General features: G+C 39.3%; 3 protein-coding genes, 1 long non-coding RNA gene and 1 other non-coding gene across 9 annotated transcripts; 2 read left to right on the top strand and 3 right to left on the bottom strand.

The window, feature by feature from the left end:
- Nucleotides 1-60,179: 60,179 nt before the first annotated feature.
- On the bottom strand, nucleotides 60,180-177,380 carry EMSY (EMSY transcriptional repressor, BRCA2 interacting). Of its 4 annotated transcripts, XM_053560531.1 has the most exons (22): nucleotides 177,269-177,380; nucleotides 175,502-175,610; nucleotides 169,868-169,967; nucleotides 168,296-168,370; nucleotides 166,907-166,948; nucleotides 163,388-163,563; nucleotides 161,658-161,810; nucleotides 159,048-159,307; nucleotides 149,367-149,643; nucleotides 132,501-132,755; nucleotides 115,499-115,648; nucleotides 112,309-112,479; nucleotides 105,281-105,417; nucleotides 102,577-102,750; nucleotides 99,637-99,835; nucleotides 78,209-78,373; nucleotides 75,713-75,868; nucleotides 74,096-74,137; nucleotides 71,333-71,484; nucleotides 68,252-68,815; nucleotides 66,786-67,286; nucleotides 60,180-62,281 (listed from the first exon to the last, which is right to left on the bottom strand). In XM_053560531.1, the coding sequence occupies exons 2-22, from the start codon at nucleotides 175,569-175,571 to the stop codon at nucleotides 62,087-62,089; spliced, it is 4,014 nt and encodes a 1,337-aa protein (XP_053416506.1). In that variant the 5' UTR covers nucleotides 175,572-175,610; nucleotides 177,269-177,380; the 3' UTR covers nucleotides 60,180-62,086. The 4 variants fall into 4 exon arrangements, with proteins under 4 accessions (XP_053416506.1, XP_053416507.1, XP_053416508.1 ...); XM_053560532.1 differs by lacking the exon at nucleotides 161,658-161,810; XM_053560533.1 differs by lacking the exons at nucleotides 74,096-74,137; nucleotides 161,658-161,810.
- LOC128566106 (U6 spliceosomal RNA) lies at nucleotides 100,202-100,308 on the bottom strand. The gene has a single exon (XR_008374402.1). It is a non-coding gene; the product is annotated as a U6 spliceosomal RNA (small nuclear RNA).
- A 369-nt stretch (nucleotides 177,381-177,749) lies between the features above and the next one.
- Nucleotides 177,750-227,184, top strand: LOC128564770 (uncharacterized). The gene is made up of 3 exons (XR_008374157.1): nucleotides 177,750-178,081; nucleotides 224,361-224,457; nucleotides 227,027-227,184. It is a non-coding gene; the product is annotated as an uncharacterized LOC128564770 (long non-coding RNA).
- GVQW3 (GVQW motif containing 3) lies at nucleotides 211,807-245,559 on the bottom strand. The gene is given in 4 exon segments (XM_053560536.1): nucleotides 211,807-213,306; nucleotides 218,743-219,743; nucleotides 244,924-245,053; nucleotides 245,056-245,559. Coding segments are annotated over 3 exon segments (729 nt in total). The 5' UTR covers nucleotides 245,387-245,559; the 3' UTR covers nucleotides 211,807-213,306; nucleotides 218,743-219,475.
- Nucleotides 245,560-246,087: 528 nt separating this feature from the next.
- THAP12 (THAP domain containing 12) lies at nucleotides 246,088-273,846 on the top strand. 2 transcript variants are annotated; one of them, XM_053562043.1, is made up of 5 exons: nucleotides 246,088-246,472; nucleotides 257,287-257,407; nucleotides 261,071-261,178; nucleotides 268,583-268,619; nucleotides 270,991-273,846. In XM_053562043.1, the coding sequence occupies exons 1-5, from the start codon at nucleotides 246,384-246,386 to the stop codon at nucleotides 272,922-272,924; spliced, it is 2,289 nt and encodes a 762-aa protein (XP_053418018.1). In that variant the 5' UTR covers nucleotides 246,088-246,383; the 3' UTR covers nucleotides 272,925-273,846. The 2 variants fall into 2 exon arrangements, with proteins under 2 accessions (XP_053418018.1, XP_053418019.1); XM_053562044.1 differs by lacking the exon at nucleotides 246,088-246,472 and adding an exon at nucleotides 246,604-246,746.
- The last annotated feature ends 14,512 nt before the right edge of the window (nucleotides 273,847-288,358 follow it).

The following is a 288,358-nucleotide window of genomic DNA, read 5'->3' as shown; positions in this document are numbered from 1 at the left end:
CCCCACATGGGGGGACTGTATCTGTCACAGTTTGTTTTCCTGCGAGGCTCCTGTGCTTAGAGCATTGCTTGCCTCTGAGATACATGAAAGGGTGAATGCCTGAGGAGCTGAGGGCTCAGGAGAGAGGGGGTACCAGCGTTGAAGAGGTGGCAGAGGAATAAGCACCACCCCAAACTGTGCCCTCTTGAAATCACGTGTAGTGAGAATAAGGTGGAGTCAGGCAGGCTAGGGGAGACATGACACAGCTGGTCTGGCCAGGTTAGGTCCTAAGTGACCTTCACCTCCTGTCCCCCATTCTTATTGTTTTATAAACCTAGCTCCACCCTAAAGATGCCCATCTTGAGTAGTTTAGGTGGATTGATTAACTTTTGAGGGTGGCGCCTGTGGCTCAGTGAGTAGGGCGCCGGCCCCATATACCAAGGGTGGCGGGTTCAAACCTCGGCCCCAGCCAAACTGCAACAAAAAAATAGCCGGGCGTTGTGGCGGGCGCCTGTAGTCCCAGCTGCTCAGGAAGCTGAGACAAGAGAATCGCTTAGGCCCAGGAGTTGGAGGTTGCTGTGAACTGTGTGACGCCACAGCGCTCTATGGAGGGCGATAAAGTGAGACTGTCTCTACAAAAAAGAAAACAAAAAAACTTTTGAACCTGAATATTGTAATAGGTCACTGAGTTATGCTGATTATTATTTGGAATAAAAGTTGGTGTGAAAATTTTGCTTTGAACTTTTATGTATAAAACTGTAATTTTGGAAATGGAAGAATAGAACAGTCTTGGAGAGGCTACTCTCACTATTCTCCAGAATCCTGCTCTTCTGACAAAGTTTGATGGGCTATCCCTGTCTCTGTATATTGGCTGACAGTGACAAAAGACCAGACTCTTTGTCCGGTAACAATCTCACACCATGTTACCCCATCTGTCTCCAATTCACTTTTTAAAAGGACACCAGTTTTATCAGATTAAGGCCAACTCTACTAATTTTAACTTGATTACTTCTGGAAAATAAGGTGACATTGTGAGGTAGTGGGGATTAGGATTTCAACATACGCATTTAGGGGGATACGATTCAACCCATAAGATAACATCTATTTTGATGTGGGGAGTGTTGAGGACCACAGCAGATGACTATCCAGTCTAGGCCTTCCCGCCCAAACCATTAGGACTGATCATGGTCCATAGAGATGGGCCTGTGTGAACACAGAATCCCACCAGGAACTCATAAAATACCCTGCCGGGGCTCTGCCCCCAGAGGTTCAGGTGAATTGATCTGGGGGCCCTGGCATCTGGATTGTTACAACCTCCAGGGTGAACTCAGTGTTCTGGCGGGGTTGTGAGCTGAGTGTAAGTCTGTGGATGCGTGGACTCCGCTGCCTCATCAGTGCCCCCACACGTGGCTGGCACAGTTGCCACAAGTCCTCCCTGAATCCAGGCTTCTCGGGGTCAGACAGGTGGGGGCAGACAAGACAAAGAGGCTTTGTCCCCAGTATCACACCCAGGGTTGGGTGGTGGGGCCCTTGCACTTGGGCTGTACCTAGGTGGGAAGGGCTGTCCCCAGGCAGTAGCTGTGGGAGATGTGGGGATTACCAAACCATTGTTTTTCCAGGGATTGCACCCAGGAGTCCCTGCCCAACAGCTTGTCACAGGAAAGAGGATAGAGATTTCCAACCCTGTGGTTATAAGGTAAAACCTGGAAGAGGTCAGAGCTGTGGAACCTCAGCTTCCACATTTGTAAATGAGAACCTGTAGATGTAACATCCAAGTCTTTTTTTTGTAGTTTTTGGCCAGGGCTGGGTTTGAACCCGCCACCTCCGGCATACGGGGCTGGCGCCCTACTCCTTTGAGCCACAGGTGCCGCCCTCTTTTTTTTTTTTTTAAGAGACAAGATCTTTCTATTGCCCAGGCTGCTGTGGAGCAGTCACAGTTTACTGCAGCCTCAAGCTCCTGGGCTCAAGTGATCCTCCTGCCCCAGCTTCCCAAGTAGCTGGGACTAAAAGTGTGTGCCACCATGACCAGCCCAAAATGATTCTTTATGTCACGTTCTGTCCTTCCTTCCATCCTTGATTTGAATCAATTCCTCTGTCCAACACCCCCACATTGGAGGCATGTCCTAGGGCTGCACTGGCCCCCCATACACAGGGCAGGCCACCCGCAGCTTCACACCTGTCTGCTGGCCCCTGGAAGGAGGATCTGGAGGGAGGGGCTTGGGCCTTACACCTCTGCATCCTGGACTCAAGGTTTATGCTCACCCAACAGCAGGTCCCTCCTGAGAACCACAGCTGAGGTGCAGATAAGCATCTCTAAGGCTTCTCAAGAAGTCCCTCGCGGAGCTGTGCAGCTCACTTCTGTGTGATGTATGCAATGCTGGGCCTGAAAAGTGCTTTGTTCCAACAGGTGCTAGGAAGTGTGTGGCTGAGGGATGGACAAATGCACAAATGCAACATTTCTCACTGGGGCCCACACGTCCAGCCCCAGCACTCACAATCCGAGTGCAGTTTGCTGAGTGAGAGAGGGGGCTCAGCTTTTCGCCCCAGCTCTTCATTTACTCTTCACAGCCACCTCAGGTGCAGCTGCCCTTTATTCATCCCTGTTTTGCAAACAGAGCTTGAGAGCTGAGTGCTTGCCACAGCCTACCCCCGACACAGGCCGCGCCCACTCCACAACTCCGAGGAGCAGAAGGTGCTGGGCATCATCTCATTTCTGCAGGCCCAGTGCGAGCCACCATGTCTGTGCTTGGCTCTGATCTCCCACTAGACTGGGAGAGGCAGGCATTGGGTCCCCATACCTGACCCAACACAGAGCCTGACAAGGCTTCATTAAGGATCTGAGTGAATAAATACAAGAGTAAATGAATGGGTGAGAAAATTCCAGGACCCCTGTCCTCAAGGTCCTGTGACATGGTGGACAAGTACACAATCATGTTCAGGGAGCAGAGGACCTTGGAAGTATCTGCCTTCCCCATCCACATTCCCAGAAGCTGACCTTTGCCCAGCCTCCTGGTCCAACTGAGGCAAGGAGTTAGGGTGATAAAGGAGGAGAAGGAGCTTTGGGCAAAAGAAAGTCCTCCTGTGTACCCTGGCTTTGTTTAAGAAGGAAGCTGAGCCCCAGGAAGGGCAGGGACTTGGCCAAGACCACGCAGCTACTCAGTGGTGGAGCAGCTTTAGGCCCCGGTCTCCTGGCTCCTGGGCCAGCTGGAGTCTTCTGCTCAGTGCCTCAACATCACAACTGCATCACAATTATCATTATCAATCTCATGCTGTAGGAAGTGTCCACGAGGTAGGGTGCATTCTCCCTGGTTTGGAAAAGAGACACTGAAGCTCAGAGGAAAAAAGTTCACTCACCTGAGGCCATGCAGCTAAAGAAACAGACAAAGGTTTGGGATGATGAAAGAGTTTGGAAATGGATCATGATGATGGTTGCACAACCATGTGAATGTACTCAATGCCCCTGAGCTGTGCACTCAGAAGGGTTAAAGTGATACATGTTATGTTATGTGTGTGCAAACACACACACAAAACCATGGCCAAGGTGGGATATTCTACAAGGTGGGCTCCATATTCTGTGTCCTCTTCTGCACAGTGGAGAAATTTTCACTCGCTCAGGGTTTTCTGGTGACCCAGATCACCCTTGTCCCCACCCTTCTTCAGGAAGGCTTTTCCTGGCTCCAGAGCCACCCTGTCTGGGTGCGGGAGACACAGAAAAGAGGTAGGCCTGGACCCTGCCCTCCAGGAACTCAGTACGGAAGCCACTCTGGCTGGCTCTGGCTATAGCTCCAGGAATCAACAGGCTGATTGGCCAGCCAGAAGCAGAATAGGGTCCACCATGCTGTATAGCCAGTGCCATGGCTCACGTTCCAGCAGGACTCCAGGCCGAACTGGAAACTAAAGACAAATTGATCAAGAATGAATAAGATTTTTGAAGATGGAGCAGTTATGTCCAAGACAGAGAAGATCACTCAGTTGACCCCAGGAGCCAAAGGTCTGTGAGAAATGAGGTGGAGGGCTCCACAGAAGCCCCCAGTCAGTGCAAGATGAGGGCCCTGGGCTCAGGAGTCTTGCACACTGAGACCTGAACACAGCCCTTCCACTCACCTATGCCACATGACCTGCCTCTCAGAGCCTTGGTTTCCTCAGGGTAAGGCAGTGGTGTGACAAGCTTGGTCGCAGGGGTCTGAGGATTTGTGACCTCATGCACATAAAATGTCCACTTCAAAACTCTTCCTCCCTGCTCTCCTCCTAACCCTAAGCCTTTTGAACTCCCTGCCCCTTCTCCTTGGCCGTTTTAGCTGTGAGAGACCTTGGAGTTGAGGGAGGGCAGACGGCAGCTGTGGCCCCAGCCATACTGGGGACTGTGGGCTCCCGATGTGGCTGAGCCCCTCCTACATGCCAGGGCTTTGCCACATGCCTCCTCGTTTGTGTGTATTTCATCCTCTGGGGGATTATTAATGTATGTTCTACAGAAAAGGAAACGGGTTCAGAGAGCCACTTAACTCAAGGTCATGTAGTCCTCAGCATTGGGGCTGCCTGCGCCTGGGACCTTCCTACTCTAGCAACTAGTTCGGTCATCTGCAGTGGACTCCTGGCCCCAATAGCCAGGGACCCCATCCTTCAACTATGTTCCATTCTTGGGGCTGGACTCTTAGCCCTGCAGCTCAGCCTGCTGTCGGCAGGGCCTATACCCTGCACAAGCTGCCCATGGCCCTCACGTCCTGTTGCCACATGGCCGCACCCACCAAACACACTCACCTGCAGGTGCCCCAGCCTGCCGACACTGGCAGAACTGGGTGCTGCTGGCTCCTTAGCACCTCACCCTGCGGAGTAAGCCTCAGGGACCCTGCTCTCCTTTGTCACACTGTGCACCCAGCACCATGGTACGTGTTCCAGGCTCCATAAATCTTTGAGTGAATTGAGAATAAATGACCCACTGAAGCCAACCCTGTCAGGACAGAAACATGCCACACAGGGCTGAGCCAGGCCCCTGCGCTCAGAGGAGCGACAGGAACAGTGTCTACAGTGGGGTTCTATACCTGGGGAAGAATGTGGAAAGCAGAGCAGGTTCCCAAGAAGGGGCAGGAGGCAGAGGGCCCTTGAAACCACTGCCAGGGAGGATAATTGGGGGTGCTGGGGTGGAAGTGTTATCCTAGGGAAGACTCTCAAGGTCCTGGAGATTCATTCCTTCACTCATTCATTCATTTCCCGAGCAGTAGTCCCAGGCCACACACTGAGCTGGGTGCCAGGGACATGGTGAAGAATCTGACTTATCCCTGCTGCCCTGGACAGGCTGCCAGTGAGTGGGAAACAGAGCTGTGGCTGGGTGAGAGCCCTCCCAGGACTGCTGTGAGTGGATTCAGGGGCCCAGATGACAGCGTCTGGTGGAAGCTGCCAGGACTAAGCAGGGGGTATGTTGACACCCTTGGCTCTGACGGAGCAGCTGGCCGGGTAGTGGCAGCAATACAGAGGTGGGGAACACCAAGAAGAACACAGGGCAGGGCAGGGGAAGACTTGTTTGGGGCTTGAGGCCCTGAGGGCCTGCAGGTTCTCTGAGCTGGGAACCGAGCCCTGGCACTGTTGGGGTAGAGAGGGCCCTGATGCCCCAGAGCAGCTGTGAGTGCTGGGAAGCACGTGGAGGGGGAAGAGTTGACAATCCGGGCGGAAGCTCCTCTGCAGTGGCTCCAGGCCGCTTCCTCCCTCTGCTTGGAGCTGGGTGCTGGATAAGGGCTAGGCTCAAGCCTTGAGGCACCAGGGCCTTCCTGCTCAGCCCTGCAGCATACGAAGGAAATAACTTTATTAGCTCATGGATGAAAAACAGGAAATGTATGCTGTGACTCGGGCACCGGCCGAGTTTCACTCACATCTAGTTTCTAGGAAACAGTTATGTGGCCTCAGACTAGTCTGGGGTTTTCTTTGCCAAGTCTTTCTGGAAACGCCATGCTTTTCTCAGACCATCATCTGTAGGCCTCCAGACTAAGGGGTAACAGTGACATACACCCTCACCCCAAGAAGAGACCTCATTTCTATTCCCAGCCCCCACCCCAGTGGGCCTCCAAGAGGCCACAGTGGCTCATTTCCTGAGCACCTACTATGTGCTGTGTGGTAGAAATAATTTGAATACATCAATAATCACAATAACGAGATGAAGATTGCCAAATTAAGCAAAAAAAAAAAAAAATCAGCTTGAAGAATACAGAAAAGTTAAAAGTAAAGGGATAAAACAAACATATCAGACAAATACTAACTAAAAGAAATCTGGTGTAACCACGTTAATATCAGTAGACAAAACAGACTTGGAAACAGAAACATTACTACAAATGTTTATATAAAGTGAGCCATTACAAAATGATAAAAGATTCAATTAACCAGGAAGAAATAAAACTTTAATTGGTATACACATAATAGCATAGCTTCAAAAAATATATAAGTATATATAACAAACAGAGATCTATCAGGATTTTATAGTTCAAGTAAAAAAATTCTCAATAAGACTTTAGCAACCCCATTAAGAAGTGACCTAGTGCGTGTAAATAGAACCCCACACCCAATGACTGGAGAATAATATACCCAATTGTGAGGCACTTCTGGACCACATATTCATATTGATAATCAACTAAGCCTTAATGAAAATCCCAACAAATTCCGAAGGCCCAGTTTCATACAAACCATGTTCTCTGACCATAGAGTTTAACATCGTACAAATCTATAAATGAATTGCTTTTTATTAGCAGATTAAAGAAAACTCATAAAAATTTTTCAAAAAATATATAGAAAAGCTTCGATAAAAGTCATATCCATTTATGATTAAAAATAAAACTCTGACCAAATAAATAATATAAAGAAATGTTCTAAACCACAGTAAATATCAAAAAACTATAGTAAATTTTGAAACATAAAGGTATTTCTTTTTTTTTTTTTTTTTTTGTAGAGACAGAGTCTCACTGTACCGCCCTCGGATAGAAGGTATTTCTTTTAAAATAAAATAAGACAAATATGCCTACTATTCCCATTTCTATTTAACTTGGTAGTAGAAGTTCCAGAAAAAAAAAATTAGGAGATAATATAAAGATTGAAAAGAAAGAAATAAAACTTTTATTTTCCACAGATGATATGATTTAAGAAATTGCCTAAATCCAGTGAGAATGGCCCATGTCACAAGGTCCCAAAGTAACAGATGCTGGTATGGGTGCAGAGAGAAGGGAACACCCCTGCGTTGTTGATGGGATTGCAAACTAGTACAGCCTTTATGGAAAGAAGTATGAAGAGTCCTCAAAGAACTACAAGTAGACCTTTTATTCTGTCCTGCAATTCCTTAGTAGGTATCTACCCAAAAGGTAAAAGTCTTTTTACCATAAGGACACAGGTATTTGAATGTACATAGCACCTCAATTTACAATTGCAAAAATATGCAAACGACCCAAGTGCCCATTAACATGTGAATGGATTAATAAACTATCGTGTATGTATACCATGGAATAGTATTCAGCCATAAAAAGACAGAGATTTCGTATCCTTTGTTACGACTTGGATGGATTTGCAGAACATTCTCCCAAGTAAAGTTCCACGGGAATGGAAAAATAAGTATCACATGTACTTTATACTAATTCAAAACATGTAGATTAACAACAGGCTCACATGAGAGAAAAACTCAGTTAAATTCAAGAAGTGGGGAGGGAGATTGGTGGGTGCCTAATGAGCAGGAACAATGCATGGGTGTGTGGCACACTTCCTAGATGAAGGACATAACTACAACTTAGACTACCATAGACATGCAAACAATGGGCCAGGCACAGTGGCTCATGCCCGTAATCCTAGCACTCTGGGAGGCCAAGGCAGCTGGATTGCCTGAGCTCAGGAGTTTGAGATCAACCTGACCCAGAGCAAGACCCTGTCTCTAAAAAAATAGCCAGGCATTGTGCTGGGCACCTGTAGTTCCAGCTACTTGGGAACTCCAAGAAGAAACTCCAAGAAGTCATTTCTCCCTAAATTGACCTGCAACTTCAATGCAATCCTAAGAGAATGCTTAAGCCTAAGAGTTTGAGGTTGCTGTGAGCTATGATGCCATAGCACTCTACAGAGGGCAACAAAATGAGACTCTGTCTCAAAAAAACAAAACAAAACTCAAACTAAAACAATGAAATACAAAATTCAAGAAAATAAAAAAAAAGAAATGCAAACAATGTAACTTAATTGTATGTACCCTCACATTAATGTGAAATTTTTAAAAAAAGCAAAATAACCTGCAGTCAAATTATTAGACTTAAGAGAGTTTAGCAATTTGTGTGATATAAGATCAATACACAAAAGTCAGTTGCATTTCTATAAACTATTGCTTCTTTAGTTAGAAATGCTCTTTTAAAATGATAGATTTGGGCTTGGCGCCTACAGCTCAGTGGCTATGGCGCCAGTCACATACACCGGAGCTGGCAGGTTTGAATTGAGCCTGGGCCTGCCAAACAACAATGACAACTACAACCAAAAAATAGCCGAGCATTGTGGAGGGCGCCTGAAGTCCCAGTTACTTGGGAGGCTGAGGCAAGAGAATCATTTAAGCCCAAGAGTTTGAGGTTGTTGTGAGCTGTGACAACACAGCACTCTACCCGGGTGACATAGTGAGACCCTGTCTCAAAAAAAATAAAAAGGTAGATTTGTACTAGCAATAAAAATACACATTATCCTGGAATAAATCTAACAAAAGATGCACATGATCTTGAATAAAACTTCATTTAAAAACATTAAAGGAGACCTAAATAAACAGAAATGTATACCACATTCATAAACAGGAAGGCTCACTGTCTCTAAGAAGTCATTTCTCCCTAAATTGACCTGCAACTTCAATGCAATCCCAAACAAAATTCCCAATTACCTTTTCACTGGGAAAAAACAGAGTGTGGGTTTGTTTTCTCATGATTATGTTCATATGGAAGAACAAAGTTTCAAAAAAGGTTCCCATTGGCCAAATATGGGACAATTTGAACATTAATAAGAATAAAGACAAATAGATTAACATAAAAATGAATAACTTTATAATGATACAAAAAAAATACTTACTGATTGCCTTTGGGGAATGCTAAAAACTAACTCATTATTATGAAAACTGGTAAGTAAAAGGAAAGACTCAAATGTTTATCCTGACTTGCTGTTTAAACTATACCTCAAGGAAATGAACTAGTACAGTTGATGAAAGAAAGTTATTTTTTAAATAAAGTAGTTCTGGATAATACATTTAAAATTATAGAATTAGGCGCAGTGCCTGTGGCTCAAGTGGCTAAGGTGCCAGCCACATACACCTGAGCTGGCGGGTTCGAATCCAGCCCGGGCTCGCCAAACAACGATGGCTACAACCAAAAAATAGCCGGGCGTTGTGGCAGGCACCTGTAGTTTCAGCTACTTGGGAGGCGGAGGCAGGAGAATCGCTTGAGCCCAGGAGTTGGAGGTTGCTGTGAGCTGTGATGCCACGGCACTTTACCCAGGGTGACAGCTTGAGGCTCTGTCTCAAAAAAAAGAAAAAATTATAGAATTAGAATATAACCATTTTTCTTTCCTTAGAGAATGCCTGATTATAGGATTGGGACACAAAAGGTACAAAATCACCTGGAACATTTTGTAATGCCAGAAAGTAAGGATGCATTCAAAAGAGTGATGGGGATTTCTCTCAAGGATGCAGGAGCCGACTTGAAGGATCTCCCACTGGCCATGACGGGGTTAATTTGAGCATTAAAATAAATAATGCCAGTGAGAAATTATAACCCATTGAATAAAGTAGAAAATCATAACTTCGTACTGATACAAACAAATGAATACCCTGGAAATCTGATGAATAATGAGACATTTGCATAGTTTCAAAGTATCTCTGTATGCAATCACAAAGGAGAAAAGAGTACCTTCACAATGAGGAGAATAGCACACCTCCGCTCCCATCATCATCAATAATGGAACCAGTCAGAATCACACACCACCTGATAAGATGCAAGAGACCACAGCGTTACTTCTGTGATATTCAAGATGCATAATCATGAGAAAATATCAGCAGATTCAAACTGAAAGATAGTCTACAAAATAAGTTCAAAAATCTCAAGGTCTTGAAAGTTAAGAAAAGTTGAGGAATTTTTCCAGACTAAAGCAGACTAAAAGACAAAACAACTAAACACAGTTCAGTGCGCACATCTGCGTCAGATCCTTTGGCTGTAGAAGACATTACTGGGACAGTTGGTAGGGCCTGAATGGGAACTGAGGAGTAGATAATTGTAATGAGTACACTTTAATCTCCTGGTGTTGATGGTTTTGTTGTAGTTACAGAGGAGACAGTTTTTTTCATAGGAAGTATTAAGGATGGTGTTGGGAGGGGACCACAGGGACGAGGAACCAGGTCGACAACTTACTCTCCTAAAGTTCAGGGGAAGAAAAGCTCTTTGTAATGAACTTGCCTGCAGCCATACCATCCTGAACACGCCCAATCTTGGCTCATACTTGCAACTTTTCTGTAAGTTTGTGATTGTTTCAAAATTAAAAAAAAAAAAATTTAAGAGACATAATCAATGGCAATATCTGGATCTTATTTTAAATACTTATTCAAGCAAACAAAAATTCTAATTAAGAAAAATCATAGGCTCGGCACCTGTGTCTCAAGCGGCCAAGGTGCCAGCCACATACACCTGAGCTGGTGGGTTCGATTCCAGCCCGGGCCCGCCAAACAACAATGACGGCTGCAACCAAAAAATGGCTGGGCGTTGTGCCGGGCACCTGTAGTCCCACCTACTTGGGAGGCGGAGACAGGAGACTCGCTTGAGCCCAGGAGTTGGAGGTTGCTGTGAGCTGTGATGTTACGGCACTCTACCCAGGGCGACAGCTGGAGGCTCTGTCTCAAAAAAAAAAAAAAAAAGAAAAGAAAAATCATATATATTTATGGTTGCACAACATGACATTTTGACCTGTGTATACATTGTGGAATGACTAAACCAAACTACATAGCATATACATTGCCTTATATACTTATCTTTATTTGCGTGGTGAAAACACTTAAAACATACTCGCTTAGCAATTTTCAGATATTCAATATATTGTTACTATCCCGTAACAATATCCGTACAATCACCGTAATGTACAGCAGATCTCAGAACTCATTCCTCTTGTCTAAATAAAATTTTGTATTCTTTGATCAACAGCTCCCCAATCCTGCAAACAAATTATTTTGAAAAAGACAACCAGGGAAATTTATATATTAGTATATGATTATATTAGAAAATCTTAATTGGTGAATATGTGAAAGAGTATTTCTCCTTTGGAGAGACTTGCTAAACGTGTTACAGATGAATTTATATGATGTCCAGCATATGCTTTCAAATAATTCAGTACTAGAGATCCAGATGAAACAGCCACGAGTGATCATTGTTGAGGTTGGGTGATGAGTTCATGGTGGTTCATTATACCATTTACTTTATGTATGTTTGAAATTTCCATATTTTTTATTTACCTTTTTTTAATTTCCAAAGAAAATGTAATAAAAAGCTAATGTTAAATGTGTGGCAAATATGCATGGTGGATACAAGATACCTGTTATGTTCTTTGCTTTATTTTTACTGCCTCTGTTTAGTTATTTTCTTAAAAATACCCTGTGTTAGTACCTGTGTGTTCTAAAAGGAAATTTGATACGGTGCTAATAGGTTGGAAACAACATACAATAATAAGAACCCGGTTGACTATATTTGAGTACTTCCCTAACCCAGGATACTCAGCAGGTATTTTTTTTTTTAACGAGGCATTCAATTTTTCCACTATGATAATATATTTAAGCTTATTTATAAGTGAAAAAGTTAATGTCAGAACAGTAAATGAAGAAAGATTTCATAGTAATGTATACATAAGTACATTGTGTGTGTGTGTGTGTGTTGGTATGTGCAATGAAAAATTTTATAAGAATATATACCAAACTATCAAGTCCTCATTTTCTCTCTCTCTCTTTTGAGACAGAGTCTTTCCGTTGCTCAGGCTAGAGGGCTAGGGTATGAGCCTAGCTCACAGCAACCTTAAACTCCTGGGCTTAAGCAATCCTCCTGCCTCAGTCTCCCAAGTAACTGGGACTACAAGTGCACACCACAATGCCTGGCTAATTTTTCTATTTTTAGTAGAGATGGGGTCTTGTTCTTGCTCAGGGGTAGTCTTTTTTTTTTTTTTTATTAAATCATAGCTGTGTACATTAATGCGATCGTGGGGCACCATACACTGGTTTTATAGACTGACACATTTTCATCACACTGGTTAACATAGCCTTCCTGGCATTTTCTTAGTTATTGTGTTAAGACATTTACATTCTACATTTACTAAGTTCCACATGTACCCTTGTAAGATGCACCGCAGGTGTAATCCCACCAATCACCCTCCCTCCGCCCACCTGGGGGTAGTCTTGAACTCCTGAGCTTAAGGGATCCTCCTGCCCCAGCCTCCCAGAGTGCTAGGATTATAGGCATGAGCCACCATTCCTGGCTCACTTTCTCTTTCGTACAAATTTTAAAATAAGTCATTCAAATTAATGGTAATAGTAGTATTATTTTAATAGAACTTTTATATAAATAGAACTTTTATATGAATTTTAAAAAGAATTTTTAAAATGACAATTGAAAGATGCAAACAATATAGCAAAGATGTTCCAGAAGAAGAACAAGATGAGGATGGGGGAGTTTTTCTCTACCCAATATCAAGACTTACAAAAACTCAGCAAAGTAAAATAACTAAAACTCTAGCAATCAAGACTCTGAGGTATCAATGCAGGGACAACATGAGACAGAGAAGGCGCTGCTGACCGTGGTTGTTTATCTATATTTTAAAACAAAAAATGAAAACCCTACCTCACACCCTACAATTAATTCCTAAGTAATTCCAAATGAATGAAAGATGTTTGTGAAAGGTAATATTTTGAATCTTTAGAAAAATATAGGAGCTTCTATTATGGCCTTGGGATAAACGAGGATTTTAAAGGTAGACAACATGAAGCACAGATGATAAAGGAAAATGATACAGAAATCTGATAATATTAAAACGAAGAACCTCCATTTATCAAAAGATACCGTAACAAATATGAAAAGACAAGCCCCAAACTAGGAAACACACTTGCAACATACCTGACAAATTCATTACCCAGCAGGCTAATCTATCATTCTTCCCATCGGTGTATCTATATATACTAATTCCCCCAAATCTCTAAAAGGCAATTAACCCAACACCCTCAAGGAATGGCCTTTGCTCCTTCATATACATGCCCCAGGACGTGGCCTCAGAAGCAGGCCCTCCTCTGAGCACTGCTCTGCCTGGGAGAAAACGCTTCCCCTCATAGAACTGAGACCAGAGCTCCCCTCCCTGTGCCTCTTCCACAGGCCCCAGGTGGGCTTGTCTCCTGAGGACACTGAGCAACAATTGGGCAGATCCCAGCTGTACAGGTTTCCTAGGGCTTTGATAACTAAGTGTCACAAACTGGTTGGCTTAAAACAAAAAAAATGTATTTTTCCCTTTTCTTATAAGGACACTCGTCATATTAGATTAGGGCCCACCCTAATGACTTCATTTTAACTTGATTTTCTCTGCAAAGAACATATTTCTAAATAACTTCATATTCACAGGTACTAGGGGTCAAGACGTCAACCTATCTTTTAAGAGGTGATACAATTCAACTCATAACAGCAGCTTCATTACTGCCTTCCTGATCAGGACCTGGTGTCCCAAGAGAAGAATGGGAGTTATGTGCACAAGTGACTCCTGGACTCATTTAGCCCACCCATCAGCCTCCAAGTGGGCCCAGCCAAAGCCAGCATGATGCCAAGTATAGCCTCAAATATGCATGTGCAAAATCAAGTCCTACATTTACCATTCCCTAGTTGTCCAGGTCATCCCCATTCTGCACCTCAGTTTCTTCATTTGTAAAATGGCAACAGGTAGCAGATGGGTCAAAAGCTTGTTATGAGGGGCTAATGGGATAGTGTCATGGAAGAGCTTGGTATGTCCCAGGCATGCTGTTGGCTCTCAGGAAATATTAGTTTTCTCTCCCTCAGCTTCCAAGAGTTCAGAGAGAGAGGAAGCCCAACCAAGCCTCACTTGTAAGCCCCCCAAGGGCAGAACTGTATCACACACTTCTTAACACCCCCACCCCCACCCACCCATGGTGAAGCTGTGCCATTAGCGTCACAATGTCTGAGGCATGTGACCCTTGGAAAAGGGCAGCCTGACACCAAGAGAAAGCCAGTCTCTACTGGGAAAGCAGTAGGAGTCTCCACACTCATGTCAGGAAGCAAAGTCTTGACCCCTAGAAAGGAACAAAAACCGGACTTCTCAGTGGGCAGTCAGTCATGTTCCCGTTCCCTTTTCCCTCTCTTTGGAGTCTGGCCCCATTGCAATTTTGGTATGTTTATTTTTTTGTGTGGGAAAACATAGAGGGATAAAATATTTCCTTGCGTCTGGAAAGTTATTTTGAGCTGGGCCAGCCGAGTGATGCTCCTGGTGATGGACGCTGGCTGACCCGGGCTGGGCCCCTGCCTTCCGGCCTCTCTCCCTCCCAGGACCCAGAGTCCTGGCAGCAACACAGCATATGGGAGTCTGGGTTCCAGTCCCAGCCTGGTGACTCATCCCGGGTGGTCTTGGGGTAGTCAGTGGTGTTCCCTGGACTTTATCTCCTAAAGGGAAGACTGAGGCCTTTGCTGCCCTCTCCTGGGGATTTTAACAGGAAAACCAGATTATGGGGACAAAGGTGCTGTGGAGATATTTAGGGTGCAGACAAACAAGACTACCACACAGCCTGTCCAGCTTAAGGTCCCAGAGGTAGAAGACACCTCAATGGGGGTTTCCCCGGCCCCCACCAGCCCTCTCCCATCCATCTCCACTCAACAACCACACTGTACATCTGTAGAGCCAATCTGATTTGGTCCCAAACTCCCACTGCTCCCAGAAAGAAGTCAAACCCGACACAGGGTCTGCAGGCCCCGCCTCCTCTTTCTCTGTGCTCTAAAGCTTCTGTCCACTTCTCAAACTGCTGATGAGTCATCCAGAAGTTTCAGGTGTGTCATCTTTTTCAACGTCAAGCCAATTGTACCTTTCAGGGCCAAGGATTGGCTGGACATAATGCTTGCAAATGTGCCTGCCATGAAACAGGACTTTAATAAATGTCATTTTCTTCCTTCCTCATAAACAAACACCCTGTTTTGTTTTGTTTTTTTACAAAACCCCAATGGCACACACATGAAGCAGCAGCTGCTGGTGCTGGGCCAGCATAGAGAGAGGGCAAGAAAGCCAGTCTCTCTCACCAGAGGAGTCAGACTTCAGACTTAGCAGGAGCCCTCCGCTCTGATCTTCCAGAGCCCCTGCGAGTGGAGGGGGGAAGCTGTGGACTGAGCTCCCCACATCCTCCTGTCTCATATTAAAAGCCCTCCTGAAATCCTATCCCAGAGGAGAAAGGAGCAGCTGGAGACTTCTTGATCCTGAAGGGAAGGCAGGGGAAGATGGAGGGGAGAATCCCAGAAAAGGAGGAAGCTTTCCAAGGAGGAATCTTAGGAGCTCAGGACAGCCCAGGTGGGTGTGACTGAGGGAGGGATGCAGGCACTGGCCCAGCAGCTCAGGAATGCCTGGCCTGGAAGCCCTCAGGGATTCTTCAGGCCCTTCCTCTTAAAGGTGGTCCCAGGGCCAGCAGCACCGGACAGATTCTGGAGGCTTGTTAGAAATACAGATTCCCGGGCCCTGAGCCAGATCTGCTTAATCTGAATCTACATATTAACAAGGTCCCAGTGATTCACAACTACATTAAAGTTCGAGAAGCATTGTTCTTCGCAATTCCTCCAGTTTACAATAAAGGAACCAAAGTGCTCGGAGGAGAAATCCTCTACACAGTTCTGCACAATGTGTCAGTGACCTGGCTGAGCCTGAGGCAGGATTCCTTCCACTGAGGGTCCTTGAACTACTTCTTCTCTACCCGGGCCAGGCAGCGTTCCTCAAGGTTGCCAGCTCCAGCTGCTCGCACTGCTGTGCACAGCCCAGGTGATTCTGAAGTTTATCCCCTCAACCCAGCCTTCCTGTCTGATGGTTCTTTCAGCTCCTGACAGTTATCAGGGGCCCAGCTTGGCTGACAGCCAGCAAGCGTATCAGCTGCTAATGCTTAGATGCTCACATTCCTGGGCTGTGACGGAGCACATGCCCAGAGCCCAGGCTGGGGACACCTGGAGAGGTTCTGCGTGGCTGCAAGCCCTGGGGCCTGGCTGTCTGGGGATTGTCAGGAAGCAAAGCTCTTTCTCTCCTTCCCACTGATGGGGGAAAGGGGATGTTTCTGGAGGCTGATGTGGTGGATCTGAAAAGTGTGTAGGCCAGGGGTAGGAAACCTGTGGCCTTCTGACTGAATCCAAATTTTACAGAACAAATCCTTTTTTTAGTAATACATTTTTATTTATCATATATATATATATTTTTTTTTTTTTTGGTGCAATTTTTGGCCAGGGGCCAGGCTTGAACCCACCACCTCCGGTATATGGGGCCAGCGCCCTACTCACTGAGCCACAGGCGCCGCCCTATCTTTTATATTTTTATTTTATTTTTTTTATTATTTTTTTTTTTTGTAGAGACAGAGTCTCACTGTACCGCCCTCGGGTAGAGTGCCGTGGCGTCACACGGCTCACAGCAACCTCTAACTCTTGGGCTTACGCGATTCTCTTGCCTCAGCCTCCCGAGCAGCTGGGACTACAGGCGCCCGCCACAACACCCGGCTATTTTTTTGTTGCAGTTTGGCCGGGGCTGGGTTTGAACCCGCCACCCTCGGCATATGGGGCCGGCGCCCTACTCACTGAGTCACAGGTGCCGCCCTTTTTATTTTATTTTTAACATGAATGGATTTAAAATACCAAAGAATAAAATAAGTTTCAATGAAATAATCCTCCCAGGCTGGGCAAAGTGGCTCATGCCTGTAATCCCTGCACTCTGGAAGGCTGAGGTAGGCGGATCACCTGAGCTCATGAGTTCAAGATCAGCCTGAGCTAGAGCTAGACCCCCATCTCTAAAAATAATTGGGCATTGTGTCAGGTGTCTCTAGTCTCAGCTACTTGGGAGGCTGAGGCAAGAGAATCACTTAAGCTCAAGAGTTTGAGGTTGCTGAGAGCTATGACGCCACAGCACTCTATTGAGGGCGACAAAGTGATACTCTGTTTCAAAAAAAATAAATAAATAATCCTCTCAGAGAGACAGTTAGAACATTAGTAAGCAATAAGGGCTAAATTGATGGCTGCTACACTTCCCCTGCCTGACTAGACCACTTCTGCAGGAGGCTGATTGGCAAGAGGTTATTGGGGTCCGAGTTTGCCAGTCTGTTACCAGCTTTTGACAATGGTGCACTGTGCTTCTGTTTGAAGTGGAATTTGTGAATAGTTGCACAGCTCAACAGTATGGCTTTTTTTTGTTGTTTCTTTTTTTTTTTAATTGTTGGGGATTCATGAGGGTACCAGAAACCAGGTTACACTGATTGCATTTGTTAGGTAAAGTCCCTCTTACAATCGTGTCTTGCCCCTAAAAGGTGTGGCACACACCAAGGCCCCAACCCCCCTCCCTCCTCCCCTCTCTCTGCTCTTCCTTTCCCCACCCCTCCCTCCCTCCTTCTTTCTCTCTCTGCTCTCCCTTTCACCCACCCCCACCATGTCCTTAATTGTCCTCACATCAAAATTGAATACATAGGATTCATGCTTTTCCATTCTTGTGATGCTTTACTAAGAATAATGTGTTCCACTTCCATCCAGGTTAATACAAAAGATGTAAAGTCTCCATTTTTTTTAATGGCTGAATAGTATTCCATGGTATACATATACCACAACTTATTAATCCATTCCTGGGTTGGTGGGCATTTAGGCTGTTTCCACATTTTGGCGATTGTAAATTGAGCTGCAATAAACAGTCTAGTGCAAGTGTCCTTATGATAAAAGGATTTTTGTCTTCTGGGTAGATGCCCTGTAATAGGATTGCAGGATCAAACGGGAGGTCTAGCTTGAGTGCTTTAAGGTTTCTCCATACTTCCTTCCAAAAGGGTTGTATTAGTTTGCAGTCCCACCAGCAGGGTAAAAGTGTTCCTTTCTCTCCACATCCACACCAGCATCTGCAGTTTTGAGATCTTGTGCTGTGGGCCATTCTCATTGGGGTTAGATGGTATCTCAGGGTGGTTTTGGTTTGCATTTCTCTAATAAATAGGGATGATGAGCATTTTTTCATATGTTTGTAAGCCATTCGTCCGTCTTCTTTAGAGAAGATTCTATTCATGTCTCTTGCCCATTGATATATGGGATTGTTGGCTTTTTCTTCATGTAGATTAATTTGAGTTCTCTATAGATCCTAGTTATCAAGCTTTTGTCTGATTCAAAATATGCAAATATCCTTTCCCATTGTGTAGGTTGTCTCTTTGCTTTGGTTGTTGTCTCCTTAGCTGTACAGAAGCTTTTCAATTTAATTAAGTCCCATTTGTTTATTTTTGTTGTTGTTGCAATTGCCATGGCAGTCTTCTTCATGAAGTCTTTCCCCAGGCCAATATCTTCCAGTGATTTTCCTATACTTTCTTTGAGGATTTTTATTGTTTCATGCCTTAAATTTAAGTCCTTTATCCATCTTGAATCAATTTTTGTGAATGGAGAAAGGTGTGGGTCCAGTTTCAGTCTTTTACATGTAGACATCCAGTTCTCCCAACACCATTTATTGAATACGGAGTCTTTCCCCCAAGGTATGATCTTGGTAGGTTTATTAAAGATTAGGTGATTGTGAGATGTTAGTTTCATTTCCTGGTTTTCTGTTCGATTCCAAATGTCTATGTCTCTATTTTTGTGCCAGTACCATGCGTCTTGACCACTATGGCTTTGTAGTACAGCCTAAAATCTGGTATGGTGATGCCCCCAACTTTATTTTTATTACCAAGAACTGCCTTAGCTATACAGGGGTTTTTCTGGTTCCATACAAAACACAGAATCATTTTTTCCAAATCTTGAAAGTATGATGTTGGTATTTTAATAGGAATGGCATTGAATAGGTAGATTGCTTTGGGAAGTATAGACATTTTAACAATTTTGGTTCTTCCCAGCCATGAGCATGGTATGTTCTTCCATTTGTTAATATCCTCTGCTATTTCCTTTCTTAGGACTTCATAATTTTCTTTGTAGAGGTCCTTCACCACCTTTGTCAGGTATATTCCTAGGTATTTCATTTTCATTGAAACTATGGTGAAAGGAGTTGTGTCCTTAATTAGCATCTCATCTTGACTGTTATTGGCATATACAAAGGCAACTGATTTGTGGACGTTGATTTTATATCCTGAGACATTACTGTATTTTTTGATGACTTCCAAAAGTCTTGTGGTTGAGTCTTTGGGGTTCTCTAAGTATAAGACCATCATCAGCAAAGAGGGAGAGTTTGACCTCCTCTGCTCCTAGTTGGATTCCATTTATTTCCTTGTCTTGCCTAATTGTATTGGCTAGAACTTCCAGCACTACAATGATTAGTAATGGTGACAGAGGACAACCTTGTCTGGTTCCAGTTCTAGAGGAAAAGCTTTCAGTTTTACTCCATTCAATAAAATATTAGCTGTGGGTTTGTCAAAGATAGCTTCAATCAGTTATAGAAATGTGCCACCTATGCCTATATTCTTCAGTGTTGTAGTTAGAAAAGGATGCTGGATTTTTTCAAATGTTTTTTCTGCATCTATTGAGAGGATCATATGGTCTTTATTTTTGCTTCTGTTAATATGGTGGATAAATTTTATTGACTTGCACATGTTAAACCAGCCTTGCATCTCTGGGATGAAACCTACTTGATCGTGATGTATGACTTTTTTGATGATAAGCTATAATCTATTGGCTAGGATTTTGTTGAGAATTTTTGCATCTATATTCATTAATGAAATTGGTCTGAAATTCTCCTTTTGAGTTGGGTCTTTTCCTGGTTTTGGTATCAGAGTGATGTTTGCTTCATAGAACGTGTTGGGGAAGATTCCTTCCTCTTCAATTTTTTGGAATAATTTCTGCAGTACGGGAATAAGCTCTTCCTTGAAGGTTTGATAGAATTCTGGTGTGAAGCCATCTGGACCAGGGCATTTTTTTGTTGGAAGTTTTTTATTGTTTCTTTAATCTCAGTGCATGAAATTGGTCTGTTCAGAAGCTCTATTTCTTCCTGGCTAAGTCTAGGGAGAGGGTGTGATTCCAAATATTGATCCATTTCCTTCACATTGTCAAATTTCTGGGCATAGAATGTCTGGTAGTATTCAGAGATGATCTTTTGTATATCTGTGGCATCAGTTGTTATTTCCCCTTTATCATTTCTGATTGAGGTTACCAGAGATTTTACTTTTCTATTTCTAGTTAGTCTGGCCAAATATTTATCTATTTTATTAATTTTTTTAAAAAACCAACTCCTTGTTTCATTAATTTTCTGAATGATTCTTTTGTTTTCAATTTCATTGATCTCTGATTTAATTTTGGAGATTTCTTCTACTGGGTTTAGGCGTAGATTGTTCTCTTTTTCCAATTCCATAAGATGGCTTGTGAGTTTGTTGATGTGCTCTCTTTCTGTTTTTCGAATGTAGGCATCTAAAGCGATGAATTTTCCTCTCAAAACTGCTTTTGCAGTATCCCACAGGTTTTGGTAGCTTGTGTTGTCATTTTGTTATGCTCAAGGAAGTTAGTGATTTCCTGTTTTATTTCTTCCTGCATCCATCTGTCATTCAACAGAAGGTTGTTTACTTTCCATGCCTTTGTGTAGGGTTGAATGTTTTTGTTAGAGTTGAGTTCCACCTTTAGTGCCTTGTGGTCTGAGAAGATAAAAGGTAAAATTTCAATTCTTTTGATTCTGTTGAGGATTGTTTTGTGTCCTAGGATATGATCAATTTTGGAGAATGTTCCATGAGGTGATGAGAAGAATGTATATTCTTTATCTTTGGGATGGAGTGTTCTATATGCGTCTGTCAAGCATAGTTGTTCTAGGGTCTCATTTAAATCTCTTATATCTTTGTTTAATTTCTGTTTAGAGGATCTGTTCAGCTCTGTAAGAGGAGTGTTAAAGTCCCCTGTTATTATGGTATTATAGGATATCATATTGCTCAGACTGAGTAAGGTCTGTTTCAAGAATCTGGGAGCATTTAAATTGGGTGCATAGATATTTAGAATTGAAATGTCTTCTGGTTGTATTTTTCCCCTGACCAATATAAAGTGACCAACTTTGTCTTTTTTGACTTCAGTTGCTTTAAATCCACATGTATCTGAAAATAAGATTGCAACTCCTCTTTTCTTCTGAATTCCATTTGCCTGAAAAATTGTCTTCCAACCCTTAACTCGGAGTTTTAATTTGTCTTTTGAAGCTAGGTGTGTTTCCTGCAGACAGCAAATGGATGCTTTGTGTTTTTTAATCCAGTCAGCCAGTCTATGTCTCTTCAGTGGGGAATTCAAGCCATTAACATTTTTTGAGATAATTGATAAGTATGGTAGTGTTCTATTCATCTTATTTTGTGAGAGTCCATTGCTTAGTTTTATCTTTTGCATCAGGGTGGAAGCTAGGTTCTGTCCTTTAATTGCTGAGTTCTTATTTTGCTATTGATCCATTGTGATGGTCAGTGTGTAGAACAGGTTGAAGTACTTCCTGTAGAACTGGTCTTGTTGTGGAGAATTTCCTCAATGTTTGTGTATCAGTAAATGATTTGATTTCTCCATCAATTTTAAAACTTAACTTAGCAGGATATAGAATTCTGGGCTGGAAATTGTTCTGTAGATTGTTATTGTAGATTGTAGATCTATTGTTAAGTAGATTAAAGGTAGATGACCATTATTTTCTTGCTTGGAAAGTTTCATTAGAGAAGTCTGTGGTCACCCTGATAGATTTGCCCCTCTAGGTCAACTGATGCTTATTCCTGGCAGCTTGAAGAATCTTTTCATTTGTCTTGACTTTGGACAGGTTCATCACAATGTGTCTTGGAGAAGCTCGGTTAGATTTGAGGTGACCTGGGATCCGATATCCCTCTGAAAGGAGTGTGTCAGAATCTTTGGTGACATTTGGGAAATTTTCATTTATAATATTCTCTAGTATGGCTTCCATTCCTCTGGGGCATTCTTCTTCCCCTTCTGGAATACCTGTCACTCGTATGTTTGAATGCTTCATAAAGTCCCATAATTCTGTCACTGAATGTTCTGCTTTCTCTCTCTTCTTTTCTTCCTCTTTAACTATCTGAGTTATCTCAAGAGCTTTGTCCTCTAACTCTGAGATTCTTTCTTCTGCATGGTCTAATCTGTTGTTGATACTTTCTATTGCATCTTTAAGTTCCCTAATTGACTGCTTCAGTTCCTTCAGCTCTGCTATATTCTTTCTATATTCTTCATATCTTTCATCTCTTATTTGATTCTGTTTTTGGATTTCCTTTTGGTTATTTTCCACTTTATCAGCAGTTTCCTTCATTGTTTTCATCATCTGTATTCTAAATTCTCTTTCTGTCACTTCTAACATTTCTTTATAGGTAGAATCTTCTGCAGTAGCTACCTCACAGTCCCTGGGTGGGGGGGCGGGGGGTTGCTCTGGACTGGTTTTTCATGTTGCCAGGATTTTTCTGCTGATTCTTTTTCATGAGTGATTTCTTTTATCTGTTTCCTTGCCCTAATTTTTCTTTCACTTCCTCTTGCTCTTGAAGTTGCCATGCCTCTGGACCAGAGTTTTGATGAGTCAGCTGCTGGCGGGATTAGACCAAATAAACACATGCAACCACTTGCCAGTTTTCCACTGCTTTTGTCCTCCTCCTGAGGTCCAGAAGTCTCTCACTGACTCTCTGTGTCCTCAAAGGGATGTTTATGGGCAGATCCCACAACCCAGAGATGCCTGGAGTCTTATCTCCCCAGTCTCACCGTGCCCGGTTGCAAGGAAGCTATTACTCGGTCACTATCTTGCTCCTCCTCCAACAGTATGTTTTAATTCTGTCTGCTTAATAGTCCATCATGTCAAAGAAGACCAAGAGAATGTTGAAAGTAGGAAACAAATTTTCTTTTTCTTTCTTTTTTTTTTTTTATTAAATCAAAGCTGTATACATTAATGCAATCATGGGGTACAATGTACAATTTGAAATGTTTCCATCAAACTGGTTAACATAGCCTTCATGGGAGGCGGAGCAAGATGGCAGCCGAGTAACAGCTTCCTTGCATCTGGGCACCGTGAGTCTGGTGATATAGGACTCCAGGCATCTCTGGCTGGTGGGATCTGCCTATCATCACCCCTGAGAGGATACAGGGAGTCAGCGAGAGACTTCTGGACCCCAAGAGGAGGACTAAAACAATGGAAAACCGGCAAGTGGTTGTGTGTGTTCAATCCGTCTAAACCTGCCCGCAACTGTAAGTTCAGTAGCAGCGAGACTGCAAACCAGAAAGGACTTACCTGTGAACTGTTTTGGTGTCTTTGGACTTGGCACTCAGCTGAACTGCCTTGGGGAGAGCCTGAGCGAAAGTGCGGAGAACTTTGGCCTTTGTCTAGGGCCCCAGTCTGAGCCGCTGAGCCAGACGGAGCTAATAGTGTTTGGCTCTGGGTCACAGGCAGACATTGTGAGCGATCTGCCCTGGCAAGCTCCGCCCTCAGGGTCGCAGAGCTGGAATTGGGTGGGAGCTGGTAACCAAGCGACCAGGTAGCCTAAGGGAGGGGTCTGAGCTGCCTTGCAGCCCTAACCCTCAGGGGCAGAGGGAGACCAGTTTTGACACACAGGGTAAGTGGATAGCCACTTCAGCAGCGATTCCAGCGACAAGCACTTCCCTGAGAAAGCTTCTGCTCAGTAAGTGAACAAGTTCAAAGTGCCTTTTAAGTGGGCTGAAGAGAGATTTAGGGTGTCTACCTGCTGGGGTTTGAGAAACTAGCAGCCTCCTGTCGTATCAGAACTGTGATTAACATCTCATACCCCAGAAGACCATGTGTTGCCCAGACAATATTCAATAACATATACATACTGCTTTGTTTTTGGTTGTGTTTTTTTGTTTGTTTGTTTATTTATTTTGATGTTGTGGATTGTTGTTTTGTTTTATAAGTTCAACCTTTTCCATACAGATCCTTTTTCTTTCTCAATTTTTCTAGTTTAATTATAATTTCCCATTGCTGCCTATTTCAATAATTAGAACTTCATTTTTGTTAGTGTTTCTACCGCTATTATTTGGTTTTTCCAGCCAATTTTATCCCATAAAGTTTTCTGTTTGCTTGTTTTGGTTTGATTTATAGCATTTTTGTCTTTCCTCTCTACTTGGTGGAGGTGGGGTACTGTGTCTGATCAGGTTAGCAAAGAGCTGCTGACCTCAAGGGAACCACCCAACTGGGAACCCCCAGGAGGTGGGTTTTTTTTTAAGGTTGTATCAAAGTACCCTACTGTACACCTATATTGCTCTGTCTCCCTCTTTCTGTGCCTTTCTTCTTTTTGTCAATATTCCTTTTACCCACCCCCTCTCCTTTCTCTATTTTTCTTTGTTTTTTTCTTATCACTTGGTCCTCCTTTCTTTCATCCCTTTTTTGCTCTTAAACCTTCTCACCCTTCTGGTCCTGTAACCCTTAGTCCACAGGCACGAAAACTTAAAGAGCAAGAGGAAGTGAAAGGAAAATTAGGGCAAGGAAACAGATAAAAGAAATCACCCATGAGGAAGAATCAGCAGAAAACTCCAGGCAACATGAAGAACGAGTCCAGAACAACCCCACCAAGGGACCATGAGGTAGCTACTGCAGAGGATTCCACCTATACAGAAATGTTAGGAATGACAGAAAGGGAATTTAGAATACACATGTTGAAAACAATGAAAGAAATGATGGAAACAATGAAGGAAACTGCTGATAAAGTGGAAAATAACCAAAAGGAAATCCAAAAACAGAATCAAATAAGAGATGAACAATATGAAGAATATAAAAAGGATATAGCAGAGCTGAAGGAAATGAAACAGTCAATCAGGGAACTTAAAGATGCAATGGAAAGTATCAGCAACAGATTAGACCATGCAGAAGAAAGAATTTCAGATGTAGAAGACAAAGTTTTTGAGATAACTCAGATAGTAAAAGAGGCAGAAAAGAAGAGAGAGAAAGCAGAACGTTCACTGTCAGAATTATGGGACTTTATGAAGCGTTCCAACATACGAGTTATAGGAATTCCAGAAGGGGATGAAGAATGCCCCAGAGGAATGGAAGCCATACTAGAGAATATTATAAAAGAAAATTTCCCAGATATCACCAAAGATTCTGACACACTGCTTTCAGAGGGCTATCGGACCCCAGGTCGCCTCAACTCTAACCGAGCTTCTCCAAGACACATTGTGATGAACCTGTCCAAAGTCAAGACAAAAGAAAAGATTCTGCAAGCTGCCAGGAGTAAGCACCAGTTGACCTACAGGGGCAAATCCATCAGATTGACTGCAGACTTCTCTAATGAAACTTTCCAGGCAAGAAGACGATGGTCATCTACCTTTATTCTACTTAAACAGAACAATTTCCAGCCCAGAATTCTGTACCCTGCTAAGCTAAGCTTCAAAATTGACGGAGAAATCAAATCATTTACGGATATACAAACATTGAGGAAATTCGCCACAACAAGACCAGCTCTACAGGGAATACTTCAACCTGTTCTGCACACTGACCACCACAATGGATCAGCAGCAAAGTAAGAACTCAGAAATTAAAGGACAGAACCAAACCTCCACACTGATGCAAAAGATAAAACTAAGCAATGGACTCTCACCAAATAAGACGAATAGAATACTACCACACTTATCAATTATCTCAATAAATGTTAATGGCTTGAATTCCCCACTGAAGAGACATAGATTGGTTGACTGGATGAAAAAACACAAGCCATCCATTTGCTGTCTGCAAGAAACACACCTGGCTTCAAAAGACAAATTAAAGCTCCGAGTCAAGGGTTGGAAGACAATTTTTCAGGCAAATGGAATTCAGAAGAAAAGAGGAGTTGCAATCTTGTTTTCAGATACATGTCGATTTAAAGCAACTAAAGTCAAAAAAGAAAAGATGGTCACTTTATATTGGTCAAGGGAAAAATACAACAAGAAGACATCTCAATTCTAAATATCTATGCACCCAATTTAAATGCTCCCAGATTCTTGAAACAGACCTTACTCAGTCTGAGCAATATGATATCTGATAATACCATAATAACAGGGGACCTTAACACTCCTCTTACAGAGCTGGACAGATCCTCTAAACAGAAATTAAACAAGGATATAAGAGACTTAAATGAGACCCTAGAACAACTGTGCTTGATAGACGCATATAGAACACTCCATCCCAAAGATAAAGAATATACATTCTTCTCATCACCCCATGGAACATTCTCCAAAATTGATCATATCCTGGGACACAAAACAAATATCAACAGAATCAAAAGAATTGAAATTTTACCTTGTATCTTCTCAGACCATAAGGCACTAAAGGTGGAACTCTACTCAACAAAAATGCTCGACCCCACCCAAAGGCATGGAAACTAAACAATCTTCTGTTGAATAACAGATGGGTGCAGGAAGAAATAAAACTGGAAATCATTAACTTCCTTGAGCATAACAACAATGAAGACACAAACTACCAAAACCTGTGGGATACTGCAAAAGCAGTTCTGAGAGGAAAATTCATCGCTTTAGATGCCTACATTCGAAACACAGAAAGAGAGCACATCAACAATCTTCCAAGAGATCTTATGGAATTGGAAAAAGAAGAACAATCTAAGCCTAAACTCAGTAGAAGAAACGAAATATCCAAAATCAAATCAGAGATCAATGAAATTGAAAACAAAAGAATCATTCAGAAAATTAATGAAACAAGGAGTTGGTTTTTTGAAAAACTAAATAAAATAGATAAACCATTGGCCAGACTAACGAGGAATAGAAAAGTAAAATCTCTAGTAACCTCAATCAGAAATGATAAAGGGGAAATAACAACTGATCCCACAGAGATACAAGAGATCATCTCTGAATACTACCAGAAACTCTATGCCCAGAAATTTGACAATGTGAAAGAAATGGATCAATATTTGGAATCACACCCTCTGCCTAGACTAAGCCAGGAAGAAATAGAGCTCCTGAACAGACCAATTTCAAGCACTGAGATCAAAGAAACAATAAAAAAGCTTCCAACCAAAAAATGCCCTGGTCCAGATGGCTTCACTCCAGAATTCTATCAAACCTTCAAGGAAGAGCTTATTCCTGTACTGCAGAAATTATTCCAAAAAATTGAGGAAGAAGGAATCTTCCCCAACACATTCTATGAAGCAAACATCACCCTGATACCAAAACCAGGAAAAGACCCAAACAAAAAGGAGAATTTCAGACCAATCTCACTCATGAACATAGACGCAAAAATTCTCAATAAAATCCTAGCCAATAGATTACAGCTTATCATCAAAAAAGTCATTCATCATGATCAAGTAGGCTTCATCCCAGGGATGCAAGGCTGGTTTAACATACGCAAGTCTATAAACGTTATCCACCATATTAACAGAGGCAAAAATAAAGATCACATGATCCTCTCAATAGATGCAGAAAAAGCCTTTGATAAAATCCAGCATCCTTTTCTAATTAGAACACTGAAGAGTATAGGCATAGGTGGCACATTTCTAAAACTGATTGAAGCTATCTATGACAAACCCACAGCCAATATTCTACTGAATGGAGTAAAACTGAAAGCTTTTCCTCTTAGAACTGGAACCAGACAAGGTTGTCCTCTGTCACCTTTACTATTCAACACAGTGCTGGAAGTTCTAGCCAATACAATTAGGCAAGACAAGGAAATAAAGGGAATCCAAATGGGAGCAGAGGAGGTCAAACTCTCCCTCTTTGCTGACGACATGATCTTATACTTAGAGAACCCCAAAGACTCAACCACAAGACTCCTAGAAGTCATCAAAAAATACAGTAATGTTTCAGGATATAAAATCAATGTCCATAAGTCAGTAGCCTTTGTGTACACCAGTAACAGTCAAGATGAGAAGCTAATTAAGGACACAACTCCCTTCACCATAGTTTCAAAGAAAATGAAATACCTAGGAATATACCTAACGAAGGAGGTGAAGGACCTCTATAAAGAAAATTATGAAATCCTCAGAAAGGAAATAGCAGAGGATATTAACAAATGGAAGAACATACCATGCTCATGGATGGGAAGAATCAACATTGTTAAGATGTCTATACTTCCCAAAGCAATCTACCTATTCAATGCCATTCCTATCAAAATACCAACATCGTACTTTCGAGATTTGGAAAAAATGATTCTGCGTTTTGTATGGAACCGGAAAGAACCCCGTATACCTAAGGCAGTTCTCTGTAACAAAAATAAAGCTGGGGGCATCAGCATACCAGATTTTAGTCTGTACTACAAAGCCATAGTGCTCAAGACAGCATGGTACTGGCACAAAAACAGAGACATAGACACTTGGAATCGAATTGAAAACTAAGAAATGAAACTAACATTTTACAACCACCTAATCTTTGATAAACCAAACAAGAACATACCTTGGGGGAAAGACTCCCTATTCAATAAATGGTGTTGGGAGAACTGGATGTCTACATGTAAAAGACTGAAACTGGACCCACACCTTTCCCCACTCACAAAAATTGATTCAAGATGGATAAAGGACTTAAACTTAAGGCATGAAACAATAAAAATTCTCCAAGAAAGCATAGGAAAAACACTGGAAGATATTGGCCTGGGGAAAGACTTCATGAAGAAGACTGCCATGGCAATTGCAACAACAACAAAAATAAACAAATGGGACTTCATTAAACTGAAAAGCTTCTGTACAGCTAAGGAGACAATAACCAAAGCAAAGAGACAACCTACACAATGGGAAAGGAGATTTGCATATTTTCAATCAGACAAAAGCTTGATAACTAGGATCTATAGAGAACTCAAATTAATCCACATGAAAAAAGCCAACAATCCCTTACATCAATGGGCAAGAGACATGAATAGAACTTTCTCTAAAGACGACAGACGAATGGCTAACAAACACATGAAAAAATGTTCATCATCTGTATACATTAGATAAATGCAAATCAAAACCACCCTGAGATATCATCTAACCCCAGTGAGAATGGCCCACATCACAAAATCTCAAAACTGCAGATGCTGGCGTGGATGTGGAGAGAAGGGAACACTTTTACACTGCTGGTGGGACTGCAAACTAGTACAGCCTTTGTGGTAGGAAGTATGGAGAAACCTCAAAGCACTCAAGCTAGACCTCCCATTTGATCCTGCAATCCCGTTACTGGGCATCTACCCAGAAGGAAAGAAATCCTTTTATCATAAGGACACTTGTACTAGACTGTTTATTGCACCTCAATTTACAATCGCCAAAATGTGGAAACAGCCTAAATGCCCACTAACCCAGGAATGGATTAACAAGCTGTGGTATATGTATACCATGGAATACTATTCAGCCATTAAAAAAAATGGAGACTTTACATCCTTCGCATTAACCTGGATGGACGTGGAAGACATTATTCTTAGTAAAGCATCACAAGAATGGAGAAGCATGAATCCTATATACTGAATTTTGATATGAGGACAATTAATGACAGTTATGGTTATGGGGGAGGAACAGAAAGAGGGAAGGAGGGAGGTGGGTTGGGCCTTGGTGTGTGTCACACTTTATGGGGGCAAGACATTATTGCAAGAGGGACTTTACCTAACAATTGCAATCAGTGTAACCTGGCTTATTGTACCCTCAATGAATCCCCAACAATTAAAAAAAAAAAAAAAAACACATAGCCTTCATGGCATTTTCTTAGTTATTGTGTTAAGACATTTATATTCTATGGAAACAAATTTTCTAATGAGGACTGGGAAGTGCAATATTATCTTGTTTCTGCTCAACATGAGATGATTTGCTTGCTTTGTGATACTGCAGTATCAACGTTAAAGAATGCTCATTACATTATATAATGCTTATTAACATTATAATACGCAAAAGGACCAGAAATATTTTAAATTAAAGGGAGAGATACAAAAGGTTGCTTTGCAGAAATTAAAAGATGAAAAGCAAGAGTAAAGACAATTCTTTCAAGCAGCAGTAAGACCTGGAAATACTGCCCAGGGAAGCAACTTATAAAGTAGCTTATATACCCACAGAAAAAAAGGGAAGCCATTCAGTGATGTAGAAATTGTGAAAGAATGCACTGTCAAAGTTTCAGGATGCTTAGACCCCAACAACATTTCAAAGTACAGAGTGCCTCTTTCAAGGAGAACCATAACTGATCGGCCCCATGAATTAGCCTTCAACTTAACAGAACAACTTCATGTAATAATTCAAAAGGAAAATACATATTATGCGATCACTTTGGATGAATCACCTGATATACTGGCGCAGCACAGGTCTTACCTTTTGTTCAGGTCATAACAGAAAATTTTCTTTTGTGGTGTCCGTAGCTCAGTGGGTAGGGCATCAGCCACATACACCCAGGCTGGCAGATTCAAGCCCGGTCTGGGCCAGCTAAACAGCAATGACAACTGCAATAAAAAAAATAGCTGGTCATTGTGGCAGGTGCCTGTAGTCTCAGCTACTTGGGAGGCTGAGACAAGAGAATCGCTTAAGTCCAACAGTTGGAGGTTGTCGTGAGCTGTGACGCCATGGCACTCTATGGAGGGCAACATAGTGAGACTCTGTCTCAAAAAAAGAAAAGAAAAGAAAAAAATTGTCTTTGCTATGAAGAGTTACTTGCTTTGGGCTCTCTTGAGAACAGAACACGGGCAACAGATATCTTTAATAACTTTCAAGATAAATATCATGAAGTTGTACTGAATTTGGTAAATTGGGGAGTGTATATACAGATGGCGCACCTTCCATGACAGGAAAACATGGAGGATTTATTGCACAGATTTAAAAAAGTATTAACAGATCCAGATGTTCTCATTCTTTTTCATTGTATCTTGAATCAGCAAAATCTCTGTGTTAAAGCTACTATTTTAAGTGACACTAGGCAAACAAATTAGAAGTATTGTTAACTACATTCCTGCAAATGCAACACAGCATTGTCCATTTGTAACATGCTAAAGTTGAACAATGAGGTATTCAGTATGGATTTGCTGTATTATTCTAAAGTGCATTGGATATCCCAAGGACATCTATTAGCCAAAACTTTATCTTTGCAAGAACAGGTAGTTAAATTTTATGAAAAAGTGAATCAACAATGTGAATTATTGAAAGAAATTTTCTGTAGGAATGCAGCATCTCTTTGTGATATCTTGTCAAAGCAAAAGGATTTGATATTTCTTTGCAAGGTAAAACCAAATCTATATATGATATGTGGCAAAAAAAAAAGCATTTTTTCAAAAGCTACCTTTTCCTTTTTTTTTTTTTTTATTGTTGGGGATTCATTGAGGGTACAATAAACCAGTTTACACTGGTTGCAATTGTTAGGCAAAGTCCCTCTTGCAATCATGTCTTGCCCCCATAAAGTGTGACACACACCAAGGCCCCCCCCTCCCTCCATCCCTTCTTCTGCTTTTCCTCCCCCCCATAACCTTAATTGTCATTAATTGTCCTCATATCAAAATTGAGTACATAGGATTCATGCTTCTCCATTCTTGCGATGCTTTACTAAGAATAATGTCTTCCACTTCCATCCAGGTTAATACGAAGGATGTAAAGTCTCCATTTTTTTTAATAGCTGAATAGTATTCCATGGTGTACATATACCACAGCTTGTTAAAAAAAAGCTATCTTTTTTCAAAACACTTCTTTAAAAAAGCAGACATAGTAAAGTCATTAAGAGATTAGTTAACTTTAGGCTCAGCACCTGTAGCTCAGCGGCTAGGGCACTAGCCACATACACCAGAGCTGTCAGGTTCAAATCCAGCCCGGGCCTGCCAAACAACAATGACAACTACAACCAAAAAATAGCCAGGCATTTTGGTGGGTGCCTGTAGTCCTAGCTACTTGGGAGGGTGAGGCAAGAGAATCGCTTAAGCCCAAGAGTTTGAGATTGCTGTGAGCTGTGACACCACAGCACTCTACCCAGGGCAACAGCTTGAGACTCTGTCTCAAAAAAATAAAAAAGATAAAAGTAAAACATAAATAAAGATTAGTTAACTTTAAAATTAACAAATAGTTTTCATATTTTGAAATTATTAAGTACACAGTAGGTAGATTTTTACAAAATGTGTAATTTTATATAGATCCATTTGAAATTTCTCTCTCTCTCTTTTTTTTAATCTGAGACAGAGTCTTATTATGTCACCCTCAGTAGGGTGCTGTGGTGTTACAGCTCACAGCAACCTCAAACTCTTGGGCTTAAGTGATTCTCTTGCCTCAGCCTCCCAAGTAGCTGGGACTACAGGTGCCTGCCACAACACCTGGCTATTTTTTTTGTTGTAGTAATTGTCATTGTTGTTTAGCAGGCCTGGGCTGGGCTCGAACCTGCCAGCTTCGGTGTATATGGCCAGTGCCATAACCACTGTGCTATAGGCACTGAACCTGACGTTTCTTGAATGCATCCTTACATGATTATAGCTAAATTAATCTGCCCTTCCAACATGAAGGGCTCCCACCCTTGGTGTAGACTCATCCAGGCCCTCAGGCAAAGCCCATTCCTGCACACAGAGGAAAGGGGTAGAGGCCAGCAATCAGCCAGCGGTCAACAGCTGACCAGGGAAGAGCTATCTGAGCAGCCTGACAGATCTCAGGCTAAAAAGTCAGACTTAGCTGGATTTTTGTCCATGCTCTGTCATGTATTGGCTGTGTGACTGAGGGTAAGTCACCCATTATCTCTGGTCCTTGGTTTTTTCACCTGCGGAGTGTGTAGCAAGGTTTTGGTACAAACACAGGAAGCCTGCCTTTTTATTCAGTCTCAGAGTGGCATTGTATTTAAGGAACACTCCTACACAGATAAAGCCATTAAAACAATCCACTCTTTACTAGTTCTATTGAAGAGAAAAGTAACCGCAGTCCCTGCAATGCTATTGGAGCCCACTTCTCCTGCCCATCCACATCCCATGCCTTGTTTGGCTCCTGTCTCCTCAAACTCCCTGAAGAACTCCAAGCCCAAACTATTCAGTTCTCCCTCATCTTCTCTCCTCCAATACTTTTATTATGTGGACCAGCTTGGCCTCTCACCCAGCAACAGGGAAAGTAAAGGGAGAAACTGCAGGGCTCCTCAGGACTGGCTCGGGGAGTACAAGGCTGTGATAGTGACCTGTGGCTCACCCCAGTTACCACTATTACATACATGTATGATGGAATAAAAATTGTTAACATAGTACTATAGGCTTCTCTTAACCATTGCCCACTAATAAGACCCTGCTTCCATCCTTTTCTTTCTTCCCCATCCTTGTCCTTTAGGGAGGTCTTGCAATGACAGATAGAATCTTTTACTTTGGGAATGGAGAATTGCATTGGAGGGTGGGCAGAGAGGAGCCAGATCAAAGGGCAATAGGGTCGGGGAGAGACTTGGCAAAAGAAGTTAAGCCTGTTTACTTAACTAAGAATACAGGAGAGAGGTTTCATTACCACTCAAGATGAAGAAAGCTGGAAAGAGCATCGCTCCCATCCTAACAAGGAAATGCCAGATAAACTACAAATCATAACTTTTCTTGAACCCATCAGAGATCGGAGGTCAGAGGATGAGCAAGTACTCTGAATTTTAAGGAAGGACATGTACTTCCAAGAAGAGATGAGGGATTGGATCTCCTGTGACACAGCAAAGGAGAAAGAGGCACTGACTATCACACAAGTAGATAAGAAAGCAGCTAAAAGTTTAATGAATTGCTGAAAGCCAAACATTGGCCAACATGGTAGTATAAAGCCTCAGATTAAGGAAAGTTTTAATATACAGAGTGTTCATAAAGTTCATGTGCAATTTAAAATCCCAGAAACAAAAATCACTGTACCAGAGATGAAAGATCCCTTCGGTGGCTTGTAAGAAGACTCAAAACAGCTGAGGAATGAATCACTGGACCTGAAGATAGGTCACTAGAAATCTACCAAATGAAAACACAAGAAAACAAGAGTGGAAATGAAATAAAACAAACAAAGAACAAAACAGAGAATTCAAAAGTGTGGGACAATATCAAGTAGTCCGAATAAATGTAGTAATAGTCCCAGAAGGAGAAAAGAGAGAGAATGGGCCACAAGAAACGTTATAGAGATAATGGCTGAGACTCTTCCAAAAATAAAGAAAAACGCACACATCAAGAGATCCAAGAAGCTAAGAGGACCCTAAGAGGAATAAGTCACAAAATGAAAGCAAAACAAATCATAAGAGCTCAGATATTTCATTTTCAGAAACGAAATATAAAGGGAAAATCTTAAAGGCCCCCAGAGGAAATAAAGAAGGTACACTATTTAGAGAGGAATAAAGATAGAAACTACAGAAGACTTCTCATAAGTAACTATACAAACCAAAAGACAATTAAGTGGTATCTTCAAAGTACTGAAAGAGTAAAAAGCAAGGATTGTTATTTGAAAGTCTACACCCTGTAAAAGCTATCTCTCAAAGTAAAGGCAAACTAAAGACTTTTTCAGATAATCAAAAGTTGAGAGACATCACTTGCAGAAGACCTGAGCTATATGAAATGTTTAAAGTTCCGGCATAAGGAATGTGGTGCCAGATAAAAATTTAGATACACACAAAAAAATTAGTATCTCTGTAAATATTTTGTAAACATAAAGATATTTCTACTTTTAATTGTTCTAAAAGATAATCGACTATCTAAAACCAAAACAGTAACAATGTGTTGTGGGGTTTATTTAATACAGATGGTACCAAAAAAATGTATACACATTTTAAGAAAGGAAAAACTGGCCCAGCACTGCTGGTGGCTCACACCTGTAATCCTAACACTCTGGGAGGCCGAGGGAGGTGGATCACCTGTGCTCATGAGTTTGAGACCAGCCTAAGCAAGAGTGAGATCCCGTCTCCAAAAAAAAAAAAAAAAAAGAAAAGAAAAGAAATAGCTGGGCATTGTGGCGGGCACTTGTAGTCCCAGCTACTCAGGAGGCTGAGGCAAGAGGATTACTTGAGCCCAAGAGTTTGAGATTGCTGTGAGCTCTGATGCCAGAGCACTCTACCAAGGGTGACAAAGTGAGACTCTGTCTCAAAAAATAAAATAAAATAAAAAAGAAAGGAAAAACTGCATTAAAATTGTAATACTTGATGTATGCCAATAACAAAAGATGAATATAAGTCATGTTGAGTACCTCTTGCAAAAGTCAAACATGACTCAAATATTACAAATTTAGTACAGGTTTTTTATTTCCTAAAGTATATATACATTTTGGGGGGTATCTTCTGTGCTTGTAAAGGTGAAATGTATGTCAAGAATAACAAAAAAGATGGTTAGAAGGAATTGAAAGTAAATTGTTGCAAAATTTTTCACCTTATGTGAAGGAATATAACATTGAGGTAGACTGTGACAGATTAAAAATGTATATTTTTAAAACCTGGGAAACCCCTAAAAATTAAAAAATAGTTATAACTGATCAGTCAATAGAGGAGTTAAAATAGAATTTTTAAGAAATGAAACAAATGAAGGCCAAAAAAGAGAAAGTGGGACAAAGAAAAGATGGGACAAACACCAAAATACTATTAAGATGGTAGGTTTAAATCCATGTATATCAACAATTAAATGTAGATAGTCCGAACATACCAATTAAAAGATTATCAGATTGGATAAAAAAGCAGGACTCAATCACGTGTCATCTACAAGAAATTCACTTTAAATGTAAAAATATAGGTAGCTTAAAAGCAAAAGAATGACAAAGAATATACCATTAAACATTAATCAAAAGAAAGCTGAAGTGGCCATATTGGTAACAGACAAAATAGGTTTCAATCAGGGCAATAAGCAAAATCACAGCAGCAAAACCTTCTGCATAAATCTCACAAACATAATGTTGAGTAAAAGAAACCAGGTACAAACAAATACATACTATGTAATTCCTTTTTTACAAGAAATGGCTGTTCTAGGGTTAGGGCAGAAAAATTAGAAGATAAGCCAGGAGAATATTGCAGAGCTATGAAATAAGGAAGTGCCAAAAGCTGTAGGAGCCAATTTGAAAGAGTCTCTAGGTCCCAACTGGAACAATCTAAGCAAGAAAATAAATAATGCAGTACTATAGTATAACAAAAAATATAACATAAATTTTCTGTCATATTAATTTAAAGGATTGAATAAATAAAGGGCACAAGAGCCAAGTCACTCCTACAAAAGAATTCCAAATATTTTGCATAGCTATTCCACCCCACACTCCAGAACGTGGAGCTCATCTTCTTCCTCCTAGAGTGTGGGGTGTGCTTCGTAATCTTCTTCTAAAGAGTAAAGTATGGAAGGGGTGGAGGAAAAGTAACTTTACAGTGGAGAAATTTGGCGAACACTAGTTTGGTTTGTTGATCAAAATTAACACCATCCTTAACAAGATATATTGTTAGTATGTGCCCTTAGTGTGGTGTGATGGGAAACGACCTTCACTCCTGTGGTATTCATCTCCAAAACCCATATCCAAAGTCTAACCATAAGAAAAATATCAGCAACAGAATTGGAGAAACAATCTTCAAAATATCTGAGGAGTATTCCCCCAAACTGTCAAGGTCATGAAAGCCCAGGAAAGACAGAGAAAGTGTCACAGACAAGAGATGACTAAGTAGTCATGATGACTAAATGGAATGTGACGTACTGGTTGGGATCTTGGAACAAAAGAAAGAACATTAGTGGAGAAATTGGTAAAACTCAAATAAAGTGTGTGGTTTTGTTAATAGTAACATATCAAAGCTGGTTTCTCAGTTGTAATGAACATACCCTGGTAATGTAAGATGTTAATAATAGGGGAAACCGGCTCAGGAGTATACAGGACTTCCTGTACCATCATGGGAACTTATCTCTAAATATAGAACTATTCTAAAATTAAGGTTATTTTTTGAACATACGATTTCCTGTATTTTGCACAAAACAAGTAGTGTAAAATTGTCAGTTGTTGACCAAGATGGGAGCATACAATGCTGCTGGGATTCCAAATTAATCAGCCCCTTACATGTTATTACCTAGTAAAGCTGAATGACACACCAATTCATATAGGTACATATATATATATGTGAAAGTTTACATATGCACACACACACGTATCCTGAGCATGGAGAAACTTGTAAACGAATGTACAAAATTACTTCCAGCATCATTTTCACAACAGCAAAAAGACTAGAAACTATCCACCTATAGCAGTTGGCTAGAAAAGAAATTGTGGTATATTCATTAGACAGAACATGACAACAGTAATAATGAACAGCCACATCCAACCACACGGAGGTGAACCTAATGCTGACCGGAAAAAGCAAATCATGGATCAGTACATTCAGTGTAGCTGCATTTATATAGTGTTTAAAACTGAATAACACATTGGTTAGGCATGCACAAGTAGACAGTAAACTTAAAAAAAATAATAAAAAAAATCAAAGGCACAATTATAACCAAAGTCAGGAGAAGACAGGAGTGAACAGGAGGGACGTGTGGGCTGTGCAGTGACGGTCGATGTTCTATTGCTTAGTTTGGGTGGTGGTTACACGCATGTTTGACTTGTAATTATTATGTAAACGGTACATATGTTTTATACCTGTGTCTGTATATTTTATCAATTTACAAATGAAAAATATATTAAATAAGAGTGTAGAAGCATCTACTTCTACCACACCAGCCTCCTTCTAGGCACTTGAGACTGCTGGCCTTTGGAGAGCAGCCAGCTCTGCCCTGCTCCAGTCCCGTCACTGCTGGAGGCACTGTTGCTGTCACGCAGTCACGTAGGGGTGACCTTCACCCGTTCCTGCTGGCCTTCATGCCTAGCTACCAGAGCCACTCTTTCTACCACCAATGTGTGTCTGGTAATTCTCCCCAGCCTGGATGGCTTTTTTTCAATTAACAACAGTGTGGCAGGCACTATCGCATGAACTGAGGCTACAGCAAAGAAAAAGAAAAGAAACTTACCCTCAGCAGGTCTACATGATGCTGGTGGTGGTGGTGTGGTGATGATAATGATGATTGCCACCCTCCTGGGTGTGAAGTTGTGTATCATTGTGGTTGTGAGTTGCATTTCTCTGATGGCTAATGATGTTGAATACATTTCCCATGCTTATTGACCATCCATGTATCATCTTTGGAGACATGTCTATTCAGATCTGTTACCCATTTTTTTTTTTTTTGAGAAAGAGTCTCACTTTGTCACCTTCGGTAGGGTGCTGAGGCTTCACAGCTCACAGCAACCTCCAACTCTTAGACTCAAGTGATTCTCTTGCCTCAGCCTCCCAAGTAGCAGGGACTACAGGCGCCTGCCACAGAGCCCAGCTATTTTTAGAGACAGGTCTCACTCTGGCTCAAGCTGCTCTGAACCTGTGAGCTCAGGCAATCCACCCACCTTGGCCTCCCAGAGTGCAAGGATTACAGGCCAGAGCCACTGCGCCTGGCCTTTGTATGCACCCTTTATCAGATACAGAATGTTCTCTTCTGTTTGTAATCTGTTCAGCATTTTTTTTTTTTTTTGAGACAGAGTCTCACTAGTATGCCCTTGGTAGAGTGCCATGGCGTCACAGCTCACAGCAACCTCAAACTCATGGGCTTAAGCGATTCTCTTGCCTCAGCCTCCCAAGTAGCTGGGACTACAAGTACCCGCCACAATGCCTGGCTATTTTTTATTGCAGTTGTCACTGCTTAGCTGGTCGGGTTCCAGCCTGCCACCCTCGGTGGATGTGGCTGACACCATAACCACTGTGCTACGGGTGCCAGGCTCATTCAGCATTTTTATTGGGAATACATGTTGGATTTTATTAAATGGGTCTTTTTGCATCTAAGAAATTATATTAATTTAAAAATTGTGTAGGCCAGGCGTGGTGGCTCACACCTGTAATCCTAGGACTCTAGGAGGCCAAGGTGGGTGGATAGCTTTAGCTCACCAGTTCAAGACCAGCCTGAGGAAAAAAAAAAAGTGAGACCCTATCTCTACTAAAAATAGAAAAACTGAGGCAAGAAGATGGCTTGAACCCAAGAGTTGCAGGATGTTGTGAGCTATGATGCCACAGCACTCTACCCAGGGTGACAGCTTGAGACTGTCTCAAAAAAACAAAACAAACAAACCATGAGCTGCTATTAGTTTTCAAATGTTAAGCTAACCTTGCATTCTTTGGATGAACTCCACTTGGTCATGATGTATTATTCTTTTTAAGTTATATTCAGTTTGCTAAAATTTCATTCAGTTTTTCCATCTTTGTTCATAAGAGATTACTGTAATAGATTGTATGTAATTTTCTGTTTGTTGCTTTTGGTATCAAGGAAGCGCTGTCTTTATAGAGTAATTTGGGAAATATTTCTTTCACTTTCTGCAAGAGTTTGCATAAAATTCGCATTATTTCCTTCTCAAATGTTTTGTAGAATTCACCAGTGAATCTGTCTGGTCTGGAGTAATCTATATGGGAAGGTTTTAAAATACAAATTCAATTGGTCTATATCTCCATGCAGTTCTATCAACTTTTCCCTGATATAGTTTGAAATTCTGTTATTAAATGCATATGCTTTTACGGTTATGTGTCCTCCTAATAAATTGACCCCTTCTCATTATGAAACTATGCTCTTTATCCCTAATAATATTCTTTGCCCAAAATATATTTTATCTGACACTTATACAGTCTCTCCAATTTTCTTTGTATTATTAATAGCATGGAATATATATACATATATTTTATTATTATTATTAAATCCTAGCTGTGTACATTAATGCGATCATGGGGCACCATGCACTGGTTTTATATGCAATTTGAAATATTTTCATCAAACTGGTTAATAGCATGGAATATATTTTAATACATTTACTGCTTTTTTTTTTGAGACAGAGCCTCAAGCTGTCACCCAGGGTAGAGTGCTGTGGCATCACAGCTCACAGCAACCTCCAACTCCTGGGCTCAAGCGATTCTCCTGCCTCCGCCTCCCAAGTAGCTGGGAGTATAGGCGCCTGCCATAATGCCCGGCTATTTTTTGGTTGCAGCCGTCATTGTTGTTTGGTGGGCCCGGGCTGGATTCGAACCCTCCAGCTCAGGTATATGTGGCTGGTGCCTTAGCCACTTGAGCCACAGGCGCCAAGCCTCAATAAATTTACTTCTAACCTATTTTTGTCTGTTCTTAAAGAGTGTTTTTTTGTAGGTGGCATATAGGGGGTCTTGTTTTTATTAATAAATCTAATCTAACAACACATGTCTTTTAGTTGGGGGTGGACTGTTTACATTTAATGTGATTATTTGTGATTAGGTTTAAATCTATCATTATGCTTTTCCATCTATCTCTTCTTTATTCCCATGTTTGCTCATCCAGCTTCCCTAATCACAATTCCTACATAATCTTAGGGTATTATCAAATTATTATCTTCGTTGTTGGAATTTTCAATGGACATAGAATTTTAGCACAGGCATGGATTATTTTATTGCACTTCACTTTATTGTACTTTGTATATTGTGCTTTCTACAAATTGCTACAAAGTTTGTAGCAACCCTATATCAAGAAGGTCTATCAGGGCCATTTTTCCAAAGCATGTGCTCACTTTGTGTCTCTGTGTCACTTCAAACTTTTTCATTATTATTATATCTTTTATGGTGATCTGTAATCTTTGCTGTTACTGTTGTAATTGTCTTAGGCTTCCGCAAACCACACCCATACAAATGTGAGTGATAAAATGTGTATGTTTCGACTGCTCCACCAACAGGGCTTCTCCCATCTCTCTTCCTCTCTTTGGGCCTCCTTGTTCCCCAAGACAAAATAATATTGAAATTATGCTAATAAATAACCCTTTAATGGCCTCGAAGTGTTCAAGTGAAAGGAATCAAAAACTGGAGATGATTAAGCTTAGTGAGAAAGGCATACTGAAAACAAACATAGGCCAAGAGCTAGGGTTCTTACACCAAAGAGTTAGACAAATTGTGAATGCAAAGGAAAGGTTCTTCAAGGAATTTTTTTTTCTTTTCTTTTTTTTTTGTTTTTTATTAAATCATAGCTGTGTACATTGATATGATCATGGGGCATCATTCACTAGCTTCACACACGTTTGACACACTTTCATCACACTGGTTAACGTAGCCTTCCTGGCATTCTCTAAGTTACTGTGCCAACTTCAAGGAATTTAAAGTGCTGCTTCAGCCAGGTATAGTGGCTCATGCCTGTAATCCCAGCACTGTGGGAGGCTGAGGAGGGAGAATTGCTTGAGCTCAGGAGGAGTTTGAGACTTGCCTGAGTGAGAGTGACACCCTGACTCATAAAAAAATGAAAAACCCAGCTGGGCACCCAGTGAGCACCTGTAACCCCAGCAGCTTTGGAGGCTGAAGCAGCGGGATGCCCACAGCCCGAGTCTGAGGTTGCAGTGAGCTGTGACATCATTGTACTCTGCTCAGGGCATAGGGTGGGACTCTTGTCTCGAAAAAAAAAAGTGCTACTTCAGTGAACACACAAAGTATAAGAAAGTAAAACATCCTTATTGCTAATATGGGAAACATTTTGAGTGGTCTGGATGGAAGATCAAACCAGCCACAACATTCCCTTAAACCAATGCCTAATCCAGAGCTAGACCCTAACTCTCTTCAATGCTATGAAGGCTGAGAGAAGTAAGAAAACTACAGATGAAAAAATGGACATTAGCAGAGGTTGGTTAATGAGGTTAAAGGAAAGAAGCCATCTCCAGAATCTAAAAGTGCACGGTAGAACAGCAAATTCCGATGTAGAAGCTGCAGCAAGTTATCCAGAAGATCTAGCTAAGATTGCTGATGAAGGTGGTTACATTAGACAACAGATTTTCAGTGTAAAAGAATCAGTCTGCTATTGGAAGAAGATGCCATCTAAGACTTTCATAGCTGGAGAGGAGAAGTCAATGCCTGGCTTCAAAGCTCCAAGAGGACAGACTGATTCTCTTTGATACAGGCTAATACATCTGGTGACCCTAAGTTGAAGCCAGTGCTCATTGATCATTCTGAGAATCCTAGGGCCCTTAAGGATTATGTCATGTCTACTCTGTGCTCTATCATTGGAACAACAAAGCCTGAATGACAGCATATCTCTTTTAAAGTAAATCTGCTTTAGCATGATTCCCTGAATATTTTAAGCCTACGTTGAGAGCTACTTTACAGAAAGAGTCCCTTCAAAATATTACTGCTCATTGACGATGAACCTAGTCACATAAGAGCTCTGATGGAAATGAATGTTGCTGTCCCGCCTGCTAAAACAACGACCATTCTGCAACTCACAGAACAAGGGGTAATTTCAACTTTCAAGTTTTATTATTTAAGAAATATATTCTATAAGGCTGTAGCTGCCATAGACAGTCTTCTTCGGAAGGATCTGGGCAAAATCAATTGAAAGTTTTCTGGAAAGGTTTTTTTCACCATTCTAGAAGCCATTCAGGACATTTGTGATTCACGGGAAGTCATGAAAATATCCACATTAACAGAAGTTGGGAAGAGGGATGATTCCAACCTTAATGGATGGCTTTGAGAGGTTCAAGACTTCAGTGGAGAAACTAACTGCAGATGGGGTGGAAAAGCAAGAGAGCTAGAATTAGAAGTGGAGCTTGAAAATGTGATTGAGTTGCTGCAATCTCATGATAAAATTTGAATAATGAGAAGTTGCTTCTTAGGGATGAGCAAAGAAAGTGGTTTCTTAAAATGGAATCTACTCCAGGTGAATGCTGTGGATATTGTTGCAATGACAGCAAAAGATTTTGAATATTACACAAACTTAGTTACAAAGCAGTGGCAGAGTTTGAGAGGATTGAATCTAATTTTGAAAGAAGTTCTACTATGGGTAAAAAGTTATTGAATAACATTGTATACTACAGAGAAATCTTTCATGAAAGCAAGAGCTGATTGATGTGGCCAACATCATGGTTGTTTTATGTTAAGAAATTGCCACAGACACTCCACCTTCAGCAACCACCACTCTGATCACTCAGCAGCCACTGACATCAAGGCAACATCTATGAAATGGGAATAAAAGTAAATAAAAACAAAAAAGTAAGACTCTCCACCAGTAAAAAGACAGTTGCTGAAGACTCAGATGATCCATAGCAGTTTTTATTAACAATAAATTATTATTATTATTTTTGAGACAGAGTCTCACTATGTTGCCCTCACTAGAGTGCTATGGAGTCACAGCTCACAGCAAACTCAAACTCTTGGGCTTAAGTCCCTTGCCTCAGCCTCCCAGTAGCTGGGACTACAGGTGCCTACCATAGTAGGTGCTTGGTTATTTATTTATTTATTTTTTTTGCAGTTGTCATTGTCGTTTAGCAAGCTCTGGCCATGTTCAAACCAATGAGCCCTGGTGCATGTGCTTGGCACCCTAATCACTGAGCTACAGATGCCGAGCCCAATAAATTATTTTTAATTAAGGTGTCCACATTTTTTTTTGAGACTGAGTCTCACTTGTCACCCTCCATAGAGTGCTCTGGCATCACAGCTCACAGCAACCTCAAACTCTTGGGCTCAAGTGATTCTCTCGCCTCAGCCTCCCAAGTAGCTGAGACTACAAGTGCCTTCCACAGTGCCTGGCTATTTTAGAGGCAGGGTCTCACTCTTGCTCAGGCTGGTCTTGAACCTGTGAGCTCAAGTAATTCACCTGCGTGAGCCTTCCAGAGTGCTAGTATTTACAGGCGTGAGCCACCGTGCCCAGCCCTGTGTTCACATTTTTTAGACATAATGCTATTGCAAACTTAATAGACTACAGTATAGTGTAAATATAACTTTTATACATACTTGGAAACCCCAAAATTTGTGTGACTTGTTTTATTGTGATATTTGCTTTAGTCTAGAACCAAACCTGCAATATCTCTGAGGTATGCCTGTACTGATTTCTTTCAATACATTATAAATGAGGTTCCACTATATTCTTGCTTAAATTGTTTCTGATAAGAAATCTCTTATTTTTACCTTTGTTCCTATAGTGTAATGTGTCTCCCTGACTCACCCACCCCTGTGCCTTTAGAATTTTCTCTTTATCACTGGTTTGGAGCAATTTGACTATGAAGTGTCTTGGTGTCTCTTCTTTCATGTTTCTTGTGTTTGGAAGTCACTAAGCTTCTCAGATATATGGGTATATAGTTTTTATCAAATTCAGGGAAATTTTGGCCATTATTTTCATGTATTTCTTGAAAGCCCAAGAAATGTGAAAGAAACTACAAGGAGTTGCTTCATAGTCAAACTGCTCAAAACCAGTGATCAAAAGAAAAAGATTTTTATGTGCATTTTTCTGCATCTATTTATTATTATTATTATTATTATTATTGGGGATTCGTTGAGAGAACAAAGAAAGAGAAAATTTTAAAGGCACCAGGATGGGTGAGTCTGGGAAATACATTACACATAAAGGAACGTGCATATTAAATTGCTTGAAGTTGTCTCAAAGTTAACTGATGCTCTATTTTTCAAAAAATTCTTTTTTGGGGGCAGCGCCTGTGGCTCAGTTGGTAGGGCGCCAGCCCCATATACCGAGGGTGGTGGGTTCAAACCCGGCCCCGGCTGAACTGTAAACCAAAAAATAACTGGGCATTGTGGCGGGCGCCTGTAGTCCCAGCTACTCGGGAGGCTGAGGCAAGAGAATCGCTTAAGCCCAGGAGTTGGAGGTTGCTGTGAGCTGTGTGATGCCATGGCATTCTACCGAGGGCCATAAAGTGAGACTCTGTCTCTACAAAAAAAAAAAAAAAAATCTTCTGTTTTTTTGAGACAAAGTCTGACTTTGTCACCCTAGGTAGAGTGCTATGGCATCACAGCTCACAGCAACCTCAAACTCTTGGGCTTAAGGGATTCTCTTACCTCACCCTCCCAACTAGCTGATCTAGGTCAGTTTTGATTGATTATTTTTCCTCATCATGGATTGTATTTCCCTGTTTCTTCAAAAGCCTGTTAATTTTTATTCCATGACAGCAGTTCCAAATATTACCTTGGTAAGTGTTGGAAATTTTTGTATTTTTATAAATATTCTTGAGTTGTGTTCTAAGATGTAGTTTGGTCCTTTTGATATTTCTTTTAAGATTCGTTAAGCAAAACGAGAGCAGCATTTAGACTAGGACTTACTGTTTCCTGCTCCTCTGGCAAACTCCTTCTGAGTGCTCCGCCCAATGTCTTATGAGCATGCAGAGTTACAGTCTGACTGGTGGGAACAGACACTATTCCAGGCCTTGTGTGTCAACTGTTTCCTCTTATCCTTTCTGGTCTCGAACTTAGCCTTAGCCTTGGATAGTTTCTGCATAAGCATGCATGAATCTCAGCTGAACTCTAGAGGAGTCCCTCTCAAAATCTCAGGAGTTCTCTCTCTCTCTGTGAACCTCTCTCCTTTATGGTACTTTGCCCGGGACATTCTCACAATCCTAGTCTCTCTGGACTCTTCTCAATTCAGGGAGTTCATCAGGCTCAGCTTGGGTCTCCTCTCTGTGGAAACTCTCTTGTGCTGGGGCAAACACACATGTCACCTTGCTTGCTTCTTCCCATCTTCAAGAATCACTGGCCTTGGGTGCTTGACGTCTAGTGTCTTAAAAACCATTGTCTGATATTATTGTTGTTATTTTAGGCAGAGAGGAAATCCAGTCATGGTTACTTCATATTGGCCTGAATCAGAAGACCATGGTCTGAAAAGTCATATTCAGGCATGTTGGCAGGTGAGAATGATCTAGGGGAGATAGGGAAAGGGAGAAAGAGAAAAAAAAAAACAAAAAACAAAAAAGAAAAAAGAGAGGGAGAGGGAAAGAGGTGATGCTACCAAGAAAGGGTGTAATTTCAGGAGGGAAATTTTGAGAAGGCTGGAAGGATATCATCCAGGTACTTGGTGGAGAGTGTGACCTTACCAGGAACTAGAATACTTTTTCATCATGATTAGGGGAAGGTGAGATATGTAGGGTCAGATGGAAATAGGTTAGTAGGAATCGTGGTTGGGAGAAGAGGCTTTGGGTTCTCCTGGCAGATCCTGAGACAAAGAACTAAGTGTAAGTCGCTCTTTCAGAAAGGGATTCCAGGAAATTCCATTGTAGAAGTGGAGAAGTGAAGCAGGGAAGAGAAGGGAACAAATAAAAGAAACATTATTAAACAAGTTACCACTGTGAGTAACTGAGGCTTAACATGGGGGTTGGAGGTAGGTGGCGAGGGGGAATGAGTCAGAGTCAGCCCCACTGAAGAGAACTAGATTATTTTACATGAGCTTCTTTTAGCCCTTGATTGATTGTAGGAACATTAATTCCCCAGCACTTCAATGCCCAGAGCACAGGTCAAGTCCTCTGCAGTGGGAAGGCGTGAAAGGGGGAGGGTGGGGCACCAACAGCATCTTAGCACACGCTGCAGGTGATCATTTCTGCTTGTGATACAGCATTTCATCTACACAGTATGAGGCAAGAGTAATATCTGAGGGTGAACACTGAGCAGGGAGGAAATGTGGCTTTAGTTTGGGTGTCCCAAGAGACAATGAATGCACAGCCCCCCTGTGCTACACCTGGTGGTGAAGCATCTTCATTTTAATGGAGGCACACACGTTTTCCCCGCAGCATTCCCACGGCACTGAGAGCCCACGAGGCTGTATGTGGCACACAGAACAGATATGAGCGGAAGCAGCGAAGAATGTTGAAAAGAGCACTGAACCTGGAGCCGTGAGCCCTGGTTCTGCCCCTTGTGAGCTATGTGATGTCAGGAATTGGTTTCCCAGTAGGTAAAATGGTGCTAACTTAACCTCTCAGGACTATTGTGAGAAAGAAGAGAAACAGGAAACATGAGACCACTTTATAAACATTAGAGCACTGTGTTTGTGGAGGATTTTTTTTTTTTGAGACTGAGTCTCAAGGTCTCACCCTGGGTTGAGTGCTATGGCATCATTATAGCTCACAGCAACCTCCAACTCTTGGGCTCAAGCAATCCTCCTGCCTCAGTTTTTTGTATTTTTAGTAGAGACAGGGTCTCACTTTTGCTCAGGGTGGTCTCAAACCCATGAGCTCAGGCAATCCACCCGCCTCAGCCTCCCAGAGTGCTAGAATTATAGGCATGAGCCACTGCGCCTAACCTACATGGAGGAATTATTACTACCAGAGGTACAGGTAAGGTACCCCAGGGAAAGAATTGTCGAAGGTAAGCTTCCCAATACAGTCCATTGGGCCTTGGGGCCACATGTGGCCTTCTGAATCCTTGAGTATGGCCTTTTGACTGAATCCAAATTCTTTAGTAAAAGGATTTGTTCTATGAAGTTTGGATTTGGTCAAAGGGCTACACTTGTGGATCGGGAAAGCCACAGATTCCCCAGCTCCCTGGGAAGTCAATTAAAGTCTTGATACGGAAAGTGTGGTCAGTGGCCTGTAGCATTAGCATCACCTCAGATCTTGTTACAAATACAGAACTCAGAGGGCGATGCCTGTGGCTCAGTGAGTAGGGCGCCAGCCCCATATGCCGAGGGTGTGGGTTCAAACCCAGCCCTGGCCAAACTGCAACAAAAAAATAGCCGGGCATTGTGGCGGGCGCCTGTAGTCCCAGCTACTCGGGAGGCTGAGGCAAGAGAATTGTGTAAGCCCAAGAGTTAGAGGTTGCTGTGAGCCATGTGACGCCACAGCACTCTACCGAGGGCAGTACAGTGAGACTCTGTCTCTACAAAAAAAAAAAAAAAATACAGAACTCAGATCCTAGTCCATAGTTGAATCTGAATCTACCAGACCGAATTGGTACTTCAGCAAGATCCCCAGGTGACTTGAATGCACTTGAAGCCTGGGATTCACTGGCCCTGTGCTTGGAATCAGGGTCTTTCTCTTTCTCTCACTTACCCCTCTAATTTCTAGGACAGCTCGGCAGCCTCCACCTTAGATTTTGGGCTCTAGTCTGGGGAGAGACTAGCAATGCTGTATATTCTCATTGCTGAGCTAGAAAATTATTGTAACTATGATCATCTTAATAATGATTCTGAAGAAATAAGAGATGGTAGGACCATGTTCGGAAAAGTATATATGTTTCTAAAATTAGCCATCTAAAATGGTTAAAATTAACAACAACAACAACAACAATGTCCTGTTGTATAATTTATTTAAACTGTAGCAATCCGGAAAAGTCGGTAGTGCAAAATGACTCATTCCTGAGGGTTCTGAATAAGATTCTAGTATCACCACCCATGGTTTTCCTGCACTTTGAAGTGACAGAACAAATGACAGCAGAGATGGGCACTGTCCTGAGTCCAGAATGGATGACACAAAAATCTCGCACAAAAATAACATCCTCATCTAAAAACTTGCTGAAAGAAGGATGTTATTTCTGAGATTTGCTTGTACATTTTAGTTAGCAAGCATTTGTGCACCTGTGGGGAGAGCTAAGACCAGACAGGTTTGGGGGGTTACAGTCAATCAACAAACCTATTGATGCTTCTTCCATGCCAGGCCCTGTTCTAAGGACATGAAGATGAATCCAGTTCTCAGAGCAAAACCCTCATGGGACAGAAATTGGGATAACAGATGAGAAGAGCTATAAAGGAATACAGACGAAGAGGATAAGGGGGAAGAGTCTGGAAAAGTGAGTATCTGAGGAGGTGACCTTAGAGATAAAGGGTGAGAAGGGGGTTTGGTCAATGATCAGAGGTTAAGTGCATTGCATGAAGAGGGAACAGCCTGTGCAAGGTCCAGAGGGGGAAAGGGGCTTGTTAGAGTTCTTCCAGAAGGACAACAATCTAATGCTATGGAAGAAAAATTCAAGGCAAGCAGCCCTTTAGATCATGTAACAAACTATGGGTGAAATCCATGGATCCTGACAATGCTTGACTTCTGGGAATATAAGCACCTCTAGGTGACTGCTCTGGGCTCACTGCTCCCTAGTCACCCTATACATGAACTCAGTTTCTCACCCCACCTTGGGTTTCTCGGTCTGTTTCATCCTTCCAAACCTTTCCCCACACAATAAATGTCTACTCATCTTCCAGTCTCAGCTCTGGGGCTGCCTTTTTCTTGAGGCTTCCATTCTATTAAAAAAACTAACCCACAGCTCCGTGCCTGTGGCTCAAGCGCCAGCCACATACACCTGAGCTGGCAGATTCGAATCCAGCCTGGGCCTGCCAAACAACAATGATGGCTGCAACCAAAAAATAGCTGGGCGTTGTGGTGGGCACCTGTAGTCCCAGCTGCTTGGGAGGCAGATGCAAGAGAATCGTTTGAGCCCAGGAGTTGGGAGGTTGCTGTGAGCACTCTACCCAGGGTGACAGCTTGAGGCTCTGTCTCAAACAAACAAACAAAAAAACTAACTCTTCCTCTACTGAGCATGGATGGGATGTCACAGGTAGGTAGTAACAAGCAGAGTTAGAAGAAAAGGAGTTGATCTTGGTTTGGACAATCTGAGGCTGAAGTATTTTAGAAGATCCAGTGGGGGACATCCCAAGGTAGTAGGGTTTTGGCTCAAGGAAGAGGTAGCAGTTGTAAAAATGTATTTGGGAGTCATCAGAAGATTGGAACAAATCCATCTACCCACATCCCTGCTTCTGTCCCTTCACAGCCTCTTCCTCTTCTGTTATAATGGATGAAACCAGCACCTTTGCTAGATCCCATCCCTTCCCATTATTTAAAGACAGTGCACCAGCAATTCTCCTCTCTTCTGCATCATAAACTTTTCCTCTCTATTGGGTTGATCCCATCAGGAATCCGAATTTCTCACAGTAAAAAATAATTCTTGACCCCACTTATCCTGCCAGCAACTGCCTGTTTATCTGCTTCTCTGTATAGAGACCCATTGCATCATATGTATTCTCAGTCTCCAATTCTCTCCTCCCATTCCCCTAGTTTTAACCCCCAACTCCACCAAAATGGTTCTTTGCAAGGTCATCAATGATTTTCAGGTGGCCAATTCCACAAGTTCCCATCTTATTTGACTTAGCAGCACAAACACTTTCTTTACCTATTTCCGAGACACCACAATCTCCTGCTTTACCTCTTATCCTTCTATCCACTCCTTTTTGGTCTCTTTTGTGACTCTACTTCATCTTCCTGACCTCTATGTGCTGTACTACTCCAGGGATCAGTCCTTGGACATATTTTCTACCTGACTACTTGACTTCTCCACTTGATATTTTGTAAGCAACTTGAATTTAACATATCCAAAACTGATCCCTTGATATTTTCCCCCGTTCCCCCCAATTAGCTCTTCCCACAGTATTTTCCATTTAATTAGTGGCCATTCTCCTTTTCCAGGGTGCTTAGGACAAAAACCTTGCATGTTGAGAGTAATGTCAGCAAAATGGCAGAGTAGATGGCTCCACAGAAAACACTGAAAAACAAACAGGAACTGTCAAGAACAACTTTCTAAGAATGCCAGAAAACAGCCAAAGCTTGGCGGGAGCAATGGCTCATGCCTGTAATCCCAGCACTTTGGAAGGCCAAGGTGGGAGGATCAACGGAGGATCACTGAAGCAAGGAGTTCATAGGGAGAACTTGTCTCTGCAAACAACAATAAATTAAAAAAATAAATGCTGAGCATGGTGGCTTGTGCCTATACTCATAGCTACTCAGGAGGCTGAGCAAGATATATCATTTGGCTCAGGAGTTTGAGGACAGTGAGCTGTATTGATGCCACTGCACTCTAGCCCAGGCAACAGAGTAAGACCCTATCTCAATTAAAAAAAAAAAAAATAAGGCAGCAACTTAAAAACTGTACAGTGGTTAGCAAGGATGGGGGGAGATAGGAGTAGGGAGCTATTATTTAATGGGTACACAGTTTCAGATTGAGTTGATGAAAAAGTTCTGGAGAGAGTGGTGATGGTTACAATAGGAATGTTCTTGTCATTGAACTGTATACTTAAAATAATTATAATGGTAAATTTTATATTATGTATATATACCACAATAAAAAATATGTGAAAGGGGGAAAAAAAAACTGTAGGAAAGCTTTGTGGCATTTTTACTAGCCCTTGCTCTGCTCCCTGCCTTGGCAGCAATCTTGAAGATATCAGCCCACATTCTACTATGGGACCCTGGTCTCTGGTTCTGGAAGAAGCAGAGCAGACTTTATTGGCAAATTATTGTGTGGGTCTATTCTAACCTGCACCTGAAGAACTAAGGCATCTCTGCTTTGCCTTAACTTGGAACTTACCCAGGCCAGAAAAATGGCAGAAAGTACTCTAAACATTGTTAGGCTGACAAAAAACCAGCAGATACCTGAGGCAAAAAAGATTTTGGTCAAGGCATACAATGGATTGCTTAAGGCCTAAGAGGAAAAGCAAAGAAAAGCGTGTTTTTTTTTTTTTTATTTGTTAGTTTTAATTTTTTTAATGGGACGGGGGTGGGGGGGTGGGGATTAGGGCACTCAAAAACACCTTTGTAGAAGGGAGAATTTAGAACGTGCATTTGGGAAGACCTCAAACTTTTGCTTCAGGTTGGTCCCTCAGCTCAGTGAAAGTCTAGGTACACGTTAAAGGAGAGCCAGAGAACAGAGACAATCTGCAAAGATTGGGAGAGATGTTTTTGGTTGTCTGTTTGTTTAGCGTCTGGCATTCAAGAAAATCTAGTTGAATACAAGCTAAGGAACAGAGACTTCAGTGACCACACATGGAATACAATCTATGAAAAAATAATTAGGAAAAGTCTCTAGATGGATTACTATAGCTTTCAACAACCAACCAATCAACTAAACAAACAAACAAACCCAGGAAAATCTGAAAGAGGGTTTAAAAGAAAGATTTATATGATTAAAAAGACAAATGCATAAAAAATAATTATAAATGAACATTATTAGGCATCTTTATATGTATAAAGATGTAATTTGTGACAACAACAACATAAAGGGTCAAGGGGACAAAGATATAAGAAAAGATTTTTTGTATGCTATTGAAGTTTTAAGTTGGTATCAATTAGTTTCTACACATTTAGGATCTTCAATATAATCTCCATGGTAACTACAAAGGAAATGTCTACACATCTTTAAAATATACACAAAGGAAATGAGAAAATAATCAAATTTCACTAAAAAAGTCAGCTAAACACAAAGACAATAACAAGGGAAATGACAGGTTAAATAAAGTAAAAGACATTTGAAAACAAACACTAAATTGTAAAAGTCTTTCCTTATTAATAATACATTAAATGTAAATGTGTTAAACTCTCTAATCCAAAACCAGAGATTGGCAGAATGGGCTTAAAAAACCATGATCCAGGAGAGGTGCAGGGGCTCATGCCTATAATCCCAGTACTCTGGGAGGCCAAGGTGGGTGGATTGCCATGAGCTCACAGTTTCGAGACCAGCCTGAGCAAGAGCAAGACCCTGTCTCTAAAAAAACAGCAAGGTGAGGTGGCGCCCTGTGGCTCAAGGAGTAAGGCGCTGGCCCCATATGCTGGAGGTGGCAGGTTCAAACCCAGCCCCGGCCAAAAACTGCAAAAAAAACAGCAAGGTGTTTTGGTGGGAGCCTGTAGTCCCAGCTACTTGGGAGGCTGAGGCAAGAGATCACTTGAGCCCAAGACTTGGAGGTTGCTGTGAGCTACGATGCCATGGCATACTGCTGAGGGTGACAAAGTGAGACTCTGTCTCAGAAAAAAAAAACACCAAAACCAATGATCCAATATGCTGTCCACAAAAGATTCATTTTAGATCCAAAAATACAAATAGATTTTAAGTGAGATGATATTCCATACAAATGTAACCAAAAGATAGGTGGGTTGCTATACAGATATTCCTTGATTTACAATTGGGTTGCATTCCAATGAACCCATTATAAGTAAAAAATACTGTAGGTCAAAAATCCATTTAATATACCAATAAACACATCATAAAGACAAAAAATTGCAAGTTGAACCATCATTAAGTCCAGATGCTTGACTTACAATGGGGTTAGATCTCAACAAACCATTTGTGAAGTCAAAAAATCACAACTTAAACCATTGTTAAGCAGAGATGCTCTTTGACTTACAATGGCATTATGTCCCAATAAACCCATTGTAAAGTCAAGAAATCATAATATGAATCATTGTCAGTTGTACTAATATCAGAAAAAATAGACTTTAAGTTAAAAATAGTTTTAGCAGACACAGGACAAGATACACTGATCAATTCATCAAGAAGACATACAATTATAAACATATATATACCAAATAACAGAGCTCCCCAAAATATAAGGCAAATAAAATTTACGGTAAAATCAGACATTCCTGCAATAATGGAGACTTGTAGAGACTTCAATACACCACTTTCAATAATGGATAGACTGTAGACTGTCTAATAGAAGATCATTAAGAAAACAGAGGACATGAATAACACTATAAAACAACTAGACCTAACAAACATACACAGAACACTCCACCCTACAATATCAAATAATATTCTTCTCAAGTGCACATGAAACATTCCCCAGATAGACCATATGTTAGGCCACAAAACAAGTCTCAATAAAATTGAAAAAACTGAAAACATACAAAGTATCTTCTTTGACTACAAGGGAATGAAGAGAGAAATCAATAACATAGCTGGGCACAGTAGCTTATGTCTGTAATCCTAGTGACTCGGGAGGCTGAAGAACAATTGCCTGAGCCCAGCAGTTTGAGACCAGCCTGGACAACACAATGAGGCTTCATCTCTAAAAAAATAAAAAAAAAAAATTAGCCAGGTATGGTGATGCATGCTGGTAGTCCTGGCTACTTGGCTGGCTGTGGCAAGAGAATTGCTTGATCTCAGCTTAGGAGTTTGAGGGTACAGTGAGTAAACTATGATTGCACCACTGTACTCCAGCTTGGGTGACAGAGAAAGACCCCAACTAAAAGAAACAAACAGCAAACAAACAAACCAGAAAAGACAAAAAGAAAGCAATAACAGAAGGAAAACTGGAAAATCTGCAAACATGTGGAAATTAAATAATATCTTCATAAACAACTAAAGGGTGAAGAAGACATCACAAGGGAAACTCGAAAATGCCTTGGGATGAATGAAAAAAATACAACATACTAAAATTTATGAGATACAATAAAAGTAGTGCTCAGGGGGAAATTTATAGCTATAAATATCTACATTAAAAAAGATTTATAGGCTCGGCACCTGTAGCTCAAGTGGCTAAGGTGCCAGCCACATATACCAGAGTTGGCAGGTTCAAATCCAGCCTGGACCTGCCAAACAACAATGACAACTACAACTACAACCAAAAAATAGCCGGGCATTGTGGCAGGAACCTGTAGTCCCAGCTAGTTGGGAGGCTAAAGCAAGAGAATCGCTTAAGACCAAGAGTTTGAGGTTGCTGTGATGCCATGGCACTCTACTCAGGGCCTCAGCTTGATGCTCTGTCTCAAAAAAAAAAAAAAAAAAAAAATCTATAATCAATGACAAAACTTTGCATCCCAAGGAACTAGAAAAGGAAGGACCTGTCAAAGGAAAGGCAGGATATAGCAAAAGGAAGGATATAATTAAGAATAGGCTGAAGATAAATGAAATAGAGACTAGAAAAACAATAAAGAGAATCAATAAAACTGAAAGTTGATTCCTTGAAAAGATCAACAAAATTGATAAGGGGTTGTACTGACAAAGAAAAGAGATGAGACACAAATAACTAAAATCAGAAAGGAAGGATATTACTATCAACTTTAAAGAAATAAAAAGGATTATAAGAATACACATACTATGAACAATTGTACACCAACAGATTAGATTACCTAGATGAAAAGGACGAATTCTTAGAAATACACAGATTACTTGACTCAAGAAGAAACAGACCTATAAGAAGTAAAGAGATTCAATTGTGATCAAAAAACTTCCCAACAAAGTTCAAGACTAGATGGCTTCACTCATCTTCACAGCCAAATATTTAAAGAATTAACACAAGTCTTTCTTAAGAGGGAATAAAATAAAAGAGGGAATACATTCTTAATGATTCTATGACTCAAGTACAGTAGAACCTCTGTAAGCTGACCACCCAAAGGACTGTAACAAACTGGTCAACATAGGAAACTAGGCCTTCCATACTGACACAGTCATGTGGTACATGTCTGACCTATGAAAATCAGGTCAACTCAAGAAGGTGGTCAACTATGGAGGTTCTACTCTGTGATCCTGATAATAAAACCAGATAAAGATATCACAAGAAAGTTACACACTAATATCCCTGTGAATACAGAGGCAAAACACTGCCAACACTAGCAAATTGAATCTGAAGGCATATTAAGAAGATTATACTACCATAAGAAAGTGGAGTTTATCCCAGGAATGCAAGGATGGTTCAACATCAGAAAATCAATATAATAAACATTAATACAACAAAGGAAAAAATTCACATGATCATCTTAATTGATGCAAAAAATGGCATTTGACAAAATTCCGTATCTTTTATGATGAAGACAGGCAGAAAACTAGGAATAGCTTCCAGCATTTCTCCTTTCCCTCACATGCTACTTTCTGCCTCCCTGTTCACTCTAATCCTGTTTCATTCTTCTTAAGACTGTTGTTTGAACATGCCAGGCATATCACTGAGGCCTTTGTACTTGGCTATTCTCTAGCCTAAAACACTTCCCAGAGCAATCAGCCTGGCTGGTTCTCTCACTTTTTTGAGTTAACTTCTTGGTGAAGCCTTCCCTATCTATCCTATCTCATCTTTCATACTCATACACTTTAGAATTTCATATTACCCTTCTCTATTTTTCTTAGTATCATTAAGATACTATGCATTTTTTGTATTTATTGCCTAGAATGTAAGCTATCCCCAGGGCAAATATATTTTACTATTTTGTTCTCTGCTATAGCCTGTTCTAGAACAGTGCCCGAGACACAAGTGCTCAATAAACATAAATTCAATTACTAATTAATGAATGTACATATTAGGCAGTTGAAGCCACAGCACAGATGACAGCTTCAGAAAGATGACAAAGAATGAGAAGTGATGTGGGCTGAGTACAAACCCTGGTGAACACCATCATGGAAAGGAGATAGCAGTTAATCCTGTGGACTAAATAGAAGTGGTATTGTGGATTGTGAGTAAATCTTATTATTGTAGATCTTACTAAACTCTTTTCTAACAAACTTGAATATTAAGCCTGAGATTTAATTCAATAGCATAAGAGAAAGAACTGAGAAAGCTTGGTACTTACCACTTTAGGACGAAAGAATTTTTTGGAATGACTCCCTAAAAAACTGCATTTCAAGAATTCTCTGGGAAGCCCGTTGTGGGGAAGTACAAAGGAACCCTCATGGTGTGTTACAGTGCACACCTGGAATTCCTATAAGGTATTATTAATATACTAAGGAACTTGGTAACTTCCAAAAATAAAATGTGAGTTCCTACCTCAAAAGAAGATCCTTATGCACTGCAAATAATTCTCAGTAGGTAACAAACTTAAGTGCTAAGAAAGCATGTGTTTCTCCCAAAATGCTAGAGGAACCCAGCAGTGGGGAGTGATGAGTTTTCATTGAAAAGATCTGGGCAGTTTTGATGATGGAAGTAGAATCCAAGCTGGACATGGAGCAATGAGTGAGACTTCCAAATGCAAAGCACAAAGCATGTGGTGTGGTGTGGTGTGGTGTGGTGGGGAAGGTGGGTAGTAGCTTGGGGTAGTGGAATTGGATTATGAATCCAGAAATGTAGGTTGAGGCTTGATCCGAGATTCTTAAATGCCAAATTCATACCACTGTAGGGAACCATTGAAGATGTTTAAGAAAAAGGCATGTGACTGGCAGCAAAACAGAAATGTCAAGTATATTTTTCTGTAATTAACCAGCAAGACTCCAGACATTTTATAAATTAAATCATTTTTGTCAGTTTCAGTGGCTTAAAACTTTTCATTGACTTCCTCTTGTTCTTAGAATGAAGGCACACACCTTTATCACAACCTGTAAGACTTTTTTTTTTTTTTTTAAAGACAGTGTCTCACTCTGTTGCTTTGGATAGAGTGCCTGGTATCATAGCTCACAGTAACCTTAATCAATCTCTTGGGCTTGGACGATCCTCTTGCCTCAATCCACATGCTGCAACTAGGTTGTCCTACTTGAAGTTCTCCTCCTACCATGCCTCTCCCACTACAGAGCTTATGCATCTGCTGTCCCATTTGCTGGACAGCTTATCCCCCTCCGCTTTGCTTACTTTAATCTTAATTCCTTTCTTTCCTTGATCATGCTCAAGCATTCCTTCCTTAGGGAAACTCTCCCTAATCTCCCCATTAATATGCTATCGTGGCACTATGTCTTTCTCCATCTAGCTATTACCATTTTATACATTTAGCTGTAATTCTTTGATTAACATGTCTCCTTCACTAGGCTGGAAGCTCCAGGTGAGTAGAGGCTTTCTTCCCCCAGCTGACAACTGTATCCCTGATATCGCCACATAGAAAGTGCCCAGTAACAACTCATTGCAAGGAAGAGAAAGAAAAGTCAGGACAGCAGACAGAACTATTTGGAGGGAAGAATGCTTATTTATCTATCAGTCTTTTCTTAAGGAATCAGATAATGTAGTACTATTACTCAGTCTATCCTCTACCGTTTTATGCTTTTAGAGCTTGTCAAAGTTCACAATGCTTGTTGGGATTCAAACCACGCTTGTCTGGTTTAAAAAAAGAAAAAAAAAGGCAGTGTATGTTTTCAGTTACAGTGTGTAATGTATGTGCATGGAAGAAGGAAGAAGGCAGAGTGAACCTGCTCACAAGTACAAATCTGATCCTACTGTGTTTCAGTTCTTCTTTTTCACTATATAGGTCATCAAGTCTTAACTTACTTAAAAGCTTATAAGCCTGCAAGCACAGGCAGTAGGCTGTTGTTAATATCCTTTCTGGGAAAGATCTTACTTCTATGGTGCTTTTTTTCACTCCACTTCCTCTTATATAGGATTTGTGACACATAAATGAACTTAAAAAAAAAAAATAGCCTAAATTTGGCACCTCTGTGAAGGCACCTAAGGCTGATTAGTAGATATGTTTTAGTCCAATGTTAAGTTTCTCTGTCCTTCCGATGGTCAGTCTTGTTTGATGGCACAAACACAACCCTCTAGAGAAAACAGTAACTCATGGCTCAGCATGATCCATTAGCATTTTAATCTGTGAGTTCTGGTACATCATTTAACTTCTCTGAGCTTTCAGTTTTCTATTTATAAACTCTTGGACTCAAAAATACTGAGCATCTCTGTCCCTGGTATTTTTACATGCAGATTTCGTCCAGTCTTCACAATAATCCCACAATAACCCATGGGGTTATAAATACTCACTTTATATAATAAGGAAACTAACTGGGAGAGGGAATGTGACTTGCCTAAGTTCATATGATCAATAAACAAAGGAGCCTGGGACTCAAATCCAGCCCACCTAACTACTATCTCCTATGTAATGTGTCCCCTACCCCAGCCAAGCTATTCTAAGAACCTTACAAAGAAATGTAATTAAAAGCAGGTTTTCAACTACAGAACTATACAGTTTTAGTAATCTTTGGCAATTTGTTACATTAGAGAGGAAGAACTAGAATCTAATCTCTTAAGGGTGATGAATTAATTAGCAAAGAACAGATTACTTTTCTCCTAAGAGTAGTAACATTTCCTCTACTTCAAAAGTTCTCAATTTAAAATAAGAAAAAAATAAAATAATTGAAAAATGGGCAGAGTCTAGACATTTTTCCAAACATACACAGATGGCCAAGATGCTAATCATTAGCCATCAGGAAAACGTAAATTAGAAACACGATGAGGTACTACTTTACACTTCACACACTAGGGTAACTATGACCAAAAAGACAAATAATAGCAAGTGTTGGCAACCCTCACATGTTAATGGGAATGCAATACAGGCATTTGCTGTGGAAAACAGTCTAGCAGTTCCTCAAAAGGTTTAGCAGTTATTGTAGGACCCAGCAATTTCAATCCTAGGTATATACCCATGAGAACTGGAAACATATGTCCATAGCAGCACTATTCATAATAGCCAAAAAAGGGAACCAACACAAATGTCTATCCATTGATGAATGGATTAAGAAAATGTGATACATCCACGCAATAGAATGGCCATGAAAAAGAATATAGTCCTGACACACGCTTTGAAAATACTATGCTAAGTGAAAGTAGTCACATAAGACCATATATTCTACTATCACTTATATGAAATGTCTAAAATAGGCAAATCCATAGAGACAGAAAGATTAGTGGTTACCTAGGGCCTGGGTGGTGTTGGTGGCAGTTTCAGGATTACAGGGTTTCTTTTGGGATCAATAAAAATGTTGTAAAATTGATTGTGGTGATGGGTTTCCCAACTCTATGAATATACGAAAAACCACTGACTAGTATATTTTAAATGGGTGAATTGTATGGCATGTGAGTATATTAATAACACTTTTTAAGATGCCAAAGTTCATGATACATTGCACCTGCAATACTAGGCACTCATTAAAGTTTACATTAAACCAAATGAATGTTTTTTTACCAGTGTCTAACAATTGTTAGGATTCTAATAATTCTGTAGCATTTGCCCTGTAATCCCTGAATATCCTTTGCAGAGATGACTTAAAATTACTTTTTTTTTTTGTATTTATTTATTTGAGACAGAGTCTCATTACATCACCCTCGGTAGAGTGCTGTGGCATCACAGCTCATAGCAACCTCCAACTCTTGGGCTTAAGCAATTCTCCTGCCTCAGCCTCCCAAGTAGCCGGGACTACAGGCGCCTGCCACAACGCCTGGCGATTTTTTGGTTACAGTTGTCATTGTTGTTTAGCAGGCCTAGGCTGGGCTAAAACCCACCAGGTTTGGTGTATGTGGCCGGCACCCTACTCACTGAGCTACAGGCACCGAGCCTAAAATTACTTTCAATTTATGGACTTAAACATAAAATCCTAATAGATATAATGCTGAGACTTTTAATAAAGAAATGTCTGAAAATCCATTTATGGCATCTCCACCTACCACTGGAGAAACCTAAGAATCATTCTTATTTTCTCATTTCTTCATCCCTCATATCCATTTCATCAGTGGAAAGCCCTGTTCACAGACTCCAGAAAGGTAGGATTTTTTTTTTTTGTTCATTATGGTATCCCTGGTGCTTGGAATGAATGGTATTGGTCACACAAAAGATGCTTAATTAATATTTGCTGAATAAACAAATTTATGTTATATTTGGAATTAGCGCATTTAAAAGAAAAAATTTGATCTCTCATTTGATAATGTGTTAATATACATATGTATTTTTTCAAAACTTGGACTATGCCAGTTTTGCCATTTTCCATTCCAGTTGTGGAAAATATTAAAGCCAAATCTCAAAAGGACACAGGTAAGCTATGCTGCCAAAATATATAGAACATGACTTTATTCAAGCTTGCTCTTGTTACCTAAACCATGAATATTTAAAAGATACTTTATTTTATAAAAACTTCCAACTGTAAGTAATGGATTGACCATAACAGAGGGATTAACCTGAATACATGGATAGGCTTTGGGGGCCTATGAACCCCTAAAATTGTATGCAAAGCCTAATGTGCAGTTAACACGTGGCATGTGTATCTTTTTGGTGACAGTTGATACTTTAATCAGATTTCCAAAGAAATCTATGACCCAAGAGAAGTTAAAAAATTACTTAACTAGAACCAGAGTCACAAAGTTTTTTAAACATGAATTTGTACAATAAAATAATATCCCAACAGCTCCATCTATGGGTAAGTCATTATTACCTAGTAGAAATATTGACAGCCACCAGAGATCAGTGCTTCTGAATGCTCGTGTTCAAATCTTCAGTGTCACTCCAGTGGGAATTATTAACTATAATATCACAGCTTTTTTACCCAGATACAGATGCAAAAGTTACGGAACTGTTGATGAATTCTACTTACAGTACTTCAGCACCAAAAAACTGGGCAGTTATGCTGATATATGTATGTACAATTCAACATTTGTCAGTCTTAAAATGCTTATTTATAGTCAAATCTCTATAAAACCGTTAAAAACTTTTCTATTTACATTTTTTAAAAACAAAAGGTATAGTTTCATTTACCACAACTTGTCAAAACTGACTCCCGTCCTCCCACTCCCTTACCCCTCAACTCTACTTGTGACAGACAGTAATCACAAGACCAAAACATACTGCTCAAACAAACTGCCTCCTAAAAAGGTAGAATACTTAAAAATGTTACATTGAGGACTGCAAATGAACTGTTTATACATTTCAAAGGGGCTTAAACAAAAGTTATGCCATAAAAGTCATTTTCAGTCTTAGTCCAACATAAATGTGCAATTTCAAGGTTAAGAAAGCATTTTGTATTTATGAATACAAATGAATGATTTGTCCTTAACATAACGGAACATTTCCTTTGGGCCAGAAAATGTTTCTTTTTCTTTTCCTCTGCTTCACAATGAAACATTTTCTAATAAGTTTTCTTAATGGAGGAGGGGAAGGGAGGGAAGAGTGGGTGACAGAGGTGGAAAGGGCTGGAAATTCTGGTTTACAAGAAATTTGTCAGAAGAAATATGATCTGCTCTGAAATGTTTACACTTAAATAAATAGAAGGCAAGTGTGCTGCCTAAAGCACAAAGGAACAACACCACAATAAATTAGCATACAACTGACGAGAATGTACAAGCCACCTAAAAAGCACTTTCCACTGGTTAGGGATCCAATTTCCCCCATCCAACAAGGATTCTTTAATGCCAGTATGTTTCAAGATATTTATAAACTAATTATGAACTGAGCAAATGTAAAATGTTAACCAATTCAACACTTCCAGGGATTTGCAAAAACATAAAAAATTAAAAAAAAACTTTTCCCGATACATCATTTCAAAATACAAACTATTCACAGTCTCCTTCAAGATAGTATTTTGCTCAGTAGAAACCAGTTGAGAAACATTCACAGGAAAAGTCTCTTTCTACTATAAGACAAAACTTTTCCATTGGCCACGGTCCAACAGAGAAAGAACTCAGGTCTTAAGTCATTGTAAATATGCATCTTTTTTGTTTGTTGTTTTTTGTTTTTTTTTTTGCCTTTTTCTTTTTTTATTAAAAAAAAAAAAAAGTACATTCCCCTTTGAGTTTTATCTTGTTTTAAAACGCTGCTCCTGCAGCAATATCTTGTTGAAACACAGCTGTTTTTGGGTCCACAGCCTAAGTATGGGCAAAGTGCTCTTTTTAGACATCAAAATACAAGAGTTTCCCTGGACACCTGGTAACCAAACAGGTTTTAAAGTGCACTACTGTGTCCAAAACACTAGGACCGTTCAGCAGAACTCTGAGAGGGGCTGGGCTCGGTTCCATCCTCTGTGCTACTGTCTATGTCCTGCTCCATTGCTGTCTCATCGTCATCCAGCTGCTGACTGGTGAAGTTGTTTAGCTCAAGAAGCCCACTGGGCTCTACTACCACATTGGAACTGGAGTGACAAGGAATAGCATACTGGGGAATGGCCTGAAAGAGAAAACACAAAATTTTTATGGTAAGAAAAGGCAAAAGAAGGATTTCCCCAACAACACTAAGAAAACTGACATTTATTGGACAACTACTATATGCCAGGCACTGTGCTAGGTGCTTTCTCATACACAATAATATTTTACTAAATCCTCGCAAGAAAATTATCATTCCCATTTTTGGACGAGGAAGGTGAGAAGGTAGGTGACTTAATTAAAGTCACAAGTTGGTCAAGGTTAATGCCAGGATTCAAATCCAAGTCTAGTACAACTCAAAGAGATCTTTCTACTTCTTTATGGAGCATCTTTCAGCAAAGGAAGCTGAAGTCTACTGCATAATTTGATCATTAGGTAAATTTAAAAGTAAATATAGTCAAACTCTGTTCTTTATTTGCGAGATGAATGATTAATTTGCTAATACCACAATGTATTTTAACCCTGTTTTGTGGTTCAAAGGGGAAGTTATTCAATGGAAAACTATGTTTTTCAGAGTATACCCTTCCAAGGTTTTTGGATTCGGATTTTATAGGGCTCTGCTCCTTTTATGGAGCTGTTCTACAACTCTGTTAAGTTGTAGATAACTGGTAGCATTGCAAAATAATTCTTGTCTAAAGACATGCAAATAAATTCTGTCTAGTGGAGGTTCAACTGACTTCTCTCCCACACTGTGGAAGCCAGTTTTGCCTGTGTTTGCACATTCATTTCAGTATTTCTGATCTTAAAATGTGTTTTTCTTTGGATCGCCCTGTGAACTGGTTATAATATCTTACTGGTTTCCTCATTAATAATGACAAATTAAAAAAATTAGTTAAATTAAAAAAAACAAAGGGGAAGTTATTTGTTGAGGTCACACAGTAATAACCTTTACTGAAAATGAGATAATGAAATCATTCAGGTACAAAAGAGGTCAAACCTTGCCTTTAAAACAATAAAAATACCAGTAGAAACATTTGCTGTGGGGTTCTAAGTAAATATCATAGGCATATAGCCTTGTCAGATGCCTTTTCCTCATTTTTATTAGTCTTTTTTTATTTTTTATTATTTATTTATATTTTGAGATAGGGTCTCATTCTGTCACCCCAGCTAACTAGAGTGCAGTAGTGCCATCATAGCTCACTATAATCTCAAACTCCTTGACTTAAGTGATACTCCTGCCAGCCTCCCAAGCAACTGGGACAACAGGTGCCCACCATCACACCCAGCTATTTTCTATTTTTTGTAGACACACAGGGGTCTCACTTTTGCTCAGACTGGTTCAAACTAACTTAAAGTGATCTTCTATTGGGCCCAGCCTCTAGACATTTTTTTTTTAAAGGTTTATCAGTTCATGTCACATCTCTGCTTGAAAGTCTACAATCATCTCCCATATATGATCAAATCCTTACCACAACTCCATAGTAAACTCACTTTTACTGCAGGGCTTTTGCACCAGTCCTTCCCCTCTTCCTGAATACTCTTCCTCTAAATCTTTGCATGGCCGGCTCTATCCTGTCATCTGCAATTTAATTCAAATGCTCACAGAAGCCTTCCTTCTATGACCACTAAACCACAAGTAGTGGGCTGGTCCTACCTTCTACATCTATTACATTCTGTTACATTTTCTTTATTATATTTATCATGTATTTGTTCGATTACTACTTACTCTTTGGATATAAGCTCTATGAGAGCAGAGCACAGACCTTGACTATTTTATTCATTGCCTAGAGCTTTGAACAGGGCCTGGCACACAGTAGATGCTCAATAAACCTCTGAAAGATGAATAATACACTTTTTGCAATACATTTTTAACATTAAAAACCTCAGAGCAAAAGTTGAATACTAGTACTGTACAAATATACCTGGCCAAAATAGCCTTTAACTGGGGAAAGAAAAATTTAACACCATCAAGAAAATAATGCAAGATGCCTAGGCATTAATTCTAGGGTGGTGAAGTTTTGTTTGTTTCTTCCTCTCTCTTCCACATTGCTAATCATTGTGAAAAACTACTAGACAGGGTCAGGAGAACTGGATTTTAGTTCAGCTCTGTCCCTGACTTGCTGTGGGGCTCTGAGTAAGTTGCTCCATTTCTTTAAGTCTTAGATTAACCTTGTGTAAAATAAAACAGTTGGAAGATAACATTCTAAGATCCTTGTAGTTCTAAAAGTTTATGACTTCCATGTAGAGTCCTTCAGGAAAGAAAATGTATCCATCTTGTTTACTTCTCTATCCTTACCACTTAACACAGTGCCTGGAACACAGTGGTTAATTAATATTATCTTGAATGAGGGAATCAATAAATGGACCAACGAAAGAAAATACAGATTGTCTGTTTACAAATGACAAAACGCTTTCTATTCTAAGAATTTAACATCAAATACTGAATTTTCATACATCATTCTTCAAAGAATCAAAGCACTTCACAGACTCAGAAAATCAATACTTCAGATCAAAGCTAAATGTAGCTAATAAGATCTGAAAATATTCTAACAATTTATTACTACTGAGTATAATAACAGCATATATCTTTATTGAGTATTGCTCTACATCAAACACTTGACCAGATGTTTTACATACATTTTCTCACTTAATCCTCAAAACAACCCTGTGAGGTAGAAGTTACTGTTTCCACTTCACAGGTGTAGAGGTTGTTGACTCAGTTGCCCAAAGCCACAGTCTCCTTACATAATGAGTACAAGTGGAAATCAAATCTAGGGAAGCTCAGGCTCCAAAAGCTTGGTTCTTAATTATTCTGCTGCCCTTACCTCTGACACAGCAATCTAGCACATGAGACATGTTAAAATTTGGATGAGAATTCTGTAGGGAACCTATGCATTAGCTATCATTGTTAATACATGTAGCAAATTACACGTTCAGCCCTGTTAATAAAGTGTAGAAAAATAATTTCCAAATAAGCACTCTAAAACTATTTTCAAATTAGTGAGCACAGAAATCTAAATCCCTAGTAGCTACAGTAAATTTACTAATAGCAGTATTAGTTACCATCAGTTGGACAATCACTATGAACCAGGTACTGTACTAGGTGCGTAATTTTGTCTAAATCCTTACAGCAATCCTGTAAAATAAGCATTACTTATTCCCATTTTATCAATGAGAAATCTAAGCTAGAATGAGGTTAAGTGTCCTTGCCCAAAGTAATTAATTTTGTGTAATCCTTTCATAAATCTTATAAAGTAGGCATTACTTATTCCCATCTTACTGAAGAGAAATCTAAGGCAGGGTGAGGTTAAGAAGCCTTGCCCAAAGTCATAGAAAAAACGGCAAAGACAGAGAACCATTCCTTTTCTACCATACCCTACCTCTTCAGGAGAAAATTTTAAAAATCACAACTCCTTTTTTCAAGGATTATTTAATTCATTAACATTTGTTTTTATAAAAAGAAAAAAATTATTGAATATTTAATGGCCATTTCTACTTGCCTTTTAGCATTTTCCCCATATGTAATTTTTATCTTAACTGGCTTAATATTGGTCAATTTGCATTCTCTCATAGTTTGACATCATGGCAAAGAGAAAGTTTACCACAGAAATTACCAAGTCATACAATAGTGGATCTATGATAAGTCCACTATTCTTCCACATTTCAATAAATCCAAATGTTCAATTAACTAAAATGTGCTGCTCTGACATCTGCTAAGCTATTTAACACCTTAGCAAAAATAACAAATGTCAAGAAAACAATCTGATACTTCGCAAGGGAAAGAGAAAAATAAAACACAACCTCTCAGATAGAATCTGGACTCAGTAATTCTTCAGTCTTGGTCTATTACGCATGACGAGAGACGACTTTTAGAAGGAAGGGAATGTGAGGCATAGGAAGATCTACTGGCAATCAATATTCCACTATGTTAACTAGCCTATACTTACCAAGGCAGGCAGTAACCATAACAAGATTTTTTAAATAACAATGATTGAAATAAAAAGCAAAGTTTATGATTAATACCAAGTTAGATACAAAATTAAAATATTTAGAAACATCCTCTTAGAATGTGTTTCTCTAGGCATCCCAGTTCATTGAGGTTTGACTGTCCTAAGAACCATAAATTTGGATCAAGAACAAGAACTGTTTTCCTAAGGAAAGGATCCCTGAAATTAACTTGAAATAAAAGTATAATCCAGTTACATTCCAGGATTTTTTGAGCAAAGATTGAGGAATCTAAAATTTGAACCCAGGAAATCGCTGGGTTATTCTGGGTTAACTCACTGAGTTAACACATTGACAAGTATGGCTTGTATCTTACAAAATCAAGCTGACACATGGGCTCAGGGCCCTCTATTGCCTTTATGGTGTGCTGTGTGATAATATCCACCAATTTTCTATGATTTTCTCCCAGAAAACAAATATAAATTTGTATATTTATAATAGATATTAAACCAAATTCTTCAAAGACTATCTCAAAGATAATCTTTATGTCTTCTTAGCTTGACTCTGCCAGTGACTTCCCAAAATACCCCAAGACCACAACTCCCAAGATGCCCAAGATTTCTCATTTTCCTTATGATTCTTACCTGGATGATAATTTCTGCAGTGCTCTCTTCAGCTTTCTTTTGGCCTACATTCTGTATACGCATGAATTGGCCTGTCGTAGGCATTCCTGGTGCATCGATTTTCCTTGTTGTTAGGGGAGGGCCAACAGCGGATGGACTTGAACAGGACTCTCTACATTTCTGTTGCTGGGGAGTGGAATTCGCCATCCCTGCCACCACCATGTGGGTGGAGGGTAATGATCCTGTTTCACCAGTGAGCATACTAGTGGCAAGAGCTTTCTTTGGGGGTTCCACTACCATATGCTCTACATTTGTATCAATCTGTGCTTCCATCAAAGACATTTTCAAAATGTCTGACACTGCTGTCTTCTCAGAGGCCTGAATGGGAGATATGCTTGTAACTGGTGATGTCAGCTTAGGCACAGAACTGCCACCAGTTATCTTTGTAACTGTGGGAGGCTGGCGCCCCTCAAAAGTTATCTTTGTAACAGAGGATCCTTGGGTTATAATTGGCTGCTCCACCTGAAAATAAATTGGGGTTGTGTGTGTTACAGCTACATCTCTTTGAGAAAACCTAATCAAACACCCCAAACAATATGGCAAAAGAAACATTTGTGTGGTATACTAGGAAGACATTTTTGAAGCTTGGTGCTTTAAAAAGAAAGCTGAATAGGAAGGATCTGGTTACTTTTATGGTACCTAGAGAAAGAAGAGGGGTTTATAAAACTTTTTTCAGCCAGCCAAGGTTTATAGCAGTAAAGGAATAAAAAGTCACAGCAGCCTAGTTTCCTTTGGGATTTATATCCCTAAACAGTACTCCTTTAACCCGGCTCAAATTATTTCATAGAATCTTCAGCTTTTTAAAATAAAAAAAAGTAAAAATTTTTCCAATCTTTTGTTTAAAAATACATTTATACAAACATATTGTATATATACATATATGTATTTATAATATACACATACACACATGTATATCACTCCAGAACCACTGACTCACTAATATAATTTTTCTTATTAATCACAGATAATTCCTCTACAATCTAAAACATAAATTTATTAACTAGACAGTGAGGCGTAAACTACAAAGGAAGATGTTCAATGATGTTCCTTAAAAGAATGCAGTTTACTTAGCATTATTGCTACAGAAATAGTTTATAGGCATGAAAATAAATATTTTATAACTAAAAAATAAATCAACTTAGAAATATTGCTTCTATGCACTGTTAGTCAATGCTGAAGTGATTTCATTAAAAACTGCCTGGAAAATTAAGTTCTGAGCGCTATGCTTTTTTTCTTCCTACACATTAATGAGTGCATTTCTTATCTAACGTCAACCTTCTGCTGGGGCAAAGTAATACCAGCATAATGAGGCTTTTGGGTTTCCTCTTGCCAGGAGAAAGCACTGCTACCATGACAGGGTTGTGATGTTCTCATTGTTTTCCGTGAATAGAGAAGTTTAACTTTGCATGCTATCAGTATTCCGTTACCTGGCTTGCCGGCTGTTTCTCTGATGAGGCTGCGAGCGGCATTTGGCCCTGGGGGGTTTGGGGCTGCACGTAGATTTTGGGCTGGTTCGGAGCCTGCTGTAGTTTAGGAAGCTGCTGCGTGGTTTTCACCGCAAGCACCTGGACCACAGTCTGAGGGGGCTGCGCCATTAAGGTAGGAAGCTGCCTGTCTTTGGCCAACATGGGATGCTGTGTGTGCTGTACATCTGGCTTGGGCTGTGCTTGTTCTTGCTGGAGAGGGGTGAGTTTCTGATGCCTGATGGAAAGCTGGGGCATCTGTGGGAGTTTGTGTTGGAGCTGGTCTGCCTGCAGGTGGATGGTCTGCTTTTGCTTAGTCTGGAAGCACTGCAGGGTTTTCACTTGCAGCTGAGTCTGTTCCAGCGGGGGCTGGCTAAGTTTCTGCGGTTTAGCTGACTGTGACTGAGTCAGGGCAGATCGGTAAAACAGACCCGTCTGAGGGTCTAAAGTCTCCATCTCTTCAACCTCGCCCTCTTCAGTTCCAACTTCCTCGCTGTGTTTGGTAAAAGCAGTGTGACTGCTTAATGCCTAGGAAAAAAAGGCACAAAGTCAGAATGAAATAAGAAAAATATCTACATTTTCCTCAAACTGGAAAAAGAGTTATTTATGAGATTCATCTAAAATTTTTCAGAAGAGCCTTAAAAGACCAAAAAACCTCAAGGGGGCTTTAGATCAAAACTCTTATTATTTCAACTCTGCGATATTAAGTGCTTCAAAAACTGGTATACTCACCACGATAAGAAAAGTCCTAGAGGGCCCACAACTTACAAAAAGGAGAAATAAGGTAGGCACAGTCCAACACAGAAAAAGAAGAGAAAAGCTTCCTGGCTCAGAAGACAGCTCTTTAGCCTATTCATGAGACATCAACTTATCTAAGGAAAGAATGCAGCAACCAAAGAATGAGGCATCTAGAGAAAAGTCAAGGTTCAGAGAAGCCCAGTGTGGCCATGTGCATGGCCAGTGCTGTCTGAAACGTCAGGATGCTGGGAGAAGTGCCCATCCCAGTCCCCACAGAGAACCCTCCCTGTAGGGGGTGGAGATGGTTCTTCAGGCTTCACCACGATCCATGTGAATCACTTCTCCACTAGCCCTTCTCACTCCTTTGTTTAGATTCCAGACTGACCAGGCAACAGCTTCCCAGAGACCTGGCTCCCGAGGGGAAAGAGACTGGGGAGGGGACAAAAGCTCCCCTGTCAGTGGAAAAGAAGACTGACTGGTGTCAGATGGATTGGGAGAAGAAATCATCTTGAGTGACACAGTTAGGGCTGGCCAGTCTGATCTTTCTAGGTATCTGGACAAATGTCAATGTCAGGATCTGCCAGGTGAGGGACAGCCTCCAGCTGAGACTTGCTACCCATAAAACCTCTCACCAGTTGGCTTCCCTGAGGGCTGCAACAAGATTTGCGTATACCCATTCTTCCCATGGCCCTGTCATATGGTATGTTTTCACTCTAAACGTTAAAACTTTGGAATTCCATTTTAACTCTTTTCTATATTACAATGACCTTACACATACAGTTTTTCATCTTTTTTATTTTTCCCGCAGTTTTTGCTGGGTTTGAACCCACTATCACTGGCATACGGGGCCGGCGCCCCACTCCTTTGAGCCACAGGCGCTGCCCACTATTTTTTTTTTTTTTTTTGAGACAGAGTCTCACTATGTTACCCTCAGTAGAGTGCCATGGCATCGCAGCTCACAGCAACCTCAAACTCTTGGACTTAAGCAATTCTCTTGCCTCAGCCTCCAAGTAGCTGGGACTACAGGCGCCCACCACAACGCCCAGCTATTTTTTTTGTTGCACTTGTCATTATTGTTTTAGTATGCCCAGGCCGGGTTCCAACATGCCTGCCTCGGTGTATGTGGCCGGTGCCCTAACCTCTGAGCTACAGGTGCCGATCCCACATATAGGTTTTCAATTCAGTATTTCTTCATTGCCTTTTAGGTAGTTCACTTACAATTAGGTATTGCTCCTTTCTGAGTGATGTTTATTTATGCGACTACTAAAGCTACTATGTTAAATATCACATCTATGATATAACTGTGTAACAGAGCAGGTTCACTTGGGTTTAACTTCTGGCTCTGCCACCTGGAACGAGTTACTAAACTTCTGAGAGCATGAGTTTCCTCACTTGTAAATGAGGAATAATATACCCAACTTGCAAGATCATACTGAGAATCAAATAAGTTAATATACTTAAAGCTCAAAGCACAGTATTTGACACAAAATAAACCTATCAAAGTTTTTTCTTTTCTCTATTATCTTTAATACCAGACATTCCTATTTTACGTTATATTTATATTCTCAACTTCCTATCATATCTCTTTCTCTGAATTGACTACATATAATTAATCAAATATTTACCTATTAATTTATGTTCCCATGAGGAAAAGCATAAACCAAAACAAAACAAACCCAGCAGCAAACAGCTAAACAAGCCAAATGCTATTTCATTTGAAAATCTTATACACAATAAAACACATAGAAATAGTGACCAATTCTGATGTCATTAGATTCATCTAGATAGCCCTACCCATTTTGAAGTGGTAAGCATTCACAGAAGATTCAAAAATACTATTTTCTGGTATTAAAATCCTTAATTCAAGCTGGGCACAGTGACTCACACCTGTAATCCTAGAATTTGGAGGCTGAGGCAGTTGGATGGCCTGAGCTCAGGAGTTGAAAACCAGCCTGAGCAAGATCGAGACCTTGTCTCTAAAAATAGCCAGTGTTGTAGTGGGTGCCTGTAGTCCTAGCTACTTGGGAGGCTAAGGTATGAGGATCACTTGAGTCCAAGAGTTCGATGTTTCTGTGAGCTGTAAGGCCACGGCACTCTACCAAGGGTGACAAAATGAGACTGTCTTAAAAAAAAAAAACAAAACAACCAAAACACCCTTAATTCATTTCCTCTACTCATTTCTCATAGTAAATTATACAAACACTCTATCATTTGTTTATTACTCCTCTTAAAATAGAAGATGAAACTAAACCTTATTTCAGGAAGGAGATAATTACAGAAGACAGAAAGACAAAAAAGAAATACAACCTGCTGCATAATGTGGGTGATTGCTCCAGGGGAAGATGCTGGGATGGACTTCACCACCACTGACGTCTGTGTTGCGGTCTGTGATTGAGCCACATGCTGGAGCAGGGTCCGCTGGGGCTGGGAGGGCTGTTGGGGCTGGGAGCGATTGCTGACTGAAAATAGAGGAGGTGATGATATTTCTCCAGAAATCACCACAGCATCTGTAACCAGTAGTCATTTTAAACAAATGTCTGTGAGCTTGCATCACAGAGAGAAAGTGTAGTATTGTGAACTAGGAGGCAGGAGATCAGAATCTGCCCATCTATGAGCTGTGTGACTCTAAGAAAAGTCTCTTATCTTCTCTGAGACTCTGTTTCCTCATCTGTAAAATGGGAATAACAGAGTTTTTATAAGGATGAGATGAGAAATATATGAGGAAGCACTGTGAAAACACTTTTCACAAAGGAGGAACAAACTTCTTAAAGTTACATCCTCCTGTCAGGCATATTCATTGTCTCCACTGGTTTTTATCACATTAAGGTAACAAAGCAATAATCCCAGACTAATATTTGAAGAGAGTAAGACAATTAAAGTTCATTAATCTCCTACTCTATTTGAAATGCAATACAAACAACAGGGGTATTCTTTCCTTTATATGAAATGACTGTCTCATAACCTTATAGTTCCTAAAAATGTAAGAAGTCAGGGTGATACTGCATGAAATAAATCAGACCAAAGAGTCACACTTGAATTCTGTCCTGCTTTGTCACTAACTAGCTAAGTGAATAAGAGGTCACTTATCCACTATTAGCCTCTAAAACTTAAGAGGTTTTGTTTTGATTGATTTTTTTAATGAAATAATGCTGTTTCTACCTAGGAGAAGACCAAATGAAGTAACAGACTGAAAAATGATCCTTAAATTATAAAGTACTAAACAAATGTATGGTTACAAAAAGAACAGAAAAATCTGTACTAGTCATCTGAAATTTAGCTCATCTGACACAATGGGTTAAGAATATGGTATAGTGACTCAGCACCAATAGCTCAGTGAGTAGGGCGCCAGCCACATACACCAAAGCTGGTGGGTTAGAGCCCAGCCTGGGCCTGCTAAACAACAATGACAACTGCAACCAAAAAATAGCCAGGTGTTGTTGTGGGGGCCTGCAGTCCCAGCTACTCGGGAGGCTGAGGCAAGAGACTCGCTTAAGCTCAAGAGTTGGAGGTTGCTGTGAGCTGTGACACCATGGCACTCTATCAAGGGTGATACAGTGAGACTCTGTCTAAAAAAAAAAGAATGTGGTGTAGTAAATAACCCCCTTTTTATTCTTTTGCTACAAAGGTCCCATGAAGTAACTAAAACTATATGTATCTGCATAAATGCCAATTTATCATCTTTTACCAGCCTCAATTTCAACTTTTTAAAGAGTATAAGCATTCATGACTACCAAATCTACAGAGCTTTAAAAACACTTAAGGTAGTGGCACCCATAGCTCAACGGGTAGAGGGACAGCCACATACACCAACGCTGGTGGGTTTGAATCCGGCCCAGACCAGCTAAGGCAACAATGACAACTGCACCAGAAAAATAGCCAGGCGCTGTCTCAAAAAAAACAACAACCAAGACCCCACACTCACCCCAAAACCCAAACACTTATGGTTACTGGGAAATTGATCCTTTGAAGCAGGAATAGATAAAATACAACAAACCTGGAAATTAGATAAGAACTTTGCAGTTACTAAAACTCTCTTAATAATCCATAATTCTAGTGTTCATACACTTAGATCTATAATTTTGGATCATGCTTAGAAAAGAAATTTCATGCTCAATGTAAAAATGTCATCTGTGTACTATAAAGATGAACTTTAAAACTATCCAGTGAAATATCACCAGGATCACCAGTATTCTTCTATAAATATATTACAGTACCTAACTCTTTCACAATATGTTTATATGTACATTTTAAATTATATTGAGTTAATAAAATCTTCCATATGTGCTTAACTGAACTGAAAGGAGTCAAGGTTTACATTAAAACAACTATTGAAATAATTTACAATATGACTCAATAAGAGAAAAAACAAATTATAGAAATACTAAAATTAAGCAAGGAAATTAATACTGTTGTTTAATGAAAGAATCATTAGAAATGAATTACATTTGAAAATAAATTTCACATAAAAATAATTAATAAATTTCATGGATTATATAATCTGTTTCTGTTGCCCATACTAATCTTCATAATTATCATATTAAGTTTTTTATTAAGAAATGAAATGGATGTAAATAGATCAACTAAACCAATTTAAAAATAAACCTCCTTTGGGAACCATTAATTTCTTCATAGTACTTTCCCAGAGTTTAGGAAAAGAAAAGAAAGATAATGCCCACCACAGAAGGATACCAGGGGCACAGCCAAGCATCTGGTTTTGAAGTCAAAGAAAACGCTCAATATGGCTGCAGGTATGGTGAGTAGAGATTGTGAAAGGAGGTCACAGAATGAACATTCAGAAAACAGCTGAAGTGACCTTAACTGGGCCATATAAACACTATAAAACAGTTTATTTCTTGAAACAACTTTTATTTTTTCTAATGATAAACTGCTCATTTCTGAGAAAACATTCCACTATTCTGCAAAAGGAAAATCTCTCTTCCTTTCATTAAGTGGAGCTTACCTTTCCTCTACCAGATCAGAGTAGAGCGCATCCATTTAAGTGGTGCCCCCCCCCACCAAATAATCATCTTTTACCTTCCATGATACTTCAAATGGATGCACACCACTTACCTAGAAGGGGAAAAGCAACCTCTGTCCCCTCATCAGTGCGTTCTGAAAAGGATAAGTAAAGGGAAGAAATCACAGGTCTTTTCATCTATTTGCCATTTAATAATCTAGTCTACCCAGAGGTTTAATACTGAGTTCCCCAGAATAATGGCCTCTGTTTTAATTAACTTTCTGCTAAGTATCTCTAAAGAAAGACTCTAGGCTCGGCGCCTGTAGCTCAAGTGGGTAGGGTGCCAGCCACATACATCACAGCCAGCAGGTTCGAATCCAGCCTAGGCCTGCCAAATAACAATGACAACTACAACCAAAAAATAGCCAGGCGTCGTGACAGACACCTGTAGTCCCAGCGACTTGGGAGGCTGAGGCAAGAGAATCACTTAAGCCCAAGAGTTTGAGGTTGCTGTGCCGTGGCGTCATAGCACTCTACTCAGGGCAACAGCTTGAGACTCTGTCTCAAAAAAAAAAAAGGAAGAAAGACTCTAGATGGTTTTCTGTATCCTAAGTAGAATTCCCTTTTGGCAAAATTTTTTTTTTTTTTTTTTGAGACAAGAGTCTCACTATGTCACTCTGTGTAGAGCACTATGACGTCACAGCTCACAGCAACCTCAAACTCCTGGGCTCAACTGATTCTCCTGCCTCAGCCTCCCAAGTAGCTGGGACTACAGGTGCCACCACAACGTCCAGCTATTTTTTGTTGCAGTTGTCGTTGTTTAGCTGGCCCAGGCTGGGTTTGAACCCGCCAGTCTCGGTTTATGTGGCTGGTGCCGTAACTACTGTGCCACAGGCACTGAGTCATGCTTTTGGTAATTTTAACTCATGAGTCTTAATAATATCTCATAAAATTAAGCCAAAAATTCCTTTTCCTTTGTGGCATTTACAGACTTCAAATATTTGTAAGTTTACATTCTCCTTTAATCACTGTTTAAGAAAATTTAAGATAGATGTTCTCCTCATATTGCCTCATAAGTCAGCTTTCCTTATACACATTACTACTCCCTGAACTATTTCAAATCACGAGGTAATGAAGTGTTCAAAACAGAAAAGCAGTATTCTAGGTGTGGTCTCGCCAGAATATGAAAGAATCTATTATCCTTCCTGCTCTACTTCTTCATATATGCCATCCAAAAATCTCACTAGTACTTTGCTGCCAGACCACATTTTAAACAAATACTTAATCTGCTTTCCACCAGAGCTCCTGAGTATTTACAGGGATTTGAGGTTTTCCACACTTTTTTATATTAAAATAAAATAGTTGGATTTCATACCTTCTTGTCCCCTGGACCCATCTCCCCCCAAATTAAAAATCCAGATGCATAAAAATACTTGTTCTTAGATAAAAGACATTTTATCCTCTCTTTACAACTGCTACACTATATTCACAGATGTTATTTATGGTCAGCTTTGCAGTTTTATGTTACTTGCAAACTTTGTAACATCTTATTTTTTTTTCCTAGTCATTAGAAATAGGGTAAATCCCAAAGATGCTGTAAATTTACCAGAAAATAAATAGGAAAGAGCTAACAATATAAAGAATATCTTTTTTTCTCCCAAACAACCATCCCATGAAATCCAGAAAGGTAGCTCTCCTACCTTACTAGTACATTTTAATAGGACACCTACCAGTAGTGATGTATTCAGCAACTAGTTCTGACTCTACCACAGCAATTGATGGACTCTCAGGAGAATGTCTCTTTTCCTGGGTCATCTGAATAGGCACTGCCATTTGACTCAAGTCAATAGTGGGTTGTCTTGGTTTAGATTCCAACTTTTCCTTTACTGCATAAAAAAGTCAGGAGAAAAGTTAACTTTTATTACAAACAAGAACCAAAATCAGAGTCATCCACAGGAATAATAAACCAGACCTCTGGGGCACCACAGTGGAAGTGTCTAAGCAGACAGTGAATAAAAAGAACAAGGCAGGCTTGGCGCTTATAGCTCAGTGAGAAGGGTACCAGCCACATACACCAAGGCTGGCGGGTTCAAGTCCGGCCTAGGCCTGCTAAACAACAGTGACAGCTGCAACCAAAAAATAGCCAGGCGTTGTGGTGGGCACCTGTAGTCCCAGCTACTTGGGAGACTGAGGCAAGAGAATCGCTTTAGGTTGCTGTGAGCTGTGACACCACAGCACTCTACCGAGGATGACAGTGAGACTCTGTCTCAAACAAACAACAAACAAACAAACAAAAAAGAACAAGGCAGACTGCTATGCATGGCTGTATAGTGAGTGTATAATTTGTATAACCATACTCATCAGCCTGCCAAGGACTCATGTAATCATACAAAAATCCTTCCCCTATTATCTTTAGGACAACCTAGTGGGTGTTTCTCTTGCATACACTCCCCCTTAGGGTATTTCCTTTACTCTTCTTCCAGTAGTACCAGATAGTCTTGAGTTCTTCAACCTAAAAAGGAAGGGTGACTAAGCAGTACAGTGCATGATTTGCTCTAAGGCACGTCTCCCCAGGTGTACAACATAATCTCCCCAGGTGTACAACATAATAACCAGTTTAACTGAAGCTGCTACCAATATCTCCAAAGAAGTGTTACAATGTCTTCAATGATTCTTAAGAATACATTTTTTCATAAATTAAAAAAAAAGAGAATACAAATTTTCATTGTTAGGAAGAAAATGGGTTTTCTATTTCTGCAAAAATGCCTGATATAAAAGCCTGGAATTGAGAATGGTTCCCACGAACACATTCACTGAATTCACTTACAAATTTTTCTACAAAATCTATTCATTCAAAATTCTTATCTCTATAAGGAATTAATGGAAATAGCTCAGCACTACAAGGACAAGGAACTAAGGAAATACCTAAGGCCAAAAATGACACCAATAGGATTAACTCAAGACTGATATTAAATACTAGAAGTGATAATTAACAATAACCAGTGACTAACTCCACTGAATGATCATTCCCACCAAATACGTAATGTGACAAAAGCAAAACAATCATTTAACTAAAGAAAGCAAAACAAAATAAAATGAATACAAAAGTCACCCCACAAGTAGAAAGGATATTAAACCAGGAGCTAAAAGGTGTGGTCTTGGTCTGCCACTAACCAAATGGATAACCTCTCTAAATCTCAGTTTACTTATTCGTAAAATGAAAGGGTTGAATGAGGTCACTGCTAAGGTCACTTAAATACTCTAACAATCTTTGACCTATTATAGAAAAGTCAGTATAACTTCCACAAGTTTGTTCTAGAATTTTTCAAAGATATTTAGTAACCAGAAATACTGATAAGACCTTCTTATATAAGGATAGCTTTGTATGGAAGCTCAAGTGTCTAACCTATGCTGTAAGAAGAAATAAATCTGAAGATAAAATTACAACAAATCAAAAAGTTTGCAAGAGCCAATAATAGCCACAAAACTATTCCACTAGTGCCTTCAATCTGCCTCTTGCTATTCCTGAACACAAATGGCAACTACACTGCACCTATCCTTGCTTAGAAGTGATATCCTTTTTTGTTTGTTTGTTTTGAGATAGGATCTCACTCTGTCGCCCAGTTTGGAGTACAATGGCACAATCATAGCACACTTCAGCCTTGAACTCATGGGTTCAAATGATCCTCTTGCCTCAGACTCCTGAGTAACTAAGACAACAGGTACACACAACCACAATTAGCTCATTTCTCTAATTTGTTTAGAGATCTCTTATTTTATAGATTTCTTTTCTTTTATTTCTTTCAAGATTTCTTAATTTTTAGAGGTCTTACTATTTGCCCAGGCTGGTCTTGAACTCCTGCCTCAGACTCCTGAAGTGCTGGGATTATAGGTGTGAGCCACCGTGCCTGTCCAGATCTACTTCTTTCTGGTAGCTAGAAACAATAGGACTTTTTAAGCAGGAGACAAAAAGAGGACAAAGTACTGTCATTTTTTTTTTCTTCTTTCTAAGATAGTCCATCTGTGGTTCAGCACTCCTGTGCACATCTTAATGAACTAACAAGTAAACAAACTGTACCAATGATTATAGATAAGTCCAGAGGGGGAAAATGTGTTCAAATAATAGCAAGCCCCCCCAAAAAAACAAAGAAACCAGAAGTAGTATTTTAGCACAACCCATATCTAGAGAAAACATGCTTCATTCAACCAAGCATGTGAATTCATACCTGTTGTCTGTTGAAGTTCTAATAGAGCTTTGATTGTTGAAGTAGCTGACTGTGATTCACTGGATACATCCTGATAAATTATGGTGGGGCTAGTCTCCATTGCAATCTCATGTTCTGACCAATCCTGACGCCGGGAAGCAATTACATGAACTACAGGCTGGGAATCTGTTTTATATTAGTAAACAAACAAACAAAAAATTTTATAAACAAAGTTTCTCTTCATTCATTCATTTATTCATGAATTCCACAAATTAGGCACTTATGTGTCAGAATCTATACTTAGTATTAAGGCTATAAAGGAGCTCACAGAATAATCAGAGGACGTTCAAGCACAAAGTTGCCTGGTTTGGGAGACTGATATGTAAAAAGACAAATTACCATTCATTGTGATAACTGCTATACAAATAGGTGTGCATTTGTGTAAGTGGGTGCATATTTATGTGTAGAACCCTGCTTCCCCAAAAATAAGACATCCTCCGAAAATAAGACCTACTTAAGGAAAGATAAGACGTCCCCTGAAAATAAGACCTAGCGCATCTTTGGGAGCACACCTTAAAATAAGACACTGTCTTATTTTCGGGGAAACAGGGTAAGAACAAAATGCTATACGAGTCTTATTTTCCCTGAGGCACCTGAAAATATATTCTGTACTACAGCCTGAGCATTCAGTCAACTCGTACTGGATGGCTGAATTACTAAAAAGCAATTCTGTCCGCTGCCAACAAGATAGACAACCTAGAAGCATGATATTAACAGCACAGGCATAACATGGAGTTCAAAGTCTTGGGTTGTATCCCCCACTATCAATTATTAGTTAGTTGATTCTTTGGATCTTAGTTTTACTATAAAAGCCTGAAATCGAGAATGGATTGCCCACCTACCTCATAGGATTTCTGAGGATACAATGAAATGTAAATGAGCTTTATAAACTATGAAGAACAATAAATATGCTATTGTGGTGGTGCTGGTGGTCTAGAAGTTCTCAATTCTAAGACTCTGCTAGTTTTATAATAAATTACAGTCCTATTTCAAGGCTGATTATTATATATCCATGCTATACAAGTATACGTAATATGCATCAAATGAAGCAACAAATTATTGAATTTTTCACCTATAAAATAAGCAAGCTGAATTATTATTATTATTACTTTTTTTTTTTTGAAACAGAGTCTCCTTTTGTTGACCTCAGTAGAGTGCCAGGGCATGGTAGCTCACAGCAACCTCAAACTCTTGAGCTTAAGCAATTTGCTTGCCTTAGCCTCCTGAGTAGCTGGGACTATAGGCGCCTGCCACAATTCCTGGCTATTTTTGGAGACAGGGTCTTGCTCTTGCTCAGGCTGGTTTTGAACCTGTGAGCTCAGGCAATCCATCCACCTCGGCCTCCCAAGTGCTAGGATTATAGGCGTGAACCACCACGCCCAGCCCTGGATTAAATTATTACTGACTTCCTAGACTCCTTTGTCCAAGGCACTGCAGAAAAAAATGTTGAGAATATAATGGCATGATTCTTACTCCCCAACTTAGATTATAATGGGTGAAACAGAAAGTAAAGATATATGGCTTTGTATCTTGGGATAAATATCAAATGATTAGGGAAAACCCAGACAAATATATAGAAAGTAAGAGACTGCTTTGAATTGGATGCTCAGGGAAAGAATCAGAGAAGAATGAAAAGAATTTAAGTAAGTCCCCAAATCAAGAATAATTATAATGAAAATTCAACCCTCTATGAATCTTATTTTTGGACACCACAAAACTGTCCAAAAATGTTAAAGCAAGGGTAACGACTTTTCAAACCAAACAGCCTACCTGAAAAAACCCAAAATCTATATACAATAGATTTAGAATTTTTCCTTTTGAGACAGTCTCACTTTTTCGCCCTATATGCCACAGCACTCTCAAACTCTTGGGCTCTAGTGATTCTCCTGTCTCAGTCTCCCGAGTAGCTGGGATTACAGGCATCCTCCATGCCTGGCTATTTTTAGAGACAGGGCCTTGCTCTCTTGCTCAGGCTCCTGAGCTCCAGCAATCTACCTACCTTGGCTTCCTAAAGTGTTAGAATTATAGGCATGAACCACTGCCCAGCCTAGATCTAGAATTTTTAATTACTACTAACAAACTATATTCCTCCCTACCACTGCCAACCACTGGTAGAATATATGCCACACCGGGGTTGTATAATTTCCATTAAACTTCCCCCAATACGGAAGACTGAAAGACACTAACCTGTAATTCCAAATGCCATATGAAGCATATAATAGTTTTTCTTTACTTATTATAAGTAGCTATGTAGAATTTAAACTTAAGAGAATCGATATTACAGAACCATTTATATAATGTTCTGAAACTTACAAGTTCACATGATGATACAGGTAAAGAATGACTTTGCAACTCAACTCTATGAAACACACTGAATATCCAGAGGAAAGCAGGAATTGTGTTTGTAGAGATAAGGTAGAAAGAGGCAGGACACGGGAAACAAATTTTCACACTAGAGCACCATCATTCCAAATAATATCACCCTGTAAGTACTAGGGAGACTGCTCTCTTTCTGCGTATACTGAGAAAGAGAAACTGATCATGATAAATTATTTCTTCAACAACTCCAACAGCTGTAACACAAAATGAGCGTGTGAATCTAGGTGATATCCATATCTTGAATGATTTTCCCTTCTACTTCTAACTATGCTTTAACAAATCTACCTTTTATAGGGTCAAAGAATGCAAAAACTGGGACACCAGGAGCCTGATCTCACCAGCCTGACCATTCCGCTTATCCAGAGTACCTCCATTTAGACTTCTCTACCTTTCTTGAGGATAGCAGCTTGCTGTCTTTCCTCATAGGTCATTTAACAAATATTTACTGGATATCTACTACATGTTAGATACTAGAGAAAGATACTTTTGTATTATATCCAAAGACGGACTTAGGCATCCCCTATGTCTTTATTATAAATGACCTATGTTACACCTTAATAGAATCTTAAGACCTCACAAGTTAGAAGGAATCTTAAAATTTATTCAATGCTATCATCAATCCTATGCTAAAGTCTTTACAACATCTCTCCAGGCTGGGAACTCTAGCACTAGAGAACTCACTAGTTTCTAAGGTAGTTTCTTTACACCTGCGCAATTATGACAATTACAAAGTTTTCCCTTTTTTTTTTTCACAATGGGTCACCATTTTGTATATTTTCTGGCTGCTGCTTCAAAAGATGGTATCATATTGATAATGACCATCGTACATAAAGTGCACTGTCGTTTACACCAGTTCCTAAAGTAAAAATATATCTTATAGTATTTTTATTATTACTTTTTTTTTTTACTAAATCATAGCTGTGTACATTAATGCGATCATGGGGCACCACACACTGGTTTTATAGACCATTTGACATATTTTCATCACACTGGTTAACATAGCCTTCCTGGCATTTTCTTAGTTATTGTGTTAAGACAATTTATATTCTACATTTACTAAGTTTCACATGTACCCGTGTAAGATGCACCACAGGTGTAAACCCACCAATCACCCTCCCTCCACCCATCCTCCCCCCTACTTCTCCTCCATCTCCCCCTCCCCCATATTCTTAGATTATAACTGGGTTATAGCTTTCATAGGAAAGCCATAAATTAGTTTCATAGTAGGGTTGAGTACATTGGATACTTTTTCTTCCATTCTTGAGATACTTTACTAGAAGAATATGCTCCAGCTCCATTCATGTAAACATGAAAGAGGTAAAGTCTCCATCTTTCTTTAAGGCTACATAATATTCCATGGTGTACATATACCACAATTAATCCATTCGTGGATCGATGGGCACTTGGGCTTTTTCCATGACTTAGCAATTATGAATAGGGCTGCAATAAACATTCTGGTACAAATATCTTTGGTATAATGTGATTTTTGGTCTTCTGCGTATATACCTAGTAGAGGAATTATAGGATTGAATGGCAGATCTATTTTTAGATCTCTAAGTGTTCTCCAAACATCTTTCCAAAAGGAATGTGTTAATTTGCATTCCCACCAGCAGTGTAGAAGTGTCCCCCTTTCTCCACATCTACGCCAACATCTCTGGTCTTTGGATTTTGTGATATGGGCTAATCTTACTGGAGTTAGATGATATCTCAAAATAGTTTTGATTTGCATTTCTCTGATGCTTAAGGATGATGAGCATTTTTTCATATGTCTGTAGGCTGAGTGCCAGTCTTCTTCAGAGAAGTTTCTCTTCAAGTCCCTTGCCCGCCTGTGATGGGATCACTTGTTCTTTTCTTGCTTATACGTTTGAGTTCTCTGTGGATGCTGGTTATTAAACCTTTGTTGGAGACATAATCTGCAAATATCTTCTCCCATTCTGAGGGCTGTCTGCTTGCTTTACTTACTGTGTTCCTGGCTGTGCAAAAGCTTTTTAGTTTGATCAAGTCCCAGTAGTGAAATATTGAAGCTGCTTCAATTGCCCTGGGTGTCCTCCTCATAAAATATTCACCCAGACTGATTTCTTCAAGAGTTTTCCCTGCACTCTCTTCTAGTATTTTTATAGTTTCATGTCTTAAAATTTAAATCTTTACTCCAATGAGAGTCTATTTTGGTTAATGGTGAAAGGTGTGGGTCCAGTTTCAGTCTTCTACAGGTTGCCAGCCAGTTCACCCAGCACCATTTGTTACATAGGGAATCTTTTCCCCACTGAATGTTTTTAATTGGCTTGTCAAAGATTAAATAACAGTTAAGTAGCTGGATTTATCTCTTGGTTCTCTATTCTGTTCCAGACATCTACTTCTCTGTTTCTGTGACAGTACCATGCTGTTTTGATCACTATCGATTTATAGTATAGTCAGAGGTCTGGTAGCGTAATTCCTCCTGCTTTGTTTTTATTTATGAGTAATGTCTTGGCTATTCGAGGTTTTTTCTGATTCCATATAAAACGAAGTATTGTTTTTTCAAGATCTTTAAAGTATGACAGTGGAGCTTTAATAGGGATTGCATTAAAATTGTATATTGCTTTGGGTAGTATGGACATTTTAACAATGTTGATTCTTCCCAGCCATGAGCATGGTATGTTTTTGCATTTGTTAACATTTTCAGCTATTTCTTTTCTTAGAGTTTCATAGTTCTCTTTACAGAGATCTTTTACGTCCTTTGTTAGATAAACTCCCAAATATTTCATCTCCTTTGGCAATACTGTGAATGGAATAGAGTCCTTAACTGTTTTTTTTTTTTCAGCTTGACTACTGTTGGTATATATAAAGACTACTGATTTACGAATGTTGATTTTGTAACCTGAGACGCTGCTGTATTCCTTGATCACTTCTAAGAGTTTTGTAGTAGAATCCCTGCTGTTTTCCAGATATACAATCTATCATCTGCGAAGAGCGAAAGTTTGATCTCTTCTGACCCTATATGGATACACTTGATCACCTTTTCTTCCATAATTACAGTGGTTAAAACTTCCATTACAATGTTAAAGAGCAGTGGAGACAATGGGCAACCTTGTCTGGTTCCTGATCTGAGTGAAAATGATTTCAATTAACTCCATTCAATACGATATTGGCTGTGGGTTTGCTGTAGATGGCCTCTATCAGTTTAAGAAATGTCCCTTCTATACCGATTTTAAGTGTTCTGATCATGAAGGGATGCTGGATATCATCAAAAGCTTTTTCTGCATCAATTGAAAAAACCATATGGTCTTTGTTTTTTAATTTGTTTATGTGCTGAATTATATTTATAGATTTACATATATAGAACCAGCATTGAGACCCTGTTTGATGTGTTGCTGGATTCTGTTCGTTAGATCTTGTTGAATATTTTCGCATCTATATTCATTAGGGATATTGGTAAATAATTTTCTTTTCTTGTTGGGTCTTTTCCTGGTTTGGGGATCAGGGTGATGGTTGCTTCATAGAACAAGTTGGGTAGTCTTCCTTCTTTTTCTATATCTTGGAACAGGCTGAGTAATATAGGTACTAGTTTCTCTTTAAAGGTTTGGTAGAATTCTGACGTGAAGCCAACTGGTCCTGGGCTTTTCTTTTTAGGGAGATTTTGTATGGTTGATGCTATTTTAGAACTTGATATTGGCCTGTTCAACATTTCCACTTGATTCTGGCTAAGTCTTGGAAGGTGACGTGCTTCCAAGTATCGGTCAATTTCCTTTGGATTTTCATATTTCTGAGAATAAAGTTTCTTGTAATATTCATTAAGGATTTTTTGAATTTCTGAGGAGTCTGTTGTTATTTTGTCTCTGTCATTTCTGATTGATGGAATTAGAGATTTTACTCTTTTTTTCCTGGTTACATTAGCCAAAGGTTTATCTATTTTATTGACCTTTTCAAAAAACCAACTTTTTGATTTATTGATCTGTTGTATAATTCTTTTGCTTTCAATTTCATTTAATTATGGTCTAATTTTGGTTATTTCTTTTCTTCTACTGGGTTTGGGGTTGGAATGTTCTTCCTTTTCTAGTTGCTTGGGATGTCCCATTCCTCTCTTTCCGTTTTCTTGAGGAAGGCTTGCAGTGCTTTAAATTTCCCTCTTAGGACTACCTTTGCGGTATCCCAAAGGTTCTGATAATTCATGTCTTCATTGTCGTTTTGTTCCAAAAATTTGGCAATTTCCTTCTTAATCTCATCTCTGACCCAGCTATCATTCAGCATAAGGTTATTTAACTTCCATGTTTTTGTATGACTATGCAGATTCCTGTTGTTACTGAGCTCAACTTTTATTCCATGGTGGTCCGAGAAGATGCAAGGAATAATTTCTATTCCTTTACATTTACTGAGGTTACACTTGTGACCTAAGATGCGATCGATTTTGGAGAATGTTCCATGGGCTGATGAGAAGTATGTGTATTCAATTTTGTTGGAATGAAATGTTCTGTAGATGTCTGCTAAATCCAAATGTTGGATGGTTAAGTTTAAATCTAAAATTTCTTTGCTCAGCTTCTTCTTGGAGGATCTATCCAACACTGCCAAAGGAGTGTTGAAATCTCCAACTATTATGGAGTTAGAGGAAATCAAGTTGCTCATGTCTGTTAGACTTTCTCTTATAAATTGAGGCGCATTCTGGTTGGGTGCATAAATATTAATAATTGAAATCTCATCATATTGAGTATTATCCTTAACAAATATGAAGTGACCATTCTTATCCTTCCTAACTTGTGTTGGTTTAAAGCCAATTGCATCTGCAAATAGAATTGCAACACCTGCTGTTTTCTGATTACCATTTGCCTGAAATATGGATGACCATCCTTTCACCCTGAGTCTATATTTATCTTTTAAGGTAAGATGTGATTCTTGTATGCAGCAAATATCTGGCCTAAGTTTTTGTATCCGGTCAGCCAACCTGTGCCTCTTTAGAGGGGAGTTTAAGCCATTCACATTAACGGAGAATACTGATAAGTCTGGTAAAATTTTGGGTATCGAGTTTTTCGAAAGTCTAGTGGACATTTTTAATCCTTTCACCACTGTGGAAGTTGAAGTTTGATCAAAAGTTTCTGAGTGAGTTGACTTTTGTGGTAGAGGACTGGGCTGCTCATTATGGAGGATAGGTCTGAGAATATCCTGAAGAGCTAGTTTGGTTATGGCAAATTTCTTCAACATATGAATGTCATTAAAGTATTTAATTTCTCCATCATAAATGAAACTCTGTTTAGCTGAATACAGGATCCAGGGTTGAAAGTTATTTTGTTTTAGGAGATTAAAAGTCGATGACCACCCTCTTCTGGCTTGAAAAGTTTCAGCAGAGAGATCTGCAGTCATTCTAATATTCTTCCCTTTGTAGGTAATGGATTTCTTACGCCTGGCTGCTTTCAGAATTTTCTCCTTCATATTAACTTTAGTGAAGTTAATTATGATGTGCCTGGGGGATGTCTTATTCAGGTTGAGTTGTGCTGGGGTTCTGAAACTGTCTGCTATCTGAATTTCAGAATCTCTTGGCATGTCTGGAAAATTCTCTTTCATAATTTCATGGAGAAGGACCTGTGTCCCTTGCGAAGCCACTGCATCACTTTCAGGGATTCCAATGAGGCAGATATTGACCTTCTTTGAATTATCCCAGAGCTCTCTGAGAAAATGATCCATTTTTGCTCTCCATTTCTTTTCCTCTTTGAGAGTTTGGGAGTGTTCAAAAGCTTTGTCTTCAATGTCAGAAATCCTTTCTTCTGTTTGCTCCACCCTGTTACAGAGGGATTCTACTGTATTTTTCAGATCTTTGAGGACTGCAAATTCTTGCTTCAGTGTGTCAAAATCTTTGGTAGTTTTGTCTTTAAATTTGTTGAATTCTTGAGACTTTTGAATTTCTCCTCGAATTTCTAATTCCAACTTTTGAATTGCTCCTCGAATTTCTAATTCCAAATTTTCCTCCATTCTACTAATCTTGTTTGCGATCCAAATTCTGAATTCGATTTCTGACATCTTGGCCAGCTGTTATGAATGGGATCTTCAGTTACATCTGCCGTATCTTTCCTTGGCGGGTGTTGATCTACTCTCGTTATTCATGTTATCTGAGGTTTTCTGCTGATTCCACCCTGTGATTATTTTACACCGTTTGACTTTTCCCCTGGAGCTTTGCCGAGGACCTGTACAGTGCTACAGCCTGAGAAACTGGGGACCTGTTTGGTGTGGTGGGGCTAAGTGGCTCTGTCTTGTTTTTAGCTGGTCTCTGTCTGACCCTAGTGAAACAGTTACTCTGAGTTGAAGTCTTAGCTATGGAGAAATACCAGCAATTAAGTCACCCCGCCCCCTGTAGGCAACAATTGGAAAAGGAAAATCAAACCTTCCTATAACCACACACCCAGGGCAGCACTTGGATAGTCCTCGGGCAATTGGCTCAGTTCAAAAGGTCCAAATCAATTGTCTCAGTCAGCACCTGTCTTAGGTAGAAGAGTTTAAAAGGTCTCTGGGAACTAGATCACAGGGGTCTGCTGACAACTCAATTATGACTTGCTCCGGTGCTCCGTGGGATCAGGAGTATCCACTCAGCAAATAGATTAGTCTAGGAAGGTTGATGCACCTCTGTCACATCCAGTCACTTATAACCCCGCAGGGCTGTGACCCAGTTGCCTCCAATGAGCAGATACTCCAGGGGTTTGCACCTGCCTGAATCACAAGGAAATCTGTCTCCTCAGCCAGGCCGCTGCTCTCTGTCTCCATCTGACAGAGGGAGGTGAGGCCTGACAACCACGGGAGGCTGGGGCTGTTCACTCAGTTCCAGCCCCATCCCTGATTGATGTTACTAACAGAACTGAACAACTTTGAGGGAATTTGTTTCTGTCCCTGCTAAATTCCCCTACAGAAGAGAAGCTGTTTTGAGTTCCCAGAAACTGTGCCTCAGGCCCTGTCTGTGCCGCTGTAGTTTGTATTCGCAGCACAGTTACCTGTCAGTTCCAGCCTCTGCCTGCCCTCCTTTGTCTCGGCTGATGATCCCCTGGGGGCCAGGTGCGTATTAGGCTCAGTAAAGCGGTCCTCTGGGTGAGCCCCACCCTGGCAATCTCCCGGCTCTGTGCATGCGTTTTCTAGTCCCCGCGCTCCACCCAGGCCAGTACTGGCTTAGGCAAACCCTTTACCCATGGGGCCTGCTTTTCTGTCCCAGATCTGTTCCACGGTGATTGCCACCTGAGAAGATGCCAGGCCTCCTCTGGTTGCCCAGAGAGACAGGGGGTGTGACTCCAGAATATCCGGGGGTGAGCCCTATTGTTGCCAAAAATGGCTGCTGCTCTGCGCCTTGGGGCACCGCCGCTTCAGTATGGTTCCCTCAGCCGACTGTCCTTTCCTCACTCCCGTGCCGCAGAATCAACGCTGACCAGTTGCAGTCCAGGCCCTGTCCACACCCCTCGAGAAATCATCCAACAATCTGGATTCCTGGGGGACAGGCCTCCAGACCTCAGGTGAGAGTGAAGGGGAGTGCTGGGAGCTCAGAATTGCAGGTAGAGGATATTTACAGTTTTACACAGTTTTATGCCTGGCAGGAGAGCGACATGGTACTCTAGTAGGGGAAGTAGGTCCAGTTTTTAGAGGGTCTCTCCCAGGGAGTATAATGGGAGGACTTTTTAACTCTGCTCATTTGTTTATTGGGTACTCCGAGCTGTTCTCATGCGGGAGGGGACTCCCGTCGGCTTGGTGATGGATTTTGTACCTTTTGTTTGTATCCTTGGGGTTGCAGCTCGCCTCAGCAGGGTTAATGTGCGTTCTTCAACCTTCTCTCTTGGCGCAGCTCTGATCCACCAGGTTACTTGCTAAATTTCTCTCCTTTAACTCTCCTTCTGGACAGGAGCCTCTGTGGAAAGCTGGCTTCACAAAGTTTTCTTATATTGAGTAGAAACAGGTCTTGCTGTGACTTCTATTCAATGGTTTTGGTGTCTGTTCATGTATCCACAAAGAAACTCTTTTCCGGGGCGGCGCCTGTGGCTCAGTGAGTAGGGCGCCGGTCCCATATGCCGGAGGTGGCGGGTTCAAACCCAGCCCCGGACAAAAAAAAACCACAAAAAAAAAAAAAAAAAAAGAAACTCTTTTCCTTCTTCCACATCACAGTTCTCAAGATAACTGACAACCTGTAGCTCCCATGGCCCCTTCCACCCAATTCACTCTCATCTTCTTTTCTTCATGAAGAGTGTCTTAACAAACTACTTCTCATATAAAATGATTCCCAGATGCCTTATCCACCTAATCTATCTCTTCTAAACTAAACCTAAGACATCTATATCCCTTTTATGATGTAGTATGTACCTTTCCTCTGAAGTACTGCCATAAAGCAAAAGGCCTTTTCAGTGTTTAATTGCCTAGACAGCAGCACCCAAGATGTTCTAGAAAAGATTAGTTCCTCAAGATATTCTTTAGGCTCAGTGCCTGTGGCTCAAGTGGCTAAGGCGCCAGCTACATACATCTGAGCTGGCGGGTTCAAATCCAGCCTGGGCCCGCCAAACAGCACTTATGGCTGCAACCAAAAAATAGCTGGGCCTTGTGGCGGGCGCCGTAGTCCCAGCTACTTGGGAGGTGGAGTCAGAAGAATTGCTTGAGCCCAGGAGTTGGAGGTTGCTGTAAGCTGTGATGCCATGGCACTCTACCCAGAGTGACAGTTTGAGGTTCTGTCTCAAAAAAAAAAAAAAAAAAAGATGTTCTTTTAAAAAAGGGGGGGTGAGTTCCATGGTCAAAAAATAGGGGAACATTTACATTTTATTTTCCACTTTTTATCTTTCACAACATAGATTAGTACATAATGGCCCAGAGAAGTTCTGGAGTAATTTGAATTTATTCCCTACTCTCACCATGACCTCCTGAGATCATAAAGCTTCAGGAAAAAAATCATCCTAGAAACTGAGTTGTGCCCTATTCAAATCAAGGTCTTTTTGAGATGCATTTTTGCATTTACCTTATGCCTTACTACAATATAAAGCCTTATCTTGGTTTTGTTTCCTTGTTCTCTTCCACTTTAATATAATTTTACACTTAATCTACCATTTAGAAATAAAGCAGAATATGAACAAAGAAATCTTTAATACTTGTTTTAAAAAAAAAATGAGGAACCCAATAAGGCTAACTCACTCCCATGTGAGAAAGGGAAAAAAGGAAGACCCATTTAGGAAGGAAAGCATAGGAGCAATAGAAGACATATGGCCCAATCATCAGTAAGTGACCTAGGCAAGCATGGGCTTGATCTATTAGGTGTGGTCACCTAGCTACCTATCAATATCTAAGCAGTAGTCTAGGTATATACCAGTTAAAAGATCCACCTACAAGGTTAGGGGGAACCCCAGAAAGAAAACAACAGTTCGGACTCAGGCAGCAAAAATGAGTCCGTAAGGCTGAAGCTTAACCCTATGCCACAGTTATTATAGTTCCTGTTCTGCTGTTTGTTTATTCAGTGGAACTTATACCTAAACTCATTGTTAACTAACCTCTTTGCTAAATGCTGGATATATAAAGATGAATAAGATCCTTGCCCTTGAGAAGCTAGTAGTCTAGTGGAGATAAAAACAATTATAATAAGCAAAGTACAAAATAAAATGGCTGATATTAAAATAGCTGATAGTACAAAGCAATATGGGAAATAAAATGCAAAAGGAGTGATGAATCCTCTAACAGTGATCAAGACAAGTCTTAGAATAGGGGGAAGATAAAGCCATCTATTGTAGCCTATGAGGAAACAGATGAAGAATAAAACATGGGGCCTAAACTTCTCTTTAGGGGTGAAGGAATAGCAGGGGAAGTTTAGACACCCAAGTGGAATCAAGGCATTCCCTTGGCATAAGATATACTTATTCCAGGGCTTGGGTAGAGCAGGTCACCAGAAAAAGGATCTTAAGTCAAGAGAAGTTGATTCTTCCTTAAAGGAAAATACTAAATATTAAATGTACAAAGATAATAGACTTTAGAAAATCATCTATGGATACTAAAACTGGTGAGTAAATATTTGATGAGGAAGGTGATATTTATACAGTCTCAAAGTACCTTTCCATAAATTACTCTTGATCTCAAAGGGAACTAAGTTAACTTCATAGGGGAGCAAACTGGAAGACATGACCAAACAACATTATCATCATCTATTTTGAGACAAACCGATATCATGCATTTCCTGATAAGGTAAAACAGAGGATACAACATCACATCTGTGGAATTCTTGCTGAATCTAGTCACGAGGAAACATCAGACAAAACCCAATTAAAGAATATTCTACAAAACAACTGACATATATTAAAAAATATTAAGGTCAAGAAATATGAAGAAAGGTGAGGGCCTATTCAAGGCTAAAGACAATCATGACAGTTAAATATGGCTAAATGCAACGCACGTTCCTGAATGGGACTGAGGAAGGGAAAAAAACTATAAAGAATATTATTAGACGGTGACACCTGTGGCTCAAGGAGTAGGGCGCCAGCCCCATATACCAGGGGTGGCAGGTTCAAGCCCAGCCCTGGCCAAAACTGCAAAAAAATAAGAGTATTATTAGACAATTGATAATATTTGAATATGGATTATAAATTAGATAATAGTACTATAATATAATATTTCTTGATTCCGAGAACTGTATCTTAGTTATAAAGAGAATAAATAACCCTTAAAGCCTATAAATGCAAATGATATTAAAAAAAGATTATCTACAACTTACTCTCTAAGAATTTAAAAATTATACATGCATATTTAATACATGCATATAGTGGAAGGAAGGGAGCAGAGAATCAACAACAAAGCAAATACAGCAAAAAATGTAAAAAGGTAGTAAATCTAGGTAAAGAACACAGGAGTTCTTTTTATTATTCTTATAATAGGTCTGTAAGTTTTAAATTATATCTAAAAAAATATTTTAAAAAAGGAAAAAAATAGCTAAAAACTAAAAAAAAAATGTGAAAGAAAAATGAACTACTATGTAGTACTTACATTCTTGGTATGTATGGGTCTCATATACTTTAAAAATCATCATGATCTTAGATTGAGGAAAATCTTAATCCCTTTCTCTTTAAATCACAGCATATATGTACAGTCTCAGACCTAGTTTTTGTGAGAAGGTAGTAAATAACTATACAAGAAAATTTGGGGGGAGGGTGTTGGCAAACAGATTACAAAAACTGGCTTTACAGTTAACTATACCTACCCTGAATTGTGAAAATTTTCTATTACTACAGAATACAATGGGAACTTCCATAGATGACTACCTCTCTACATTGACACGTCAAGTTGACCTAATTTTCATAAACTGGATAAGCTCCATATACTCAATGGAAGAGTGACATCTCTATATTGACCACCTCTTTATGTTGAATCTTGATCATTTTGACTGTTACACACAATAATAATTTACCTCCTGTAATGTGACTAGCTAAGTCCATTTTATAACAAAGGGTAGAAGTCATGGGCTTTGCTCCCTAATTGTATTATTTTTTCTTTAGTGTATGTTCTTTTTTCATGTTTTATTAATACCATGTGTTGGATTAGGCCTAACATCATATTGTTTATCACATCCTTCAACATGAAGGACTGGTCTGAATTGTAGGTACATCCTACAACTACTGAAAAATTTTATAGTTAATTGAAACATGATGGCCCAAAGCAAAGAACTCAAAAAACATTGAAGGAAAAGGTTGATCTTCAATATTTTCTGGAAAGCAGCAGCCAAAGAAAGATAATGGAACATTTTTGTAAGGAAAGTGGAGACCTACAGAAGAAAAGAAGAAAACTTTCCTTGATGAAGTCAATGAAGCCACATTTAGCTGGCTTAAACAAATGAGGACAGTTAGTGCCTGAATATCCAGACCAACGATCCAAGAATTGCTAAAAAAATTTGCACAGAAATTTGGGGTGACAGATTTCTAATCATCAAGAAATTTAAACTGTAACACAGGATCTCTTCACTTTGTGCGGTGAATCCAATGAATTTCCAGCAGAAGTTGTGGAAGAGTTCATCAAAAGTTCCCAGACTTCTGGCCGGGTGTGGTGGCTCACGCCTGTAATCCTAGCACTCTGGGAGGCCGAGGCAGGTGGATTGCTTGAGCTCATGAGCTGGAGGCCAGCCTGAGCAAAAGCGAGACCCAGTCTCTACTACAAATAGAAAAACTGAGGCAAGAGGATCGCTTGAGCCCAAGAGTTAGAGGTTGTTGTGAGCTATGATGCCACGACACTCTACCCATGGTGACAGCTTGAGACTGTCTCAAGATCTTTAAAGTATGACAGTGGAGCTTTAATAGGGATTGCGTTGAAATTATATATTGCTTTGGGTAGTATGGACATTTTAACAATGTTGATTCTTTCCAGCCATGAGCACGGTATGTTTTTCCATTTGTTAACATTTTCAGCTATTTCTCTTCTTAGAGTTTCATAGTTCTCTTTACAGAGATCTTTCACGTCCTTTGTTAGATAAATTCCCAAATATTTCATCTTCTTTGGCACTACTGTGAATGGGATAGAGTCCTTAACTGTTTTTTCAACTTGACTATTGTTGGTATACATAAAGGCTACTTTTTGTAAGGAAAGTGGAGACCTACAGCAGAAAAGAAGAAAACTTTCCTTGATGAAGTCAATGGAGCCACATTTAGCTGAAGCCACATTTATGAATGTTGATTTTGTAACCTGAGACGCTGCTGTATTCCTTGATCACTTCTAGGAGTTTTGTAGTAAAGTTCCTAGTGTTTTCCAGATATAAAATCATATCATCTGTGAAGAGCGAAAGTTTGATCTCTTCTGACCCTATATGGATACCCTTGATCGCCTTTTCTTCCATAATTGCAGTGGCTAAAACTTCCATTACAATGTTAAAAGGCAATGGAGACAATGGGCAGCCTTCTCTGGTTCCTGATCTGAGTAGAAATGATTCCAATTTAACTCCATTCAATATGATATTGGCTATGGGTTTGCTGTAGATGGTCTCTATCAGTTTAAGAAATGTCCCTTCTATACCGATTTTCTTGAGTGTTCTGATCATGAAGGGATGCTGGATATTATCAAAAGTTTTTCCTGCATCGATTGAGAGAATCATATTGTCTTTGTTTTTTAATTTGTTTATGTGCTGAATTACATTTATAGATTTACGTATATTGAACCATCCTTGAGACCCTGGGATAAAACCGACTTGGTCATGATGTATAATTTGTTTGATGTGTTGCTGGATTCTGTTTGTTAGGATCTTGTTGACTATTTTTGCATCCATATTCATTAGTGATATCAGTCTATAATTTTCTTTTCTTGTTGGGTCTTTTCCTGGTTTGAGGATCAGGGTGATGTTTGCTTCATACCCAAACATGTTGGGTAGTCTTCCTTCTTTTTCTACCTTTTGGAACAGGTTGAGTAATATAGGTACTAATTCCTCTTTAAAGGTTTGGTAGAATTCTGACGTGAAACCATCTGGTCCCGGGCTTTTCTTTTTAGGGAGGTGTTGTATGGTTGATGCTATTTCTGAACTTGATATGGGCCTGTTCAAATTTCCACTTGATTCTGGCTAAGTCTTGGAAGGTGACGTGCTTCCAAGTATCAGTCAATTTACTTCAGATTTTCATATTTCTGAGAATAAAGTTTCTTGTAATATTCATTAAGGATTTTTTGGATTTCTGAGGAGTCTGTTGTTATTTCGTCTTTGTCGTTTCTGATTGATGAGATTAGTTTTATATGGAATCAGAAAAAACCTCGAATAGCCAAGACATTACTCAGAAATAGTAAACAAAGCAGGAGGAATTACACTACCAGACCTCAGACTATACTAGCCAAGACATTACTCAGAAATAAAAACAAAGCAGGAGGAATTACACTACCAGACCTCAGACTATACTACAAATCGATAGTGATCAAAACAGCATGGTATTGGCACAAAAACAGAGAAGTAGATGTCTGGAACAGAATAGAGAACCAAGAGATAAATCCAGCTACTTAACCGTTATTTAATCTTTGACAAGCCAATTAAAAACATTCAGTGGGGAAAAGATTCCCTATGTAACAAATGGTGCTGGGTGAACTGGCTGGCAACCTGTAGAAGACTGAAACTGGACCCACACCTTTCACCATTAACCAAAATAGACTCTCACTGGATTAAAGATTTAAACTTAAGACATGAAACTATAAAATACTAGAGGAGAGTGCAGGGAAAACTCTTGAAGAAATCAGTCTGGGCGAGTATTTTATGAGGAGGACCCCCTGGGCAATTGAAGCAGCTTCAAAAATACACTACTGGGACTTGATCAAACTAAAAAGCTTCTGCACAGCCAAGAACACAGTAGGTAAAGCAAGCAAACAGCCCTCAGAATGGGAGAAGATATTTGCAGGTTATGTCTCCGACAAAGGTTTAATAACCAGAATCCACAGAGAACTCAAACGCATTAAGCAAGAAAAGAACAAGGGATCCCCTCGCAGGCTGGGCAAGGGATTTGAAGAGAAACTTCTCTGAAGAAGACAGGCACATGGCCTTCAGACATATGAAAAAATGCTCATCATCTTTAATCATCAGAGAAATGCAAATCAAAACTACTTTGAGATATCATCTAACTCCAGGGAGACTAGCCTATATCACAAAATCCCAAGACCAGAGATGTTGGCGCAGATGTGGAGAAAAGGGAACACTTTTGCATGGCTGGTGGGAATGCAAATTAATACATTCCTTTTGGAAAGATATATGGAGAACAAGTAGAGATCTAAAAATAGATCTGCCATTCAATCCTGTAATCCCTCTACTGGGCATATACCCAGAAGACCAAAAAGCACATCATAACAAAGATATTTGTACCAGAATGTTTATTGCAGCCCTATTCATAATTGCTAAGTCATAGAAAAAGCCCAATGTCCATCGATATGTACACCATGGAATATTATGCAGCCTTAAAGAAAGATGGAGACTTTACCTCTTTCATGTTTACATGGATGGAGCTGGAACATATTCTTCTTAGTGAAGTATCTCAAGAATGGAAGAAAAAGTACCCAATGTACTCAGCCCTAGTATGAAACTAATTTAGGGTTTTCACATGAAAGCTATAACCCAGTTACAACCTAAGAATAAAGGAAAGGGGGAAAGGGAGGGGAGAGAGGGGGGAGGTGGGTAGAGGGAAGGGGATTGGTGGGATTACACCTGCGGTGCATCTTACAAGGGTATATGTGAAACTTGGTAAATGTGGAATGTAAGTGTCTTGGCACAGTAACTGAGAGAATGCCAGGAAGACTATGTTAACCAGTGTGATGAAATTGTGTCAAAAGGTCTGTGAAGCTAGTGAATGATGCCCCATGATCGTATCAATGTACACAGCTATGATTTAATTAAAAAAAAAAAAAAAAAAGACTGTCTCAAAAAAAAAAAAAAATGTTCCCAGACTTTTCCAGAGGCTTCAAAGATGATAATAACCACCACCACCCCCCTTGAGAGACAGAGTCTTACTTTGTTGCCCTCGGTAAAGTGGAGTGGCATCATAGTTCACAGCAACCTCAAATTCTTGGGCACAAGCACTTCTCTTGCCACAGCCTCCCAAGTAGCTATACGTGCCCGCCACAATGCCCAGCTATTTTTAGAGACAGGGTCTTGCTCTTGCTCAGGCTGGTCTCAAACTCCTGAGCTCAAGCAATCCACCTGCCTCAATCTCCCAGAATGCTAGGATTTCAGGTGTGAGCCACTACAGCTGGCCCCAGATGATGACATCTTTAATGCTGAGGGTGGGCTCTTTTTCCAGGTAATGCCTGACAGAAGCCTCATCATGAAAGGTGACAAATGCTAAGAGCAGAAAACTTTCCAAAGAACTTTTACAGTTCTGCTTTGTGCTACCTCAACCACAGAGACACTAAAAACTTTGGTGATCAGTAAATCAGCAAAGCCAAGAGCACTCAAGAACCTGAAGCCTAAACACCTCCCCATCACTTGGAGGTCAAACAAATGCACATGAAAGACTGGTGCCCTATTTGAGGAGTGGGTAGCAGGTAATGGCTAAGACATGAAGAAGAAACGGTTTGTCTACTCTATTTGAAAGTAGACAACGGTCCTGGCCACTGGCAAGTGAATCATCTCACAAATGTGACACTAAAATTGTCTGCTTGCAAACATGACCTCAAAAGTCCAACCTCTTGACCAAGGCATCATCAAAACATTTAAAATGTAATACTGAGCCCACCTCCTGCAGTGGGTCATTATTAAAACCTGTGGTCCACCTGTGGAAGCAACTCCATCTATTGCATCAGCTAATGCTCTGGATGCTGTTTTCTGATCAGTTCTGCTTGGAAAAAAAATTCAGCCAGAAATGATATGGAAGTGTTTCAAGAAAGCTGGATTTGTCAAAACCCAAGAGCATGATATTTTGGCCCCATCAAATAGTCAATGTCCTATGGCAGAATTCAAAGAATCGATTTTGAAGATTTTGTTGCAACGGATGATGAGGTGGCAACCTGTAATAGACCTGACCCAGGAGCAATTTTCCAAGTGATATTGATCAAAGTACAGACCAGTGTGAAAATGCATGAAGCTGCTGATGAAGTGGAAAAAGCAAGTGAGGATGACACAGAAATTGCAGGGACTCCAAAGGAAGAGGATGTCAGGCATCTGATAATACAATTGAAGTCATTTGCTGGGGAAAAATGCCTGGGTATGCTGAGTGATATAGGAGGGCTTTCACCACTGACGTTTGTAATAAGAATAAGAAACAGACTCTTTTTTCCAAAAAGAATTACTAAACCATGAGAAAACAGTAAATGTATTAATTTTGTATGATACTGTATGTATGATACTGTATTTACTATGTTTTGATCATGTATGATTTTGTATGATATTTTCTAATAAATGCTATTATGTATCAGTACAGTAGGCCTAGTTGTTTCTTATGACCACCCTTGTATATTGACCAGTTTGTTACAGTCCCTTGAGTGGTCAACTTACAGAGGTTCTACTGTATTTAAAAAAAAGTTATACATGATGAAAGATATAGAATAAAAAAATAGATGAAGCAAACTTTTATACCATTCTTAGCATGAAAATTGAAGAATTAACCAATGAAATGCCATGTTTGGGAAGTACTAATTGGGTTATAGCTCCCTTAGGAAAGAATTACCAATTTCAAAGGACAACCTGAGATTATGTACATAGACTTTTACCATTCATACCCCCTTTTCAGTATCAACTTATAAAGCTAAACATTCTACCTGCCTTCTATAAAAATATTTCTTGAGAGTTAAAAAAAAAAGCCAGTATTATTCAAGGAATTGTAAATTTAATAAAAGCAGGAAAGGCAGTTAGTCAAATTGACCTATGCATGGACTCTGTAAATGCTAATCAGCAAATCCAAAAGAAATGACTGGGGAATAAGCATCATTCAAGTGCAATTGCCACATACCTTGATTTATAATTAATACAGAATAATAAAGCGAATCTTAGCAAATATTACTATCACTGATAATACCCATTTTCTAAAATGAATGCCATATTGTTTGTTAAAAATCAACATTTCCATTTATTTTTAATTGATGTGTTTTCAAGAACATTTCAAATGCTACCTCCCCTTCATGAAGCTTTCTCATCCTCTCTCACTGGAATGTGAACTTTCAGCCTTTGGCATTTTTTTTTTTTTTTTGGTTTGTTACTAATAAAATTCTTATATTGGAGTGTAGGTGTATTTTTTTTTTACTCTCCTATTCTAGATTTTAAGTCTTTGGAGGGTTGGAACTATAGTTTAGTCTACCTCTAAAGGGTCTAGCACAATGCTCAGTACAAAGTACAAATTGATAAATAATTGTCAAATTAAATTGATGAATTAATCAGCAATATGAACAATACGAATCAAGAAAAATTAATCCAGAAAGACTCGACGAAAAAGGTTTAAAATAACAGTGTTTGTACAAATGAAAACTGTATACTAGAAAAGTGAAGATGCTATGAAAGCACTCCAGCAAGAATAATGGAAAGGCAGGGAAGGGGAATGAAGACAGTGAGGAAAGAATAAGGGAAAAGAAACAGTTGTGCTTAATGCATCAGAGCACTTAGGCATAGACATAAACATACCACCTGACAATAAGGGCAGTTAAGATAACTGAGAGACAGAAGTATTAAATTTATATGTTTCAAGAGTTATGATCATGAGCTTACTTCAAGAGACTCCCTAAAAGAAAAATAGCATAATTAAAAAACCACTGAAGGAGGATAGGTGGAGGGAGGGTGATTGGTGGGATTACACCTATGGTGCATCTTACAAGGGTACATGTGAAACTTAGTAAATGTAGAATATAAATGTCTTAACACAATAACTAAGAAAATGCCAGGAAGGCTATGTTAACCAGTGTGATGAAAATATGTCAAATGGTCTATAAAACCAGTGTATGGTACCCCATGATCGCATTAAAGTACACAGCTATGATTTAATAATAAAAAAAAAAAAAAAGCACTGAAAACAAAGACCATCCCTGCCATGGAGTCCAGTTTCATAGTTCCTTCTTTTTAATTAGAACAACCATACATGTATCATCTAGAATACTTCTGACAAGTAAAAGGAACTCTATTCATAATTATGCCAGAACAACAGACATAAACTAAGACTTGTTTCCATACAAACTGGAACGTACAGTCACCCTACTTACAGCTCACTTATAGTCTACTTCTGGCTACCTTGATTCTTTCTCAAAGTTCAACAACCATTTCAAAAGGTTTATTCACTTTCTTGGATACTTCTTTCCGTACATACCCAAAGCAAATAGAAAACTGAAAATTACCCTCTGGGAATAATAGCTCTATCCAGTTTAACATTACTTACCTGACAAAATCATCACTGAATGTTTACAAATTATTTGATGAACATATGTCATGCGGGAAAAAATGGTAAGCTTTACCAAAAGTAAAATTTCAGTTCACTGATTAAACATCAAACAAAACAAAATAAAACCAAAAACAATGACAAACCAAAGCATACAAGTTTGATGTAAAATCCCTAGAAGCAAGTTCTGTTATGAAACTAGAGCACTACGTCAGTAGCACTTACATAAATCAGAAATAAAATAGATCTTACCTTGGGAACTCTGGGAGGACTCGGTAGAAGAGGAACTACTATCTGTATAACTCTGTGGTTCTTCTTTTCCTTCCTGAAGAGATGAATTACCAGCCTCTGCTACCCTAGATGCTTGCTGTAATGTTTCTGTTACCAGCTGTCTTGTTTGTTCACTGACAACTGTGGCTTGAAATGTCACTGGTTTGGGTTTAATAAGTACCTAGAAGAAAATAAAAAATATATCCAGGTGAAATTTTAGAGTACCATTTAAAATGCTAAACTTCTAAGTAAGAGAATATTTTTCTGGGATGAAAAATAGTGTTCTGTTATTTATTATGCTTTGTTATTCAACAAAGATTGATTCAACCTACTGACAAGTTACAGTTAAGCCACAGACAACATTATTAAGTGGTACATGCCAGAATGCAACGGCCCTGACTGTGACAATAACCTTTATGTCAATTTTTTCTTGCCTACAATTACGTTAGGAGTCATTTTACAACCTTTTAGCTGTCTCATACCATGTTTCCAAGTTGCCATACATAGGAAAACAGGAAATTATAGCTAAACGTATCTTTTTTTTTTTTAAAAGATGGAACACTTCACGAATTTGTGTGTCATCCTTGCGCAGGGGCCATGCTAATCTTCTCTGTATTGTTCCAATTTTAGTATATGTGCTGCCAAAGCGAGCAGAGCTAAATGTATCTTTATTTACAAAGTATTCATTACACAATTTTACAAAATATTCTCTATAAGTTGGCCACCTCTTTGTAAAATTGTGTAATTTTACATTTAACTACAATTTCTCATCTTCTCTATATATGACAACTTGTAGGATGCCCTGTGGAATGACAGCCAAAGGCTGAGGATGGCAGAACAAAAAGACACAAGGAATTTAGATTCCCAATGGAAATTCTTTCTCCCTCCCTCCCTTCCTTTTTTTTTGAGGCAGAGTCTCACTTTGTCACCCTGTTAGAGTGCCATGGCATCACAGCTCACAGCAACCTCAAACTCTTGGGCTTAAGCAATTCTCTTGCCTCAGCCTCGCAAGTAGCTGGGACTACAGGCGACCACAACGCCTGGCTATTTGTTTTTGGAGATGGTCTTGCCCTGGCTCAGGCTGGATTCAGTGACCAGTGAGCTCGGGCAATCCACCCTCCTCCCAAGTGCTAGGATTATAGGTGTGAGCCACCGCATCTGGCCCCAGTGGAATTTCTAAGCTGAGTATCAGTCCGGGAATTCTTCCCTCTGAACTTTTATTAATATAGTAAAAATAAAAATCTAATCTGTTTAAGCCCTCAAGTTCCTTCTCATTAGGTATCAAATGAAATTCTTTTTTTTTTTTTGGAGATAAGAGTCTCACTTTGTTGCCCTTTGTAGAGTGCTGTGGAATCATAGCTCACAGCAACCTCAAACTCTTGGACTCAAGTGATTCTCTTACCTCAGCTTCCCAAGTAGCTGGGACTACAGGCGCCCGCCACAGTGCCCGACTATTTTTAGAGACGTGGTCTCACTCTTGCTCAGGCTGGTCTCAAACCCGTGAGCTCAGGTAATCCACCCGCATCAGGCTCCCAGAGTGAGTGATTATAGGCGTGAGCCACCATGCCTGGCCTCCAAACGAAATTCTTAACTGACACACCTGCATAAAGTAAACTTGGTTGGAACCTAAGTAATCTTTGAAGAAACTTCCAGAGGATCGCTGATTTAGATAACTGTCAGAAGCAACTTGGAATATGTGGTGAATCAACTCCTTGTGGAAGTAAAAATCACAGACACTGAAACAAGTGAAATAGGAGAAAATTTTCACATGGGACCTTTCCACTTCAAACTCTAGGCATTAACTCTGATTGAGTTAACTTCAACCGAATAAAAAAAAATTACCCATCACATTATTTTTATTTCTATACATAAGATTCTAAACCTTTCTAGACTCTAAAATTACTCATTTCCAAGAGTTTGAGAATAAAAATATGGTTATACCTTAGATAATGACACAAATCAATTTGTTACAGTTGAACTCAGTAGGCAATTTGAACTTGTCACAAAAATAATCTTTTAGATATGTAAACTCTATGACTACAATTCTGAGGGAGAAGATTCTGAAGGCAAATTATTAGGCAAATTACTCGAGCTCCTGAGTTCAAGACCAGCCTCAGCAAAAAGCAAGACCCCATGTCTCCTAAAAATAGAAAAACTGAGGCAAGGAGGTGGCTTGACCCCTGGAGTTGGAGGTTGTGAGCTATGATGCTATGGCACTCTACCCAAGGTGACAGCTTGAGACTCTGTCTCAAAAAATAAAAAAATAAAAAAAACAAAGTTAATACTGCTTCCTTTGATACTCTCAGAAAAGTAGTTAAAGTACATACAAAATAATTAGTAGCCCAGCAATATATGATTAAGTCTTCAGCCTCAAATTCCTAAGCAAATTTTCAAAAAAGTTCCTTTATCATCTTGGTTGAAAAATTAAACAGATCTCAAAAATAAAAAATAAAAAATAAAATAAAATAAAGAAAAGGAAGAAAAATTAAACAGAGCTCTAGCTTCTCCATTATGTGGGGTTCAAATAAAGTAAATTTCAGAAGTACACAAAATGCTTTTGAAGGATATATTAGCTTATGAAAAATATTTTTTTAGAGATTCTGAATAACTACCATCCTCCCTCAACCATCCACCACCCCTCAAATAACAATATACAGCTTCAAAATATTTCATTCCAAGGGAATTCTCTCCCACAATCTTTGCTCACAGAATAACACAAATATTTAGACATTTTAAAAAAGTACTAAAGAAGAGAAACAGAGACTTTGACAATAGAAGAGTAATTTTATATATTCATTCGTAACTTTCAAAAATCTGGTTTTTTAAAAAAATGCTTACCTTTCCCTTCAAATTTTTACCTGGAAATTTTAGGTATTTAAAATACATAAAAGCCAAGAAAAATTACTGTATCTTATAGTATACCTGTGTTTTCCCTTGCTGTCCATAAACAATTTTTGTTGGGATGATTTTAGCTGCTGGCTGAACTGTGGAACCTATTGCTTTTGGCTGAGTTACAATCATTTTGGTGATGGGTCTTGTAGCAGTGATGATAGCTGGCTTTGCTCCTGTTGGCACCGTCTGAATAGTCTTTTCTCCCTAAATAGAAGCCAATGATAACGTAAGAGATTTGTATGCATTTAAATGATAAAAACTGTCCACACTGAAAAATCAGAGAATGGTTTTACCAGAATGACAGGAAAAGATCTGTAGATTATGTAACAAAGTATGTTTCTTGGTGATCAAAAAATCTTAATAAAAGTGATCTGACTTTCTATCCAAAGAAGGAATTATTTCCTGATGAGTGAATTTTTAAAAATTACTTCATGTAATAATACTTATTACACTGTCACATTCATGTAGTACATATATTAAAATAGGGTCAGAAAACTATGGAAGAATATATAGTAAACTGTAAAAAATTCCTATCACTAAGAGTTGGGATTATAGGTCTTGCACTCCACATTTACTTCTTTTCTTTTCTTTTTTTGTTTTTTTTGTCGAGGCTGGGTTTGAACCTGCCACCTCTGGCATATGGGGCCGATGCCCTACTCCTTTGAGCCACAGGCACAGCCTCAGTTTTATTTTCTAGTTTACTTTAAATGAATATTTACGTAATAAAAAGATTACTATGTAATATACCAGTACTTAAATGTACACACACAAAATAAACTTTCTTAGTTCTACATTTTATAAAGGATATATAGCAGAATGTCTATGTGAAAAAGTATAGGCAGGAGATGAAATCAGCACAGATGTTAACATTTTTTCTAAGGTTATATAGAAAAAAAAAAAAGGAAAAACTTGGGATGTTTCCCATTTTTACTATTAGTATATTACCAATACCACTTTAGTCTATCAACTATATAGCTTAAGCACATTAACTTTTCACCATTTTCCGTGCTTTCACCTGCTTTACTCATCAGTACCATTTTCTGGTCATTCATGGACTCAACATCTTTTTACTCTGGCTAAACAAAATTAAATTCAAATACAGTGATTTTACTAAATTATTATAATTTTAAAAACTAAAATCCATAAAATTAAAAAGGAAATGAAAGGATCTGAGATTTTTACCTTATCAGTTTTTCTTAATTTTTAGTTATCATGATGTAAATGTGTGGCCATTTAAACTACATCATCTAAATGTGTAGCCAGTAAAAACAAAGTACCCAGGTGAGCTGTCTAAAAGGCAATCATTGTCAATTTACAGCTAAATATGATTATAAAAATCATAAATTTAACTATTACTGTAGTTATCTAAAGGAAATTTGAAGTGTCTGCCAATTATGTCATTACTTACTTTGACATACACATACCCTTCATAGCAACATCTCTGAAAAAAGTTCAAGTTCATATGCCACTAGTCTGCAAATAAGCAAACCTATCTATTAAATACCTCAATGGGCCCTGCCCAAGTATGATGACTCATTCAAAGCCAAACAAAACCAACTAGCAAGTTGTTTTTTGGAAAGTTCTTTTGATGTGGGCCACGGGCATGCACAGATGAGCAAGTTGTAAATACAAGTGTACATGCCTGTGTAGTGGAGAAGATGATCTTTTATGTTGATCTGCTTGTTTTATTAGCATTGCCTATGTCATCAGATATATCTACGAACTATGATTCACATATAACTGTTAGATCTTTGTGTCCATAAGGGCCTACAGTACTAGGCATCCCCTCTTATTATGTATATCAAGTTATATGAAATTGCAAAATCTTAATTCTAATCTTGGCTTTACTTCAGCTTACCATGTAAATTTAGGGTAGGAATCTATTTTCCCAAATGTTGAAAAAATCGAATGCTAGACTCCTACCCACATTACGACTGTGATGCCTAAGAAACTATTGTGAGATCTACTTAAATGGAGTATAGTATTCCATTTTCAAGTGATGTGAGGCAAGCCTAAACAGTTAAGTACCAAGAATAACCATTATAAGAAGAAAACCAATGAAGACTTCCTACATACCAGGTACAGTCCGTAGTCACTGAACAACCTCACTAATAAAGATCATAATCCTACAATGTATAATGTACAAATGAGAAAATTAAGAATGAGAGATGTTGAGTAAGTCATTCAAGGTCAAACAACTACAATATTGAGAGATGAAGCCTAGGATTGTCACTGCCTTCGAAACTATTGATCAATCTGTTATTTATTTGATTAGGTTTTTACTAGCTCAAAGAGGTAAAAAATGAAAAAAAAAAAAACATGAAAGTAACAAATTTCCATCAATTATTTAATCTTTGACCCAAATATTTTCTTTTGCCCAGCCTAGGCCAAATCCTAGGCCAGTTATCTAATAGGCACTAGCAAGAAGAAAACTGCTCCAACAGAAGTCCTCTTGCAAGTTTAGCAAGTGGAATTCTCTATCTGGACCAAGCGAAGCATCTAAATCATAGTCATAAGCAACTTAGCTATAAGCAAGTATGAGCAACATGTTTTAGAAATTACTATGAAAAATAGCATCAGTTGGTGGTGTTTTAACAGTTATTATATCACAGTAGGGATAAATCAAGCCATTCAGGCCATTGTGGGATTCTGAAGTCCTTATGGAATTATTTGTATAGCGGGTCTTTAAAATCCTCGGTGTATTGTTGAGTCTGCAGTTCAAGCTCTTACTTACTCCAGCATTTAGCAATGTCGTGACAACGTTTTTGCCCGGGAGGCCTTGAATGGTCGTTCCTTTTCCTGTAGTCTTTTGCACAACAATCACATTGGGCTTGGAAGTCATTGGGATTGTAGTAATTTTGGTAGTCGTTCCTTAGAGAAGGGGGAAGAAAAGGAGGCCTGAGTTAAAGACTAGTGATATTTGGTTATTTCTATTAATGCTGTGCACAATTAATACATATAGTCGATGTCATACCTAGATACGTGAAAGCTGTCATAAGGAAGAAAATGAAGGCTTGAATAAGTAAGTTATAAGTCATCCCAGCATGAAAGAATATTAAGAATTGACCCTTGAAGCAGTCATCTTTTTAGAATCTGAGGACTTACATCTAAAACTCAGAATCTAAACATCATTATCAGTTTCTCCATCAATGTTCCTTTTCCGACTAACTTTTCTAGCTAAATGAAAAGATTAAAATCTCTATTCCACAATATGTATTTGCCCCAAACTCAGTATTATATCTATATGACTAGTGTGGTAAGAAAATCCTTCAAAAAAGAATATAAAAAGCATTTATCAGCTCAGTGCCCGCCACCTACACCAAGGCTGGCAGGTTTGAACCCAGCCGGGGCCAGCTAAGCAACAATGACAACTGCAACAACAACAATAACAAAAAATAGTGAGACTCTACCTCAAAAAAAAAGAAAGAAAAAAGAAGCATTTATCAAAATTCATACCACAATAGACTCTACAGAAAACTTATGAGATAAACCATGTATTTCTGTTTGACTAAAACAGAGTATACAGACCAAGTCACGGATTCACTGTGTGCTTTTGGAATCTGCAGCATATACTCTCCAGGGTATAAGTGTAAAACTCATCTGTATACATAAAGTTATATGTTCAAACGTTAGATCTAACAGTTCTGTATCTACTGGTCCAGACATAATATTACATTGCTCTCTTCCCTACATCCTGCCATAATCTGTTTCTCTTCTACCTATCAAATCTACCACCTGTCAGATATATGCTTCCTATTCTAATTGTCCAGGTTGGAAATTCTGGTGCAAATCCTTGTTTCATTCCTGTATTAATCCCTGTGGTCCTAAACAAAATGAAAGCCCCTTAAACGCCATATTGTACCTCTGTTATATCAATGATTCCTCAGTGCTTAGCACAGTGAATGGCAATTACTCAATAACAGTTGTTCAAGTTCTTCAAAGATTTATATGAATGAACTCAATTTGTCACCAGCACACACCCTCTTGCAAAATGTTGTAAGTGTCCAAGCTCAAAAGCCTTACCTCGTTTCCTACACTGTATTCCTATTTTAAATTTCTTTATCATGCAAACAGTTCTGGTGCTCCCTGTCATACCAAAAATAACCTTAAAAAAATAACTTTGTCATGCCAAGAACCTGTAATATGTCAAACTGGCTTAAAACCTTCCTAATTCCTGTATCCCTAGTTTCGACATCCCCTCTTATGTTTCAAAATCCTACATAATCTGGCTCTTATTTCTTTATTTTTATATTTTGAGACAAGGTCTCATTATGTCGCCCTCCGTAGAGTGCTGTTGCATCAGAGCTCACAGCAACCACTAACTCTTTTGGGCTTAAGCAATTCTCCCGCGTCAGCCTCCCAACTAGCTGGGACTACAGGCGACTGCCCCATAAAGCCTGGCTATTTTTTGGCTGTTGTTGTCATTGCTGTTTGGCAGGCCCAGGCTAGGCTTGAACCCGCCACTTCTGGTGTATGTGGCTGGCGCCCTAGCCACTTGGAGCTACAGGTGCTGAGCCATAATTTGGCTCTTAATCTACCAATTAGTCTAATTGGTTTCTATACACCATAAACTCTAGTCTAACAAATAACTTTTTCATTATGGCTTCCCATTATCTACCACATAAAGCCCAAACTCCTCTGCCAGACTTTATTTTTATTTTTTTTTTTTGCAGTTTTTGGCGGGGGCTGGGTTTGAACCCACCACCTCCGGCATATGAGGCTGGCACCCTACTCCGTTGAGCCTGTAGGCGCTGCCCCAGACTTTAATTTTTAGGATTATCCAATATACACCTCTCCTTCAGTATGTTGGTTTCCACATTGGTCCTTGAGTATACAGTCTCAATACTATGTATGCTCAGATAATTTCCTGTGCCTACAAAAATAATGACATTTTCTTCTTTTATAGGCTTATATATAATTTATCAAATGACGAAGCACACAATAGGTATTCAGTAAAAACATAACTAATACATTCTCAAAAAGAAAAATTAAGCAAAATTTTATTATTTTCCATTGGATAATCTTAACAATCCTTTCTATAGTTTTAGAAATAAAACTGCATTAATAAAAATATTCTGTTATATGTTAATTTTGGCAACATTGTTATAAAAATATATGTTATAAAAATATCTTTATAATATACTACTGGCCATTATCCAATGTCTCGTTAGTCCGAGGTAACATATTCAGAAGTTACATTAAAAAGCACTTTTAGCTATGAACTAGTTTAACAACTGTTTTTTCTTTTATCTATACTCTCTGAATAGAGAGCTGTTACAACCACAAAAGCCAAACAGCCCATTATTCACTTATCAAATATAACAATTAACTCCAATCCCTAATATGTGATTGTATAGACATCTTTTGACACTGCAGCCTCAGCAAATATTTGCTTAATGAAAAGTGTTTTTAAAAAGTAAGCATTAAAAACTATCTCCAGGGGAATGTAAACCATGCCTTTAACTCTACACCAAAGTACAAAGACCACTATTTAACAAAACTGGCTTAACAAGTGAATTGTATTTATATAAACTAAAATGTCTAATCCTTTCCACTATAGAGGTTTAGAAATTCATGTGATAGTTGCAAACCAAGTCCACAAGTTTAAGAAAATGTTAGAAAATAAAAGAAAAGGGAATATCACAAAGAAAAGCAAGTCTAATATTTTATTAAAATAGAATATACTTCCGGCTCAGCAGCCATAGCATAGCGCTTACAGCGCCAGGCACATACACCAAGGCTGGCAGGTTTGAACTCAGATGGGGCCAGCTAAACAACAATGACAACTGCAACCAAAAAAAAAAAAAAAAAATATATATATATATATATATATAGTGTAGTGAAGCATTGTGGAAGGCACCTATAGTCCTAGCTACTTGGAAGGCTGAGGCAAGAGAATCACTTAAGCCCAAAATTTTGAGGTTGCTGTAAGCTGTGATGCCATGGCACTCTACTGAGGGTGACATACTGAGACTCTGTCTCAAAAAAAAAAAAAGAATATAATTTCTAATTAGAATTATCAATGATAAATGACTGAAATTCCAGTAAGCATGTAGCTATATCTCAGGGGATATGATATGTACATCATACTGAAAAAAGAAATAATACTTAAAAAAAGTCATCTTCTATGCTTTCATAGTAGTCTATAATTCTCATGTTACAACAGAACTCTACAAGTTCATTTTGTTTAACATTCTTTAGGACAGAGACTAAAACTCATATACAACCCTATGTATCATAGCACCTAGCACAGCATGTAGCTCATAGCAAATCAGAGAACCCACCTACATAGTCTTTACTTATAAAAGTTAAAGCACAATGGGTGCAAATAATTATAATCCCATTTGGGTCATAATAAGGAATAATACTGATACATTCCAGAGATTCTTATTTTTTGAGACAGTCTCACTCTGGTGCCCTGGGTAGAGTGCCCTGGCATCATCATAGCTCATAGCAACCTCATACTCTTGGACTCAAGCGATCCTCTTGCTTCAGCCTCCTGAGTAGCTCGAACTACAGGCATCTGCCACAATGCCCCACTAGGTTTTGTCTCTCTCTCTCTTTTTTTTTCAGTAGAGATGGGTCTTGCTCTGGTTCAGGCTGGTCTGAACTCCTGAGCTCAGGTGATCCACCTGCCTCAGTTTCCCAGAGTGCTAGGATTACAGGTGTGAGCCACCACACCTGACCAGATTCTTATTTTTTAAAAAAGATGATAGGTAAAAATTGGGGCATTATGGTAGGTTGGCTTTCAGAAGAACAAAAATTTATTGGCTTGGATTTTACTATTCACAGATTCTTAAATCCACCTGATTTCAATCTCTTGTGTAATGTTGCATGTTGCTTTGCTCAAAGAATGAATGAATGAAAAAGTATATAAACAATAGCTCCTTGCCTGGACACATGGGAATTTTTTTTTTTTTGCAGTTTTTGGCCGGGGCTTGATTTGAACCCACAACCTCTGGCATATGGGGCCGGCGCCCCACTCCTTTGAGCCACAGGTGCCACCCAAGAATTTTAAATAAAGTCCTGCTTTTGCCATGGTTGTCATAATGCCCTCAAAGTCAAGATAATAACAGACTTCCAAAGAATCCAATCTTCTACTATAATAAAATGTGTATGGTTCTTTAACTCTCAACAAAGCTCACAACAAAATCTACAAATCTGATAATCTCATACATACACATATAAATACCTGTATTTGACTCTGTTAAGGTGTCAGTTAACTATAAAGACAATAATGCCTTCCGTTTAGTTGCTTCTTCTAGTAAAAAGAAAGATCTGACCTTTCTAGAAAGTCCTTTGGAAGCATTATCCTTCTTTCCTTCTAGGATATTATATAGAGGAATAAAGAACTTCATAAAATAATTTACATGTAATAATGTAAATCATAGGATTATTTATAATGACAACCCCCGCACAAAATACCTGTAAGTAACCTAAGACATTCAACAATAAGCAAATGGTTACAAAAAAATGGTACATCATATGAGAGAGTATTATGTAGCCATTGAAGGAGATGCCAAAACATTAACTAGCATGAGAAAAAAATCAGTATTACTATATAAAAGGATAAAAATTATATTAGACTCCAATTTAATTTTTAAACATACAAATATACACGAAATACATTTATAGTTAAAAATAGGAAAAAATGGAAAATATACCTAAATTTTAGTAGATTCCTATAGGTGGTAAAAATCATAAATTTAAAATTTTCTTTATCTTTTTGTCTTTTCCAAATTCCTCCACAATGCAGAGGAATTTTTTGTTTATTTGTTTCTTATTCTCACAGCTAGATGTTTGAGTATATTTTAAGAAAAGTACTTCTTTTTTGTTTGGGGGAGAAGGTACTCTAGACCAACATCCGTTCACAGATGGAAGGCAGAAAACCATCTAAACTCATTAAACCAGGCTTATCAGTTTATCATAAAGAGACATGAAGAGATTTAAAAACTACTAATAAACTAACCTATAATTTTAATATTATGAAACTACAAAAATATTATAAAATAAGAAAACTGTCCTTATAAAGAGAATAGTGATGTGACATAAATATCTGTTGATAGCAAACAAGACGTAAAGTTCTCTGGAATAAAACTGTCAACAGTGAAGCAGAGATAAGAGACAAAATGAGCTCCATGCAATGAAGTGTTTCAACTGCACATCAAGTATATCTTTTAGTGCTAGAGAAGTTTAAGAACTCTTCCTGTGTATACCTAAGCACTTGAAATAGTAACTTAGCATGAATGGTTTCATATTTAAATACAAAGGTGGATAATATGCATATATGTATAGGATATATATCCAGATCACATCTCTTTTAGAAAAATGTGCTTACTTATATTGCTCTGACCAGGTACAAAGTAACTATATTATGAATAAGGTCTGAAAACAGGTTTCATAGGATATAAACATTCCTTTAAGCTATATAGTACTATAAACTCATATACACAAGTAAAGAAAAATTCTTAAAGTCATAAAAAGCTACCTACCAATAAAAATCATGATCACATTGTGACAAATGTTTAATGGAATAAGGTATAATATAAAGTAAGTTTTATACTAAAGATATCGTCAAGTAATAAGTTATAATTTAAGATTTAACTGTGTTATTCAAAATATTCTCCTAAAAGCTGGAGTATGGTGATTCTTTCCCTATTGGTTTCATCCTCCTCAGTCTGACAAATACTGGATTTTTCTCACACTTAAAAGCAAAGCCAAACTTAACAGATTTTAATGTAGTGCTTTATGTCAATACTATGCCCAGCTTTTCTTTTAAGTCCCTCAGTTATCAGCAACATCAAATTACTGCCAGGAATTTCAAACACTTGACTTCCAAATATTAGAACAACTCACCTGGGACATATGACTGGTCTACAAAAATAGCAAATATTTAAAGTCCATAAGGCTTGCTTAATCAGAGTTTATTTGTATCATTATAATTAAAAAACAATAATCAATGAAAACAGATGCCATGTTCAGGTCCACAAGTCAAATACTGCAGGGATTGATGAGCTAATAAAACCCAGGTATGATTCTAAACAGGAAGACGATTAGCCTTCACTATCCAAATAAATTTTTATTTTTTGGTGGTGGTTTTTGGCCGGGCTGGGTTTGAACCCACCACCCCCAGCATATGGGACTGGCACCCTATACCTTTGAGCCACAAGCGCTGCCTCCCAAATAGAATATTTTTAAAAAGCAAACAGTTAACATAAATGGTGAAAAGCAAATAATGATACTCAAATTAAAAAAAAAATAAGCTAAAGTGGTATCAGTAATTGAAATTATGAAATATGTTCACTCAGACTTATTTAGATGAGCAAATACTACTTCTTCCACTGTCTAGCTTATATGCCTTCAGACAGGTCAATGTGATCTCTCAAAACTCAAATCTGTCTTAATTTCTAAATTTAGCACAATACCAACTACCTCAGAGTTTTATGGAATCTGAATGGATTGATAAATGAGAGAATACTTTATGAATAAAAAATCTCCATGCAAATATAAAACATATCTTTCCATTTTGATTAAAAGCAACTAAATGGTCTTAGAACATCAAAAGATTGATATATGAATATTTAATACTAAAACTAAATACTATATTTAATCATCAAATACATCCTTAAATATAAGTACTGAAAACAAAGTTTTAGATTTCTAAGCAGAAAATTGAGTTCAAACAGAATCCTTTAATAGTGAAATATTTTTTCCTCTCACTAAAGGCCATCTATACCTTTAATATATTTCAGATATACCTACCAGACACTATATTACTGCTAATTATCTTGCCTCCCAAGGTAGCTAATGTTTTGGGTACGACTGTAATGATGCTACCACTGGTAGTTTTCATATAGGTTGCAGCTCCAGGGGTTGCAGCCATCCGACCTATGGATGGGCTCACTGTTGGTCGGGTATAGGTTGCTTGTGTGCCTATAAAAAGGGAAAAGCCAAAAGAAAAATTTGTCATTACTTATGGAAGAATAATAATTTATACAGTTTAAGTATAATTCAATATAATCTATATTGCTTTAATTTGAAAATGGAATTTCAAGGTGTTAAGACCCTAATTTATACTTTTACAGGCAGTTTTCAACACGCATAGCAAGTACTATAGCCAACTCAATTTAGATTAATTTTACACACAAAATTTTGTGATGTGTTGCATCAAACTACAACCCAAGAGAAAGCAGAGCTAACTCTATGCCTTTCTTCCACTACCCTTCTTCCACTAGTTCTATGCCAAATAAAACTTAAATTTAATCATCTTTCCTGCCAGAGCATTTTAGATATTTCTGTTATAGATTTAAAGGTCTCTGCATCGTTTTATGCTGTCTCAGTGCCAAACCCAATGTCAGCACTCAATAAATAAGGCAGTATTGTTTGCTTAAAATTTTACAAACTTTCACTGTTTTGTACGTTGCTACCCTCTAAATATATTTCCATCTTTTAAAGTGTTATTCCATCATTTTAGTCGAGATTAAAGTTGAAGTTGACAAAAGTTGACAGGAATATTTCTCTTCAGCTCAAAATGTTCTCTATTTACATATTTCCTCAACTTTAATTGACCTGTTAGAATATTTTCTTTGTTTCTCTCAAAAGATTTTATGTCTTTTCCCACTACTTCTAAGACTTCTCTCTTTTTCCAAACAGGAATTAAAAACTAACTAGATGAGTCTAAGTAACTCAGAAAGACTATTCCTCTTTTCTTTTCTTTCTTTTTCTTTTTTTGAGACAGAGTCTCACTCTGTTATTCAGGCTAGAGTGCCATATCAGCCTTGCTCACAGCAACCTCAAACTCCTGGGTTCAAGGAATCCTCTTACCTCAGCCTTCCAAGTAGCTGGGACTACAGGCATCTGCCACAATGCCCAGCTAATTTTTCTGTTTTTAAGAGTAACGGGTTCTCACCCTTACTCAGGCAGGTGTCAAATTCCCAAGCTTAAGCAATCCTCCCACCACAGCCTCCCAGAATGGTAGTATTACAAGTGTGAGCCACCACACAGGCCAGAAAGGCTATTCCTAAAATAAGAATTAATAGCCGTGGGGAAAGTGAAAAAAATGATTAAGATAACACCTTCAATTGAAAAAAATCTTTTTATGATCACTAGATTTGGAGGGCACTGTGACAGCTATTTTCAACAATTCTCTCAAAAGCTTTTATCAAGTTATTGCCCATTCAAAAATACAACCATTATTTTTAGAAGAGAGGAAGAAAAGACCATTAAGTAGAATTAGTTTAAATTGGCTACAAGAATATATCTGAATCAGAAATCTAGCATGGGTGTCCAACCCGCAGGCTGCATGCTGATTTTGAGAGGACTTTTTTGCTTATCCGTGGTGTCAAATATCATGAAAAGTATGCATAGGCCTTTTTTTGCTAATCATTAGTTAGTGTTGGTGAATTTATTGTATTTAGTGGCCCAAGACAACTCTTATTTTTCTGATGTGTAAAGGCTGAACACCTCTGAGTGCAAAGTAAGTAACTACATGAATCATATAATTTGAATCTGCTGAATTATAACTGAAAAAACTTTAAATTAAGCTTTTGTCTTAAAAACATGTATTCTAATACAGACTCATAAACACTGACACATTACTTTCCATTACCTTTACATATACATGAAGAATCATATATCTGTAACACTATTGTCTGTGCCAAATGGAGAAATGTTTGGGGGAAATACAATAACAGTGTTTAAAAGCACATGCTTCACAAAGAGACAAAAAGTAGAACAGTGGTTGCTAGGGCCAGGGAAGTGGGGGAAAGAAGAGCTATTATTTAATGGGCACAGAGTTTCAGTTTGGGAAGATGAAGAAGTTCTGGAGATAGATGGTGCTGTGGCTGCACAACAATGTGAATATACCTAATGTCAATAAATTATATGCTTGAAAATGATAAAATTTCATGTTATGTATATTTTACTCCCACATCCCCAGAAAGAAAGAAAGCACAGGATTTAGAGTCAAACAGATCTGATGTGTTTAAACCCCAGTTAGACCTCTTTTTGACTATGTTATTTTGAGCAAGTTACAAGTTACAATGACTTAGTGCCAAGTCACTGAAAATGGAGATAACAAAGCCTAAGGAAATTAAGTACAATGTTTGTATAGACCTTTACATACCGGGCAATAAAATGATAGCTCATAAATTTGAGGCTGGTTATCATTTTACATTATTTAAATTCTGTCCTCTAAATACTGGGCCTCCTCAAAAAGTTTGCTTAAGAGTTATACACATTTAAAATAACAGTAAAGGCTAATTTTAACAGCACTATGAGCACTGTGCTGGGGATATTTTATATAACTGATTCCATTTTACTTATGGCATAGATATTATTATCCCAATTAAATATACGAGGGAAAAGATTTAGAGAGATTAAGTAATCTGTTCAAGGTCACAAAGAGGAGTGCCATTTAAAATGTTCTATACCATCGCTTCTTCCAGCATAGGCTAACTGCTCTCTTATCTAGGCACAATGGTATCCTGTGCTTCCCTTAGTCTCATGGTATTATTTACTATACTATAATGTAATAAATACTCTTAATCTCAAGAGAGAGAGATCCTTGGGGTTTGGGACTGTTTTCATTCATTCAACAAATCCTAAATCAATACCTACTTATAGACCAGCAATACATATATATGGTAAATAAATGAAGGGCCCTTACCTTCATAGAACTTATGGTCTAATAAGGAGAACATTAAATAAACCAACAAACAACTGGCTACATAATTAGAAATTGTGTTGGGTGCTATAAAGGAAAAGAACAGAGAACCACCAGAAAAAATAAGAGAAAACTAATTTGAGGTTAGCCGGGGCACGAGAGTCAAGAGAGCCCTCTACAAAGAACTGTCTCATTAACCTCTATATCCTCAGTGTCAAGCATATTGCTGGCACAGATAAATTGTTTGATGAATGTATGATGAATGAACTGATGCTCCAGAGAACTTACCAGTAGGAGTGGTTACCAGCTTAGTTGTCATAATTGCACCATTACTGCTAACCACCATAATAGGTGAATTGCTACTGGTGGGCAGCGTTGCTGTCACTGGTTTGGGTAGGATTTTACTTGGCTGAACCTGTTGTGTGATGATTTTAACACCTTTGAAAGAACAAAGATAGATCTCAATACAAATTATTTAAAAAAACATGCTCCTTGTATTAACCCAAAGAGGGCAGTAGTCATACACATGTACTCAGTCTTGCATCTTTTTCATATTAATGAAACTCTTTAAACTTTTATTCTTCAAATTCCTATCTTTCCTAATTTCTCTCATTTCAGGAATGCAACTAAAACATTACATTAACATTCTTACAGAAAAATAAATTTTTTGTCTATGACTGTGCCATATAAGAGTATTCAATCCAAAGTTATCCACTGGACTTGAACTTTCACAGGCAAATAAATACAAGTATTCAGGATAAAAGGACTAGCTGAAAAAGTCAAAAATGAAAATTAATGTAGTTTTTACATATTCCCAATTCCACCAAAGATTTTTTCACAACTCCTTAAACTTACATAAAATCTGCTAAAAACTATTAAAGACCAAAAATATCTTTGTTTGAATTCTTAAATTGCCTTCTTTTGAAAGTATTTTTAATAGCTCACTTTGACAAATACAGAACATGAAAAAAGATGCATTATTTGTCCCCATACAAAATATGCATGTGGACAAAAACTTGAGGGCAACATGCAAAAATAAAGTTATGATGTTATGATTTTTTTTAATTTCTAAAATTTTTATTTAAAATGTCATAATTGTTACGTTGACCATCCAAATATAAATATTCCACTGAAAGAACATTTCTTATGCTAACTACAAATTTAAGTACTAATAACTGGTTACTAAGGAAGGAAAGTTTTGGTAACACTTTTTCTCCACTACTATCTTCAGTGACATAATTCATGAGACAAACTATACTGTTACAGACAACTAAGAATTAAACTACTTTTTTAGATGGTGATGTAGATTAAAGACATTAGGAACCAAATAATCTATTTATGTAATAGCTTTAAATGATTTGAGACTTCTTGTAGTCTCAATTTCTTTGTAGAACAAAGAAATTAAAATTATGACATCTGGTATAATTAGATAAGTTACACACTGTGACTCAATTTTCTCTACTATAAGATAAAGATACTATTAGTATATACATCATAGGGATGTTTCGAAGATTAAATAAAACAAAATTGTAAGGTGCCTAATGCATACTAAGAATCCAATAAATAATTATTTTGGAAATTTAGAAATTTTGATTATAATAAATCATAAACAGTAAAGTTGTAGGAGGAGTTACAACAGTTTAGTTGTAATACTAAAATGATTTAGTATTATTTCATTACATTAACAAATTGCAATAATGTTTAAAGCACATATAAAAAGAAGCCCCTGAAGAAATAACCACACATATAGGAAAAAATTAAGATAATCATAAGACTGCTTAGCTTGGTGGTGCGCATAGTTTAGTGGGTAGGGCGCTGGCCATATACACCATGACTGGCAGGTTAGAACCCAGCCAGGGCCAGCTAAAACAATGACAACTGCAACAACAACAACAAAATAGCCAGGCGTTGTGGTGGGCACCTGTAGAGACTCGCTTAAGCCCAGAGTTTGAGGTTGCTGTGAGCTGTCACACCATGCACTCTACCTAGGGTGACAGCTTGAGACTCTGTCTCAAAAAAAAAAAAAGAACAAAAGACTACTTAACTCAATTATATGCAAATAAGTTTAAAATCTGAAGCAAACAGATAATTTTCTAGGAAAATGTTACTTACCAATATTGACCCCAGAAAAGGGACAAAATACACAAATTTCCACAGAAAAAAATTCTAAGAGCTCCACCCCTTTGCAAAAAAGTTGTAGGCCCAGACATTTGCACCTAAGAATTCTACAGTCCTTTAAAAAAAAAAAAAAAATTCCAATGTAACTTAAAACTATTCCAGAGATTCATTTTTAGCATGACAGCATGAGAAGCTCTGCTAACGCTAACCCAGTAAAACTGGTGAAAATTATAAAAACAACCACCATTGAAAGGGTCTAGAAAATGGTTCTGGGGCAAACAGCAAATAAAACATTTACTTAAGAAAATATACAAAAATTCAGTAAGCAAGAACTGTGTGGTATTTAAACCAAGCCTGTTTCCTCTTCCCTACTACCAGTTCAGCAAGAGGGAGACGCCATTGCAGATGGCTTCCATCAAGAACACAGAGTTCTTCTTCTTCTCCTCTCTAGCTCCCAATTGAAGGTTTTTCTTCCCAGGAGAAACAGGAGTTCGGATTTTCTTATTCTGTCCCCAGATACCTACGGCTAAGGCTAAATTCTTAGCAAGTACAGTAGAGGTAGGCACTCACTTATTCAGCCCAGCCCCCAATTCGTGGGCAAAGACTCTACCTTGGGCACAGCACCTCTAAGAATACCACAGTACTCTTTCCCTAGCTTGTGAGGTGATGTTTCCACCACCAGGAAAGGCAAGAAATAATTCCTTAGGTTACTGCCCAAACCCTCACCCCTACCTTCACTGAGTGCTCAGTGTCTTAGCAACCAAGTCACACAGAGATAAGTTTGCCACTTCCCACCTCCAGTTCCAGAGCCCCTGGCTTAGAGTCTGCCTGAGAAAAGAAACAGGTCATAAAACAGCTTTTAATCTCTTTCCAAAGGAACTGACTTCATTTGTACCAGAGCATGGAGAACAGGATGGAAGATGTTGTGAAAGGTAACTGAAAGGAGATCCATAAGGAAGATACGGTCTGAACCACAGGCAAATAGTCTGTAGGGAGAAGCAGGAAGCAGCCTTCTGGGGATCAAAATAAATATCAAAAATAAACCCCAAAAACTATTCCTTCAAGGGACCTAAAATTTGGACAGTTTATAGAACAATATATGCTCTGCGGGACTGCTAAAAACAATAGTGTAGAACTTAACAGAGGGATGTGGTCAAGGAAAGAGAAGAGGAAAACCATATCAATAAAACAAAGGTGGGCATATCCAGAGCTGTGCCTCCCTGAGGAGTAAAATCAAAGATTTAACAATGTGGGGGGATGAAGGGTGAAGCACAGGATAGAGAATGAATCAAAAAAGACATTGCTAAAATAATGGATTCAACTACTAAACAAATAACCAAAGAAATATAATAGAGCCTCTATAAGTTGATTACCTAAGGGGCTGAAACAAACTGATCAACATAAAACTAGGCCTACTGTACTGATACGTATATAAGGTACACACCCAGTCTATAAAAATTAGGTGAACTAAAGAAGTGGTCAATGTAGGGAGGTGGTCCCTGTACTAACAAATCCCTAGGGAAAATACAACTACCATATCCCTCAGTATTGGAGGAGAGAGAGATTGGTGCCAGGACCCCTGTAGATACCCAAATCTGCAGATGCTCAAAACAGCGGATTATATAAAACAGCAGATTTGCATACAACACAAATGTTACATCAAATAAGAATATTAATAAAGTGATATAAATTATTTTAAAAGAACCAAATAGAAAATCTGGTGGTTAATAGTATAATAAATAACTGAAATTTAGGGCCACATCTACCGTGCATCTTAGAATGGGTACAGGCGAAACGTACTAAATGCAGAATACAAATGCCTACATACAGTAACTAAGAAAATGCCATGAAGGCTACGTTGAACAGTTTGATGAGAATATTTCAGATTGTATATGAAACCCGCACATTGTACCCCTTGATTGCACTAATGTACATAGTTATGATTTAACAATAAAAATAAATAAATTTTTTAAAAAAGTGAAAAAAAAAAAAAAAAAAATAACCGAAATTTAAAAATTCATTTGAGGGAAGTCAGGCGTGGTGGCTCACTCCAATAACCCTAGCACTCTGGGAGGCTGAGGAGGGCGGACTGCCTGAGTTCCAGACCAGCCTGAGCCAGAGCGAGAATTCATTTCTAAAAAAATAGCCAGGCATTGTGGAGGGTGCCTGTAGTCCCAGTTACTTGGGTGCCTGTAGTCCCAGTTACTTGAGGCAAGGGAATTGCTTAAGCCCAAGAGTTTAAGGTTGTTGTGAGCTGTGCTGCCATGGCACTCCCCCTAGAGGGGGTGGCAAAATGAGACTCTGTTTTAAAAATTCATTAGAGGGACTCAAGCGTAGATTTGAACCAGCAGAAGAAGGAATTGGTCAATCTGATAAAGATTAACAAAGATTATGAACGCTGAAGGACAAAGAGAAAAAAGAACAACGAAAAGTGAAGAGTCTCAGAGAAATGTGAGACACTAAACATGCCAGTATGTATATATACTGGAAGCATATAAGGAATATATGTAATGGAAGCATCAAAAGAAGGAACAAAAAGGAAAAAAAAAAAAAGAAATACTCGAAAACTAATGGCTGGAAACTTTACAAATTTACTGAAAACCAAGAAGCTCAACAATCTCCAAATAGGATAAAAACAAGGAGATAAAAATACATCTCAATAAGAATGCTAAAATTCTTCCAGCTAATACAAAGGCTGAAGCAGGAGGATCACTTGAGTCCAAAAGTTTGATATTAGCCTAGGCAACATAGGAGAACATATCCCTTTAAAAAAAAAAGAAAAAAAAAGTCTTGAACTGAAGAAGGGGTAGAAGAGAACAGTTAATACCTAACTTCTCAGTGGAAACAATAAAGCCAGCAGGCAGTAAGATAACATACTCAAAGTGCTCAAAGAAAAAAAAAATAAGACTGTCTTTCAAAAAATGAAGGCAAACTAACAACGTCATCAGTTAAGCACAAACTAAGAGACTAAGTTGATAGTAAACCCATCTTACAAGAGACACTAAAAGAAGTCCTATGAATAGAAGGAACAAGAAATAAGTCTGCTCTTGCCACTTCTATTCAATACTGTACAAGAGGTTCTAGTTAGGGAAATTAGGCAAGAAAGAAAAAATAAAAAGAAACCAAACTGAAACAGAAGAAATTATGTCTATTTGCAGATGACATAATTTTTGATGCAGAAAAACCTAAGGAATTCACTAAAAAAACTAGGCAAGAATTAGAATTAATAAATGAGTTTGGCAACATTGCAGAATACAGAATCACCACACAAGAATCTATATATTAGCAATGAACAATCCAAATAATTAAATTACTATTCCATTTATAGTTGTACCAAAGGAATATAATATTAGGAATACACTTAATAAAAAAAGTGCAAAATGTATACTCTGAAAACTCCAAAACACTGAAAGAAATTAAGAAGCTCTAAAGAAATGGAAAAACATACTGTGTTCATAGATCAGAAGATTAGATACAGTTAAAATGATAATACTCCTCAACTAATCCCAATCAAAATCTTAGCTTCTTTCTACAGACTCATTCCAGAATCATATAGAATTTCAAGAGACTCAGAATAGACAAAACAATCTTTGAAAAAATAAAGTAGGATAACTCACAATTCTTAATTTCAAAATTTACTATAAACAAAGGGTAATAAAAATTATATGGCACTGGTATACAGAGATACACAGAGACCAATTTAGAGTCAAGAAATAAACTCATACATTTATAGTGAACTGATTTTCAGAGATGCCAACAATACTGGTTGGAGTATAAATTGAAACTCTTTTTTTTAATTATCAAAAATATTTAAAAATTAAATAAAATTTAATAAAAATTATTAAATAAATTAGCATTATAGAACAACTCCTTAAAAGCTAGCAAGCCACTTACATAAAAAGATACAACTAATGTTAACAAAGCAAGAAAGATGACCTTTTCATAAAGTAGGCAACTATAATTTAAAAAAAGCTATCTAAAGTTGAATTATTTTCATAATTAAAAATTTCCAGGACCCATCTTTTCAAAATAATTATTATTCCAATTTGAGATATCCATGAGCAAATACATTACTACACATGAGCTACTATGTTTCCTAAAAAAGATCTTTTAACAACAAAGGAAGAAAGTCAATTCAAAGATACAAGGTGAAAGTTCATCATCACTTCCATTGCTGCCATCAGCTTACTCTTCCTCCTAGTAAGACCAACAGGACAGGACAACCAAATAAAACCATTCTCCATTTCTCAAGCAATTCTTGGTTATGTTACTAATGACCAAAATAGACCTGAAACAATCCATGTAAACAAATGAGTCCAGGTTTTCACCTATAAAAAAATGTAATAAATCCTAATTTCATATGGCTCAACATAATAAAAATATAGATAGTCTGGACACTGCATTTAACATTGTTCATTCAAGTCCTAATGTTTCCCCAAAGGAATCACCATAATTTCTGAATATTTAACAGGAAATGAGTTCACAAAATTGAGATGTCACCTACAGACTGAACATGTTGACTGGAATTGCTTTACATTGAAAATAGGAATAGCCATGCTTAAAAACCTTATACACAATAAAACTCTTATTAAAACCAAACACACATATTTCATATAAAAAAGGTAGGATTATAGTGGAGATCATCTACTAACAGAGGAACTAAAAAAAAAAATCCTTATGTCATTAGCACTCAGTTTAAAATATGCAAATGTTTATAAAGCAGGATCACATGCCTGCTTTTTAAAATCATGCATAGAAGATAAAACTGGAAGAAAAGGTTTTTACATGTCATATCACGGAAAGAATAAAAGTTCCTAGAAACGAAAAAGACCAATAACTTAAGAGAAGAACGAATAAAAGGTAATGACCATAGAATATAAAAAGAGTACAAATTGCTCTGAAATATATGAAATAATTTTCAATTTAGTATAAGTAATACAAACTGAAATTACACTGAAATTCCAATTTAACTACCAAACTGAAAAGATAAAAATATCTGATCACTAAACTAAGACTTTTTTAAATGGTAAGGAAGAACTATAAGAGGACAAGGATAGAGAACAAATTATCCACTGTTCAACTTTTTATATTTTTTAGTTTCTGATGAACATATTATCTATTCATAAATAAAAATGTAATAATTGACTCACAAATAAAATTGCAACCAATACAGACCTTAGAAACTGGAAACTTGAAGAAACAGTATTATATGTTAACTAATATTAGGTATACATAAATCTGCATTTTAATAAAGATAAAATTATTTCAAGTAATGTGTGGTACAACTGATATGCTAGTATATGGTAATACCATAAGCAAACACTAAAAATAAAAACAATATCCTTAATAATAATATAAATAAACTAGTATGGAATCCTAAACATTTTTCAAGTAAACTGTAAGTAAGCAAAAAAAAAAAAAAACAGAGGAAGAAGAAATGGAAGAGACAAACAGAAAGGAAGTCATAAAATACTACCCTTAAAACCTACCATAGCAATAATTACCTTAAATATAAGTGATCTAAATATATTATTTTAAAAAGGATAAAGACTGGCAATGCAAATATAAAAAGGCAATGACATTATATGCTGTGTATAATAAAATACACTTTAAATAAATTAACGTAAGTAGTAAAAGTTTGGGAAAAGATATTCTGTGTGAACATGAATCAAAAGAAAACAGGAATGAATGCCCATCCTAATCACAGATAAAGTAGACTTTAGAAAGCAACAAAAAACTTACTCCATCCAATCAAATTGATATTTAGCATGACAGAGATCACTTTAGATCTCTAACATGGACAAAAATATACTAATAGCAAGCTAGTTATCATCATCTAGTTTATATAGCAAACTTTCCCGAATTGAAATTGGAATTAAATTTTAAGCATGGAAAAAATGTCAGCCTTTACATATTAAAAACAAAAAAAGTTGACTAGAACAAAGAAAATTATTGGAGAAAAACATGAAGTACATAATGAGAAAGACTAATATACCAGTTGGACATAATGTTTCTAAATATGTGTACCTCAAATAACAGATCCATCAAAATACATGAAGCAAAAACTGAGAGCTATTTTGAGGGTGTCAAAGCCCAAAAATTATAGTCGTGAACTTGAATTTTCTACTTTCACTTACTGTTAGAACTGCTGTACAGAAAATTCAGCATAGATACAGGAAAACCAACAACACTACCAACAGAATCTAACTGACATATCTATAAATACACAGGCACACACAGTATTTAATACAATATTATCAGGATAGACATTTTTTTTCAAGCACCATGAAACATTCACCAAAGTAGAACATATTCTGGGCCAAAAACCAAATCTTGATAAATTTAAAAGAACTGAAATGACAAGAATATGTTCTTAGACCATAATGGAATGAAATTAGAAATTTAAAAGAATAGAAATGACAAGAATATGTTTTCAGACCATAATGGAATCAAACTAGAAATCAATAGCAAAAGAAGATCACAAAAAAACCCTCTGAATTTGGACATTTAACAACATAATTCTAAGTAATACATAGGTCAAAGAAAAACTCTCAAAAGAAATTTAAAGACACACTAATTGAATAAAAATGAAAATATAACATGTAAAATATATGGGATGCAACTAAAGCAGTCCTGAGAGAAATACATCACCAATGTATTCATATAAATGTAGATGTAAATGCTAATATGTGCTTTAAAAAGATGTCTTAAATCAATAATAATCTAAGTTCGAACCTCAAGAAATTAGAAGAACAAAATAAACCTAAAGAAAGGAGAAGGAAGAAAATAATAAAGATAATGAAATTGAAAACATAAAAATGACGAGAAATATCAATGAAACAAAAACTTAGTTCCTAGAAAAGAAAAATGAAATTGATGAACCTTTAATAACTCTGACAAAGAAAAAGAAAAAAAATAAAACAAGGGACGTTAATATAAATTCTGTAGCTATTAAAAGGATAATAAACAACTTCTACAAATTAACACTCATAAACTTGATAACTTAGAACAGCGGTTCTCAACCTGTGGGTCACGACCCACAGGAACTGTATTAAAAGGCTCGTGGCATTACGAAGGTGGAGAACCACTGACTTAGAAGAAATGGAGGTGGAGGCGGAGCAAGACAGCAGCCGAGTAACAGCTTCCTTGTATCTGGGCACCGTGAGTCTGGGGAGATAGGACTCCAGGCATCTCTGGCTGGTGGGATCTGCCTATCATCACCCCTGAAAGGATACAGGGAGTCAGCGAGAGACTTCTGGACCCCAAGAGGAGGACTAAACAGTGGAAAACTGGCAAGTGGTCGCGTGTGTTCAATCCGTCTAAACCCGCCCACAACTGTAAGTTCAGTAGCAGCGAGATTGCAAACCAGAACGGCCTTACCTGTGAACTGTTTTGGTGTCTTTGGACTTGGCACACAGCTGAACTGCCTTGGGGAGAGCCTGAGCGGGAGTGCGGAGAACTTTGGCCGTTGTCTAGGGCCCCAGTCTGAGCCGCTGAGCCAGACGGAGCTAATAGTGTTGGGCTGTGGGCCACAGGGAGCCATTGTGAGCTATCTGCCCTGGCAACCTCCGCCCTCAGGGTCGCAGAGCTAGAATTGGGTGGGAGCTGGTAACCCAGCGACCAAGTAGCCTAAGAGCAGGATCTGAGCCACCTTGCAGCCCTAACCCTCCGGGGCAGAGGGAGACCAGTTTTGGAACACAGGGTAAGTGGATAGCCACTTCAGCAGTGATTCCAGCGACAAGTACTTCCCTGGGAAAGCTTCTGCTCAGCAAATGAACAAGTTCAAAGTGCCTTTTAAGTGGGCTGAAGAGAGATTTAGGGTGTCTACCTGCTGGGGTTTGAGAAACTAGCAGCCTCCAGTCATATCAGAACTGTAATTAACATCTCATACCCCAGAAGAAGACGTGTTGCCCAGACAATAGTCAATAACATATACATACTGCTTTGTTTTTGGTTGTGTTTTTGTTTTTTTGGTTTGGTTGTTTTTTTTGTTTATTTTGATGTTGTTGATCGTTGTTTTGTTTTTTATGTTCAACCTTTTCCATACAGATCCTTTTTCTTTATCAATTTTTCTAGTTTCATTATAATTTCCCATTGCTGCCTATTTCAATAATTAGAACTTCATTTTTGTTAGCGTTTCCACCACTACTATTTGGTTTTTCCAGCCAATTTTATCCCGTAAAGTTTTCTGTTTGCTTGTTTTGGTTTCATTTATAGCATTTTTGTCTTTCCTCTCTACTTCGTGGAGGTGGGGTACTGTGTCTGATCAGGTTAGCAAAGAGCTGCTGACTTCAAGGGAACCACCCAACTGGGCACCCCCAGCAGGTGGTTTTTTTTGAAGGTTGCATCAAAGTACCCTACTGTACACCGATATTGCTCTGTCTCCCTCTTTCTGTGCCTCTCTTCTTTTTGTCATTATTCCTTTTACCCACCCCCTCTCCTTTCTCTATTTTTCTTCTTTTTTTCCTATCACTCAGTCCTCCTTTCTTTCATCCCTTTTTTGCTCTTCAACCTTCTCACCCTTCTGGTCCTGTAACCCTTAGTCCACAGGCACGAGAACTTAAAGAGCAAGAGGAAGTGAAAGGAAAATTTGGGCAAGGAAACAGATAAAAGAAATCACTCATGAGGAAGAATCAGCAGAAAACTCCAGGCAACATGAAGAACCAGTCCAGAACAACCCCGCCAAGGGACCATGAGGTAGCTACTGCAGAGGATTCCACCTATACAGAAATGTTAGGAATGTCAGAAAGGGAATTTAGAATACACATGTTGAAAACAATGAAAGAAATGATGGAAACAATGAAGGAAACTGCTAATAAAGTGGAAATTAACCAAAAGGAAATTCAAAAACAGAATCAAATAAGAGATGAACGATATGAAGAATATAAAAAGGATATAGCAGAGCTGAAGGAACTGAAACAGTCAATTAGGGAACTTAAAGATGCAATGGAAAGTATCAGCAACAGGTTAGACCATGCAGAAGAAAGAATTTCAGAGGTAGAAAACAAAGTTTTTGAGATAACTCAGATAGTAAAAGAGGCAGAAAAGAAGAGAGAGAAAGCAGAACGTTCACTGTCAGAATTATGGGACTTTATGAAGCGTTCCAACATACGAGTTATAGGAATTCCAGAAGGGGAAGAAGAATCCCCCAGAGGAATGGAAGCCATACTAGAGAATATTATAAAAGAAAATTTCCCAAATTTCACCAAAGATTCTGACACACTGCTTTCAGAGGGCTATCGGACCCCAGGTCGCCTCAACTCTAACCGAGCTTCTCCAAGACACATTGTGATGAACCTGTCCAAAGTCAAGACAAAAGAAAAGATTCTGCAAGCTGCCAGGAGTAAGCGCCAGTTGACCTACAGGGGCAAATCCATCAGAGTGACCGCAGACTTCTCTAATGAAACTTTCCAAGCAAGAAGACAATGGTGATCTACCTTTAATCTACTTAAACAGAACAATTTCCAGCCCAGAATTCTGTACCCTGCTAAGCTAAGCTTCAAAATTGATGGAGAAATCAAATCATTTATGGATATACTAACATTGAGGAAATTCGTCACAACAAGACCAGCTCTACAGGAAATACTTCAACCTGTTCTGCACACTGACCACCACAATGGATCAGCAGCAAAGTAAGAACTCAGAAATTAAAGGACAGAACCTAACCTCCACACTGATGCAAAAGATAAAACTAAGCAATGGACTCTCACAAAATAAGACGAATAGAATACTACCACACTTATCAATTATCTCAATAAATGTTAATGGCTTGAATTCCCCACTGAAGAGACATAGATTGGTTGACTGGATTAAAAAACAGAAGCCATCCAAAGAAACACACCTGGCTTCAAAAGACAAATTAAAGCTCCGAGTCAAGGGTTGGAAGACAATTTTTCAGGCAAATGGAATCCAGAAGAAAAGAGGAGTTGCAATCTTATTTTCAGATACATGTGGATTTAAAGCAACTAAAGTCAAAAAAGACAAAGATGGTCACTTTATATTGGTCAAGGGAAAAATACAACAAGAAGACATCACAATTCTAAATATCTATGCACCCAATTTAAATGCTCCAAGATTCTTGAAACAGACCTTACTCAGTCTGAGCAATATGATATCTGATAATACCATAATAACAGGGGACCTTAACACTCCTCTTACAGAGCTGGACAGATCCTCTAAACAGAAATTAAACAAGGATATAAGAGATTTAAATGAGACCCTAGAACAACTGTACTTGATAGACGCATATAGAACACTCCGCCCCAAAGATAAAGAATATACATTCTTCTCATCACCCCATGGAACATTCTCCAAAATTGATCATATCCTGGGACACAAAACAAATATCAACAGAATCAAAAGAATTGAAATTTTACCTTGTATCTTCTCAGACCATAAGGCACTAAAGGTGGAACTCAACTCTAACAAAAATGCTCGACCCCACCCAAAGGCATGGAAACTAAACAATCTTCTATTGAATAACAGATGGGTGCAGGAAGAAATAAAACAGGAAATCATTAACTTCCTTGAGCATAACAACAATGAAGACACAAGCTACCAAAACCTGTGAGATACTGCAAAAGCAGTTTTGAGAGGAAAATTCATCGCTTTAGATGCCTACATTCGAAAAACAGAAAGAGAGCGCATCAACAATCTCACAAGCCATCTTATGGAATTGGAAAAAGAAGAACAATCTAAGCCTAAACTCAGTAGAAGAAAAGAAATATCCAAAATCAAATCAGAGATCAATGAAATTGAAAACAAAAGAATCATTCAGAAAATTAATGAAACAAGGAGTTGGTTTTTTGAAAAACTAAATAAAATAAATAAACCATTGGCCAGACTAACGAGGAATAGAAAAGTAAAATCTCTAGTAACCTCAATCAGAAATGATAAAGGGGAAATAACAACTGATCCCACAGAGATACAAGAGATCATCTCTGAATACTACCAGAAACTCTATGCCCAGAAATTTGACAATGTGAAAGAAATGGATCAATATTTGGAATCACACCCTCTCCCTAGACACAGCCAGAAAGAAATAGAGCTCCTGAACAGACCAATTTCAAGCACTGAGATCAAAGAAACTATAAAAAATCTTCCAACCAAAAAATGCCCTGGTCCAGATGGCTTCACACCAGAATTCTATCAAACCTTCAAGGAAGAGCTTATTCCTGTACTGCAGAAATTATTCCAAAAAATTGAGGAAGAAGGAATCTTCCCCAACACATTCTATGAAGCAAACATCACCCTGATACCAAAACCAGGAAAAGACCCAAACAAAAAGGAGAATTTCAGACCAATCTCACTCATGAATATAGACGCAAAAATTCTCAACAAAATCCTAGCCAATAGATTACAGCTTATCATCAAAAAAGTCATTCATCATGATCAAGTAGGCTTCATCCCAGGGATGCAAGGCTGGTTTAACATACACAAGTCTATAAACGTTATCCACCATATTAACAGAGGCAAAAATAAAGATCACATGATCCTCTCAATAGATGCAGAAAAAGCATTTGATAAAATCCAGCATCCTTTTCTAATTAGAACACTGAAGAGTATAGGCATAGGTGGCACCTTTCTAAAACTGATTGAAGCTATCTATGACAAACCCACAGCCAATATTTTACTGAATGGAGTAAAACTGAAAGCTTTTCCTCTTAGAACTGGAACCAGACAAGGTTGTCCTCTGTCACCTTTACTATTCAACACAGTGCTGGAAGTTCTAGCCAATACAATTAGGCAAGACAAGGAAATAAAGGGAATCCAAATGGGAGCAGAGGAGGTCAAACTCTCCCTCTTTGTTGACAACATGATCTTATACTTAGAGAACCCCAAAGACTCAACGACAAGACTCCTAGAAGTCATCAAAAAATACAGTAATGTTTCAGGATATAAAATCAATGTCCACAAGTCAGTAGCCTTTGTGTACACCAATAACAGTCAAGATGAGAAGCTAATTAAGGACACAACTCCCTTCACCATAGTTTCAAAGAAAATGAAATACCTAGGAGTATACCTAACGAAGGAGGTGAAGGACCTCTATAAAGAAAATTATGAAATCCTCAGAAAGGAAATAGCAGAGGATATTAACAAATGGAAGAACATACCAGCCCATGGATGGGAAGAATCAACATTGTTAAAATGTCTATACTTCCCAAAGCAATCTACCTATTCAATGCCATTCCTATCAAAGTACCTACATCGTACTTTCAAGATTTGGAAAAAATGATTCTGCAGTTTGTATGGAACCGGAAAAAAACCCGTATAGCTAAGGCAGTTCTCTGTAACAAAAATAAAGCTGGGGGCATCAGCATACCAGATTTTAGTCTGTACTACAAAGCCATAGTGCTCAAGACAGCATGGTACTGGCACAAAAACAGAGACATAGACACTTGGAATCGAATTGAAAACCAAGAAATGAAACTAACATTTTACAACCACCTAATCTTTGATAAACCAAATAAGAACGTAACTTGGGGGAAAGACTCCCTATTCAATATATGGTGTTGGGAGAACTGGATGTCTACATGTAAAAGACTGAAACTGGACCCACACCTTTCCCCACTCACAGAAATTGATTCAAGATGGATAAAGGACTTAAATTTAAGGCATGAAACAATAAAAATCCTCCAAGAAAGCATAGGAAAAACACTGGAAGATATTGGCCTGGGGAAAGACTTCATGAAGAAGACTGCCACGGCAATTGCAACAACAACAAAAATAAACAAATGGGACTTCATTAAACTGAAAAGCTTCTGTACAGCTAAGGAGACAATAACCAAAGCAAAGAGACAACCTACACAATGGGAAAGGAGATTTGCATATTTTCAATCAGACAAAAGCTTGATAACTAGGATCTATAGAGAACTCAAATTAATCCACATGAAAAAAGCCAACAATCCCATATATCAATGGGCAAGAGACATGAATAGAACTTTCTCTAAAGACGACAGACGAATGGCTAACAAACACATGAAAAAGTGTTCATCATCTCTGTATATTAGAGAAATGCAAATCAAAACAACCCTGAGATATCATCTAAACCCAGTGAGAATGGCCCACATTACAAAATCTCAAAACTGCAGATGCTGGCGTGGATGTGGAGAGAAGGGAACACTTTTACACTGCTGGTGGGACTGCAAACTAGTACAACCTTTCTGGAAGGAAGTATGGAGAAACCTCAAAGCACTCAAGCTAGACCTCCCATTTGATCTTGCAATCCCATTACTGGGCATCTACCCAGATTTCCCAGAAGGAAAGAAATCCTTTTATCATAAGGACACTTGTACTAGACTGTTTACTGCAGCTCAATTTACAATCGCCAAAATGTGGAAACAGCCTAAATGCCCACCAACCCAGGAATGGATTAACAAGCTGTGGTATATGTATACCATGGAATACTATTCAGCCATTAAAAAAAATGGAGACTTTACATCCTTCGTATTAACCTGGATGGACGTGGAAGACATTATTCTTAGTAAAGCATCACAAGAATGGAGAAGCATGAATCCTATGTACTCAATTTTGATATGAGGACAATTAATGACAATTATGGTTATGGGGGGGAAGCAGAAAGAGGGACGGAGGGAGGGGGGTGGGGCCTTGGTGTGTGTCACACTTTATGGGGGCAAGACATGATTGCAAGAGGGACTTTACCTAAGAATTGCAATCAGTGTAACCTGGCTTATTGTACCCTCAATGAATCCCCAACAATAAAAAAAAAAAAAAGAAATGGAACAATTCCTCAAAGCAACAAAACTAACAGAGGTCAACCACGATGAAACAGAGAATCTGATAGTCCCAAACCATTAAAGAAACTGAATTATAAATTAGAACCTTACAAAAGAATCTCCTGGCCCAGACGGTTTCATCAAAGCATTCTACTAAACATTTAAAAAATCATCACTAATCTGACATAATCTATTCCTAAAAAATGGAAAAGGAAGGAATATTTCCAAAATCATTTTATGAGGGCAGTATTATTCTGACACCCAAACAAGACAAAGACAGTATAAAATAAGAAAACTACAGACCAAAATCTCTCACAAATGAGACACAAACTGAACTGAGCAATATATTTAAAAGATTATACACCAGAAGCAAGTAGCATGTATTTCAGACATTTAAGCCTGGTTCAGCAGAAAATCAATCAATACAATCTAGCATATCAATAGACTAAACAAGAAAAAACTTGTTTAAATATTAAAAAAGTAAAACATTAAATATTAAACTTGTAAAATATTAATCGAAAGGAAAAGGCATCTGACAAAATCCAACACTCATTCACAATAAAAACACCCAGAAAACTAGGAATGGAAGGCATGTCCTCAACATGATAAAGAGCATCCACAAAAAACTCTACAGCATCATACTTAATGGTGAAAGACTGGAAAGACTTTCTTCATAAGTTCAGGAATAAGGTAAGGATGTTCACTGTCCCCACTCTTATTCACTCAACATAGTACTGGAAGTTCTAGCCAGTAAAATAAGAGAAGAAAAAGAAATAAAAGACATACTGATTGGAAGGAAGAACTAATTCTCCTACCTTTTGCAAGTAATACATTACACAGAAAATCACAAGAAATCTATGTGAATACTCCTAAAACTAATAAGTTAAGCAAGGTCAAAGAATATAAGATCAACACCATATTTATATTTTAACAAGAAACAGGGCAGCGCCTGTGGCTCAGTCGGTAAGGCGCCGGCCCCATATACCGAGGGTGGTGGGTTCAAACCCGGCCCCGGCCAAACTGCAACCAAAAAATAGCCGGGCGTTGTGGCGGGCGCCTGTAGTCCCAGCTACTCGGGAGGCTGAGGCAAGAGAATTGCTTAAGCCCAGGAGTTGGAGGTTGCTGTGAGCTGTGTGATGCCATAGCACTCTACCGAGGGCCATAAAGTGAGACTCTGTCTCTACAAAAAAAAAAAAAAGAAACATGTGGAAATTGAATTTATAATAACTCCAAAAAAAATGCAACACTTAAGTATAAATCTGTAGCATTATAACAAAACACATACCAAAAGTTTATGCTGAAAACTGTAAAACATTGATAAAAGCAAAAAAAAAAAAAAAAAGATCTATGGAGAGACATATTGTGTTCATGGCCTGAAAGACTAAAGAGAACTGGTGAATGGGGAAGAACCATACTTGTAAACATTTTCCAGTTACCTGACTCCTGTTTGATCTGGATGGTGGGCTTAATACCAGGTGGCAAAGGAGACTGTTGAGGTTGTTGCTGATGAGATACTGGAGAAGACTGGGTCACTTGTTGTTGTGTCTGTTGCTGCACTTGATGTAATTGTTGCTTAGGAGACTGTTGATGCTGTTTAGGAAACTGTGCAAGAATCTGAGTTGGGGCACCCACTAAGTTTTTGGGGGAAGGAAGTCTGGTTGATGTCATTTTGATAGCTGAAGTAGACACTCCTGCACAAGAGTAAGGGAAAAGAGAATTTAAATGAGCACCATTAAAATTACTTCTAGTTACAAATTTTTCTATGTAATGTGTTACTTGCAAAAGGTAGTAGATAATCGTTTAAAGACTACGTAAATCAATAAAACTATAATTTATTGAGCACCTAGTTAAGTATCAGATAAAATGTGTGGTGTTTTACATTTTTGGTATCTAGTCTTCAAACTCTGAAAGGGAGGCATCATGCTCTTAGGTTCAAAAAATGAAATTTTTTAGAAAATGTAGGTTCTCATGGCTCAGCACCCGTAGCTCAGAAGCTAGGGCACCAGCCACACACACTAGAGCTGGTGAGTTTGAATCCAGCCCAGGCCTGCCAAACAACGACAACTACAACCAAAAAATAGTTGGGCATTGTGGCGGGCGCCTATAGTCTCAGATACTCGGGAGGCTGAGGCAAGAGAATCGCTTAAGCCCAAGAGTTTGAGGTTGCTGTGAGCTGAGATGCCACAGCACTCTACTGAGGGTGACATAGTAAGACTCTGTCTTCCAAAAAAAAAGATGTTAATAGAATACATAAATGGTATATTATTTGAAGGTAGAATGCTATAAATTAAGAACGCATATTGTAAGTTCTAAAGCTCAGTTCTCAACCAAGAACAATTTTGCTGCCTCTTCCCTGTCCCCAGGATATCTGGCAATCACTCAGAGACATTTTGATTTTTGTGGGAGTAGGAGGAGGACAAGCTATTGGCATCTAGTGAGTAAAGGCTAGGGATGCTGCTAAATATCTTATAATGCACAGGTCAACCCCCATAACAAAAAAATTATCTAGGAAGTGCCTGTGGCTCAGTGGGTAGGGCGCCAGCCCCATATACTGAGGGTGGAAGGTTCAAACCCAGCCCTGGCCAAACTGCAACAAAAAATAGCCAGGCATTGTGGCAGGTCCTGTAGTCCCAGCTACTTGGGAGGCTGAGGCAAAAGAATCGCCTAAGCCCAGGAGCTGGAGGTTGCTGCAATAAAGTGAGACTCTGTCTCTAACAAAAAAATTATCTAGTCCAAAATATCAATAATTTAGAATTTGAGAACTCTAGAGCAACTATTTTATTTTCTTAAGTGTAGCTAATAAGTCAACAGAGAAGATGGAATTCATGAAAAGAAAAAACTCAATAAATCTAAAAGAAGATTAGAAAAGAGGGGAAAAGGAAGAAAAGATGAGATAACTAAAAATAATTTCTGGCTTGGCGCCTGTAGCTCAAGCCGCTAAGGCACCAGCCACATACACCAGAGCTGGCGGGTTTGAATCCAACCCGGGCCTGCCAAATAACGACGACAACTACAATCAAAAATTAGCTAGATGTCTTGGCAGGTGCCTGTAGTCCCAGCTACTTGGGAGGCTGAGACAACAGAATCACTTAAGTCCAGGAGTTGGAGGTTGCTGTGAGCTGTGATGCCACAGCACTCTACCTGGGGCCACAACTTGAGACTCTGTATCAAACAAACAAAAAAAAAAAGTAATTTCTAAGATGACAGATTTAAACTCAATCATATTGATAATTATATTAAATGTTAGTGGACTAAATCCAATCAAAGGTCAGAAATGATCGACTAGAGAAAAAAGTAAGATATAATTTATACACTGTTCATAAGAGATACATTTAAATACAAAGTCACAGATGAAGTAAAAATAAAAGGATGAAAAAAAAAAAAGAAAGTTAAAGCAGGTACATTAACACCAGAAAAAGGCAGAGATCAGGCCCAGGAGTGGCTCGATCCTAGCACTGTAGGAAGCCCAGGCAGGAAAATCACTTGAGACCAGGAGTTGGACACCAGCCTGAGCCAGAGCAAGACCTTGTCTCTACAAAAAGTAGAAAAATTAGCCAGGAGAATCACTGGAGCCCAGGAGTTTGAGCTTGTGCTGATCTATGACTAGGCCACTGTACTCCAACCTGGGTGGTAAAACAAGACCCTGAAGGAAAGGGAAAGGGAAAGAAAAGAGAAAGGAAAAGAAAGGAAAAAGGCAAGGAAATAGAAACAGAAAAGGAAAAAGGAAAGAGAAGAGGGGAAGAAAGGGGAGGGGTAGGAAAGAGGACAGAAGAAGGGAGACATCAAAACATCAAGGGTAACACCCAAAGAAGAGCATTTCAATAATGAAAAGGGGGTCAATTCATGAAGAAGATACAATAATCCTAAATGTATTATGTATAAAATCTGACAGATTTAAAGGGAGAAATGTACCAAATTATGTCTAGAGATTTTTAACTGTTTTCTCAGTAATTTACAAAGCAAGCAGAAAATAATAATCAGGTGAAGAAGGTGGCTCATGCCTATAATCCCAGCACTTTGAGAGGCCCAGGCAGGTGGGTTACTTGAGCTCAGTAGTTCAGACTAGCCTGAGTAAAAGTGAGACTACACCTCTAAAAAATAACCAGATGTTGTGGTGGGTGCCTGTAGTTATAGCTACTTGGGAGGCTGAGGCAAGAGGATCTCTTGGGCTTAAGAGTTTGAGGTTGCTGTGAGCTATGACACTATAGCATTCAACCCAGGGCCACATCAAAAAAAAAAAAAAAAAAAGAGGAAGGGAGGGAGGAGAAAGAAAAGAAAGGAAAGGAACGAAGGAAGAAAAGAAAAGAAAAGAGAATAAAAAGAAACAAGAGGATTTGAACAATTCTATCAACCAAGTTAATTTCATGAACATGCCCAGGACCAAATGAAAAGTCAACTGCTTTAAAAAACCACTTTATTATTGAAAACAAAGCAAAAGCCCACTTGTTAAAATAATTCAGCATACACTCTTGGTTACTTATCTAATTTCCTTTCTCCTCTGATCTTCTACATTTCTAACAGAATACTGTTTTCTTCCCTCAAAAATTCACCTTCTTAACTTTGGGCTAGAAGGATTAAAATTAAAAAAAAATCCACTTCCTTAGGGATTGGTACGAACTTTTAAGAGGCTGGCCCTAAGCTAATTAAGCCAGTCATAGTGGTTCCATTACTTTTGCAAGGGACCAACTTAGGCCAGAATATAACACAGCTGTAGCCAACATGACATGAGGGCAATCTTCTCCTGGGGAATTCCTGTATAAAGTTTTCTCCTTCCTGACAAAGACCCACAGAAGGAGATTGTCTCTTCTTTCTCTGAACATTTTCATAGCTAGACATGGCACTTGAAATGCATTTATCTTGCCCATGATGAGAGTTATCTGAGAAAAAACCTGCTATACCAAGGAAAGCAGAGAAAGTAAAAAGACTTACTCGCTCCAATGAGCTACTGCCTAACTTAACCACAGCCTCCCTTTTTCTGGACTTTCAGTTTTGTAAGACAATAAATTTTGCTATAAAAAAAAATCAATCAATCAATGTGGTTTTATGTGAAGACATTCAATTACTTACCACATTTTGTAAGTAAATTTAGATATTAACAAACCAGAGGCTCTGTAACAATGTATTACACATTTGAATGCACAAAAGAATACAGGCTGCTGTGAATACCAATGAAGCAAAATACTCGTCCATGTTTGCAGGAACATGGATTCAGGCTACATTGGTAATTTTGAATCAATGTGAAATACTTAAGAGTTTTCAATCGGAGCCCTAGAGAAAGAATGAAGCCAAAATCCTTCTTTAAGAAGTCATGAAAGTAAAAAGATGGCACATAAATGTTAAGAACATTCCCCATGTTTTGTTTTATACCCACAGATATTAAAAAAAAAAAAGAAAGAAAAAGTCAGGCATAAAACAATACATGGGTTAAGTCTTACTTATCCAAAATGCTTGGGATGAGAAGTATTTCAGGTATTTTTCAGATTTTGGAACATCTGCATACATATAATGAGATATCTTAGGGATGTGACCCAACTCTAAATATGAAATTTATGTTTCATATATATCTTAATACACACAGTCTGAAAGTAATTTTATACAGTATTTTTAACAATTTTGTGCACAAAACAAAGTTTGTATACACTGAATCATCAGAAAAAGCAAAAGTGTCACTATCTCAGTCACCCATGTGGACAATCTGTGGTTGTTGATGTTATTTTTTTTTCCATTGAGGCATTTTATTTTTAAGTATGTACTACATCCCTAGAAAAAGAATCCCAGGTTTTTCTCTCTTGTGTGTTTTCTTCTTGCTTCTTCGTGGTCCATGATGCCAGCTGAAGTTGTTAGTAAAATGAAACCAAACTGGCAAGATGGGAACAGATTATTCTGCCATTTTTCTAGATCTTTAAGTTGCAAATCAAACCAGGGGCTGATCACTCCACAATTGTTTAACCTGCCTGTGAGATTCACAACAATTTTCCCAGCTCTGTGATCATTGATGATGTCAAATTCGCCAATGTAACCATCCTTCATCATCACAGTTAGAAACCAGACAAGGACTTTGAAGCATGGCCTTATAAGAACCTGGAGTTTGCCTCTCTTTTCAGCAGCATCAGCCAAGCCACCCTTATGGCAGCACGGAAAGACGGCAGATCACCATCATTTTCGATTCTGAATTTATGTGTTACCAATAAGCAATACTTTTCTCATACTTATTCACACATATGTACTTAACAGTAAAAAAACAGGATATACCATTAAAATAGTGAGAGAAAAAAATGTGTTCAGGATAATTAAATAGCACTGTAGTATCGCCAGAATACCTGTATCAGCTACAACAATGACAGGCTTTCAGTCTACCTACAGTGTTGTGTTTTGATTAAAAGGTTACTGTTTGCTATTACCGTTATGGTATATTTTCTTTTTAGGTGATAAGAAGCAGTTGAAGGACCAGAAAGTGGAACCTCTGGAGATGTGGAGGTGTTCTGCTGGAGGGCTTTTTAAAATGTTTCTTTAGAGTCATTTGCCCCATTAACAAGTTTTTTGTCTTAGAAGTTTCTCTTTGATTTTACAAAGTGACATAATTTATTTTTCTATTATGATGCTTGTTGCTGTAGTCCTTCAAGAAGTTCATTACACATTTTCACCATATTGCCTACTAGCACCTTCTTCATTGTTAACAAAGTCATCATCACTATTATCATAACTACCTTGATTCAGAAACGTGGTTATTTCACAATTAGTAAATTAATGACAGGAACCCCATTATTGATGTTAAAAACTTCTTTTTTAAAAAAGCATGAAATAGGGTAGTGCCTGTGGCTCAGTGAGTGGGGTGCTGGTCCCATATGCTGAGGGTGGTGAGTTCAAACCCAACCCTGGCCAAACTGCAACAATAAAAAAAAAAAAAAAGCATGAAATAAACTTTTTTTTTTTGAGACAGAGTCTTACTATGTTGCCCTTGGTAGAGTGCTGTAGCGTCACAGCTCACAGCAACCTCAAACTCTTTGGCTTAAGTGATTCGCTTGCCTCAGCCTCCCAAGTAGCTGGAACTACAGGTGCCCACTACAACACCTGGCTTTTTTGTTGCTGTTGTTGCAGTTGTCATTGTTGTTTTAGCTGGCCTGGGCCAGGTTTGAACCTGCCAACCTCAGTGTATGTGGCTGGCGTCCTACCCATTGAGCTATCGGTGCAGCCTGAAACAAACTTTATTGAGGAAGGGAAAGATAAGTTTATAGAGCCAGGGCAAGAGCAACATATAGGGTTACAAAGCAATGTCACCATAGACTGTAAATGGGTCCTGTTTGCCCCAACTGTGAAAGGAAAGTCCTAAAAACTCCTTTATTAATAGCCGGGCATTGTGGCGGGCACCTGTAGTCCCAGCTACTCGGGAGGCTGAGGCAAGAGAATCGCTTAAGCCCAGGAGTTGGAGGTTGCTGTGAGCTGTGTGAGGCCACGGCACTCTACCGAGGGCCATCAAGTGAGACTCTGTCTCTACAAAAAAAAAAAAAAACTCCTTTATTATCTGCTTCTCCCAGCTTACCGAAGGATTCTGGAGGCATATAATTTGCATATGTAAGGTCAGACTTTATTTTTTTTTCCTCATTTGACATAAAGAATCCTTTAAAGTCACCACTTCGTTCAATACTATGTCAATTCCTTCTGACAACCTTCCACATGCATGCTTCTGTTCACTGCTGCCAGTATGCTATTCAAGAAAGTATTTTTATATTTACTCTTCAATACCCTGGCCACATGGCTGAATTAATAAAGTCACATTTGAGGGAAGGTACCTGGCATAAACATTATTTTTGATGAGAATTTCAACTGGAGAATGATAACAGTTATGAAGAAATAACAAAATCTTGCAGTCATCATCCAGTTCAGCTTCCTTGCAATGAGCACAAGCCACTGGTAAAAAATGTTTGTGAAGTTAATCAGAAAAGATGTCCCTAGTGATCCATGTTTTGTTAGCATTAAGAATGACCTCGCTGGGCGGCGCCTGTGGCTCAAGGAGTAGGGCGCCAGTCCCATATGCCGGAGGTGGCAGGTTCAAACCTAGCCCTGGCCAAAAACCACAAAAAAAAAAAACAAAACAGAATGACCTTGTAAGAAATAATTCACTCCTTGAAAATAGAAAAGATGGGCCGGACATGGTGGCTCATACCTATAATCCTAGCACTCTGGGAGGCCAAGGCAGGTGGACTACTTGAGCTTATGAGTTCAAGACCAGCCTGAGCAAGAGTGAAACCCTGTCTCTACTAAAAACCGAAAAACTTGGCTTGGCGCCCATAGCACAGTGATTGTAGCATCAGCCACATACACTGAGGTTGGCTGGTTGGAACCCAGCCCAGGCTAGCTAAATAACAATGACAATTACAGCAAAAAATAGCCGGGCATTGTGGTGGGCGCCTGTAGTCCCAGCTACTTGGGAGGCTGAGATAGGAGAATCGCTTAAGCCCAAAAGTTTGAGGTTGCTATGAGCTGTAACGCCACAGCGCTCTACCATGGGTGACATAGTAAGACTCTGCCTCACAAAAACAAAAACAAACAAACAACAACAAAAAAAAGAAAAACTAGACAGGCTTCATGGTATACACTTATAGTCCCATCTGCGTGGGAGGCTGATGCAATAGGACTGCTTGAGCCCAAGAGTTTGAGGTTGCTATGAGCTATGACGCCACGGCACTCTACCCAGGACATAGCTCTATCTTGAAAAAAACAAAACAAACAAAAAAAGAAAACAGAAAAGATGCTTTTGTTTATCACAGCAAGTTTATACTTATGTGTGCCTTCTGCATTAGCACATCCAGCGCATTTATCCTGTCCTTGGTATCCTTGATTCCTGTGGCAGCTATCTCTTTAGCTATAGTTGGTGCCTTTCCGGGGGCAATAACACCAAAACAATGATGTTTCATCACCATTACTGACTTACTCTGGCATCGGATTTTCATCAGGAAAGATCCTGGTGAACATATCACTGACTTTCTTGCTGCTTCATGATCAGCAGATATTATAACAAATTTTCTAAAATTTAATGTCATTTCTTTTTAAATTGCTGCAACAAGGGTGGTGCCCGTAGCTCAGTAGGTAGGGCGTCAGCCATATACACCAAGGCTGGTGGGTTCAAGCCCGGCCTGGGCCAGCTAAAACAATGGCAACAAAAGAAATAGCCGGGTGTTGTGGTGGGCGCCTAGTCCCAGCTACTTGGGAGGCTGAGGCAACAGAATCGCTTAAGCCCAAGAAATTGAGGTTGCCATGAGCTGTGCCTCCACGGCACTCTACCCAGGGCGACAGCTTGAGACTCTGTCTCAAAATAAATAAATTTCTGCAACAATCCTGTTGAATATTCAGTTCCCTTCAATTTTCAGTTCATCACAATAACTCCTTACTTGTTTATGATCAGCATGCTATGAGTGGCATGAGATCATTGCAACATCGATAGACCCACTCTTTCAACACATGATTGAGATCTTCATTTTTAGCTTCATGTAGTGTTTTTCTGTTTTTCATTAACTTCTGTTTATCACTTTCAGTACAGAACTTCAACAGCTTTGTCTTCCTGTTTCTTCAAGTCATATATGAGTGGTCATTCCAACACTATACTTTTCTGTAAGATGTTTCTCATTTACACCACTGTCCAGATTGACTTTCTGTGCTATAAAGATAAATGCCTCCTCTTGTTCTTATCACTGTTACCCCACAGGAGTATCTGCAGGCCTTTTGGACATTTTCAACAATACCTTTATACCACAGAACAGAGAATAAACAAAAAATACCATAAGTAATACATCCATGTCTTGCCCTCACATAGGACATTTTGGGAAGCCTATCATTGGTGCTTCCGCCTGCATTTTATTACCCTTTGTGAGTGTCCTTGCATGGGGGAATCTAGGCATGCAAGGAAACGAAACAGCTAATGGGGGATGAAAATTTTTAATTATAGGTACATAATAGTGTATATCTTTCTAGGGTATGTGTGATACAGATATATGGTGTCAATTAACCAAATCAGAGTAACGGGGGTATCCCTCACCTCGGGTATTTTACATTGCTTTGTGTTAAGAACATTACAATTCCACTTTTTTACTTATTTTAAATTATACCCTAACTTACACTTTGTTATGCTACCAAATATTGTTCATTCTATCTATCTAACTATATTTTTAAACCTATTGATTATCCCTGTTTTATGCTCCCCTCACCACTACCTTCTCAGCCTCTGGTAACCATCAGTCTACGGTCTGTCTCCAAGACATCAATTGTCCTTAATATTTAGCTCCCACATATGAGTGAGAACATGCAAGATTTGTTTTTCTGTGCTTGGCTTATTTCACTTAACATACTATTTTCCAATTCCATCCACATTGTTGCAAATAGCAGATTTCATTCTTTTTTGTAGCTACATAATATTCCATTATGTATACGAACCACAACTTCTTTATCCATCATCTATTGATGTACACTTAGGTTGATTCTCTACCTTGGCTATTTGTGAATAGTGCTGCAATAAATATGTGAGTCCAGGTATCTTTTCAATATACTGAATTCCCCTCCTTTGGATATATACCCAGCAGTGGAATTCTTAGCTCATATCATAGTTTTATTTTTAGTTTTTTGAGAAATGTTCATACTGTTTTCCATAGCAGTTGCACTCATTTATACTCCCACCAACAGTTTATGAGGTTCCCCTTTCTCTACATCCTCGCCAGCATTTGTTATTGCTTTTTTGATAAAAGCCATTTTAACAGAGATGAAATGGTATCTCACTACAGTTTTGATCCACTTTTCTCTGGTGACTAATGATGTTGAGCATTTTGTCATATACCTGTTAGCCATTTGTATACTTTCTTCTGAGAAATATCTATTATGATCTTTTGCCCATTTATTATGTTATAATTTCCTATTGAGTTGTTGGATATATATTCTAGTTATTAATTCCCTTGTCAGAGGAGCAGTTTGCAAATATTTTCTCTAATTCTGTCAGTTGTCTCTTCCTTTTGCTGATTGTTTCCTGTGCTGTGCAGAAGCTTTTTAGCTTGATATGAACCCATTTGTCCAATTTTGCTTTGGTTGCTATGCTTTAGGAGTATTACTCTCGAAGTCCTTGCCCAGACCAATGTCCTGAAGCATTTGCCCCAATGTTTTCCTTTAGTAGTTTAATACTTTCAGGTCCTAGATTTAAGTCTTTAATGCACTTTGATTTTTAAATGCAGTGAGAAAAAAGGATCTAGTTTCATTCTTCTGCATATAGCTATCTAGTTTTCCCAGCATCGTTTATTGAAGAGCCTATCCTTTCCCCACTGCATGTTCTTGGCACTTTTGTTGAAGATAAGTTCACTATAGATATGTGGATTTATTTCTGGGGCACAGGATTTCCCTCTGGCAGGCTGATCAAAACATTCTCTTCATGGATACTGGCAGAATTATGCCCTGTACTGTGTTTCCCCTGTGTCAGGGTCACTCTGAGTTCCATTTCAAAGCCCTGCAAACCCTTCACTCTCTCTTTCCTGGCACATAGTTCTCTCTCCAACTCAAGGTGCTAGTGCTTCTGGAGGATGGGAGAGTGGTGGCATAAGCAATGCAAGAATATCTTTTCTGCCCTCTTCAGTGCCTCTTTCCTTGATATAATGTTAAAACTAGTTGGTATGATGCTCACCTGATTTTTGGTTCTTCTGAAGAGGCTTGCTTTGAATGGATAGTTGTTGAATTAGGTGTTTGTGTGGAGAGACAGGGATGATAAGAGATTTCTATTCAGCCATCTTCCTCCACCTCCTTCCCTGGAAGGGTCTTTTATTTCCCTCAGGCACACTGAATAAACTGTGTGCTTTGTGTCCATATTTTGACTGTTATTCATCACATGAGGTCAAGTGTGGAATTTTCCACTTGTATCATCAGATGGAGCTCAAAAAGTTTCAGATCATGGAACATTTCTGATTTCCAGGTTAGGAATGCTCAAAGTATACTGGATAAGTAATATGCTATTCAATTATTTTTTTAAATCCTAGAAATATTTCTCCCTGTACCTTTTTTTTTTTTGCAGTTTTTGGCCGGGGCTGGGTTTGAACCCACCACCTCCGGCATATGGGGCCAGCGCCTTACTCCTTTGAGCCACAGGTGCCACCCCATTTTTTTTTTTATTGTTGGGGATTCATTGAGGGTCCCCATTTTTTTTTAATCAAAAAGAGTAAGGACTTAATACTGGCCGATACTAGTGGAATGGCCCAATATAATATGCTTCAGGGAAATTAAATACAGCACTTAGCAAACTCTGCAAAAACAATTCCAATCGTTTCACTTGGTAATGAACCTGAGTGCTGGTTCTAAGAAAATAAAAGGCTCAATTAAATTCACAAATACATTCACTATAATTAAATCTAAAATTTCAAAACCTGGAAAAACATTAAATATCCATCAATAAGGAAATAATTTAATAATGCAACAATACTAAAAGTATTATTAAATACTACTGAAAATAATTAAGATAATTACAGAAAAATAGAAGACTGTTAATGAAGCAATGTTTTATCAAGAAAGCATGCTACCAATTAGAATATAAACTTTTTATTCAAAATAAAGAGGATTAAAAAAAGTATTCAGATTTTAAGAAAGGAAAAAGCTGTATTAAAATTGTAACACTGATAACAAGAGATAAATACAAGTCACGTTGCATACCTCTTGTGATTGGAGAAGTCAAATGTGACTTGGGTATTACAAATGTAATAGAGTTTTTTTCCTTTCTTAAAATGTGTATACATTTTTTTGGCACCCTCTCCATATTAAAAAAAAAATATTCACGTAGGTAAAAAGGCAATGATATATGAAATGGAAAGTGTTACACGTGGTAGAGTGGTGGACTACCAATTGGCATTCGTTCTCTACTGTTCTTTAAAACTGTTTAATCTACTAATACTTTTAAGTTTTAAAAACTTTTAAATGCTTTTAGATGTTAATGGGCACCATACTTGAATGGCAGGGTTCAGGGATTTCATGAGGACAGGATTTCATGAAACAAGAATAGAAAATAGAAACTGCATTCAAGGCAGCTTAAAGAAAATAAATGAAGTAAAAAGAGCAGGAGTATTAATAGATACAATATAAATGGAAGCCATGTGTTATTTAGGTTGAATTAGGATCAAGGAGGGAAAATAAAAGGTCAAAAGAAGACTGTCACAGTATTGGGTAAATAATTCATGAAGTCTACAAAGTAACATGAGGAAAAGAATAAAATGAAAAAATTTCTCTCATCAAAAAGACAGTGGCAACAGGATTAATCTAAGAAATAGGAAAAATTAAAAGTGGCATCAGTGTTAATAAACAACAGCCCATTCCTTAGTTAATAGAGAACTAGAAGATGGAAGTGAAAGATAACAAAGAAAGGCTAATCACGGCTTCTAGTCCTGGAGTTCCCCAACTCCTGGGCTGTGGACCCATACCATTGTACCTTCCATAACCTATTAGCTACCAGGCCACACAACAGAAGGTGAGTAGCAGGCCAGCAAGCAAAGCGTCATCTGTATTTACAGCTGCTCCCCTTTGCTCACATCACTGCCTGAGCTCTGCCTCCTCTTATAAGTAGCAGCATTAGCTTCTCATAGGAGCATGAACCCTACCGTAAATTCGAATCTAATGCATGATGATCTAAGATAAAGATGTAATGTACTTGAAACTATTATAAGATAAATCAACTATATCATTTTATTAATCATTAAGAGTCACAATTTTCAGTATAAAAGGAGGAAAAAGACATAAATAAATGAACAGAAAAAATGAAAATCTATAATTCTAAATTGGAATTGTTATCAGTATGAATTGATGATATAGTTCCACTGTAAAAGAAAGAAAAAAAAAAAGTCTAGCTCTGTTCACCAATAAAATGTAGAAGAACGAATGATCAATGCAGTAGGAATGATCACCCTCACAGGATCCAGATTGTGGCAGCTAAACACCATTTTTTACTAAGAAATCAGGGCTCCCCGAAGAAATGCCCAGTTCCAAATGTGGGCCAAAAAACATACAAGATGAACATGGACCATCTCATCATTTCACAAAATAAGGATGCTATCAAAGACTGATGTCATGTCAAAAGAATTTAGAAGCCTGGGGCCAAGTACAGTATCTCACATATATAATCTCAATTACTGATGGCACATGCCCCCTTTGGGGGTCAAAGCAAGACCCCCATCTTGAGAAATGAAAAGAAGAGAAGAGAAGAGAGGAGAAGAGATAAGAATTCCATTTAATAAATGAAGAAAAAAGATAAAATTCAAGTTGCAATAACCAATAAAATAATGGATCTAGGCAAGGAGCATCAATAGTTTGGGTTTTTTTTTTTGTTTTTTGCAGTTTTTGGACGGGGCTGGGTTTGAATCCACCACCTCTGGTATATGGGGCCGGCGCCCTACTCCTTTGAGCCACAGGCGCCACCCGAGTATCAATAGTTTTTAAAACTGCTTTTAAAATGGCTTAGCACCTGTAGCTCAAATGGCTAGGGCGCCAGCAACATACACCAGATGTAGCAGGTTCAAGCCCAGCCTGGGCCTGCCAAACAGCAATAACAACTACAGCCAAAAAACAGCCAGGCATTGTGGCGGGCGTCTGTAGTCCCAGCTACTTGAGAGGCTGAGGCAGGAGAATCGCTTAAACCCAAAAGAGTTTGAGGTTGCTGTGAGCTGTGATGTCACTGTACTCTACAGAGGCCAACATAGTGAGACTGTCTCAAAAAAAAAAAACACTTGTAACACTACTATCCACTGGCCAGTGTTAACATCATTAAAAAGAAAAACCAGACATTATTTACCTCTTAAAATGATGCAAGAGAAATACACTATACTACTTATAAAAATGTTAATTCCTCCTTTCTCCAAAAATAGACTTGAGTCTGATGAAGTTTTTAGGTTTAACCACCAGTTTTATGTAAACACATGGACTAAGAGGACTTAAACCACACCACAGAGATGAATGAAATCAGGAAAATCTAGCCAGGAATGTCCAACCTTTTTTCTTTTCTGCCATGCAAATAGGAGTTGTCTTGGGCCACACATTAAATACACAAACACTAACAAAAGCTGATGAGCAAAAGAAAGGTCTTTGCATGCTTTTCAAAATATCCGACACCACAGATAAGCAAAACGGTCCTCAAATAATTTGTATGTGGCCCACAGGCGACAGGTTGGACATCCTTGAAAATTATGGAAAACTCGGGTGGCGCCTGTGGCTCAGTGAGTAAGGCACCGGCCCCATATACCGGAGGTGGTGGGTTCAAACCCAGCCCCAGCAAAAAAAAAAATATATATTATGGAAAACTCTCAGGAAAAATGACTTATTTCTTCTACAAATAAATTGCAAGAAAAAAGAAGAAAAAGAGACCTGTAAGTTAAAAGAGATATAACCCCATCAATTAATGCAGTATATGGGTCTCTATCCTTATAAACATACAGTCACCAAGTTATTGCTACTAAGACCCTTTCCCCTCTACCACCAGCTGCCCCATAAGAATAACTAAAGATGTACATCAGTCCCAAAACAGTCTTGTCTCTAATTGACAATAAAAACGGGTTCTGTTTCCTTGTCTCCCAGGTACCCAAACAGAAGCTGCTGAAGAAGACTTGCAGTTAGAATCACAAATGCAATCTGTGTATTGCCATTTCCACTAATATTTACATTTTTAAAAATAAAATGCTTCAATTTCTTAGCACTAATAATATCTAAATTAAATATCTCAAATAGAAACAAAATAGTTACATAATTTCCTTGAGTATCTACAGAATAGTTACTTTTACTTCCCTCATTCTCTATTAACTTCCAGAGTCTTTAAGACAAATCTCTGAGATGTTATATCCAGCTCCCCTAAAAATACTTAAGGCTCAAAGAGATACACAAAATACTGAGAAGTAAAAGAGAAAATGAGGAAAGTCATAAGTTTCCAAGAGCTCAGAGAATACCTAGAGAAAATTAAGAATGTAAAATAGCAGCATGGAATATTCATTTGCCTGAAAATATTTTATTAGTGACTAAGAGAAATACCTCTCATCTCAAATAATAACATCTTCCTCAAAAGAAAAGTAATCCTTTTAATACAGTAAAACTTTAGCAAACTGGTGAACACTGGAAGGGGAAACAATTATCAATAGGTAATAACTTATATTAGTTTTGATATAGGGATCAGTCAGGTGAAGAGTAGGTGACCGTTCCTTCTCTCACTTTCAAATTGTGAAACAGTGAATTTGGAACATGTTTGCAAACAGCATTTCAAACAGGCTCTATAAAAATTATTTCTAAGTCAGGTGCGGTGGACTCACACCTGTAATCCTAGCACTCTGGGAGGCCGAAGCAGGTGGATTGCTTGAGCTCAGGAGTTCAAGACCAGCCTGAGTAAGAGTGAGTCCCCATCTCTAAAAAAATCTAGCTAGGCATTGTGGTGGGCACCTGTAGTCCTAGTTACTTGGGAGGCTGAGGCAAGAAGATCACTTGAGCCCAAGAGTTTGGGACTGTTGTGAGCTATGATACCACAGCACTCTACCTGGGGTGAAAAAGTGAAACTGTCTCAAAAAAAAAAAAAAATTTATTCCTAGGCCAGGCACCATGGCTCACGCCTATAATCCTAGTACTCTGGGAGGCCAAACTGGGAGGATTTCTTGAGCCCAGGAGTTTGAGGTTGTGAGCTAGACTGAGGCCACTGCACTCTAGCCTAGGCAATAGAGCAAGACTCTATCTAAAAATAAAAAAGGAAAGAAAAAATTATTTCTTTTTTTTTTTGTGTGTGTGTGTGTTTTTTTGGCCGGGGCTGGGTTTGAACACACCACCTCCGGCATATGGGACCAGCGCCCTACTCCTTGAGCCACAGGCGCCACCCAAGAAAAAATTAATTCTATATTTAACAAGACAATATTATAGTTTACTGTTGTACAGATAGAAATGCTGGGATGATTTTTTTTTTAATTACTTATGATAATACGTAAAAGAAAATTTAAGGCCTGCTATTTCCTGTCACTGACTGAGACCAGTAAATGGGTATGAGAGCCAAAAAATAATGACAGGTGCTCCCATATCCTACCATAACTGCTGTAGAGTGAAAGAATATTAACTGTATCCATATCTGTGTAACCTCTTCCTTGCTAACAGTTGTACAGAACAAATTATACATTACTGAAGCAATCAGGCACTGTGTTTTCCTATTTGAGTGTTCGCATCCATTACTAGTTCATAAACTAGAATATTTCTAAGCCCCAGTCTGTCTTAAGCTAAACATGTGTATTATTCAAGTAAAATTCAATGGAAACTAATATAAAGTACCCTTCTATATGTTCTGTGCTCTGATAGACTAGAAACATGAGTATGAATTCTGTTTAACAAATGTTTTCCTCTGATCCCTGTCTTAAGATTTATCAACACTGTAAAAAGAAAATTTTTCTTTTTGAGACAGAGTCTCATTTGGTCACCCTTGGTAGAGTGCTGTGGCATCTTAGCTCACAGCAACCTCAAACTCTTGGGTTCAAGTGATCCTCTTGCCTCAGCCTCCCAAGTAGCTGGGAGTGCTCGCCACAATGCCCAGCTATTTTTAGAGACAGGGTCTTGCTCTGGCTTAGACTGGTCTTGAACCTCAGGCAATGTACCCTCCTTGGTCTCCCAAGTGCTGGGATTACAGACATGAGCCACTGGGCCTATCCATAAAATTTCCGATAGTATGCTACTTGCCTTTCATATGGGAGAAACACAAAGCTATAAAGAACTGATTTAAGCTAAAATGGAATTGAAGTTTCCACATTTCCTTTGTGGAAGGAAAAGTTTCCACATTTTCCTCTGCTATAGAGTAGCAATCATACTTGAGTTCAACTCTCAATTCCTCTTCCCAACACTTCTATTACCTACCAATACAGAAAAATTTAGGAGAGTGAAGAAAAGGCAAATAGCATGTCCTTGATACTATCCTCTTCCCCATACTTCTTATCACTTACTTTGAGAAGGTTATGTACTTGATTTCCTCAGAAGAACTTATAGCAGTATAATTTTAAGTTTCTCATCTAAAATTTGACAAAATTTAGCCTATATTTTGTGAATTTTAATTGCCTGGGTACTTTTCATTTGAAAAAAAAATCTTGAGGTAAGCATATTAATATAAGAAAACTGAGTAACCCACACTGCCCATTTTCAGACTGGGGGAGGAAAGGCAGAGGCAGGAGTAGTAATCTCTGACCTAATAGTAAAGATCTTCATACCCAAAGCAGAAAAATATACCCAAAGAGATTTCTTCAAAACTCCCACACACCACAACCAACAGAATTAAATGATGAATCACGACTCACCTTGCGCTACTGTTGACATGACCACAGACGGGGTAGAGGATACCACAGCTGTTACTGCAACTGTATTAGGAATAGGCGAGGGTGTAGAACTGCTGCTGCCACTGTTGCTACTACTGACCAGAGAGGACTGTGAAGCAGTTATAACAACCGGCGGCTTCTGTGTTGTGGAAGCAATGACTGACGTTGGTACAAGCTTAGTGACTGCTGCATAGTTATGGGATTTGGAGAGAATGTTGGGCACGAAGGTTGAACTTGGTGATGTGGTCACTATAATAACCTAAGGAAAGGAAAACAAGTTACTTTCACATACCCACTGTACTACTAATATATCTAGACTCATAGTCACATACAACATAAAAATAGCTTATGAAACAGGAAGAAACAATTCAACAGAGAGAAATATACACCTAAAAATATATAAAAGCTCTCCTTTACTAATAATCATCAAAATGTATTTAATAGCAACAATTTTTACCAAATATTCTAGAAGATAACATTCAGTACTGTGCAAGATATAACAAAGTAAACATTTCAATATACTGCTTAGGGAATATAAATTGGCACAATCTTTCTAGAAAGTAATTTAGATATTTATTCATTTATGCATATTTATTGAGCACCTACTATGTGCCAGGCATGGTTCTAAATGCTGGGGAACAGAAGAGTGAACAAAACAAAGTTCATACTTTAAGAAAGTTTACATTCTAGTAGGGAGAGATAAATAGTAAACAGAAAATATGTTATATAGAGACAAATGGAAGCAACAATAAAGTACAATAAGAGAATAAAGATTGATGAGCATGCTATATGATTTTTTAAAAGCATATTTGATAAAGACCTGTCTAAGGTGACATTTGAGCAGAAACCAGAAGAAATAGGGATACGAACCATATTGCTACATAGAAGAGCATCCAATAACACAGGGAGCAGACCCTAACGCAGAAGCAACCTAGATATGTTCAAGAAACTCCAAAGTTTCTTCCTGATAAACGGGATAGGAGTTTATAAGGCAGAGAATAATGGGTGACAACTGCAGGGAAGTAATGGAGGACTAAACGAAGTTAAGATCATATTGATGGTATATACCCTTGATATGGTATGATAAAACTGGCACTTTCTCCCATCTTCCTCAAAAAAACCCCATCATTCTAGTCTAATCATGAGAAAAACATTAAATTCTAACAGTGAAGCAGCTACAAAATACTTGACCATTACTCCTCAAAACTGTCAAAAGTTATCAAAAACAAGGACAGTATGAGAAACTTTCACAATCAAGTGGAGCCTAAAGAGACATGACAAGGGAATATATTGTGGTATCCTGGAACAAAAAAAGACTATAGGTAAAAACCAAAGAAATTAATATTATTTATTAATTATAACAAAGTTATTATATAGAGTATGTTACAAATAGAGGAAGCTGGGTACTGGGTATAGGAACTCTGCTTCATCTTCTCAATTTTTCTTTAAATCTAAAACTGTTCTAAAAAATGTCTTTTTTAAAGTAATCATTACTCTATCTGTTACATACTGATGAAAGTATAATAGGGCAGTGAAATTAGGAAAGCTCCTACACAAACCAGAGATCATGGTGACTAGGGTGTTTACAATGAGAGTGATGAAAAGTGAACAGATTCTGAATATAGTAGAACCTCTGTAAGTTGACACTCAAGGGCCTGTAATAAACTGGTCAACATACGGAGGTGGTCAACATAAGGAACTAGGCCTACAGTACTGATACATGTAGTACATGTCCGGTCTTTGAAAATTAGGTCAATGTAAGGAGGTAGTCAATGTAGGAAGGTGGTCAACAATGGGGATTCTACTATATCTTAAGGTTAAAACCAACAGCATATGTTCATAGGTTGATAGGAAGAATGGAAGAAAAAAGTTATCAGTAAGGAGATACCAAAGTTCAGCTAGCATAGCTATAAATGATCCAGGAACAAAGCATTTCAAACAGAGAGAAAAGCATGGAATAAAAGACCTAATGTCAGAATTAACTTGATGTAATTAAAAACAGAAAGAAAGCTGGTGAAGCAAAAGCATATAGGATAAAAAGGTGTGGAAAAAAGTAAGCAAAAGCCAGATTAAATAGAGTAAAGACTTTAGATTTTATACTAAGTTTAATAGGAAGCCAAGGGAGCATTTTTAAGTAGGGAAAAAACAAAATTTGATTTGTATTTTAAATGATAACTGTACTTGCTATGTGGTGAGAGTCCAAGAGTGGAAGTAGTGAGACCCGTTAAGAAGCTATTGCAGGCAGCACCTGTGGCTCAAAGGAGTAGGGCGCCGGCCCCATATGCCGGAGGTGGCGGGTTCAAACCCAGCCCCTGCCAAAAAAAAAGAAGCTATTGCAGTAGACTAAGCAACAAATAGTAGAGGCTGTCTGGACTTGGTGCTGGTAGGGGAAAAAAGAAAAGTGAGCAGATTTAGATTATTTTCAAAGGTAGAAAATAGGATTTGTTGATGAATGGAAGGAAATGGCAGGTTAAGGAAAAGTACAGAATCAAGAATAGCCCCTATAGCTAATATGTATTAGCTTATTTAAATCTCCCCAAAATCCTGTGACACAGATACTATTATTATCCCCATTTTACAGTTGAGAAAACAAAAATTATTTATAAATCTGTAGTAACACAACTGTATTCTGGGGTGAGATAATTGTAGCATTACAATTAGCAAAACAAAGCACATTATCCTTTCACCAAAATTATTTGTACCTACCTTGCACAGAAAACTGTTTTGAAAAACCTAAAGAATTTAAGGGACAAATTCTTTTTCATTTTTCTGTCAGTTCTAAAGTAAAGATGGACTGACATTCATTAGTCAATATTTACTGAATGTCTGTACTCAATACCTATTATTAATTTTAATTAATAATTAAATTATTAACAATTTAATATTGTTATTATTTATCTCCAGAGCTATAGAGAATTATAAGACATAAGTACTTGTTATTACTTTAAGGAGTTTGTTAATTACTTGAGGAGTCAAGAAAGATACCTAAATCTTGACCAGTAAACACCTATATAGAACTGACCAGCATACTTACATGTAGACTTGATCAGTAAATACCTACATAGAATTATCAGAAAAACAACAATCATCATACAAACTGAGAAGCAAACCAATATGGTTAAATGACCATAAGCTTAAGTCAAATAAACCTGCACTTAGATCCTGCCTCTGCCATTTATAAATGGCAGGCCCCTAGAATGTTAAAAATCTCTGGGCTCCAATTTTTATCTATAAAACGGGGATAATAATACCTACCTTGAAAAATCATTACAAGGATTACATGAGATAATGATGGTAAGCATCTGACATAGTGCTAGGCACATAGCAGGTGGTCAATATTTGGTAGTCAACAAATGGTACTTATTTAGTAGCTTATTATTACTTAATAAATATTAAAAAGATATCAGTAAAGACATTACACATCAAATCAATTGGGAAATGTATTTCAATGTACTTTATTTTTGTTTCAATGAGAATTTTCCTTTATCATTTTCTCAAATTCTGTTACCTCGCAGGATCCTAAGAACTCATAGCTACTACCATAGCCAAACAAATTATAGTAGTAAAAGGCAATTAGGTCTCGTGTTTGCCAGTTCTGAACTAACAGTAGTAGCTTCCTGGAGCATAATGCTTATAAGGACTGTGAGGCACAGACGAGGATTTGCCAAGGCTTGGAAGGAAAGTATACCACAGTTAATTAGCAATGTCTTTCATGGGCAGGGGAAGGGGAATTGTTTACACTTGTGTCAAATACAGTATTTGTAATTTCAGAGTATGCAGGTAGGCTTCTAACATTAAGATAGCAAAATAAATCCACCATCTTTAAAAGTAGGTTTTAGGTTACAGATACAAATGATAAAACACATTTTGAGATTTCAGTCTGTAAGATGATTTCTGATCCGAAAAGGGGTTATCCAAAATTAGAGCTCCACCCCAGAGAAAACCTACTTGCACTTTAAAGTAACTTAGTACAATAGGGTAAATATAGGGGTTTTGAAACCAAGTGAACCAAACAGTGTTTATTCAGGCCATAATTCAAATTACTGACCTTCTAGCACTCACAAAAACTCCTTAAGAGTGCTGGGACTTGCACCCTAAGGACAAAATGAAAAATATCAATCAAGCACATGAAAGCATAAAGCTATATTCTGCTGCTTTGTTTATATAAGTGCTGCATTTAAGTTATATTTAAAATGAAGGCACTACATTAACATAGGTGGAAACTGGTCTACCCTGAGAACATATGACCTATTTGAATTTGAATAAACCCACAAATTCATAAATAATTATATTTAAAAGTCACTTCACCTAAAATAATTCCTAAGTTGCCTTACACAGGATTTGTGAAAAACCCAAGGTGCATATAATAATGGCAAAAGCCTTAGATTTCAGAAAAATTCAATTACCCAGCAAAAGGAAAACAAACAGCAACAACAAAAAAATCCCAAGAGTATCTATTAGTCCTACCTACTCAGTTTGTTCACAAAATAATAAAACTGATGGCATTTGAGTACACATGAAGTAAAAAAGTACAGTTTTACATCTAGAATATAGCAGATGTTCAATAAATATTTGGTGAATGAATGAGTCTTATTTTTAGTTTATTTTAAATGTTTACACTTTCAGACAAAATAAAACACATGTAAGGTTCTGAGCCTAAAATCTCATAGTATGGCTCATCTACAACTGTGGAGGTAAATATGCCCTCTTCTAACCACTGTAAGTCTGAAAACCTCAACTATCCATTCTTACCTAAGAAGTCAGATGAAACAAAATAAAACAAAAGATATGATAAAGTCAATGAATTGTTAAAAAAAACAAGTTCACAGACTTCACTTATAGGTGAACCCTTATGTATTATAATTATTTTTATATATATCTACCAAAGATTGGAAAGTTAATAACATTAATTGACCCCGTGTTATATGTATTATTTTAAATATTTTACATGAATCACCTCATTTAATTTTCCCAGTAATGCTAAACAATACTATTATCATCTTTATTTAATAAGCAAACTGAGGCTCAAAAGAGGTAGCAGAGCCAATGTTGCCAACAGATCTAAGGTATTTATTCATTCATTCAACAAATATTAATTAGCAACTTTGTGTACCACATGCCAGGGACTTTTCTAAACACTAGGAAATACAGTAATAAAGAAGACAGAGTCTCTACTCGCCACAGTGCACAGTCTATAGAAGAAATAGAAGATAACTTTGCAATATTAACATCAACTAGTTAAAAGTATAATGAATAAAATAAAAAAAAGAGTAAGGGAATAGAAGGATATGGATGAGAAGTAGGTGCTCTTTTAGGTAATAGCTTTGCTTTACTATTTCTCAAATACCTCCTCAGGAAGGAAGAAAAATTACTGAGAAAATAAGATCCAATGATGAAGACAGTAAAAACATTATAAGTAGACTTAAAAATTCAGAGCATAGTAGGCTGATGCCACCTAATAGAGAGCCAGCCCCAAAAGCATATACAGCATTAAAACAGCATATAAAAAGTGACATTCAGGAAGATTATCTTGAAATGGTCAAATAAAAATGTAAAAATTATATTCAGTATAACATTTAAAAAGTCATCAAAATGGTTAATTTCTATATATTAAGGGTAAATTTCAGTGAACTGATGAATTCACTTACTTAGCACAACTCATTATCAATAGTGTAAACAAAAAAAAATGTTACTTTCCATAAAATATCTACAAGGGAAGAACACTAAACACATACCTTATCTTGTACTTTGAATAGCCAATCTCACTTTACTCTAGTAAGACTGGCATTATTCTAATCGCCCAATTAATAAATAGATAATTTATCTTAGGTCATACTATAAGAACTGGGACTTATAGGACTCTTTGACTATAAAAATGCTAGTTTGATTTAATACTACACCATAATCCCTCATCCTCAGATGGAAAATAGAATTACATCCCACAGAGCAGCTCACTATCACTACTAGTTATTAAGAGAATAATAATTTTAATATATGATGGAATGATATCATCCCAGGAAACTCAGAGGTTCTTTAAATCAAAGTTATCACAGGACTAAAAATTCAAAGATGGAAAGACTATGAACTGAACACAGAATGTGCCTCCACTTTTTCCCCTAAATCCCCCTAAAACAATATAAAAGGTTTTTTGTTTTTTGGGGTTTTTTTTAGGAGAAGGGGCACATAAACTTAGAAGGTCAAAACAAAAAAAAAAAAGACAGAGACAATAGCTATAAAGTTTTGGAAACTGGAAAACAGACAAATAGTAATGGATAGAGCACATATAAGAAAGTGGAAACCTAAGTTAGCAAATGGATAGCTATCAAGTAAGACAACTAGTATTAGTGAACCCCAGAAAGACTCAAGAATTGAGAGCACCAAAAATTTCTGAAGTGGGGGGTTAAAAGCTGAACTAAAGAGAGAAAAAATAGCTGCAAATCTGTTTAAGAAGCATCTAGATCCTTAGCTAGCTATTCTCCCTCACTTGAAAGGAAGGCTATGAATTTATTCTCCTAAAGATAACTGAATCCATGAATATCTGATGATACCTGGCATAGTCGAGCAGGGCAGATACTGTACTGAAAATGTATGGGTTAAATAAAGTCTCCACAATGAATGGTGAGCCTACCCAGCCCTTTCCCTCCACTAACTTCCCAAACACTGGAGCCTGGCTTATACAACTCAAGGTATGGAATATTCTTCTCTGGGCAATCTTACCAGTCTAAGAAAAAGCCCTAAAGAGAGTAACAACTGGTAGGGGTGAAGGGGTAGTGAGTATTCCTCAACAAAACAGCCCAGCTAGGTCAATCTACAATGAAAAATCACTATTCACATGTCCCAACCATACATAGAGAGCTTTCTATCATCTTTTTAGTGCCTACTTTCATATATAAGCAGAAAGCCAGATACTTAAGGCAAATGAAATAAAAAAGATCAAAATAAATAGAAAAAAGGAACTTACATGCAAGCTAGAGAAAATGAAACAAAATATTAAAAAAGTTTATCATGGATGGTGTGGTGGCTCATGACCACTAATCCTAGCACTCTGGGAGGCCAAGGCAGATAGACTGCTTGAGTTCAGGAGATTTTTTGTTGTTTTGTTTTGAGACAGAGCCTCAAGCTGTCACCCTGGGTAGAGTGCTGTAGCATCACAGCTCACAGCAACCTCCAACTCCTGGGCTCAAGTGATTTTTCTGCCTCCACCTCCCAAGAAGCTGGGACTACAGGCGGCCGCCACAATGCCTGGCTATTTTTTGGTTGCAGCCATCATCGTTGTTTGGTGGGCCTGGGCTGGATTCAAACCTGCCAGCTCAGGTGTATGTGGCTGGCGCCTTAGCCGCGTGAGCCACAGGCACCAAACTGAGTTCAGGAGTTTTAGACCAGCCTGAGCCAAGAGGAAGACCCCGTCTCTACTAAAAATAGAAAGAAAAAAATACAAAAAGTACTTGGGTGATGTGGCAGGTGCCTACAGTCCCAGCTACTCAGGAGGCTGACGCAAGCAATGGAGCAAACTCCATTGCTCAAACCATGAGATGTGACGCCATGGCACTCTACCCAGGGTGACAAAGTGAGACTCTGTCTCCAAAAATAAATAAATAAATAAATAAAAATCATGAATATCATGAGGTAAGAGAATACAATGATTATATGAAAGAGCAGGAAGCTATTTAAAAAAAAACAAGCTTTTAAAGAACAAGAGTTACTAGAAATTTAAAGAATGAGAGCAAAAATAAATTCCACAAAATGAAGTTAAATGATGAGAAAAATATTTACAGAGCATTTACTATGTGCCAGGCTCTATTTTAAGTTTTTCATATGTTATTTCATCAAATGAATGACACCCAAAACCCATAAAATAATATTGTTTTCCCTGTCTTACAGATGAGAAAACTTAGGTATAGAGTTTAGTTTTCTCAGCCACATAGCTAGTAAGTGGTAAAAGACAGAATTTGAATCCAGGAAGTGTGTTCTGACATACCAGCTTTTAATCATTGTACTAGTGTAGGGAAAAAATGAAGAAAAAAAAAAAAGAAAGAAAAGAAAATGGGAATGAGAAAAGATAAGAAAATTAAAGGATCAATCCAGACAATTCATGAGGTGAATAGTAGGTGATCCAAAGAGGAAACAGAGAAATATATAAAATATCCCCCAAATTTCATAGAATTGAAGAATGTAAGTGTCCAGAATAAAAGGGCCCACTGAGAACACAAATTAATGGGTAATAAAGACCCACACCAAAGAACATTACCTTGAAATTTCAGAACTCTGAAAGTTACTAAACATTTTCAAAGAGAAAAATAAGATCCGAAACGAGAATGGCATTGGGCTTCCCTAAAGCAACACTGGAAGTCAGAAGCCAACAGATCAGACTTTCAAAATTCACAGAGAAAATGATTTCCAGGCTTGACACCCATAGCTAAGTGGTGAGGGCACCGGTCACATACATGAAGGCTGGTGGGTTCAAACCCGGCCCAGGCCAGCTTAACAACAACAACTTGGAGCCTATAGCTCAGCAGCTAGGGCACCAGCCACACACCCCAGAGGTGGCGGGTTCGAATCTAGCCTGGGCCTGCCGACCAACAATGACAACAACAACCAAAAATGGCCAGGCGTTGTGGCAGGCGCCTGTAGTCCCAGCTACTAGAGAGGCTGAGGCAAGAGAATCAGTTAAGCCCAAGAGTTTGAGGTTGCTGTGAGCCGTGATGCCATGGCCACTCTACCCAGGGCAACAGCTTAAGGCTCTGTCTCCAAAAAAAAAAAAATAATAATAACCGGGCATTGTGCTGAGTGCCTATAGTCCCAGCTACTCAGGAGGCTGAGGCAAGAGAATCGCTTAAGCCCAAGAGTTTGAGGATGCTGTGAGCTGTGACGCCACAGCACATTACCAAGGGCGACACAGTGAGACTCTGTCTCAAAACAAAACAAAGAAAATTATTTCCAACCTAGAATACTTTACTGAAAATACCAAGAAAGTGGGAGTGTAGAATAAAGAAATTTGCAGCCACCAGGCAAGATCTCAAGAAATTTACTTTCCATCCAACCATACACCAGGAAGCTACTGTAGAATATGCTCTAACAAATGAGTAATAAACTAACAAAGAGGAAGATCAGAATAATGGTAAAGGGAGATCCTAGATAGGTAAGTATGCAATAAGCCTAGTGTGGGAAGACAGAGGGTTCTAATAACATGAAATTGACAAAATACTGATGACTTGGCCGTACTTAGAGAACAATGTAGGAAAGAATAGCATACAAAGAACTTTAAAACGATGACAATTATTTACTCATGGTCTTCCTTTCTTCTATGAAACACCTGACAACTTTATTACTTTGGCAAAGCAAAAACTCAGTTCTTACAAATATAGGTTAATATTTTTTTCCAAACGGCATTACAATTATAAAATAGAGCACAATTCTTTGAAGTAATTAAGAGATCTGATAGCTATGTCATCTTAGGCAAGTCATTTAGCATCACTAAGCCTCATCTACAAAAAGCACAATAATACCTATCCCAAAGCTTTATGTGCAGAATAAAAATAAGAGATGTAAACATTCCCAGCATAATGCCAAGCACATAGTAAGCACTCAGTGCATGTTTATTAAATCTGAATCATATTGTGTGAAAAGAACAATTGGGAGGAAGAGACTCCCTCCAACACGTACCTTCTGTGTTGTTGTGTTTGTTGTCTGTGTTGATGGTTTAGTGAAGGTTATTTTCACAGGAGACATGTGGGGTGGTAAGGAGTTGGCAATGCTCTGCATGATGTTGCTCATCTTGGGACTACCGCTCACAGGCACAGTGATCGTCTTTGAAACAGGAACAACAGCCTTTGGAACTTCCTTTAGGACAACAGGAGAGGAGCTAGAAGAGTTTGTTCGCCTTCGTTTTCTGGGTTTTTCCTCTTCATCTGAACAGCTAACGCCTGAAGGGCAAGAATAATACTGCTATATTTACCAAACGAATCTTGTGTTTTATAGTTTATTTATTTATTTTTTTTTTGCAGTTTTTGGCCGGGGCTGGGTTTGAACCCGCCACCTCCGGCATATGGGGCCGGTGCCCTACTCCTTTGAGCCACAGGAGTGCCCTATAGTTTACTTTTTAAAACCTTTGTGTCATCAAGTAATCCTTGACCTCATGCCCTAACACCCAGTAAGTCCTATCAATCCTTCCTCAAAGAAGTGGTCTCTGACTATCTTTCCTCCTTTTTTAAAAAACTCTGCCCCATGTCAGGTCTTATCTCTTGCCTGTATTTTAGCAACAATCCCCTAAAAGATGTCCATGCTTTCAGTTTCTCCACTTCTATTCTACCCTCTACTCCATTACTAGTTATAATAACTTTGCATCTAATCATATCAATGTGCTACCTAAAATCCTTTAGTAGTTTTTATCTCCCTACAAGATGAGACCCAAAATCATTTTCATACCATTCAAGAACTCATTTCTTTCCAAGTATACAATACCGTGCTGCACCCAACCCTTGGCAGCCCTATGTATCTTGGCATGCTGACTGCTCACCATTCCCCAGAGCCCACCTTACCACGTTCTATCCATCTCTGGGTATCCTTATACTTTGTTCTTTGGAGAATTCCACCTATCATCAATGAACTCTTCATCACCATGTGATCATAATCCTGCAAACCACCTCTTCAATGAGGCTTTTCTTTATTCCTCTAAGCAAAACTAATCCATGTCTCCCCTGAGCTTATAAAGCACTTTGTATATTCTCTTCTATACCACTTACCACATGGCAATGGAACTGTTTGTCTGCACCTTCTCCCACTATTAAAGGGCTTCCAAAGGGCATTGACTAAGTCCTATTGGTTTGTTTCCCCAGTATAGTCCCTTTTATAGAATAAAAAGTTAGATGAATATATGTTATATTTCATACTAATGCTGTTTGTGTGACTTCTGAGTATGAAGAAATAAACTTCCTATTATTTAAAACTATACATCATGTGAAATGGTTTCTTCATGTTTGGGATGCTCTTTCAATGTTTAAAAAAATGATCAAAAAAACAGGTCCCCACAGTTATTTTAAAAGACAGCCTTGGTTAAATCTATAGAAATCAGATATTAACTTAATTGGAAGTCTCAGATTCTCAGTTATTTCTTTATGAACTAATGCCTCAATTGTTTTTACAGACTTTTAAAAAAAAAATCAAGTAAGAAACATAAAACATAACAGCCTACATAAGAAATCTCTACAAAAAAGACATAAAAAAATTACAGAGCATGTCTCATGGACATGGTAATAAATGTAATAATTCCTACGCCTTCAATTGTTAAACTTTAATTTAAACAGGGCTAACAATGACCTAAAATCATGACTCTGTAACACAGCAAACTTTGCTTCTAAAAGTTACAAAGAAATTAAGTTTATAGCTATACTGTGAAAAAAATGAAAATCAAATATTAATGATCTCTGGTTGATAGTAAAAGCAAAGCAAAAAATTAAATTAAAAACAAAATTTAAAAAGAATCTGGCTTCCTCAGTTTCTGTCTTGTTTCTTCTCTTACCATGTGATCTCTTTGTATACACCTGTTCCCCTTCCACTTTCCACCATGAGTTGAGGCAACATAAGGTCCCCACCAGACGCAGCTGCCTAATCTTGGAATAATAACTCAACTTACCAGCCACCAGAATCATGACCCAAACAAACCTCTTTTCTTTATAAATTAAACAAATGAAATAAAATTTAATATAAAATAAAAAACACTGACATAACAGAAATTAAAAACAAAAATAAATGAACTGAACATCCAACTGCTTCATAAGATAGAACCAAGGAGTTAAAAACAGCAAAGTAAAAAAACTTCAACAAATTAGTCAACTAGGTAAAAGATAGACTCTCTAGAATGTTTCACTGAATCTAACAGTTGGATGATATGTTATATAAGATAATTTAAGAAACTACTACAAAGATTACCATTATAGGAGTAAACATTGAATAAATCACATGAGCAATTCTTTCAGTTTCTATTTACAACATTTCTATTCTATGACAATCAAAAAAGTGATTTCGTGAAGGACTGCACTGTTCATAAGCAGATTCCCCATAGAAAACAAAAAAAAATCATTTCTCTAACCCCAGAACTGATTAAAAAGCAATATATACCTAGTCATATGTAAAGAAAGGAATTCTATAGAACCTTCAAAAACTAACTACTGCTAATACCTAGTAGACCAATGATTTAATCCAGGAAGACAGATCTAATCAGGACTATACTGAAGTAGTTAGCCAAGAGGGCCCTGATAACAGAGTATCACTTACTTTTGACATAAACAGTACTTCCACTTGGCAAGACAACTACATTGGAGGCAGGACTGGCAGGTCTTGGAGACTTAACCGTTGCTATGCTGCCACTTGGAACAGGGATAGAGGTTGGGGTTGACGTGGTACTTGTGTAGGAATAGCAAACCACTACTGAAGGAACGATAGAAAAGTTTGCTGTTAACTTTCACCAAAACTGTCCAGGCATACAGAAAAATTATTTTCATTGAAGGCCAATTTTAACATTTTCATGTGATCAGAAGTTACAGGCCAGTACTAGGTATTAGTTCTACCAGTTAAAAGGTATTAATAACCTTTCCTGAAAATCAGCGTTTAAATGGGCTTTCCCTATAACGGCTTGTCTACAGGTGACATTGCCAATGGAGAAGAACTCAGTTACAAAGAAATCAGGCTTAAACCTATACTGAGAAAAATGAAAATCATTTTTCATTCATGGCAGAGTTGGACAACGGGCACACATTAGTATTTCCTTTTATACTAACAGCACCAATGATGGGATGATGGATAATTTTTCCCTGACCACAGCAATTTCCTATGTGGCCACTAGGGAAGAATCAAGGTGAAGTTCTTTTATATAAACCAACTCACTGGCCATTTGCCATCCAAGCAGCACAACAATAACTCAACTAAAATAATGACAAATTTCAACCTTCCATTCAAAGAAATACAGCTCACCAACAGCCAGAATAGCTTATAGGCACCATGCACAATGCTAAATCCTTTCCACACAGTTTCTCACAATATCACAACCTCATTTTCAAAAATGAAGAACCCAAGGCTCACAGAAGCTAAGACTCACTGGAGGTCACATAGCTAGAAAATGACAAAGTATGATTAAAACATGTATTTGACTAGTGGAAAGCCTACATTCTTTCCACTGTATAAGAGATCTGTTAGGTGGAAAGGTAAAAAAGTAGAAAGAGAAAAAAGATGCCTCTCCAACAACGAAGGAAACAGGAACTCAATGTAGGCCAAGTATGCACAGAGATAACTGCCTTCCTCCAAAAATAACTTCCCTCAGCCTAAAACACAGCCTGGCATGCATGAAAAGAGTACCTCACTTTGCTCCACAGCCCATTGCTAGGCAAGAAGAGACAATTCCCCAGAGTAATCTGACAAATGCATTATTTTCAAGGTCATGTTTATGTAACACCAAACTAAACTACTGGAGTCAATCCAAACATGCTCTTTCAAATTTAATATTCTTGATGAGAAAGAATTCAAGGATTTTTAAAGCATGTGTTTATCACTAGATTAAGTAATGGTAAGTCTTTCTGCCAGGTAATGGATTCAGCACATTGGCTAGAACAGAATAGTAGTACTGTATCACTGATTCCAGAAAAGGAAACCTGAGCTTTATTTTCTAAAGCTATCAGTTCAGTCTTTTTTTAGCAGCTAAATGATTTCTGTCATTTTATTTTCTAATGTCATCCATTAAGGCCCTCTATTCGCTTCTAACAGAATATACAGATATCAAAAATTCATTCTAAGATTTTTATAATTTTGTGATTAACATAATTCATGCTTTCACAAAAGGAAGATTTAATTTTGTCTGAGACTGAAAACCTGACAGTTTCTACTTTCAGAATCAGAGCTGCCCACTATGTTTTATACCTTTAAACACTAGGATAAAGTTCGAAAAGTAAGACAACTTTTCTTGATGATTCTGAGAAAAGTAATCTATAACACAAAAATATTTTTTTACTCACCTTCCTTGCTTCCTGTTTCTGCAGGCATTGGAAGAGATGCATTGTGCTGGATAGCTGCATTGGCAACAGCATTGGCTGTTACGGTGAAGGCAGTTTGGGGAACTAGCCGGGGCATCAATGGCACCAATCGCCGACCTTCAATGGACCATTCTGAAGAGCTATTAGGTCCAGACATACTAAACAAAAAAGAAAGCACTGCTACAAGGGTTCGCAATGGCTAAAAATAAATTGAATATGTTTTCTCAAATAAATAAAACTTTTAAAATTATAAAAGTGCCCTCAGTGAATAAGAGAGACTTTATTTTAAGCAAGCCAGATCAAAATTATAAATAATTAGATTCAAGAAATGTGTCACATACACTTAGGTTCTTACACATTTGTTTTTGTAATTTGAATCTCATAATGAAGCATAATGAAAAGTATAAAAAAATTTCCAGTACCTTCTAAATAAACATGGGCTTTGGTTTCATTAATTTAAATCTTCTATCATTAATTAAAACCAGTATTTCTACTAACTTTTAGAACTTGATTTTGTAATTAAACCAAGAAAGTAAAAAGCATTCATACTTTTAAAAATCTTATTTTCCTTAATAATTAAGGATGGAATTCATTGAACCTTTGTAAAATTACCTAACTGCCTGCATGGCCAGAGGTTCTAAGGCTTTCAAACAAGGGCAACTGAGGCAGTAAACGAGGGGAACTAGATAGTAAAAGATAGACAGCTGTATATATAATAGCAGTGTCATTAATAAAGTATAATATGATTACCCTTGTTAAAAATAGACTAGGTCTGAGGACAGTGAAAAAACCTGCCACTACTTCATTTTTACTTATTTATTCATTCTTCACTAAGAAGGATTTGAGGCAATTAGACTGTCTCTAAGCAGAAGGTACTCCCAGTTTCTTTACCCTAAATTTCTTGAGCAAATTTTATCTAGAAATTCAACCAGAGGTTGAAATATTAAAAGGTAGTTGTTCTTTCTCTTGATATGATTCCATGAAAGACCCTAACTAATGATTAGTGTCAAAGCTCCAAATTCACCCCAAAACAATCTCTTCACAAAATCAGAAATATTTCTGCACTTTTTTGGAAACCATTAAACTCTACAAGTCGATTTAAAGACTCTGTATGTCCACTGATCTTTCAGATTTAGATGGAGTATACAAAAGCCCTTGTTGGTAGACAGTGGAATAATAATTATGATCATGATGGTGGTAATGATAACAGATAACATTAAGCACTCACTATATGTCAAGCACTATTAAACATTTTCCACGTATTAACTCTCAATAATCCTTTAAAGTTGGAAGTATCATTACTTCCTCTTTATAGATGAGAAAACTGAGTCACAGAGGAGTTAAATAACTTGCCTAAGGTCACACAAGTAATAGATGTTTTCTTCAACAAGCATATTATCATGCTACTGAAATTATCTGTCACACCTGTCTAACTTTTGCCTTTGATTTATATAAACCATTTGGGCACTGCTGTCAAATTTCACTAAATAGAATAAAAGACTTTTACAACTTAAGAAGGATTTAAGTTCAGCTCAGCACGGAATTTCTAGGAGCTGATGAATACAAGTGGGTTATGGTAGAAAATCTGTAAATTCCTTCATGATTCAACATAGAAAATATTCTACCTAAGAAAAGGAAAATAAGTATTCTTAAAACCCCAAAAATTCTCACAAGTCTCCAAATTGATGCTAGTCTGAAACAGAGAATGGTACAAATGAGAGATAGGAAAGGGCTATAACTAACTGTTAGAGGAAAAAATTCTAAAAGCTATTCAGAATATTTTTTTGTTTACTCCTATCTGCCTATCATTTGATTAGAGTATCACTAGTAAACTTGCGTGGTGAAAGCCTACCACAAAAATAAAATCATGTCTACACTTACCTGGTACATTGTTTAAATGGTAGCAGAAATTATGGAAGATTGCTAATCAGAAGCACATGAATATATGCTATTGAGAAGACAAAATTTGCAGTGCAAAAGACACAACTGCAACTTTTAGAAGATCTATAAATCTTCCAAATTTCCACTCATGCAAACATGCTCAAACTTTCTTTTTAAGTAAGTGAAAAATCAAATAGCATATTAGAATTAGGTAAAAAAAAATTCTGTTTGCTTAGTATTAAAGGTATAAATATGCATTAGTTGCAGAAGTCATCTAAGCTAAATTTTACTGACTAAGCATTTTCCTTCAGGACTTCACTGGGATACTTCCGTATCAGGAGAGACTTAAGAATGCCTATTTATTCTAAGTGCAGCCTCTTTATTTAAACTAATTACGGCAAGGCAAATATTGCTTCAACCTCTTTTCTAAAGATGAAACTAATGAAACTACCTTGGTTCTCACATCCTTTGGTTGTACAAGGCATCAGTAAGAAATCCTCATCCCCATACAGAAACTCACATCCTGCCCTATAAATGTATGACTGATGGGGAAAGGGTTAATAAAACAGAAATTCTAGATAGCCACTTTCACTCTAGAGACAACGTGGATAAGAGTGGCCCAGGTAAAAAATCTGAAACTCCTTGACATACAAGGCTTCATTCAATACTGTAATATTCTGACAGAACTCAAAACTCATTAAGTAGCCTAGTTAGGCTTCAAGCCACACGCAAGGCTTTTCTTTGATCCCAGATACCCTGTTCCTTTTGTTTTCCCCTCCTTTGTGCTCAATCTTCTCATCACCTTTCAACCACATTCCTTCTGGCCTAAACTGCAATTTTGAGTTGGGGGAGGGAAGGGAAAAGAGAAAGGGAATGCAGTCAGTTCAGATGCATTCCTCTAGTTGTTTTTTCAGGCTCAGAGTATGAAGCCCTTCTACAGATTATCTTTGGAACTAGACTCTGCTGTTACTTCAGAGTGGAAGAGAGAAGAGGAGATGGAGAAAATGAGGGATCTACTCCTTCCTCACAAATCCCCACTTTCTGCCCTTGAGCTCAACAAGTAAATACAACATCTAGTGAAACAAAGATGATAGTATATAAAATAGTAAAGAAGTAGAGAAAAAACTAAAAAGTTTAAAATTATACATGGATGTAAACTCTTTTTAAAAAATGAAATTTCATGTATTAAGGAAATCAGAAAGAGGAGAAAACAAGAAGAAACACAGGCAGATAAAAGCCAACTCTCAATTATCCATGCTAATGGGAGAGAAGGGAAAGGGAGAGGTCAAATAGATTAAAGAAATTCATGCATGATCCAAAAATATTTTGGTAAACTTGTATATTCTCCCACCAAACCTTTTCCAGGACAACTAACATGTGGTAAAATGACTAAATTAAAATTTTCACCTCCTCTCCCTTCGTGCCCTCTGACTAGAGGCACTCCCAAGCAGCCAAATGGCTAAAGGGTGGGCAGTATTAGGAGGGAAAGGAAGGGGAGAGAAGGCAAAGCAAGAGGCATCGTTAATTCATGAACGGAATAATGTGCCTGAATAATTGAGAGCTTCAACTTGGAAATAAATACAAGAAAAAGCCTGAAATAATAATAGCCTATTTGCATACCTGTAACTTGGTCTTTCACCCAAATATAAGGATAAATTCATTCTTTAAAGGGGAAAAAAGGAAAAGGAGACTAAATAAATGTTATCCTTTAACTATGAAACTAATGCATCAACTTACAACTAGTTGCCCCACAATATTGTCCCAATGCTTCCAAGGTACTAATCTGTTTCTAAGTGCCTCTGAATGCAAACCATTATTTACTACTTTATTATCTAGCATATAAATTTCCTATTATTAGTTCTCAAATTAGAATCCAGGCTCATTTATCATTATTTCTAGAGCAACCGAATTCAAAAGTTCACAGCAAATAAAAGAAAAAACACATTAATATTTGAATGTTTCAACCATATTAGCCTGACAACTAAATACTGGTTCTAAGGGAAAATTTCCAAATTTCTACAGTGTGTACCTCCCACTGAAAGATCTCAAAATTCCATGATAAGCTAAATCTTTAAACTATGCTGAAAAGGCAGCATCCCATTTTATGTTAAGTAAAATGAGGGACAGTGAAGCACACAACATGAAGCTAATGGATCCTTAGTATCAAGTCAAATACTGCCACTCAGTTTAAAAATAGGCTTACGTTACCACATGGAAATGCACTGAATTTTTCCTTTAGTTTTATTTCACATTAAAACACAAAAATAAAAAACAAATGAATTATACTATAACATATTTTATGAAATGTTTCTATCACCTTACATTAAAATTTAAAGGATAATTCCTGTTCCTTTATCTTCTTTAGGCAGGACTATCTTTCACATGCACTCAATTAAGGCTTGATCCCTGCCCCTCAGTCTTCTACCATCCCCATAGGACAAAGAGTTATAATGATCTGAAAACAATTTATAAGAATTCTTTATCATTTTATTTTATTGACTTTTTAAAGTAAATTAAGGTATTGTTCTTGCTTCTTAAAAGCAGAACATCTATTTTTCACTTTTTTCTGAATCTCAAAATAGGTGAAATAATGACTCAGATATCAAAAAAAAGTTATAATACTTACTTATAAGGCGATATACATATCAAATACCATTACAAAGAACTCTAAGGGGCTGTCACTTTTAGGAAGTACACTATTTTGTTATTGAACTGTGCTTCAAGTAAGTGAATCATCTGCTAAATTGTGGTAGTCTTCAGTTAAACAGAGATTACATAGGAACAAGATTTGACCTGAGTACATAAAGCTCACCTAACCAAATGCAAAAAAACATAACCAACTGAACAAACAGTTAACACCATTTTTACATCTATGGTCAGGATCCCTGAGTATAGAGATGTTATTATTAAGATAAAAGACTCAGGAAGTTGCTACACAATAGGAAGACTGTTCAAAACTATGTCATACTACGTCATAAAAAATCAGGGGTGGTATGACTAATGGCTTACTTATGTGCAATTGTTGTTAACCGTTCATCGTTTACTGCTCTCCGAACTTCAGCACGGTGGCGTTCTGTTGAGATGCTATGAAAAAAAATAGCCATTATAGAACTCTGCCAAGCAGGCAGCTCTTTTCTATACTTTCATTAATGTTTAAGTCACCATTTTATTTGGGGAGAAGGGAGCAAAACTGCTTTGTGAAAAGATACAGATAAGAGCCTAATATATATCTTCATATGCTATAATGTCTTAGAAAAGGATTCATACTAATTCCGTTTAACTGTAGAAAGAATTAGTTGCAAATGAGAAACCACAGGAAGACAATTTCACCCTGATATCAAGGCATTTGTTCCAAATCTCAGAAATGTCAGACCATGGACAAGATTAGCAGAGCTTCCTGTTATCTAAACAAGCAAACAGACACTGAATGACCTCTTAATCATGACTGCTCAGAAGAGGATTCTGGTGCTCAGAAGAAAGTCTTCTGAGGTCCTTTCTAAAGCTTACAAGTCCCTAAGTTTATGTTCAGTGAATATAATAAAGCAATGAGAGTGGCAAGATAATCTGTTTCTTGTGACTATATGCCATGAAACTTAACACCAGGCTAATACTCCTTTATAACTGAACATTTCAGCTGTGTCTTCCACATTATATTATGTTACCAATAGTAAAAACATTGCTATGTTGATTATGATTAAATACATGTAAAGTTAATAATACTAAACAACTAAAAAAAGGCTGCACTCAGTCCATTCATAAATACTCAATAAAATGAGTACCATTCTTCCTATTGTGTTCTTCATTACTAAAACTAAATCTATACCATGAATTAAAACATTTAAGGGACAGAAAGCAGAATGTATAAGGAAACAAACAATAAACAAACAGAAAATATAACTTGATAACTATGAAAACAGTAATACTGAGAATTTGGCTTAATAATATCCCCATATTGATGTTAATTAAATAATACAAAAAGCCTCTTCCTATTTTCACTTAAAAAAAAGAATAGGACAAAACTGTTTTAAAAACTTTAATTAAAACAGAACATTTTCTGAGAAAGCTCAAGATGTTAGAAAGGATCAAAGCAAAAAAAAAAAATCAAGGAACACCTTTCACTAGAACTTTTCTGCTGGATTCAAATGCCACACTAACAGGAAGCTGAAGGGACAGGCTATGCTTAAGGGTATGACCATACAATCAGGACCCACTTATACAAATTAAGGTATCTTTTTTGCATCCCCTCTTCTCTCCAACAAATGCCACTCTAGATCTTCATACCCAGTTGCTGCCAGCTCTTTCTTCCTTCATTTATGTCATAAGCACTTCCTTTACCCAGGTGGCCCAAACTAAAACAATCTGCCTTAAATTCCTCTGATCAGATTACACAATAAATGGTTAAGTTATGCAATTTTCTGTAACAGAGCACACAACTGGGATGGGATCCCTAAACAACAACAGTTTGAACACCTTTATTCTTTTTTTTTTTTTTGAACACCTTTATTCTTAAACTTAATTTGAGAATGAAAAGTAAAATGAAATTTCTAGAATCACATCTCACAAACTTTTATGATAATTTACCTAAGAACTTTTGAGAGTTCTCCAAGAAGATCTTTCTTTTCCTTGGTGAGATCCCCCTGTGCCCGAAGTGCACTGATAACTCCAGCATATGCCTCCAATTCTAGAAGAAGAAAATTATTTAATCAAGATAGGCCTTTACTATTTTAATTCTATGGCTACATATAGTAAAACTTCAGGGGGAAAAAAAAAAACCTAAAAATAAATCAAATGCAAATATTGTTTTAAATTTCTTTCAAAACTTTTACCAGTAACAGAAAAAAAATGTGGCTTTTATAATATAATTTTATATCATTTTGTTTTTCATTGCTTTACAGAAGTCAGGTATGTCAAACATTTAGAGAGAAAAAATCTAACAGATTTTTTTTTCACACATGAAGACTGAAAAATATATAGCATATGAAATATATGCTACCAACAACTGGGAATGGACTCCAAGTGATGTAGTAAGGTTGACAGAAGTTTTTAGCACTATTGAAAGATACTTTAACCAACACTTAGGCCTAAGAATTCAAACTATATTTCACCTCCCTCCTGGATAGATGAGAATACTGAGTACCATGCAACCAAAAACATACTAGAACAAAAGATTCTGGCTCTAGCACTGCCACATTCTAGTTGGGTGACCTTAAGCAAGCCCTTTCTCATTTCTGAACCTGTTTCTTTACTTAGGAAGAACTTTGGAGTTACCTTTGAGAAGTAAGATCCTTTGTAGCTATAAAAAACTATCATCAAAATAACTAATAGGAAAAATGAAATGTTCTTACAGCAACCAGAACTTAATATACCGAATCTTGATACCAGACAGCTTCATACTCTCTGACAATTCTGAAATAAAAATGTCCATCCCTAGGATGAGTCAAACTACAAAGCCAAAAGCCATCAATAGCCTCCAATGAACCTTGCATGCCTCCTAGTGTAGCCCCAGTGTACTACCTTTAAGGTATCTCCTCCCACCTGTAATTTGCTTTGGCCAATCAGATGTTTGATAAGCACTTGCACACTGGGCCTGGCTCTCTTGGAACTCTGAAATCACCAGGCTGTAAAGAAGCCCAGAATGAAAGGCCACAGGAAGAGCTGAGTCTAGTCCCCAACTAAGCTACTAACTGAATGCCTGAGAAAGCTCAATCAAGACCAGCAACCCACACAACAGTAAACAATAATAATAGTTGTTGTTTTAAATACTTCAGTAAGAAACTGATATACCTGAGCAAAAGAGAACAAAAATAAACCTCCAGACTAGAGTTATCATCATACTTCACTTGCTATCTGCTAATTTGCTGTTTGCCAATGCCTGACACACAAGAGACAAAAAATGTGAGCTAAATAATGAACATGTGAGTGCGCCCTAAATCTAGATACTAGAGTAGCCTTATTATTAACACTTCTGACTGTCAAAGGAAGCTTCTTTCTACAAAAGAGTGGCCTGGTACATTGAATGTCTGGTCCAATTGAATTACCCTAAATGTATATATAAAGAGATATCCTGCATGCTCAATCTGTATTGTATACCATGGGGTCTTTCTTAAAGGACAAAGCTCTGCTGCCCCAAGTAGTAAAGGAAATACTTCCAGGAAACATTAAACTTTCATCAGACCCTGAACAGAGTTCAGAAAGGCACTAGGGATAACCAACTAAGAATTCACTATAATCTATGTTTATGCCTCCATTTGTGGAACATTTTATTCAACATATCAGTATTGAGTCCTATTATAAACACCAAAAGTCATGCTAAGTACTGCCCTCAAGGAGTTAACTCTTGAATGGAGAAGCTACAGTGAAACCAGTCATCAGACAATTATGATACAGTGTACATACAATGGTAAAGACATAGAGGAGAAACACATCATCCAGTCTGGAAGCATTGCTTTAATTAGAAAGAGAATTGTGCTCCAGGCAGGCAGGGGAGAAATGTAATGCAAATGTTAATGTGCAAATGTACAGAAGGAAACAGGTAAAAGAACAAATAATGTTTCATATTATTCTAGTAACTTTCAATAATAGTGAGAGTTTTACATTAAGGGAAATAAAAATATAGGTACCTTGTTGGGTTTTAATCGCCTCGAGGAGAGGGACTTTAAAGTCCTTTTGTACTTTCATTCTAATGATAGGACTTTAAAGTGCCTCTCCTCAAGGCGATTAAAACCCAACAAGGTACCTATATTTTTATTTTACTTTGTTTTTTCTATAAATAAAGTCCCTATCCTCAAGGTGATTAAAACCCAACACGGTACCTATATATATAAAAGTAAAAATCTTAGTTCACACATGTAAAGGAATAGAAAAAGACAAAAATAGAAATAATCTGTGGCCAGACTGAGAAAAACTTCTACTTCTAGCCTAAAAAGGTTTTGACAGGACTCAGTAATTGACTGATTGCAGAAGTAATGGCAGAAGGAAAAGAGTCAGATTTTGCAGCTTCAAAATATTTAAGAGAAGTGGAAAGGTCAAAGAGAGGAAGTTGTCTGAGGAAAAATGAATAGTGTCTTGATCATCATAAATTCACTTTCGACCTGTGAATTTATGATGATCAAGACACTATTTCAAAGAAAATAAACTAAAGAAATATGACAAATACTTATGACATTTCAAGTCAACCTTAGAAATCAGGTACAAAATTAAGAGATGGCACATCACACATACACAACTGGGACTCGGAACACAGTTACCACAGCTACAGCAACCACAGCATTTTCTTTCACCAAAAATTCACTCATTGTAAAGAATCTCTACTAGCTTCCCAACCTCCTTCACATTTTTTGATGTGCATTTGGATGAATATTCTTAGATCCTGACATATTTCACACTTAAGTGTATTTCTGGTATCTTAAATCAATAACACCTAAGCAGAATGAAATAAACTCATCAGAACACCCAAAATAAAAGATTTGACAAACCATTTTTATAAAGCCCACAAACCATACCATTCAAACAAAATCAGCCATTCAATTATACCATAATCCATAAAGTCCCATGTTACAGTTACAGTTCAGGAAAGATGATAAAAATAGGGCAGGGGAGAAGCAAGTCAAAAGGAAGCATTTACCTATCACTAGTATGTTCAGTGTATCATAAAAAAATTCTCTATCCCAACTTCTTCATACTTAAGCAAAATTTAAGTGTTTAGCACCTTATATTAAAATGATTTATAAATATTTTTAAAAGGCCAAAGCTAATCCTTAAAATATTCTAAGCTAATTTTTAAATAAAGTACTTTAGTCTCTAAAGTTTGGGCCCACAGCTAGCATTTGAAGGCAATTCAAAAGTTTTGTTGTTATGATAATGAGCCATCGGAAGGGGAAGCAGTCTTTCTGCAAATCACTATCAAGGCTTACTTCCCAAAGGCAAGGGTCAACGAAGACGACATTACCATGTAGGACAGACATTTTCTTTGGTACAGAAGCAGAATTACCCACACAGCTGTGACTAAAATTAAGGATAAGTTTAGACTTAAAGATTACTATTTTTATATTTAGACATAATCTCTTGATTCAAGGCCCCCAAAACCCAGAAGCCCCAACTCAATCTACTGTCTTTGTGATCTGGTCTTCTGCAGTTATTTCAGCTATGAAATAAGTACAAGTCCAAAGTTATAATCAGTATTTACTGGGTCATATTGTTATACAATTGCATGTAAGTGTGTAGAAAACTATCTTCAGATTAGTACTAAAAGACTGGATATAAGATCAAAACATAAAAATTAAAAAAGATGAAGGAATGATTAATATCCCCATCCAGAAACCTGCTAAAATGCAATGCTAAGAAGTGATTTAAAATACTCATGGGGACAGGGGGTGAATAAAAAGGGCAGGCAGGGCCAGAGCAGCTATGATTCTATCTGACTTACACATACGAATCTTCAACAAAAATTTCCTTTGAAGAAAAGATTCAGCTGCAAATAAATAAATGTCTAAAAGCAGCTGCTTGCAATGCTATATACTCAGAAGTCAGGCACGATGATAGGCCCTTTATATATACTGTTAATACACATAACAACTAATGGGGCAGATATTACTACTCTTTTTTTAAAATTTGAGACAAAGTCTCACTTTGTTGCCCCGATAGAGTGCTATGGCATCATAGCTCACAGCAACCTCAAACTCTGGGGCTCAAGGGATCCCCTGCCTCAGTCTCCCAAGTAGCTAGGACTACAGGTGCCTACCACAATGCCCAGCTGGTTTTTCTATTTTTAGTAGTGATGGGGTCTCACTCTTGCTCAGGCTGGTCTCCAACACCTAAACTCAAGCAATCCAACCACCTTGGCCTCCCAGAGAGTTTAGGATTACAGGCACAGACATGAGCCACCTACTATACTAGCCTTCTTTTACAAAAGTGTCAACAGATTCAGGAAGATTAAATAACTTGTCCTCAATCATATAGGTCATTAGTAATTGTACCAAAACCCCAACTCTGCCTAAATTTAATATCCAAACTGTCCCCTTTAAAATCATAGCTATCTAAGTAATTCATATCAACAGCGAAAGCATTTACTGTTCTTTGCTAATTATTTTGTTCGTTCATTTTGTTCATTTGTGCTAAACTATAAACTAAAGCAGTAAATAAGACAACAAGGTCCTTACAATCTAAGGCAACATTTCTCACCCAAAGATCTTCATCTGAATCACAGAACACAAAAAAAATGATTTGATTAATAACTCTTTTCTCAATTTTTCCAAGAATAGTACATAACTAATACCATCCTAGAGGCACCAAGAGAAGTTAGTTCGTTGCATACAACGGATACTTTAGCATGAGGGAATTCTTTCCCTAAATTGTTTGAGAAAAGCTGCTGTAAGGGTAAATAAGCACTTAGTATTATAAGCATGAAGTATGTTTTCTTACTGTAATGACAGTAAAACATAATTTGGGAAAGTGAGCATACTTTACATTAACTTTGAATTCAGAAATAGTATGTAATTCATACATACACTCATGAAAGTTAAGAGTATATTAAAGTGAGACTGAAATCATATTCCAAATTGGTTCAAATGCTGATTCAATTACTTATTAGCATTACTTTGGCTTCTAAGCTTCATCTGTAAAAGGCAGACCAAAAAAAGGAAACCTGGCTTGGTGACTGTAGCTCAGCAGCTAGGGCACCAGCCACACACATGGGAGCTGGCGGGTTCAAGCCCAGCCCATGCCTACCAACCAACAATGACAACTACAACCAAAAAATAGCCGGGTGTTGTGGCGGGCGCCTGTAGTCCCAGCTACTTGGGAGGCTGAGGCAAGAGAATCGCTTAAGCCCAAGAGTTGAGGTTGGTATTAGTTGTGACGCCATGGCACTCTACTCAGGGAGACATAGTGAGACTGTCTCAAAAAAAAAAAAAAAAAAAGGAAACCTTCCATTTAGGTTTAAGTAGGGATTATATGAGATGTTGAATATAAAGGATTAAAAATAGCCAGGTAGGCCTCAGTAACTCTTTACTACTACTACTATTATTATGATTCATGCTCCTACTGTGTACAAAGCACTGTACTAGGCATTGGGAAAACACTAAGTAAGATGGAGACTATAACTCCAAAGAACTTCTGATGTAGCAGAGATATGACATCCATGCAAATAGCAATGATCCAAACAGAAATAGAAAAGTACTATGGAGAGGTAAAAAATATTGAAAATGAAAATCATACCCAATTTTCGAAGAATCCTTTTGCATTCATCCCTGCTGAGATCCAAAAGGGTTGGCCACACAACAGGCATTGCTGCTTCTGTTTGGTAGCCCCAAAGAGCTTCTCCTCCCTACCACAACAAAACAAACAAAAAAAATCAAATTACCAATGTATGTACAAGCCCACTCACCTGGAGACCCATCCACAGACTAAGAAGTAAAAACCGATAAACTACATCACGATCCTTTTTCACTACACTTTCCAACTTCTGAAAAATCAAGAATTAATCAACCATATGTGAACTCACTATTCAAGCCTATGACAGTGAAAAGGGCACAGGCTTTAGAGACAGTCACCTTCAAGTTTTAGTTCCAGCTTTTCAACTTACTGGCTACGTGATCCTAGGTAAATTGTTCTAAGTTTTACACATCTATAAAACAGAGGTAATGCCACTCAATTCATTGTAAGTATTGAAGAACAGTTGTGTAAAGTTATTTTGAAGTGGCTGAATTTAAAAATTTGAGGTGCTACTACCTGTGTTAACTTGGTTAAGTTACTTGACTTGTTGGCTTCCTCACTTATTAGATAAAATATGTAAAGCTCCTAGCACATTAGTTGGGTCAATAGAATGTCATAAAGAACTCTATCCGCAAGTCTTAACAATAAAATATGGATTTAGACCAGGTAGTCATTAAACAACACTTTACCAAAAGTTTAGTTGCCAAAATCTTACTTTGTATTGAGAATTCTCTAACTCAGAGAACAAAAAGACACTTCGCTGGGGGATTGCACAATACCTGCTTAGCACACCTAGATCTGCTGTAATTATTTGTTAAACGGGTAAACGAATGATAAGTAAAAAGAATGAATGAATAAATGAATGAGCACTGCGTATCCTAGGAGTCAGATATCGAATCTAAATAACTGCTACATGCTAACTCCAACTCCACGCTCCGAGTTGAGCACCCCCCCTCCCCCTACTTCCCATAGTCCTCTCAGCTCGGAACCAACTCAGAGTAAGGACAACTGGACTGCGCACCCCAGCCGGGAGGATGACATAAAGAAAAGGGGTGGGGAGGATAAAGGGGCAGAGCTAAAGGAATCCGCTCCCTCCACAAGCCAGTCCCCGCCTCCCGACAGGATCTTGAAGGCGGCCGGCTACCGCCGACCGCCCGAATCAAGAACCACGTCACGGCATCCCAATGCATCCCCGCCAGCGGACCCTACTGCCGGGCTGCTTCGCATTAGAAACCGGGCGGTGTTGCCGGACCCGCCCCGGCAACCAGGATCTAGTATAATCCTGCCCAACTCAAGTGTCAAGGAGACAAGCCCGCCCCGCCCCCTCTCCAAACACGCACTCTCTTGCAGCAGCACCGCAAGAGCAGCCCGCCCAAGCTCCTCACCCGGGCCTCGCAGCACCGGTCCCAATGTCAAGCCCACGACCCAAGCCCCCTCGGGGCCAGTAGCTGGTGTCAGGGGCCCCAGCCGGCATCCACGCTTCGCTCCCTTCTCAGCAGAGAGAGACAACAGAGACAGAGTAGGCGCGCGGACAGCCAGTCAAACGACCTGAACTCACCGGGAGCCTCCCAGAGCTGGACGCCCGGGGTCCCAACGTGAGGCCTGCCAGAATCCCCCTCAGTCCACCTTCAGGAGCCCTATGATCCCGTTAGGAAACAACGGAGGATGGGACTGGGCGCCCCGAGCCTGGCTCCGAATGCATGGCCCCGCGCTCCCCTAGCCTGGGCGGCCTGCCAGCTTTTCCCAAGATCTTGCCTGAGAGTCACTCACCTGCCCGGCCTTTCGGGGCTCATCTAAAATGCTCCTCCGCCAAGACTAGGGGACAGCAGGAATTGGGTTTGTTTGCGGTGCCTCAGAAGGGGCAAGATGGCGACAGATATTAGAGCGCAGGCGCAAGCGCGCGCTGCCAGTCGGGAGATGTAGTTCGCCTTTCCCGCCTTTCGGAGAACGGACACGAAAAGTCCTCCATTCATCCTGTCCCTCTTTTCCTCCGCGTACAGAAAGAAAACGACCGACATCGCGGGGCATGCTGGGAGCTGTGGTCTGAATCCAAACTCCAACCAGTTTCGCTCCAGCTTTGCTGTCGCACGCGCAAGGAAGCCTGGGATTGTAGTTTCCTTGGCTGAATTTACATACCCCCTTTCGCCGGCTTCGCGCGCCTCTCCTCCGCCTGTCGTCTCTCAGCCAATCGGCTGCGCTCTTTGCGTCACACGTAGTGGTCAAAATGGCGTCGGTAGGTGGAGTAGGGACGTTGTAGCAGCCTTTACTCTGCCGAGGTTAGGGATGTTAGGAAGCCTCTTTGTCCCCGAAGCGCCGATGAAAATTAGGATCAAGTTCCTCAGGGTCATGAAGTCAATTATTAGTGGCCTCCAGCCCTCCAAACGGCAATTGGAGGAAAGGTAATCTACGCTACGAGAACTGACACTGTGGACGTCGCAATTGCCAGTACCGGTTCTGAAGGTTACGGAGTTGCGTATAGAGAATGGGGAACCCGTGCCTTGACTGGGAATGGTAGTGATATCTTGTGCTCAATCTGTCAAAGGCAAGAAGGAGGAGGGATTTATTTGAGGCCCCTACGACCTGGTAGGTTTATCCTGAGCCTTTGTTCTTATTTTATCACAATTTTGTGGAGAAAATCTTGTCGCCCCTACTATACAAATGAGAAAAGGATCCTAAAATATAGTTACCAGCGGTCATAAAGTTGAAATCAATACCCGATATTGTTGAAGATTCTGTAAAGTTTTGTGGTTGTCCTCCCTCTTTAAATTTTGTACTTTCTGTAACGTTGGATCCGGTTGGAATACCAAAGTCAAAAAGGAGGAGTTTTTTGTTTGTTTTATGTGTATGTGTGATTTGTTTTTGTTTTTCAGACTAGCCTCCCTCTGCTGCCCCGGCTAAAGGTTGCTCACCGCAACCTCAAACTCTGGGGTTCAAGCGATCCCCCTGCCTCAACCTCCCGAGTAGCTGGGACCTCAGGCGCCCGCCACCACGCCCGGCTAGTTTTTGTTTTGTTTTGTTCAGTGGGGAGTCTTGCTGTAGCTCAGGCTGGTCTTGAACTCCTTAACTCAGGCGAACCTCCCGCCTCGGCCTCCCGGAGTGCTGGAATTACAGACTTGAGTCACTGAACTTGGCCTCTGACGTCAAAAGGAGTTTTTAATATGCATTCTGCTATTATCACACATAGTTTCCTTCTCAAAAAATGGGGTCAATACTACCCTAAAAGAATGTTGTGATAGACAACATAGATGAAAGTTCTTTATACATTGTGAACCACTATACAAACGTGAGACTATTCAGGTTTTTGCATGAACTGGTAGGATAAAAAGAAAAAGTAAGTGACAGCGTTTAAGTTTCATACCCGTATTTGTCATTAGCTAAAAATACTGTCTGAGGTCCAGGAAAATTAGTATCATGGAAACCCAAACCTCTACCTTCATAATATTGTGAAATGGGACAAATTCATTTGCAGGCTTTCTCCAATCTTTTAGTGGATCCTGTTTTGAGGCGAATGCTTTCATTTTAGTAGAAGATTTTATACTTTAACATGCATTCTTTTTGTGTGTGTGTGCCTTACATATCCCTGGCAGGCATACTGTATGTGCCTGATGTTCAGGAATTTACTCAGGTAGAAAGTGGAAGAGATAGCCGGGCGTTGTGGCGGGCGCCTGTAATCCCAGCTACTTGGGAGGCTGAGGCAAGAGAATCGCCTAAGCCTAGGAGTTGGAGGTTGCTGTGAGCTGTGTGACGCCACGGCACTCTACCAAGGGTGATAAAGTGAGACTCTGTCTCTACAAAAAAAAAAAAAAAGAAAGTGGAAGAGAGCTGGACATTATAACCTCAGGTCTTCTAATCTCGAAGTGCTTGTTCATCTACAGTGAAAGTCAAAATTACAGGTAATGGAGTAGAAATGGAAAGACAAAAGGCCTAGAAAACCAGCCCTGAACATAAAAAGTAGCATATGAGAGGTGAATTATTATAACTAATCCTTATGCTTAGTAGGTGCCAAGCACTCTTCTAAGCATTTTTCTTATTAACTTGGCCCTTAGAACAGCTTTATGAGGTAGAAAGTTTTTTGTTTTTTTTAGAGACAGAGTCTACTTTGTCACCCTCGGTAGAGTGCCGTGGTGTCACACAGCTCACAGCAACCTCCAACTCCTGGGCCCAGGCGATTCTCTTGCCTCAGCCTCCTGAGTAGCTGGGACTACTACAGGTGCCCACCACAATGCCTGGCTATTTTTTTTGGTTGCAGTTTGGCAAGGGCCGGATTTGAACCTGCCACCCTCGGTATATGGGGCAGGCGCCCCACTCACTGAGCCACAGCCGCCACCCGAGGTAGGAAGTCTTATTATCCCTAAATACAAATGAGGCAACTGAGGCATAAGGAAGTAAAATAGCTTGCCTAAAATCACACTTAAGTAAATGATAAAGCCAGTATTTAAACCTAAACAGTTTGGCTCTAGAGCTATGCTGTGTGGACTTTCTTTCTCTGAGTAGGAACCACTTAGGGTCTTGTTAAAATGCAAATTGTTATTGTGTAGATCTGGAATAAGGCCTGGGTCCTATATTTCTTTTTTTTTGTTTTTTGTTTTGAGACAGCCTCACTTTGTCGCCCTCCGTAGAGTGCTGTGGTGTCACAGCTCACAGCAACCTCGCTCTTGGGCCCAAGTGATTCTCTTGCCTCAGTCTCCCAAGTAGCTGAGACTGCAGGCGCCTGCCACAACGACCAGCTATGTTTTTGCTGCAGTTGTCTTTGTTTAGCTGGCCTGTGCCGGGCTTGAACCTGCCAGCCTCGGTGTATCCTATATTTGTAATAGGTTTCCAAGTGATATTGATGCTGCTGGCCACTACATACTACATCTTCCATTTTCTTCTAACATATTTCCTTTGCAGCCATAAACTACCTACCTCTCTGACTGCTTCATAATCCCAAATGTTCCAGACATTCTTTTCTTTAAGGATCAGACTCAAACTTTGCCATCACAGTTACCCCGCCCATACCTTTCCCTCTAGGTCCTAGAGTCTAGGACAAGGCATACATTTCCAACTCTACTTCTACACCACTTAAGGCATACCTTGTTACAGAGCTCAGAACACTGAATTATGGTCATTTGTTTGAAAATCTTCCTGACTAGACAATGAGCTCTTTAAGGAGAGGAGCAAACAAAGTCTGCGCAGTCTAAAGCCTAGCACAGAGTAAGAATAATAGCTAATACTTATCTAAGACTTTCTGTGTTCCAGATGGTGTTACATTAACTTGTTTAATCCCTACATTAACCTTATGCCATTATCCTCACTTCATGGATGAAGAAACTAAGGCACAGAAGAGTTAAATAGAGAGGCTGGGCACCATAGCTCATGCCTATAATCCTAACACTCTGGGAGGCCGAGGCGGGTGGATTGCCAGAGCAAGAGTGAGGACTCCCTCCCTCTAAAAATAGCCGGGTATTGTAGTGGGCACCTGTATTCCCAGCTACTTGGGAGGCTGAGGCAAAAGAATTGTTTGAGCCCAAGAGCTTGGGGTTGTTGTGGGCTATGATGCCATGGCATTCTATCAAGGGTGACAAAGTGAGACTCTTATCTCAAAAAAGAAAAGTTAAATAGGTAACAAGCTAGGAAGTAGCAGAGCCATGATTTCAAATGAAGACATTTTGGCTCCCAAAAATGTGCAGTAAATTAAAGAAGAAAAACTAAGACAGTATGCCACTAGCCATGAGTGTAACTACCTCTAATCTTGGAAAATGTATAGGAGTACAGTAAGTATAAAACCTATCGCAAAATTTATTCCTTTATTAACGAAGCAGGTTAATCTTTAAAAAAAATTATTCAAGATGATTTGTATTCATTCTATTTAATTTTGTAGTGAAGGTAGATCTTTTTTTTTTTTTTTTTTTCTCGGCCGGGGCTAGGTTTGAACCTGCCACCTCTGGCATATGGGACCAGCGCCCTACTCCTTCAGCCACAGGCGCCGCCCGAAGGTAGATCTTAACATTATCATCTTAAGTATCTGTTAAGCTTCTGTGGTATTATATATAGCTAGGCAAATTGAAATGGATAAAACTTTAGAGTTTTCTTTTTTTTTTTGAGACAGAGCCTCACTATGTTGCCCTCAGTAGAGTGCTGTGGCGTTATAGCTCACAGCAACCTCAAACTCTTGGGCTTAAGCTGTTCTCTTGCCTCAGCCTCCCAAGTAGCTGGGACTACAAGCACCCGCCACAATGCCTGGCTATTTTGTTGTTGTTGTCGTTTAGCTGGCCCAGGCTGGGTTCGAACCCACCAGCCTTGGTGTATGGCTAGTGCCATGTGCTATGGGCACCAAGCCTAGAGATTTATTTTCTACATTTAAAAAAAAAAAAAGAATTGGGTGGCGCCTGTGGCTCAGTGAGTAGGGCACCGGCCCCATATACCGAGGGTGGTGGGTTCAAACCCAGCCTTGGCCGAACTGCAACAAAAAAAAAAAATAGCCGGGCGTTGTGGCAGGCGCCTGTAGTCCCAGCTGCTCAGGAGGCTGAGGCAAGAGAATCACATAAGCCCAAGAGCTGGAGGTTGCTGTGAGCCATGTGATACCACGACACTACCGAGGGCAGTAAAGTGAAACTCTGTCTCTACAAAAAAAAGAATCTTACTAAATGCAGAATACAAATACCTACATACAGTCACTAAGAAAATGCCATGAAGGCTACATTGAACAGTTTGATGAGAATATTTCAGATTGTATATGAAACCAGCACATTGTACGCCTTGATTGCACTAATGTACACAGCTATGATTTAACAATAAAAATAAATAACATTAATTAAAAAAAAACGTAAACAGAGGTCCAAAGAAGTCGAGTGAGTTGTTAATCAAAGTCATGCAGGAATTTTGCGGTAGGACTGGGACTAGAACTCAGCCCTTTCGACTTTTTTTTTGGTCTTGCAAGTCCTGTTTAACGTTAGGTTCACTTGGGGCATGGTGGCTCACACCTGTAATCCTAGCACTCTGGTGAGCTGAGGCAGGTGAATTGCCTGAGCTCAGGAGTTCAAGACCCCATCTCTACTAAAAAAATAGAAAAATTAGCCAGGAGTGGTGATGCATGCCTATAAGTCCCAGCTACTGGGGAAGCTGAGGCAAGGGATTGCTCAAGCCCAAGAGTTTGAGGTTGCTGTGAGCTATGCTGTTATGGTACACTACACATGGCAACAGAGTAAGACTCTGGCAAAAAAAGAAAAAAATGGGCGGCACCGTAGCTCAGTGGGTAGGGCGTCGGCCACATACACCAAGGCTGGCGGGTTCAAATCCAGCCTGCTAAACAACAATGACAACTGCCAACAAAACAAATAGCCAGGCTTTGTGGCAGATGCCTGTAGTCCCAGCTACTGAGGAGGCTGAGGCAAGAGAATCACTTAAGCTCAAGAGTTTGAGGTTGCTGTGAGCTATGATGCCACACCACTCTAGCCAGGGCAACAGCTTAAGACTCTGTCTCAAAAAAAAGAAAAGAAAAAAATTAGGTTCACTAATTTTTTAGTTAGAAATACAAGATCCAGGCCTTCCCCCAGATCTGCACAATCAAAATTTGCATCTTAACAAGATCCTCAAGTGATTCCTACTAAACATTAAAGTTTGAGAACCAATGGCTTGCAGATCTAACCTTTTTCTACTGCACATTGGAAGAATAAGACTTGTCTTGGACATTCAATACACAAACCCTAATGACAGCTGATGAGCAAAAAAAAAAAAAAAGATTTGTGCATTCTTTTCTAGATATTTGATGCCACAGATAAGCAAAATAGACCTCAAGTAATCTGCATGTTGCCCCATGGGCCACATTTTGGTCACCTTTGGTAGAGCATAGGCTCTAGAGCCAAACTGCTTAGGTTTAAATCCTGGCTTTACCATGTATGTATGTGTGACTCTGCACTCTACCGCACTGCCTTAGATTCTTACCTTCAAAAAGTTTATTACCACTCTAGTGTGGCCAAGGTGTGTGTTTAAAATGGGAATATCAAGATCAAAAAATTAATGGTCTATGAAGCGAGTGTATGATGCCCCATGATCATATCAATGTATACAGTTATGATTTAATAAAAAAAAGACCAAAAAATAGATATTTGTATATACGAACACAAATGTGTGTGTGTGTGTGTGTGTAATAGCAAATAGATCAAGATAGGCAGATTTAGGAGACAAAAAAGGAAGAAGATAAACAAGATAACTGGCGATTACATACCCAGGTTCTATGGAATGTCAGAAATACTTTTTTTTTTTTTTTAATAAATCATAGCTGTGTACATTAGTGTGAACATGGGGCACCATACCCTGATCAGAAATACTTTTAAACAATCTAGGAAAGCTTTCAAAAGGAGGTGAAAGGTCAGGCCACTGCCTTGTCGGCTGTCTCCATTCCTCTCCCTCTCCATCTATTAAATATTGCAGTTACTTTCTAAATAGCTGAGCTCATTCTTTTAGTGGGTTGATGACAGAGCCTCATCACCTCTGTGGAATGAACCTTTTTATAAACCCACTTCCACGAGAGGAACCTCTATGTACCCCTTGCCCATTATGTCCTCACTACTGCCACTGCAAAGCTCACCGTGTCTGTTCCCTGCCTAAAACTTTCCAGTGCCAAGCAGAATAAAAGTTCCAGTTTTTTTATAAGCAAACTCATGTTTATAGTGCGAAGAAAGTTTCTCATACAGCTAACCTTTTCTAGAGTATTGCTGCTATTTTATCTGGTCTAAAATCTTTAGGTGTTTCCTAAAGTTCAGTCTCTCTTGAAGTCTTTTACAGAGGAGTTCTCTCCTACCTTCAGTATCTTAAGGTGGGAGTAAAAGCTCAGGTTCTTCTAACTCATCACTACAACTTCATAGAGGAACTACCCCAGCGTTGAGGCTTTCACCATCAGGCCATGCAACCTCCTTTTTTTATTTTTTATTTATTTATTTTTTTTGTAGAGACAGAGTCTCACTTTATGGCCCTCGGTAGAGTACCGTGGCCTCACACAGCTCACAGCAACCTCCAACTCCTAGGCTTAAGCGATTCTCTTGCCTCAGCCTCCCAAGTAGCTGGGACTACAGGTGCCCGCCACAACGCCTGGCTATTTTTTGGATGCAGTTTGGCTGGGGCCGGGTTTGAACCCGCCACCCTCCGTATATGGGGCCGGCGCCCTACCGACTGAGCCACAGGCTCCGCCCATGGCCATGCAACCTCCATTCCACCATCATTCCATCACTCTTAGGGAGAAGATTTTTAACAATCTGCTGTCATCAGCTTTGGTTGCACCATTTTCCTCTCTGTCTTTGCACTCACAATTATTCAACTACCCACTTTTGAGACCAAATCCTATACTTTCTTCTTCAAACTCATCTACCTCTGAACAATTTGAGAAAAGGCATTCCACATTCTAAACAAAACTTTTCTTTTATTCTAGATTTCTTACTCCTTCACCTTTATTAAACCTGTTGTCAGTGAAATCTACAAGTTTTACATTTTCCCAATTCTCTAAGTCTGTTCCCATTTGCTGGCTTTACTTTTATATTGTGCCTGGGACCCCATAGTCATTTATTTGAAACTCAATTTTATCAGTACTTTCAAGTCAGTATAGCCACCTCTGTCTTTCCACATCAACCCTAAAAGAGTCTTCAACTTTGGATCAGTTTCTCTATATCCCATTCAATGTTGATATAGCTATTAGTTAACTATTAGTGCATAAGAAAATATTCCAAGCTTTAATGGCTTAAAACAAAAATACATTTTTTAATTTATACAGTTTTTGCAGTTGCTGTTGAAATCAGGAGTGGCTTAGTTGGGTGGGTCTGGCTTTGCTTCTAAGAAGCTACAAGTTTGCAGTGTTTACATAGAGAGATTTTAAATAAAAAATCATTTTTTATATGTGTATAAATGTAATATAACACATACCCTAAATGAGAATTTGTACAAAGCAGGAAAGCTATAACAACTTGTTGGGAATAAGTTGAAATATTAAGTAGCATTTATTGAAGATCTTTTATAAAAAGAACAATTTATGTGTATTATCTTATTTAACCTCAACATTTTCATGACTTAGTAATTATTGTTCCATTTTATAGCTAAGGAAATCAAACCCTAGAGAGAAAAATCATTTTTCCAAAGTCTAATATCACCAAAGACTCTTCCCATAAACACACAAGTATTCAGGAGTTCTGGATATCTATGGTTGCATAACAGACCATTACTGTGGCTTAAACTATTTATTTTGCTCACAGATCTCTAAGTTAGGTAAGGCTTTGTGGAGACAGTTCATCTCTACCTCTCTTGGTATCAGCCCGGGAAGCTTGAATAATGAAGTCTGGAATCATCTGACGGCTCATTCATCCATATGACCGGCAGTTGATGTTGCTTGCTGCCTATAATCTGCTGGGTTCATCAGCTGGAAAATTTGAATGTAGCATCTCCATGTGACCTAGACTTCCCTACAACATGTGGCTAGGTTCCAAGGGCAAGTGACCAGAGAGAGACAAGAGGAAATTGTCATTTTAATCATCAAACTATGGAAGTATAGTATTAAAGGGGAATATTCTTTTGGTGGGAGTATAGTGGGATTCTGGAAGACCCTGTGGGGCCAGAAATATTACTGTGGTCATTTTTGTTTGTTTGTTTGTTTTTGAGACAGAGTTTCACTTTGTCACCCTGTGTAGAGAACCATGGTGTCATAGCTCACAGCAACCTCAGACTCCTGGGCTCAAGCAATTCATTTGCTTCAGCCTCCTGAGTAGCTGGGACTACAGGCACCTGCCACAGACTTGGTTATTTTTTAGAGATGGGGTCTCGTTCTTGCTCAGGCTGGTCTTGAACTCGTGAGTTCAATGGATCTACCCACCTTGGCCTTCCACAGTGCTAGGATTACCGGCATGAGCCACCACACCCAGCCCTGTGGTCATTTTAGAAATAGCAACAGACACAGTCTATCTTCTGCCCACAATGATTTACATCCCTCCCACATGCAAAATGCCCTCATTCCTTCCCCTAGAGCCCCCAGTGTCTCTTTCCATTATGGCAACAGACTTGAGCTTAAGATCTAGGATCTTGTCAAAATCAAGTCTAGGTATGGTTGAAGTTCCTCAGGTGTGGTTCCTCAGCATAAATACTTGAGAGAAAAGTTATCTTTTCCCCACATATCTAACTTGGTGGGAAAAGCACAGGGTAACCCGTATAGGCACTCCTATTCAAAAAGGGAAAAAGCAAGAGGCATACCAGGACCAGTGCTTCATAACAATTTTGAAGCTAATTCTTTGGTTAGGGGGCTTATATCCTAGGAATGATTCTCTACAGCCCTTGACTCCCTCAGAACTCTAGGTTCTGCACTCTGAGATATTCTTCATTTTCTACTAAAAATGGCCGATGTGTGAGGCCAAGTTTTCTCATTTGCTTCCTGCCCTTAGAAGTTCAGGGGTCCAAGGCCTTATTTTCATTTTGAAACCTTCTGTTCCTTTTAGTCCAAGCTGGTAGTACCTCACCAATATAAACCCAGGCACGGTGGCTCACACCTGTAATCCGAGCACTTGGGAGGCTGAGGCAGGTGGATCGCCTGAGCCCACATGTTTAAGACCAACCTGAGCCAGAACAAGACCTCGTGTCTAAAAGCCATGTGTTGTGGCAGGTGCCTTTAGTCCCAGCTACTTGGGAGGCTGAGGCAAGAGAATCACTTAAGCCCAGGAGTTTGAGGTTGCTGTGAGCTATGATGCAACAGCACTCTACCGAGGGCGACAAATAAAAGACTATCTCAAAAAAAAAAAAAAAAAAGGATAAACCCTTCTCTGCCTTGGTCTTCTTGGGCCAATAAGCTTAATATTAATAGAAATTTTATTCTTTTTCAAAAACAGATCTTCATAGCATACTCTTTTAAGATTCTGAGAGGGACTTTTGTCTGTTTAAGGCATCACCGTAAATCTGAGGTCTTTATTGAGGGTTTTACAGTCATGCCCTTTGCTTCATCATTTTTGTTTTTGTGTGTGTTTTTTTTTAAGACAGTCTCAGTCTTTACCATAGAGTGCCATGACATCATCTTAACTCACAGCAACCTCAAACTCTTGTGCTCAGGAGACCCCTCCTTGCCTCAGCCTCCCAAGTAGTTGGGACTACAGGTGTCCACCATAATGCCTGGCTAGTTTTTGTATTTTTAATAGAGATGTGGGGCTTGCTTTTGCTCAGGCTGGTCTCGAACTCCGAACCTCAAGCAATCCACCAGCCTCGGCTTCCCAGAGTGCTAGGTATCAACCACCATGCCTGGCCCCTTTGCTTCATCTTTAGGCTATGTTGCCCTGATAATACCTTACATATAAATGCCCAGAAGTCATTTTTTTTTTTGTAGAGACAGAGTCTCACTTTATGGCCCTTGGTAGAGTGCCGTGGCCTCACACAGCTCACAGCAACCTCCAACTCCTGGGCTTAAGGATTCTCTTGCCTCAGCCTCCCAAGCAGCTGGGACTATAGGCGCCCGCCACAACGCCCGGCTATTTTTTGGTTGCAGTTTGGCCGGGGCCGGGTTTGAACCCGCCACCCTCGGTATATGGGGCCGGCGCCCCCAGAAGTCATTTTTAATTTTAATGTCATTTGACATGTGGAGAAGTGAGGAGTGAGAAAATTTTATTTTAAAAACAAGTCCTGGCTTCTTTATAGTTAATGTTTGTTCTTTACCTTTTTCTCCTCTCATTTTGTTATAGACAGCAAGAAAAAGCCAGGTAGCCTTTCAGCATTCTGCCCGAGAATCTCTTCAATGAGATCATTGAGTTCATTAGGTGCATTTTCTATTTCCATGTTATCACCAGTAATGATGTTGCTAAAACTTCCTCCACTACCTAATAAAGATCTGCATTCCTCTAGCTTCCAGTAAGATTTTCCCCACTTTTCTTTAAATCTTCACAGATGGTCTCCCCAAGGTAATCAGGTTTCTGCTGACAGTCTCTTTGAAGTACTCTAATACAATTCTCAAGGTCCACCCATTCCCAAAACCAAATGTCTTCAGCATCCCACTCTTGGTACCAAAATATGATCTGCTTAATAGTTGCTACATGACAAATCAACACAAAACTTTCTAGCTAGAAGTAACAAAAAGATTTATTTTCCACTCATGAATCTGCAATTTGAGCAGGGTTTGACAGGTACACTGAGTATTTTTGGAAAATGTAGATTGTGACGTAGTCAAACCAAGATTTAGACTTAGGTCTAACTCCAAGGCACATGCTTTTCTCACTGTATCTTAATGTCTTTCTTGTATGAATATTAAAGTTAAAAACCAAATGATCTGTGTGTAAAAGAAGGATTCAAGGAGAAAAGGTTTGGTCTGAAAACAAACTACATGGAGCAGTATACCAGCACCATACTAATACGGTAAAAGCAGGGGCTTTGGGTGACCACTGAAAAAAAATTAATGCTGGACTTTGTGACCAGCCTGGATGACATCTGTGGTCCCAGCTGCTTGGGAGGCTGAGACGGGAGGATCACTTGAGCCCAGAAGTTAGTTCAAGGCTGTAGTGAGCTGTGCCACCAAAAAGGTGTGTAGAGATTGTGCCACCACTGCTCTACAGCCTGGGCAACAGAGCAAGACCTCATCTATAAACCAAAAAAACCTTTATGTTGTATAAGCACAAGAGTAATTAAAAAACTAGATAAGGATTTTCTTTTAAAAATGATTTCATTTTAAAATAATTTACATATGACAGAGCTCATTTAGTACTCATTAGGTAAAGCCCTGTGCCAGGCTCTGGAGAAACACATGAATAAACATAATCACTGCCCTTCAAAAACTCATAATTTAGTGGGGTGAGACAGACACATAAACAGAAAATTACCATACAATATGGTGTCGATGGGATTAAAGAGTCATCAATTCTCCTAGGAGCAGGAAAAGAAAAGATCACCAAGAAGACAAAATAATAAGGTTTTTAAGAGATGAGTTCAGCAGACAAGAGGAAAGGGAGTTCAAAGCAGAGAAAGAAACACCAATGGCAAACACAGGCATAATAAACATTAGGATGTGGGGAAATGCATGCATTTCAGTTTAGCTAAGTGAGGAGATATAGGTGGCTTCATACTTCTAATTGAAGGTGAAGTCTCAACTCTTAGGCCTTATTTGACACTGTCCCACCAGAAAAGGGAAGGGGCACCTCATTACCATCAGGTATCGGTGACGATCCATGTTCCACATGTGACATCTGCAAATGAAAGAGGGAATTACTAAGAGAAAACCTTATTACTGCCCATTGAGGATGAAAATCCAAGTTTCCCACTCATCTTCTCTGACATGAACCCAAGAGGGGGATTGGGGAGTTAGATATTCTCATTATAACCTGGCAAGGGTGAAAATCTAAGCTCCACTTAGCCTTTGATGGTGGGGTTGAGGATGGGGTAGTGGTTTTTTTCTGTGGAATTTTCCTGAGGTAGAGCTGTTATTTAAGTTTTCTGTCTTGCAAGACTTCTTTCCCCAGTCCTTTGGGTAGAGGGAACAAGCTTTTTTTTTTTTTTCTTAAGACAGTCTCACTATGTTACCCTTGGTAGAGTGCTGTGATGTCAGCTCACAGCAACCTCAAACTCTTGGGCTTAAGCGATTCTCTTGCCTCAGTCTCTCAAGTAGTGCCCACTCCAACACCCAGCTATTTTTTGTTGCAGTTGTCGTTTTAGCTGGCCCAGGGCCGGTTCGAACCTGCCAGCCTAAGTATATATGGCTGACACCGTAACCACTGTGCTATGGGTGCCAAGCCATAGCAAGCTTTTCTTAGGCCTTTTTTTTTTTAATCTGTGCCCATTGTCATTTCTGGGTTGTCAGCTTTTCTGGTACCCAATGTGGGATATAGGAGGCAAAAGAAAACTGAGGGAACCCACCACCATGTATTCCTTGAGTACCAGGTCCTTACCTGGTCTGCCTTCTTCCCACCTTTCAGAGTCTTATGTTTGTTTTAGTTATGTTTTATGTGTAAGGTTTTATGTATAATGTCCAGGGTTTTTACCTATACCTAACAGGAAGAATAGGGAAAAATATACTCCATCTTTCTGTTAGTGGAAGTCTCGGGTCAAATAATATTTTACAAACAACCAAGGCAATACTCTTAAAAAAACACTGTTAAGAATATGAAAGGGGCTGTGCAAGGTGGCTCATGCCTATATCCTAGCATTCTGGGAGACTAAGGCAGGTAGATCACTTGAGCTCAGGAGTTCAAGACCAGCCTGAGCAAGAGGGCAACCCCATCTCTACTAAAATAGAAAAATTAGCCAGCCAGAGCCCAAGCGTGGTGGCTCACGCCTGTAATCCTAGCACTCTGGGAGGTTGAGGTAGGTGGAGTGCCTAAACTCACAAGTTCAAGACCAACCTGACCTGAGCAACACCCTATCCGCTTGAGTCCAAGAGTTTAAGGTTGCTGTGAGCTATGACGCCACAGCACTCTACCAAGGGCAACAAAGTCTCAAAAAAAAAATAGAAAAACTAGCCAGGCATGGTGGTGGGTGCCTGTAGTTCCAGCTACTTGGAAGGCTAAGGCAAGAGGATTACTTGAGCCCAGGAGTTTGAGGTTGCTGTGAGCTATGATACAAAGATACTCTACCTGGGGCAACAGAGATTCTTGTCTCAAAAAAAAAAGTATGAAAGGGCAGGCTACAGACTGGAAGGAAAATAATGTACTGGCAAAACACCTGACAAAGGACTTGTATTCAAGTAGGAAAACAACTCAGTCAAAAATGGACTAAAGACTTAAAAAGACAGTTCACCAGAGGTCATACACATGGCAAATAAGCACATGAAATGTGCTGAACAGGATTAGCCATTAGAGAAATGCAAATTAAAATCATGATATCAGAGCCAAGTGAAGTGGTGTGCACTGTAGTCTCAGCTGCTCAGAAGGCAGAAACAGGAAGATAGTTTGAGACTGTAGTGCAAGGTGATTGCGCCTCTGAATACCCACTGCACTCCACCCTGAGCAACATAGCAGGACCTAGTTTCTTAAAAGATCAAATCATCATGAGATACTACTAACCACCTAATCAAATGACCAAAATAAAATTTATTGATCCACGAATGGATTAAGAAATTGTGGTATATGTACACATGGACTATTATGCAGTCTTAAAGAAAGATGGAGACTTTACCTCTTTCGTGTTTACATGGATGGAGCTGGAACATATTCTTAGTATAAGTATCTCAAGAATGGAAGAAAAAGTACCCAATGTACTCAGCCCTACTATGAAACTAATTTAGGGTTTTCACATGAAAGCTATAACCCAGTTACAACCTAAGAATAGGGGGAAGGGGGAAAGGGAGGGGAGGGAGAGAGGAGGTGGGTAGAGGGAAGGGGATTGATGGGATTATACCAGCGGTGCATCTTACAAGGGTATATGTGAAACATGGTAAATGGTCTGTGAAGCTAGTGAATGATGCCCCATGATTATATCAATGTACACAGCTATGATTTAATAAAATAAAATAAAATTTATTGGTGATACCAACTCCTAGTGAGTCTGCAGAGCAACTGAAACTCATTCATTGCTGATGAGAATGCAAAATGATATAGCCACTCTAAAGAACAGTTTGGCATTTTCTTGTTAACTTACAAATACCATATGACTGAGCAATCCCATTGTCATACACTTTCCCTAGAGAAATGAAAATGTTCACAAAAATACCTATATGAATTCTTATAGCAGCTCCATTCATAGTCACCAAAAACTGGAAATAACCAAATGTCTTTCAATGAGTGAATGGATAAACTGTGGCAGAATTATATAATGGAATACTACTGAGCAATAAAAAGGGAGGTGTGATGCATACAACTAGGGTAAATCTCAAAGATATTATTTGTAGTGAAAGAAGCCAGCTAGTCTCCAGAAGTTACCTACTGTATGATTCCGTTTATATGACACTTCTAAAAGATACAGCTATAGTGATAGCATATAGATTAGTGGCTGTCACTGTATGGGAAGGGTATAACTACAAAAGAGATAGCACAAGAGGACTTGGTAAGGGCTGATGGAACTTTTTTATAACTTGATTGAGGTGGTGTTTAGAAAAACTGTAACATTTATAGAACTATACTCCAAAAAACTGGTTTTTCTGCATTTTAATTAACCTATGTTAATTTTAAAATTCTGTACCATAAAAATATATATCATGCATTTTGTAATCTTTTAGAACTAACTGTTCTCACTTATATTGTTAAGAGTCATCCATATTGTTGCTACAGTTCATTCATTTTAACTTTTGTTTTTCCATTGTGTAAATTTATCACAATTTTTTTCTCCCATTCTTCCACTGATAGAGCATTTTGGTTTTGTTCATGTGAATTGTTTGCTGTGAACGTTCTTGTTCATGATTCCTGACAAAATAAATGAATTTCTTTAACATATTTATCTAAGAGTGAAATTGTTGGGTCAACTTTTCTCCTAAAGTTTACTCTAGGAAAAAATGCCAGAACATTTTCAAATATAATAGAACCTCTGTAAGTTGACCACCCAAGGGACTGTAACAAACTGGTCAACAGATGGTGGTGGTCAGCCTAAGGAAGTAGGCCTGCGGTACTGATACACACCCATGGTGCATGTCTTCGTGTATAGAAATTAGGTCAACTTAAAGGAGATGATCAAGATATGATGGTGGTCAACTATGGATGTTCTACTGTATTAGACATAATACTTGAAGCTGTGAGAATGAGGATAAAAGTTTAAAAGTGGAATGTGGGGACCAAGTTTTGGGAAGCCAATATAGCACTCTGCTCTTCATGCCCACATTTCCCTTCCCTTTTTTAGAAGCCTTCTCTCCATCAACACCAGCCACAGTCGGAGTTTTTCTCCTGTGGGTTCCCAAAGCACATGTTTCATGCCACACTTTAGGTAACTATCAAACTATAGTGAGATAATTGTAACTTCTGCTGAATAGGAAGCTTCTTGAAGACAGAGCAGCCAACTGTCTTTATATTTCCTGTGCCGAGCACCTAGACAGGCCCAGTAAATTTTTTTTTTTTTTTTTTTTTTTTGTAGAGACAGAGTCTCACTTTAGGGCCCTCGGTAGAGTGCCGTGGCCTCACACAGCTCACAGCAACCTCCAGCTCCTGGGCTTAAGCGATTCTCTTGCCTCAGCCTCCCGAGCAGCTGGGACTACAGGCGCCTGCCACAACGCCTGGCTATTTTTTGGTTGCAGTTTTGGCCAGGGCCGGGTTTGAACCCGCCACCCTCGGTATATGGGGCCAGCGCCTTACCGACTGAGCCACAGGCGCCGCCCAATTTTTTTTTTTTTTTTTGAGACAGAGTCTCAAGCTGTCGCCCTGGATAGAGTGCTGTAGCATCACAGCTCACAGCAACCTCAAATTCTTGGGCTTACGCAATTCTCTTGCCTCAGTCTCCCAAGTAGCTGGGACTACAGGCACCTGCCACAATGCCTGGCTATTTTTTGGTTGTAGTTGTCGTTGTTTAGCTGCCCCGGGCTGCATTGGAACCAGCCAGCCACAGTGTATGTGGCCAGCGCCCTACCCACTGAGCCATAGGTGCTGCTATAAATGTTTTTTTTTAATCTATATCTCTGCTTTCCCAGTATAGAATAATAAACATAATTTATTATTTCCTTAATAATGTAAGATATAATTACTTGTTTCCATGGTAGTTGCCTATGCCAAAGGATAAGCTCCTTGAAAGAAGGAACTGTACCTTTTTTTATTATTTCCAGCATTTAATATAGTACTTGGCAAATGATAGATGTTTGGTAAATTTATTTAATTTGCTTAATGAATTGAATTTTGCAATGTTCCTACTAATCCTAGCATTCTGGGAGGCTGAGGTGGGTAGAATGCCTGAGCTCAGAGGAGTTCGAGACCAACCTGAGCAAGAGCAAGACTCCTCTGTACTAAAAATAGAAAAACTAGCTGGGCATTGTAGCAGGCACATGTAGTGCCAGTTACCCAGGAGGCGGAGGCAAGAGGACTGCTTGAGCCTAAGAGTTTAAAATTGTTGTAAGCTATGCCATGGCACTTTATCCAGGGCAACAGAGTAAGACTCTGTCTCAAAAAAAAAAAGAATTTATTCTGAATGTCAGTTACCATGGTTTAATCCTGGAGATAAAAATGTAAGATTTATCTAAATATGTGTTGACCACAGAACATACTACTGGTTATGGTTTAAAAAACAAGAATAAAACCTCGTATGTCATGTAAGAATCCATTTAAATAAAGTTCAGCAGCAATCAGAAGTAATCAATAGTGGTAGAGATAAGAATAGTAAATACCTTTAGGTAGGTAACTACTTTGATAGCGCATGTAGGAGCCTACTAGGATGCTATACACGTCCTGTATGTTGACCTGGATAGGGGCTATGTGATAGATAATGCATATGAAAAAGTTAATCATGCTGTATATGTAAAACTTGTATACTTAATAGAGATTATTCCTCAACAAAAAGTAAAAAGTACTACAATGATGAATGCATGTCACTATACATTTATCAAAAACCACAGACTATATAACATCAAGAGTATAATGTAGGCCGGGCAGGGTGGCTCACGCCTGTAGTCCTAGCACTGTGGGAGGCCGAGACAGGTGGATTTCCTGAGGTCAGAGGTTCGAGACCAGCATGAACTGGAGTAAGCCAAAGTGAGACCCCATCTCTACCAAAAAAAAAAAATATATATCCGGGTGTTGTGGCTGGCACTTGTAATCCTAGCTACTTGGGAGGCAAAGGGCAAGAGAATCACTAAAGGAAGAAAGAAAAAAAAAAGGATAATGTAGGCTTGGCGCCCGAAGCACAGTGGTTACGGCGCCAGCCACATACACTAAGGGTGACAGGTTTGAACCCAGCCCAGGCCAGCTAAACAATGACAACTGCTAGAAAAAATAGCCGGGTGTTGTGGTGGGTGCCTGTAGTCCCAGCTACTTGGGAGGCTGAGGCAAGAGAATTGCTTGAGCCCAAGAGTTTGAGGTTGCTGTGAGCTGTGACACCAAGGCACCCTACCAAGGGTGACATAGTGAGACTCTGTCTCAAAAAAAGAAAAAGAGTAAAGGGGGTAGCATCTGTGGCTCAGGGAGTAGGGCGCTGGTCTCATATACTGGGAGGGGCATGTTCGAGCCTGGCCCTGGCCAAAACTGCAAAAAAAAATAAAGAGTAAAAAGAGTATAATGTAAACTGTGGACTTTGGGTGGTAATAATGTGTCAGATTGTAGCAAATGTACCATTCTGGTATAGGATGTTGATATAGTGAGGAGGTTGTGCATCTGAGAATAGGGTATATATGGGAACTTCCCTTCAATTTTGCTGTGAACCTAAAATTGCTCTAAAAGTTAAAGTTTATAATTTTTGTGTGTGTGTGTGTGTTTTGGTTTTTCTTTGGCCAGGGATGGGTTTGAACCTGCCACCTCCGGCATATGAGACCAGCACTCTACTCCTTGATCCACAGGCGCTGCCCAGTTTATAATTTTTTTAAAAGGTAAAAAATAATTAGAACAAAAAGCTAACTGAAACAGGCTTTCTTTTTCTTTCAGCAATACATAATAAGTGAATGAATGACTGAAATGGTTTAAAGTACAATGGAAAATTTTGATTCACTTTATTTTTATTTATTTATTTTTTTGTAGAGACAGAGTCTCACTTTATTGCCCTTAGCAGAGTGCTGTGCCATCACAGCTCACAGCAACCTCCAGCTTCTGGGCTTAGGCGATTCTCTTGCCTCAGCCTCCCCAGTAGCTGGGACCACAGGCACCCGCCACAATGCCCGGCTATTTTTTGTTGCAGTTTGGCCGGGGTCAGGTTTGAACCCACCACCCTCGGTATATGGGGTCAGCGCTCTACCCACTGAGCCACAGGTGCTGATTCACTTTAATGAAAAGTTCTATGGTAGTTCTGGCTTCAGGAATTACCAAACCCAGGGACTCAAACAAAGCTGGTCTTAGTATTTCCTCATCTCTCAGCTTTGTCTTCTGTGTTAGCTTCATTGTCAGGTTCCATGTGTTGGCTCCCAGCAGTTCCGGGTTTACATTATCCTCCCTGCTTATAGCCAGAAGAAAAGAGCACATGCCATCTCATTCAACAATCTTACCCAAGTCTCCTTGCTTTGTTGCTATTAGTTCCATCTAGGTCACATGTCCAGCCCTGAACTATGCGCTGGGGAATGTAATGCTCTGATTTGCTAGGTCTGAACCTTGTGGTTACTGTCTGGGAAAAGGGAAACGGATGTGGGTCAAGTCAGTTATTTCCAAAGCACATGGTGTGAGCATGAGGATGGGCTTGGTTTCCCTAGAAAAATTAGTGTACTATCAGAGGAAGGTGAAAGAGTGCTGCTTAGCAAAATCACAGATGCTTACTAAAATAAATCATGGCAGTGTGTAATTAAAATGTTCATACCCTTCTGTGAGTTCAGAACGTGCTACCCCACAATATGGAACCCTTAGAATACTGAATATCTTAAACTGAAGGAATTTGAGAAAATGGCAGATGCAGAAAAGATCTGTCTGGCCTTCCCCCGCCCTTCTCCTACAAAGCAGGTCTTAAGACCCTCTTGTAAGAAGTGCTATTCCTAACAACCTTTTCTCTAAGACAGAGGTACCCCAAGAAGAATCTGAACAAATAGGTCTTGGTACGTTTCTCAGTTTATTACCCTTAGCTCATCTCTCCTTTGTCCTATCATATTTTTCTATGACTCTCCACTCTTCATCAAACATAGTATAAAAATCCTCAGGCTTGTTTATTTCTTTGGGTTTTCATTTCCTTATGAAGGTTCCTGTGTCACATAAAAGTTACATTAAATATGGGTGGTACCCATAGCTCAGTGGGTAGGGCACTGGCCACATACACCAAGGCTAGCGGGTTTGAATCCAGCCCAGGCCTACTAAAAACAACAATGACAACTGCAACAACAACAACAACAAATAGCCAGGCATTGTGGTGGGTGCCTGTAATCCCAGCTACTTGGGAGGCTGAGGGAAGAGAATCACTTAAGCCCAAGAGTTTGAGGTTGCTGTGAGCTGTGACGCTACAGCACTCTATCAAGGGCAACATAGTGAGACTCTGTCTCAAGAAAGAAAAGAAAGAAAGAAAGAAAAAGAAAACAAATAATTGACATCAAGAAAAATGGGTATGATTAGTAAAAAAAAAAGCATATATTTGTGAATATAAAAAGAGCAATGGAAGAAAATGTGTTCATGCATTACATATTAGGATGGTGAAGCTATGGATAGTTCTTTTTTCTTTTTCTTTATTTTCCAAGTTTCCTTTTAGGTATGTATATTATTGTTATAATTTAATGATTATTGTGTAAAACTCTCATTAATATTTCATTCTAACTATGGAATAGAGCCAAAATAAACTACAGTACAATTGACTCATGATTCTGGTTAACATCATAGAACCTCAGAGGTAGAAGAAACCTCAGAAATATTACAGTTTAGCTGGGCATGGTGGCTCACGCCTGTAATCTTAGCCCTCTGGGAGGCCAAGGTGGGTGGATTGCCTGAGCTCATAGGTTTGAGACCAGCCTGAGCAAGAGCAAGACCCCACCTCTAAAAATAGCCGGGCGCTGTGGCAGGCGCCTGTAGTTTGAGCTTGAGGTTGCTGTGAGCTATGACACCAAGGCACTCTACCAAGGGCGACAAAGTAAAACTCTGTCTCAAAAAAAAAGAAATATCGCAGTTTAATCCCCTCATTTTATAGACGCTGAGTCTGGCTGGGCACAATAGCTTACTCCTGTAAACCTGCACTCTAAGAATCAGAGACATGATTGGTTGAGCTCAGGAGTTCAAGACCAGCCTGAACAAGTATGAGACCCCATCTCTACTAAAAATAGAAAAATTAGCCAGATGTTGTGGTAGGTGCCTGTAGTCCCAGCTATTTGGAAGGCTGAGTCATAAAGATTGTCTAAGCCCAGGAGTTTGAGGTTGCTATGAGCTATGACACCACAGCACTCAACCCTAAGGCAACAGAGGGACACTTTGTCTCAGAAAAAAATAAAATAAAATAGGAGTCTGAGACCCAGAAAGGTGAAGTAACTTGTACAAAGTCATACATGAACCAAGAAGCAGGTCTCCTGATTCTCAGGCTAATATTCCTTAAACTTATTGAACCAATTAATTAAAATTTAAATTTTTATAAGATAGTCTGCTTTTCTGAAAACATGCCCTCAAGGTCAAGTTGATATTGATTCTTTCATTACTAACTGAGATTAAATCAGCTATTATCACTTTTGTTGGGAAAATGATGTTTTAAAAAGAATATTGCAGGCCCATGGAGGTTGCTGTGAGCTGTGATGCCATGGCACTCTACCCAGGGTGACAGCTTAAAGCACTGTCTCAAAAATAAATAAATAAATAAAAATAAATACAGGCTCAGTGCCTGTAGCTCAAGCAGCTAGGGCGCCAGCCACATAGACCAACCCAGGCTTGCCAAACAACAATGACAACTGCAACCAAAAAATAGCTGGGCATTGTGGCAGGTGCCTATAGTCCCAGCTACTTGGGAGGCTGAGGCAAGAGAATTGTTTAAGCCCAGGAGTTTGAGGTTGCTGTGAGCTATGACACCATGGTACTCTACAGAGGGCAACATAGTGAGACTCTGTCTCAAAAAAAAGAATATTACAAACAATTGTCATGGCCTTTTAGGTCCTTTTTTTCACATTCTTGCCCATCTTTCTTTATAAGCAACTTACTAAATAAATGAAGAAGAAGCCCAGATCTTGCTAAAGTGAACACACCAATGTAAAGTCTCTTCACTTCTCTGAGCATCAACTTCCTCACATTCATTGAATGAATGAGTGCCAGCCAGGCAGGCCCTAGAGATATGAAGATAATAAGGTGTAAGGTTTATACTTCTGGAGCTCACAGATGAGTGGGGAAGACAGGTACAAAGATAGCTCTATATACTACTGGAGAAGGTGATAATACAAGATGTTCATAAAGGTGCTTAAGAATTGCTATGCAGGCTCAGCTCCTGTGGCTCAAGTGGCTAAGGCACCAGCCACATACACCTGAGCTGGCAGGTTCAAATCCAGCTGGGCCCGCCAAACAACAATGACGGCTACAACCAAAAAATAGCCGGGGGTTGTGGCGGGCGCCTGTAGTCCCAGCTACTTGGGAGGTGGAGGCAGGAGAATTGCTTGAGCCCAGAAGTTGGAGGTTGCTATGAGCTGTGATGCCACAGCACTCTACCCAGGGTGACAGCTTGAGGCTCTTGTCTCAAAAAAAATAAAAATAAAAATAAATAAGAAGTGCTATGCAAGTAGGGAGGGGAAAAAGGATTCTTTCCATCACAGAAAACTTCATAGCAGGTGAGGCACACTGACTCATGCCTATAATCCTAGCACTTTGGTAGGCTAGGACAGGAGGATCACTAAGGGCCAGGAGTTTAAGACCAGTCTGAGAAGAATGAGACACTGTCTCTACAAAAAAATAAAGAAAAATTAGCAGCTTGGCACCTGTAGCTCAAGCGGCTAAGCACCAGCCACATACACTAGAGCTGGCGGGTTCAAATTCAGCCCGGGCCCGCCAAACAACAATGACAGCTACAAACAAAAAGTAGCCCAGTGTTGTGGCGGGCACCTGTAGTCCCAGCTACTTGGGAGGCTGAGGCAAGAGAATTGCTTAAGCCCAGGAGTTGGAGGTTGCTATAAGCTGTGATGCCACAGCACTCTACCTAGGGCGACAGCTTGAGGCTCTGTCTCAAAAAAAAAAAAAAAAAAAGAAAAAAGAAAAATTAGCTAGGCCTGGTGGCATAATGCCTATAGTCCCAACTACTCAGAAGGCTGAGCAGGAGGATACTTGAGCCCAGGAGTTTGAGGTTGCAATGAGCTATGATGATGCCACTGCAGTCCATCCTGGGTGACAGAGTGACAGAGCAAGGCCTTATCTCAAAAAAGAAAAAAAAAAGCAAGCAAGCTTCATAGAAGAGGTAGCATAGCATTTAAGCTGGGCCTCACAGAAGGTAGATAGGATTTTACCAGGCAGAGACGTAAAACAGTATCAAAGATATCTATCAAGGCAGAGGAAATAAGAGAAACAAAGGCATGAAGACACAAAAGGACATGGCTGGGCATGATGGCTCACACCTAGCACTCTGGGAATCTCAGGCGGGTAGATTGTCTGAGCTCACAAATTTGACCAGCCTGAGCCAGAGCAAGACGACGTCTCTAAAAATAGCTGGGCACTGTGACAGGCACCTCTAGTCCTGAGGCTAAGGCAAGAGAATCACTTGAACCCAAGAGTTTGAGGTTGCTGTGAGCTATGACACCATGGCATTCTACCGAGGGCAACAAAGTAAGATACTGTCTCAAAAAAAAAAAAAAAAAGACCCAAGAGGACATATAAAATGGTGACCTCAAAAAGCAAAATAAGGAATGTTAGACTCTTATTGGTCCTAAACTGGGAGTACTTGTCGGAATACCTTGGGAAGCACAATCAAATTTTATAAGATTGTGATGTATACCCTTGAGTAAAAACCATAGATGGTCACTGAGATCTTGTCTATGCCCTAAAAGTTTCTGGGTCTATGATTACCTCAGAACCTCATAGAAAGCACCAGACTTAACACAAGTTATTGCCATTTAGTCCATGTTGGGCCCTAAATGGCAAAAATACTGTCTGTGCTCTGGATGGTGATTGACACTGATGAATGGCTTGATCATTAGAAAACCAAAGGGAATTGTAAATGAAAAGAAAGATATAGTCTCACACATTGAGTTTACCCCAGTTCATTTTTCTAAAAAAAAAAAAAAAGAAGAAGAAGAAGAAGAAAAGAAAAAAGAAAACTTTTTTTAAAGTTCACCCAAGTACTGAGATGCCTCGGGTGAAGAGCTGATGATAATCAATAACTATCCAAGGTGAGTTCCAAGATATTTCATAAAGATGGAAATAATAACCCTGTCACAAATAGAAATCAGCTATCATGGGGGAGAGGACTATAAATCTAAATGTAATATTCAACTTGTCTTCACCTCAGAGAGTTTCCAGCTGTTTATGATGTTCTGCTGTGATTTGCCAGAGATGAAATGTAGTTTCTAAAACTGCTTCAGCCAGCTGAACAAAAGGCTTGGAGCCATATTCTCTTTCAAGAAGTGTTGAACATTTTTAAAGTCTGCAGAGAAAGGGTAGAAGGTGTCCACTTTTTGGTCAGTTCCAAATTAAGATCTTTTCTTTGCAGCCCTAAAGATCACTGTTTTTTAAGTGAACTAGTGGAAAATCAGTTAAGGTCTCTCTCGCATTGAAAGGACACTTATTGAAATGCTATGGCCTTTAAACTTACTGCTTCAAGGCCAGAAGTTCAATTCCAAGCCTTGCTAAAGGCAGAGGTAATAAACATACGCTTAAGGAAAGCCAAAGGAGCATATGGGTTGAGAAATGATTGTGGGAAGGAAATGACCCAAATAATGCTTATGTATGAGTATGTACACGCACACGCACACACACACATTTACACACACATCCTGCTTTTTGAGTCCCCAATAGAATTAAAGAATGGCATGTTGAATCTGAGAAGACAGTGGTATGGGCATGTGATAATGTCTTCTTAATAGCTGCACTAGACAACCTTAGGTGTCTCAGACAGGCCTTGCACCTTCACTCCCTACTATGTGGCTGAACCCCACCCATTCTTCCTCAGCCCAGAATGCCTTTACCCCATTCCTTCTTCCACGGCCTTGCCTTTCAAAGTTGTCAAAATCCTTCTCATTCTAAATAGTTCATCTAACCATCTTTTGAATTCTTTTTTTTTTTTTCCTTTTTGCAGTTTTTGGCCGGGGCTGGATTTGAACCTGCCACCTCCGGTATATGGGGCCAGCGCCTTACTCCTTGAGCCACAGGCACTGCCCCTGAAAATAATTCTTTAAGCACAAATCGGAGCAGGGAATGTTCTTGAAAGTTACGTTACCTCTTTGAGCCCCTCCATATAGGTTTTTGGGGAAAACAATGTGATAAAATACATAAAGCATCCAGCTCAGTGACTGGCACAGGATTATCAGTGAACAACTGTTAGCCTTATTCTCCTTCCTCTGTGAAACCCAGCTTAGTGCTTAATAAATGTCTATATATTCTTCAATCTCTCTTAAGTTTCTTTCTACCACTTCACCACTCTTTAATCAGATATAATCGCCCCCTTCTCTGTTCCACAGTATTTGGTCTCTTTTCTAGCAGTTATTATATAATGACTTGTGCTGTAAGTCATTGTGTTTTCCTCGCCTATAGGCTATAAACATCTTAAAGGCAGTATCTACAGCAACTTGCACAGTTGCTAGCTTAGGACAGACATTCCATAAATGGTTGTCTAATTGAAATACAACGTTTAATCCAGCTTTCTGGGAGGCAAAGTGAGTGTGTAACATGTCTTCTTCCAGCAAGTGCTGAATGGTCTGAGTAGCTAGGAGGAAATTCCCTGCAATTAAGTGTTTCAGAGTTGATTGCTGTCCATCCAGCCCAAGTAAGCAGAGCCTGAACTTCCAGATGTCTTTGTTTATCCCACTTCCAGCCTACCCAGGCCAGAGGAACATTCCCATAAGGAAAATCCAATATATCTTTTTCTGATGATCTGATTAGAGTGTAAAATACTTTTTTTGGGGGGGAGAAAATTCACAAGAGTGAGGTTTTTCTTTATTTTAACAAGGGACAGAAGGTGAGGAAGTGAGAGGAAAACCGAAGCCAGAGAAAAATCCATCATGCTCTAGCAGATGAAGAACACATAGAGCTAACACAACAAATACTATTTTAGGTCAAAACTTCAGAGCCTAAGCCATACAGGACTCTACACCCTTGAATTGATCTTAGAAAAAGAAACAAGAAAAAGAAAAGAAAATCCCCCCAAAAGCAAAAAATAAAAGCACTTTCCTAGAAGCTATTCTTTGTAATGATATCTGTACCAGTGAAGAACTAAAAGCAACTTAAAAATTCAATCCAACTCAACAAATATTTTCTGACCTACTAAATATAGGGCACTGGAGTTAAGAAGGTGTAGTGAAGCTGGAATTCTAACTTTCATCCATTGTTCTAGCCACTGAATTACTTTCTTCCTCAAAAGCAGTGTTTCTGATAGTGTTCAACTAAGGAACTACTGTAAGTTAATGGGGAAGGGATATATTATAGGAATTTGAACTAATACAATTGTAGGAATAGCTACTAATACAATTGTAGGAAGTGCCACCTCTGAAAGTGGAGGGAGGCAGGGATCAATGCAGACACCAACCAATCAGTTCCAGAAGAAGCTGAGCACACCCAGCTGCTTTAAAGGGGCTGCAAATGAGTACCTAATGGAAACATCTACAGAAGTCTATGGGTCCACAGCCAGATGTCTGGTGGTGGGCTTGGAGCTACTATTGCTCAGCAGGGTCAACATTAGGTAAGGGCTGGATATGGGGTACAGGAGAGTGAGGTTAAGCTGGAACCTACTGGTATCTCTTAGCCTGTTGTTGCTGTAATGAACTCCTGTGATCTGCAGAGAGTAATATAATAGCTGCTGATTAACTTCTGCTTCTCAAATCTCAAGCAGCTATCACTCTTAACCAACTTTAACTTGAACCATACAGTTGCAGTTCAACGAAATTGATTCATATATTTTCTCCATAACTATAAAGTCATTTCTATTTTCTCCCAATTTTCTACATTGGAAAGAGGCTGGACCTTTAAGTCTAACAGTCCTAGCATCTTACCTTAGTTCTACTCCTGTTTAGCAGTATTACCTCAAGTAAATCACCATTTGGGGGCATTAATGGATCAGGATCCCTTCCTCCATGCTAGCTCCAGTGCTTCTCTCTGTTACAGTATTTATTTCATTTTCTTGTCCTTATCTATTTAGGTGTCCATTTCCTCCATTAATGGAGGCTCAAGAACAGGGGTCATTTCTGACTCCTGTTTATATTTATCATGTCTAACAATACCTGACATAGAGAAGATGCCCAAAAGATGCTTGCTAAGAGAAGGAATCCCTGAAACAGAAAACAGAAACTTACCAGACTATCAAGCTGGTAATGAAACCCAGTACTAAGATATTAAGGCAGTGAGACTCATCTCTGGGCCTGTCATACTCAGAACTCTGTAAAATGGGGTTCCATTCACCCCCTCCTCATCACTAGCTTATATCTTAAACCATTTACCACATTCTACTTCCAAACCTGTTTTAATCCTCTTGATTCCTAACTCCTGAGCTTGACTTCTCTTTATGACCTGCTATCTATCACCCCTTCGGTCTATCACTTGAAATGTTCAGAATTCTAGCTCTCTTTTTTGAATATTCATTTTCCCCTCTTTTTTTTTTTTTTTTTTTTGTAGAGACAGAGTTTCACTTTATGGCCCTCCGTAGAGTGCCGTGGCGTCACACAGTTCACAGCAACCTCTAACTCCTGGGCTTAGGCGACTCTCCTGCCTCAGCCTCCCGAGTAGCTGGGACTACAGGCGCCCGCCACAACGCCCGGCTATTTTTTTGTTGCAGTTTGGCCGGGGCCGGGTTTGAACCCGCCACCCTCGGCATCGCCCTACTCACTGAGCCACAGGCGCCGCCCCCTCATTTTCCCCTCTTATTAAATTATTTTTACTTTCTTGGTATATTTCTTATCCCCACCCTACCTAGGTCCTCAAGTTAGAGACTTCGAAAGTCCCTACTCTCAGGGAGTTCTCAGGCTGGTAAAAAACAGACAATGAAATCAGCAATCCCAGGACAATGTGGTAACAGGTAATGTGGGCACAAAGAAAAAATGAAGAGCACCTAATCTTATAAAAAGATGGGTAGCCATCAGAAAGAAGTGTAGTTTGACCTGAGTCACAAGAAATTGCATAGGAAACTCCAAGACACAGAAAAGGAGGATGTGCATTATAGATAGAAACCAGTAATGCAGAGTTATGAAGACAGGAGAGAGCAGGTTTGGGGCCTTTAGGCAAGTTACTGTAGTGGGATGAGTGTGAAAGCTCAGTTGGGAAGTGGATGGAAATGAGCAAATGTCAGGTGATGAATGGCTTGATTTCCAAGCTAGGGAGCTTAAGCCTGATCCCATAGAACAGAGGTGGTAAAATACCAGGATGATTTGGCCCAGACATGTGCTTTGTCTGCCTTACATAATTTTTAAATTTGTTTTGCCAATGTTTTAAAATTGGGATATTTTGCATAAAATTCTAGGTCTCCAGCTTCCGTAGAAAAATCAGAAATTCTGGCCACACGAGGCTCTTGTTCATTCCCAAGTAAGCTGAGTATTGTTTGTCTTTCTTAAATGCCAAATGTGTTTTGTAACTCACTATTCTCCACCACACCCTTTTGTCAGCATACTTGTACTCTTGTTTTTCTTTAAGAGGAGAAATATTTCTTAGTACCAGTACCTCTATGAAAGAAGGGAAATGGAAGTTAGACCAAAAGAGCCAGGCATTTCAGAAAATGGGCAACAGCATATTGCTTTGTGAAAATGGAGCCCTTCACTTGTTTATGTTACCTGCAGGGTTTGCTATATGATGACTTCACCGGACCACCTTACTTTCATAAAACCCTGCAATGCTTACAGACCATCACGAAGAAATGTGTTGCACATGCTAGTCTTTAAAGTGCAGGAGACATGTACATGTCCAGCCAGATATTGTCAAAGAGAAGCCAATACAGACTCTCAAAGCCTCAAATAAGTGATGAATCAAGTAGAAGGAAATGAAGAGGACACAGAAAAGAACTTGGCAGGGCCCAAAGGCAGCTTAATGGCAGTTCTCTACAGCCAGTAACAGAACAGAGGAAATGCAGCTTAAACCCCCTCCCTCAGATCTAGGGCCAAAAGATCTGATTTTTTCCTATAATCATGCAGAACTGGCCTAGTCTCTCAGAACTGGCCTAGTCCTTCAGACTCCCTCTCCACCCCACACATCCTGGACTGCACTGCATTTCCAAGTATCTAACTCTCCGGTCTTCCTACAGCCTTGCTCTCCTACTTCTGAGCTCTGCACAGCTGGTGAAAGGAGGCTGCATTGATTCCCTCGGGGCCTCCTGTCTTCAGTGATGATTCTCAGCAGCTCAGCTCTGGCTGTCTTACCTTTTCTCCCCATGTAACTGATTCTAGTCCTCTGGATCTGTCAGCACCTCTGCTATGTACACTATGACATTTGTGTGCCCGTGGCTCAGCATGAACCTCAGAGTGCATTGTGAGTTGCCTCCCAGGCCATTGAATCTGCCTTTCTGCAGTAAGCCAGACACTTGGGCTCTGCTAGTCTTAAAGCCAGCGCTTTCACTACATGGTCGGGAGAGGGGATTCCCCAAGTCTTCACACTGATCTCCTTGCTCCCCATCCTTTTTCATATCAATTCTGCTTGTACCTGCAGAATTAAGTACGTTAAAGCACTATGCTAAGCATGTCATGCTTCTGATCAAAAGCCTTCGTGGCTTCTCATTTCCTACCAAATTCAAACCTGCCCTGGCATGGTGGACCTTTGCCAGGATGACTCCAAGATGCTTTTTTGCTAGGCTTATCTCCCACTATAATTAAATGCTTCAGGCAGAATGACCCCTTGGCGTTCTCTACAAGCAGGACACATTCTTGCTTTTGTCTTTCTCTTCTTTCCTTCTTGTCCATTTCCAGCTATCCAAAGCCTATCCATTCTGCAAATCTTATCTCAAGCCACCTCTCAATGTCCCTAATGCCTGTAGTCACATATCACCTTTTTGCTTGAGGTATCTGCTGAACATTGTGTTTTCCTTGTTAAACCCTGCGTCTAGTCTTTTTATTTTAATTACATGGCCACGTGCCTTAGTCTGTTTGCTAGACTGAGCTTAGACCAAAGGGGTCACGTATGTATGTTATTCACCATGTCTTAGATAGGGCTTGGTGAATGCAAGATGCTCAGAAATATTTATCTGAGTTGACTGTATTCCTCCTTCCTGCCATATTTTTTGGTAGATTCAAGGCAAAAATATTTTCCTGGTACCTTTCATGTAATCCTCAACTCCAGCAAAGGAATAGCTCTTAATTGTCATTTGGTCCAATCCTGGATTCAATGATAAGAATCTCTTTCTGACATCTCTACCAGGGGATGACGCCAATAATTTCCCACTAGGGCAGCTGGAAGAGTAATTGGGCCAGGTAGTACTAAGAAAAGAATTTCATGTACAAAAGCACCAGAGTTGGTCTAGTTGTGTCTCATTGGGGACCAGGCTGTCCCTTTCACTAGATGTTCTCAACGCCAATAGAAAGAATGGTCCAGTCTGCTGGTAACAGAGAACTGAGGCCAAGCCAACTGGTGTATCACTTGCAACTATTCTCCCTTGCATCCTGTGGGAGCCATCCCTGAGGGGAGAGAGGCTTCATATTTTAAGTACTATATATCACAGGTTCAAGTTTCTTGGAATTTCATCCCAGAAATTGGATGATGTGGAAGAAAGAGCATGGTCTTTGGAGCCAGCCAGACCAGGTTTGATTTTCATTGTCTAGCATGCTTAGTATGGCGTAGTTAAGAAATCTGGAGTTAAGCAGAACTGGATTCAAATGCTATTGTGCCATTTTCCATCTTTGTGACTCTGGATATATTACCCAATTTCTGTGAGCCTGCATTTTCTAATATGGAAAATAAGGACAATAACACTATCCTTATTGACTCTGGGTGACAATTAAGTGAGAAAATACATGCGTATCAGCTAGAATGTCTTCAGCTCCAAGTACCAAACAAAAACTCACAACAGAGGAGGGAGCCATGGAAAATTGCCTATTTGGTACAGTGTACACTATTCAGGTAATGGGTATATTAAAAGCCTAGACTTCTTCATGTAACAAAAAAACATGTATACCCCCTCAACCTATTTAAATTAAAAAAAACTCAGAATGGGTGAAACAGTAAGGAAAATGTATTCTCTCACGTGACAAGAAGTCTAGAAATGGGGAAGTTTCAGGATTGGTTAATTCATCAAGATTCTTTTCATCTAAATGCTCTTCCAGCCTCAATGTGTACACTTCCCTAGGCTGGTTTCTCTAATGGTCATAAGATGGGTGCCATAGTTCCAGGCACCATATCCAGACACTACAATATATAACAATGGAAAAGGGTCATCTCTTTCTTTTGTGTATTTCTAAGAGTGAGAAAACCTTTCCCAGAAGCTCCTAACTGATGCTCTATCTCACATTCTTGGCCAGACCTGGGTAACAAGCCTCTGACAAAGGAGAATGGAACAACCATGATTACCATGGCCAGTCATACTGGAGACAGAGTCCTTTTTACCTGAGGGATGGCGAGCTAGACAAAATTAGAATTCTATTAGCAGAGGACAGAAAGGTTGGCTGTTAGGTAGGCAACCAACAAGGTCTGTTATAGCATGGAATCTGGCACATGATTTGAAAAAAATGTTAACTTTTGTTATTAACTCTTCCTAGTTGTATTATACTCCAAATTTCCTAGAACCCAGATTTTCTCATCTGTAAAATGGGAATAGGAATCTGATTTGTTGGATGGTTATAAAATGAGATGATATATGTAAAGTCTTTGGTGCTTAGTAAATGATAGCTACATAATGTAGTTGCACATAATTACTGCCAGAGTACTTGGGCAGGAGGGTGAGGTTTCCAACCAAGGTTCCTGGGGTTGGCTCCAGCTTGAAAATATCAAAAGCATGAGCACTAGAAACAGTCCATACTTAACGTTTTATAGTTTTCATCCTAAATACTAATTTGTCAGATCCTAATCCTGTAGAAACAGTTGCCCTTGCCTGGTAGTTCTCCCTTTGTGACAGTAGACCCACTGATTTCTCCTAGGACAGGCGCTCCATTGCCCTTGCCCCTAGAGGGCACTAGAGGCAATCGCACCTCTCCTACTGAAGGATTTGCTGGCCCAAGACCAACAACCCCATCCACTACCAAATGTAGAACTCATTTCTTGTGCCTCAAATCAAGTTCTCAACTCAGAGTGAAGCTTGATTCTCTGCTATACCCTGGACTATGGTTCCCATCCCAGCTGTACCACTTATTAGCAGGGTGACCTTATGGTAAAAACACTTTACCTCCCTGTGAATATCATGTTTCATACATAAAATGGGGTACATCCTCATCTTTCATCACCTTCCCCTCAAACTCAGGCCCCTGGTCACTTGAGATGATCTGCCACTGCTGAACAGACTATCGTCTCTCCCCTCCAAGCCTTTACCTAGGCTACTTCCTCTGCCAGGATCAATGCCAACCCCATCTCTATCCTCACCCATCAGGACAAGGTTCGAGAAAGCACCTCCTCTTTCTCCATCTCCTACTCTCAGCTCTAATGATCCTAAAGCACCTTTCATTTTTTCTTTTTTTTTTTAACAGTTTATCAGAACTATTTTTTTATTTTAATTTTTTCTTTTTCTTTTAATTTTTAATTCATACATAATAGTTGTACATATTGCGGGTATGTGTAATAATTTAATACATTCATATAATTTGTAAAGATCAAAGCAGTGTAACTGGAAATTCTATTACCTTCACTGTTTGTCTTTTCCTTATGCTAGAAAGATCCAAATTACTTTCTTCCAGCAATCTTAAAATTTGCAATAGGTTATTGTAAACTGCAGTCACTCTACTCACCTATCCAAACACTAGGTTTTATTTCTTCTATCAAAATGTATATCATTAATCAATCCCTCTTCATCACTCTTCCCCCATCCTTCCCTGCCTCTGGTAACCACCAGTTTACTCTCTATCTTTATGAGATACATTTTTTAGCTCCCACATGAATGAGAACATTATATTTATCTTTCTGTGTTTGGCTTACTTCACTCAGCATAATGACTTACATCTATGTTGCTGCAAATGATAGGACTTCCTTCTTTTTGTGGCTGAATAAACTTCATAGATATATATACACACACACAGATATGTATACATGTGATTGTAAACAGGGCTGCAGTGAATATAAGAATACAGGTATCTCTTTGACATAATGGTTTCCTTTCTTTGGGCTCTAAATCTAGTAGTGGAATTACTAGGTCATATGGTAGTGCTATTTTTAGTTTTTTGAGGAAACTCCATTCAGTTTTTTATAGTGGCTGTGCAAATTTACATTTCCGACAACAGTGTACAAGTTTCCTTGTTTTCCATATCTTCACCAGCACCTGTTATTCCTTTTTTTTTTTTTTTTTTGAGAAAAAGTCTCACTTTGTCACCCTCAGTAGAGTGCCATGGTGTCACAGCTCACAGCAACCTCCAACTCCTGGGCTCAAGCAATTCACTTGCCTCAGCCTCCCAAATAGCTGGGAGTACAGGCGCCTGCCACAGCACTGAGGTTTTGTTTTGTTTTGTTTTGTTTGAAACAGAGTCTCACTATGTCAACCCTGGCAGAATGCTGCGGCATCACAGCTCACAGCAACCTCAAACTCTTGGGCTTAGCGATTCTCTTGCCTCAGCCTCCCAAATAGGTGGGACTACAGGTGCCTGCCACAACACCCGGCTATTTTTTGGTTGTAGTTGTCATTGTTGTTTGGCAGACCTGGACTGGGTTCAAACCCTCCAGCTCCAGTGTCCGTGGCTGGCACCCTAGCTGAGCTACATTGCTGAGCTACAAGCACTGAGCCACACCCAGCTATTTTTAGAGATGGGATCTCACTCTGGCTCAGGCTGGTCTTGACCCTGTGATCTCAAGCAATCCACCTACCTCAGCCTTCCCCGAGTGCTAGGATTACAGGCATGAGCCAGCCTTCCTTGTCTTTTCAATAAACGCCATTTTAACTGGGGTACCTTGCTTGCACTTACTTCTATCATTGCATTGTTCTCTCAGGATTGGATCTCTCTTCTGCTTCTCTGACTTTACCACTAGGTTTTGAGAACATGAGTTGAGAGCAGGGTCCTGCATTCAATGCTTTCCTCTCAGATTAGTAAAGAGCACTGAAGTCTTTTTAGTGAAGGAGAGCGCCACAGTTTCCAATGACATTGCTTTGGGTGTCATGTGGAGCCCTACGGAGCACCACAGAATCATTCACTCTCCCTCCCTCTTTGCCCCTGGAATCCCAATCACAACAAAATAGCATGATGACTTGCTTCCTTGGGAGACTATCCCAGCAAGTGGATTATTTCAATAAACAAATAATAAAAGTGTGGAATAAATGAGAGAGATAAATGTAGTCTCCCATGAGGAGGACTAGAATCGGACTTGGCAAGAGGCTGTGAATACATCGAAAGCTGATAGATTTATAATTGGGAATTTTGTGTTTCCACATGGACCTTGCCTGCTTCCTACACATCCAGAGTGAGATGCGAGCCAAAATGATTCAGAGGAGGCAGGGCACTAAGATTCATTTGACTTGGAAAGAGCTTTGAATTTTTATATTCTGTCTTCAAACATAAACATAGGGTCCTGAATGGTCTTAGGGGATTTCATGTGTCTTTATCCACATGTCCACTCTCCCTATTTCTTTCTCGCACCACACACACTTTCAGATGTGTGAAATTACTTTATTTATAAAAAAAAAAACAAAACAAAACTTGATTACACTGCCAGAAATTAGAAAAGAGACCCTTAAACATTTTTTAGTATTTTACTGGAGCTCAGGAGGATTTAGGCATTCCAATTTCTCATGTTTGTCTGAGTTGAACCAAATGTCTCCATTCCAAATCTCAGGGTCCCATTCTTCTTATTTAATGCCCTTTCATATAAGGAAAGTAGGGCACCTGTGATTTCTATTAACATCGTAATTCTGCACCAGGATCAATGTTTGGGACTGATTTTCAATTATATTAGTTCTGCAGGCATAATAGGCTAAAAAAAAAATAAAACCATAACAGAACCTCAAGTTTTGAACCTTGAGTTTATAATTTTCTTTTGATAAGACTTCAGCACAGTCAGAAACTGCCAATCCACCTTAAAATCCTTGGTCACAATTCTCACCTTACTAGTCCACTCCAGCAACCATTTGAGCTACCAGAGACTTACCTACAATAGGTAAGTCTTACCTACAACTTACCTACAACTTATCTACATTTCATTCCAGATATTCACAGGAGATACAGTAAGTAACTCTTTTACTTTTGCACGTTATGGATTACTAGTTGTTGGAAGCTGCAGCCCACCAGGGGTTCCAAGTGTCCCTATACATTCTTGTTGGGTGTGCAAAACTGCAAGGACTAACAATTCTTTGACCCTGAGTCATATGTAATTAAGTCACACAGGTAATTAGGTAGGTCAAGGTGACTTCAGTGTACAACTGTTCACTCCTCAGGAGAAGGAGACTGGCTTGTTGGCTGGTTGCTGTAAAAGTTTCTAAGTCTTTGGACCAGGATTCCTCAGCAGTAGCACAACCACATTGCATGCATAGTGCCATCTTTTTTTTTGGAGACAAAGTCTCACTCTGTTGCCCTGGGTAGAGTGCCATGGCATCATCACAGTTCACAGCAACCTCAAATTCTTGGGCTCAAGAGATTCTCTTGCCTTAGCCTCCCAAGTAGCTGGGACTATAGGCACCCACCACCATACCCAGCTAATTTTTTCTATTTATTAGAGATGGTGTCTCACTCTTGCTCAGGCTGGTCTTGAACTTCTGAGTTCAAGCATTCCCTCCACCTTGGCCTCCCAGAGAGATAGGATTTACAAGCATGTGCACCTGACCCATAGCTGCCATCTTGACCATTGCTGTGAGACTTGAGACAAGGAAACCAGTTCTAATATGCTGTTGAGCCTTCTGCTTGCTGTGCTGTCTTTCTGACCCAATGAGTCCTGTTGTCTGTTTTCAGCATCAGTGGACTGTGGCAAGCCAACTTAAAGTCCTGTTACTCCTTGTCATCTTCCATGAGGTTGGAGCTCTTCACTGACACAGTATCTCATTTTCCACTGACAATGAAGTCATCACTGAATCCATGCTCACTGAGGTCACATTTCAATCCCAGATTCTCATCTTTGAGGATCAGTTTCACATGCCCATGTTCCACCTCAAGTACTGTATCAGATAGTGTCCTGTCAGGAAAACAAATTATAGCTCTATGTTGTCCAATATAGTGGCCATTAACCACACATGGCTATTTACATTAAAATTAAACAAAATTAAAAATTCAATTCTTCATTCACACACATCATATTTCAAGGCTCAATAAAGCTATATACAGGTAGGTGACACTGTGTTGGTCAGCACAGTTAGGACATTTCTGTCATGTAGCATATCCTACTGGACAGTGATTCACTAGATAATTTCAAGCTGGAAGAGATTTAATGCAGGAAATTATTTACAAAGAGGTTGGGCCACATGGGAGTAGTCCAAGAAAGAAAGGGATTAGAAGGGTTACAAAAGAGAGAGGAAGACCAGGAAGGTACTGTCACCATGTGTGAAGCTGGCCCATAGTAAGTACTGGCCTCATAGGGGTGCTGCTGAATAGGAGTAGCTGCTGGAGGCACCACCAAGAATCTGGACAAAACAAGGGCTACTTCCTTCCACACTCCTCTCTCTCTCCCTCTTTTTTTTTTTTTTTAAGACAGCATCTCACTTTGTTGCTCTTGGTAAAGTGCCATGACCTCCTAGCTCATGGCAACCTCAAACTCTTGGGTTCAAGCGATCATCTTGCCTCAGCCTCCCAACTAGCTGAGACTACAGGAACCCGCCACAACGTCCACCTATGTTTTTAAGAAACAGGGTCTCACTCTTGCTCAGGCTGGTCTCGAACTCATGAGCTCAAGAAATCCACCTGCATCGGCCTCCCAGGGTGCTGGGATTATAGGCTCACATACCTTTCAATCTCCTATCAACACCTTCAATCAGGCAAGGGAGTCAAAAATATATATAATTTGCAAGTTTCTACACTTTCTGTAATATTGAGAAAGGCCAAGATGGTAAGACTATATCTTAAAACAAATAGACAAATAACTACAGAATAGGGATTTTATCACTAATAATAATAGGACAGGTGCCAAGACCTCCAACCTATAACTTACATCCATTCCTTTAGCTCCAGACCTGCCCTTGCCATTTATGATCCTGCTGTATCAAATTTCCTTTCAAATCTGGTCTAACACCTTATGATCTCGTGTATTCTGTTCCCTCTCTCTTCATATGGCTGCCTATTCTCATCCTTCAGATAGCAGGTCAGATGTTACCTCTTCAGAGAGACCCTCACTGACCTTGCCAAGCTGCCTAAAATAGCCTCACCACCCCAACCTCCCACCCCAGCCATTCTTCATCTTGCCACTCTGTTTATTTTATAGTCCTTGTTTCAATTTAAAATTCTCTTCTGTGTTTGTTTTCTATCTTTTTTCACTAGAATGTAAACTCCAGGAAGGCAGGGGCCCTGTCTGTGTTGTTCGGTGCTGTGTTCTCAGCATTTAGAATGGTGCCTTGCATATAAGATGCACTTAATAAATATATATTATCTGGAATGAATAGTTTTCATCTGACCTTAGGTATGAAATCTTTCCTGTCTCCCTAGCTTGGTGAGCTATTTCTGTTTTGTGTTCCCAGAGAACCTTCACTTCGCCCACTTTAACAAGGAAAACAATTGTAATTACTTGTAACTTATCCCTTGCTAGAATATAAATTAAGCAAAAGCAGGGGCCATGTCTGTTTTATTCCCAGTTGAATGGTACCTAGCACAGTGCTGGTAACTAGCAGTGCCTGGGATATAGCTAGAAGTGATAAGTTACCTGACATGTTTGGTCATTATACTGTTCTACCAAAGAGTTTGGGGTATTTGGTGATGGCTATGTAGAAACTAGGCAAAAGAAAACATCAAGGCAATTACTGACTGTACAAAAAACTGAAATCTTAACAAGAATGGAAATATAATCACAAAGCCCTACAGGGCTAACTATGAATAACGTTTATGACTATGAATAACAGTCATAATCGGACCAACAGGATTTCATTAGACTGTATTAGTTGTTAAGGTGTTGACATGTTTCTATACTGGTTAGTAAATTTTAGCTACCCCAAGCTCTCTGAGTACCCTGTTGCCACTGTTCCAGGAACCCTTGCCAACCTATCGTAGAACTCCCCAGAACTTCCCAGGATCCAGTAACTAAAGAGACAATAGCTGACAACACCTATGTAAGAGCCCAGCATCTGTGCCTCTGCCAATCAACAGCCTCCTTTGCCTTTGGCTCCCTCAGAAGGCTTACCTCAACCTTGCTTGCTACACCTACCTGGCCCTTGGAGCCTTTCCTGAGAACCATCCAGAGACTATTCTGGTACCTGCCAGTCCATAGCCAGCTGGCCTCACCTCCCACATATCAGCCCCTGTACCTGAGTGTTCTGCCTCCAGCAGGCTAAGACTTTACCAGAAGAGACAGCAGTCCAAGAGGAGAGGTTGGCATTTCAGAGGGCAAATATTTTTAATAGTACTTCTGGTCATAATATATAAACACTGCATAAGGATTTAACAAAAGATTGTGATATAGGTATAATTATATTGGAAAATGGGGAAGGGAAGTATTATTAGCAAACACTTCCATTGTTCAAAGTTAGTAGATAATGTCTGAATTTAAAAATCAAGTAACAGGAGTTGGAAAATGGAAGCAAATACCAAAAGAAATAGCTAAAAACACTGAAAGTTGGCTAGTTGTCTCTGAGGAGCAAGGCTTGGGGTAGGGAGGGATAGGGCAGGGATCTACCATTTTTTAATGAGAAGCCTTAGAGACTATTTTGACTTTTGAAATAGTCATTTTTGTTTTAAAGAAACCACTGCAGGAATCCTGATGAGAGATGATGGCCAATGGCAATGGCAGTGAGACAGAGATTAGAGGATTTAAGAATATTTAGGAGATGAGTTGTCATTAACATGGTCATTGCCTAGTGCAGAGAGCAAGGGATAGGGAAAGGAGAGAGAATCACACAGATGGTTAGGGTCAAGTGATAACTATCTCTTGGTGTGCACATGGATGCCAACGGTCACTCTAGGTACCACCTATAGCAAAGTGACTAACTCTGCTTGGGAGGATTAGAACTATTCATGGAGGAAGGGGTATTTAAGGTGGGCCTTGAAGAAGGTATAGAAGATTCCAGTTCCACAAAGGTTGAGCTTTAGGTGAGAGGGCATCTTAATAAGGGAAGGACATTCTTGGGCAAGGGTGGTAGAGAATAGAAGGAAGTACAAAGGCACAAAAGCGTGGGAGCATCATTTTAGGAGGAAAGAGTGAGCTGTCCCATGTAGTGTTGGATTTCAGGAGTCATGTCAGGAAAAGAAAATAGTGGAAAATAAAGCAAGAACGGGAGTTTGTCACCAGAGCCCAAGGACCTATAATGTAGCCCAAGTGGTCCTCTCCCTCAAACTAGTAGCAGAATAATAGGTAAAAACCTTCTGAAAAGCAATTTGGAAATACACATTAGAAGCCATTAAAATACTTCTATCCTCTCTCTTAATAATCCTATTCCTGGGAATTGTTCCTAAAGAAATACATTTTTTAAAGGATACAGTGAGCAACATACACTAAGATATTTATTGCATCCTCATTGGAAATAGTGAAAGTAACCAAAATTTCTATCAAAGGAAAATTCTTAAGTACAAAATGACACATTCCCCCAATGGATAATAAATATGCAGATGGAAATGCCCATCAGAATTTAGGCGGGCTCACCCAGGCCTGCTGGGCGCAGGGGAGAGGAGATGGTCAAATGTGGGCAAGAGAAGAAAAAGCGGAGCAGACCTTAGCTCAGGCCCCACGAGGGTGCAGGAAAGAGAGCTACCATTTATTATTTCCCTTTTGATAGCTCACTTAATTCTCACTGCATTTCCATGAGGGCTGAATTAATGTCATCCCAATTTTATAGATGAGAACCTGAGGGAGGTTCAGAGAGATAGGGTGATCTACATAGGGTCATTTAGCTTCAGAATAGAGGAGCTGAGATTCCAACCCAATTCAGTGTGATGGTAGCCTGGTCAGTGTTTTCCCTCTGCAATTTCCCCCTGGTCAATTGTCAGTGATAGTCATGTTGTCTGTGGAAAGTCCCTTTATGTAACCCTGGTGTCTTTTTTCAGTCTTGAAAGAACAATGCTAAGCCTGTGTGGATACCAGGGGCTGGCAAAATAGAAAAACCTGTATGATATAATGCTAAGCAATAAAATATTTTTTAAAAATATGGTTGTATCAGTGATAAAAGCAGCCAAAAGAAATTATGCTTAAGGACAATATCAGAAAGAGGCAAGGAGAAATGGAAACAGATAATGTGTGAGTGGGTGCTTTCTTTCCTCTTTCTCTTATTTGTGATGTTTCCATTCTGAATACTGTATTATTTGCACAATAAAAGACAATTCACAGTGAAAAAATGGAAAAGCAGAAAATATGAGCCCCTGGGGTGGCCCATGGCCATGCCTTAAGTCCAGCTGCAGCTGTAGGCCTTCCAAAGCCATTCTGATGACAGCACTTGTAAAGAAGAAACTGGCTTTGGACAAAGAAGGGAAAGGAGAAAAATGTAGCATGTGACCCATGCCAAGAGGCTTAGGTTCGGTGGCATCATGCTTTAGTTTTGGTGTTGTTGCCACATCTGACCTGGGCTGGGGAGGTATGGCTATGACCTGGCACTTTACAGCCCAGAAATTTTTACATCTAATGATATTGCTGTTTTCTGTTTATTAGTTATTGTCTCTCTTGGCTGGGGCTTGGGTTTGGCCTTTCTGGAGGAACGGCCAGTGTGGGATTGTTTCTGACAGAGGGACAGAAGCCAAGCTGACTGCAGCCAATAAAAAGAAAAAAGAACAGTGAAACAGCAATATCCATGCCTGGATTTTAGAGCCGGGGCCCAGTGATTTTTCTTTTTTCATGCTCACACCTCATACCTCACTTGATTTTATACTATCCTTTAGATCACCATTCCTTTCAAGTTCCCATACTTTGTCTGTGCTGTACCCTCCGTCTAGAGGGTCCTTTCTCATGCTCCTGACAGAGCCAAGCCCTGCCTTTCCTTTAGTATGACTTCCTTGATGAACTTTTTCCCAATTTCCTTTTGAGGAATGAATCATTCCCTCCTCTGGCTCCCAAAGCACTTGATTTGTACCTTTCCTATGGTAATTGTACTTGTTGCAGTACATTGTAGTTATTTATGTCCCTATTTCTCCTACTAAATGGTGAGCTTCTCAAGGTGGCCAAAGAATGTGTCTTATGCAACTCTGATTCCCCATACAGTATGGCCAACGTCTGGCATATGGTAGGAGCTCCGTCAATTTGTAGAATTTCATTTACAATGGCTAAGTTCTTCCTCTTGGTATGACACAGACTTTGTGAAAGCTGTTGGGAGTATAGACAGATAACCAATTGCTTTTATGTTCATTTCTTTCCTGTGCATTTTGAAAGAGGCAGGAAGAGGAAGAGAGTTAAAGCTGTCTGTGGATCCATATTCCAGAGATTCCAGCCAGTACTCCTTAGGGGGGTGATAATATGAATAATAAATAACGTGTAGAAATTCTTACTTACACTTTCACACCCATTAACTGTTGAATCTCACAAGGACTCTAGAAGGCAGGCTGGGTGGGCAGTATTTGGCTTGTTCCAATACCAAGGCTTGGAAAAATGAAGTGATTTGCTGAAGATTACATCAGCTCAAAGCAGGGCCCAGATCTCAAACCCAGATCTGTTGACTCCAAACCCCATGCTCTTGGGATTGTTATGGTGACAAGGGTACCTGCAACCCTTCCTCTTGTTAAAAGTTTGCAGAGGGAAGGAAGGAAACCCACAGTTAAGCTTGACAAGGTGTACTTGCATCAGGACCCAGTTGTCACAGTCACATTTTCCTGTTCATCTAGAGGTTTAGCCTCTCAAGGCAGAGACCATTCCTTCTCCTTTATTTCCTCTCTCTAAAGCTCAGGTCTTTGGCAAGCCCCGCAGTTTTACTGGGTCTTGATTTTCACTTCTAAAATGAAGAGGCTGAGCTAGAAGTTTAAATTGGGTCACATTCACACTGGCCCACAGTTTCCATCACCCTCCCCTCCCTATGGACAACTCTCAGGTCCAACACTAGAGGCCTCCAGGAGTTCAGCTGACATGATGGAGTGTGTACCCAGCACGTTGCAGCCTCTTCCCAGGCTGGCTGCGGAAACTGAGCCTCCTCCAGACAGCAGGGCTGCTCTGCTCAAAAGGATCAAGTCCGGAGCCTCATTAGTCATGTCAGATGACATAGTTAACACTTGGGGCCAGCACATCCAGTTCATCAAAAGCTCCTATGTGCCTGGCTCCATCGCTGCAGCTGAGGAACTACTGTATGTAGAGCAGGCAGCACATCAGAGGAGCAACGCCAGAGTGCTTCCAAATTGGTTTTGATTAATTGCATAGACATGCCTTTAATTGGTGCCAGGGCAGCGGCCAGAGAACTTATGGGAAAGCAGGATGTTATGCTTTCATTCCCTGAAGTCCTATAAAGCTATGAAAGATGAGGAACAGAATCACTGCTCGTTGAAAATTTATCGACCGTGCAGACCCAGAAAACACAAATAACTATCTGAATTGAAACCTAACCTCATTTTCCCAACTCATTGGAAACCATGCATGCTCCCCTCTGCCCTGCCTGCCTGCCGAGATATGCAGCTGAGCAAAAGGTGTGATTTGTAAGAAACAAGTGCTTTAGCAAGGAGACAGCCTCCTCAGCTTTCCTGGAGAAGACGCCTGGAGGTATCTGGGAAGGCTCCTCCCTCTCTTCCTCCTTGCCCATCACAAGGGCAGATATGTGAACTGATATTAGAGACTGATCCACTTTGGGTGAGGCACTTACCCAAGCCTTCATTCTTTCTTTTCTACTCCTGGGAGATTTAAGACACATGTATTGAGTGTGTACTAAATACAAAGCACTGTTCTGGTGTCACAGCGAATACAGAATTGGAGTCAAGAGCAGACCCTTCTCTGAGGAAAGTGGTCATCTGGGAGAAAGAGAGGACAGGTCCAAGGTGAATTAATGCATGGTGGGTGGCATCCCACAGAAGATGAAGCATTGAAATTTGGCAACAGGAGGACTTGAGTTCAAATCAAAGCTCTGATTCCTATAGCTGAACCACCTCAGGCAGTCTCTTTGATTCTCTGAGTTTGAATTCAGAGGTCTGTAAAGAGGGTGGAAACAGCCCAGCCAGGACCTGGCATTGATCAATAAATTCTTGCCATTCTGAATAAGCATCATCAGTGAGGTTCTGCTAAAGTGCTACGTTAACAGTTCATATATTACAGGAACAAATGATTACTGATCACAGACTCTGTGCCAGGCTCTGTCCTTGGCAGTAGGAATTTAGAAAGGAAGCTTAGTTCTGCCCTTGGATGAGACTAAGTTCCACCAGGGATTAACAATTTAATATGATAGGAATGGCAAAGCATCACTGGTGTACTGACAGACAATGGTTACTTCAACCTTGAGATATCAGGATAGATTTGCCTGAAGAGGCAATACTTGAGCTAAATCCTGATGCATAAGATGTTTATTTGCTGATAAAGAAGGCATTTTTTTTAGACAGAGTCTCACTTTGTCGCCCTGAGTAGAGTGCGGTGGCAGTGTAGCTCACAGCAACCTCAAACTCTTGGACTTAAGTGATTCTCTTGCCTCAGCTTCCCTAGTAGCTGGTACTACAGGCCCCTGCCATAATGCCCGGCTATTTTTTTGTCTGTTTGTTTAGCAGGCCCGGGCCAGGTTCAAACCCACCAGCCCCATAGCATGTGGCCAGCACCCTAATGCCATAAAGAAGGCATTTTTTGTATTCCGTGTGTAGTGCCACACTTCCTTCTTTTTGTTCCTAGAGCAAAGAACGTTTATTTCCCACTCCTTATCTTGGAATCAGCTGTGCTCTTTGTATAGAAAGTTCTTCTCCCAGATTTTCCCAAGCTGGCTACTTCTTGACATTTGTGTCCTGATATTTTCTTACCTTTTGTTTATATTGATATTATGTCCCCTCAACAATGACAGGTCCATGAGAACTAGACATGCTGGTGTCTTTTTCTCTACTCTGTTACATCTAACAGGGGTGGCCAACCTGTGGGCTATGGGCCACATGTAGCTTATGTGTGGACCTTTTTACTTATCTGTGGTGGAGGATATCATAAAAATTATGCACAGACTTAATTTTTTGCTCATTAGCTTTCATTCGTGTTTGTGTATATTTAATGTGTGGCTCAAAACAACTCTTCTTCCAATATGGCCCAGAGAAGCCAAAAGGTTGGAGACCCCTTTGACTACAACATGGCCTAACATATTGTGGGTGTCCAATGTTTGTGGTATGAATAAATAAATACACAACAGGAGTCGCAGGAGGGCATACTGCTGTTATAAGCACGGTGCCGGGCACGGAGTGAAAACTAAATTTTTTTTGATAAAATAAACAATGAGGAATGCCTTCAGCATAAGCTAAAGAATTGAGGGCAGAGGTAATGGAAGAGGTGGCTTCTGACCTGCACCCTGAAGATGAAAATAGAGGACAAAGTGATGGGGCTGCTGGAAAGGTGATCAGGAGGAAAAAGTCACGTAACTTTGAAACTCCTTTCAATCTTGAGCTTCTAAGAATTTCTCCCAAACAAATCATCTCCTGTCACCCTCCCTGATCCCCTCACTCACACCCCTCCTTTCCACTCCACCCTGTCTGGAGTCTGTAAGGACATGTGACGCACCATTTCCCGCCAGTGTAAATCACAGTCTGACATCTGATGGCCCCAAATCTCAGGGTGGAGAAAGCCAGCCTTTTCACAGGGTGGCAAATAAGGGACAATTATTTACCCACCAGCACCTTTCTGGCCCTGCTCCCAGATAATTTTATATCCTCTGCTCCTGGATCTGCTCCTTAGTTGGATGCACCTCAGTTCACTTGCTGGAGCACTGATGTGTGACTGTTTAACTGCTGCTGTTTCCTGTCCCAGGAATCATGAGTTTCAGGAGCATGAGAAAGAGACAAGAAAGAGAGCTTTATATGAAGTAAACTTTGACAGTAATAATAAAGGCCAAAGACTAACTCATACTTACATAATGCTTAACAATTTACAGAGCCCCAGAGAACTCCTATTCATTCTTCAGGACCCTATACAAATGTTATCTCTCTGCACCAACTTTCGACTCTCCTAGGCAGAATTGATCCTTTCTTCCACGTTTGGTAAAACCTCCATTATAGCCCTTATTGCCTTGTAATAAACTGATTTGTGTATGTGTCTCCTCTCCAGTTAAACCAGCAGATCCTTGGGGGCAGATCTCTTCTTTCATGATAAGACACATTTCTTTTTTTCTTAAGAAGTAATTTTAATGTTAATTATACATATTCTTCTATATACAAAAATAATATTTAGGCTGTGCGTGGCGGCTTATACCTATAATCCTAGAACTGAGGGAGGCCAAGGCAGGAGGATCACTTCAGGTTTGAGACAAATCAAGACCCTATCTCTACTAAAACATAGAAAGATTAGCTGGGCATGACGGCACGTGCCTATAGTCTCAGCTACTTAAGAGGCTGAGGCAGGAGGATCTCTTGAGCTCAAGAATTTTGAGGTTGCTAGGAGCAGGGCTGAAGTCCTGGCACTCTAGCTCAGACAAAAAATTAAAACTTTGTCCCACCCCCAAAACCCCATAATATTTAGAGTTACAATAATAAAAATTGCATATATAGGGCGGCACCTGTGGCTCAGCGGGTAGGGCGCCGGCCCCATATGCCGAGGGTGGCGGGTTCAAACCCAGCCCCGGCCAAACTGCAACAAAAAAAAATAGCCGGGCGTTGTGGCAGGCGCCTGTAGTCCCAGCTGCTCGGGAGGCTGAGGCAAGAGAATCACGTAAGCCCAAGGATTTGGAGGTTGCTGTGAGCTGTGTGAAGCCACGGCACTCTACCGAGGGCAATAAGGTGAGACTCTGTCTCTACAAAAAAAAAAAAAAAAAAAAAATTGCATATATAAAAGTATAAAGGAGAAAAATGTAAAGGCTATATTTTCATAACTTTGTTAACCAGTGTTAACATTTTGCATCTATCTTAAACTTTTTTTAGCATATAGAAAGTAACATGGAACTATATAATGAATATGGTTTTATAGTTTGATTTTATCACCTGTTCTACTGTGAACATCTTCAAATGTCATTGACAATTTTTTAAAAACATCATTTTAATGGCTACTTTGTCATTTAAGGAGTATGCCATGAATTACCTAACAATTTCCCCAATGTGGAATACTTCAGTTATTTCCTTCTTTTTACTGTTTTACAAATGATGCTTCAATGAATAGCTGTATACATAAATCTTTGTCTGTGTCTTTATTTTCCTAAGAAAGATCCCTTGAAATGGAATTTCTAGTTCAACTGTTTTAAACTTTTTATGTTTTAAACTCTTTAAAGCTTCCTGATCACCACCAAATTGCTGAGAAAGCAATACCAATATGCAATTTCACCAATGCAAGAGTATGCACATCTCACCTGACCAACATTATAATCCCATTTGAATCCTTACCAAGTCCAGTATTCTTTTTGCAAGATCTCTCAATGTAATTTTTCTTAAACACAGGAGAAATTACACAACCAAACTCAGAATTGTCTTTTTCTAAGACATCAAACTGGGAAGGTATATTTACTTAAACAGTGTTTTGATGATTTAACCATTTCTATAATTTGTTTGAAAATTGCTACAAAGCAGACAAATTCTTCTGTGTCTAAATTGCAATGCATTAGGCTGGGCATGGGGGTTCACACCTATAATCCTAGCATTCTGGGAGGCCAAGGCAGGTGGATTGCCTGAGCTCATAGGTTTGACACCAGCCTGAGCCAGAGCAAGACCTGTCTCTAAAAATATCTGGGCTTTGTGGTGGGTGTCTGTAGTCCCAGCTTCTTGGGAGGCTGAGGCAAGAGAATAGCTTAAGCCCAAGAGTTTGAGGTTGCTGTGAGCTATGACGTCATAGCACTCTATTGAGGATGATAAAGTGAGACTCTGTCTAAAAAAAAAAAAATTGCAATGCACTTCTGTCTTTGGCCATTTTTGATTTTTTACAACAGTCAAAAGTCATTTGGAACTCATGGTAAATGAGATGGGGAGCTACATCTGGGTTTGGGGTCAGAAGTGTATTATAGTAATGAGATTCAGGTCTTTTTGTGCCTTGTAAAGGGGAATCCCACAGGAATTATGGACAGCAGTGGCATCATCGGAAGAAATCCTGAGCCTCCCAGAGTGACCACCCCAAAGCAGTTACACTCAAGTGGAGGTATGATTCTAGCACATACAGTCATGGAATCTCTTCTTGAGACTTCACTGTTACTCCTTGGTTAGCCCCAGGGACAGATATCAATTGTTTCACAACCAATCTTCTTCTTTCTTCATCAAGCTCACTTGGGCCTGATGCAAACTCCAACTCCAAGATGTTAGCGAGGCAGTTTATGCGGAGGGTGGGATGTGCCATAGCAATGCAAAGAGCCTTCAGACTTCAATCAGAAAGAAACCAGTCTGACACCCACCCAGCTCTGCTTTTTTATAGCTGTGTATTAGGCCTGATTTGTAAAAAAGGATACTATTTCACAGGATTGTTAAGAGAAATGGCGGATACACGCAACCACACACAGACACAAAAACACAGGTACACGAAATATTAATAGCTAATGCTTTTTGAGTAGCAACTCTCTGCCAAGTGCATACTGTGCTTTCTATGCTTGTGGCAGATCTTGTTCATTGGCCACCAGAAGCCATTTGTTTCTTGCTATCTCACCACAGCTCCCTTGTAGTTTGTAGGTAATTGTGTGGCACAGTTCTGGCCCATGAGATTTAGGTGGAACTCTGCTGGGAGTTATTGGGGGAGGGGGGGACTTTTTACTTTTCCTGATGAAATAGGACTGCTGAATCTGACCTGTCCTCCCCTACTCCACCCTACCCCACATTCCCTTCCTGCCTTGAACTTGTAAGTAATGGCAGGGCACCACAGCCATCTTGTAACCAAGATGTAAAGGCCAAAGGATTACACCTCTATAATTCTTATCATGCCAGAAATCAACGACCTATTCAAGTCACTGTTAGTTATCACTATTTGCAGCTAAAAATATTCTAATATACATGTATTAAAAAGTGTCCACACATAATAAATGCTCTGTAAAGGGAAGCAATTTATACTAACATTCACATAGAACTCTACCATCAAGGGAACTAGTGATATTAATGATAGTCACCCCTCATATTTATGTAGGACTTGACAATTTTCAAAATATTTTCACATGTTAGCCAGGCATGGCGGCACATCACTGCAGTCCCAGCTACTTGGGAGGCTGAGGCAGGAGGATTGCTTGAACCCAGGAGTTTGAAGTTGCTGTGAGCTATGATGATGCCACCATGGCATTCTACCTAGGGTGACAGAGTAAGACTCTGTCTCAAAAAAAAAAATTTTTTTTCACATCCATTTTATTATTTGATCCTCATAAATCTTCATACAAAGAAGGCAACTTTTCAAAAATCAAGACTCCTTTTAATTACAAAGGATATTTAACAAGTATTTAGAATGCTTGTGTGTCACACAGTCTTGTATCCTCCCTGCCTCCCTGCCTCCCCTAACACTTCCTTCTTCCCTTCCACGTCAGTCTTGTCCTGTTTTTCTCAGACCTGTCCCTCAGTCTTTTGCTCTGTTCTGAGACACAAGGAGGTTAAGCCATGATTCACTCAGTGATTTATTTGAATTCATTGATTCATTTACTGATTCATTTGAATTCAGTAACTTCCAGCTGAGTCTGGCCAAAGGAAAGTACTAGATTTGGGGAATGGGTGAAGGAGAAGGAAGAGGCAGGGTGTTTCTTCTTCTCCCTGTCTCGGGTGGGGTTCAAGCTTCTTTTTTTTTTTTTTTTGAGACGGAGTCTCCCTATGTCACCCTTGGTTGAGGGCCGTGGCGTCAAGCCTCAAAGCAACCTCAAACTCTTAGGCTTAAGCAATTCTCTTGCCTCAGCCTCCCAAATAGGCGCCTGCCACAATGCCTGGCTATTTTTTTGTTGTTGCAGTTGTCGTTGTAGTTTAGCAGGCCCAAGCTGGTTCGAACCTGCCAGCCTCAGTGTATGTGGCTGGTGCCCTAATCACTGAACTATGGGTGCTGAGCCTTTTTTTTTTTTTTTTTTTTTTTGAGGCAAAGTCTCACTCTGTCACCCATAGCTCACAGCAACCTCAAACTCTTGGGCTCAAGTGATCCTCTTGCCTGAGCTTCCTGAATAGCTGGGACTACAGGTGCCTGTCACAATGCCTGGCTAATATTTCTATTTCTTTTTTTTTTTTTTGAGACACCCCTGGGAGAGTGCCGTGGCGTCACAGCTCACAGCAACCTCCAACTCCTGGGCTTAGGCGATTCTCTTGCCTCAGCCTCCCGAGTAGTTGGGACTACAGGTGCCCACCACAATGCCTGGCTATTTTTTGTTGCAGTTTGGCCAGGGCTGGGTTTGAACCCACCACCCTCAGTATATGGGGTCGGTGAGCCACAGGCACCACCCTGTATTTCTCTTTTTAGTAGAGAACAGGTCTCGAACTCCTGAACTCAAGCAATCCACCTATCTTGGCCTTCCAGAGTGCTAAGATTAGAGGTGTGAGCCACCTTGCCCTCCAGGCAGGATTCAAGCTTTTGTCGAACCTGTCCCCAGCAAAGGTTCCTGTGCCGGTGACTCTGCCTCCTCCCTCTGCTTCTTTGGCTGATACGGCAGTGACTTCCTGTTCTCTGGGATATTTCTCAGTCCCCTATCTCGTCACCTGTGATACTAATCCACCTCATTAAAGTCCTCTATTGTAAATACTTGAAACGCCTTCTTTTCTCTCAGTTAAATTTCAGTTATCCCCATGGATCTCCTACATCTTTGGAGACACCTTCAAAGGGCTAGGCTCAGCAAGAGGCAGTCCCAATATATGGAGGAACAGAAGACTGAGAGTATACCAGTCTCTACTGAGACAGCCCCCAAACCCGGCAGAACTTTCAGGTAAGTCCTGGCATGGCCTGAGCTTCCTCCTCCTACTGAGGCCATAACAACCCTGGTTATGTCCCTTTCACTGCCCAACTCATGGGTGACTTTGGAGATGCTTCTGAATGGTGGAGGAAATGCTTGCTGGCTTCCAAATCTTCCTAGCCAAATGCTCCTACCAGGGGCTCTCAGGCTTAGGAGAGCCTGGCTTTCCCCGTTTGTTCTCCTTCTCCCCCAAACAGCCTTACATAGGAGTCAGGAGGAATCTTTGTCAGAGTATTTATTTCAGCAAAATGTCAGCAAAAATTGTTCATAAAAGCTAATAACAGAGAGAAGCTTGCGATACTGAGCTACTTTTATGATGCCTGGATGTCTTGCATGCAATTTTATAAACAACCAGACTGAATGAATACAAAGCCTATTTCTCCACTTTTTTTTTTTTTTTTGAGACAGAGTCTCGAGCTGTTGCCCTGGGTAGAGTCCTATGGCGTCTTAGCTCACAACAACCTCCAACTCTTAGGCTCAAATGATTCTCTTGCCTCAGTTTTCCCATTTTTAGTAGAGACGGGGATCTCGATTTTGCTCAGGCTGATCTCGAACTCGTAAGCTCAAGCTATCCACCTGCCTCAGCCTCCCAGAGTGCTAGGATTATAAGCATGAGCCACCATGCCTGGCTTAGAAAACCTTTCTTAACTTCACTTTGAAAACTATTCTTCACGGCTTGGTGCCCATAGCACAGCGGTTACAGTGCCAGCCACATACACCAAGACTGGTGGGTTCAAACCCAGCCCAGGCCAGCTAAATAACTGCAACAAAAAATAGTCAGGTGTTGTGGCAGGCACCTGTAGTTGGGATGCTGAAGCAGAGAATTACTTGAGCTCAAGAGTTTGAGGTTGCTATGAGCTATAACGCCATACCACTCTACCAAGGGGACATAGTGAGACTCTCTCTCTCTCAAAAAAAAAAACCTTTCTTCACCTTTCTTATCTGTAAAATGTAGATTTGATAGTTACATTTGTGTGTTCACTTGAGTGGGTCATGATGTCCCTGGTAGTTGGTAAAACATTTTTTGAATGTATGTCAAGGGTGTTTCTGGGAGAAACTAGCATGCAAATGGGTAGACTGAGTATAGAAGATCACCCTCATCAAGTTGGGTAGCCATCATCCAATCCATTGAGGATCTGAATAGAATGAAAAGAACAAATTTGTTCTCACTTCTTGAGCTGGAACATTCATCTTCTCCTGTCCTTGTACATTGGCACTCTTGGTTTTCCGGCCTTGGGCTCAGACCAGAACTTATACCATTAAATCCCTAGTTCTTGAGCCTTCAGGCTTGCATTGGAACTATACCATTGGCTTTCTGCAGCTTCAGCTTGTTGATAGCAGATCGTAGGACTTCTCAGCCTCCATAATCATGTGAACTATTCCCTTATAATAAATCAACCTCTCCTTTTCTACACACACATAGTCTTGTTGGTTCTACTTCTCTGGAGAACCCTAATAATATACCTGTAATATTTTTAATACTGAGAAGTTCCAAGATCTGTAGTTGGCAAGTTGTATCCCCACGAGAGCGAGTGGTGACTTCCCATTCTGAGCTCAAAGGCCTGAGAAAAAGGAAAGCTGATAGTATAGGGTCCCGTTCAAAAGCCAGCAGTCTTGAGAACCAAGAAGAGCTGATTTTTAGTTCAAGTGTGCAGGCAGAAAAATACTGCTGTCCCAGTTCACCAGCCACAGAGAAGATCTTTCTTACTTGCAGGACAGTCAGCCTTTTTGTTCCATTATGGACTTCGACTGATTGGATGAAGCCCACCCATATAAGGGACCTCCATCTGATTCACTCAATCTACGAATTTAAATGCTAACTCATCCAAAATCACCCTTACCGAAACACCCATAATAATGTTTGATCAATTGTCTGGAAACCCTATTTCCCAGTCAAATTGGCAAAATTAACCATCATAAATGACTGATAATTTTCCAAAATTGATGACGTGTACCAAGACAATAAACAATTACATAACTAATCTCACCCTGATGAAACTGCAAAACTACTAAGAGCAAAATATAAATGTCTGCAGTGGTCAGGCATGGTGGCTGATACGTGTAATCCCAGCACTTTGGTAGGTCAAGTGGGAGGATTGTTTGAGGCCAGGAGTTCAAGACCAGCTTGGGCAACATAGTGAGATCCCTTCTCTAAAAAAAGAAAAAAAAAAAAATTTTAATTACCTAGGTGTGGTGGTGTGCACCTGTAATACTAGTACTTGAGAGGGTCAGGCAGGATGATCACTTATATCCAAGAGTTTGAGGCTGCAGTGACCTATGATCTTGCTATTGTACTCCAGCCTGGGTAATAGAACAATATCCTGTCTCCAAAAAAATGTCTGTAAGGAGACAAGGGACAGATTACCAAAAGGGATATTAACTAAAATGAAAGCAGCTTTTTCATCAGCAATAATGGAAACCAAAAGATAGTAGGATGATATTGTACCTTCAAAGAGTGAACAGAAAATAATTCTCAAACCAGAATGTGTATACAGTTGAATTGATAAGGGAATGACAAACTTTTAGACTTTTTTTTTTTTTGAGACAGAGTTTTACTATGTTGCCCTCAGTAGAGTGCAATAGTGTCACAGCTCACAGCAACCTCAAACTCTTGGGCTTAAGTGATTCTCTTGCCTCAGCCTCCCAAGTAGCTGAGAATACAGGCGCTTGCCACAATGTCCAGCTATTTTTTTTTCATCAAATGAAATCTCATCGTATTTTTCCATAAGAAATAAAGCAAACAAGGAGATAGCCAAGCAACAGCTTTAACCTTTCCAATCCATTTTTTCTGCCACCCACATACTCCCCACCTCTTATTTATTCTGGGTGGGAAAAAAGGTTGGATTACTTGTAATTATCCTACAGTTTTTTTAAAAAAATTATTTTATTTTTTTATTAAATCATAGCTGTGTACATTAATGCAATCATGGGGTACAATGTGCTGGTTTTATATACTATTTGAAATGTTTTTATCAAACTGGTTAACATAGCCTTCACAGCATTTTCTTAGTTATCGTGTTAAGACATTTATATTCTACACTTAGTAAATTTCACATGTACCCTTGTAAGATGCACCCTAGATGTGCATCAATTACTCTCCTCCACTCATCCTCCCCCCTCCCCCCAGCTATTTTTTTGTTGCAGTTGTTTAGCTGGCTCTGGCTGGGTTTGAACCCTCCACCCCCTGTGTATGTGGCTGGCGCTGTAACCACTATGCTATGGGTGCCGAGCCCTTTTAGACATTTTCTGACAAGCAAAGACAATTTTACCTCATATGGACTCTTGCTGAAAACACACTACTAAGATATACTTCAATAAGAAAATTGAATCCTGAAAGAAGTGAGATATGAGTGGTATATGAGGGGTGGGTGCAATGGCTCTTGCCTATGATCCCAGTACTCTGGGAGTCTGAGGCAAGAGAATCATTGGAGCCTAAGAGTTTAAGGTTGCTATAAGCTATGATGCCATAGCACTCAACTTCAGGGCAACTGAGACTCTGTCTCCAAAAAGAAAAAAAAAGGAGTGGGATATGAGTGATGCATTGGAAAACAACTTGCATTGACCCAGAGAGAAGACTTAAAATTTTAGGAATTTTGAGAAGTGGTTGATAGCTATAGTCATTATCATAAATGATACAATATATGCCTATAGTTAAATAAATAATTTAAAATATAAAGGCAAGGCTAGGTACAGTGGCTCATGCCTATAATCCTAGCACTCTGGGAGGCTGGGGTGGGGAGTGGGTGGATTGGTTGAGCTCAGGAGATTGAGACCAGCCTGAGCAAAAGTGAGACCCCCTCTCTACTAAAAATAGAAAAACCGGATATCATGGTGGGCACTGTCATCCAAGCTATTTGGGAGGCTGAGGCAAGAGGATCATCTAAGCTTAAGAGATAGAGGTTGCTGTGAGCTATGATGACACTATGGCACTCTATCCAGAGTGACAGGGTGAGGCTCTGCCTCAAAAAAAGGAAGGCAGGGAGGAAGGGAGGGTGGAAGATAAAGGCAAAAATCCTCACAATGCATTCCTTCTTAATTATTTTACTATATTGTGCTGTATTATCTATGCTTGCGTTTATTTTTATCCCCTGTATTTATATTGTAGAAATACCACGGAATGGTGTGTCAACCCCACTACATGCAGTGATGTCACATTGGTAACTTGAGTATTTACACTGTACAAATCAAGAAATGCTACAAATCAGAGATTCTCAACCCCAACCAAGTAAGAACTAGTTGTTTAATATTTACCAGCACACCAATGAATACAAGAAGTAATCTATTATTTACTAGTATCACTCCTAGCTACGTACCCAAGAGAACTGAAAACGAGTGTATGAACAAAAGTTTAGGTATACATGTTTACAGCAGCAGCACTATTCACAATAGTCTAAAAATGGAAACAATCCATTATGTACTAAGAGATTTAAATAAAGCAAAAAAGATAGGTACAATCCAGATGTGCATCAATGGATTAATAAACTGAATGTGGTATATCAATACAATGGAGTATTACTCACCCCCCAAAAGAAATGAAGTGCTAATACATGTTATAACATGGATGAACCTTGAAAACATGCTAAATTAAAGAAGCCAGACACAAAAGGCCATATACTGTATGATTCCATTTACATGAAATTTACAGACTAGGCAAATCCATATAGAAAGTTGAATAATGGTTGCCAGGGGCTGGGTATAAGAGGGAATGGGGAGTGCCATTATTGGGTATAGGGTTTCCTTTTGGAGTGATGAAAATATTCTGGAACTAGACAGTGGTAATGATTATACAACAATGAGATATGCTAAATGTCACTAAAATGTACACTTCAAAGTGGCTAAAATGGTGAATTTTGTTATGTAAATTTTACCACCACTACAATAAAAAACAATTACCATAAAAGCCCCTTCTTTAATTCATCCATCAAACATTGAGCAGTTCCAGGCAAGATTCATTCTGGGTGCAGGGAACACAGGGAAGAATAGGCGTGAGACTAGTAGGGGAGAAAAAACATCCTGCCGTCAATTAAGAGCTATAGTTCCCTTGACCTAAGAATGTGCATTGTACCCTGGGGGTGGCTGCTTCCTCACAAGGAGGTGGTGGGGAGGAGGAGGAGAAGAACAATGGTAAGGCTGAGATTTGAGTGCTGAGTAAGAATTTGCCAAGTGGATGGTAGCAGGGAGGGGTTCCAGCAGAAGGTGGGGCTTGACTGAGCAAGCTCAAAAAGTTGGTGTTCCAAGAGTTCTAATTTTTGACAAACCCCAAGTCGTGGAAGCAACCTAAGTGCCCATCAACCCATGAATGGATCAACTAACTGTGGTATATGGAACCACAGTTAATAATAATAATAATTATTATTAAGCCATTAAAAAGATGGAGACTTTACATCTTTTACATTTACCTGCATGGAGTTGAAATACATTCTTCTAAGTATCACAAGAATGGAAAAATAAATATCCAATGTAGCTTTTGGCAAACCCCAAGCCAAATAGCACATGTACAGTGTAGGGGATGAACTTCAGTGAGCGTGACTACCCCTCTCTAGCATAGTAGGTGACAGCAAGAAATGTGAGGGGAATGACAAAGGCCTGCCAGGGTGTGATGGTCAAAGAAAATGTGATTCCAAGTTTGGGCCAGTTGGTGGGTGGTGTGTACTGCCCATTCTTAAGGGAAGCTGCAGGACATTATGTGCTCAGAGAACATCAAACTAGAATAGAACATTCAGCCTCCTTACACTATACCCCTTGATCCATCATATGTATCCCTCAATTTTTAATTGATTTTGTATTAAATCTACTTCCCTTTTTCTTGGACTTCCTGTTTGCCTGTTTGAAATATATGTTACTATGGTGATGTCATGGCACAGGATAGTGGCATTTACAAGTGAAGTGCAAAGAATTTTCAAAATATCTAGAAACACAAGGCTGGGGGTTAGGGATATCAGCCCTAATTATGTGATACTGTTCATGACTTCAGACATGTGTCATGAAAATAAACACACTTGGAAATTTGAGACAGCATGGAGGAGATAGTTGAGAGCTTTATTAGGATTTATGTGCCCAGATTTTAAGAAATGTATATAAGAAATGTTAAAAACACAAAACATAACACACTACTTGGGAAGAACATCTGGAAAAAATGAATGACAGAATATCAACATTTACTTATGAATACACACCTCTGGAAGAAGGACCAAGGAACTTGGACACTCCAGGGAAAATCTGGAAAAACTCTGCACCACTCTCTGTGCTATAAATATGTTACTTAAAATTTGTATATAAATGAACTGTTAGCATATCATTTGTTAAATGGAAAGGTGAGCACTATTTTAAAGCTATCTTAGCATACATTTTAGTAATATAAATTATTACCAACAGAGTAATAGAAAGAATTCACCAGATTGAGTGAGGTTCAAGGCCCTTCATTATTATTCTGGCTCTGCCACCAACTAGATGTGTGATTCAAGAAAAGTCACTTAACCTCCTGGGCCAATTTTTTTTTATCTAATAGGGGCTGTAATTCTGAATTTTCACTTATTAGGTTCCTAATTTAAGGTACATAGGGTGGTGCCTGTAGCTCAGTGGGTAGGGTGCCAGCCCCATATAACTAATTTAAGGTACAAGGGGTACCAGGTACAAGGGGTACTGGCCCATGCAGGCGTCCTCAAACTGTGGCCCATGGCCACATGAGGCGGCATGATAATATTTGTTCTGGTTTTGTTTTTTTACTTCAGATATGTGCAGTGGGCATAGGAATTTGTTCATAGTTTTTTTTCTTTTAAACTATAGTCCGGCCCTCCAACAGTCTGAGGGACAGTGAATTGGCCCCGTTTAAAAAGTTTGAGGACCCCTAAAGTCCAGTTTCTTCTGAGAGGTAACATTCCACATTGAATCCTCGTAGACCAGGGCCCTTTAATCTAAGAGAAGCTGCAGTTACCATCACTGTGTGTGTTTTGCTTCACAATCATTCTAAGTGTGATGACTGCAACTTTTTGTTCCAAATTCTTTACTAAGAGCTTGTTCCTTAGAGCTGTCCTCTAAGAAAAACTGACAGTCTAAGGTAGGAACCCATTCTTGGTGTTTCTCTCCACCTCTGGCCCTTCCTATATCCCACAAATCTGGGTACTGTTTAGAGCAGTGGTTCTCAACCTTCCTAATGCCGCGAACCTTTAATACAGTCCAAAGGGGTCGCGACTCACAGGTTGAGAACCGCTGGTCTAGAGGTAAGGGATGTACCCTCAGTGGCTAGCATAGGTCCAGGCCCCAAAAAGGAATTTAGTAAATGACTGTTCACTGTTTGTTTGTTTTAAATGTTACCTCTTTTTTTCAAAAGCATCAGTGGATGTTTTTGAAGGAGGAAGCCAAGGCAATGGGTCTGTTTAAAGATCCAAACCCTAGAGGTAAACTTTCAGCTGCTTCTTTAAACATTTTTTAACTTTGCAAATTTTCTACAATGGGCAAAAATAAACCACAAACATTCCTCCTTTTCCTGGCTTTTTATTAATTCCCTGGTCCCTCATAAATATTGCAGAAGCTAGTTTTCTTCTAATACTGCAAATTTGCTTAGTACTCCAGTATTTGGCACAGGACATAAGGCATACATCCTTTCTTAAAGAGAAACAGCTATTTCAGTCTTCTACTCTGTTTTGCTTAGACAGCAATGACACTATGCATTTGTCTTTGTGGACCTAACATCTGCCATCCAGCTCCAGGCAAGGACACCTGCCAACTGGGCTCCAAAAACGGCCATTTATCAACAGTGTTTTGGCACCATCTTGATTAGTCTGCCATTCAGGAAGTACAAAACTCAACTATAAGAATTCTTTTGTCTTCTTAAGCAAAAACAGGTTTAGGCCTTATTAACTGGCAAGAGATAGCAGGCAATAAAATGTGTCAGGCTTTTTGCTGATTATATCATTTTGTAAAAAAATGCAGGAGCTAGGGCCAGGCGGTGGCTCACGCCTATAATCCCAGCACTTAGGAGGCCGAGGATAGATTGCCTGAGCTCACAGGTTTGAGACCAGTCTGAGCCAGAGTGAGACCTCATCTGTAAAAATAGCCAGGTATTGTGGAGGGCACCTGTAGTCCCAACTACTGGGGAGGTTGAGGCAAGGGAATCACTTGAGCCCAAGTATTTGAGGTTGCTGTGAGCTATGATGCCATAGCCCTCTACCGAGGGCGACAAAGTGAGACTCTGTCTCAAAAGAAAAAAGAAAAGAAAAAAAAATCAGGAGCTTTTAGAAAGATTAAAAAAGCAAAGGACTTTATGGGGGCAAGACATGATTGCAAGAGGGACTTTACCTAACAATTGCAATCAGTGTAACCTGGCTTATTGTACCCTCAATGAATCCCCAACAATAAAAAAAAAAAAAAAAAAGAAATCTAAAAAGAAAAAAAAAAAAAGCAAAGGAAATGACTATTTACTGAGTACTTACTACATGCCAGGTCCTATGCTCTATACCTGATACACATTATTTAATGTAAGCCTCACATCTAATCATCAATATCTAACACATTGTACTTTTACTCATTTATCTTATTTTTATTTCCCTCACTTAAATGTATGTTCATGAGGAGAAACTCTTCTTTATCCTGCTTATTGGTATATTTTGTGTCTGGAACACAGACACATATGCTTATATGTCAGGTACAGATAAGCACCCAATAAATATTTGCTGAATGAACAAAATGAACTTCACCAGATAGATGGTATTATTTTCCTTTTAAAGACGAATAAAAGAAGACCTCAGAGGATACAAATGAACTGCTCAAAGTCACATAGCTAGTTAAGAAGCCAGAACCAAAACCTTACCTAACTCTTCTATCTTTTGTATAGATAAAGAATTCTTCCAGCTTGGCAATTATATGATCTATATGCTTATAAAAATGTATTTACTTTGTGCACTCATTTGAAGGTTTAAAATTTCATCGAGGAAGTATATATAATATTTTAATGATAATCATTTTACTGCAACAATTAAGTACACACTTTCCCAACATAACAATTTCATCTATGGATAGGGCATTAGCTACATAAGTTTTCACTTTGAAATCCCACGTGATTATTCTTTAGACATAAATAAAAAGTATAGCAATTCTGGATCTCAACAAAATGACATTTGCAAACCATAAGCGTTTGGTAAGTTATAACATTAAGATATGTATGTAGTATTCTCAATGTAGAATACCAAATATTCCAGCATATAGCAGTGTCACCTGAGTGTGGCAGTATGGAAGGAGATAAGAGTTGCTACATTAAAAGCCATTCCTATACTAAAGAAATTACATAGAAGTCTCAAGAATTCTTCAGAGAATCAGCAATAAAAATATCTGTCTTGAGAATTCATTTTGTGCGAGAATGTGAGAGTGAAATCCAAAGGGTTTAATTTTACTCAGGAGAGTATTTATTTTCCCATTTGTCAGAATACACTTGATTGCTCAATACTCTTTTTACCTACCTAGAACTACATAACAAAGCCATGCCACTTACAGTGTCTTCTCTAACCACTTTGGGTTTTTGTAGGATTTCAGGTCACAACCCCTTCTCTGAGACAGGTCCCTTCCCGTCTGTCTCACTCTCACAGCCAACACAGGATCATACATCCTCCATATTGACCCAACCAGTTAATTGTTCATGGACCAAAGTTGTGATATGGCCTCAATCTCTCCACTGCCATTTTTTGGGAGGTCCTGTTTTTTACTGACAACAAAAGTAATAATATTTGGTGAAATATTTTTTAAAAGCATCGAAACTAGGAAAATTTTTAAAATACCCACAATCTAACCACCTAAAGTTAGCAGACCTTTTCAAATCATTTAAAAAACATTATTGGATTTATATATACAATTTTGTTTATCACTCTTTTCACTTAATATTATAAGTATTTTGCCATGCTATTAAATACTCTTCAGAAACATTAATTATAGTGACTGTACAATAGTCTAATGCATAGTCATACTGTTATTTACTTAACCAATTTTCTTAAACTCCAACTGGTTGGAGTTTAAGATTGCTAAACATTAATTTTGCCCACATTTTAGACTATTTCTTTAGGATAGACTCCCAGAAGTAGAATTAAAGGATCGGAGGATATAAACATTTTTAAAGCTCCTGACAGATACTGCCAAATTGCTTTTCAGAAAGCTGTTGCCAATTTATACTTTCAACACCGCCAGTGTGTTTTTCTACCAATATAGATTTGTCTAAAGGATAATAAAATTTAAGTGACACATATAGTCTTCAAATTATTAATATATTTGGAGAGGTATTGAAGACCATAGCACAAAGGTATGTAGCAAAGGTCATACCTATTTCTAGGTATGCAGTTAACAATGAGTTAGTGTAAGCACATGAAACAGAATTTTTGCAAGAGTGAAGAGGAATATACTGTAATTCAATTTCAGACCATCAAATCCAAGGCCTCTGTGTATTTTGCCCAATTCTGTATCCCAGCCTGGCGCATACAGCCACCAAATAAAACAATTTTTTTCAGTGAATTAACATAGAATCTTCTTTCAGATGCAATCTTTCAGCAGCTGTAGGGGTTAGCCACTCCTGGATTCATGGGAAACACTGACTGGCTAGATCAGATACAAAGGTCTGATCAACCCCGAGATTCTACTACAACTCTGGAATATCAGCTTAAATAAGGCGACACATTAAAGCTTTCTCTAAGGGGAAAAAATATATATTCTTGTAAAGTACCCTGGCATCAGTCGCAAGCCTGCAAAAAAATATATATTGCAGTGAGTTTTGTCATCTCCCTAAGTATACCCTTTAATAGGTGATAACATAAACTTACTCAAATGCTGTCCATGGTCAAGACAGCTTTAGAATTACTCTCAGTTCATTCTATTATTGCTGGTTGTAACTTGGCTTCATTTTCAGTATTGCCAAAATTGCTTTTGAGGTACCACATAGGAATAATATAGGTGGTAGCTTATATATCATTTTTAGTAAAAAATACCACAAAATTCATTTTGTGAACCAGAATATATCAAGGGAAAATAATCAATTATTCAGCTCTAGTTCACTCTCCTGGTCCAACAAAGATTCTTTCCAATATTTCACAATTTCTTTTTTTTTTTAAGAGACAGTCTCACTTTATTGCCCTCAGTAGAGTGCTGTGATGTTACAGCTCACAGCAACCTCCAGCTCTTGGGCTTAGGTGATTCTCTTGCCTCAGCCTCCCAAGTAGCTGGGATTACAGGTGCCCACGTGCCCGCCACAGTTATTATTTTGTTGCAGTTTGGTCGGGGCCAGGTTTGAACCCGCCACCCTCAGTATATGGGGCCGGCGCCCTACTCACTGAACCACAGGCGCCAATTTCTATATAGTAAATTATCAGACACTGCCCAATCAATGTGGTATTAACAATGTTATTCATGGAAAACAACTTATCACCTGTCATTTTTATGTATATACTTTATATACACTAGACCAGGGATTGCCAATCTATGGCCATTGAGCAAAATCTGTCCCACCACCTATTTTTCTATGGCCTATAAGCTAAGAATTTTTTTATGGTTGAAAAAAATCAAAATGACATTTGTAAAAATGACATGAAGTTCAAATTCCAGTAGCCATTTATAAAGTTTTTTTTTTTTTTTTTTTGGTTTTTTGGCCGGGGCTGGGTTTGAACCCACCACCTCCGGCATATGGGACCAGCACCCTACGCCTTGAGCCACAGGCGCCGCCCTATAAAGTTTTATTAGGACACAACCATGCTCACCTGTTCCCAAATTAGCTATTAGCTATGTCTGCTTTTGCATTAAAATGTTGAGTAGCTGCAAAAGAGACCATATGGCCCACAAAGCCTAAGATTTTACAGTAGTCTGCTGATCCCTGGACTACATCCAAGTGGGTCGTTGGAGGTAGTGAAGCTCACCACTGTAAGATTTTTTTGTTTCTGGATATTAATACTGGGAGAAGATATATAACTGAGACCAAATTTGCAAAGATCTGATAAGGTAGACACTATAGAACATAAATATGTGAGGGGTGCCCCAGATAGGATATAAACACCAGGTAAAATCTAGGAGGACTAATCCAACTGAAGCACTTGGGAGAATGCAGGGGAGCACACAATTTAGCAGCAAAAGCAAGGCTGCCACTTACTAACTGAGCCACACAGAACCCAAGTGAGACCTGATCCCAAGCATCCTAGTGAAACTTGATTGTGATGATGTCTGAAAATAGCAGGCAAGCTGAGCAGTGTATGTGATGTAGTGACAGACAAGTCTCCACCAATACCCTACTCCTTTACTAGGTCTCCTCAAGTCACTTGGCATCTAGATTTATCCAAGCATTTCCATGCAAGTCTTGACTTTCACTAAGAAATGGATCTAAAAGGAAGGTTCTGGAAAGTAAGCCCTGACTTAATATTCTCACCAAATAATGGGAACATTTCAATGGCTCAGAGTCCAGTGTAGAATTCAGAAGACTACATAACCACCCACATGTTTTTCTAAGTCAAAGATTTGGTGAACACTTTACTCTTTCTCTCTTTTTTTTTTTTTTTTTTGAGACAGTCTCAAGCTGTCACCCCTGGGTAGAGTGCTGTGGCATCATAGCTCACAGCAACCTCCAACTCTTGGGCTCAAGCAATCCTCTTGCCTCAGTTTCTCTATTTTTAGTAAAGATGGGGTCTTGCTTTTGCTCAGGCTGGTCTCAAACTTGTGAGATCAAGCTATCCACCCACCTTGGCCTCCCAGAGTGCCAGGATTACAGACGTGAACCACCGTGCCTGGCCCTACTCCTCTTTTTGATCATTACTAGTGGGGCAGATGGAGCAAGATGGAATGGGGTAATAGAGGGGAGAATTAGATAAAATCAATGATACCCCGGCATGATGGCACACACCTGTAGTCCCAGCTATTCAGGCAGCTGAGGTGGGAGGACTATATAGGCTGAGGAGTTCAGGGCTGCAGTGAGCTATGCTTGGCCCATCGCATTCCAGCCTGGACAACAGCAAGACCTTAACTGTAAAATAAATATATAAATAAGTAAAAACCAGTGATACGATGACTACCCTGGGAAGTGTCTACTCCTCCTGGACTTTCTGCTGTGGCATATAACTAACATTCTGTGTTGATCTTGAACCAGAATGGGGTTGGGGTAGGGAGGAAGGTCAATTTGAAAGCTGGCAATTCACTAACTGATTGTATTAAGCATGAGAATTACAGTCAAGATTTCCAGATGGCCAGCTCTCCTTCTGCCATTCCACAGAGAGCCAGTCTTGATCTCCTGTGGTTAGGTAGTTTCTCATACCAGGGAAAACATAGTTGCTAGGAGAATGGGAGTTGGATGTTACAGCTCTGAAAAAGTTTCATGACTCTAAGGTACCAGAGGTAATCAACTGCTTCCTTGAAAAACTGGTTAACACTGGTTGCCTCTGAGAAGTTCAAATGATAGTGGCTGAGTGTATTCCTACTCTATGTCCCTTATAAAACACAAAAACAAGAATGTATCATTCCTCCTCACTTCCCCACCCTACTCTGTGGGATGGGAAGGTAACCTGGGGCCAGGGCTGGAGCAGACAATTTCCTTACTAAATAGCTAAAGTGGGGGGCTGGAAAAGGGACCCAAAAATGAGACAGAATTGCAAGTTGAATGGAAAACCATGAACCAAAGGGTAATTTAAAGAACAGCACACCAAAGTTGCCAAAAATAGTTATTAAAGGTGTGTTCCAGAACCAGAAAACACACCACCAGGGAAATAAAGGAGCAAGAGCAAACTGGTGGAGAAAAAATTGAGAGGTGTCTGACAAGAGCCAATGACATAGCCTGGGGTGTGATTCCTGGCTGATCTGTGAGACTCTAGGACCAGGAGCTCAAAAGTCTGGGCAGCAAGATGGAGGCCAGGGCAAAACTAGGATCATCAATAGAATGAATTTGTGGGTGGGCATGTAAGGCAGTACCTTAAATAATTCTTATATAAGAATTCTCCTGGGTGGCGCCTGTGCCTCAAAGGAAGAGGGCATTGGCCCCATATACCAGAGGTGGCGGGTTCAAACCCGGCCCTGGCCAAAAAACTGCAAAAAAAAAACCTTCTCCTAAATCATAACGCTACCCTTGGGTTTAGTGATCCTGAGCAGCTATCCTCTGGATAATTATCAGGGCAATAATTTCACTTTCCAAAAATCTGAGGCATCCTATAATAACTATTTTCTGGGAAGCTTTGCAAATGGGCAATGGGTTCAGGTAGTAGTTCAACATGACTACTACTCAACACGTGGCAGAGGTCCTCAAACTTTTTAAACAGGGGGCCAATTCACTGTCCCTCAGACCGTTGGAGGGCCAGACTATAGTTTAAAAAAAAAAACTATGAACATATTCCTATGCACACTGCACATTATCTTATTTTGAAGTAAAAAAACAAAACAAGAACAAATACAATCACACCGCCTCATGTGGCCCGCGGGCCGCAATTTGAGGACCCCTGAAGGCAATTAAGTAAGTCCTATTCCTTGTAGCCACTTGGAACAATTTGAATCCTCACTCCTGATTACCTGCTTCTGGTAGACCTGTGTCCAAATCCTGTCTGGGCCAACATAGCTTCTGGTACCCTAGACTCCAGCATGGGTCTTAGTCCAGCATCATACTGGCAGGATCACTCCAGCTTTGCTCATGGGACTGGAATAAAACCCAGAAATAAATTCTCTTAGGACCTCTGTCATAATAGGTTAAAGACAATGCTTGTAGATATTACTGTGAGATCCTGGCCTGGCCCAGAAACATGTAAGTGTCCAACAATTACTACTGGCCCTGAAAAAGGATTAGTATCAGATTGAGCAACAAAGTTATAATAGCTAGTGGTGGAGGCTTTGATCCTGAAGTACATGAATCCCTACTGGCAAATGCTGTGGACAACCCAGAGCCTGGTCTGATCTGGGAACACTTCACAGTCCTGAAATGGAATGTCTAGAAATTGCTAAATAGGTGGATGAAGTCTGTATGCTATTGTTTGGTTTAAGAGTTTTCTTATACAGTATCTCTTCTTGGTGGAATAAGGTCTAGCTTTCAAGGTGCCCCAAAATGACAGATATTAATGGGGCAAACTTGTAATTTTTCACCGGGGGGGTAGGGGGTAGGGTAGAGACAGTGAAAGAACAAAACTAAAAGTAACTATGTTGAATAGTAAGTTTAGACCTCTGGCGGGTTCAAATCCAACCCTGGCCCGTCAAACAACAATGATGGCTGCAACCCAAAAATAGCCAGGTGTTGTGGTGGGCGCCTGTAGTCCCAGCTACTGGGATGGGAGGGGCGCAGAGGCAGGAGAATCGCTTGAGCCCAGGAGTTGGAGGTTGCTGTGAGCTGTGATGCCACAGCACTCTACCCAGGCGACAGCTTGAGGCTCTGTCTCAAAAAAAAAGAAACTAAAATAAAAGGCTCGGACAGTCCAAAAAAAAAAAATAATATAAGTGTTAGGCCTCTTCTATCAACCAGTATTGTTTACTTCCTTACTAGATAAACAAACAAAGAGATTGGTCAATTCTGTGAAATGCTGTTAGAAACTCCTGGTCCCTTACATTCTTGCCAGGTATTCTGAGATGTTTCTAGTTTATGTGGTTACTACTTGTAACCCACTTGGGAAAAGTCCTTTTTTATAAATCCTGGTAGAGAGGCAGGAACAGAAGGGACAGAGTTTGAACTTGTAGAAACTGCTTTTGGGATCCAACTAGAAAATTAGATAATCAGATAAACTGGTCATTATTATATAAACTTATTCACAGACACAAGAGAAGCAATTTACAAACTACTGGTATCGAGTTAGAGGCAGAGGACAGGAAGCAAATTATCCTAAATTGTTCATCTTTTGCAAGACCATTGTTTTCCCCTTTAGACTTTGCTATTTTAGCCAAGAGTGTCATCATTTTCTAGTGATGCAGGTTCAAAGCCTCACGCTGTTCCATCTACTTGGGAAACTTTCTCTAATTTCATAGCCCCTTTTCTCACCTTTCCTTACGCATTTAAGAACCATCTCATCTATGAAGCCCATCAGTCTGTGGCGATCTGTTTCATAATATCACACTGTCCACCAGATACAGTGGCTCACGCCTGTAATCCTAACACTTTGGGAGGCCAAGGTGGGAATATCACATGAAGCCAAGAGTTCAAGAGCTGCCTGTTCAACAGAGACTCCATCTCTACAAAAAATAGAAAAATTACCCTGGCATGACAGTGCATACTTTTAATCCTAAGCTACTAGGGGAGGTTGAGGCAAGAGAATCCATTGAGCCCAAGAGCTTGAGGTGCTGTGAGCTATGATGATGCCACCACACTGTAGCCTAGGGGACAGAGAGAGATCCTGACCTGGGGCCGGGGAGAGGAAGAAGGGAAGAAAGAAAGACCAATAAGCCCCACAAATTCACATTGTCAATGCCCAGAAGTGTTCTAAAAATAGCAGGTTCTCAAAACATATCCACATTATTTGCATTAGTTATTAAAAACAGGCTGCTGTGTGGGAATTAGCACGTAGATAGCATACTCTCTTAATTCAGAGTCTACAGACTCACCTGGTCTTCCTCCTCACATATTATAGTCTATGCCTGGATTCCCTGGTTTATAGTTTCTAGAACCAGATCCTCCTCTTCCAGCAGAGAGGATACTAAAATGGGTGGAGGTCCAAAGTACAGGACTAAAATGAAACAAGTCAGCCTTCCTGTGAGAGTAGATCTGTGAGAAGACCAGTACTGGTGGTCAGCCCCTCACTTCTGAGGGGCTCCCACTGAGTTATCTGGGCCAGAGCAGCCATTAGGCCCAGTATAGCTCAAAATGCCTGCATGCCACTGTCTTCTGTACCATACTTCAGGCCCTAACTACGAAGCAGGCTGAAACTGTAAATCTTCTTTTGGGGTCCTCCAAGAAGGGCATGCCTCTCTGGGCACAGAAATGCCGGTTCCAGAAGATCCTGTTCCTACTTCTCACTGGTAGAATGTTGAGAACAAAAAAAAGGACAGCCACAGCATACTAAGATCTTGGAAGTGAAGGAATCCAAACTTGTTAAACAAAATAAATCAAGAATAAGCAAGTACCAGAAATCAACAACCAAAAGTTCTTCATAGTTAGGGAGTACCACAAGGAAGATGGTCTAATAGTCCAGCAAAGAGTAATAAAAAGGATCATGATACCTAGGGAGAAGAAGTAAAGTTGAAAATAGATGAGACCGGTCATGCCTGCACTCCTGGCACTCTTGGGAGATCAAGGCAGGTGGATTGCCTGAGCTCAGAGTTCAAGACCAGCCTGGGTGAGACCCAGTCTCTAAAAAACGAGCCAGGCCTTGTGGCAGGCGCCTGTAGTTCCAGCTACTTTGGAGACAGAGGCAAGAGGATTGCTTGAGCCCAAGAGTTTGAGGTTGTTATGAAATATGAACACCATATTCATAACATGAACATATTCATAATATGTCGCACTCTGAGGGCGACAAAGTAAGACTGTGTCTCAGACAAAAAAAAAAAAAAGCAAATAAAATAAAATAGGCAGGCAGCCAAAGAAGGTGCCTAGAAGTGAGGCAACTTCCTAGTTCCTGTTCAGCTACTTCAGTTCCTCTCACCACGGTATGAAATGATCCTGAGCTACCCTGGTGGGAAGGCTTGTTGAAGATGAAGCATGAAGAAGCCGACTGGCAGGGCAGTGGATTCTGGGATGAGATACAGACAGAGGCATTTCCCCACCAGCTTCACCTTGATGACTCCATGTCTCAGAACTTGTTAAATTTTTCCTCACACACGAACAGTTTTTCCCAGTTTACTTTGAAAGATCAGACTGAAAGTCATGTTTTCCAGGAGTAGGCTCATCCTTCAAAATACCCGATATAACTTCTGCAGAAATTTTCCTCATGTTCAGTTTTCTTTGAGAATGAGTCTTACAGTTTCTTTATCTAAATTTAATTCTTCAGCCATCATCCTTACCGTTAACTGCCTGTTTGAACAAACCAAGTCCTTGACTTTCCGAATATTTTCATCTGTCCGGTGGGTGACTGGACTACCACTTTGCGCATCATCTCGAACATCTTCCCGCCCTTCTTTAAATCTTTTGTGCCAGTCAAAAACCCTGGCCCTCGACATGACTTCATCCCCATAAGCTGCTTTTAAAAGATGGTGGGTCTCACTTGCAGACTTGTTCAATTTCACACAAAATTTGATACTAATCCTTTGTTCTAAATAGCGGTCACTCATTTTGGCATTGAACACAAGAACTGGCCACAGCTGTGAGAGGAAAGGCAGTGGGACCAATCCCTATAGGGTTGTAGGCACAATATATTTCTCCATAATCATGTCGTTATTCTTGCTCTTCTAGAAGCCTCACCAGAAAAGAGTAATTGCTTCTCTGAGTTTTTACCCCTTAGCTTCCAGTTGAGCCTGAGCAGACCCGTTCTGGGACGCTAACACCGCCATAGAGTAGCTGCAAAGCTGGGAAAAAAGTAAATCTACAACCCACGTCTATGTTCAACTAGCGCACGCAGATCTGCCCGGAGTTGGCAAATCAGTCACTAAGGTCATCTCTATTCCCTGCCCCTCGAGTCTACGACGGTGTCTGCAATAAAGGCCCGAGTGGTAAACTTAAGCAAGTAAGGAGAGATGGCATTGGTGATGTACGCCCCAGATCTGCAGAAACCCACGCACATCAAACCTACCAGGGCAGCTTCGGACCCGCCTGCTCTAGAGTCCAGGGTTAGGCCCGCATGCGCAATTCCCTCTCCCAGCCAGTTAGGCTTTGCGCAGTCGCACTGAGTGAGTCTGCGTCAGGTCCGCCCTCTGCCTCACCACACCCCAGCAGGCGCGCTTCTTTGCGCGTGCCCGCCAGCAGAGAGGTCCGCGGAAAAAAGGGGCGGAGGAGGAAGGCTGAGGGAAGAGAGGGCACCCCCAGGCGCCGGGGTGCATTGTGGGAAGGAGGCGGCAGCGTCCCGGGCGGGCGGGAGGTACACCAGCGGCGGCGGCGGCGGTAAATCCTCCCGGCCGCTCACAGCACTGTGGAGCTGCGTCCTCAGCCCGGCCTCGGACCGCGGCACCCTTCCTGCCCCTCGCGGCTTCTTGCCCGCCCTCCCCTCCCCCGCGCACCGTCCTTGCCGAGCTGGCCGGCCGGCCTGGCTCCCCTCCCCGGCCCCGACGGGCGGGCGGACTGCCCTGAGGAGGCGGGGAGGGGAGGGCTGAGCCGGCCGGCGGGCGGGCGACGATGCCGAACTTCTGCGCTGCCCCCAACTGCACGCGGAAGAGCACGCAGTCCGACCTGGCCTTCTTCAGGTTCCCGCGGGATCCGGCCAGGTAAGCGGCGGGCGCCGCGCTGGCAGCCCGGGCCCAACTCCGCGGGGAGCGCTGGCAACCTGCGGCCCCGGGCGGGCTCCGGCGCTGAGAGAGGCTTACGGGGTACAGAACACTGTGGTAGACCCCAGCCTCGGGCGCAGGTGGGACCGGGCCGCCAGCCGGGGAGCGGGCGGGCGTCCGGGGCCCTCGGAGCACGTGCGCCAGCGGGGGTTCGGCGCGGAGGGCACCACCCGAAATACCAAGCTGCGAGGGTGGCGCGCGGAAGCGGGATAAGGTGGGTTCTTGCCATGACTAACTTGCTCTGTGATCTCTGGCGATTCGTTTTCCTCGTTGGGCTTTAGTGTCTTTAGCTGTCAAAAGAGAGTGAGTCTCTATGGTTGTGGTCACTGGAGACTGGCCACCTTTGATCTCACGTCACATCTACTCTCCTTCGGTTTTGTCATTGCACGGTTCAGGGCTCAATTTCTGGCTCTGACCTTTATTCATTATCTCACTTGGTTATTGTGGGGGATAGCAGAGGATATGTATGAGTGCGTGGGAATTGATATTGAAACATGTTTCTTGAGGTAATCGAGATGATCTAATTTATATTTAGGGAGTGATAGCGTAGACTGTTTGAACGGTGGAGGCTATTGGTTCATTCTTTTAAAATCAAGGCTATTCTCTCATTGGTTCATTCTTTTAAAATCAAGGCCTACTATGTGCATAGCGCTAATGTTAGGTGCTGAGAATTCATAGGTTAAGTGAGACAGTGTCGCTGCCTGCGGACAGCTCACAGACCATTAGGACAGATAGAGCAACAGCCAAGTATAAAGTAGTATGCAATTTACTTACTAGTTCAACAAATTTTTTGAAGGCCTACTGTGTGTGTGGCATTGTTCTCCACAGCGAGGGCTACAGATGAACAAACAGATCACAGTCCTTGGCTTTAGTGATTATATTCTAGTGGGAGGAAATAGACAAGTGAAATGTATACGTAGTGTGTCATGCTGATAAATATTATGGAGAAAAATAAAGCAAATGTTACAGGGTTGGGAATTAGTAGCAGGAGAGGCACAATATGCTATTTTAAATAGAGTGATCAGAGAACGTTTCACCATAAAGATGAATTTGAACAAAGACCAGAGTAGGTGAAGGAGTCAGCCATAAAGCTATCTCGGGGGAGAGCATTCGGGAAATGGTAAATGCAAAGGCAGAGCAGCCAGAGACTGCCAGAATTGGTTTAGGGAAAATAGGAGAGGAAAAAGACGAGACCAGAAAGGTGTAGGTATGGAAGGAGCAAATTGTGTAGGAAATTATAAGGCATGGAAAGCATTATGGCTTTTATTCTGAGTGAAATAGGAAATCATTGAAGGGTTTAGAGCAGAGTGACTTAAACTTTAACAGCATCATTGGCTGGGCTGCTTATTAAATAGATTGTAAGGAAGCGAAGGTGAAAGCAGAAAGACCAGTTAAAGACTATGCAGTAATTAGATTAGAAGAGAAGGAGGTGGTAAATTGTTGCACTTGAGGTATAATTTTAAGGTGAAGCCAACAGGATTTGCTAATTGGATGTAAATTGTAGGAGCAAAAGAGGAGTCAAGGATGACTCTAAGATTTTTAAGCTGAGCATTTACTGGGTTAGGGAGGACTGGGAAAAAGCAGGTTTTACAGAGGAATATTAAAAGTTGATTTGGGTCATGTGAAGTTTGATAAGTCTAATATATGCCAAGAATAGATGTCTTGGGCTGATTGTGGTGGCTCATGCCTGTAACCTAGCACCATGGGAGGCCAAGCTGGGAGGATTGCTAGAGCTCAGGAGTTCGAGACCAGAAAAATTAGCCCTGCGTGGTGGTGGCAGGTGCCTGTAGGGAGGCTGAGACAGGAGGATCTCTTGAACCCAGGAATTTGAGGTTCATGTGAGATAGGCTAACACCATGGCACTCTAACCTGGGCAACAGAGTGAGACTCAAAAAATATTTTTTTTCTTTCTTCATACTTTATACAAAAATGGGCACTTTAAATGGCTTATGCTTATTTAGACCAATAGTCTAAATACGAGAGCTAAAACCATTAAACTTTTAGAAGAAAACATAGGGACAAACCTTTATGACAGATTTGGCAGCACATTCTTAGATATGAAACCAAAAACACATGCAATAAAAAGACAAATAGATAAATTGAACCTCATTAAAATTAAACATTTGTGTATCAAAGTACATTGCCAAGAAAGTGAGAAGAATGGAAGAAAGTGTTTGCAAATATTACGATTGCTTTGGGTGTAGTATCCAGGATATATAAAGGAGATGAAAAGAAGATATATGTTGAATTTTTACAATTAAACAACAGAAAGGCAACTAAATTAAAAAATGGGCAAAGGACTTGGAATATATATTTCTCCAAAGAAGAGATACAAGACAAACATATGAAAAGATGCTTAGCATCACTAATTGTTAAGGAAGTTCAAATCAAAACCACAGTGAGTGGCAAATGGACATATGACTCAGCAGTTTCATTCCTAGATATATATCTAAAAGAATTGCAAATGGGTACCCCCAAAACCCAAATGTACACATATGTTCATGGTAGCACTATTCACAGTAGTCAAAAGATGGAAACAACCGATGTCTGTCAGTGCATGAACAAACAAAATGTATATCAGTACAGTGGAATATTATTCAGCCATAAAAAGGAATGAAGTGCCTACTACAACATGGGTTAATCTCAAAAACATGGTAAGTGAAAGAAGCCCGATACAAGAGATCATATATTGTGTGATTCCATTTGTGTGACATATCCAGAATAAGGAAATCCATAGAGACAGAAACACGTTGGTAGTTGCCTGAGGCTGGGGGAAACGGAGAATGGGGACCAGTGATTAATGGGTATAGGGTTTCCGTTTGAAGTGATGAAAATGTTTTGGAACTAGGGTAGTGGTAGTGGTTGCACAACATCATGAATGTACTAATTACTGCTCAAGTTTTTACTTTAAAAATGGTTAGTTTTATGTTATGTGAGTTTCACCTTTGTGAATAGATAGTAGTGTATACAAGTCTGAAATTTAAAGACTTCCAGACTGACGATTGTAAATACAGGCAGTTTATAGAACTTATTTAAGACCATTCTACTGGGTAAGGTTACTTAAGGAGTGAGCAAAGATAAACAGAGAGTAGGCCTGAGGCCTTTCCACTGTGTCTGGTTCACAGAGATGAGAAGGAACTAGCTCAGGAGAATGAGAAATAGCCAGCTGTTGGGTTCCATGGGCGTAGAGAAGAGGAGCATCTTTTTTGTTTTGTTTTTTGAGACAGAGTCTCATTCTTTTGCCCTGGGTAGAGTACTGTAGCATCATAACTCACAGCAACCTCAAACTCTTCGTCTTGAGCAATCCTCTTGCCTCAAACTCCTGAGTAGCTGGGACTCCAGGCATACACCACTACACCCAGCTAGTTTTTCTGTTTATAGTAGAGATAGGGTCTTGAACTTGCTCAGGCTGGTCTTGAACTTCTGAGCTCAAGTAATCTATCTGCTTCAGCCTCCCATGGCTTCCCAGAGTACTAGGATTACAGCGTGAGCCACCATGGCCGACTATTTTAAAAATTTTAAATAAAGGGCAGCGCACATAATTCACTGGGTAGGGCACCAGCCACATACACCCAGGCCGGTGGGTTCGAACCCAGCCCGGGCCAACTAAACAACAGTGACACTTGCAACAAAAAAGTAGCCGGGCATTATGGCAGGTACCTGTAGTCCCAGCTACTTGGGAAGCTGGTGCAAGAGAATCGCTTAAGCCCAAGAGTCTGAGGTTGCTGTGAGCTGTGACGCCACAGCACTCTACTGACGGCAACATAATAAGACTGTGTCAAAAAAATACTTTTTTTAAATAAAGTGCACAGTGTGGAATTCACATACCATGATAGTTCTTACTGGTTTAGAAAAAGTAGTATTAAGGTTTTTTTTTTTATTTTTAATTTATAATTTATTTTTTTTTGGGGGGGTGCAGTTTGGCTGGGGCCAGGTTCAAACCCGCCACCCTCAGTATATGGGGCCAGCGCCCTCCTCACTGAGCCACAGGTGCTGCCCACTTTTTTTATTTTTTAAGTGAAATAGTATAATCAGCTCAGCTTAGGGCAATGGCAGGGTTTAAGCAAAAAAAAAAAAAAAAAATCACTGCCTAAATCTGATTGCCCCAGGGTTATATGTCTAATTTCAAGGCTTGGCAGGACCTGGGGACAGCTCATAGTAGATGGATGGAGCTCATCTCCAAACTAGGAGGAAGTATTCTGTTTAGAGTGAGTTGGGCAGTTGAAGCTCTTCTCCTCAGGCAGTTAATACTAACTTAACCAAGAGTTCTTCCAAGGTTCTTTTGGCAGTTTAATTAAGGTTGATTTAGTTGATGTACTCTACCTTGTAAAAATGTAAAACAGTGATTTTCTGAGACTCATGAGGGTTCCTGTCAAGGTTCCTTTGAGCTGCTGTAACAAAATACCTTGGACTGGGTTATTTATTTTTGTTAAACAGGCCCAGGCCAGGTTTGAACCTGCCACCCCTGGTGCACAGGATTGGCACTCTAACCTCTGAGCTATAGGCGCCCAGCCAGGAGTGGGTATAAACAGCAGAAATTTATTTCTCACAGTTCTGGAGACTGGAAAATCCAAAATCAAGTCAGTGGATTTTAGTATCTGGTGAGGTCTTGCTCTTCGCTTCATAGATGGCATCTTATTGCTGTGTCTTCATATGATGGTGGTAGCAAATAAATTGGGCCTCTTTTAAAGGGTACTAATTCTATTCATGTGCTAATCACTTCCCAGATGCCCCACTTCCCAGTAACACTGCACTGAGGATTAAGTTTCCAGAACATGAATTTTGAAGGGACATAAGACATTCAGACCACAGCAGTCCCTTAGACCCTTTCAGGGAGTTGACTCTATAATGTGAAAACTGTTTTTATAACATTCTTTTTTTGGGGGGGGAGGGGGCGGAGGGATACAGAGTCTTACTTTGTTGCCCCCAGTAGAGTGCCATGGCATTGTAGTTGAGAGCAACCTCAAACTCTTGGCCTCAAGCAGTCTGCCTGCCTCAGCCTCCCGGAGTGCTAACATTACAGGCATGAGCCACTGCACCTGGCCTTGTTTTTATAACATTCTGATGTTATTTGTCTTTTTCATGTTCATTTTCTCAGGAGTGGACAGTGGAGTTTGGTGGTGTGGGGGTATATAACAAGTAATAGGTGTCATTTCTTTATAAGTTGTGTACTGTGCCTTCTAGAATTTTCTAAATATTATTCAGATCTGGGTGCTTTGTAGACATTTTTTTGGAAATATATAAGCCTGCCATTTCAAGGAAAACAACTGATATTGAGCAGTCAAGAGAAAATTAGAATTTTGGAAAATTTGTGTGTGCCACCATGAGCTTGAAAGACTTTTCTGATGAAATCACTGATGATATTGATAAATGTGATTTTTAAATAACATTTTACAATGAATGCGTTAATAGATAGTCTGTATAACTCATTGAATTAATATTTTCCAAATGATCAGTTTACAATTTTACAGAGCCATGCATTGATAAAAGATATATTAAAAATGAGAGACCAGTGGACTTTAACAGAGTATGAAAACTCTCGTTGGTCTGGTTTCAGATTCCACATTACAACTGACGTTTAGGAAACCATCACTTGTGGAGTTTTGGTATAGTATCAAAAAAGAACAGCCATAGTTATATGGAAAAGGAGTATTTTAGTACCCTTTAACTGCATATCATGAAATATAGTTATTTTTCGTTAACCTTTAACTGCCTATCATTGTGAGGCTGGATTGTTTTGGGAAATATTATTTTATTTTATTATTATTATTTTTTTTTTGTAGAGACAGAGTCTCACTTTATGGCCCTCAGTAGAGTGCCATGGCATCACACAGCTCACAGCAACCTCCAGCTCCTGGGCTTAAGGGATTCTCTTGCCTCAGCCTCCTGAGTAGCTGGGACTACAGGCGCCTGCCACAATGCCCAGCTATTTTTTGGTTGCAGTTCAGCCGGGGCCGGGTTTGAACCTGCCACCCTCGGTATATGGGGCCGGCGCCTTACCGACTGAGCCACAGGCGCCGCCCGGGAAATATTATTTTTTATTAAAATATTAATTATGTTAACATGTAATGGGTTGATATTTTTAATGAATTAATAAATGTGTAAAGTTATTCTGTTTTAGTTTCTATAATGATAAATGCTGATAAAATTCACATAAACAAAAGCTCTTGGGATCCTCAGTAGTTTAAGAGTGTAAAGGAATTCTGAGATTATGAAGTTTGGGAGTCACTGCTCCAAAGTGTGAAGAACTTTCATCTTATCTCTTTTAATCCTACAAACAACACTATGAATAGTAATAATTATGCCGACTACATAGCATATTCTTTGTTCCAGGCACTGTTCTTTTTTATGTGCATTATTTCATGGAACCATTGCAATAAATTTTGAGGTAGTCCCTGGCTTCACAGATGACCAAAACAGGATTCGAACCCGCCAGCCTGGGTGTATGTGGCTGGCACCCTACCCACTGAGCTATAAGCATCGCCAGGAAGAAAACTGTTTACCAGCCACATTCTCAGACACTAGCCAAAGGCCCTTAACAAAAAGGCCTTTCTAAGGATAGCAATCTCAGGTCAGCTGTGTTAACTTTCTCTGAACGAAAAGAGTATCACAGATGAATTTTGCCTATTCTTGAAAGTCATATAAAGGAATCATATAGAATGTGCTTCTGGCTGCTTCTTGCTTAAGGATAGTTTGTGAGATCATAGGTAGTTTGTTCATTTCATAGCCAATAGTATTCCATTGAATGAATGTACTATTTATTCTTTTTTACTGTTGATGGGCAAAGTTTCCCCAACATTTGGCATTATCTCTTTTATATTTTAGTTATTCTTTTTTTTTTTTTTTTTTTTTTTGAGACAGAGCCTCAAGCTGTTGCTCTGGGTAGAGTGCTGTGGCATCACAGCTCATGGTAACCTTCAACTCCTGGGCTTAAGCAGTTCTCTTGCCTCAGCCTCCCAAGTAGCTGGGATTACAGGCACCCACCACAATGCCCGGCTATTTTTTGGTTGTAGTTGTCATTGTTGTTTGGCAGGCCTGGGCTGGATTCGAACCCACCAGCTCTGGTGTATGTGGCTGGCACCTTAGCTGCTTGAGCTACAGGCTTCAAGCCCATTATGGTTATTCTTGAGGGTATATAATATTTTGCTGTGGTTTTAATTGGTGTTTCCCAATGACAAATGAGATTGAACATTTTTAAAGTCTATGTATTGACTATTTTTATGACCTTTTTACTATAAAGTGCCTGTTCAAGTCACTTGCACATTTTTGTAATGGGTTTTCTGATTTATTTATGGAAGTTCTTCATATGTATTTTAGATATGAGTCCATTGTTGGGTTTATGTACTGAAGGTAGCTTCTCCCATTTTGTGGGTTGCCATTTCAGTATCTTAAATAGCTTCTTTTAAGGAAGAAGAGTTACCGACTTTAAAGTAGCTTAATTTATTCATTTTTTCCACTAGAGTTTGTGTTCTCCGTTGCCTTCTTTAAGAAATCTTTATCTACTCCAGGGTAATAGAGATAGTCTCCTGTGTTATCTTTTAGAATCTTTGTTTTACTTTTTGTATTAAAATGTATAGTCACTTGGAATTTATTTTTGTATATAGTATGAAAGTAAGGGTCAAGATTTATTTTTATCAGGCTTAGCGAGAGTCTCATACCTGTAATCCTATCACTCTGGGAAACTGAGGCAAGAGGATTGCTTGAGCTCAGGAGTTCAAGACCAGGCTGAGCAAGAGTGAGATCTTATCTCTACTAAAAATAGAAAAATTAGCTAGGTGCTGTCGTTGGAGCCTATAATCCCAGCGACTTGGGTAAGGCTAAGGCAGGAGGATTGCTTGAACATAGAAGTTTGTAAGCTAGCCTGACATCATGGCACTCTAGCCTGGGGCAACAGAGTGAAGCTCTGTTTCAAAAAAAATTTTTTTTATTATAATATGGATATGTACCTTGGTGTGTGCACACCTTTTGGGGGCAAGACACGATTGTAAGAAGGACTTTACCTACAAATGCAATCGGTGTAACCTGGTTTCTTGTACCCTCAATGAATCCCCAAATAAAAAATAAATTTAAAAAAAATGGATATGTAACTAGCTCAGCACTATTTACTGAAAAATTCATCTTCACTGTTGCTCAAAGCTACCTTTTTCTAAGTATCCACAGCTCTGTGTTTTGTTTCCTTATTCTATCCTGTACCAATACTACCCTATCTTAATAAGCTTCACAGTAAGTCTTTTTTTTTTTTTTTTTTTTTGTAGAGACAGAGTCTCACTTTACTGCCCTCGGTAGAGTGCTGTGGAGTCACATGGCTCACAGCAACCTCCAGCTCTTGGGCTTGTGTGATTCTCTTGCCTCAGCCTCCCGAGCAGCTGGGACTACAGGCGCCCGCCACAACGCCCGGCTATTTTTTTGTTGCAGTTCGCCGGGGCTGGGTTTGAACCCACCACCCTCGGTATATGGGGCCGGCACCCTACTCACTGAGCCATAGGCGCCACCCCACAGTAAGTCTTAATGATCTGTTAATGTAAGTCTTTCAACTTCTTTTTTCTTGACTATTTTTGGTCCTTTGAATTTCTGTGTAAAATATTTTAGAATAATCTTGTCATTTTTTCCTCTCTTCCTCTCTCTCCTGAACTTATTGGGATTGTGATTATATTGAATCAATGGATCAATTTGGGGAGAATTGATACCTTTAGAATTCAGTCTGCCAGTCCATGAGCTTGTCTATCTCTCTATTTATTTAAGTCTCCTTTAAAAAAAATTATTAGACTGTAAGGCCGAGGCGGGTGGATTGCACCTGAGCCAGAGCCAAACCTCATCTCTAAAAATAGCCAGGCATTGTGGTGGGCACCTGTAATCCCAGCTACTTGAGGCTGAGGCAAGAGAATTGCTTAACCCAAGAGTTTGAGGTTGCTGTGACACTATGGCACTCTACCAAGGGCAACAAAGTGAGACTCTGTCTAAAAAAAAAAAAAAAAAAAAAATTATTAGAGGTCTTGTACATGTTTACTAAATTTATTCTTAGGTATTTGATATGGAAAGACAGAGGTGTAGTGAATTGGGCTCTGTGCCTGATGCCTTATCTGTTCTTGATTGAGTGTGAGTTGCTATGGCTGTCAGAAAACATTTCTAAAAAAATAAAATTAAAATAAATAAAAAAGAAAACATTTCAATTTCGTTCAGAGGTAATATGGACAGTAAGTAATGTTCTTTGTGGAAGGTCTCCAAAGATTTAAGAATTAAACTTAACTGTAGCTATATGGCAAATTATTTTATAGTGAAATGATTTTATACTTAATATTTAGATTTTGATGATGAATGTTTATAATCATATTGTACAGGTATAAAATACGATTAAAATATGGGCATCTTAGGCATTATTACTGTGTACAGTACTACTTCTTGGTTGAACTGAATGCTATACAATCAGATGCAGTTTTGGTTTAGATTTGAGAACAGCGTTTCACTGTTGTTTTTTATTTCTTGTTCTCTGTAGACCAAGAGCACTGTTGTTTTACATTTTAAGAGTGGAGGAAATTTTTTTTAATTAATTAATTGATTGATTTTTTAAAGATAATATTTTACTATGTTGCCCAGACTGGCCTTGAACTCTTGGGCTCAAGTGATACTCTCACCTCCGCCTCCCAGTAACAGGGACTATAGGCATGTGCCATTGATTGAGCCCAGCAAACTTTTTTTTTAAGAGATGTAGTCTTGCTATGTTGCCCAAGCAGATGTTGAACTCCTGGGCTTAAGTGATCCACCTGCCTCAGCCTCCTGATAGCTGTGAGTAGAGGGAATTAAGTGTCAAGGTATACGTGTGGTGATGGGGAGGGAGGTAAGACAGTAATGTTAAAATATGTGAATATACTATGATGTAATTATAAAATGACTGTGTTTTCAGATCTGTGACACTCTTTATCCATGGCATAACTTTTATTCTTTGAAACTTGAAGAATGAAGGAAAGATCTAGTTGTGACATTAGCAAAATACTAATATTTCTGTGCCTTGGTTTCTTCATCTGCATAAGGGAGATGATAATAATAGAATAGTATGCACTTTTGAAACAACTTAGAACAATGTCTGGCTCATAATAGGTGCTTTGTAAGCATTATTATTATTATGAATATTTTTTCCTGCAGATATTTAAGCACCAGGAGGGCAAGAACTTTGTCTTGTTCCCTATCTTCAACACTTCCTGTGTACTAGATTGCCAGTATTCATGGTACTCGCAATCTAGTCTGTACATGTCCTTGTAAATGATAGATCATGTTTATAGAAAGGCAAACACATACAGCCTCATGCTTTTCTAAGAAACTCTACAACATCTAATTACTATTTTTTTATAATGACAATGTTGTTTGATTTGCTTAAGTTGTAATCCTGCAGGGAATGTTAGGCTGTTGGCCACATGGTTGTATAGTTGTTTTCTTATACTGCTGGTGATTGAATCCTCTCTGATGGTAGAATGTTCTGGGAGTTGAAAAGTTTAGGTTGAAGTTCTAGTTTTGCTGTTGATTCTGTATGAGACTCTTAAGTACAATACTTCCCAACTTGGTAATTGAAGGATTTGTACTAAATGATTTCTAAGGTCTCTTCTAACTCTCATTTTGTTATTAAATTCTTCAAATTATATTGTTTTTGGGAAAGGGGTGCAAGAATCCATTGTTCATAATGTATATTTGACTCACAGTTGAAGGCTGGAATTTAAATGTTGAGCTGATATTCCATAATTGTATTTTGGTTTTATTTATAGATGCCAGAAGTGGGTGGAGAATTGTAGGAGAGCAGACTTAGAAGATAAAACACCTGATCAACTAAATAAACATTATCGATTATGTGCCAAACACTTCGAGACTTCTATGATCTGTAGAACTGTAAGTAATAGAAGGGCTTGGTTTCTCTCTCTCTCTCTCTCTCTCTCTCTCTCTCTCTCCCTGTCTCACTTTCTCTGTCTTCTGATTGGAAGTGTAAATATTTATCTATTAGTGTTTCCACTTTAAGATGAATATAGGTTTGGCACTGAATAGTATCTTTTATTCTTAAAAACCTAATTTTTTGACCCCCTTATTGCCCATTTCCCCAAGTTACCTGAGGTCATCATTTTTAGTCTTCAGAGAAATTTTAGATAATTATAAAAGTATATAGTATTTACGTAAGGTAGGTAAAATTGTTTTTATTTGGAGCAGTTTCTCTAGCGCTTTTTTAGGAGTGAAATCTTCTAAAAAGGAATGGAGGAATGGAGGTCTGTCTTCTCATGTTTTTGTATGTACTGTCAGTACCAACCCTTAATTTTTATGTGCTAGATACAACAGGAAACAAATCATACAGGTAATGTGAAAAACCATTTCCATCAGTCCTTTGCAATTTCAAGTCAAGACTCTGTTAACTGCATAAGCTTGGCCAAGTCACTTCCCCTTTCTGAGCCCCTGTTTCTAATGAAGAAATTAGATAATTGCTGAGGTCCAAGATTTTTAATCCTCTGTGATTCTATTGCTGTGATTTACAAAAGGCACAAATAGGACAGATTTGATTGAAATAAAGCAGACTTGAAACACATTAGAAACCGTTAGGAAGATGGTTTTGTTAAATAATATATTCCTGTTGAGGTTTAAATAACTATTGAGGTAGATATAAACTTGATTTGAAGGTACACTATATATTGTTATGCAGCAATTTATTTTGATATTTTTTTCAGATACATTTTGCAGAGGCATCAGAAAACTAAAGAATGATTGGGTTATTTTATTTCTCAAAATTAATTGAAGCAGATACTTGTGAAGTCATTGGGAGGTGAGCCAATTCCGGTTCAACAGTTTAATGATGAATATATGAGGGATATTTTTGCCTTGCTTTGTTAAGAGGGTAGTAATGATCAACCAAAATGAGATGTTTCATATGTTTAAAAGGCAAACTACTTTTACGTTCTTGACATTAAGTAAAAATATCCCAAATTGTTATTTTAAATAATAAGCAATAAACATTTTTGCATTTTATGCAAATTAACCTGCAATTTTATGCAGATTAATATGAGGAATTTAAAATAGAGTTCATTCTTATATTGCTTAGAGAATAGAACAGAAAGATGAGGTAGGTTTGCTTTTTTAATTTCCAAATGATTCTTCAAGCTTGAATAAATTAATCCAATTATGAGAGAATATTCTTTCTATACATATAGAGGAAAATGTTGCTCTTAAAAGCTGGATTATCAGAGATCTATATCCAAATGTTTAAGAATTCTGGCTTCAGCCTGGTGCACTGGCTCACACCTGTAATCCTAGCACTCTGGGCAGGCTGAGGCAGGTGTATTGCTTGAACTTAGGTGTTCAAGACCAGCCTAAGACAGAGCAAGACTGTCTCTACTAAAGAAAATAGAAAAACTAGCTAGGCAACATGGCAAGCTCTTGTAGTCCCAGCTACTTGGGAGGCTGAGGCGAGAGTATTATCTGAGCCCAGGAGATTGAGATTGCTGTGAGCTATCTTGATGCTACTGCACTCTACTCAGGGCAACAGAGTGAGGTTCTGTCTCAAAAAAAAAAAAAAATCAAGAGTTTTGACTTCATTAGTTTGGCATTTAAGATCTTGTCATAAACATTCATGACTAGTTCAACTAAAGCCAAATATTTTGTTATTTTGATGCTAGAGTAAGATTGTTACTGTATGTCCGAACATTAATCTAGCAGTTAAAGATTAAATCTTGATACTAAGATACTTGATATCATGCATATGAATTGCCTTTTTGGCATGTATACTTATAAATAAATATTTATAAAATGTTCCCATGTTTTCTATTTATATATTCTGTTTTCTGGTGAATAATATCTTTGCTTTAATTACAAATAGCAAATTAATTTGATTTGAATTTTTAAAATTTGTTAGTATGTTTTTTTCCTTTCTTCTTATTTAATAATGAGTGAGATATCCAGAGTTGACGACTCTGGATTCACACCAGAGCCACATGTGTGTGTATGTTTGCTTAATTTTGAGAGGTTTGTTCAATGGGAAAGATGGGAAGCTTTGAGTATTATAGTTTTTGCTCCTTTCGGTGATTGTGTCTCTAATCAGTCCCTGATTCAAACTCCTTGGAAGACTCAGTATCAGTAGCCTACCACTAGAAGCTGAGTGTCATTAGGAATCTGTTTTTTCTTTGTGTTTTCTATGATGCATGGGATTGAACTAGAAAATATTGACTCTGAATAGAAATTCTTCCCAAATGTATTTAGCAACTCTTTGGATAAAACCCAAGATAATATATTCCATTTACATATATATTTTCCCTTCATATCTTCACAGCCTCCATTCTCTGAAAAATTTTAAGAGTTATTTTTATTTGGCATATTCTTTGAACATGCTTTATCACTTTGAAATAATCACTACTCAGAAAGCTTATTTAAGTAAAAGTATGTTTTATCTTTATCATTTCAAATTAAGGTAGAAATTAAAAGCACTGTTCTTTGGACTAGCTAGAGGGAATGGAATAGCAGTTACTGTCTTTTTTTTCTTTTCTGGAGACAGAATTTTGCTTTATCACTGGGGGTAGAGTTCTGTGGCCTCAGCCTGGCTCAGAGCAACCTCAAACTCCTGGGCTCAAGCAATCCTCCTGCCTTGGCCTCCCAAGTAGCTGAGACTATCTGTGCACACCACCACATCGCCTACTTTTTTTTGTATTTTTAGTAGAGACAGGGTCTCACTCTTGCCCAAGCTGGTCTTGAACGCCTCAGCTCAAGCAATTCTCCTGTGACAGCCTCCCAGAGTGCTAAGATTACAGGTGTGAGCCACAGTGACCAGCTTATTACTTACCCTCCCTCTTAATAAACTTCTTGTCCCTACCTAGCTTCCTCAGGGCTGGCTGTGGAAGCCTTTTACCATCTAACTATGTGTCCAGCTTCTAGCAGTTTGGAAGTTTTGTAATACATGTTAACACATAACTAGCCCATCAAATCATTATTACAGTTTTTATTAAGACAGTGTTAACTAAGGGAGTACATAGATTGTGTAAAAATATAGATGGTGATATAACTGAAACGGCAAATATAACTTTAGCATATGAATAATTTCATTTTGGGAAATGTTAATTTAGGTTAGTACCTGAATTTTATTCAGAAGAGGAAACTGGTTTCCAAAAATGGAAAGTAATTTAGCCAGGGTCTCTTAGTAAGTCATTGATAGAATTTGCACTAGTTCCTACATCTTCTGGGTCCCAGTCCAATATTATTTACACTGTGTCTTGATACTTTTCTGTAATATTAGCAGAAGTAAAGTAAACAAAAGGTAAAGTAAGGAGGTAAGGAGGCTTTATTTTACAGCATACAACAGGGAAGATTATTAGGGAGACTCGTGTCTCATAGATTAGGTAGACTCATGAAGACAGAACAGATAAAATAGGAGACTGAATTAGAACTAGATAAGCAAAGTGTAAATACATTTTATTTCTTATGTCTACTGTCAGTTCAGTTTCTTAATTTGTATTAGATTACTAGAGGGCAATTGCAGTGCCTTCTTAAAGACCATCTCTTAATTAACATGTTTTTCTTTTTCAGAGCCCTTATAGGACAGTTCTTCGAGATAATGCAATACCAACAATATTTGATCTTACCAGTCATTTGAACAATCCACACAGTAGACACAGAAAACGAATAAAAGAATTGGTATGTTTATGTGCCTTCAGCTTCCCCTCTCCCCATGATACAAGGAAATCAAATATGGATGCATTCATGTTAAAATGAATCCAAGTCACTCTCTATTTCAGAGGTAGTGTAATGGCAAATGAATGTTACAGTTATTATTAAAGTAGCCTGGATATAAGATGTTTAGTTTGTTTTAGTATTTAAATTGGAAAATCTTCCTCAAATTTAGCTTGTTTTTTTTTTTTTTTTTTTTTTTTTTTTTTTTGAGACAGAGCCTCAAGCTGTCACCCTGGGTAGAGTGCTGTGACATCACAGCTCACAGCAACCTCCAACTCTTGGGCTCAAGCGATTCTCCTGCCTCCGCCTCCCAAGTAGCTGGGACTACAGGCGTCCACCATAACACCCGGCTATTTTTTAGTTGCATCCGTCATTGTTGTTTGGCGGGCCCAGGCTGGATTCAAACCTACCAGCTTAGGTGTATGTGGCTGGCGCCTTAGCCACTTGAGCCACAGGCACCGAGCCAAATTTAGCTTGTTGATACTGGTTGACTAGGCCAAATTGTGTTAATTAAAGACCAGTAGCTTGTTTCCTTTCTAGAGAAGGAAGAAAAAGAAAGCTACCTTTTCTTTGTGGTAAGGGAATGGAACTGAGGTGTGTTTCCAGAATTCAGCACAAAGGAATAAAGAAAGAGAAAATGTATGGGGCGGCGCCTGTGGCTCAGTCGGTAAGGCGCCGGTCCCATATACCGAGGGTGACGGGTTCAAACCCGGCCCTGGCTAAACTGCAACCAAAAAAATAGCCGGGCGTTGTGGCGGGCGCCTGTAGTCCCAGCTACTCGGGAGGCTGAGGCAAGAGAATCCCTTAAGCCCAGGAGTTGGAGTTTGCTGTGAGCTGTGTGAGGCCACGGCACTCTACCGAGGGCCATAAAGTGAGATCTGTCTCTACAAAAAAAAAGAGAGAGAGAAAATGTAAAAGTTGAGGTGTGGATAGTTTTAAAGATAAGGGTTTTTTCTGTGTGGCGCCTGTGGCTCAGAGGAGTAGGCGCCAGCCCCATATGCCAGAGGTGGCAATTCAAACCCAGCCCTGGCCAAAAACTACAAAAAAAAAAAAAAAAAGATAAGGATTTTTTCACTATTAAATACTAACAGGGCTTAGAAAAAGCTCTTAAATCTCTGTATATGGCATAATTTATGCCTGTTTTTATATTCCTTTGATATCCTTCTGTTCTGAAGATTGAAACCTACAGGGGCTTTTTTTAACCTTAGGTAAACTAAATTACTTAGACTCCTCAGTCCATGACTTTTTGTCATCGTTGCCACTAGCAAGGTTCTTATTTTTGCTTTGGTACTTTTTTTTCTTCATCTACTATTACAATTCCTGTTCCTTCCCTACCTATTGATATTCTTGCTATTGTATCTAATATATGTCATAGCAGTCAACTTACTTTTTGCTTTTTAAAGATGACATTTATCTAATTTCCCTTACCCTCACCTTTGTCTACCTTTCATATTTAGATCTTTGATCCATTTGGAGTTTGTATGGTGTCTAGTAGGGATCTAACTTAATTTTTTTTCTTGTAGACAACCAGTTTTCCCAATTTAGTCTTATTACTTTATGCATCCTTTCATCCACTAATACAAAATGCCACCTTTGTTTATACATATGCAAGGCTGTTTCTGGGAGCTCTGTTCCATTCCATTGGATTATTTGTTTGTATTTGTACCACACTGTTTTAAAACTTAAAAGTTTAAAACCATGGCATTGTCATATTTTTCTTTCAAAGAGGGTGATTGCTTACCTCTCCTTTTTCAAAACTGTCTTACTATTTGTGGACCTTTATTTCTCCATATAAATTTGAAAATATTTTTTGTCACGTTCTCCTAGAAATTCTGTTGGGATTTTCATTGTAATTGTTGTGAATCGACATCTTTATAATACTAATTAGTCTCATACATGAATACAAAAAAAGAAACAGTAAAATAGTTGTCAAGTAACAGCATCATTGACAAAACTAAATACCAGTTCTTCAAAAAGAATTAAAATATTTTTAGGAGCATGGAAAATCAAATAATTTGAGAATGTTTTTGGGTTTTGTTGCTATTCTTTAAAAAGAGAATGTGTAGGGCCGCATCTGTAGCTCAGTGGGTAGGGCACCGACCATATACACCCAGACTGGCGGGTTCGAACCCAGCCTGGGCCAGCTAAACAGCAATGACAACTGCAACAAAAAAATAGCTGGGCTTTGTGGTGGGTACCTGTAGTCCCAGCTACTTGGGAGGCTGAGGCAAGAGAATTGCTTAAGGCCCAAGAGTTTGAGGTTGCTGTGAGTTGTGACACCACAGCCCTCTACCGAGGGCGACTTAATGAAACTCCGTCTCAAAAAAAAAAGGAGAGAATGTGTACAGTCTTCCTTATATTACTTCCTAAATATATTACAGTTCTTGTTGGTATAGATTATATATTTGGGTTGAAATTGTTTTCAACAAATTTGAATTTTTTTTTTGAGAGAGAGAAAGATTCACTCTGTCGCCCTTGATAGCGTCCCGTGGCGTCAAAGCTTAGAGCAACCTTAAACTCTTGGGCTCAAGTGATCCTTTGGCCTCAGCCTCCAGAGTAGCTAGAACTATAGGTGTGTACCACAATACCCTGCTAGTTTTTTCTATTTTTAGTAGAGATAGGGTCTCGCTCTTGCTCCTCTCTGAACTCCTGAGCTTAGGCAATCCTACCGCCTTGGCCTTCCGGAGTGCTAGGATTACAGGTGTGAGTGCCCAGGCCCAGCCAGGGATTTTTTTTATTAATCCTATTAGTCTGTTGAGTTTTCTATACAAGTAAGTATGATGTTTGAGGCTGGGCTCGGTAATACTCACCCCTGTAATTCCTAGCACTTTGGGAGGCTGAGGTGGGTGGATTGCCTAAGCTCAGGAGTTGGAAACCACCTTAAGCAAGAGCAAGACCCTGTCTCTAAAAATAGCCAGGCTTTGTGGTGGGCACCTATAGTTCCAGTTACTCAGGAGGCTGAGGCAAGAGGATCTCTTGACCCTAAAAGTTTGAGGTTCTTGTGAGCTATAACACCACGGCTCTTAAACCCAGGGTGACTAAGTGAGACTCCATCTCCAAAAAAAAAGTAGATGTTTGCTGTTGGTATTGTTAATTTTTTTTTATCAAGTTAAAGAAATTCCATTCTAGTTTTATATTCAGAGTTTTTATCATAACCTTTTAAACTTATTAAATGCTTTCATTGCGTTTGTTAAGTAGTAATGTTCTGTATTTTAAAAATTCTTTAAGGCAATGAATAACATTAATGAAATTTCTGAGTCTGAATTACCTTTAAGTTTTTTTTTTGTTTTTTTGTTGTTGTTGTTGTTGTTGAGATGGGGTCCCACCCTATGCCCCTGAGCAGAGTGCAGTGGGCGTGGTAGCTCAGCACAACCTCAGACTTGGGCTGCGGGTACCCTGCTGCTTCAGCCTCCGGAAGCCACTGGGGTTACTGGCGCTCGCTGTGGCGCCTGGCTGGGTTTTTCCATTTTTTTCACGAGTCGGGGTCTCACTGTCGCTCAGGCGAGTCCCAAGCTCCTGAGCTCAAGCGATTCTCCCTCCTTAGCCTCCCACAGTGCTGGGATTACAGGCATGAGCCACCACGCCCGGCTACCTTTAAGTTTTTGTGATGAGGCTTGGCTTCCGTAGCACAGTAGTTACGGCACCAGCCACACATACCGAGGGCCGTGGGTTCTAACCTGGCCCAGGCTAGGTAAACAACAGTGATATCTGTAACAAAAAATAGCCGGGCGCAGTGGCAGGCAGCTGTAGTCCCAGCTACTTGGGGGGCTGAGGCAAGAGAATCACTTAAGCCCAAGAGTTTGAGGTTGCTGTGAGCTGTGCTGCCATAGCACTTTACCAAGGGCGACATAGTGAGACTCTGTCTCAACTAACAAAAAGTTCTTTTTTTTTTTTTTTTTTTTGTAGAGACAGAGTCTCACTTTATGGCCCTTGGTAGAGTGCCGTGGCCTCACACAGCTCACAGCAACCTCCAACTCCTGGGCTTAAGCGATTCTCTTGCCTCAGCCTCCCGAGTAGCTGGGACTACAGGCACCGGCCACAATGCCCGGCTATAACAAAAAGTTCTTATAACCCCTGTTTGATTATAATGCATCTGTTTGCTTTTATATGTGGGGTGGCCATAAAGTTTGTGTGCAATTTAAACTTTATGGCCACCCTGTATTATTGTATTCAATTAACCTATTTTATTAATATTTAATCCAAAATATTGGAATTTTAATTATATAATTATAATTAATCATAATTAAATTATTTAAATTAATTTAAATTATTGGATTTTTTAATCCAATTAAATTTTTAATTAAAATCCAATATTTTATTTAGGATTTTGCATTTATAAGTGTTAATCTATAATTTTCTTTTTATGTAGTTTCCTAACCATTTATGATATCAAAGTTCCGTTAGCCTTATAAAATGAGTTGGATACCTTTCTTTTTTTTTTTTCTTAATTTTTCTAGAAAAACTTGTATAAGGTAGATGTTATTTGCTTTTGAAAGTTAAGTAGAACTTAGTAAAACCATCACAGGGTTTGAGGTGGGTGAGAGAAGCTTTTGATTGCCATTCCAATTTTTTATTGATTTTCTTTTATTGTGTATTATGTTTCTAAAAGTTTATAAACTTCATCTAAGATTTTTGAATGTCATTTTAATCGTCTTTTCAAAGAGCCAGTAGTTAAGTGTTGTCAATGATTTATTGGTTTCTTCTTGATTAGGAGGAATTACTTTTTTGTTCTTTGTCTAGCTTCTTGAATGTTTAGCTCATATTTATATGTATTCAAAGCTGTAAATGTCTCAGTTCATTTTAGCTGTATCCCACAATTTTAGGCATATAGTGCTTTTATTATTTATCTACACATATAAGTATTTTGTAACTGCTTTCCTCATTTTGTTAACATAGTATTTTCTTTTTAATTTCTAGGTATGGATTTTGTTTTTTAAAACCATTTTATATTTTTCATTTTGAATGTTATTAAGTGATGCATAAAAGATATAGTCTATGTGATTTTGATCTTATTTTTTTTGCATGCATTCATTATTTCTTTTTTTTTTGAGATTGGCCTAGAGTACAGTGGTGTCACTATAGCTCATGGCAACTTCAAACTCATGAGCTCAAGTGATCCTTCTGCTTCAGCCTTTGGAGTAGCTGAGATACAGGCATAGGCCACCACACCAGGCTAATTTTTCTATTTTTTGTAGAGACAGTTTCTAGCTCTTACTGAGGCTGGTCTCAAATTCTTTGCCTCAAGCCATTCTCCCACCTTAGCCTCCCAAAGTGCTAGGATTACTGCGTAAGCCACCACACCTAGCTCCATTATTGCTTTGGAAATCTAATGCCAGCCTGATTCTTTTTTTTTTTTTTTTTTTTTCTGATTCTTGTTCCTTTTTAGGTGATCTGCTTTTTCTCTCTAAAAGCTTTTTAGAATTTTTGCTTTGCATTTTACACTTTACATTTTGCTAACTTATATCTAGTTGTGAAGCTTATTTTCCACTTTGTATCTGAGGACATATCTAAGACTTACATTGTTCTAAGAAATCTCTTGTTTTTTTTTCTTCCTACATTGTCCTCCCTTTCATTATTTCTGTTTTTCTGGAGTTCCCATAGATGAGTGCTAACATGCAAAAAGCCCTCCATATCAGCTTTTTTTTTTTTTTTTTGAGATAGAGCCTCAAGCTGTTGCCCTGGGTAGAGCGCTGTGGCATCACAGCTCACAGCAACCTCCAACTCCTGGGCTCAAGCGATTCTCCTGCCTCTGCTTCCCAAGTAGCTGGGACTACAGGCACTGGCCACAATGCCCGTTTGTTTTTTGGTTGCAGCCATCATTGTTGTTTGGCAGGCCCGGGCTGGATTTGAACCCACCACCTCAGGTGTATGTGGCTGGAGCCTTAGCCGCTTGAGCCACAGGCGCCGAGCCCTTATCAGCTTTTTTTTGTAGTACAGTTTAACCTTGGTATCTATGGGGGATTGGTTCTAGGACCCCCTGCAGATACCAAAATCCACACATATTTAATATAAAATGATATATTTGCATGTAACTTACACACATCCTCTCATATACTTCAGAGCAAATACTGTGTAAATAGTTGTTATACTACATTTTTTAGGGAATAATGACAAGGGGGAAAGCCTGCACATGTTGAATATAGACAGAACCATTCTTTTTTTCTCCTGTATTGTTGACCTGCCTTTGGTTGAATCCACTGATACAGAGGGCCACCTGTAATATGTACTACAGGGAGGAGCTCAACTACTTCTTATCCTGTAGTTATCATTTCCTTGTATTGTGCCCTCCAGAGAACCTCACATGTCTCACAGCAGGCATTCTTCCATATCTGCCAACCTTCTAATTTGCAGCCCACAAGATAAGGAGGGAATGTGCCAGGTGACCAGCCTGCTGATTGATGTTTCTTGTTACTAGCACCCCATGTCCATTGCTACCCAACAGATGCCCTGTTGTCTTAACCTGTGTCTGGCACTGCAGCTTTGCTGCCATAGAATAATAATGGAATGAATCATGAATATACATATATTTTTTTTTGGTAGAGACAGAGTCTCACCTTATGGCCCTCGGTAGAGTGCCGTGGCATCACACAGCTCACAGCAACCTCCAACTCCTGGGCTTAAGCGATTCTCTTGCCTCAGCCTCCCGAGTAGCTGGGACTACAGGCACCCACCACAACGCCCGGCTATTTTTTTTTTTTTTTTTTTTTGGTTGCAGTTCAGCCGGGGCCAGATTTGAACCTGCCACCCTCGGTATATGGGGCCGGCGCCTTACCCACTGAGCCACAGGCGCTGCCCCCGAATGAATCATTATTTAAGCATTTAGTAGAGGGCTGGAGGGAGAGTAAAGCACATAGCTGGAAAATTCTTCCTCAGTCTAAGTCGGTGCCACTTGGCTTCCTATGCACTGCAGTCATTGCTCTGCTGTTCTGGCACTCTTGTTACTTTCTGCTTCCCAGGGATTGTTCATTGCTTTTGTTAGGTTCAGAGATTGAATAACCTCCCTCTTTTGTTGTGTTTCCAGGGTTAAATTAGGAAGGAGGATGATTTGTGTCCTCTTAAATTTGACCCCAAGTGCCATGGTGTACTTTCACGCCTTTTATTAGCCAGTAAGCAGTGCTTATAACCCAAAGTTACAAAGTAAGTTGAATGATTTCTTTTTTTGCTGTAGGACTTTAAGCTTGGAATCATTAGCTAATTCTTGCTCTGGTTTTTTCATCATCTATTTGAAGAATATATTCTATATAAAGAACTTACACTTTTAAAAGAATTAAATAGGCCCCAAATAGGCTTTTTCTGTTTGTGAATCTAAGGTATATTACGTAAGTCAGTTTTCTTAAAGATGGTTTGTTTCTTTTTCTTGTCATTTAGAGTGAAGATGAAATCAGGACTCTGAAACAGAAAAAAAGTAAGTGATAGTGTTAATGACTCAACTTCTGAATGCCTTTTAAAAAGGCCTTGACCTGGTAAGGACAAATAAATATGTTTTATGTTGAAAATTTACCTTGAGAATGAATGAAGAGTGTGCCCAGCTTTGTCCTGTGGTCTGGAATTGTTTGTGGGACTAAAGTCTTAGTTTAGTTTGTCTTTATTGAGTGCTGCTGTCCTACACACTTTGCCAAGTGCAGAGGTGACTCCTTCTCTCCTCTCAGTACTCTCAATGTGGTACGGGTGTCAGGCACACAGGGCATCCCAGGGTAGGAAAGGAAGCGCAACAGTAAGGACAGGCACTGTATCTCTGTCCCCCCACTCTGTGGTCCATAGTAAGTTCTTGGTAAATGTTTATGAAATAAATGCTGTGGGGACACTTAGTAACATTGCATCATTGGAAATAGTGGTCACAGCCTTTCTGCAGTTGCTGATGGCTGAGCTGTGTCTCCAAAGGATTTTTATTTTTGTCAGTTGTTACTATTACTCCTGTTTCTTTCAGCCATTGCTGTTATTAACATGACCTTTCTGAGTACTGTGGCTAAATCATTATTCTAAGGGTTTTGCTAATACTTTGTATTAATTAATTTAATTCTCACAGTATCCCTGAGATAAGTACTGTTATTTTCCTCCTTTATGGATGGAGACCTGGACTCATACAAAGAGAGGAGAGGAAGTTATTCTATGCAGAAATAGAAGTGGTATGAAACAGGGTACTGGATTTGGGGAACTACACTCATTTTGGTATTGTTGGAGTTTTGAATAACCCATGATGGTTAGAAAGCAAACCTAGAGACCATGGAAGCCAGAACTTGAAGTGTTGCGTGGCACCAATAAGGAACCATTGTGGGGGGTTATAAGTAGGTAATAACATGGACATGATTTCCATGTTACATAGAACACTGCTGGATTAGAGGTGGTAAAGGTAACACTGAAGGCAGGGAGGCCAGGTAAGCTGTTAGGAGACCAAATAAAAGTTGAAGGGGCTTTAGTTAAGGCAATGGTAGGGAGAGTGGGGAAAAGGGAATAGATTCAAGGAACTCAGGAAACTTACATGCCTATGACTTGCATATGGAAAGATGCCCAGAAATAGAGGGACTAACTTTTCACTTTATACTCTTTGTTCTTTAGTGAGCATTTTTTGAGAAATACAAATTACAGAATTAGTGCTTGTTGATTAGAAGCAGAGAAGTAATGGAGCAGAGAGAGGAAGAGGGAGGCAGGTAGACAGGTATCATAATAACCTCTTTTTGACTTAGGAGACCTACCTAGTATAGAACCACTGCTCTGTAGTGTATGATGAAGAGCAGCGCCATCTGAGTTGAGGAGGGGTGAAAGAAGGTTGCTCCCTGTACTTACTCAACCGTGGTAAAGCTCTGAAAGGCCTGAGATGTTTGGAAGCACTGCTTGTAAAGGCTCCATTCAGACTAGATTTCCCTTTGTACTTGGACAGCCTCTTCCACCTTAGTACTTTTGCTGGAGTACTTCCTGCAACTGAAGTCCTCCCCCCACCCCCCACCCCGACCCTATTTATGTCCTCCTTGTCCTTGTCATTATTGAATGCAACTTCTTTGTTCTGAATTTTTTCTTTCTTCCCTCTTCCATGTGATACTGAAAAACTCTCAGTGCACCTGTCATAATCCTAAGTTCTAAGGACTAGGTTCTAACTGTGATTTCTCAGATTTGGGTTCTTTTCCTGGCCCTGCCACTGACATTATATGACTGTGGGCAGGACATTTAACTGTAGAGACTTAGTCTTCCCATCCAAATATGAAGAGATTTCTGGTATTCTAGTATTATCCCTAAGAATTACCTTAATCTACTTAATATTATTTTGGTTTGCATAGTTGTCTTATCTCCTAAATAAAAGTGTGGCTTAATTATTTGATAAAAGCAGCATCAGCCCTTCTAACTGTGATTTTGGGCAAGGTATTTAGTGCCCTCATTTGTCAAATGGGGTTGACATCACTTGCCTGAAGAAAGAATAATGTGATGCATATAAAATGCCAAGCACAGTACCTTAGTAAATATTAACTTTCTACTCCTTCCTTTTTTTGGAGGCATGGACTGTTTATCTGAAGTGCCTTGTTAAGTTTATACAAAATTGTTCTTATCTTACAACAGATTCTACATCTAGGATTAAAATATATCTGTTTACAGTGTTTGTCTCTCCAACTAGAATATGTCTTATTTTAATCTTTGTATTTAAGTCTGTGGTTCAGTACATCACCTGTGAATATTGAATGAATGAGTTTGTGGATCTTTAATGTTTAGCCAATCAGAGATAAAATTTTTTTTGTTTTGTATAGTTCTTCGTGAGCCTATTTGTAAAATAATTCTTTGTTTTTCAGTTGATGAAACTTCTGAACAGGAACAAAAGCATAAAGAAACCAATAACAGCAATGCTCAGAACCCTAGTGCAGAAGAGGTGGGTGAAGAACAGGATGAGGACATTTTACCTCTAACCCTTGAAGAGAAGGAAAACAAAGAATATCTCAAATCCCTATTTGAAATCTTGATTCTTATGGGAAAACAAAACATACCTCTAGATGGACATGAGGCTGATGAACTCCCAGAAGGTCTCTTTACTCCTGATAACTTTCAAGCACTGCTGGAGTGCCGAATAAATTCTGGTGAAGAGGTTCTGAGAAAGCGCTTTGAGACAACAGCAGTTAACACATTGTTTTGTTCAAAAATACAGCAGAAACAGATGCTAGAAATCTGTGAGAGCTGCATTCGGGAAGAAACTCTCAGGGAAGTGAGAGACTCACGCTTCTTTTCTCTAATCACAGATGATGTAGTGGACATAGCAGGGGAAGAGCACCTACCGGTGCTGGTGAGGTTCGTGGATGAATCTCATAACCTGAGAGAGGAATTTGTGGGCTTCCTGCCTTATGAAGCCGATGCAGAAATTTTGGCTGTGAAATTTCACACTACAATAACTGAGAAGTGGGGATTAAATATGGAGTATTGTCGTGGCCAGGCTTACATTGTGTCCAGTGGATTTTCTTCCAAAATGAAAGTTGTTGCTTCTAGACTTCTAGAGAAATATCCCCAAGCTATCTACACACTTTGCTCTTCCTGTGCCTTAAATATATGGTTGGCAAAATCAGTGCCTGTTATGGGAGTATCTGTTGCATTGGGAACAATTGAGGAAGTTTGTTCTTTTTTCCATCGATCACCACAACTGCTTTTAGAACTTGACAATGTAATTTCTGTTCTTTTTCAGAACAGTGAAGAAAGGGCTAAAGAACTGAAGGAAATTTGCCATTCTCAGTGGACAGGAAGGCATGATGCTTTTGAAGTTTTAGTGGACCTCCTGCAAGCACTTGTTTTATGTTTAGATGGTATAAATAGTGACACAACTGTTAGATGGAATAATTGTATAGCTGGCCAAGCATTTGTCCTCTGTAGTGCAGTAACAGATTTTGATTTCCTTGTTACTGTTGTTGTTCTTAAAAATGTCCTCTCTTTCACAAGGGCCTTTGGAAAAAATCTCCAGGGGCAAACCTCTGATATCTTCTTTGCAGCCAGTAGCTTGACTGCAGTGCTGCATTCACTCAATGAAGTGATGGAAAATATTGAAGTTTATCATGAGTTTTGGTTTGAGGAAGCCACAAATTTGGCAACTAAACTTGATATTCAGATGAAGCTTCCTGGGAAATTCCGCAGAGCTCAGCAAGGTATCTTGGAACCTCAACTAACTTCTGAGAGTTACTATAAAGAAACCCTAAGTGTTCCAACAGTGGAACACATTATTCAGGAACTTAAAGATATATTCTCAGAGCAGCACCTCAAAGCTCTTAAGTGCTTGTCTCTAGTACCCTCAGTCATGGGTCAACTCAAATTCAATACATCAGAGGAACACCATGCTGACATGTACAGAAGTGATTTACCCAATCCTGACACACTCTCAGCTGAACTTCATTGTTGGAGAATTAAATGGAAACACAGAGGAAAAGATATTGAGCTTCCGTCCACCATTTATGAAGCCCTTCACCTGCCTGACATTAAGTTTTTTCCTAATGTGTATGCATTGCTGAAGGTCTTGTGTATTCTTCCTGTGATGAAGGTTGAGAATGAGCGTTATGAAAATGGACGAAAACGTCTTAAAGCATACTTGAGGAACACTTTGACAGACCAAAGGTCAAGTAACTTGGCTTTGCTTAACATAAATTTTGATATTAAACATGATCTGGATTTAATGGTGGACACGTATATCAAACTCTATACAACTAAGTCAGAGCTTCCTGCAGATAATTCAGAAACCATTGAAAATACCTAAGAGACTTTAAATATATTTAAAGGCTTTCTCTTGTATTTGATATTTGAAAGAAGAGCTGTAGGTGGATGTAGGCCACTTACTGAATATCTTTGCCTGTAGGCCTTCATTGAATACTTTAGCCATTGATAATCTACCTACTTGAATGGCCTCTGTTGAATGCTCATGCTTTGAAGACCTATTCGTTCTTCCAGAAGATAGCATTAAAAGTGCCATCTTTCATTTTTTTGTGATCTCGGCTACTGACACTGTTAAATTGTTTTAGTTAAGTCAATTTAGACATAACATTTACTATCACAGTAGACCCACGTCAGGTACTGAGTTGTCAATTCTTTGAAGAAATAAATTTTGAAAAGGTATGATAGGAAGGAATACATTTGATAAAATGTTACAATAAAGCCAATGATTGACCTTTGAAGCTAGTAAAAGTTTTAAATATATTGTTAAAAATCTGTGGACAGTTAAAAGAAATTACCAGAGAGAAGCTTGCGAGCTCACCAAATGAAGATTTCTGTGTACATTTTGTCTTTATCAACTGAACTTAAAGGAACAAGTGACAGTTACAGTTTGAATGGAAGAGCCTGCCATTGTTAACTCCCCATCAGGTTGTTACTGTTTACACTCCTTTGTCGAGCCTATTCTCCATAAGCTTTTTAGCAGGCATATGTTGAACATTTCTGTTTCCTGATTGACAGAATCAGAGGCCATGGATACTGACAACTGACTTAACTGTTTTCTTCTGTCTTTTTCCATGACTTTATATACAGCCTCGTCTTGATTTATAAACAAAACCTGGAAAAGCTACAAAAATAAGTGTTTTGTGGTTTATCTAGAAATAATATGGAAAATATTGCTGTTATTTTTGGTGAAGAAAATCAATTTTGTATAGTTTATTTCAATCTAAATAAAATGTGAATTTTGGTTATAAATTACATGTACATTATTTTGGGTGGGGTCAAAACATTCTATGGTAAATCATCTTCAAAAATATTTGACAATCAGCTTCACAATTCAAGATGAATCCTTTTGTATGCTGTTTACTACTTAGGGTATAGAGACATTTTAACTAAGAAAGTACTAAATTTAAGGTTTACCCAACTGATATCTCAAAACTTAATGGCTTAAAAAAACTATTTACCAGGTCTAAAAGTTTTACAGATTGGTTGAGTGGTTGTTTTGTTAATCTCACCTGGGCTCTTCATTCAGCTGACAGGGTGGTATGTTAGAGCTATTCTATGTGGTCTTTTATCTTGGGCTTATGGCACAGTGGTCTCAGAGTACCAAGAAGGCAAAGGCAGTAGCTTCAAAGCCTGAGCTCAAGAAGCCTGTGGTCATGTCCCTATGACCACATTCGTTTTGGTCAAAGGAAGTTACTTGGCCAGCTTAGACTCTGAGGATGAGGATATAGATTATTCTTGGTAGGAGAAGCTACAAAATACGACCCCATTTTTATTCTACCATAGTAACGTATCCAGTAACATTCATAAAACAACCATTGGTTAAGCTTTTGAGGTATTCATTTGTTTATATAATCCATGTATATTTTCCAGTTTGAGACTATTGAAAGCTTAAAAACCCTAATATATTAAAAAGCATTTTCGTAAACTCTGATCTTTGATGCTGGATTGAGTTAATGATAGTCTCACAGATAAAACAAACTGCCTTTTGCAAGGTTAGGTAGAAAATGGGAGGTGTAGTGATGGTTCCACAAATAGGAGTTGAATACTTATTGCGTGCCATGCTTCTTGGCTAAGTGCTGACAATATTGGATGCAGTTTCTGAGTCACAGAGTTTATAGCCTAGAATTGGCCCACAGGACAATAGTACTTTTATAACTACATACACACAAACTTCACAGACTTTGGTAAATCAGATTTACTGAAATTAAAGGAAAACAGCAGTAGCCGTGAAAGTCTTGTATAATCCCCTCCTTGTACAGTTTTTAAAAAAAAATAAGTTCTGCATCAAATCTAAACAGTTTGCAAAATGTGCTAAGAATTATATTCAAGATTTAGCATATCTAATTAGAGGAATTTTTGCTTTTGACATACCTAGTCTCAGTTTTAGAAAAAAGTTAAATGGTTGAAGCCTAAAAGAGGGTGTGTTGCCTATAAAATGGGGACAGATGCTTTATTAATATTTTTTTTGTAATTTTTAAGCCATGAACAGTTGCTGATGCCTGTAATTCCAGGGACACTGGAGGTTAAGGAGGGGGAATTGTGTGAGCTGAGGACTTTGAGACCAGGCTGGGCAACAGAGCAAGACCCTGTCTCTAAACAAATAAAATTAGCTGAGTGTAATCTTTGCTACTCTGGAGAGTGATGCACAGAGCCCTTGAGCCCAGGAGTTGATGACTGCAGTGAACTGTGATTGTGCCACTGCATTCTAGTTCTATGCAATAGATCAAGACCCTGTCTCTTAAAGAAAAACAAAACCGTAAAGTAGTAGTTGGTTGAGTTGAAAGCCCTCTCTTGGGACTAGTTCCTCTGCAGTAACTTAGTTGTATCTGGCTTATCTTTATTTGGTATTAGGGGCTGCCACTTTTTAAGTGTGATTTAATGAGTAGCTCAGAAAACAGGAAAATTATAGTGTTTATTAATATTTACATATAATATTCAAGAATCTACAAAACACTTTGAATTATCTCATTCAAGTTCTCAGAAAAACTCAGGCAGCTATTATCCCCATTTTTCAGTTGAGGTATCAAGCTCACAGAGATAAATTAATTTCCCCAAATTCTATAGCTAATAAGTGCCAGAGCCAGGTACTTCAGTCTAATCCTTCAATATTAAAAATGATTGGGAAAGCTACTTCTTAGGGTTTGTGAAAGAAATATTTGCTTTAGAAATAGGCTCTTTTTATGTTCTTGCTTCATCCATTGCCAGCTTTCAGCACAGCATCTCTAAAATGTACTCACTATAGTCGACATGGGTTTCTGCAAAAGAAAGGAAGCTGAAACTTCTAAGACTTTACACACTGAGTGTAGAAATCCTGCCACCTTTGTTTGGCTGCCAAGACACTACCACAAAGGGCTGTAGATCCAGGTCCATTTCATGAGTGGATGCAGCTGTCTTCTTGCCATAATCAAATGCTGCTCTATAGCCAGATTTTTGTGGCCAGAAAGAGCAAAGTAATTTTTAGTACAGATGAGCATAAAAATACCTGCTAGATCAGTCTCAGGAAACAATTACTAGCTTAGAAACAACAATAACTATGATCTATAGGTTGGCTAAAATAGCAGTTAATTTCCAGATCTTTTTTTATACCGCTTATTTCTCCCATGAATAGTCTATAAATAGAATACACTACCTGCCACTGTATTTGATTTCATAAATTATTTGGACAGGGTGAACAACAGACTTCAAAACTAAGTAGAGGTAGTAAATCTCCTTTTTAATGAGTTTGAATTTACAGTAGTAGTTTAAACATCTGGAAGTCTAAAATCTTAATTCATTCCAAATGTTTAACATGGATATATTGCAAGGAGGATATTGTAATTGGGGGATCAAGAAAACTACTGTGGACTCAATTTGAGGCCTTTCTATTTTTCTGTATATACATTAATCACATGAAACTTGAGAGGTTGACAGTTCAAAAAGAGAAGAGATGGACCCAAATAACCAAGTTGGCATGCTTATATAAGAGTAGGTATAGTTATAACAAAGGTGAGGTTTAAATGCTATTAAAATTATCACATCTAGGATGTATCCAGATAGTGCTGCTATGTTCAATGTTCTGTGCTTCTGGGTATGAGGTGGAGTTTTTTTTTGAATTGTTATTAAAGCTGGACTTAAAAAAAAAAAGCTGGACTTAGAGGAGTCAAAACTTTAGACTTCTAAATTGTAATTTTGATTAATGTATCTTATAATCCAAGAATCTGTAGCAAACAGCTAGCATGAGACCAAGCATTCCTTCAGCGCACACTTACTGAATCCCTACTGGACACTTGTTAGGTGTTAGTTTAAAACCAGTTTTCTTACACTAAAACAGAGTTGTGGCAGCACGAATAGTCACTGTCTACAGTAGTAGCTGCTAACAGAGTGCTCAGTATAGGCAGTCCCTGGGTTACGGACAAGATAGGTTGTGTAGGTTTGTTCTTAAGTTGAATTTGTATATAAGTTGGAACAGGTACACATGCCTATTATCTGTAATAGCCCCTGTTCATAAGTGCGAGTTATACATAAGCCAGATGTTTGTAACTCAGGGACTGCCTCTGTATGCCAGATATGTGCAAAAGCACTTTGCCTGTGCTCTCATGTAAACTTCTCTACCCTACGAACAAGGTACTATTCCCATTTTTGAGGTTGCTGTGAGTTGTGATGCCATGGCACTCTACCAAGGGCAACATACTGAGACTGTCTCAAAAAAAAAAAAAAAAAGATTCATAAATTAATTTATTGTCTCTTGTATTTGCTTTTCGTTCTAATTTTAATATCGTATGCACTGCCTGTGGTGCTCAATCTATTTAGCATCAGGTGCAAGGCTAAGTGCCTTGAATATAATAGTGAACAAATAGAGCCCAGGCCATGGATACAAGGTGAGTGTTGAGCCCAGGCCCTCAGTGAGCTGAGTAACATGGGGAGCCGGACATGCAAGCTGGGTACTGCTGGGAACAGTGCTGAAACTAATGTAATATGTCATATGTTAGTGGTCCTCACTAAGGTGCTTTTAATGGGTAGGCCAGGACAACTGATAAAACTGGGACTGTCTAGACCAAACCAGGACTATTTACCATAACTGGAAATAAACTCAAGGCCTAAGGGGAGCATAGAGGAGAGGGCCCTGACTGACAGAAGAGATAATGCCCTCGGTCAACACAGTGCAGCAGGTGTCACCCCCACAGACTTTGGCCTAGATGTCAGTTGTGCTGGGGTCTTCTCCAGCCCTGAAATCTGGGTTAAGTGGCCCTTAGAGGTTTGCCACCACTTTTCCACCAGATATAAGCTGTATGAGAACCTGTGTAGTTCTTAGGCATCTCCCAGTGTATATAGCTCAGAGTAGTGGATGGTATTGAATATGGGAGGTAGGCAATGGCTTTTGCAGAAACCTATAAAAACAGTAATGTTTGTTGCCCCATAAATTACCTCATTAAATTAATGCATGATGGTATATAAAACTAAGCCACCATCATTGCCAATGTAAGTCCAGTTGGTATAGGCTTGAAGCCACCAAGAAATTGGCATTTGCTAAGAGTAGGAGGACCTTTGAAAATGGTGTGTACTGTGAGATTTCATGACCCTAGTTGGTTTTAAGTTAGTCTCTCATTTCTCAATGAAAATGTGGCTGATCTTGGTATTGGAAGTATACCTACATAATGTGTGATTCATTTTTCCCCCTACAGAGAAATAGTAAACTATGATAGTAACTATAACCTGCATGTTCCTCACACCAATATTAGACATGTTACACTGTAAATTCTGCACAATGGTAGTTTTAAAGGTGGGAGGACTCTAGGAAACTCTGTAGACCATTCTTCATTTTACAGAGGACTGGAGAGGACAGCTTGCTTAGGACCACTCCATTCAAGTTTCTTTTCCACCTCTCAGGCAGAGTGATCCTGTGCATCTCCTTTTCACAGAGCCGCACTCTGAGACCAAAATCCAAGCTCCCGACCATGACTCTATTACTGTACACGAGCTGGCCCGTGCCATCCTCTGGACCTTGTTCACTCTGCTGGGCTAGTAATGGTCTTCCACTCACCACATTCATTCAAAGAAGCTTGTTCCAGGCCTTTACCTTGATGTGCCTTGAAAGCTATTGAACCAGTTAGCTCTTAGTTCACTTTTTACTTCATTCAGGTCGTTGCTTAAATATCTCCACAGATATGCTTTCTCTGACTACCCTTTCAAAACTTGCCTACAGGCTCGGTGCCCATAGCACAGCAGTTACAGCACCAGCCACATACACTGAGGGTAGCGGGTTCAAATCTGGCCCAGGCCAGCTAAACCACAATGACAACAGTAACAAAAAAAAAAAAAATAGCCAGGCGTTGTGGCGGGTGCCTATAGTCCCAGCTACTTGGGAGGCCAAAGCAAGAGAATCGCTTAAGCCCAAGAATTTGAGGTTACTGTGAGCTGTGATGCTACAGCACTCTACCAAGGGCAACATAGTGAACTCTGTCTCAAAAAAAAAAAAAAATTTGCCTACATTTTCTAGAAATTATATGTTTTCTCACACTAGTATATAAACTCTATGAGGGGGAGGCCCTTACCTCGTTCACTATAGTTGTGTCCCCACTATGTAAAACAAGGCCTGGCATATAAGAATTGCTTCATACCTGTTGAATGAATGAACAAATCATGTGTTCTTGGACCACTGAGAAATTTAGAGTAGCTAGAGGATTGGCAAGGAAAGCAACCAGATATGAGGACAAAAAGCAATTAGGGGAATCCTTGAAAACCCTAGGAAGTCCTGCTCAGGAGTTGGCCATCATTCTCTGTTCAAGGAACTCTGAGCCTGGAAATCCTGCCTATGTGAACTGGTCATAGAAGCAATGCCCTTCATAGGTAAGATGTGTATGGCAAAGGACAGCCTGCAGTTTCTGGACATTTTGGAAAATGAGAAAACATGGTCAAACCAAAAATCAAGCCTCACATTGGTCACTTTATCATAGTTAACATGTAATAATGTCTGAGATTTGTATAGTCTTTCTTTCAAAATGTTCTAAATCTTGAGACAATCCCCTGAGGCCCTTGCCACAATAATGACCTTGGCTTGCACCTCACTACCCTCCTCTGCCGTATCATACCCTTCTATTTATCACCCATCTTACCCTTTGTTTTCCAAGTAACTCCTGCCCGTTTTTCTTCTATTCCTTTCCTTCTCAAACCATGACCCATATAATTTTCATTGCCCTCTTTAGAAACTGTTCGTTTCTTGGCTTCTGCCTTTTTATAGAGAGGGAGAGCAGACCTGAAACAGTATGAATAAATAGATGTGCAGTTTTAAATGACCCTGTTACATAGTATGTCTTCCTCCCAAGGAAGCTTCCTTTTCCAGCTTTGCAGTCTCCCTAGAAGACAGATGACTAAATGCAAAGGTGGTTGCTGGAGCCTTAAAATCATTAGCAATCTCAGTGCTCATTTGAGGTTAAATTTCCTACTCATAGCATGAGATTTTTCCATGTGCTTAAATAATAAAATTAAGGGATTGATTCTGCTATGCTTCATTTAATGACACATTTAGGAAGGAATATAATATTTAGTGTTTCCTGTATGTGAAGCACTAAGACGCTTAATGTATATTATCTCATTTAAAATTCACAATTTGATGAGGCTGATGTATTATTCCCATGAGAGAACTGAATTTCAAAGAGATCATTGTCTGAAGTCCATGTCTGTCCAAAGGGAGAGGCCATGCTCTTTGCACTACACTGTGTAGCCAGCCTCAACCCCACCACAGCACTTGAAAGCATGCTGAGGTTCTTCACAGATGTTTTGTCATTTCAGTCCTTGTAACAATCTGTGAGATGGTAATGTCATCCATCCCCAAGTGACTTGCCAATAACTTGACTTCATCTCTCCTTTCCTCCAGTTGTGGATGTCTGGTTTGGGATTTGGTGTACCAACTGGGCATATGACTGTGTTAGATGGAGGGATTTGAGTCCAGCTCTTGAAGAGTTAAGAGAATTAGTGGGATATGCTGGAGGAGCAAGACCACAACCCTTGACATCTATAAGAGTGGAGATTTCTGCCCTCATTCTTGAAGCCTAAAAGAGAGTGATGCTGGTGAGAGTAGAGGCAGGCCCAGGACCTAGAAGCATCAGAGTGAGAGAGAGGGCAGGGTTGGACAGACCAACAGCAAAGTGCAAGAGAAAACGGGTTGGTGTAAGGAGACCCAGCCTAAGTGCTGCCACTTGGGAATTGTGGGGCCTTGGGTAAACCACTTCACCACTCTAAGCTCAGATATCCATTTTTATTGTGGAATCACAGGCAAACCTCATCACATCTTGGAACGCTGCTGCTAACCAGCTGGTTGTGGTTCCTATCCCAGAACAAGCATGAAGTATTGATGTGAAGAACCTGGAGACTCCTATTCCCTGTCCTTCCACTGACCTTGAGAGATGGTGGTTCATTTATAGCCCTTCTCTGGCCCTCAGTCTCCTCGTCTGTAAAGCAAGGATGTTAAAATTTCCCATGATGAAGGAGATAATGTTTAATCATCTGTCTACTATTAATGTCATGTTATTAAAATGCCCTGATTAAAAAAAAACCTTCTAAGTAAAATTAGAAAAGAGCGAGATTCATGCCAACGGACCTAGAAAGGCTTCTTGGGAGGGTATGGAAAGAGCTAGGTCACAAAACCTCGATATGGGGTAAGTTAGGATGCAGAGCTGGTGTGAACGACTAGGTCAGGGGCATGTGTCCTCTCAGAGCAGGGAGGGCTGCTCTGCCTCTTTCCTTCCCATCTGGCTCTGTCAGTGACCTTGACACAGCTGAAGCATTCAGTTCTCAAAGTCTATTTATTATTTGAGACACACTTTTGATTAAAAAATAGCTTTTAGGGTTGCACCTGTGGCTCAGTGAGCAGGGCTCCAGCCCATTTACTGGGGGTGGCGGGTTCAAACCCAGCCCTGGCCAAACTGTAACAAAAAATAGCTGGGCGTTGTGCAGGTGCCTGTAGTCCCAGCTACTCGGAAGGCTGAGGCAAGAGAATTGCCTAAGCCCAACAGCTGGAGGTTGCTGTGAGCTGTGATGCCATGGCACTCTACCAAGGGTGACATAGTAAGACTCTATCTCAAAAAAACAAACAAAAAAATAGCTTTTAAGGAAATTATATTTCTGCCATAAACACTGGTCTTATGTTGCATCCCGATTTCAAAACCGTTAAATTGTGGGGAGAAAATAGATCTTAGAATTGAGAAAATACAGTACAATACTTCAGAATGAATATTACCAAAAAAATCATGTGGACTTTGGAACCAATGTTCAAGTTCCTGTTCTGCCACATACTAGCTTTGTTATTCTGGGTAAGCCCCTTGATTTCTCTAAGCATAATTCTTTTTTTTTTTCTTTTTATTGTTGGGGATTCATTGAGGGTACAATAAGCCAGGTTACATTGATTGCAATTGTTAGGTAAAATCCCTCTTGCAATCATGTCTAGCCCCCATAAAGTGTGACACACACTAAGGCCCCACCCTCCTCCCTCCGTCCCTCTTTCTGCTTTTCCTCCCCCCCCATAACCTTAAGTGTCATTAATTGTCCTCATATCAAAATTGAGTACATAGGATTCATGCTTCTCCATTCTTGTGATGCTTTACTAAGAATAATGTCATTCCATCCAGGCTAATACGAAGGATGTAAAGTCTCCATTTTTTTTAATAGTTGAATAGTATTCCATGGTATACATATATCACAGTTTGTTAATCCATTCCTGGGTTGGTGGGCATTTAGGCTGTTTCCATATTTTGGCGATTGTAAACTGAGCTGCAATAAACAGTCTAGTACAAGTGTCCTTATGATAAAAGGATTTCTTTCCTTCTGGGTAGATGCCCAGTAATGGGATTGCAGGATCAAATGGGAGGTCTAGTTTGAGTGCTTTGAGGTTTCTCCATACTTCCTTCCAGAGAGGTTGTACTAGTTTGCAGTCCCACCATCAGTGTAAAAGTGTTCCCTTCTCTCCACATCCACGCCAGCATCTGCAGTTTTGAGATTTTGTGATGTGGGCCATTCTCACTGGGGTTAGATGATATCTCAGGGATGTTTTGATTTGCATTTCTCTAATATATAGAGATGATGAACATTTTTTCATGTGTTTGTTAGCCATTCGTCTGTCATCTTTAGAGAAAGTTCTATTCATGTCTCTTGCCCATTGATATATGGGATTGTTGGCTTTTTTCATGTGGATTAATTTGAGTTCTCTATAGATCCTAGTTATCAAGCTTTTGTCTGATTGAAAATATGCAAATCTCCTTTCCCATTGTGTAGGTTGTCTCTTTGCTTTGGTTATTGTCTCCTTAGCTGTACAGAAGCTTTTCAGTTTAATGAAGTCCCATTTGTTTATTTTTGTTGTTGCAATTGCCATGGCAGTCTTCTTCATGAAGTCTTTCCCCAGGCCAATATCTTCCAGTGTTTTTCCTATGCTTTCTTTGAGGGTTTTTATTGTTTCATGCCTTAAATTTAAGTCCTTTATCCATTTTGAATCAATTTTTGTGAGTGGGGAAAGGTGTGGGTCCAGTTTCAGTCTTTTACATGTAGACATCCAGTTCTCCCAACACCATTTATTGAATAGGGAGTCTTTCCCCCAAGGTATGTTCTTGTTTGGTTTATCAAAGATTAGGTGGTTGTAAGATGTCAGTTTCATTTCTTGGTTTTCAATTTGATTCCAAGTGTCTATGTCTCTGTTTTTGTGCCAGTACCATGCTGTCTTGACCACTATGGCTTTGTAGTAAAGACTAAAATCTGGTATGCTGATGCCCCCAGCTTTATTTTTGTTACTAAGAACTGCCTTAGCTATACAGGGTTTTTTCCGGTTCCATACAAAACGCAGAATCATTTTCTCCAAATCTTGAAAATACGATGTTGGTATTTTGATAAGAATGGCATTGAATAGGTAGATTGCTTTTGGAAGTATAGACATTTTAACAATGTTGATTCTTCCCATCCATGAGCATGGTATGTTCTTCCATTTGTTAATATCCTCTGCTATTTCCTTTATGAGGATTTCATAATTTTCTTTATAGAGGTACTTCACCTCCTTCATTAGGTATATTCCTAGGTATTTCATTTTCTTTGAGACTATGGTGAAGGGAGTTTTGTCCTTAATTAGCTTCTCATCTTGACTGTTATTGGTGTACACAAAGGCTACTGACTTGTGGACATTGATTTTATATCCTGAAACATTACTGTATTTTTTGATGACTTCTAGGAGTCTTGTGGTTGAGTCTTTGGGGTTCTCTAAGTATAAGATCATGTCGTCAGCAAAGAGGGAGAGTTTGACCTCCTCTGCTCCCATTTGGATTCCCTTTATTTCCTTGTCTTGCCTAATTGTATTGGCTAGAACTTCCAGCACTGTGTTGAATAGTAAAGGTGACAGAGGACAACCTTGTCTGGTTCCAGTTCTAAGAGGAAAAGCTTTCAGTTTTACTCCATTCAGTAAAATACTAGCTGTGGGTTTGTCATAGATAGCTTCAATCAGTTTTAGAAATGTGCCACCTGTGCCTATACTCTTCAGTGTTCTAATTAGAAAAGGATGCTGGATTTTATCAAAGGCTTTTTCTGCATCTATTGAGAGGATCATGTGATCTTTATTTTTGCCTCTGTTAATATGGTGGATAACGTTTATAGACTTGCGTATGTTAAACCAGCCTTGCATCCCTGGGATGAAGCCTACTTGATCATGATGAATGACTTTTTTGATGATAAGCTGTAATCTATTGGCTAGGATTTTGTTGAGAATTTTTGCGTCTATGTTCATGAGTGAGATTGGTCTGAAATTCTCCTTTTTGTTTGGGTCTTTTCCTGGTTTTGGTATCAGGGTGCTGTTTGCTTCATAGAATGTGTTGGGGAAAATTCCTTCTTCCTCAATTTTTTGGAATAATTTCTGCAGTACAGGAATAAGCTCTTCCTTGAAGGTTTGATAGAATTCTGGTGTGAAGCCATCTGGACCAGGGCATTTTTTGGTTGGAAGATTTTTTATTGTTTCTTTGATCTCAGTGCTTGAAATTGGTCTGTTCAGGAGCTCTGTTTCTTCCTGGCTAAGTCTAGGGAGAGGGTGTGATTCCAAATATTGATCCATTTCCTTCACATTGTCAAATTTCTGGGCATAGACTTTCTGGTAGTATTCAGAGATGATCTCTTGTATCTCTGGGATCAGTTGTTATTTCCCCATTATCATTTCTGATTGAGGTTACTAGAGATTTTACTTTTCTATTTCTCGTTAGTCTGGCCAATGGCTTATCTATTTTATTTATTTTTTCAAAAAACCAACTCCTTGTTTCATTAATTTTCTGAATGATTCGTTTTCAATTTCATTGATCTCTGATTTGATTTTGGATATTTCTTTTCTTCTACTGAGTTTAGGCTTAGATTGTTCTTCTTTTTCCAATTCCATAAGATGGCTTGTGAGATTGTTGATGTGCTCTCTTTCTGTTTTTCGAATGTAGGCATCTAGAGCAATGAATTTTCCTCTCAAAACTGCTTTTGTAGTATCCACAGGTTTTGGTAGCTTGTGTCTTCATTGTCGTTATGCTCCAGGAAGTTAATGATTTCCTGTTTTATTTCTTCCTGCACCCATCTGTTATTCAACAGAAGATTGTTTAATTTCCATGCCTTTGTGTGGGGTTGAGCATTTTTGTTAGAGTTGAGTTCCACTTTTAGTGTCTTATGGTCTGAGAAGATACCAGGTAAAATTTCAATTCTTTTGATTCTGTTGATATTTGTTTTGTGTCCCAGGATATGATCAATTTTGGAGAATGTTCCATGGGGTGATGAGAAGAATGTATATTCTTTATCTTTGGGATGGAGTGTTCTATATGTGTCTGTCAACACAGTTATTCTAGGGTCTCATTTAAATCTCTTATATCTTTGTTTAATTTCTGTTTAGAGGATCTGTCCAGCTCTGTAAGAGGAGTGTTAAAGTCCCCTGTTATTATGGTATTATCAGATATCATATTGCTCAGACTGAGTAAGGTCCGTTTCAAGAATCTGGGAGCATTTAAATTGGGTGCATAAATATTTAGAATTGAAACATCTTCTTGTTGTATTTTTCCCTTGACCGATATAAAGTGACCATCTTTGTCTTTTTTGACTTTAGTTGCTTTAAATCCACATGAATCTGACAATAAGATTGCAACTCCTCTTTTCTTCTGAATGCCATTTGCCTGAAAAATTGTCTTCCAACGCTTGACTCGGAGCTTTAATTTGTCTTTTGAAGCCAGGTGTGTTTCTTGCAGACAGCAAATGTATGGCTTGTGTTTTTTAATCCAGTCAGCCAATCTATGTCTCTTCAGTGGGTAATTCAAGCCATTAACATTTATTGAGATAATTGATAAGTGTGGTAGTATTCTATTCATTTTATTTTGTGAGAGTCCATTGCTTAGTTTTATCTTTTGCATCAGTGTGGAGGTTAGGTTCTGTCTTTTAATTTCTGGGTTCTTACTTTGCTGCTGATCCATTGTGGTGGTCAGTGTGCAGAACAGGTTGAAGTATTTCCTGTAGAGCTGGTCTTGTTGTGACGAATTTCCTCAATGTTTGTATATCCGTAAATGATTTGATTTCTCCGTCAATTTTGAAGCTTAGCTTAGCAGGGTACAGAAATCTGGGCTGGAAATTGTTCTGTTTAAGTAGATTAAAGGTAGATGACCATTGACTTCTTGCTTGGAAAGTTTCATTAGAGAAGTCTGCGGTCAATCTGATGGATTTGTCCCTGTAGGTCAACTGGCGCTTACTCCTGGCAGCTTGCAGAATCTTTTCATTTGTCTTGACTTTGGACAGGTTCATCACAATGTGTCTTGGAGAAGCTCAGTTAGAGTTGAGGCGACCTGGGGTCCGATATCCCTCTGAAAGCAGTATGTCAGAATCTTTGGTGATATTTGGGAAATTTTCTTTTATAATATTCTCTAGTATGGCTTCCATTCCTCTGGGGCATTCTTCTTCCCCTTCTGGGATTCCTATAACTCGTATGTTGGAACGCTTCATAAAGTCCCATAATTCTGACAGTGAACGTTCTGCTTTCTCTCTCTTCTTTTCTGCCTCTTTTACTATCTGAGTTATCTCAAGAACTTTGTCTTCTACCTCTGAAAGTCTTTCTTCTGCATGGTCTAACCTGTTGCTGATACTTTCCGTTGCATCTTTAAGTTCCCTAATTGACTATTTCAGTTCCTTCAGCTCTGCTATATCCTTTTTATATTCTTCATATTGTTCATCTCTTATTTGATTCTGTTTTTGGATTTCCTTTTGGTTATTTTCCACTTTATCAGCAATTTCCTTCATTGTTTCCATCATTTCTTTCATTGTTTTCATCATGTGTATTCTAAATTCCCTTTCTGTCATTCCTAACATTTCTTTACAGGTGGAATCCTCTACAGTAGCTACCTCATGGTCCCTAGGCGGGGTTGTTCTGGACTGGTTCTTCATGTTGCCTGGAGTTTTCTGCTGATTCTTCCTCATGAGTTATTTCTTTTATCTGCTTCCTTGCCCTAATTTTCCTTTCACTTCCTCTTGCTCTTTAAGTTCTCGTGCAGTTGCGGGCGGGTTTAGACTGATTGAACACATGCAACCACTTGCCGGTTTTCCACTGTTTTAGTCCTCCTCTTCGGGTCCAGAAGTCTCTCGGTGACTGTCTGTATCCTTGCAGGGGTGATGATAGGCAGATCCCACCAGCCAGAGATGCCTGGAGTCCTATCTCCCCGGACTCACGGTGACCAGATGCAAGGAAGCTGTTACTCGGCCACCATCTTGCTCTCCTCCCCGCATCAATTCATTTTTTTAAATGGTATAAAAATTGCCTGAGCATGGGAGAGGTGAGCAGTTCAGGTTGTTTCAATCTGAATGTTGATTCAGTTTAGAAAGAAGTATACAGGGACATATTTGTCTAAAATTAAGGGTTACCATTTTAACAACCCTGTATCATTTAGGATAGTATAAAACAAAGCAGTGGTTCTCAACAGGGGGCAATTCTGCCCCCAAGTGACATTTGACAATGTCTGGGTACATTTTTGGTTGTCACAACTGTAGTGAAGAAGTGCTACTGGCATCTAGTGAGCAGAGGCCAAGGATGCTGCTGCACTTCCTGCAATGCACGAGACAGCCCCACAACAAAGCGTCATCTGGCCCCAAATCTCCATTAAGGTTAAGAAACCTTGACATAGAAGTTAAAAATGTAGATGTGGGGCGCGGCGCCTGTGGCTCAAAGGAGTAGGGTGCTGGCCCCATATGCCAGAGGTGGCGGATTCTAACCCAGACCCGGCCAAAAACTGCAAAAAAAAAAAAAGTAGATGTGGAGCTTGACCGCCTGGAGTAGAACACTAACTGCCATCTACTAGCCGTATATTCTTGGGTCAGTCACTTGACTTCTGTCCCTCAGTGTTTTGTCTATGAAAGGAATAACAACAGTGTCTGCCGCATAGGTTGGTTGTGAGGATTACTAGGACTTAAAGCAGGCAGAGCATTTCACCTGGACACTGGCTTTCAGAAGGCACTCAATAAGTGCCAGCTTTTGTTTCAAGTACCAAATGAGCACTAAATTTAGTGAAAATACCTGGTGACCAATACCAAGATCCCAGATAAGTTATTTATCTTCTTGAGCCAAAGCTTCTCCATCTGTTAAAAAATGTGTGGATCCAATGAAATCAAGGATATGATAGTACTTTGGAAACAGTGGAAATTTTTACAAATCCATTTCTATCATTATTATTGCCTCAAACTCCATCCAGAACAGAGAATGTTCTGGGGCAAAGCAATAAACTCTCCTGGGCCAGGCTGTAACTCAGCAAAAGG

This window comes from Nycticebus coucang, chromosome 14 (assembly GCF_027406575.1).
Source record: "Nycticebus coucang isolate mNycCou1 chromosome 14, mNycCou1.pri, whole genome shotgun sequence".
Classification (NCBI taxonomy): Eukaryota; Metazoa; Chordata; class Mammalia; order Primates; family Lorisidae; genus Nycticebus; species Nycticebus coucang.
Note: the sequence above shows the minus strand (reverse complement) of the source record. Positions and strands in the feature narration are given on the sequence as shown.

Coding starts and splice junctions, on each gene's coding strand:
- THAP12 (XM_053562043.1), top strand. CDS start 246,384: ATGCCGAACTTCTGCGCTGCCCCCAACTGCACGCGGAAGAGCACGCAG. Junction 246,473..257,286: donor TTCCCGCGGGATCCGGCCAG/GTAAGCGGCGGG, acceptor TTTTATTTATAG/ATGCCAGAAGTGGGTGGAGA. Junction 261,179..268,582: donor GAAAACGAATAAAAGAATTG/GTATGTTTATGT, acceptor CTTGTCATTTAG/AGTGAAGATGAAATCAGGAC.
- EMSY (XM_053560531.1), bottom strand. CDS start 175,571: ATGCCTGTTGTGTGGCCAACCCTTTTGGATCTCAGCAGGGATGAATGC. Junction 75,869..78,208: donor AGAACTTCAACAGACAACAG/GTATGAATTCAC, acceptor TTTTTTATGCAG/TAAAGGAAAAGTTGGAATCT. Junction 71,485..74,095: donor GGTTGCTTTTCCCCTTCTAG/GTAAGTGGTGTG, acceptor CTCTATTTTCAG/TCAGCAATCGCTCCCAGCCC.